The 288,358-nt window shown below is 39.3% G+C and overlaps 1 protein-coding gene, 3 long non-coding RNA genes and 3 pseudogenes across 49 annotated transcripts, besides 3 other annotated features; 4 read left to right on the top strand and 3 right to left on the bottom strand.

Moving 5' to 3' along the window:
• Positions 1-4,216: 4,216 nt before the first annotated feature.
• On the bottom strand, positions 4,217-30,614 carry LOC389705 (histone PARylation factor 1 pseudogene; annotated as a pseudogene). Its single transcript, NR_003920.1, has 5 exons — positions 30,364-30,614; positions 26,618-26,777; positions 22,209-22,307; positions 6,414-6,586; positions 4,217-4,456 (listed from the first exon to the last, which is right to left on the bottom strand). The product of NR_003920.1 is annotated as a histone PARylation factor 1 pseudogene (transcript).
• Positions 30,615-30,745: 131 nt separating this feature from the next.
• On the top strand, positions 30,746-36,640 carry LOC105375980 (uncharacterized). 3 transcript variants are annotated; one of them, XR_929491.3, is made up of 5 exons: positions 30,746-30,792; positions 31,187-31,412; positions 33,596-33,713; positions 34,601-34,641; positions 35,985-36,640. It is a non-coding gene; the product is annotated as an uncharacterized LOC105375980 (long non-coding RNA). The 3 variants fall into 3 exon arrangements; XR_007061422.1 differs by adding an exon at positions 32,689-32,955 and having other exon boundaries at positions 30,746-31,412; XR_929488.4 differs by having other exon boundaries at positions 30,746-31,412.
• A 55,632-nt stretch (positions 36,641-92,272) lies between these two features.
• On the top strand, positions 92,273-96,013 carry LOC124902122 (uncharacterized). The gene is made up of 2 exons (XR_007061421.1): positions 92,273-92,315; positions 94,912-96,013. It is a non-coding gene; the product is annotated as an uncharacterized LOC124902122 (long non-coding RNA).
• On the top strand, positions 101,510-103,252 carry LDHAP4 (lactate dehydrogenase A pseudogene 4; annotated as a pseudogene).
• On the top strand, positions 112,946-286,789 carry FREM1 (FRAS1 related extracellular matrix 1). Of its 43 annotated transcripts, XM_017014319.3 has the most exons (39): positions 113,513-114,027; positions 114,880-114,952; positions 115,049-115,177; positions 154,697-155,197; positions 160,038-160,132; positions 164,457-164,785; positions 166,192-166,388; positions 172,334-172,657; positions 175,168-175,276; positions 177,850-177,981; positions 181,281-181,625; positions 182,352-182,494; positions 198,949-199,145; positions 199,826-199,916; positions 200,614-200,781; positions 204,499-204,707; positions 207,070-207,163; positions 210,877-211,129; positions 215,807-216,001; positions 217,095-217,280; positions 218,789-218,985; positions 222,067-222,289; positions 226,299-226,443; positions 231,057-231,198; positions 234,827-235,022; positions 239,307-239,571; positions 247,738-248,152; positions 253,135-253,336; positions 254,073-254,217; positions 264,040-264,169; positions 267,495-267,567; positions 273,665-273,814; positions 275,302-275,540; positions 276,213-276,260; positions 276,513-276,677; positions 276,890-277,018; positions 277,473-277,588; positions 283,707-283,792; positions 286,346-286,789. In XM_017014319.3, exons 4-39 carry the CDS (start codon positions 154,964-154,966, stop codon positions 286,543-286,545), a joined length of 6,567 nt encoding a protein of 2,188 aa, XP_016869808.1. In that variant the 5' UTR covers positions 113,513-114,027; positions 114,880-114,952; positions 115,049-115,177; positions 154,697-154,963; the 3' UTR covers positions 286,546-286,789. The 43 variants fall into 43 exon arrangements, 38 of the variants coding, with proteins under 38 accessions (NP_659403.4, XP_047278800.1, XP_016869808.1 ...); NM_144966.7 differs by lacking the exons at positions 114,880-114,952; positions 115,049-115,177 and adding an exon at positions 112,946-113,171 and having other exon boundaries at positions 113,705-114,027; positions 164,457-164,758; XM_047422844.1 differs by lacking the exons at positions 114,880-114,952; positions 115,049-115,177 and adding an exon at positions 112,946-113,171 and having other exon boundaries at positions 113,705-114,027.
• Positions 114,748-115,249: an enhancer, noted in NCBI's record as "NANOG hESC enhancer chr9:14908690-14909191 (GRCh37/hg19 assembly coordinates)". NCBI's record gives its function as "activates a minimal SCP1, AML or CMV promoter by ChIP-STARR-seq in primed H9 embryonic stem cells {active_cell/tissue: H9 hESC(primed)}" and the evidence as "EXISTENCE:reporter gene assay evidence [ECO:0000049][PMID:30033119]".
• Positions 116,199-116,739: an enhancer, noted in NCBI's record as "OCT4-NANOG hESC enhancer chr9:14907200-14907740 (GRCh37/hg19 assembly coordinates)". NCBI's record gives its function as "activates a minimal SCP1, AML or CMV promoter by ChIP-STARR-seq in naive H9 embryonic stem cells {active_cell/tissue: H9 hESC(naive)}" and the evidence as "EXISTENCE:reporter gene assay evidence [ECO:0000049][PMID:30033119]".
• Positions 173,406-173,512, bottom strand: RNU6-1260P (RNA, U6 small nuclear 1260, pseudogene; annotated as a pseudogene).
• Positions 210,210-211,409: an enhancer, noted in NCBI's record as "P300/CBP strongly-dependent group 1 enhancer chr9:14812530-14813729 (GRCh37/hg19 assembly coordinates)". NCBI's record gives its function as "activates an origin of replication core promoter dependent on BRD2, BRD4, P300/CBP, MED14 and CDK7 cofactors, with strong dependence on P300/CBP, by STARR-seq in HCT116 cells {active_cell/tissue: HCT116}" and the evidence as "EXISTENCE:reporter gene assay evidence [ECO:0000049][PMID:35650434]".
• LOC105375979 (uncharacterized) lies at positions 228,450-230,187 on the bottom strand. The gene is made up of 3 exons (XR_001746623.2): positions 230,098-230,187; positions 228,601-228,657; positions 228,450-228,520 (listed from the first exon to the last, which is right to left on the bottom strand). It is a non-coding gene; the product is annotated as an uncharacterized LOC105375979 (long non-coding RNA).

Raw genomic sequence — 288,358 nt, 5'->3', positions numbered from 1 at the left:
CAGAGCACGTTCAGCACGATGGTGGCAAGCCATATCCTGAAAGGAGTGGGTCCGACAGAGATTGGAAGAAGAATTTAAGACAACTATTGCAGTTCTTCCTATGAGGTTTTCAGAAAAGTAATGCATGATAGTTTTAGGAGGCAGGATATTATAGCTTTTTTTTGCTGTTGATCGTTTGTCAAGGAAAATTAATCTGAGATTGATCGGATTTTAAGATGCAGGAAATTACAGCTTTTTTGTTAATGATAGAAATGTTTGAGAGGAAAAATAGAAGAGCGTTCCTTGAGTAGGGAAAGGAGGATGGGGTCTTGGACACACATTCGACCCTCATAGAAAGGAGGAAAGACAGAGTATAATGGGTAGGAAAGGCAGAGAATAAAGGGTAGTTGGTAAGGCAGTGGGATTCTGTTGAAGTTATTTTGGTTGCTTCTATTTTCTCAGTGAAATAAACTGAGGATGGGGGTGGGGGTTGGGGGTTGAGAAATGAGACAGTAGGATCGATGGGCATCCAGCATGGCCAACTTGAGGTTAAAATAAGATGAGCTGCTTTGGTTACATTTTTTCTCCAGCTACCTGATACTGAGCAGACTCAGGTAAGGAATAGGCAGTTTTAAAAATTTGGCTTAAAGTTAACAGATAAATAGAACAAATGGAGAGAAAGGCAGTGGAGTGGAGAATGTAAGGAGGGATTGTAATGATCTGGAATAGAATCTAAAGGCTGGGTAAAGAGGGGATCAGGAATGGAGTGGGTGAAGAATGAAAAAGGTGGTTACATTTGTGAATTGTAGGGGACTGTTGTGTTGAAAACGTGTTGGGGTACTAGTGGGAAAGAGATGGAAGGATGAGTGATGATATTAAGACAGTAGGATGTTTGAAATTGAGATTTGGGAGGTTTTCATTATTGGTACTGAGAAGGTACTAGTTTCTAGTTTGTCAATCAACCCCTAATCTAGATCATTGAAAGAGTAAGTCAAGTAACTGAGAGGCTAGTATTGTAGGGATCACCTACATATATATATATATATATATATATATATATATATTTTTTTTTTTTTTTTTTTTTTTTTTTTTTTTTTTTTGAGACAGAGTCTCACTCCATCACCCAGCCTGAAGTGCAGTGACATGACCTCAACTCACTGCAACCTCCGCCTCCCTGGCTCAAGTAATCCTCCCACCTCAGCATCCTGAGTAGCTGAGACCACAGGTGTGCACCACCATGCCTGGCTAATATTTTGTAGAGACAGAGTTTCACCATGTTACCCAGGCTGGTCTCAAACTCCTGGGCTTAAGCTATCTGCCCACCTTGGCCTCCCAAAGTGCTGGAATTACAGGTATGAGCCACCTTTCCCATCCAGACATTAAAATTTAATTATGATAGGAATACTTTGGACAGAACAACATTAAGCTGGTAAGGTCAGTGTTTGAGGTAATGCAAAGGTCTTAGGACACTGCCGAGTAGTTTACAGCAATCTGTTTTGTAGCTTTCATTTTTCCTTGGGTCTTATTCTACATACATGTTTGAGAGGTTATATGGAAACTCCATTACTGAACTCTGAGAGGTGAGCTTCGCTAAATTTGAACTGGGTAATGCTTTTCTGTTAAATCCTGATTGGATCAAGGTTCTTCATTCATGAAAGAGCCTAGGCACTTAAACTGTGTTCTCAGAGAATGGAGGTATACAGACACCATTTGGAAGCTACTATAGCCATTGAGTGACCAGATCCTAGGTAGGTAATATTTAGTTAACTAGGTTTAAATGGACTATGCCTTTAGTGAAGGAACAAGGTAAGGAAGGCTTGGTATCTTCCTGTAGGGAGCCTGCTCTTTAATAAAAAAAAAGTTCAGTAGTTGGAAGATCAGTACCTCCTGAAACAGATTAATAGCCCTCTGACCCAATTGGTTGGAGTTTGAGACTGGAAATCCACATTTCTTGTTACCGTCTTCAGGAAACTCCATTCACAACTGTATTATCCAAATTATAATCACGATATTCTTAGGGTTTGTGTCCAATTTCTATCTTGGCTCTGATATGCCCAGCTTCCTGAAGATACACATTAATGTTAGGTTTCTGTAAGGAATGGATGAAAAGCCGATTCATATTTTTTGTCCCCTTTCATTTGTTCCTTGATAAGAAATCCTTCTGGAATCCATATTACTGATCATAAGGCATATAAAAAAATCCTACAAACTACACAGTTGAGACTGCTGGATCACCAAGTGGCAAAATTAAAGGAATCTAATATTTCTAGCTAAACAAATCTTTAGTGGGAGATACATGAATTTGGATATTTTTTAAATGTGTTAATATTAGGGGCAGTATTTAGAAATAGTTGACCACCTTAGAAACTAAAGAAATCTGAGGAACAAAGCTTGAACTTCTAAAATTTTATTTAAAATATATGGTCTAAAATTATTTAAGACCAATGTGATTTGGTCACCTTTTCTAATAAAATATGTATGAGCTAATTGTTACTGTAATGTTTTAATATAAAACAAGTTAATAGTTCAGATGGTTCCAGGGCCTGGAGCTACTTACCTAACTAAAATGGCAGTTCCTTAAAACCTGAGACCTCCCCATTAGAGCTGTAAAAGTTCCTGTATAGTTATGAAAGGGAAGCTGAAGATCTTTTCAGTTTCATTTTGGTTATTATACAAAATATGCCTACTTTGAAGAAAGCATCTTACCTGCCTCCAAAGGCAGCATGAGCCATTGGCAGAAAGGGAGCAGACTTCGGTTGTGGCAGAGATTTTTGATCCTAGAAGACTTTTTGTCTGAGAAGTCAAGAATCCTTAACTCCCAGGTATCTTATCAGTTTCCCAGATCATGCCGGTTTGATTCTGTCTGGCACTTAGAAACATGTTGACAGGGTCATTTTATTCAATAAGTACAATTCCAAAGGTTTGTGTTACTGAAGGGGATCTATATCCGTAAAATATATGCCCTTAAGAAGCTTGCAGCCTACTTGGGGAGATGAGGAATGCTACTTATATTTAAAATTCTAAGTGTTGTTTTTTAATTGTCTACCCATACCCTTATATAAAAAAGAGTAAGTACCTCAAATATATTTTAAGGAGACGGCTGACAGTAAGTTGGAGGACTACTGGCTAGTCAAGAAGTTATTTGAGTAAATCAAGCCAATCTTACAAAATGTGGAGGTTTAACTAGATGACTTGGGGGCTTTTCTACCTTTAACTTCTTAGAAAGGGGAAAAAAGTTTATACGCTCCTCAGCCCCATCCATGAAGTTAGCTATTCTGCATTTCATGGTCTGCCCTCTACTTTTTTTTTTTTGAGATGGATTCTTGCTTTTGCTGCCCAGGCTGGAGTGCAATGGCGCAATCTCGGCTCACTGCAACCTCTACCTCCTGGGTTCAGGCGATTCTCCTGCCTCAGCTTCCCAAGTAGCTGGGATTATAGGCATGCGCCACCACGCTTAGCTAATTTTGCATATTTAGTAGAGATGGGGTTTCACGATGTTGGCCAGGCTGGTCACAAACTCCAAACCTCAGGTGATCTGCCCACCTTGGCCTCCCAAAGTGCTGGGATTACAGGCGTGAGCCACTGCGCCTGGCCCTGCCCTCTACTTTTAAGGTGAAGGGCATATCATCAGGTTTAAGGAAAATCTGGATCTAGTAAAACACAGCTATCCACAGATTCATACTAAAAATCCAGTGAAATCATTTGCAATGAAAAACTTTAAAATCTAAATTAATGGCATACTGATTGTTATCTTACACTAATGCTATATACTATGTATCAATATACTAGGCTATATTAGTAAATGACAGAGTCAAGAGAAGATTTAAAATAATATACCTAATGGGATAACTGGACTACTTGCTGGGAGTCACCTGGAGATACTACCCAAAATGCAGTTTGGGTAGGTTGGGGTCAGGCACCCTGGAAGAGTGCTGATATCATTGTCATGAGTTTCCTTCTGTTCCCCCCCTCACCCACCATAAACCCAATCCTTAAAGCTATAGCTATTAACTCAAGACTCAGAAGAAATATTCTTAGTTGCCCATATGATAAATATCGAAACAGGACTCTGTAAGGATGGTCTAGTTAGCCACAGGAATTAGACAGTGGCTTCCTGTGACATATCAGAGGGTGACTTTAGTTGTCTTCCAAAATGTGATTAGGGTTACCATTTAGATGATTTGACTGCCAATTGCTTGCACATTAAAGAAGGAAAACCAGGCAGAAGAACCTTATAAACATTTTTAGTAAATGTTTATTTTTTTGTATTCCTTAAAAACAAAACAAAAATTACAAGTTTAATACTAGTCCTTTGAAATATTATACACCAAACAAACCACCTTACTCATGCAGCAAATTGGTCTATGTTCTCTTTTCTTCTGTTTGCCAGATGATCCTTCATAATTTCTGCAAACAGATTCCTCTTCAACAGATTATATGCAAGAGGTAAAAGCTGGCCAGCAACTTTATGAAAATACTGAAAAATAAAAATATAACATTAAGCAGATAACATAGCAGATATCCTAATAAGTAGCAAAAAATATATAAACAAAGCACTTGTTTAACAAAGGCTACTTCCAAAATCATTTTAGCTATACCCTCAAGTGATTAGGGAACACAATTTAGGGACAGGCACCTGGCATTCAAAGAGGCAATCTTGTTGCTCTAAAAGACTAAAGGCATTCCTTGAAAATAAAGAAAATCAAGTTAAATTTGAGTTTCCTTATTCCCCTAAGTTTAATCAACTTTTTCTCACCCCAAACTATGCCCATAATGCTTTTTATTCTCTCCAGTGTATTCCCAGTCAAAAGTTTTATTTTCCTTCATTGATTAGGTAAGAATAGCTAAGCCGAAAGTGGGTTTTCAGGCCATATTCCCTTTATCCTCAAATTCCTTCTCTCCCCCATCCCCAACAGGTACTGCCTCCCAATCCCTGTTAAGAGTCACTGCCTTAGGTTTATCAAAAGATTTTAGATTACTGCTGTTATCTACATATACCACCTTTTTGTTGATCATAATAAACATTTAGCCCTTAACATGTGGTTAAGTACTGTGCTAAACCTTTTTATAACTCTTACATGTTATTTCATTCTCACAACAATCAAGTTTGCTACTCACTGGTTCACATCTTATGGCTCTACTTATTTATGGCTAGGGCCTCTCTAGCAGGTCAAGCACTACTCGGATTGGTTAATGACTGTCATTGTGGCTGTTAAACATTTTGAATATTTTTACTGATAACTATCTATGAGGTGGGCAAAGAAAAGTAGTATAATATTGTTTATAGCAGGGTTCTCAAAATGTACACCCCTGAGCAGGAGCATCAACTTCACTTGTTGGAAATGCAAATTCTCAGGACCCACCCTGTAACTCAGTCAAACTTGGGGAGGGTGGGGAGAGCGCCAGTGTATGTTTGGACAAGCCCTCCTGATGACTCTGATCATGATAAAGCTGGAGAGCTACTGGTTTAGTCTTGCTCCTCCCAGTGTCGTCTGTAGAGCAGCAGCATTACCGTCACCTGGGAGCATGACAGGTATGCAGTCTCAGATCGCATTCCGGACCTACCGATAGAGTGCACTTTAACAATGTCTGCAGGTGAGTCACATGCATTTTACAGTTTGGGAATTACTGCACTGATTTAGGCACTGACTCTGGAACCAGACTACTTGTGTGAACCTAGGCAAGATGATTTGCCTCTCTGTGACTTGGTTACAGAGTAGGTTAAATGAGAATTAAATGATCTGTGGATGGGTATACACTTGTACAGGTAAAGAAACAGAAACAAAGGTGTTGGAAAGCTTGCCCAATCCTACACACTAGAGAAGATGTGATTTACAACCAGTTTAGCCCCATAAGCATGTCATGCCGGCTACACCTTATAGTCTCTTTGACCTTCAGCCAGCTATGGTTGAGTAAGCACTGGTTTAGCTATTAAGTAAAATTTTCTTATTTAATGAGCAATTAGTTAATGGTAAAACAGCATCTCTTATAAAGGTTAAATAATTTAAAGTATATTTTTCATCTAAGAATTCAAGCACAATAACAAATACCCCCACCACAGTCGAAATGAAATGGAGCCTAAGGTGTATGCACACACCCCCATACTTAGCCCCAAATGTATACACACAGCAAGAAGGCATATCCCTATAATGTGTCTAATACATAAATTCACTTTAATATAAGCCTGAATGCAAATAATCTTGGCTATTCACCTTTGCTAGAATGTAAGATGAATTTCACAGGTTTTTAGGACATCTGCTTTTAAAAAAAATCACTTCAAAAAGTTCATTTTGAAATACAAGCTGAATCCCTATCTTACCTCTGCTGGAATTTGGGGGTATAAATGTGCATGTATTCATGTGTGTATGTGTCAGGGGGAGAGGAGGGAGGTGTGGTGGGGGGTGGCAAGTGGAGGTTTTTTTTTTTTTACTCACATGTGAGCCATAGCAAAAGAGGTCCATTCCCAACTCAAGCCCCATACCATAATCACATTCATCATTAGCAAACTGCACAAAAGTCATCATTTCCTGAATGGGAGCAAAAGCTTTTCGTCTCTCATCATCACTTGCAGCCTCAACTATTGTCTTGCAAATTCTCTTGAGGTCAGCTGAAAGAAATCAATAATATAGAAGATTATCTACACAGTTAGAAAATGAATCAGTCTTCAGAGGTAAAGAAACTACAAAGAGGGTTTTTCCTCCTAAGACTTTTTGTACTAGTACAACTTGTGCCACCTCGGGTAGTAATCTGCAGCACTGTAATTTAGAATGGCAATTTGGTAATTTTTCTACATAGGATTCAAGCTTAAAAATGGCTTAAAGATTTCTTAGCGACTATTTCACAGGATTTAGTCTTTTTTAAAAATTTTTAAATTTTATTTATTTATTTATTTATTTTTTTGAGATGGAGTCTCGCTGTCTCCAGGCTGGAGTGCAGAGGCGCAATCTTGGCTCACTGCAACCTCTGCCTCCCGGGTTCAAGGGATTTTCCTGCTTCAGCCTCCCAAGCAGCTGGGATTACAGGTGCGTACCACCATTTTCAGGGGATTTTTGTATTTTTAGTAGAGACAGGGTTTCACCATGTTGGCCAGGATGGCCTTGATCTCTTGACCTCATGATCCACCCTCCTCGGCCTCCCAAAGTGCTGGGATTACAGGCATGAGCCACCGCGCCCGGCTACAGTCATGATTTTTTTTGAAAGTCTATTCCATGGTGGCAATCATGATTTTACATAAGCTTTAAAGATTCAGCAGACAGGTCCAGGAATTGGCAAACTTGGGCCAAACCTGGCTCACCCCATTTTTAACTACCCTCAAACTAAATATTTTTTCATTTTTAAATGGTTGAAAAATAAAACAAGAATGTGATAGATTATGTAGCCCACAAAGTGTAAAACATTTACTATCTGGCCCTACATAGAAAGTTTGCCAGCCTGGTCCATGCACTATATAGTTGCCTCTGAATCTGAGAGTTCTACATCCTTAGATTAAACCAACTGCAGATTGAAATACTCAGGAAAAAAATTAAAAAATACAGATTTAAAAAAATACAGTATAACAACTATTTACACAGTGTCTATGTTATATTAGGTATTCTAAGTAATCTAGAAATGATTTGAAATATACAGGAGGATGTGCATAAGTTATGCAAATACTACACCAACTTACATAAGGGACTCGAGCATCAGATTCTGGGTATCCTTCAAGGTCCTGATACTAAGAGACAGCTGGGTTAAAAAAAGATCCAAGTAGGCAAAATTTGTTCTTTTTGCCCTGTCCTACCTTATTTGTTAGAAAATTACTGACTTGTGGTGAATTAAAACAGAAAAAGACAACAATGTAAGAGACAAGGAATCACTGCAGAATTAAACCTTTAAAACCTTCACCAAAGTGGGAGAAGAGTAGCCATGGCAAGCATGCGTTTGAGGTAAGAATAGAGAGACAATGTCTAATATTTGCCTGAAGAATATATTTTTAAAAGTTAAATTTCAATTTTGGCTTTTAAGATTTTTTTCATTCTTTCTGGATGTTAATGTGCATCAGATTTCAGGATGCAAATGAGATGGAAGTGTCAACAATGTCTAATTAGACTTCCTTTTGACAAATTACATGTCCTTTTTGACAAACTGTACTTCTTTGAGAATAATAATGAAAAGAATGGATATTATTCAAACAAACCAACAAAACACTTCCAAACAGCTGGCTGCTATACTGGGGGAGAGGAAGACTGGTTAAAACATTAACAATTATACTCAAGAATGATACGTGATTTTAAATTATATGTATGAGGTACAATGTTCTGATGATACTAACAAAAAATATAAGGTATAATAATACCAAGGATGGGCTGTGTGCAGTGGCTTATGCCAGTAATCCTAACATGGGAGGATTTGGGAGGCTGAGGTGGGAGGATCGCTTGAACCCAGGAATTTGAGACCAGCCTGGGCAACGTGGCGAGACCCTGTCTCTAGAAAAAATAGAGAAATTAGCTGGACATGGTGGTGGGCACCTGTGGTCTCAGCTACTTGGGAGGCTGAGTGCTGGAGGTCCAGGCTGCAGTGAGCCGTGATCATGCCTTTGCACTCCAGCCTGGGTGACAGAGTAAGATCCTGTCTCAAAAAAAAAAAAATGATTACCAAGGATGGTATTATAAAAATATACTATATACTAGGGCTTTTAACCCCAGTCTATGAATATCATTTGATTCAATCTTGATGACAGTACAGAATACATGCTGTTACCCGAGTCACAAAATGTGTTTTCTTCCCTTTCCCACTTTTGGTAGATCAGTATCATGTTGAACGAATGGCAAACTTCACCACCTATGTTTCTAACTATCTCTAAACAGTAGTGACGTTTTTTATTGGTTTGAAACCTTTTAAAAATTAAATTGTTTTACATAAGCTTCATGACCTTCCTTTCTTCAGAAAAGTCAGTGCTGATCATTTCAAGGAAACAGATGAGGCTTTCTCCAAAAAGCTCCTTAAGGATGGAAAATAAGTGGTTCCTCCCTGCACCCATGGGTGTAACTGATTGATTGGGACCCTTAGAATCTCTCTCACAGTGCCCCAGGCAGCCACTACAAATCAGGGTGGGTATGGAAGTGAAGACCTATTTGTCTTCTGTTAGCAAATAATTTAAAGTTTATCACTTTCCAGTATCACAGTTTCCATTTTTACACATGCCAAGTCACATGTGGACTAAAAAGAATAAGCAACTTATGTGAATTACTAAGCTAGAAAAACACTGAAGAACAGAGATGAAAATATTCAGCTCACCATCAGTACAAGGAAAAATATGTTCTTCCAGCCATAAAATATTCTATAGAAATTTCAATTAACCGAAGCCCAAACTTAAAGAACGTAAGTGAAGCCTTAAATTAACTATTCAAAAATGAAGCCTTAAATGTTTCTACTCGAGATACTCAATTAATGAGTTAGGAGTTTCACTGCTGAATTCTTACTATATCCCTGCCACTACTATCAACTAGAATACTTAAATTAAGCTACAGTGGTTGTGTCAAGGTAAAAATCAGGCAACTAGGCAGGCAACTCTTCTTACTTCAGATAGTAGTATGCACTCTACAGTCAGAAAACCAAGTATGAAAACCAGTGCCCTCAGCCGGGCATGGTGGCTCACGCCTGTAATCCCAGCACTTTGGGAAGCCAAGATAGGTGGATCACTTGAGGTCAGGAGTTCGAGACCAGTCTGATCAAGATGGTGAAACCCTGTCTCTTCTAAAAATACAAAAATTAGCTGGGCATGGTGTGGGAGGCTGTAATCCCAGCTTCTCAGGAGGCTGAGGCAGGAGAATCACGTGAACCCAGGAGGCGGAGGTTGCAGTGAGCTGAGACCCTGCCATTGCACTCCAGCCTACAAGAGTGAGACTCCATCTCAAAAAAAAAAAGAAAACCAGCCCCTTACTGACTAATGCTGAGCATGCTGGGTCTATTTCCTTTGTGAACATGGGAATAAGACCTACTTTAAAGAGTTGGGTGAGAATTAAATATGTGTACATCACTTGTTATAGTGAATCATGACACTGACATTTAAGAATTGCTCAATAAAAGGTATCTTATTTGCTAAGTTACAGTGTTATTGTAAGAAGCTTCAAAGGGTTAAGAACAAACTTAGTTGTGATTTACTAATCACTGTCACATTAACAAACTGCCAGTCAATTGTACCTCCTGGGAAACGACACTAGTCAAGAACAAGATTAGGTCCTTCATTCTTACATTTTGCTACTGCTTCAAAACTAAATACAGAAGGATCTAATTCCTAGAATATTAGACTTGGACATAAAACCCCAGAAACACAACTACAGTAGGGTAACAGGCTTTACTCCAGGGCACTACAATTTAACATCCATCACCCCAAAAGTTTTAGAGACTGCCCATCTCTACAACAAATGTGCCCAACCTTTCCCAAATGACACAATAATCATGCTTTTTAAAGTTCTCTCTGTGAGCAGAGACATGAAAAGAAGATGACTTAGAGTAGAAGCAGAAGACTGACCAGTAGCTAGAGCCCACACTGGTCCCATCAGAGACTAATTGCCTCTGGCTTCAAAGAGGAGATATAGGACAGATCAGCCTGTCCAAGTGTAATATAATACAGGCTACATTTTTTCCAGTATCCACATGAAAAAAGAAACAGCTGGGGCAGGGAGGAGGAGCTAAAAAAAAAAAAAAACAGGTGAAATTAAGGTATTGTATTTAACCCATATTCCCAAAATAGTATTATGTCAACATATAATCAATACAAGAAACATTTAATCCTGTTTTAATTTACATACTTAAACTAATTAAAATTATACAAAATTACACGCCAGGTACAGTGGCTCACGCCTGTAATCCCAACACTTTGGGAAGCTGAGGTGGGTGGATCACTTGAGCCCAGGAGTTTGAGACCAGCATGGGCAACAGAGTGAGACCTTGTCTCTACATGGAAAACAAAACAAAAAACACCAATTAGCTAGGCATTGTGGTACAGACCTGTAGTCCCACCTACTCAGGAGGCCGAGACGGGATAATTGCGCCACTGCACTCTATCCTGGGTGACAGAGTGAGACCCTGTCTCTCTCATACACACACACACAGAGTACAAAATAAATAAATAATACAAGTTACAAATTCTGTTCCTTAGTTGCAGCAGCCACATGTGAGGTACTCAGTGGCCATCACACTGGACAGCTTAGCCACATTCATCTTCCCTATGGCACTGCTCTAAGTGGCAGGGGTACAGCAAAAACAAGTCCATATGAATAGCTGCCATCTAAGACATCTCTCTCTACTGGCTGGAGACTCTGCACAGTAAAATTTGAGAAGAACTGCATTAGAGAACTGGTTTAAATGCAGGTGTCCAGGTCACAACCCCAGAGACTGGTAACTACCAATGCTAGTTAGTTCTGTTCTGAAAAATAGGTGGCCAAACACGTGTGTTGGGCAGGAATACGTGGTTCCTTGAGAAGTTGCTAAGTTTGATTTCCCTTTAAGTTTTATCCCCCCAGAACAGGATGATCAATAAAGGAATACCAACAGGGCTGTTCACAATAAGGGAATGGAGATGAGGGGAAAAGAGTTGAGAAGCGATTTTAATTCCCGATGTTCAAGATGGCAATAACTAGATTATGTGCAGTGGTCCATTTTGAAAGCGTTTTTATACTTATTTATGAAGTAGTTCAGGATCTTGGGCTTCTGAAGGCTAAATCATTTTACATGCAGATGAAAAAATGTTCACAAAGAACCATAAAAACACTATTTCAAAAATTACTGTTTTGCAAGCTGACTGTAATGTCAAAGGTTTGGAAGTAGTTCCAAAAAAGTAGGCAATAGGTTAAAATTCTTTAAATTCTTAAAAATAACTACCAAATTTTGAGCACTGAGGCAAGCATTTTGCTAAGTATCTTAATACTTGTTTATACCCCAAATTCCCCTATGAAGTGATTATCATTAACTTCATTTTACAGATGAAAAAGACAAGGTTTCGTGGGGTTAAATAATTTGTTCAAGGCCACACAGCTATGAACTCAGTTTTAATTCAGGAATGACTGACCCTAAAACCAAAGCTTACTCTTTATTACCAAGGTCTAGCGACTGTCTCACAAAAGTTATATGGAAATACCTACTTCCCAATATAAGCAAAACTTTCCTACATATGCATTAACATATATGCATGTGTTTACATATGAAATATATTACCATCTGTTTCAGGGAGCTCTCTGTATCCAACAACATTTTTATCTACTGGAGGAACCAGGCCTGTACCGTGAAAGGTCTTTGTCACAACCTATGTTATGTTAAAGAAAAGAATAAAATGTAATCATGGTAAATAGACATTAAAAAAAAAACCCAAATACATAAACCCTCAACATTTCTGCCAAAATGTAACATTCAATGACATTTTATTTCAGTAAATTTGGACTCTAGGGTAAAAATTTAACACTACTTTTTTCTCAAAAACTAGCTAAAAGTCAAACACTTGAAGTAATCACAGAACAGTTAAATAATTGGCTTTTCTTAATTGTGCCAGTCACTTGGAAGTCTGCATCCTGATTTGTTAAGGAAGAACCCAATACATCCTAGAAGGCAAGCCAAAATATCAGTTTCCTCTAAGGTCAAAGTACCTTCTTGGTAGAAAGCACAGAAGAACCTGGGTCTAAAAGAAAGACGGTAAGAAACAGTTTTTGTCAGCAAGAGGATATGGTAGGACAGAACTCCTCTCCTCCATCCTGCCAAATTCAGACCCCCCTATTTTTATCTGGAATATTTAGGCTTGTTGGAAAACTTCCCAAAAGTAGGGCAGTTTCTAGGTTTGTGGTGTCTTTTACGGAGGCAAATCACATAACCAGTGAGCTTTTATCAAGTGTTAGTCTTCAAAGACAAAAACAGGCCCAACTACAACTACCACCATAACCCTTCCAGTTTCCATTCTTCCTTTAATTCATGTTAGTGGCACTATTTTTAGGTCTTTCCTTAACAAAACATCTGTACAAATATTCCACTTCTTTGTGCAATTCAGTGAAAAGTTTCCAAGGCAGAGGAAGCACATAACCCAAAAAGCAAACTCCAATTTTAAAGGCTTCTCACCTAAGTCTCTATATCTTAAAGTCTTTTTCTCTTGAATCTCCCTATTCTCCCAGTCTCTTGCTTCTTTCATCACCCTTTATTAAGCTGCCAGAAAGGGCAGATTATTCAAAGAAAGTTATTACACAACTGCTTACCACTTGGGAAAAAAGGAAGTCATTGTCTTCTATTGTAATCTTTATATCAAGATAATTTGCAGCTGGATTTCAGAATTAAATGTAAAAATAAAACCATAAAACTGCTAGAAGGTAAATTAAAAAATAATTTTGTGATGGAGAAGAAAAAGTTGACTGTATAAAAATAAACTAGTGAAATCAAGAACACAGGACAAACTGATAAAATACATCTGCAAAATATAACAGTAAATAAAAATTAATGTCTTTATAAAGAAGCCTAACAAAGGAAAACACTAACATCCAAGTTAGAACACATGTAAGAACAAGACTAATTCTAACCCTGATAGAAAAATGGGCAGAGTTCAGGCAGTCAAAAAAAAATACCATGGCAACAAAAGTAAAAAATATTTAACATCCTTTATAATTAAAGAAATGCTAATTAAAACAATGCAGAATTTTATACCTACCAGCATGGAAAAAACCAAAAGGACTAAAGAAAACTCCACAAAATTAGAAACAAGCAAAGAAAAACCACACACAGGCGCGCGCGCACACACACACACACACACACACAATACTTTGGACCTGGTAATACTATGTCTAGGAATTTCTTCTAAAAAAAGAACCAGGTAAGTATGCGAATAAAGGTATAAAAGGATATCTATGGCAGGGTTGTCTGTATTTGCGAAAAATCTTAAGCGACCCAAACTTTGAACATAAGCACAGTATTCTGCAGCCACTCAAAATTATGAGGTAGATCTTAAATTGGCAATATGAAATGATAAACATAACATATTCATAAGTGTAAAAGGTGAGACATAAAGCAGTGATAAAGAAAAAGACAGCAGTGCTATAGTTGCCATCTCAGGCTGAACAACATACAGTAGGAACCATGGTAGATGTATGTTCAGATTTTTTACAGATGATTACCTTACTAATTGTCCATAAAGAGGTATCAATTAAGAAGTCATCAGAATCGTAATTTGATTATGAAGAATAAGATTACAAACTTAGGAAAACTGTATAGGAGTGGGTGACATCCTGAAGCATCAGACTACAGGTGGATGGAGTGACACACCATCATTTTATGCATATTTAACCAATGTTCCTTATGAAGAACATTGGTATGGAAAAGGTGAAGTGGCAGAGAGCCAATTAATAAGAAGATGGGGTGGAAAGAATGCTAAATATGGAAAGTATGAAGTTGGGTTTTGCATGTGTCATTTAAGATTTTGGGCAAGACACACAAACCTCTATAACCCTCAATTTACTTATCTATAAAATAGGATGATAATCCCAACTTTGCAGATTTGTTGTAGGGAGTCAAATGATATAAGGACTCTGCATTCCAAAGTATATTAAGTTACTGTCAGTATAAAAACACTGATTTCTAGTGTGCTGTACAGTACTCTATCATACTAGAGAGGATATATTCTTACACGCAAGGACAAAGCCACTAACTCACATATACTAGTGGAACTTATTTCTTCAGTAGAAAAATATGAATTAAATGAAGATCTCACAAAAACAATAGAAGAACAACCTTACAATAACAGAAAAGGGTTTGAAAGTATAATCATCAACGGGGGTGGATTAAAAACATGATTGTCTTGTAAGTTCTTTTTTGTCTTTGTTTTTACCAGCTGTTTCTGTATAAAGAACAAATACTAAAATGAAACTTCATGGGGGAGGGGTCTAGGACAAAAATATCTATGAAATTTAAACCTGAATCATATCTTATTTATGGGGAAGAATTAAGAAAATCTCCTCTGAAATAAATTATAGCTTGTGGTAGAAAAATATGACTGATAAAATAATTTGCTAACAGCTATTATGTATATTGATGCTCAGACTTCAGTCAAAACAAATTAGGAATACATTAACTAGTCTACAAATGCTACCCTTCCTCCTAGTCACAAGGTGGGAGACGCTTCCTATGATAACCAGAAAGGTAAATGGCAGTATAAAATCTTAACTTTTAAAATGCCATGTTGTAATGAGTTTCATTAAAATGTACGTTTTAAGAAACTTTCCAGGCTATAGGACTAAAGAAAGAGTGCCTGGAACTTATCAGAATATCACCTTTGCAGCTGAATCAAGATCAGAGAAGGAACTGAAGTAGGATTTAATGCCTAAGTACACTAAGGTACTTCATTACCAGTGCTAGTTTATTAAGGAATAACAACTTCTCCATTTAGCTTAGAATATTCAGATGAACCAGCAAGGGCAGACAAACAGTGAGAGGCTGGAAGAGACTGGGGAGCCCTCATTCCAGTGACAAGTGTTTTTTTTTCCCCCAGAGGCCATAAGAACAAACTCCTATAGAATTCTCATTTACTCCAAAGCAGAAATCTTCCAGCTTGTCATTAACTTACTCTGAAATCTATAGCAGAAAACCAAAAGAATCCAACACTAAGAAGTATTTGCTCCTTTACAAAATACTCCCCTCACACTGCAGACATTAGGAGAGATGCAAAAGGAAATGATGAGATGAATAAGGAAAAAGGAAGAAGCACTGTTTATATACACGTTTACTGAAGAAAACGTACCTATGTAAATTTCATTATGTACAAAGCAGCTTTCACTTAACTTTATGAAGTGATTAACTGATAAAACAAGATTAAAAGAGTGGCAAATACTGGCATGAGTTATTCAACCACAGCAGTGATATCACCAGTTATACAATTCAACCAGTGTACCAACCCAAAGGAGCCATCAGACCCCCATTTCAGTGCCATCCTCCTAGCACCCCTAAGGGACAGCATCCAGCTCCTAAGATAGGGCTAGAGAAAAGAAGGGCAGGGTAGAGATGGGAAGGAATCAAGAGGGGAAAAAAATCTGCTAAATAGCAAAACAGAGGCCAACAGATTAGAGTCATACTTTCTTATCTCTCTGTTTCATCTTCATGGTTCTCTGTTCCAGTGAGTACCCCAGTTCTCTGGCTGTTTCTGTGAGTTTTTCATCTACGTTTTTGAAGAGATTGGTTTTCTTTTTATCTGTTACTTCTTTAAGTTTTTTCATCAAATATAATCTTAAAAAGAAGTAAAAGTCCTCATTATGTTGCAGGCCACTATACTAAGTACAAAGACGTTTGGAAGTTGAGCCAAGTTAAAAATGTCAAATTTCATGCAAGAATAAGTCCACAGAATACTTACCAACACTTTTCTCAAAATCCCTAATAGTTTTCTTCAAATAAGAGAAAAGCAATATTAATAAAAACTGCCAGTAACAGAGAAAATATTATTCAAATTTATATTAGCACTCTAATGTCTATAATAGAGATATAAGAAATAGTTACAAAGCTGAGATTAGTCAAGTTTTAAGTTGTATTACTTGATACTAAGATATGGCATACTACTTTGGAGAAGTCTGACCTAACAGAAAAAAAGTAGACATCAAAAAAAAACTCCAGCACTTTGGGAGGCTGAGGTGGGCGGATCACTCAAGGTCAGGAGTTTGAGACCAATCTGGGCAACATGGTGAAACGCTGTCTCCACTAAAAATACAAAAATTAGCCAGGTGTGGTGGCATGCACCTGTATTCACAGCTACTCGGGAGGCTGAGGCATGAGAATCACTTGAATCTGGGAGGCGGAGGTTGCAGTGAGCCGAGATTGTGTCACTGCACTCCAGCCTAAGACTCTGTCTCAAAAAAAAAAAAAAAAGCAAAATTCCATCTCAAAAAAAAATTCTTTTTTGCTCTTATTGCCCAGGCTGGAGTGCAATGGCAGGGTCTCAGCTCACTGCAACCTCTGTCTCCCAGGTTCAAGCAATTCTCCTGCCTCAGCCTCCCGAGTAGCTGGAATTACAGGCACCTGCCACCATGCCCAGCTAATTTTTGTATTTTTAGTAGAGATAGGGTTTCACTATGTTGGCCAGGTTGGTCTCGAACTCCTGACCTCAGGTGATCTGCCCACCTTGCCCTCCCAAAGTGCTGGGATTACAGGCATGAGCCACTGCGCCCAGCCTTTTTTTTTTTTTTTTTTCATTTTTAAAGAGAGGACACTGTTACAATAAGGTCAATAGATTTTTTTTTTTAATGTTGAAATTTGTGTTAAGAAAAATTTAGAAAACGTAAAAGGAAAGAAAAGCTACATTATAAGCTTATACAAAAGCATAATCCAAAGTAGTTTTCAAAAGCATGTAAATATACAGCATGTTAATGCCACTTATGGAAATAATTTTATATTTTATCGTAAACAGGTTAAGATTTTTGCCATCAATGTAAAAGGTCAGGAGTAAAGAGTGGGAAGGAGTGCCAGACTCCCAGGAAGAAAGTTGCAGGGAGTAACAACTCCTAGGAAGAAATTCACTTCTATTCACTGCCAGCATCTGAGAGTTTGTAGTATTCCCTACAACACTGTTATCAAAGGGCTTAGAAAATTTATAGTAGATAATAGTCTTAGCTTCATTTTACTTATCAGGAAAACAAAAAAGGCACAGAAGATAATCAACCTACCCAAGTTCAGAGAGCCAGTGGATTAAACCAGTAGAGTTACCAGTACAGCTGGTAGATTAAAGTGCCACCCACTATTCACAATAGCAAAGACTTGGAACCAACCCAAAGGTCCATCAATGACAGACTGGATTAAGAAACTATGACACATATACACCATGGAATACTATGCAGCTGTAAAAAAGGATGAGTTCATGTCCTTTGCAGGGACATGGATGAAGCTGGAAACCATCATTCTGAGCAAACTATCACAAGGACAGAAAACCAAACACTGCATGTTCTCACTCATAGGTGGGAATTGAACAATGAGATCACTTGGACACAGGGCGGAGAACATCACACACCAGGGCTTGTCAGGGGGTGGGGGGTTCGGGGAGGGATAGCATTAGGGGAAATACCTAATGTAAATGATGAGTTGATGGGTGCAGCAAACCATCATGGCACATGTATACCTATGTATCAAACCTGCATGTTGTGCACATGTACCTTAGAACTTAAAGTATAATAAAAAAAAATAAAGTGCCACAGAAACCCAAGCCACCAAAATCTAACTTCTGATTACAGCACACAGTTATACTAAATCTTACTTTCAATTATTACCAGCTGTATGTCTAGAGGATATGTTTATATCAACCATAAAATGCAAATTTGATGTCAGTCCTATATGAATCAATCCTCAACACTCTGGCATGGCATATAGCTATTCAAGTATGCTATGCTGTGTATTTCCACACTTTCACACACGTACTGCTCCCTTACCTAAAACATCCTTCTTTCGTTTCTTTCTAGTAAGTTCTTAGGCATCCATCAAAGCCCACATAAAATATCCTCTTTTACCTCCGCCACTACTGAAGGCACTTGGTAGCTGCCTTCCCATACATATGATATTATTATGAACTATCTCTGTAAGTTTTTGTCTGTGCCTAAACCTACTCTAACACTCTGCTGTGTGATGCTTAAAGATAAGGTGCAATGTGCAACTGAAGCCATAACCATGAACATGAACATTTTGGGCTGTTACTTTAAATCCATTAGAATGCCTTGAATGCAAAAGAATTTGTACCCATGCATGTTATATGGCATCATGCAATGGCCCTTTGGAAACAGTGGTTCACTAAATTATATAGATGTAAATGTTGAAGCTTATATATCAAATTCACTCCATTACATAACATTAGAAAAAAAAGCTATCAAGCTTACAGTGGTATTACAAGTTTCTCAATCTATTTTTTTTGTTCGAAACCTTGAATTTTATCACTGGCAAAAAATAGTTGTTTTCTTTGGTTCATTTGAAAAAATTTCTGCCAGTATCTAGACCCAAATAACCAGACTTTGTCAGTGAGTCAGTCTTTCTAAAAGTGGGAAAAAGTTCATCTCAAAACTCAATCATACAAGTGCTTTTTTTTCCCTTGAGACAAACCACAGTACTTCAGTATGAGAAATGCTTTCTATGTATTTCCTATTTCACCACAGAATGTTAAAGAGATATACTCAATGGTAGACAGCTAACACATGTATACTCCATCACTGACGTGTTTTTCCAGGGACAGGGTCTTGCTATGATGCTTAGGATAAACTTGAACTCCTGGGCTCAAGCAACGCTCCCACCTCAACATCCTGGCTCCATCACAAACATTCTTAAATACTTTTGCATGTACTGCTGTGAATAATGCAATGACTGTTGCTACTCTTGTGGCACTATCTTGATTCCTGCCAAGATGACAACATTATTATCCACCATTACCTTTGTGCCGTTGGTGCAAAAATAATTTATTATCACAAATAGTTTTGACCCTAAAAGTCCCTGACCCAAGGTCAAAACTATTTGCCCTAGTTATTTTAGGAAAAAAAATAAGGCAGAAGGAAAAAAAATCATTCCCAACTTTTTTGTTCAAAGATATTTAAAAATTGAATGCGTTTATTTCCATATGCATTACACAGTATGAAATGGAATCATTCTACACTATTGTTATTTGCCCACTTCATAACAAATTCAACAAATCAATACCAAGGTATTATGGTATATGGATAGTTTATATTTACCTAATCTCCTCTATTGCTGGATATGTTGCCAATTTTTCATTTGATAAACAATCTGTAATAAACACACATATTTCTGTACCTGTCCAAAATCCCTTTGATGAATATCTGGAAGTGGAATTGTTAACTTAAGGGTATAAATGTGTACTTCACATGGTACCTGGCAATATCATCTGTCAAGAAATCTTAGAACACGGTGCTTTAAACATTTTTCAAACTGCTTTCTACAAAGGTTTTACCAATTAACACATCAGTAAGGGTTCTTATATCCTAATCATCGTTGGTTATTACCATTCTTTAACCTTTAAAAATCTTTGCTGGCTTAATTTTCATTTCTTTAGTTACTATTAAATCTTGCAGAGACAATTCTTTCTCTGGGCATAAAAATTTGTTGATCAAAGGTCTGCCTTGAAAGACCTTACTCTGTCTGCCATAAAAATGAATTTTAAAATATATAAAGAAATTAAGTGTTCTGATTAGCTGATTTAAGAAGGTGGCACTCAAAAAACTGAAACCGTTATACTTTAAAACTACTAAAATAGTTATATCTCAAATAATTTTTTTACCCCTGTGTTTGAGACAAATTATTGAAGGTAGTTCCTCAAGTAGTCACTTGCTGATCTTCACCTAAATTATAAATATTATCAATCATGTATTTTTTTTTCTTTTTCATTGTCTGTGTTCTCCAATTAGCTAAAAAAAAAGGATACCAGAGGAGTCTATGGTTATGTTAGATGACCGCTATTATATTACCTTTTTAAAAAAGATTTCTATTAAGACAAACATAGCTAATAATACAAATGAAAAGTTAGGTTTGTTTTTTTAAAAAAGACAGTCTCACTATGTTGTCCAGCCTGAAAAAATTAGGTGTTTTTACGTGCCAAGGTATTGTAGAATTAATATTTATGGAGCATTTACTGTGGGGCAGATACTGTGCACAAAACAAAGCCTCTGCCCTCATGGAACTTAGATGCTAGTGCAAGAGACAGAAAATAAGCAACAGTTTCTAATAAAGATAGCACCAATTTAAATTGAATAATAAATCCAAAGAGTTTAAAAGAACTTACAAATTACAAATACCAAGCAAGGTTTTATAGGAAACTGAGAGGTATTAGAAAAGAAAGAACATTTTTGGACATCTACAATGTAGCTTCCCTGTAGATACACCAGTAGTATGTACGTAGCACAGTCTAGTGGTTGTACTAGGTTGATTTAGTTTGAATTTGCTTTACTGCAAATTTGTATTATCAAATCACAGGGAACAAAAGCCCTTTAAAGAGACAGTACTAAAAACGGTCAAACGAAACATAATCTACTTGTATTTGAAGTGGTAAAGTTTGCTTTCTTCATTACAATGCAAACTACACAGCCGCTGACAAATGAAATCATTTCAAGTCACGTCTGTGGCTGATATAGCATAGACCGGCTCACTCAGCTCTATTCCAACCCCTTACCCATGAAAGTTTGCTGCATTTCCCATACTACTCTTTAGCCCAGGCTCCACATGGGATCTAGCTTCTTCCAAGCAGCTGCAATAGTTTGAAATCTCAGAGGCAGAAGAGATACCGGGTGGAGGCTGTGCTTCCACGATCTCCATCAGTGAGCACTGCTGTAGAGGCATCTGATAGTTCTGCAGCAGCTGTAGCTGAGATCCCAGCACCTGGTTCTTAGCATTACAGGGGCTGAGAGGCAAAGGGTAGGGCATCCATTTACCTGGCACAGGTTATACCAAAGGTAATATGGTCCTAGACCCACCCATTGTGGCAGCAGTTCTTGATTTCCCAGCTTCCTGATGGTGGCAGAGATAAAATCCACTGTGAGCCACACAACTGTCATTCCTGGAAGCTCAGCCTGCCCCCTCAGCCATTCCAAGGATTTTATGAGCATCTCTTTTTACTTTATTAAACCTTTCTGTTTGAACTATACACAAGTAATGAACTCTTAACAAGTGTTTAAAATCAGATGTCTAAAAAAACTTTTGATTTTGCCATGGAACATCTGAGGTCGAGTATTATTAAGAAAAATAGTTATATAAGAGGTGTAGTTTCTAGTGAAGAGTGACAAAATAACAGTATAGATAAGACTACCTGCAAAAGTCATGGAAATTGTCTTTAGAAATCTACAGTTATGGACTTGCCTCAAACCCGCTTTGTTTTGTTTTTTTGGAGATGGAGTCTCACTCTGTCGCTCACGCTGGAGTGCAGTCGCGCAATCTCGGCTCACTGCAACCTCCGCCTCCTGCGTTCAAGCGATTCTCCTGCCTCAGCCTCCTGAGTAACTGGGATTACAGGCGTGTGCCACCAAGCCCCTGGCTAATTTTTTATTTCTAGTAGAGATGGCGTTTCCCCATATTGGCCAGGCTGGTCTCAAACTCCAGATCACAGCAATCCGCCCACCTTGGCCTCCCAAATTGCTGGAATTACAGGTGTGAGCCACTGTGCCCAGCCCCTCAAAGCCCCTTTATAATGGACTAATATAGTATAAACATTGTAAACCTACATAAACGTAAGAGAAATTGAGATAAAATATTCTTACTTGACTGCAGCAAATACATTATCTCCATTTGGAACAATTATACAATTTTTCTTTGCTTCATTTATACCAACATATACAGGAAGTTCATCAGGAGAATCCCTGTTTGAGAAAAAGACATTAAAAATTTAGCTGCCCATAATTTATATTATCAGGCAAGTGGGATTTTAGGTCTACAGACAACAACTTACACCTTTTTTTTCCCCTCTTTTTTAAGGCCTCTTTTATAAGGGAATTTTTTTAAATTGAAACAAATTTATCGTTTTAAGCTCCAAGTTTCTTAGGAACATCTATGATAAATCTTAACTTATATAATGGAACCTAAAACTAAGATTCTTAGGACCTAATTGCTTTTATACTCAAATACAAAAAAAGGAAAAACAAGAAAAAGGATTGTAAAACATTAGAGATGAAAGGATCCTATTCCCGTATATAACCAATCCTTTTATTTTAAAATTGAGGAAACAAATACTGAGAGGTTAAATTACTCAGCCAAGGTCCTAGTAAGTTAGGACCTTGGCTACAGCACAATCAATTCCTAGCCCCATGTGCATTCTACTGTACTACAGTACTTCTTCCTGGGCACGTTCCTTCTATTACCTTACATTTAATCTTCACTTTAAAGGATAGCATCTCTACTGGTACAAGCGGACAAGGTATTTTCCTCCTGGAGTTTCTCTATTTCCTAACCTACTAAGTATCTTGCATGCATTCATTTAATTCTCATAATATTCCTATCAGGTATGTACAATTATTATTCCTATTGTTACAAGACTGAGTCACAGAAAGTCACAGTCACTAATGACACAGGGTCACACAGACAATAAACAGGAGGACAAGTGTGACTCCAGAGATCACTCTTAGCTCCCAGTTGCCACTCTGGCACCTGGAAGCACATAGCTTATTAAGTACAAGTCACAACAGCTGCTCTGAATTAGCTTTATTGGGCCAAAAGAGTTATTCTGAACCCAAAAGGGAAAAAAAATTTTATAAGGAAAGGAAAAACCAGTGAGATTAAACCTAAAGAGTTTACCCATCCTAGGGAAGGTTAAAATGGTAACAGCAAGAACAACAGATGGCTCATATATCCAGGGGAAAATATGCCTTTCACCTTGGGTGAGGCTAGTGAATAACTATTTATCCTCATTCGCAGGACAGCAGCTGTATTTTAGAGGCAAAGAAAAGATCCTTTACCTGAAATACCCCATGTGGCACTGAGTTTATCTCTAATAATAATGGTCTGGAACTCAGGAGGATCATAGTAAAACCTCCAATGAAGGTTAAAATTCGGGACTGTTGATTTTTTCTTCATTTTATGTTTTCCAGCAAGGATATTATAAGGATCAACTAATTGAAGTCCAAGGCTTGCAGAAAGTGGATCTCTAAAGAAAATAAATTTAGACAATACTTTCCGGAGACAGACAGGAAATAATGCTTTTAGTGAGTAAACTATTTCTAAGCAATTGTCTTAAAAACTTTCTAAAGTAAAAGAAAGTCTTGAGTTATGTGTGAAGATGTCAGTTACAAACATTCAATGGAAAAGAAGTCAGAGTAACAGAAAACAGGATTTCCTCTGAAATTTACCACTGTATTAACTTAACATCTCAAACATTCCTGTTGTTTCTTATTTTAGCCAAAGCAAGACTGGTTTGTATTCCTGTAGGCCCATTACCACACTGCAATTAGCCTCAAATACTTGTAGTACACACAGGTTAAGGGAAAGAAAGATAGCAAAAATATGTGGATTAAGAGTACTAAAAAACAAGCCATGCGTGGTGGCACATACCTGTAATCCCAGCACTTTGGGAGGCTGAGGCAGGCTGATCACCTGAGGTCAGGAGTTTGAGACCAGCCTGGCCAACAGGGCAAAACCCCATCTCTACTAAAAATACAAAAATTAGCCAGGTGTGGTGGCTCACGCCTGTAATCCCAGCTACTTGGGAGGCTGAGGTACGAGAATCATTTGAACCCAGGAGGCAGAGGTTGCAGTGAAATGAGATCACGCCATCGCACTCCAGCCTGGGTGACAGGGTGAGACTTTGTCTCCAAAAAAAAAAAAAAAAAAAAGAGTAAAAAACATTTATATCCCCTTTCCTCTACCTCAGCTAATCACACCAGATTCCCCTCACTCTTTGACAATCTATTTGGCCAACCCTAACCCTAGATGATTCCATCTTCCTTCTCTATTCACAGATCACAGTCAGTGTTACTAAACCACAAAGACATGAAGTCTGTGCAATGTACAATGTATAACTTCAAATGGGTCCTTGCTGCTTCCAAGAGGGAGGGGAGCACTCCAGGCAGGACCCAGTTTTATAAGGAGGCAAGGATGAGGAAAGCAAAAAAATTCCTGTAAGAGGTAATAACATGAATAGAAGCATGGAGATAATTGGACAGGAAAAATAGTTCAGCACAACTGGAGCTTAGGAGAGCATACACTAATTTTTTAAAGCAACAAGAAAACTAAAACCATCCATCTCATTAGCCAAAGATAACACAGTTAATACTCTAATATACAGTAACAAATTTCCATACTCTCCACCCCCATGAACAGATACAAATATGTAACAAACTCAGATGGATTGTTTTGTAATCTGCTTTTGTCCTCCATCCTGACGCACTTAAATTTTTTGATTATTTTCCATGCTATTCAATGTTATTTTACATGATTTTTTAATAGGGCATGATACTGCATTATAAAGAGGTAACCATCTATTCTCTTACTGATGGACATTTACTATTTCTTTTTTCTGTTCTAAAAATGTTTCAGTGAACATCTTTGCTAATGTTTGTACAGACATGACTATTTTTAAAGAAACTGCTATACAGTTCTGTTCTGATCTATTGGCAAAATTCAGAATATGCATCAATATACATTTCCATCAGTAGTGTATGACAGTGCTTACTAGTTAAAAATTTTAAACAGTACAAGAGGTATATAGTGCAAAGTAATGATCACAGCCCATTAACAGTTTCTTTCTCCTTTCAGAGACAAAGTAAGCACATAGAAAAGTATACAGGGATATGTGTGTACTCCCCACTCCCCTTTTTTAAAAAAATACCAATGGTAGCATAATCTATACACTTTTCTTTTTCAGTTAACATATTTCAGGCATGATAGTTTATTATTTCCTAAAAATCTGCCTCATTCTTTTAAAACAATTAAGATCTACTGAAGAGATGTGTCATTGGTAGGCATTTAAGCCATTTCCCATTTTTTTTGTTTAAATATCCTCAAACATAATTCTTAGTTTATCTAATCCATAAGACAAGTTCTTTTTTCTTTTTTTTTTTTCTTGACTGGTATTTTTTTTTTTTTTAATTATACTTTAAGTTCTAGGGTACATGTGCACGACGTGCAGGTTCGTTACATATGTATACATGTGCCATGTTGGTGTGCTGCACCCAGTAACTCATCATTTAACATTAGGTATATCTCCAAATGCTATCCCTTCCCCCTCCCCACACCCCACACCAGGCCCCGGTGTGTGATGTTCCCCTTCCTGTGTCAAGACAAGTTCTTGGAAGCAGAACTGTTAAATCATATTCAAACTCCTACAACATATGAAAGTGCTTACCTTCCTTCACATTCCCCCAGAACGTGATGAAATTATTTAACTTTGCCAATAAAATAGGTGACAGTGGCATTACTATAGCATTAATCTATATTTCTTACTATATTTTCTCTTACTAGAAACATCATGGAAAATATTCCTTTTCTATTAACTGTTTATATTCTTGGTTAGTTTTTTTTTTTAAATTATTTTATATATATACATTTTTTTTTGAGACAAGGTCTCACTCTGTTGCCCAGGCTGGAGTGCAGTGGTGTGATCTCGGCTCACTGCAGCCTTCACCTCCCAGGTTCAAGTGATGATTGTGCCTCATCTTCCCGAGTAGCTGGAACTACAGGGATGCACCACCACACCCAGCTAAGTTTTGTATCTTTAGTAGACAGGGTTTCACCGTGTTGCCCAGGCTGGTCTCGAACTCCCAACTTCAAGTGATCTGCCTGCCTTGGCCTCCCAAAGTGTTGGGATTACGGGCGTGGGCCACCATGCCTGGCCAATTATATTTTTAGAGACAGGGTCTTGTTCTGTCACTGAGGCTGGAGTGATGATAGCTCACTGCAACCTCGAACTACTGGGCTCAATGAAGGATCCTCCCATCTCAGTCTCCCAAGTAGCTAGGACTATAGGCACCTGTAGCCATGCCTAGCTTTTTTATTTTATTATTTTTATTTTTTTGTAGAGAAGAGGTCTTGCTATGTTGACCAGGTTGGTCTCAAACTCCTGGTCTCAGGCGATCCTCCTCCCTCAGCTGGGATTACAGAGTGTGAGCCGCCACACACAGCCCATTTCCTATTACATTACTTTTTCCATTTATACAAGAATGATTCTGGAGCAACTCACCAGCTGGTTTTTCAGAATCAAGTTCTTCACAGAACTTCCAGAAGTGATAGAAATCTTCAGGTAAAGAGAGCGTATAATGATTTTCTACTTCTTTTCGAAGGTCACTGGAGACATCAGCTTCACAGAATTTACTTTTCTTCACATCAACTGTTTTTTCACACTGAAAATTGACACACAAAACTTCAGTTCTCCAAATCGTTTTTAGTAATTTCAGTAACTCTCCTTGCATAACAGTATCACTCACTCTTGTTCACCCAACTCTATGAGATAGTATATGTGTTTTCTTTAAAACTCTCTAAATGGTAATTGAGTAAAATCTGGGAATTTGGGCACAGAAAAAAAGAGTAGTTTATATGGTGGTTAAGAGGAATCCATACAGCAAGTCTTTAAATATATTTTTCTAAGATAATGGAAACCACAAAAAACAAAAAGGTAAAAATGAAATAGTAAAGAGCAGGAAGAGAGGAATAAAGAAAGGGCAGGTTTTGCCCTCTTTTGGTTAAAGGTCCACGTGGGTCTTTTAAACAGATTCGTTGATCACATCAGAAACAAATAGAAGTAACTGGATATAAGCAATTCATCAGTTAAAAAGCTGTTTCTTCAGCAACATCCAGAGTGGTGTCTGAGCTATTCACTACAATCATTACCCATCCTTAAAAACAGATACCTCCCTTTTGATTTTCCAAATAAAGAGGGAAGGTTAGTGACAATGTTAAACATCCACAATTCCTAACAAAGTTAGCAGAATAGCACTAAACTCTAGGCCAAAAATCCAATTATTTCAGAAAAGGCCAGGATTAGGTTACAATAATCATCTCTAGCACCACCGCAATATAGGTTCAGTGTGCTAGGTTTTATAATGCCTATTAGGTATTTGATAAATTTCTGTAAAGATAATATGCTTAATTGGAGGTTACATACATTTAGTTTTCTAAGATGCAATCTGTTTTTCTTTCCAGGAACCTAGATTCTTTCTTTTTGTATTAAGTTCTTTCTTTTTTACTCTTCCTACCTAGAGCAGTGGTTCTCAACTGGTGGTGATTTTCGCCCCCAACCCACGACCCCTGCCCGGGGACATCTGGAGACCTAGTTAGTTGTCACGAATTGGAAGAAGGGTGCTAGTGGCATCTAGTGGGGCAGAGGCCAGGGATGCTCAACATCTTACAATGCCCAGGATAAGCATCCTCAACAAAGACTACTGGCCCCAAATGTCAACAGTGCTAAAGTTGAGAAATTCTGAGCTAGACGTTTCTCGTATTTATATTCTTCAATTTTCCCAGTAGGCTGAAGTTTATTAATTTTATGTTAGGTATCATTCAATATCTACAAAACGTATTTATGAATCAGATGACATAAGAATAATCATGATGGCAATGATTTAAAGAGCAAACAAAACAGAACAAATGCCTATTGGTAGAATGGTTATAAGGCTTCCAAACAATAGACTATTACACTTAATATTACAGTTGACCCTTGAGCAACAAGGGTTTGAATTTTGTGGACCCACTTATACATGAATTTTTTTTCCAACCAAATGCAGACTGGAAAATAACAGTATTCTTAGGATGTGAAATCCACTTAGAGAGAGGGCCAACTTTTTGTATACTCGGGTTCCACAGGACCAACTTTGGAACTTGGGTATGCTCGGGTTTTGGGATATGTGAGAGTCCTGGAACCAATCTCCTTCATTTACCAAATGGTTACTGTATGGCTACACAATATGGACCTATCTATATTAAATATTTTTAATGAGGAAAAAAGTTCTTGATTATATGCAGCATGATAGCCTTTTTATGAATTTCAAAAACTAAAAATAAATATTATTTAGGTATACATTCATAGGAGATGAGCCTATTTTTAAAAGGCAAGGGAAAACAAAATTCAGGATAGCTACATTGAACATGAGTGACAGAAAGAAGGCTGAAGGGAGAGGAGAGGGACATGTGTAGATGTAGAACTACTGTTTCAGTTTTAGGGTTGGGCAATGGGTTCACAGGTGTTTGTTATATTACTTAACATAAATAAGCTCAAAAACAATCATGAATTGAACAATGGTAACAGTTTATTGTGCCAAGGATTATAATGCATCTGATTTAAAAAAGAATGACGCTGAACAAAAAGGCTGTTGAAAAATGAATCCAAAAGTGAGTATCAATAGCAAATAGTAATAGTAAAGATAATATAATAGTAAAAACAAGTAGTAAGTCATACTTATTGAGAACTTATCTTGTGCTATTTCACTGTTCTAAGCACCTTCTGTGAATTAACTCATTTAATCCTCAACTATCTCATGCACTAGATACTATTAACCTCATCTTACAGCTGCTGAGGTTAACCTCCCTATGTCCCTAACTAGGAAGTGGAAGAGAAGGGATTTAAACTCAGGTTTAAGTCTGGCTCCACAGCAGATTCTCAACCACTTCCTGTTGCTTCTCCAACTGTAAATATAGAACAGTAGGAACATATGAAGTCCCGAGCTATCCTATCTTCTGTTTTTATAACTGTCTTTGGTCAGACTTTCAAAGACTGGCTCCAACTGAAGATGTTAGAAAAGGCTTAATCTGCCTTGCTGAAAGGCAGTTTTGCTTAATGGTTAGGTTGCCTGGGTTGACTCCTGACCCTACTGATTTCCAGCTGATTTCCAACCTTAGGCAAGTTACTTAACCTCTCTGTGCCTTGTTTTCTCATCTGCAAAAAGGGCATACAGTACCTCTATCATAGGGTTGTTACAAGGAATAAGTTATTATATGTAAAAATACACAGAACAGTCCTAGCACATAATATGCAAATGCCGGCCATTATGGTTATAGCCTCTATAGACTCGCCTTCATTTCTGCTATTGTATTTCTAGTTAAGCACCTCACGCCACCAAAGCAGTTCTTCACTGAACCTTCAAAGAGAATTTTTTCAGCTCTGCCTTAACTCACATACTAGTTCAGCATCTCCATATCCCTAACAACTAGAATTTAGGACAGCTGTCCCCTTCAGAGGCTGCATTTCTCCTTTACCCTGGTATTCCTAGAATGCATGACCCAATATGAAGAATGCCTATACAACTGGCCCTTTACTAGTTAATTAAGCCCTCCAAGAATGTCTCACACCCTATCCGATTTATAACACTGCCAGACTAAGTTTTCTAAAACTTTAGTTATCACAATGGCACTTCCTTCCTGTCTGATTCCCCTTATTGCTACTGTAGTGGTTACAGAACTTCCGAAATCGTAGTAAAATATGAGATAATGCACATACTTTTCCCCCCTCCCCTCTCATAGTGCTTTTATGATCAGGTCCCTCTTACTTTCCCATTTCTCTGGCTCCAGCCAAGCCGAACGCTCCACTATGCCCAAACATCTCCTACACTTTTACGTCTCAGACTCTTCTCTGCCTTCAAAACCCATTTTCAAAGAGTTGTCTTAAAAGTCTTCTTTAACACCCCCTGGGACTTGTTAAATCCTCCTTCAGTGTTTCCATAGCACTTTCTACACACCAGCATTATAATCCCAAACAAAAAAGTCACAGTAGAATGCATATTCGCTTGTGCCCCTCCTCCCCAGGCCGGAGGCTCTACATGGAGAAGGGGCAGGCGGGTTGACCCCAAATCCGCAGGGCCCCGCACAATGTCTGGTATGTAATCGGTTCCCAATCTATCTGGGTGGGCGAATGAATGAAACGTTGGTTGGCTTAATCCGTTTCCCCAGGAAATGCGCCAAGAGGAGCTGGGCAGAAAATGCAGAGGCGCTACTTTCCTGGTCCAATCCCCTACAGAGCGCGAAACAGCGACCTGGGCAGGGTCCCCGCAGCAAACCGCAGACCCCGGACACACAGCAAGCTTAATAGTCACTGCATGAATGAAACGCGCTGCCTCCTGGTACCCTGGCTGTCATCCAAAGCCACCTGCGTAGCCCCCACAGCCTTTCTGGCAGTATCTGCGGCCCCGCCCCCGCGCCGGGCCTGCGCTTCCAGCCACCGCCCACCATTCTGCAGCTGCAGCGCCAGCCGAATTCCCGGATCCGCGGCCGCTTCCGAGAGCAGCCAACTGCTTCCGGGTTCAAAAGCCTCCAATGCGAATCCCAGCGCCGCTCGGGCGCGCCAATTTAGGGAAAAGGCTCCGCCCATGCCCCGCCCCCTGAGACCTGGCGCCGGGCGCTTTGAGGCCCGGCTTACTCCCTTGCTGGGTATGGGGAAGGGGCGTCTTCTGTCCTTGTGGTCCGCTTCTAGGCTTTTTGGAGCATCTTCCAGGGTCACTCCAGAGACCCCCCCAGACTACTGAATCTGAATCCGTTAGGGTGGTCCAACCTTCCTCTTCAGGTGTCTACTAGAGGCAAGGTTGGATGTATGCGGCTGCCCTCAGTACAGCCCCTTCCTTGTTTTTTCTTCATTTGTGTTTACTTAAAACATTAATCCTTTTCTCCCTCTCCTCCATCCCTCTCCCTCCCCTACTATACAGTTATTGACTTACACTAATTCATTCCCGATGATCTCCCAGAAGGAAATAAGTGTCTGTCTGTCTCTGTCTCTGTACCATCGTCTTCTTGGTACAGTTCGGACTATTTTTTCTCTACACCCCAGTTATGCAAAGTGTAGTCCCTGAACCAGCAGCCTCAGCATCCTGAGGGAATTTGTTAAAAACGCGAAATCTCAAGCCCTACCCAGACTTACTGAATCAGTGTCTGCATTGCAACAAGATCCCCTGGTAATTCCTATGCACATCAAAATTTGGAAGGCACAGCTCTCAACTGATGTCCTGGGTCTCCTTCACATCCATCCTGGGAAGGTCTTATTCCTCATTCCTGAGGTGAGTTCCCTATTTCCTGAGTCTGTGTCTTTTTCTTGATTATATAGCCTCATGTTGTGGAACATATCCGCCAATAGTTCCTTGAGGGAGGTTGCTTCCAGGTCTTTTTTCCCACAGAGCGTGCAGGTCTGGAACTGTTTTTATTCTGGCTGAGTTCTAGGTTGAAAATAACTTTCACTCGGAATATTGGAGGGCTTGCTCCACAATATTTTAGCTTCCAAAATTGTTGAGAAACTCTACGTCATTGCATTTCCTTCTCCTTCTCAGGTCACTAAATTTCTTGTTATGTAACCCGCTTTGGTTTCGGTTTTGTTTTGTCTCAAGAAGCTTTAGGATCTTCTCTTTATACCCAGCGTTCTAAGACACAATCGAGTGTCTTTCTTATGGGTCTTTTCTCATTCCTATTGATCAGTTTTTCAATCCTGAAACACATGTTCTTCCGTTATGGGGATTCTCCTGGTATTATTTATTTGATCGTTTCTTTCCGCCCTCTCTTATTTTATCTCTTATTTTTTGAAATTTGTTATTTAGATCGTGGACCTTCTTGGCTGATGTTTTTTCTTACCTGTCTGTCCTATTTTCTATCCCTTCATCTTTTTATTCTACTTTCTCTGTGACTTTTTCAACTTAATTGGACAAATGATTATCAGATTACTTTATTTCTTTTATTATACCTTCATTTCTAAGTGCCCTTTTTATTCTCTGTTCTTTTATAGCATTACATTATTGTTTCATGAATATACCTCCTTTACTCTCTGAAGATGTAAATTATAGGAGTTTTAAAATACTTTCTACATAACTCTGCATTGATTTTGATTCTTTGAGTTTTTTTTGGTTGTTTGTTTGTTTATATTTGGTCCCTGTCGTTTCTGCTAGAGGCGTTCTTCATCTTGTGTAGTGATCCCTGCTGTCAATTTATATGTAAAAGTGATGCTCTAAAAAGGTGCTTTGGGGACATAGGCAAGGCTTGTTCACTGCTGGACAAGGTGTAAGATGGTGGGGCAAGGTGTAAGATGGTGGGGCAAGGTGTAAGATGGTGGGACAAGGTGTAAGATGGTGGGGCAAGGACCAGCTGTTTATTTTCTTCTAGAGAGTAATCTTCTAATTACTTGCTTTGAGAATATATAGCCTTCTTGGAGCCCAATGCGGGAAAGAGTTTGGGAGACTTAGTAATTTCATTATATGCACTGATGCCCTGTGTTAGTTGGGGTTCTCCAGAGAAACAGAGAATGAATAGATATCTATATCTATACCTATATCTCTATCTATCTATTAGCTCATGTGATTATGGGGGTTGAGAAGCCCCACAATCTGCTGTCTGTAAGCTGAAGACCCAGAAAGCCCATGTTGTAGTTTAAAGCCCTGATAACTGGAGATGGTGTAGATTCCAGTCCGAGTTTGGAGTCCTGCAAACCAGGATCACCGAGGGCAGGAAAAGATCAAAAATTCAGTTCAAGAAGTCTAGCAGAGAGAAAGTGAATCCTCCCTTCCTCTACCTTTTTGTTTTATTCAGACCCGAAATGGATGATGCCCACCCACATTGGTGAGGGTAATCTCTTTTACTCAGGGCCCTCACAGACACTCAGAAATATTGTTTAACCAGATATCTGGGCATCCTGTGGTCCAGTCAAGTTGACACATAAAATTAACTCTCCACCGAGCATGGTGACTCATGCCTGTAATCTCGGCACTTTGGGAGGCCAAGGAGGGTGGATCACTTGAGGTCGGGAGTTTGAGACCAGCCTGGCCAACATGGTGAAACCCAGTCTTTACTTAAAACACAAAAATTAGCCAGGCTTGGTAGCACGTGCCTGTAGTCCCAGCTACTCGGGAGGCTAAGGTACAAGAATCACTTGAACCTGGGAGGTGGAGGTTACAGTGAGCTGAGATTGCACCACTGCACTCCAGCCTGGGTGACAGAGTGAGACTCTGTCTAAAAAAAAAAAAAAAAGACCTAATTATCATGCATACCTTCACTTACAGCACTGTTTCATAATAGCATTTTTACCTTCAGCTGTGTCTGGTGTCCCTGAATCCATATCCTGGTTCCATATCTCCCAAAAGAAATAATCTTGCAGGTTTCAGGTTGGGAATGAGGGTTAGAGAAAGTTTCCCTGACTTTGCCAGGGGAGGAAATCTAGGAGTCTTAACTGCTTCTGGGACTTTTAATGGTCTCTTTTCAGCTCATCCCACTGAAGAGCTATGGCACTTCCAATTCCTGAGCCTTTGTGAGGTTCTGCGTGTCAGTAAGCTTGCTTCCGGGCATCACCTCCGAAAACACTTGGGTTTCAGTTTTCTCTGGTAAGTCCGTATGTTCACCAGTACATTAGCTCCCTAAAGCTGCCATACAATTACCACAAACTGGGTGGCTTAAAACTATGGAAATTTATTCCCTTACAGTTATGGAGGCTAGAAATCAGAAATCAGGAGGTTGGTTCCTTCTGGGGTCTCTGAGGGACAATCTGTGCCATGCCTTTGCCTTAGCTTCTGGTGACTGCTGGCAATTCTTGGCATTCCTTGGCTTGCAGATGAATCACTCCACTCTCTGCCTCTGTCATTACGTGTTCTCCCTGTGCATCTGCCTGTGTCTAACTTTCTCTCTTTTTGTAAGGACGGCAGTCATTAGATTAGGGCCCATGCTAATCAAGTATCACTTTTATGGTTTTATTATTTTTTTTATTTTTATTTTTTTGAGACGGAGTCTCGCTCTGTCGCTCAGGCTGGAGTGCAGTGGTGCCATCTCAGCTGACTGCAACCTCTGCCTCCCAGGTTCAAGCAATTCTCCTGCCTCAGCCTCCTGAGTAGCTGGGACTGCAGGCGCACACCACCATGCTCAGCTAATTTTTGTGTTTTTAGTAGAGACAGGGTTTCACCATGTTGGTCAGTCTGGTCTTGAACTCCTGACCTCAAGCGATCCACCCACTTTGGCCTCCCATAGTGCTGGGATTACAGGCGTGAGCCACCACACCCGGCCGTCACTTTATCTTATTTTGATCACATCCGCACAGACCCTATTTCCAAATAAGGTCACAGTCAATGTATCCTTTGGGAGGATGCAACTCAACCCTCGTCAACTGATTTCTAAACTTTTGTGGCATTTTTCTGTTGTCTCTTCTCCTGTTTTCTTTGTTCTTATGAGTATATGGTCCCTCTTTCCCCCTTTTTAACATTCTTTATCTTTGTTTTAGTGAGGCTTCTTAAGGAGTGGAGGAAAGTGGATGTTTTCAAGGTATGTTAACTGGAGTATTTATTATTGCTATTTTTCAGTTGAGTAGCACTAGGTTTGCAGTTGTAACCTGTAAAACTGCATTTATTATACACAATTTCAAGTTCAGAACTAAAACTTTGCTCTGAATAATAATTTTGTAACCATCTTTTGTAGAATGTGAATGAAATTTTTAATTCAAACATTTGACATTTAATGTCTTTTAGCCTGCTCGTATGTTTGCTCCACAGTGATTTTGAAGGAATGGGTAGAGTTGACCAAATTTGGTATACTTCTTCAGGTTATCAGTGTCTGTCATTTTGAAACAAAGTTATTATTAATAAATGTTTTATATCTAGTACTTACTATGCAACAGTACTATTCTTTTTTAATATTTATTTTTAATTTGCAGATAATTGTGTATACTTATAGAATACAATGTGATGTTTTGATATATGTATACACTGTGGAATGATTATATCAAACTAATTTACATATTCATCACATCAAATACCTATTATTTTTTGGAGTGAGAACATTTCAAATCTCTTCTAACAATGTTGAAATATGTAATACATTTTATTAACTATGGACACTATGTGGTGCAATAGATCTGAAAAACTTATTCCTTCTGTCTAACTAAAACTTTGTACCCTTTGATCAATATCTCTGCAGTACCCACTTCCAGCCCCCAGCCTCTGGTAACCACCATCCTACTCTTTACTTCTATAAGTTCAACTTTTTTAGATTCCACATATAAGTGAGATTATGCAGTATTTGTCTCTCTGTGACTGGCTTATTTCACTTAGCATAATATTCTCTAGTTTCATCTACACTGTCAATGATGACAGAATTTCCTTTTTTAAGACGGAATAGTATTCCATTGTATGTGTACCACATTATCCATTCATCTGTTGACGGACACTTAGGTTGGCTATTATGAATAATGCTGCAATGAACATAGATGCCCAGATATCTCTTTAACATGTTGATTGCAATTCCTTTGTATACATACTCAGGAGTGCAATTGCTGGATCATATAGTAGTTCTATTTTTAGTTTTTTGAGGAGCCTCCATACTGTTTTTCATAATGGCTGTGTTAATTTACACTCCCACCAACAGTGTACAAGGGTTCCCTTTTTCTTACATTCTCACCAACCCTTGTTATCTTTGATAATGTCTATTGCTATTGTAACAGGTGTCAGGTACTGTCTCATTGTGGTTTTAATTTGCATTTCTGTGATACCTAAGGATGTTGAGCATTTTTGAATAAACCACAATAGTACTAAGTGCTTTGCTTAAGACTAACTCATTTAAGCATCATAACAGTCCTGTGAGGTAATTTCTATTTCTACTCCATTTTACAGATAACGCAGCTAACATTCAAAGAGGTTAAGTGAATTGTCCAAAGTCACACAGCAAGCACTGGAGGTAAGATTCAAACCTGAATAGTCTATCATTTCAGAGTACTTTCAACACTATGCAATACTATCTCTCTAGCAATCAGCCAGATTGAATAAGATCTGTAGTTCACAGAGCCACTTGCATTTTTAATCCTAGTTTAATTAACTTAGGAAATTTGTATCTAAAGGATGCATCTTTTTTTTTTTTTTTTTCAATAGAGGCAGTGTCTCACCATGTTGCCCAGACTGGCCTCAAACTTCTGGGCTCAAACCATCCTCCCATCTCAGCCTTCCAAATGCTGAGATTACAGGCGTGAGCCACCACGTCCCACCGGGATACATAGGTTTTACGGTATCCTCTGAACCTCCCTTTAATCAAGAGAGTGGACAAAACTGTGGGTCCCTCATTTTCAAAATGGCCAGTAAAAGAGGAAATAAGGATATGCAATGTTTAGTTATTTTCTGCTGCCCTCTTTAAGTTGATTGGGGATCTCTTTGTCACTACTTTGGGAAGATAACTTACCTTCTTATCCACTATGGCTAATTGGAGCTTTTCTCATGTCTTTATGGTTGCTGGGAAATTTTCAAATAAAATTCACTGGGAATGGTTTGAAATTGCAGAATTTTTAGCCTCCCGATGTTTTATTTTCCTCTAGTGAGTTGGACATAAATAATATCCTCTTTTGAGATTTGTATCTTTGAAAGACATTTTTTTTTAAGTTTCTCAGTGAAACAAAGAAAAAATTAGAAGGTGGTTGGGTGCAGTGGTTCACGCCTGTAGTCCCAGCACTTTGGGAGGCCGAGGCAGGTGGATTGCCTGAGCTTAGGAGTTTGAGACCAGCTTGGGCAACATGGCAACACCCTGTCTCTACTAAAAATACAAAAATTATCTGGGCGTGGTAGCACATGCCTGTGGTCCCAGCTACTCAGGAGGCCTAGGTGGGAGGATTGCTTGAGCCCAGGAGGCAAAGGTTGCAGTGAGTCAAAACTGTGCCATTGCACTCCAGCCTGGGTGACAGAGTGAGACCCTGTCTCAAAAGAAAGAAAGAAAAAACTAGAGGGATATCAGTTTTATTAGAAAAAATAAAATAAAATAAAATAATTTTAAAAATTGCCAGTCTCCCTGGAATTAAGCCATAATATGTCCAAAGCTTTGTATCAGGTTGCTGGCTTTGCTTGGGGAGAAAATTATATTTGTTTGTGTTATTTTTCCTTTTTTGTCAAATCTGTGGTGACACAATTGTCATCAATATACTTTTAAATCTATGTCTTCATTGGGGATGATGCTAGTGAGCTTATGTGGAAAAATGATCTGTGTGGAAGCAGAATTGATAGGTGATTGCCAGCACCTTTGATTTTCTCTTAATAATTATAATATGATACTTTAAAATATGTGTTTTTATAGAAATCCATGTCAAACAAGATACATAGAATGTGATTCTGTAGAATATTAATAAATGAGAATTCAGATGTGGGCCACCAGAACTTTAGAGTGACAAGTAAAATAAGTGAAATGTAAGGATGGCATGGTTTGAGGTTCTGTAAATAAAATGCTACAGAAGAAAAGGATCCTAATCACAACACAGGTTTAGAAAACACACAACAATAGTAGCTATGAAATATATATGTTTTAGATCTAAAAGTTACTGGGTTTGCTATGCAGGCAGTAGTCCTTGGTGAAACATGGATTAATAAAAGACAGAAAATGGAAGCAAGAATTCCTATGTATTCTTTAAGAGCGTCTGATTCTAGCATTTATCTAAATTTAAGCTCTGGATCAAAGAGAATGTTTTTCCACTGGGCGCAGTAGCTCATGCCTGTAATTTCAGCATTTTGGGAGGCCAAGGCGAGCAGATCACCTGAGGTCAGGAGTTCAAGACCAGTCTGGCCAACATGGTGAAAACCTGTCTCTAAAAAATACAATACACCAAGCCGGGCATGGTGGCTTACACCTATAATCCCAGTTACTTGGGTGGCTGAGGCAGGAGAATCACTTGAACCTGAGAAGCAGAGGCTGCATTGAGGTTGTGCCACTGCACTCCAGCCTGGGCAACAGAGCAAGACTCTGTCTCAAAAAAAAAAGAATATTTTTAAAAGTTTTTTTTCTTTTCAGTCTTTGTGTACTTTCAAGGCCATAGATGTCATAGCTAGCTTCTTAAGCATTTCTTTCTGCATTTGTTATGAGAGCTGCTGAAAATTAAAGACAAGACAGGATGCCACTTAGGATCCCAGGACTTGGAGTGTAGCCAGACACTCAGCATTAAAGTGTATCAGGGCAGGATAACCACATAGAGTGGCACATGTGTAAGGAATCATAGGCTTAGCCAATTGAATTTCTAAGGTTCTAAATGATGAAAGTCATTCACTCTGGCAGTCAGGAATGAGATGAGTCCCTGTGACTCAGGCTGTTGGCCACCCCGTAGGATAAATCAGCTTTGAGAAGGCCCAGAGCCCCCACAGCATTATAATTCTGATTCCCAAATATGCTATAAAGTAGGACTTCTTTTAGGGGCTATTGATAGTGGGCCACCTAATTAGGGACATATGGGTGATTGTATTACACAGGAAACAGATTTGGGAAGAATAAATTTTTTGTCTAAATTGCTGTACCAAAAGTCAGCAGAAGCTTCAGGCAGAGCTGATCCCCTATCATTGTTACTGATGGGCTGCAAATGAGCTGTAGCATTAATCTTTGACACCACACTCTTGTCCTTACCTTCGACCACTTTGACTCTGGCAAATTATACAGCTAAATGGTGATGAAACTGGTCTGCCCAATTATGCTTAATCCAGATCAGTTACCCTGGGACCATGTAACCTTTAGTTAGCACTAGCTAGATGATCCAAACACGTCTTTGAAAGGCCCCAGAGGTTCCCCAGTCTTCATATTTACAGTGGATGAAAAGTCCAGCTGATTCACCAGTTCATTTCTTTTCCTACCACAATTTCTTAGAATCTGGCTCTGAGCACAAACTGGCACATAATGGGTGCTCAATAAATATTAATTGACTTACCAGCCTCTTTAATGAATAGCAGTCACCATCATTAAATAGTTACTCACCTATCCTTTCATCTTTTCAGTCATTTGTTCATTCAAAACATTTATTAAGCCCCAATTATGTGTCAGAACTATGTTAGGCACTGGAAAGACCAAGATGACACAGTTGCTATGTTCTAGGAGCTTATAGTGTACTGAGGAGTCCTATAAAAGTACAGTCAGTATTTCTGCTAGTCACATAGAAGAGGTGTAAGAATTATGTAAGTCTTTATCACACTCCAGTCTTCCAGACACATTGCTCCAGAGTAGTCTCTTTAAAAGAACTGATCTAATCATTTTACTCTGTGACTATCACAGAATTGATCAGACAAAAATTCTGAACTAGTAGTGTTACTACCAGGAAATAAGAAATGACACAACAAAGGGTGATATGGTAGAGAGCAAGCTCAGTTAATATGAGGAGTTTGCTAGGTGATGTTACAAGGGAATGTCAAAAGCAGCAACTGAGATCAAGATCATGGAGAACAGCCAAGGAAACAAGAGCTGGGAATGTAGGGGGCAGTTACTAGAAGGATCCAACAGGATATTACTATTGAGTAATTGTCTTATACAAGGTCATTCTCCTCACCCTCCAAGTTATGTGTTTAATTTCTGAATATATAGTTATATATTACTTTTAGGGCTGGGTGCAGTGGCTCATTCCTGTAATCCCAGCACTTTGGGAGGCTGAGGTGGGAGGATCACTTAAGCCGAGATCAGCCTGAGCAACATAGCAAGACCCTGTCTCTATAAAAAATAGTAATAATTTTAGAAAATTTGAATAATATCTAAAAATAAAAAGAAAATTAATTATCATATTATGCCACCCAGATGCAACCTCAGACAATATTTGGTATATGCAGTGTTTTTCTACATGTATCATATTATAGTTTGTAAAATGAAATAGTACTACACATAAAATTTTGTAACTGGCCTTAATAAGTAAGCTTTATAACAAATAAACATTGTCAAAATGTTCCATCAATACTTTAATGGCTACATAAATATGCCATTGGACAAATGTTTGATAAAGCAATTAACTATTCCCTTAGTCATAAGTTTTTACTATGTGTCATAATTTTTTATTGCTGTGAATAACTCTATGGTCAACATCTTTGTACATAAAGTTTTAAAAAATATTTTTGAATATTACCTTAGTTCAGATTCTTAGAGGAACTGCTGGCCCCACAGATAGGAATAAACTTAGTGTCATAATCCATATTCCCAAATTGCTTTGTAAACAAGGCAGTTTGAAATTGAAACAAAATAACGTATCACATTGTGACTACAGTTAAGAATACTGTATCACATACTTAAAATTTGCTAGGAGGGCAGATCTAACATGTTCTAACCACATGCACACACAAAGGTACTGTGTGAGATGATGCTACGTTAATTAGCTTGATTATGGTGATTATTTCACAAAAATACATGTATATTAAAACATCAAGTTGTACATCTTAAATGTATACAATTTTTATTGGTCAATTATATCTCAATAAGGCTGGGGGAAAAGGAGAGTAAAATAAAAACGTTTTAAAATAAATAAATAAATAGAAACAAAAAGAGCGTATGTTATTTTCCCATTGGCACGAGTTAAGGGCACTGCTACTTGGAAATAACCTACGCATGGTAGGATAAAAAAATAGAGGCTTCTCTGATTTATCTCCATTCTACTTGTCTTCAGCCCCTTCAGACTTATAACTTAAAGATCAGGTTTTAAAAAATGGATTGGACGAAAGATTGGCAAACCCGGGTTCTAGTCCCATCCTTGCCATTTGTCTGCTCAGAAATCTTGAGAAGTCACTCAATTGTTCTGAAACATAGTTTCTCAAACTGTAAAATAAAGATGTTAGAAAAGAAATTGGAATGAAAATTTTTTTATCAGTTAGAAGCAGTACTTGAGAGTGCTCTTTTCAAAATAGCATTGTCATGAAACACAGTCTTTGCTAATTGTTTTGTTTAGTATTTCTTTTGAGGTTGAACAGTCAGATGGCTGTTATGTGCTCAGCCTTCCTTAGCATGAATTTGTGGTAGGTAGGAAGCGATTGTCTAGCCAGGGACTTTATTTCCCACCCTACCTAGAATCAATGGTAGTCTGCTCCAAGCAGATTTATCAGGAGCTCTTTTTCTGGGAAGGAGGTAAGATTTCAAAATTATTCAGTTCATGCAGTTTTCTACCTGTTACATGAGGGTAAGAGAGAGGGTAGCAGTTACACATAAAGACAGTGTATGGGAAATGTATGAGCAGATCCTTGAACGCTTCTGCTATAGTTTGAATTTGTCTTCCCCAAAACTTATGTTGAAATTTGAACCCCAGTGTGATAGTGTTGGGAGGTGCAGCCTTGGGGTGGTTTGGGTTATGGGGGCAAATCCCTCATGAATGGCTTGGTGCTATTCTTGCAGTAGTGAGTGAGCTCTCACTCTCTAAAGACTGGATCAGTTCTCATGGGAATTTTCCCAACAAAGTGGGTTGTTATAAGTCAAGAGGTAGCCTTTGGGTTTGGCCTCTTCACACATTTTTGCTCTTCCTTTGACCTTCTTCACCATGTTATGATGCAGCACCAGATGCTAGGGCTCTGTGCTTGAACTTCCCAGCCTGCAGAACCATAAACTACATTAATCTCTTTTCTTTATAAATTACCCAGTCTCAGGTATTCTGTTATACAAACACAAACAGACCAAAATAGCTCCTTAACAGACAAGATAGAAGAAATCTGGTTTTTAACAAGGAGAAATCATCAGTTAAATAAGGCAAGTTTAGAACAGTATTTTTTTCTGTTCTTTCTGTTTTTGAGCTGGATAAATGACAGACTCTTCTTATTTTACATTTGGGAAATTAGAGTCATGGAAATAGGTGGTTTTGGTTTTTTTAGGTACATCTATTTTCCCACTGCTGAAATAGCTTCTGAATTTCAGATCTTTTTCTTTAGTAAATTACACCATGAAATTGATGAAAATGGCTTTATCAATAGCTTCAGATGCTGTCTGCAAAATAAAGAGGTAAACTCTGTTCCTTCCATCTTTAGGCATTATTTTCTTTCGGAGGAAATATATGTTTGTCATAGGGCTGCTTATTCCCTGGGCTCTTAGAAGGAAAGCACATTGTCATGGCTACAGCTGCAGTACAGCTGCTTCTTTTTTCTTTTTTCTTTTTTTTAGAGGAGGACAACACATTTAGTTTTATTTCAATCAAACCACACTTTCTTTTCCAACTTCTACAAAGTACATCTACAATATTCTATTACAGATCCACTTTAAAAAGGTTTCCTGTGACATTACAGCAAGTCTCTTTTTTCAAACAGAGGAATAATCCCAAATTCTTCCTCAAATAAAATGAAAAACTCCATTCCAGTAAATGGTAAATACATAAAAGTTACAGTAAGCCAGAGACTTAAAAGGACAGCCAAGAAGTCTTCCAACAGTTTATTAGAAAGAATGTAGACATGAAAAAAAAACCCCACTGTCATGAACATAAATTGAGGTTACACACACATGTATGTTTGTACATATCTAAACGTTATTCTCACAATTCTACAAAGCAGCTAGCTCCATTTTACAGAGGAATATTTTAATAAACATACCCCAGGCCGGGTGCAGTGGCTCATGCCTGTAATCCCAACACTTTGGGAGGCTGAGGCGGGCAGATCACTTGAAGTCAGGAGTTTGAGAGCAGCCTGGCCAACATGGCGAAACCCTGTCTCTACTAAAAATACAAAAATTATCTGGGCGTGGTGGTGTGCACCTATAATTCCAGCTACCTAGGAGGCTGAGGCACAAGAATCACTTGCGCCCAGGAGGCAGAGGTTGCAGTGAGCCGAGATTGTGCCACTGCACTCCAGCCTGGGTGACAGAGTGAGGCCCTGTTTAAAAAACACACACACACATACACACACACACACACAAAGAAAGAAAGAAAACAAAAACATACCCCAAATTGATGTTGGTGTTACACAGATCTCAAAACCCAGTGAAGTTTGATAGCTTTTCATTCCCTAGTACATCACCGATGACTCTGTCATTAGTTTGCAACTGATCTCAAATGCTCCCAGAACTCTCTGGGATACTAGGAGAGAATATCCGGAGATTGTTTTTTTTAGGGAGCTAGTCAAAACCCTGCTCTGAAACAGGGTTGGACAGTTTTGACAATGGCAGATCACAGGTCAAAGCTCTCAACTTCCTATCTCCTGTCAAGATAACCCTGCTGCCATCACTAGATTTGCATTTCCATTACACGGTGACCAAATTTACTCTTAATTTTTTTCTGATAACCAGCACTTGCTGGTGGGTATGTATCCTTGGTACAAGTCACTGTCACCTCTGGTTATAGCAGTGGAGCAAAGTGGTAATGGGAAAATTCCTAGGTTTTTGGCTTGAGCAAAAGGGTGGATAGAGGTAGATGAAAGGTGGGGAACGCGGGGAGAGGAGGAGGGAGCGTTTTAGGCAAAAGACCTAGCATGTCAAGGCCTACATGTGGGAGTATGGCACTTTCAAGGTAATAAGTGAGCTCTGGAGAAATGCCTCACCCTAGGACGTAGTATGCGGGCAACTGAGGAGGTTTAAGAACCAAGTTCAAAAGAGGCCCCCGGAGATTCATCTAGAGAACCAAGCACTATGGGATTCCCACATCTAAGAATGTTGCCTTCATTCATCCATCCATACAGTAAACATTTAGCAGTGTAGGACTAGTATTGTTTGAGGAGGGATGCCCTGGATATGGAGATCTTAACATGTAACTAGATAAAACATTGGCATCCTGGGCTGTGGTGGGAACTACCTCCCGACAGGTAACTCCCTGCTGGAGTCAGCAAACTGTCATTTGTCTGTTTTCTAACACTCGTGTCATATGGAATGACATCTTTTTTTTTTTTTTTTTTTTTTTTGAGACAGAGTCTTGCTCTGTCACCCAGGGTGGAGTGCAGTGATGCGATCTTGGCTCAGTGCAACCTCTGCCTGCCAGGTTTGAGTGATTCTCCTGCCTCAGCCTCCTGAGTAACTGGGACTACAGGCACCCGCCATCACACCGAGCTAATTTTTGTATTTTTTGTAGAGATGGAGTTTCACTATGTTTGCCAGGCTGGTCTCAAACTCCTGACATCAGGTGATCCATCCGCCTTGGCCTCCCAAAGTGCTGGGATTACGGGTGTGAGGGAATCACATTTTATACTCCCTTCAAAATACAAGTGTGTGAAAGAACTGGTGTTTTAATCCAAGAGTGTAAGAATGATTTCAAACAAATGGCACCCTTTACAAATCAACAAGAAACTACATAAATTTAAAAATTTCTTTTTTGGACACTTCCCATTTACTCTCTTTGTTTTCACAAAATGGTTAGCCATGGCCGGGCATGGTGGCTCACATCTGTAATCCCAGCACTTTGGGGGACCGAGGTGGGTGGATCACCTGAGGTCAGGAGTTCAAGACCAGCCTGGCCAACGTAGTGAAACCCCATCTCTACTAAAAATACAACATTAGCTGGGTGTGGTGGTGCGCGCCTGTAATCCCAGCTACTCCGGAGGCTGAGGCAGGAGAATTGCCTAGAACCCGGGAGGCGGAGGTTGCAGTGAGCCGAGATTGCACCACTGTACCCCAGCCTGGGTGACAGAGAGAGACTCTGTCTCAAAAAAAAAGAAAAAAGAAAACGGTTAGCCTCTTGTATGTGTATTTCATTCATGTTTATAAATTTACAACTTGGGCATAATACAAGTATTTGTTTTGTCTTTTCCCCATTTGCTTATATTACAAATGACACAGTCTTCCTCCATTGTCCTTTGTGGGCGTAGTTGGATGTCCCCGCTCTGGTATGAGCAGGCCAGGGTTCAAATGCTGCCTTTGTTGCATACCAACTGCAGCTCTGGCATGTAAGATGGTAAAAAACAAATAAAACCACCACCTGTACAGGACCGTTGTGAGGATTAATGAGATAGTGTCAGTTTAAGTGCTCCCTAACTGGTAGTTGTTGTTTCTGAGTTTATCAGGAAATCCCTTATCACGAACAATTTGTCTCCTTAATCTTTTTTCTTCCTTTCCTGCTTCAATATGTCATATGCCTCTGGCCAACCCATACTCCTGGCGGGCTACACGGTTGGATCTTGGCCCCTTCTCTAAGGCTTTTCTTGCACTTTCCCCCTGCCTATTTATGGGTGTTATAAAAGTTATTGCGGTTTTTGCCATTAAAAAAAAAATTGCACAACCGCAATTACTTTTGTACCAACCTAATATATGCTCCAGGCCGAGCTGAGAGGCGTTGGGGTGCACACAGGGAGAGGAGGACAGGCTGGCCTGAGAGTTAAGGGCGCCGGCCTCGCAGGGTCAACACGGCCAGCGGTCACGCAGGGAGGCGGAGTGGGGGCAGGCGACACAGGGCAGGAAGAGGGGAGGGCAAACCGGGTGCACATGGGGACTGTGGCGACGGCATGGAAGAGACAGCCGGTTAGAGTCTAGGCCCTCTTAGGCGATGAAGGGCAGGTGAAGAAATCCCGTTCTGTCTTCCTGCAGTCCTCCCTTGGGGAGCCCCCATCCTATCCTGCTCTGGACCGGGGCAGCTCCTGGAGGGCCCGCGATCGAGATGAGGCCTCCGAGCCGCCCAGAAGGGACTCCGAAGTGCGCGTAGCGAACCCCGCGGTTCCCACGCACCCCCTAGGGTGGGTGGGCGAGCTGGGCGCCTCCGCGCTGTAGCTGTTGGAAACGCGGTTGGCGGCAGGGCACAGCTTGCGGGGGATCCACGTCCAGGTCCCAGCGGAGGGGCCAAGCCGCGGGTTTCTAAGGGCCTGGCTGCGTTTCTGCGGTCACAATCAGGGGTCTTTGCTTTCACCCATCCCCTCCTGGAGAAATAACACAGCTTCTAATGCCTTGTCTTCAGTTGGGAACCTTTCTTGGGAAAGCTCCGCCTGCCGTTGCCCTTGTACCTACCTTCTCCTCTCTCCCTTTTCCTGAAGTGACTGCCCGTCTCTTGCATCGTGTTGTGAATGCTTTGAGATCTTGGCGCTGCAGCGGCATCGGAGATTGGATCCAGCCCATGGAGTGGTCCCCAGAGTCCATTTGTCTGTCCCCAGGGCAGGGACCTCGGAAGAGCAAGGGGGAGGAGCTGACCTAGCCGGCTGATCTTTGTGGCTTAGACAAAATTTAGAGCTTACTTGTCCTTCCAACCATGCTCTCAGATCAGGTAGACAAGATTAGCCTTACACTTAGGAGCGTTCTGGTGGAAGACTAGTGACTTTTTTTCTTCCTTCCTTCCCTTCCTTCCTTCCTTCCTTCCTTCCTTCCTTCCTTCCTTCCTTCCTTCCTTCCTTCCCTCCCTCCCTCCCTCCCTTTCTTCCTTCCCTTTCTTTCTCTCTCTCTCTCTCTCTTTTTTTTTTTTTTAGACAGGGTCTCACTCTTGCTCAGGCTGGAGTGCAGTGGCATGATCATAACTCACTGCAGCCTTGACCGAGTGGACTCAGGTGATCCTCTCACCTCAGCCTCCCAAGTAGCTGGGACTACAGGCCCACACAACCATGCCTGGCTAATTAATTTTATTTTATTTTTTTGTAGAGGCAGTGTCTCACTATGTTGCCCAGGCTGGTCTTGAACATCTGATATCAAGCTAGCCTCTCTCTTTGGCCTCCCAAGATGCTAGGATTACAGGTGTGAGCCACTGTGCCCAGCCATGACGTTTTTTCTTCTTTTTTAGCCTGAAGCTCTATCCCATGTCAGTAAAACCTGCAGCTAGTCTTTCCTGTCTTGCGGAGCAAATCTGCAGCAGTGCCGTCTTAGCTCTATTGTGAGGATCTGTTATACCAGCACCTGTTAACTTGCTTGGCATTTGGAGAAGCTAGGTAAATGTTGTGTGAATGAGTAAATGAACGAACCCAACCAAGTATGTCCCATGAGCCAAGTACAAGGGGAAGAGTGGACTTTTTTCCTGCTCACACTCTCCTTCATTGTTAGGAAAGGCACATTTTTCTACCCAAGGCGTAAACTCCAAGAGTGGATACAATGGACAGGTCAGTCACCTGTTAAGAGAAATGGAAGTTAAATAATTCATAACATTTTGATTTCAATCTGCTGTCCCACCGTTATCAGGTGTATGGCCATTTAAAGAAAATGAAGCTGGGGCCAGGCACGGTGGCTCATACCTGTGATCCCAGCACTGTGGGAGGTTGAGGCATGCAGATCACGTGAGGTCAGGAGTTCAAGACCAGCCTGGCCAATATGGTGAAACCCTGTCTCTACTAAAAATAAAAAAATTAGCTGGGCCTGGTGGTGCGCGCCTGTGGTCCCACCTACTCAGAGAGGCTGAGGTGGGACAATTGAGGTGGGACAATTGCTTGAACCTGAGGTGGAGATTGCAGTGAGCTGAGACTGCACCACAGCATTCCACCCTGGGCAACACAATGAGACTCCATCCCCACTCGCCCCCCACTCCCAAGAACAAAAGAAAAAAAAAGAAAATGTAGGTGGATTCTTTAATTGGGGGACAAAGGTTTAGATAATCTGCAGGATGGACTTTGAGATGTCTTATGTTTGGGGGATTTTCTTTCAAAAATTTAGTCTCCTAATTATGTGCTCAGGCTAATGTGTTTTTTTTTTTTTTTTTTTTTTGAGACAGAGTCTCGCTCTGTCGCCCAGGCTGGAGTACAGTGGCGCTATGTCGGCTCACTGCAAGCTCTGCCTCCCGGGTTCATGCCATTCTCCTGCCTCAGCCTCCCGAGTGGCTGGGACTACAGGCGCCCGCCACCACGCCCGGCTATTTTTTGTATTTTCAGTAGAGACAGGGTTTCACCGTGTTAGCCAGAATGGTCTTGATCTCCTGACCTCGTGATCCACCCGCCTCGGCCTCCCAAAGTTCTGGGATTACAGGCGTGAGCCACCGTGCCTGGCCTTGCTCAGGCTAATTTTTAACGTGAGTATTTATTGAGTAATTTTTAGGAGATGTTGAGACTAAGTTGAAAGAAAACGTAGCCCCTATGCACCATGAACCTAGAGTTTAGAGTTAAGTTGGAATAGTCAACTACGAAGGCTGCTGGGACAGTAGCAATGTTGAAATTCATAAGAGATCATTGTGAACTGGATGTTGACCCAGGATGCCTTGGAAGGTCATGGGTTAGGCCTTGAAAGAATGTACAAGGAGAAATGAATCAGGTGTTATTTTATTTTTAAAATTGTATTTACTTTTGAGACAGGGTCTCACTCTATTGCCTAGGCTGCAGTACAGTGGCCTGATCACAACACACTGCAGCCTTGATCTCCTGGGCTTAAGTGATCCTCCCGCCTCAGCCTCCTATGTAGTTGGGACTACAGGTACACACTAGTATGACCAGCTAATTTTTAATGTTTTCATATTTAATTAAAAAAAATTTTTTAAAGAGCATTGAAAATGATTTATTTCCAAGAGTCATGATTGTAGACAATGTGTGGTCAGTGAGTGGTTGCAAAGCAAATCATTTTTCTCCATCTGATTTGGAAGGCAGAAACACGGACAGGAAAGTGAGTTATTTGGCTTCCTCATCCCTGCGAGCATGTCAGTGCTTCTGTCTCCTCCTTCTTGGCCAGTGACTTGGTCTCTGGGCAGATTCTGTTCTTAAAAGGGTGCTGGTCAACCAGAGATGGCATATATGCAAAAGTGGCTTTTGAAAAAGCTCAGTGTCAGGCTGGGTGTGGTGGCTCACGCCTGTAATCCCTGCACTTTGGAAGGTCGAGGCAGGTGAATCACTTGAGGTAAGGAGTTCGAGACCAGCCTTCCCAACAAAATGAAACCCCATCTCTACTATAATTCTACAAAATTAGCTGGGGATGGTGGCACGTGCCTGTAATCCCAGCTATTCAGGAGGCTGAGGCAGGAGAATCGCTTGAATGCAGGAGGTAGAGGTTGCAGTGAGCCGAGGTGGAGCCACTGCATTACAGCCTGGGCTGTAATGTAATCCTTAGATATTATGAATAATATCACAGGGTGTAGTACACCCACTGTGATATGAGAAGTAATATCTTTCTTAGATATTATGAATAACATCATAGGGTGTACACACACTGTGACATTAGGAGTAATAGCTCCCTGAGATATTACAAATAATATCATAGGACGTATCCCCACTGTGAAATTAGAAGTAATATCTCCCTTAGATATTATGAATAATATCACAGGGTGTACACCCACTGTGATATTAGGAGTGATATCTCGCTTAAATATCACGTATATTATCACAGGGTGTGTAACTACTGTAATATTAGGAGTAATATCCTCCTTAGATAGTACAAATAATATCAAAGGGTGTACATACAGTGTATAAACTCACTGTGATCCTAGGAGTAATATTTTCCTTAGATAATACAAATGAAATCACAGGGTGGACACCTACTATGATATTAGAAGTAATATCTCCTTTAGCTATTACAAATAACCTACTGTGATATTGGGAGTAATATCTCCCTTAGGTAAGAGAATGTACACCACCATGCGATATTGGTGTACACCCCCATGCAATATTGTTTGTAATATTTAGGGAAGGAGAAGATGATGTTAATCCCCATATCGCAAAAAGTGTACACCCCCCCGAGATATTGTTTGTAATATGCAGGGGAAGAGGATGATGTTACTCCCTGTAAATAACCTGCGATATTGACCGTAATATCAAGGGAGGGAGAGGATGATATGACTCCCGATATCGCAGGGGGTGTTGCAATATTGTCGGTAATAACCAGGAGGGGAGAGGATGATGTTACTCTTTATATCGCAAGGAATATACACACCCCTGCGATATTGTTTGTAATATCCGGGGGATGATGTTACTCCCCATACCGCAGTGGGTGTACACAGCCCTGCGATATGTTTGTAATATCCACAGGGGGAGGAGATGATGTTACTCCCCATATCGCTGGGTGTGTACACTCCTCTGCAATATTGTCGTAATATTCAAGGGGAGAGAAAATGATACTACTCCACATATCGCAGGGGATGTACACACCCCTGCAATATTGTTTGTAATATTCAGAGGGGGAGAGGATGATATTACTCCCCATATCAAAGGGGGTGTACACCCCACTGCGATATTGTTTGTAATATCCAGGGGGGAGATAATATTACTCCTAATATTGTAAACACCCTTTGCGTACATTTTCTGTGATATTGTTCGTGATATCCAGGGTGGCAGAGGATGATATTACTCCCAATATCGCAAGGGGTGTAAACCACCCTGTGATATTGTTAATAATATCCAGGGGTGGAGAGTATGATATTACTCCCAATATCGCAGGGAGTGTTCACCCCTCTTGTGATATCATTTGAAATATCTGGTGGGGGGCGGACAATGATATTACTTCCAATATCGCAGGGGGTGTACACGCCCCTGTGATATTGTTGCTAATATCTGGGGGGGAGAGGATGATATTACTCCCAATATCACAGGGGATGTACACCCTTCTGTGATATTGTTCATAATATCAAGGTGAGTAGAGGATGGTGTTACCTCCAGTATCGCAGGGGATGTACACCCCCTGTGACATTGTTCATAATATCCAAGGGGGTAGAGGATAATATCACTCCCTATATAGCAGGGGGTGTACATTCCCCTGTGATATTATTTTTAATATCCAGGGGGAAGAGGATGATATTACTCCCAATATCGCAGGGGGTGTACACTCCATGTGATATTGTTTGTAATATCCAGAAGGGAAGAGGATATTACTCCTAATATTGCAGAGGGTGTCCATTCTTCTGTGATATTGTTTTTAATATTCAGGGGAGAAGAAGATGATATTCCTCTTTTTTTTTATTATTATACTTTAAGTTCTAGGGTACATGTGCACAACATGCAGGTTTGTTACGTAGGTATACATGTGCTATGTTGGTTTGCTGCACCCATTAACTCGTCATTTACATTAGGTATTTCTCCTAATGCTATCCCTCCCCCATTCCCCCACCCTACGACAGGCCCCAGTGTGTGATGTTCCCTGCCCTGTGTCCAAGTGATCTCATTGTTCAATTCCCACCTATGAGTGAGAACATGTGGTGTTTGGTTTTCGGTCCTTGTAATAGTTTGCTCAGAATGATGGTTTCCAGCTGCATCCATGTCCCTGCAAAGGACATGAACTCATCCTTTTTTATGACTGCATAGTATTCCTTGGTGTATATGTGCCACATTTTCTTAATCCGGTCTATCATTGATGGACATTTGGGTTGGTTCCAAGTCTTTGCTATTGTGAATAGTGCTACAATAAACATACATTTGCATGTGTCTTTATAGCAGCATGATTTATAATCCTTTGGGTATATACCCAGTAATGGGATCGCTGGGTCAAATGGTATTTCTAGTTCTAGATCCTTGAGGAATCACCACACTGTCTTCGACAATGGTTGAACTAGTTTACAGTCCCACCAACAGTGTAAAAGCATTCCTATTTCTCCACATCCTCTCCAGCACCTGTTGTTTCCTCACTTTTTAATGATTGCCTTTCTAACTGGAGTGAGATGGTATCTCATTGTAGTTTTGATGTGCATTTCTCTGATGGCCAGTGATGAGCATTTTTTCATGTGTCTTTTGGCTGCATAAATGTCTTCTTTTGAGAATTGTCTGTCCATATCCTTCGCCCACTTGTTGATGGGGTTGTTTTTTTCTTGGAAATTTGTTTATGTTCTTTGTATATTCTGGATACTAGACCTTTGTCAGATGGGTAGATTGCAAAAATTTTCTCCCATTCTGTAGGTTGCCTCTTCACTCTGATGGTAGTTTCTTTTGCTGTGCAGAAGCTCTTTAGTTTAATGAGATCCCATTTGTCTATTTTGGCTTTTGTTGCCATCGCTTATGGTGTTTTAGACGTGAAGTTCTTGCACATGCCTATGTCCTGAATGGTATTGCCTAGGTTTTCTTCTAGGGTTTTTGTGGTTTTAGGTCTAACATTTAAGTCTTTAATCCGTCTTGAATTAATTTTTGTATAAGGTGTAAGGAAGGGATTCAGTTTCAGCTTTCTACATATGGCTAGCCAGTTTTCCCAGCACCATTTATTAAAGAGGAAATCGTTTCCCCATTTCTTGTTTTAGTCAGGTTTATCAAAGATCAGATGGTTGTAGATGTGTGGTGTTATTTCTGAGTCCTGTGTTCTATTCCATTGGTTTATATATCTGTTTTAGTACCAGTACCATGCGTTTTGGTACCAGTACCATGCTGTTTTGGTTACTGTAGTCTTGTAGTACAGTTTGAAGTCAGGTAGTTTGATGCCTCCATCTTTGTTCTTTTGGCTTAGGATTGTCTTGGCAATGCAGGCTCTTTTTTGGTTCCATATGAACTTTAAAGTAGTTTTTTCCAATTCTGTGAAGAAAGTCAGTGGTAGCTTGATGGGGATGGCATTGAATCTGTAAATTACCTTGGGCAGTGTGGCCATTTTCATGATATTGATTCTTCCTATCCATGAGCATGGAATGTTCTTCCATTTGTTTGTTTCCTCTTTTATTTCATTGAGTAGTGGTTTGTAGTTCTCCTTGAAGAGGTCTTTCACATCCCTTGTAAGTTGGATTCCTAGGTATTTTATTCTCTTAGTAGCAGTTGTGAATGGGAGTTCACTCATGATTTGGCTCTCTGTTTGTCTGTTATTGGTGTATACGAATGCTTTTGATTTTTTGCACATTGATTTTGTATCTTGAAACTTGGCTGAAGTTGCTTATCAGCTTGAGATTTTGGGCCGAGACGATGGGGTTTTCTAAATATACAATCGCGTCATCTGCAAAGAAGGACAATCCAACTTCCTCTTTCCCTAATTTAATACCCTTTATTTCTTTCTCTTGCCTGATTGCCCTGGCCAGAACTTCCAACACTATGTTGAATAGGAGTGGTGAGAGAGGGCATCCCTGTCTTGTGCCAGTTTTCAAAGGGAATGCTTCCAGTTTTTCCCCATTCAGTATGATATTTGCTGTGGGTTTTTCATAAATAGCTCTTATTATTATGAGATACGTTCCATCAATACCTAGTTTATTGAGAGTTTTTAGCATGAAGGGCTGTTGAATTTTGTCAAAGGCCTTTTCTGCATCTATTGAGATAATCATGTGTTTTTTGTCATTGGTTCTGTTTATGTGATGGATCATGTTCATTGATTTGTGTATGTTGAACCAGCCTTGCATCCCAGGGATGAAGCCAACTTGATCGTGGTGGATAAGCTTTTTGATGTGCTGCTGGATTCAGTTTGTCAGTATTTTATTGAGGATTTTCACATCGATGTTCATCAGGGATATTGGCCTAAAATTCTCTTTTTTTGTGGTGTCCTTGTCAGGCTTTGGTATCAGGATGATGCTGGCCTCATAAAAATGAGCTAGGGAGGATTCCCTCTTTTTCTGTTGATTGGAATAGTTTCAGAAGGAATGATACCAGCTCCTGTTTGTACCTCTGGTAGAATTCGGCTGTGAATCTGTCTGGTCCTGGACTTTTTTTGGTTGGTAGGCTATTAATTATTACCTCAATTTCAGAGCCTGTTATTGGTCTATTCAGAGATTCCACTTCTTCCTAGTTTAGTCTTGGGAGGGTGTATGTGTCCAGGAATTTATCCATTTCTTCTAGATTTTCTAGTTCATTTGCATAGAGGTTTTTATAGCATTCTCTGATGGTAGTTTGTATTTCTTTGGGATTGATGGTGATATCCCCTTTATCATTTATTATTGCATCTATTTGATTCTTCTCTCTTCTTTATTAGTCTTCCTAGCAGTCTATCAATTTTGTTGATCTTTTCAAAAAAGATCATTGATATTTTGATTCATTGATATTTTGGATTCATTGATATTTTGAAGGGTTTTTTTGTGTCTCTATCTCATACAGTTCTGCTGTGATCTTAGTTATTTCTTGCCTTCTGCTAGCTTTTGAATTTGTTTGCTGTTGCTTCTCTAGTTCTTTTAATTGTGATGTTAGGGTGTCGATTTTAGATCTTTCCTGCTTTCTCTTGTGGGGATTTAGTGCTATAAATTTCCGTCAACACACTGCTTTAAACGTGTCCCAGAGATTCTGGTACGTTGTGTCTTTGTTCTCATTGGTTTCAAAGAACATCTTTATTTCTGCCTTCATTTCGTTATGTACCCAGTAGTCATTCAGGAGCAGGTTGTTCAGTTTCCATGTAGTTGTGCGATTTTGAGTGAGTTTCTTAATCCTGAGTTCTAATTTGATTGCACTGTGGTCTGAGAGACAATTTGTTGTGATTTCTGTTCTTTTACATTTGCTAAGAAGTTCTTTGCTTCCAAGTGTGTGGTCAATTTTAGAATAAGTGTGATGTGGTGCTGAGAAGAATGTATATTCTGTGGATTTTTGGTGGAGAGTTCTGTAGATGTCTATTAGGTTTGCTTGGCGCAGAGCTGAGTTCAAGTCCTGGATATTCTTGTTCACCTTCTGTCTCAGTGATCTGTCTAATATTGGCAGTGGGGTGTTAAAATCTCCCATTATTATTGTGTGGGAGTCTAAGTCTCTTTGTAGGTCTCTAAGGACTTGCTTTATGAATCTGGGTGCTCCTGTGTTGGGTGCATATATATTTAAGATAGTTAGCTCTTCTTGTTGAATTGATCCCTTTACCATTATGTAATGGCCTTCTTTGTCTCTTTTGATCTTTGTTGGTTTAAAGTCTGTTTTATCAGGGATTAGGATTTCAACTCCTGCTTTTTTTTTTTTTCGCTTTCCGTTTGCTTGGTAGATCTTCCTCCATCCCTTTATTTTGAGCCTATGTGCATCTCTGCACGTGAGATGGGTCTCCTGAATACAGCACACTGATGGGTCTTGACTCCTTATTCAATTTGCCAGTCTGTGTCTTTTAATTGGGGCATTTAGCCCATTTACATTTAAGGTTAATATTGTTATGTGTGAATTTGATCCTGTCATTATGATGTTAGCTGGTTATTTTGCTTGTTGGTTGATGCAGTTTCTTCCTAGCCTCGATGGTCTTTACAATTTGACCTGTTGTTGTAGTGGCTGTTACCTGTTGTTCCTTTCCATGTTTAGTGCTTCCTTCAGGAGCTCTTGTAAGGCAGGCCTGGTGTGACCAAATCTCTCAGCATTTGCTTGTCTGTAAAGTGTTCTATTTCTCCTTCACTTATGAAGCTTAGTTTGGCTGGATATGAAATTCTGGGTTGAAAATTCTTTTCTTTAAGAATGTTGAATATTGGCCCCCACTTCTCTTCTGGCTTGTAGAGTTTCTGCCGAGAGATCTGCTGTTAGTCTTATGGGCTTCCCTTTGTGGGTAACCCGACCTTTCTCTCTGGCTGCCCTTAACATTTTTTCCTTCATTTCAACTTTGGTGAATCTGACAATTTTGTGAATTTTGTGTCTTGTGGTTGCATTTCTTGAGGAGTATCTTTGTGGTGTTCTCTGTATTTCCTGAATTTGAATGTTGGCCTGTCTTGCTAGGTTGGGGAAGTTCTTCTGCATATTATCTTGCAGAGTGTTTTCCAACTTGGTTCCATTCTCCCCGTCACTTTCAGGTACACCAATCAAATGTAGATTTGATCTTTTCATATAGTCCCATATTTCTTGGAGGCTTTGTTCATTTCTTTTTGCTCTTTTTTCCCTAAACTTGTCTTCTCACTTTCTTTCATTAATTTGTTCTTCATTCACTGATACCCTGAGGAGCTCATACTCCAGGCATTTATTTAGTATAGAATTAACAACAGAAGCTTTGAGTAAACACACTTGTGGATAATTAACATGGTTAAGAGAGTAGTTTTACAAATGTTTAAAGCTCAGGTACCAAGGTCTAAAGTAAATACCATCGGGGGCAGTTTCCCTGGTCTACCTCCCCGCCAGAGGGCCATCTGGCTCAAAGGTTAGTTAATGGAGGTAGGGTAAACAGACTTACCTGGGGAAGCCTCTGTTGTCCCTAGTATTTGCCCTATGACCTAATGCTCTAAGGTGAGATCCGGCTGCCTTCAGCCTGTTCAATTAGTACAAGTTAGGTAACCTTTCGACCTTCCAAAAGGTTTGTGACTCTTCCCTGTAACTTTCTCTAATATTTCCCTTTAATATTTCTGCCACCATCCTGAGTGATTCCCAACGGGAGAGGATGATATTACTCCCAGTATTGCAGGGGTGTCCACCTCCCATGTGATATTGTTCCTAATATTCGAGGGGGGAGTGGATAATATTACTCTCAGTATTGCAGGGGGTATACACTTTCCAGCGATATTGTTTGTACTATCCAGAGGAGGGGGAAATGACATTTCTCCCCAAATCACAGAAGGGGTAGACTCCTCTGTGATATTGTTCTTAATATTGAGGAGGAGTGAGGATGTTATTGCTCCCCCTATCGGAGGGGGTGTGCCCTTCTCTATGATATCATAATATCCAGGAAGGGATATGATACCTAGGGGGTTAGAGGATAATATTATTCCCAATATTGCTGCAGGTGTACAACCCCCTGTGATATTGTTCATAACATCCAGGGAGAAAGAGGATAATATTACTCTCCATATTCCAGGGAGTGTACCCCCTCCTGTGATATTGTTTGTAACATCCGGGGGGAAGAGGATGATGATATCACTGCAAATATTGCCGGGGATTTACACCCCCTGTGTTATAGTTTGCAATATCCAGAATGGGAGAGGATGATATTTCTCCCAATATCGCAGGGGATGTACACCCTTCTGTGATATTGTTCATAATATCCAGGGGGAAACAGGATGATATTACTCCAAATATGGCAGAAGGTGTACAGTCCCTTGTGATATTGCTCGCAGTATCTGGGAGGGGGGAGGATGATATCAATCCCAATATCGTAAGCACCCTGTGTGTACACCCCCCTGTGATATTGTTTGTACTATCCGTGGGGTGAGAGGATGATACTACTCGCAATATCTCAGAGGGTGTACATCCTTCTGAGGAGAGGATGATATTACCCCCAATATTTCAGGGGATTTACACCCTTCTGTGATATTGTTCCTAATATACAGGGGCAAAAAGGACGATATTACTCCCAGCATCGCAAGGGTTATACACACTTCCTGTGATATTGTTCCCAATAGGTGGGGGTGGGGACAGGATGATATTACTCCAAATATCGCAGAGGGCGTCCACTACCTCTTGTGATATTGTTTTTAATATCGAGTGGGGGGAGAGAACAATATTACTCCCAATATCGCAGAGGGTGTACACCCCCACTGGAATATTGTTTCTAATATCCAGGGGCTGAGAGGGTGATATTAATTCCAATATCACAGAAAGTGTACACCCCCTTTGTGATATTTTTCCTAATATTAAGAGAGGGAGAGGTTATTACTTTCAATATCACAGGGTATGCACAACCCTGTCTGATATTGTTTGTAATATCCAGGAGAGATAGAGGATGAAGTTACTCTCCATATTAGAGAATGTGTACACCCCCCATGCGATATTGTTTCTAATAACCATGAGGGTGGAGGATGATATTCCTTACAATATTGTATGGGGTGTACACCCTCTCAGTGATATTGTTTCTAATATCCATGGGGGAAGAAGATGATATTACTTTAAATATTGCAGAAGGGGTAAACAACCCTGTGATATTGTACCTAATATTCAGAAAGAGAGAGGATGATATTACTCCCAATATCACAGCGGGTGTACCCCTCTCTGTGATATTGTTCTACATAGCCAGGGTGGAAAAGGATAATATTACTCCCCAAATAGCAGAAGGTGTACACCCCGCCCCCCATGGTTTTGTTCGTACTATCCTGATTGGGAAAGAATGACATTTCTCCCAATATCGCAGAGGGTGTACACCCCCCTGTGATAATATTCCTAATTTCCACGGGCAGAGAGGATGATATTACTTTCAATGTCGCAGGGGGTGTACACCTTTTCTGTGATGTTGTTCCTATTATCCAGGGAGGGAGAGGATGATATTACTACAAATATCGCAGAAGGTGTACACCCCTTTTGTGATATTGTTTCTAATATTCATGGGGGAAAATGATAATATTAATCCAAATATCGCAGGGGCTGTACACCGCCCCTGTGATATTGTTTCTAACATCCAGTAGGGGAGAGGATGCTATTACTCCCCATGTCGCATGGGGTGTACACCCCTGCTGTGGTATCGTTTCTAATATACAGGGGGGGAAAGGAATTTATTATACCCAATATTGCAGCAGGTGTACACCCCCCATGACTTCATTTCTGATATCCAGGAAGGGAGAAGAAGATATTACTACCAATATGGCACAGGGTGTACACCCCACCTGTGATATTGTTCCTAATATCCAGGGGGAGAGAGAATAACATTACTATTAATATTGCAGGGGTTGTACACCCCCTTGTGATATTGTTCCCAGTATTCAAAAGGGAGAGCCTGATATTACCCCGAAAATCGCATGGGGCGTCAACTTCCCCTGTGATATAGTTCGTAATATCCAGAGGGGGAGAGGATGATATTATTCCTAATATCACAGGGGGTTTACATCCTGCCCCCATAATATTGTTTTTAATATCCAGGGAGGGAGAGGATGGCATTACTCCTAATATTGAGGGGATTGTATACCGCTTTTGAGATGTTGTTTCTAATATCCAGAAAGCTAGAGGATGATATTACAAGGGGGTTTATACCCTCCTTGTAATATTGTTCCTAATATTTAGAGAGAGAGATGACAATATTATTCCCAGTATCGCAGGGGTGTACACCCCCCCATGATATTCTTCCTAATATCCAGGTGGGGAGAGGATGATATTACTCTCAATATTGCAGGGTGTACATGCCCCTGTGATATTGTTCTTGAAATCCAGGGGGGAAGAGGATGATATTACACCCAATATCTCAGGGGGTGTACATCCGCTCTATAATATTTTTTCTAATATTCAAAGGGAAGAGGATGAAATGATTCCCAAAATCACAGGCGGTGTACACCCCCTTTGTGCTATTGTTCCTAATATCCAAGGGGTGAGAGGGTGATATTAATTCCAATATTGCAGAAAGTGTACACCGCCCTTGTGATGTTTTCCCTAATACTCAAAGAGGGAGAGGGTGATACTACTTTCAGTATTGCAGGGGCTGTACAACTCCCTGTGATATTGTTTGTAATAGCCAGGAGGGAAGAAAATGAAATTACTCTTAATATTGAAGAAGGTGCACACCCCCCCATGGTATTGTTTCTAATAACCATGAGGTAAGAGGATGATATTCCTTCCAATATCACATGGGTTGTACACCCTCCCAGTGATATTGTTCCAGTATCCAATGGAAGGAGGATGACATTACTCCCAATATCACAGTAAATGTACGTTTCCCCTGTGATATTGTCTCTGATATCCAGGGGGGTACTGTATGATATTACTCCCAATATCGCAGAGGGTGTACACACCCTCTGTGATATTTTTCCTAATAACCAGTAAGGGAGAGGATGTTATTACTCCCAGTATCGCAGGTGTACATCCCCACCGTTGTATTGTTTTTAGTATTCAGGGAGGAAAGAATGATATTACTCCCAATATAGCAGGGGGTGTACACCTCCCCTGTGACATAGTTCCTAAAATTTACAAAAGGAGAGGATATTATTCCCAATATGGCAGGGGTGTATACCCTCCTTGTGATACTGTTCATTATATTTAAAACGGGAGATGACAATATTACTCCCAATATCACAGGGACTGTACAATCCCCTTTGTGATATTGTTCGTAACATCCAGGTGGAGAGGGGATGCTATTAATCCCAATATCGCAAAGGTATACACCCCCTCTGATATTGTTAATATCTGGGCGGGGGGAGAGGATAATATTACTCCCAGCATCGGGAGTATACACCCAGTGATAGTTCTTCTAATATCAAGGTGGGGAGGGGGTGATATTAATACTAATATAGAAAGAGGTGTACACCCCTCTGTGATATTTGTCCTAATATCCAGGGGAGGAGAGGATGATATTACTCCCAATATCGTGGAGGGTGTACGCCTCTTTTGTGATTTGTTTTAATATCTAGGGAAGTGAGAGGATAATATTACTCCCAATATCGCAGGTGCTGTACACCCTCCTCTCATATTGTTCATAATTTCAAAAGGGGGATATGATATTACTCCCAATACTGTAGACACGCTGTGTAAACACCCCCCTTATCGGGGTGGAGAGGGAGGTGATATTACACCCCATATGGTGGGAGGTGGACACCCCCTGTCATATGGCTCATAGTATCCAGAGAGGGAGAGGGTGGTGATATTATGCTCCATATGGCTGAGGGTGGACACACCCCTGTCATATGGCTCGTAATATTCAGGGAGGGAGAGGGGGTGATATTGTGTCCGGAATTGGTTCCTTCCGGTGGGTTCTTGGTCTCGCTGACTTCAAGAATGAAGCCGTGGACCCTCACGGTGAGTGTTACAGTTCTTAAAGATGGTGTGTCTGGAGGTTGTTCCTTCAGATGTTCAGATGTGTCCGGAGTTTCTTCCTTCTGGTGAGTTCATGGTCTTGCTGGCCTCAGGAGTGAAGCCACAGACCTTTGCCGTGATTGTTACAGCTCTTAAAGGTGGTGCATCCTGAGTTGTTCCTTCCTCCCGGTGGATTTGTGGTCTTGCTGGCTCCAGGAGTGAAGCTGCAGACCTTCGCAGTGAGTGTTACAGTTCTTAAAGGTGGTGTGTCCTGAGTTGTTCATTCCTACCGATGGGTCTCTGGTCTCGCTGGCTTCAGGAGTGAAGCTGCAGACCCTCCCCAGTGTGGCCTAGGGAAATGAGAGAACCTTGTATAGAAATCTACTAAGGATAGTTTTGAGGTCAGATTGACCTGAGTTTGAGTATTCTTTCTGTTGCTAACTAGCTGTGTGACCTCCAAAAAGTTACTTAACTTTTCTAAGCCTCTATTTTGTCATCTGTAAAATAGAGATAATTATAGTACCTACTTCACTTGGTTGTGATAAAGATTAAGGAGTTAATTTCCTTGAAATCTAGCATAGTGCTTGGCAAAATGTAAGGCTGTTTTTATGTTAAGTCATTAACTGATTTCGCAGCATAGAAGCTGGCATTTTTGTGATTAAGATATGAAATTCTGAAGCAATACAGCAGAGATTGGTTTAAGGTCATAATGTAGGTGACAAATTCCCTGCCTTCCACCATTTCTGAGTAGTCTTTCTACTGTGAAGGGGTTTTCACTTGTCAGTGTGGAAACACAATGGCCTGGGACCTCAATGGGAAGCCCCTTCAAGCCCTGAGACATGGTATCGTGGGGGAGTAGGAGTTCTGAATCCCATCCATTGTGTTCAGCTGAGCTGCAAACAGGAAATATTGTGGTCAATCTTGTAGAATTAAAACCAGGGATCCTTATTAATATGGATATTCAAGATGTTGAAGTCATAGTCCTGGGGGAGGAACCGGGAACACTCATAATCCCTTTGAAAGCATTTGTTGTGTACAATTTATTTGTGGTTATAGCAGATGGTATCTAGAGGATGCTGAAAATGGGAACCTCTGGATTCACTCCTATTACCTGGTCTCCTAATTTTTGCCACCTGTCCTCTCTTCACTGAGTTCCCTGTGCTAGTCATACCTGCTCCATAATGGTTTAACCAGGTCAGTCTGAGTGACAGCAAAAACCGCAATTGTTGTTTGTGGCACTCTGCCTAACAGTGTACTCATCAGAGAGTTGATTTCTCCCCAGAAACAGAACACAGGACTATTTGGTTCTTCTGGCCTAAGGCTTAAAAAGTTCTGAGCGTGGGGCCCAGGACCTTTGGCTCTGATTTGGATCATCTCCCTTATGGAAATCTTTCTGAAATAGGACTGGTTTTTTGAAGCTCTTTGGACTTCCTGTCCATAGCAATTTTTTTTCTTGTTTATTACTCATTCATTGATAAATAATCAAAACCTACATCCAAAGCACCCTAGAAAAATGAGGCTTTCTAGTCCCTACAATCAAGGAGTGAAAATCGAATTGCAGAGATGAAACAAGCTGATTTGTGTATCTGTGCTGGATATGTGGGGACTAACTCTGTCAGTTAACAAAGTGAAGGATGCATGTCATTCTAAGGTTTCAATGGTCTAGAATCTAAAGATCTTGTGGAGATGTTACCATTAGAGGATCTTGACTGCGAGTTGTCCAGGTTCTTAGTGTTTTGAACAAAGAATTGGACAAAACACCCAGCAAAGCAAAGGAAGAAGGAAGCAATGAAAGAAGAAAGCAGGGACTTACTGAAAATGAAAGTACACTCCACAGTGTGGCAGAAGGCCTGAGCAGTGGCTCAAGGTCCAAGATACAGCATCTTCTCGGCTTCAAACACCCTCTACAGGTTTCCCATTGGCCCCTTGGTGGTCACCTCATGTAGATGAAGTGGTGGCCCGCAGTCAGTCTGATTGGTTGTGCAAAGCAACCAATGAGAGGCTGAATTAAAGTTACAAAGGTCACACTCCTGTGCAAACATCTGATTGGCTGCAAAAAGCAATCAATCACAGGGTAAGGTGAAGTTACAAAGCTGCACTTCTATGCAAACGAAGAGTTGGCCTGCCGTCAGTCTGATTGGTTGTGGACAGCCAATTTCCCATTTGCTGCGGAGCAAAGGTGGGGGTTTGCAAAGGGAGTAGCCTCTTGTCCTTTTATTACTTAGGCATGGAAAGTAAGGGTTTTCCTTTCAATTTGGTTCTAGGAAGTCTGTGTGAAATGGCCTTAGGTTCCCTGCCTCCAGATCCTATTCTCCTGCCTCAGAGAAACCTGATTTGCCATCTTGCTGAGTGAAACTGAGCGATGTAACAATGATGATGATAATGATAACATCTGGGTTCTCTGTTGTTTACCCAGTGCACATCTCAGATGTTCTACGTATAATCTTTAATCTTCACAACAAAAGTATTATTATTATTTCCTTTTCACAGATGAGGAAAACATCTCAGAGAAGTTGAGCAATTTGCCCAAGGCCACACAGCAAAAAGTGGCAAAGCCAGGGTCGGTGATTCATGAAATGTGCTGCTTCCTATTTGTGTTATGTTAGGCATGATTCACACCCTTTGGAGATTCCATTTCGTTTTCTGTAAGATGAAATCAAAAGGTAATTGGTTTGTCATAAGTATTAAAAGAATTAATATATCTGCCCAAGTGCAGTGGCTCACACCTGTAATCTCAGCACTTTGGGAGGCTGAGACAAGAGGACCGCTTGAGCCAAGTTCAGCCTGGGAAACGTGGCAAGACCTTGTCTCTACTGAAAATGAAAAACATTAGCCAGGCGTGGTGGCATGTGCCTGTAGTCTCAGCTACTTGGGTGGCTGAGGCGGGAGGATCACCTGAACCCAAGAGGTTGAGGCTACAGTAAGCTGTGACCATACTACTGCACTCCAGCCAGAGCAACAGAGTGAGACCTTGTCTCAAAATACATACATACATACATACATACATACATACATACATACATACATGTAACAGGGCTTGGAAAACTGTAGAGTACTATCAACAGGTAGCTTAATATTATAAAGAATATTTACAGATAGTTCCTTGAGTTTATTTTGGGCTGTTTCATGGCAAAGAAAACCTGTGTTCTTTATGTTAGAATGTGTTGGTGATGCATTTCTCTGTATCATTAGCAATTTCTGTTATATTTGCCACCAGGAGGGCTGGGCCATTCATCTGAAAAGCATTTACTGAGGTCCTTTACGTATGGAGCAAAATGTCAAGCTGGGTGCTGGCACCTGATGGGGCACATGCAGTCATGACTCCTCTTCCTGAAACTTGTAGCTCCATGGGGGAATTAGCAGTAGATACACGAACATACAAAAAAATACATGATCGCAAATCTTCATGAGTTCTCTGAGGGAAAAACGCCATTATGAGAAAAAACTAGTGGGGGTGGTATAGTTGAAATGGACCAAGAAAGTAATTTTTGGGTAAGTGCTAGATAAACTGAAACTTGAAGGATAAGTAGGAGTAAACTTGGGGTAGTTCAGACAGAAAAACACTCCCAGCATAAGGAAGAGCAAATTGCAAGGGCCAGGGTAAGGAAATAATAATACTTAATCATAGTAATTATAAAAGTTAACATTTAGTGAACTCTTATTATATGCCAGATACTATATTAAGTGCTTTACCATTATTATGTCATTTAATCCTCAAACACTTTCTGGGGTAAATGTTATGCTTTTTTAGAAACAGGGTCTTATTCTGTCACCCAGGCTAGAGTGCTATGGTACAATCATAGCTCACTGCAGCCTCCAAGTCCTGGGCTCAAGTGATCTTTCCATCTCAGCACCCCAAGTAGCCAGGAATACAGGTGCACACCACCATGCCCAGTTAATTTTTAAAATTAAATATTTTGCAGAGATAGGGTCTCACTATGTTGCCCAGGCTGGTCTCAAAACTCTTGGCCTCAAGCAATTATCCCACCTCTGCCTCCCAAAGTGCTGGAATTACAGGTGTGGGCCACTATGCCTGGGCCAAAATACTATTTTTATTCCTATTCTACAAATGAGTAAAGCTGAAGCTGGAGAGATTAAGCAATTTATCTAAGGTCATATAGTGTGTAAGTATTGGAATGGGGGTTCAAATTCATGCAGAATGATCAAAAAACTTTACTTTCTAAACCATAGTCTTAGTTCAGTTAAATAACTCAGTCTGTCAGTTCATCTGTTAGAGTTCAATTGCAGAAATAGAAGCCATTTTAGCTAGTTTCAGGAAGAAGAGATTTATCAGGTACTCAGTGGTTTACTAAGCCATTGCAAGAGCAGGAGGGGAAACCCTAAAGCTGAGAGTGTAGGCAGAGCTTCCAGAAAATCTGCTCTTAGCATTTCCTGGAACCATACTGTTTCTTCTGTGATTGGGAAAGCTGCTAATACTGCAGCAAACCACCAAATCTGGAAGCCAATGACTGCAGATCCACACTGATTCTGGTCAACAAAATGTACACATCATCTTGTCTCTCTCTTTCCCCTACTAAACTCAGGCCCAAAGCTAAGTCTCAGACAGGTGCTTCTAACTGGCAGAATTAAATCACATGCTGGTCTCTAGCTGCAAGGAGGATTGGGGGAAATGTGGTTCTTAGCTTTCCTGCAGTGCACCCCATGAAGCCAGAGTGCAGGGAGCCACAGGGAAGTTAGAGAGGCAGATAGAACCACATCATGAAAGGCTGTAGTGGTAAGGAATTAATATTCCATGTGGAATACAAGGATGAGCAGAGGACTAATGTAGTCAGATGGTTTTTAAAGATAACCTGGCTGATGTGTGGAAATGTATGAGAAGGGACAGGAATGGGTGCAAGGAGACCATTTACAAGATATAAGATGGAAAGAAGTTGACAGATTTTAAAATATGTTTTGGATTTTAAATCAACACGATATGAAGTTGAGTTAGATGTAGGGAGTAGGAAAAGAAGGGCGTCAAGAATGATTCAGACTTCAGGCTTGAGAAACTGGGGAGAGGCCGTAGCATCTGAGGAAAGGCTGGGGAGTGGCTTGGTTGGGTGAACATTGGGGGAAGACTTGGAAAATTAAGAGTTCTGTTATGGACATCTAAAGTTTGAGATATCTCTCAGATATAGTCGTGGAAATGTTAAATGGGCAGTTGTAGATTGTTCTGGAGCCCAGAGGATCAGGACTGGAGATAGAACTTTTGGAGGCATTGGCATATTTATTTAAAATTATGGGATTAGATGGAATTCTCTATGCACAGGGTAGTGTAAGAAAAGGAGTAGGCGTAGGACTGAGTCCTGAGCCACTCCCACAGTTTGGGTGGAAGAGGTGGGGCCAGCAATTGAGAGTGACAAAGAATCTGAGAGATGCGAAGAAAAAAAAAGAAGAGAGTGTGGAAAAGATTATGTGCTTGACCAAACTTTAATCCGGCTCCTGAACCTTTGTTTGAACCCATCTCTGTAATTATAAAGTCCAATTTTAGCAAAACCCCTTCCATGCCAGTTTATTAAGAACCCCTCCACCCTGTCCTCCCTATCTGATCACCTTGATATCTATCTAATCCTCCTATCCTCCACCATCCCCCAAGTGATGTCTGATCACCTTCCTTTGTCTTTAGCAAGATTCCTATTAGTTAGGTATAGCCAGAGTCCCCTTTTCCCCAGTGCTCCCTGTTAGTAATTTTCCATCCAGAGACCCTCACCCTGCTCCTTGGCTGTGAATTCCCAGTTGCCTATATTGTGTTTGGAATTGAGCCCAACTCTACACCGAGATTCCTTTCCCCCTATTGCAATAGTCCTGAATAAAAGCTGTTTTTACTGCTTCAACTACTATCCAGCTCTGGTTTTTCTTTGACAAGTGCAAGGAAGTGAAGAGAGTGTTTCATAAAGAAGAAGGTTGTTTTTTGAGAAAATAATTGTTCATTGGATTTGAGAAAATGGAGGTCTCTGGTGCCTTTTGGTGATTTGCAGAGGACTGAAGAGCGAATCAGAGGAGAGGAAGTGCAGAAAATGTTTGCAGACAACATATTGTGAGAGTACTGTCTGAGAAAGAGAACAGATGATGAGGCTGTGCACTTACAGGACTGTGGGGTCAAATGGGGGGTGGTTTGCATGTGTTTTGAGCTGGGAGATACTGGAGCATATGCAATGCTGATGGGGAGCAGAGAAGATTCTGCTGGATGGGGAACAAGAAACTGAAGGAATGAGCTTTCTGTAGTGAGAGAGGGAATAGGATCTTGGCCCAAAGCATGAAGTGGCCTTTGATTCTCTTAACAGGAAGGAAGTAACAAGAGGTAGCCATGGACACAGATGGGCTGGGAATTTGGTGGCGAAAGGATGCTGGAAGGCTTGGCTTCTCCCACTGAAGCATGAGGCAAGGCTGGGGTATCAGTAAGTTTCAGTAGAGTTTCCTGGTCCATCTGTCTGAAGAGTCAGAGCTTTGGGGCTGGTACAGTCTCAATGGCTGCTTGCAGCTTTCTGGCCAGAATAACACACGGCTCTTTGTTTGATATTTGGGTAACTTATGGATCACTCTGGTGCCTGGCCCTAAAATGATTCTGTTATGATATGAATTATCCTTTCCATGTCTAGAAACCAAAATTACCCAGCAAAACCCCATACTAATGCAATTTAAGTTTCTTTTCACAATCACACACAGTTATCATATATTGTGTCCACCATGACTGCTGCATACTCCCATTTTAATGGGAGAGGTAGAAATATAAACATAAAAATAGAATATGCAAGGTGAGAAAGTGAGAAGTCCCGGGGGATGAGGGAGTCAATGTAAGGTGTCTACAGAACAAGGAGGAAACCTAACCTATTTATTTCCAAGCATATTTTGGCCTCTAGTTTCTAAGTTCTCCCCAGAATCCCCAGCCACATTTGTCATGGTATCTTTCTTATTTCCTGGTGGGGAAACTCCTCCTCTAAGAGTGGTGGAGATACTCACTAATGAGAAATATGAGATATTAGCAGCAGAAGGCAAGCATTAGAAAGAATCTCCTGACAGTGGGTCCTAATAATGACAGACTATATCTCAAAGAGGAGAATAAAAAATCACATCCCCTGAGGCATTTAAGACCAAACATAGCAAATAGCTAGACTATATAGGGTGTGTGCACTTTTCCCTGCCTCCAGACAAGATGTTCAAATGACTGTTTCCAATTGGAAGTTTCCAAGATACTATGATTTAGCTGAAAGGCCTATGTGAGTTGTGATTAGATATGAAATAGGACACATGGTTTGCTTTATAATCCACTGAAGCTCTGATAAAGGCCAAATGTTTTGGAGGCTGTTTTAAGTTCTGGCAAAGGTCATGAGGCTGGAACAGCCAGGCAGCTCAGGCGAACTTTATTAAAATATCAGTTCTTATTTCCCTCTCCGGAGTAGAAGAAAGTGTGGGACAAAGAACTGGAGGAGCTTAGGTAATTATGTTTTGTTTATTTTCTCCATTCTCTTTCTTTGTTTCATTCATCAGTCTTTCTTAGAAACCACTTCCGCTATTATATTAGCAGTTTGCTTGCTAACTTATCAATCGATGTTAGGAAGACCATCTCTTCCTAATGCTATCTCATTCCAGTGAGTTTGACCTTTTTTTCCTCCTTCCTCTTTCCTATAACATTTGGCTTTTTACTTCTCTGCCCCTTTCAGAAGATTTGTCATTGTTTTATATGTGGATTTAAAAAAATTCTTAGTTTTTTGTTTTGTTTTGTTTTTTTAGTGTTTTCTTTCTGTTTCTTTTCTTTTTTTATTTTACTTCAAGTTCTGGGATACATGCGCAGAACATGCAGGTTTGTTACATAGGTATACACATGCCATGGTGGTTTGCTGCACCCATCAACCCATCATCTACATTAGGTATTTTTCCTAATGCTAATCTTCCCCTAGCCCTTCACCCCCTGCAGGCCCTGTTGTGTGATGTTTCCCTCCCTGTGTCCAAGTGTTCTCATTGTTCAATTCCCACCTGAGAGTGAGAACATGCAGTGTTTGGTTTTCTGTCCTTGTGATATTTTGCTGAGAATCATGGTTTCCAGCTTCATCCATGTCCCTGCAAAGGACATGAACTCATCCTTTTTTATGACTGCATAGTATTCCATGATGTATATATGCCACATTTTCTTAATCCAGTCTATCATTGATGGACATTTGGGTTGGTTCCAAGTCTTTGCTATTGTGAGTAGTGCCACAATAAACATGTGTGTGCATGTGTCTTTATAGTAGCATGATTTATAATCCTTTGAGTCTATACCCAGTAATGGGATTGCTGGGTCCAATGGTAATTCTAGTTCTAGATCCTTGAGGAATCGCCACACTGTCTTCCACAATGGTTGAACTAATTTACACTCCCACCAACAGTGTAAAAGCGTTCCTGTTTCTCCACATCCTCTCCAGCACCTGTTGTTTCCTGACTTTTTAATGATTGCCATTCTAACTGGTGTAAGATGGTATCTCATTGTGATTTTGATTTGAATTTCTCTAATGGCCAGTGATGATGAGCTTTTTTTCATGTTTGTCGGCCACATAAATGTCTTCTTTTGAGAAGTGTCTGTTCATATCCTTCTCCCACTTTTTGATGGGGTTGTTTGTTTTTTTTCTTGTAAATTTGTTTAAGTTGCTTGTAGATTCTGAATATTAGCCGTTTGTCAGATGGATAGATTGCAACAATTTTCTCCCATTCTGTAGGTTGCCTGTTCACTCTGATGATAGTTTCTTTTGCTGTGCAGAAGTTCTTTAGTTTAATTGATCCCATTTGTTAATTTTGGCTTTTGTTGCCATTGCTTTTGGTGTTTTAGCCATGAAGTCTTTGCCCATACCTATGTCCTGAATGATACTGCCTAGGTTTTCTTCTAGGATTTTTGTGGTTTTAGGTCTTATGTTTAAGTCTTTTATCCATCTTGAGTTGATTTTTGTATAAGGTGTAAGGAAGGGGTCCAGTTTCAGTTTTCTGCATATGGCTATCCAGTTTTCCCAACACCATTTATTAAATAGGGAATCCTTTCCCCATTGCTTGTTTTTGTCAGGTTTGTCAAAGATCAGATGGTCATAGATGTGTAGCATTGTTTCTGAGGCCTCAGTTCTGTTGCATTGGTCTGTATCTCTGTTTTGGTACCAGTACCATGCTGTTTTGGTTACTGTAGACTTGTAATATAGTTTGAAGTCAGGTAGTGTGATGCTTCCAGCCTTGTTCTTTTTGCTTAGGATTGTCTTGGCTCTCTGGGCTCTTTGTTGGTTCCATATGAAATTTAAAGTGGTTTTTGCTAATTCTGTGAAGAAAGTCAGTGGTAGCTTGATGGGGATAGCATTGTATCTATAAATTACTTTGGGCAGTACGGCCAATTTCATGATATTGATTCTTCCTATCCATGAGCATGGAATGTTTTTCCATTTGTTTGTGTCCTCTCTTACTTCCTTGAGCAGTGGTTTGTAGTTCTCCTTGAAGAGGTCCTTTGCATCCCTTGTAAGTTGGATTCCTAGGTATTTTATTCTCTTAGTAGCAATTGCGAGTGGGAATTCACTCATGATTTGGCTCTCTGTTTGTCTATTATTGGTGTATATGAATGCTTGTGATTTTTGCATATTGATTTTGTATCCTGAGGTTTTGCTGAAGTTGCTTATCAGCTTAAGGAGATTTTGGGCTGAGACGATGGGGTTTTCTAAATATACAATCATGTCATCTGCAAACAGAGACAATTTGACTTCTTCGCTTCTTATTTGAATACCTTTATTTCTTTCTCTTGCCTGATTTCCCTGGCCAGAACTTCCAATACTATGTTGAATAGGAGTGGTGAAAGAGGACACCTTTTTCTTGTGCCCGTTTTCAAAGGGAGTGCTTCCAGCTTTTGCCCATTCAGTCTGATATTGGCTGTGAATTTGTCATAAATAGCCCTTATTATTTGAGATATGTTCCATAAATACCTAATTTATTGAGAGTTTTTAGCAAGAAGGGGTGTTGAATTTTATCCAAGGCCTTTTCTGCATCTATTGAGATAATCATGTGGTTTTTGTCATTGGTTCTCTTTATGTGATGGATTACGTTTATTGATTTGTGTATGTTGAACCAGCCTTGCATCCAGGGATAAAGCTGACTTGATCGTGGTGGATAAGCTTTTTGATGTGCTGCTGGATTCGGTTTGCCAGTATTCTATTGAGGATTTTCACATCGATGTTTGTCAGGGATATTGGCCTGAAATTTTCTTTTTTTGTGTGTGTGTCTCTTTCAGGTTTTGGTATCAGGATGATGCTGGCCTCATAAAATTAGTTAGGGAGGAGTCCCTGTTTTTCTATCGATTGGAATGGTTTCAGAAGGAATGGTATCAGCTCCTCTTTGTACCTCTGGTAGAATTTGGCTGTGAATCGTGAATCCATCTGGTCCTGGACTTTTTATGGTTGGTAGGCTATTAATTACTGCCTCAATTTCAGAACTTGTTACTGGTCTATTCAGGGATTCAACTTCTTCCTGATTTAGTCTTGGGGGGGTGTATGTGTCCAGGAATTTATCCATTTCTCCTAGATTTTCTAGTTTATTTGTATAGGTGTGTTTATAGTATTCTCTGATGGTAGTGTGTTTTTCTGTGCAATCACTGGTGTTATCCCCCTATATCACTTTTTATTGTGTCTATTTGATTCTTCTCTCTTTTCTTCTTTATTAGTCTGGCTAGTGGTCTAATTATTTTGTTATTCTTTTCAAAAAACCAGCTGCCAGATCATTGAATTTTTTTTAAGGATTTTTCATGTCTCTATCTCCTTCTGTTCTGCTCTCATCTTAGTTATTTCTTGTCTTCTGCCAGCTTTTGAATTTGTTTTCTCTTGCTTCTCTAGTTCTTTTAATTGTGATGTTAGGTTGTCAATTTTAGATCTTTTCCACTTTCTCCTGTAGGCATTTAGTGATATAAATTTCCCTCTAAACACTGCTTTAGCTGTGTCCCAGAGATTCTGGTACATTGTGTCTTTGTTCTCATTGGTTTCAAAGCACTTATTTATTTCTGCCTTAATTTCGTTATTTTTCCAGTAGTCATTCAGGACCATGTTGTTCAATTTCCATGTAGTTGTAGAGTTTTGAGTGGGTTTCTTAATACTGAGTTCTAATTTGATTGCACTGCAGTCTGAGAGACTGTTTGTTATGATTTCTGTTCTTCTGCATTTGCTGAGGAGTGTTTTACTTCCAATTTTGTGGTCAATTTTAGAATAAGTGTGATGCAGTGCTGAGAAGAAGTATATTCTGTTGATTTGGAGTGGAGAGTTCTGTAGATGTCTATTAGGTCCGCTTGGTCCAGAGTTGAGTTCAAGTCCTGAATATCCTTGTTAATTTTCTGTCTCGTTGATCTGTGTAATATTGACAGTGGAGTGTTAAAACTCCCACTATTATTGTGTGGGAGTCTAAGTCTCTTTGCAGGTCTCTAAGAACTTGCTTTATGAATCTCGATGCTCCTGTATTGGGTGCATATATATTTAGGATAGTTAGCTCTTCTTGTTGCATTGATCCCTTTACCATTATGTAATGTCTCTTTTGATCGTTGTTGGTTGAAAGTCTGTTTTATCAGAGAATAGGATTGCAACCCCTGTTTCTTTTTTCCTTTCTATTTGCTTGGTAAATATTCCTCTATCCCTTATTTTGAGCCTATGTGTGTCTTTGCATGTGAGAGGGTCTCCTGAATACTGCACACTGATGGGTCTTGACTCTTTATCCAATTTGCCAGTCTGTGTCTTTTAATAGGGGCATTTCACCCATTTACATTTAAGGTTAGTATTGTTATGTGTGAATTTGATCCTGTCATGATTCTAGCTGGTTATTTTGCCCATTATTTGATGCAGTTTCTTCATAGTGTCGATGGTTTACAATTTGGTATGTTTTTGCAGTGGCTGGTACTGGTTGTTCCTTTCAACGTTTAGTGCTTCCTTCAGGAGCTCTTGTAAGGCAGGCCTGGTGGTTACAACGTCCCTCAGCCTTTGCTTGTCTGTAAAGGATTTTATTTCTCCTTTGCTTATGAAGCTTAGTTTGGCTGGCTATGAAATTCTGGGTTGAAAATTCTTTTCTTTAAGAATGTTGAGTATTGGCCCCCACTCTATTCTGGCTTGTAGGGTTTCTGCAGAGAGATCCACTGTTAGTCTGATGGGCTTCCCTTTGTGGGTAACCTGACCTTTCTCTCTGGCTGCCCTTAACATTTTTTCCTTCATTTCAACCTTGGTGAATCTGACAATTGTGTGTCTTGAGGTTGCTCTTCTCGAGGGGTATGTTTGTGGTATTCTTTGTATTTCCTGAATTTGAATGTTGGCCTGTCTTGCTAGGTTGGGGAAGTTCTTTTGGATAATATCCTGAAGAGTCTTTTCCAGTCTCCCCGTCACTTTCAGGTACACCAGTCAAACGTAGGTTTGGTCTTTTCACCAGTCCCATATTTCTTGGAGGTTTTCTTCATTCCTTTTAATTCTTTTTTCTCTATTCTTGTCTTCATGCTTTTTTTCATTAAGTTGATCTTCAATCTCTGATATCCTTTCTTCCGCTTGGTCAATTCAGCAGTTGATACTTGTGTATGCTTCACGAAGTTCTTGTGCTGTGTTTTTTAGCTCCATTGGGTCATTTATGTTCTTCTCTAAACTGGTTATTCTAGTTAGCAATTCTTCTAACCTGTTTTCAAGGTTCTTAGCTTCCTTGCTTTGGGTTAGAACATGCTCCTTTAGCTTGTGGAGTTTGTTGTTACCAACTTTCTGAAGCCTACTTCTGTCAATTTGTCAAACTCATTCTCCATCCAGTTTTGTTCCCTTGCTAGCAAGGAGTTGTGATCCTTTGGAGGAGAAGAGGCCTTCTGGTTTTTGGAATTTTCAGCCTTTTTGTGCTGGTTTTTCCTCATCTTCACGGATTCATCTACCTTTGGTCTTTGATGTTGGTGACCTTTGGATGCAGTTTTGGTGTGGACATCCTTTTTGTTGATGTTGATGCTATTCCCTTCTGTTTGTAGTTTTCCTTCTAACAGTCAGGCCCCTCTGCTGCAGGTCTGCTGGAGTTTGCTGGAGGTCCACTCCAGACCCTGCTTTCCTGGGTATCACCAGCAGAGGCTGCAGAACAGCAAAGATTGCTGTTTCTTCCTCTGGAAGCTTTGTCCCAGAAGGGCACCTGCCAGACGCCAGCCAGAGCTCTCCGGTATGAGGTGTCTGTCAACCCCTGGGAGGTGTATACTGGGAGGTGTCTCCCTGTCAGGAGGCTTGGGGGTCAGGGACCCCCTTGAGGAAGCAGTCTGTCCCTTAGCAGAGTTTGAGCACTGTGCTGGGAGATCCACTGCTCTCTTCAGAGCCAGCAGGCAGAAACGTTTATGTCTGCTGAAGCTGTGCCCACAGCTGCTCCTTCCCCCAAGTGTTCTGTCTCAGGGAGATGGGAGTTTATAAGCCCCTGACTGGGGCTGCTGCGTTGGAGATGCCCTGCACCGAGAGGAGAAATCTAGAGAGGCACTCTGGCTACAGTGGCTTTGCGGAGCTGTGATGGGCACCCCCAAGTTCCAACTTCCTGACGGCTTTGTTTACACTGTGAGGGGAAAACCAGCAACTCAAGCTTCAGTAATGGCGGATGTCCCTCCCCATACCAAGCTCGAGCATCCCAGGTCAACTTCAGACTGCTGTGCTGGCAGCAAGAATTTCCAGCCAGTGGATCTTAGCTTGATGGGCCCCATGGGGGTGGAATCCATTGAGCTAGACTACTTGGCTCCCTGGCTTCAGCCCCCTTTCCAGAGGAGTGAATGGTTCTATCTTGCTGGCATTCCATGCACCACTGGGGTGTGTAAAAAAACTGCAGCTAGCTCAGTGTCTGCCCAAACAGTCGCCCACTTTTGTGCTTGAAACCCAGGGCCCTGGTGGCATAGGCACCCGAGGGAATCTCTTGGTCTGCGGGTTGCAAAGACCATGGGAAAAGGGTAGTATCTGGGCCGGAGTGCAGTGTTGCTCATGGCACAGGGAAGCCAGTCCCTCATGGCTTCCCTTGGCTAGGGGAGGGAGTTCCCTGACCCCTTGCATTTTCCGGGTGAGGCAATGCCCCACGCTGCTTTGGCTTACCTCTGTGGGCTGCACCAACTCTCTAACCAGTCCCAATGAGATGAGCTGGGGACCTCAGTTGGAAATGCAGAAATCACCTGCTTTGTGCACTGATCTCACTGGGAGCTGCAGACCGGAGCTATTCCTATTCAGCCGTGTTGCCAGCCACCCTCTTCCTCTTTCCTAAATTGTTGTGACATCTCTCTGGATTTCCTGTTTTTGGACATCTCTGACATCTCTCTGGATTTCTTACTTTTGCATTTTTCTCTTTTACTATTCACTTTTAGTATGTTTCTTTGAGCTGAAATTCCCAGAAGCTGGAATAGAGGAAGTTGATTACTTTCTTACTTTTTTTTTTAAGGGTACTATTTTGTTCTCCTTTTAAATTGTTTCAATAGGTCTAACTTTTTTTCAAATGCCTTCTTCTAATCCTGAACATTTCTCTGAAGAGTATAGAAGCCCCCTTTGACCATCAACTAAATTTTTCAGTTAACACAAAGAACCAAAGGGCTTTGACTATCAACATGTTATCAGTTTGTGCAGATATTCTCTTCTTTGAACCAAAGAATATTCTGAGATCCCCTGAAGTTAATCAGGATGTTAACTTGTGACAAAGCCATAACCTTTCATTTGCCTCTTTGGCAGGCATGGGGACTACCAGGCCTCTCTGAACTTCAAGTTGGGGGAATCAAATAAAAAGAAGAATGTGTATATTATTAAATATGTAATAACAAGCAGAAAATAATCTCCCAGGATTTGCTTGCTCTGCAGGTCTGAAGTTCTTTGTAGGAGATCAGAGTTGCTTCTTTAGGCCCTGGATCTGGAAGCTAAGGAGAAAACTTAAACTTTCTAGTGAGAAAACTATAGTGGGCTAGGATGAGCCACACCCCTCCTGCCTATCCTCCCCTCTAGAAGAGTTGCAGGGGCAAATAGTTGGAGACAGTGGTTCCTTTCTCTACACCATAGCCATTGATGCTTCCTTCTTTGATGACTCCATTTGGTTGTGGCTCCTTTTTTCCCAGTATCCCCTTTACTTGGCCCTTTAATGGCGATGACCTGGACAACATAGATGTGGAGGGTATGTGGACTCATTTGCCATCTTTGCATTGACTTCAGTGGCTGAGTTGCAAAGAGAGAGGAAAGGTAAGGTGGCAGTAAGAGGTACCTTTTAATTAAGGCTAAGCTAAGTACATCTCCTCAGCCTCTTGGGATGGAAGGAGATTTGAGGGGGCAGGTGGAAACTATTTGTTAAAAGAGTTAGGGTTATTGGGATTTCTCCTTGTGCTTCTGAGCTCAAGGCCTCACAACCTCTAAGGTTTCAGTTCCATTTTGGGAATATGTGAAGTATTCTGGAGGCTGAGTGGGTATCTTTTGGCCCTTTGATGACTGCGTAGCCCCTTGTACTCCACCCCAAAGTTGTGTAATGTTCAAGACAATGAAGGGGCAGAGGAAGGAATGATTGGTCCAGGTCTTGGGGCTTGGTCTTTATTGGATTTTCTAATTGTTTAAATATCTGAATGATCATAAGGGCTGATGTTCGTCTGTGGGTGTATGTATTTATTTATAATGCAGTAGTATAATACATTAAAATAAATAATAATAAAATAAATGGGATAATCTTCACAGGTAAAATGAAGGAATTCAGGATGGTGGCAAGTGTGCCATGTCCCTGTCAACTCCCTTCCCTAACCTGGTCCCTAAACCTAGTCACCTTCTGGGAGCCAAAGCCAGCTCTTGAGAGCTAAAGTCAAACACTTGTTTTGTCTAAGCCTAAGTTATTGAAATTCCCTTAAATTTTTTGCTCCACACACACCAGAGACAGAAGATACCACTCCGTTTAGAAAAAACAAATAGATTTGAAAATAATTATTTCTGGTTACGAGAAATAGAGACCAACCTCTTCAGAAGATGTGATAATGTAAGAACTAATTTTCCCTAATTGCATTTCTTTGAGAGATTTTTCTGGAAGCAGGGAATAATGGAGAATTTTCTGGCTCACCAGAGAAGCACACTCCCCGAGACAGACCCTGGGGCTATGGTGAACGTGGCCTGAGAGACTGGTGTTCCTGGTCTAGGCTGTTGAACCCTGGCTGGGGACATAGGCTCTTTGGTAGCAGGGAAAAGCGTTGCCTCAAAGGTTGTTTTGCGTTTTCTGATTCTGTGAAATGCTTATTCATGCTTAGAGCATTCAGACTCTTAGGTCTTTCTTGAAAGCTGCAGGATGTGGCCCCTAGCCCTTTGCCTCACTCACAGAAGTGGCGAGCCATGTCATCACAAGGATTTGTATATTTGGGCTCTGCTGGGTCCTTGAGTTGCTCCTTGAGTGCACTTTTCTTTCTCGCATTAACTCTCTGCACAAGCCCTAGTGTCTTCCTTAGGTGTTGCCAATGATGAAACCGTCCTTTATGAGTTTCAATAACCCTTTTGCCTGCAGAGGCAACTCTAATATCTAAAAGTGGACATTGTCTAGGTTTGGGCCATGGATCTTCCTGTCCATGTTCCCTTTTCCGTGGATGAAGCCTCTGGAACAAATGCCTCATCCTATTTTTAGAGTTTGTCTTTAAAAAAAATAAGTTTATTTTTAATTTTGTGGGTACATATTAGATATATATATATATATTTATAGGGTATATGAGATATTTTGATACAGGCATACAATCTGTAATAATCACATCAGGATAAATGGGACATCTGTCACCTTTTATAAAAAGCATTTTTTTTTATGTTACAAACAATCTAATTGCACTGTTTTAGTTATTTTAAAATTTATAATTAAATTATTATTGACTATAGTCACCCACTGTGCTATCAAATCCTAATCTTATTCAATCTTGTAAACTATTTTTAATACTCATTAGCATCTCCACTTGCCCCCCAACCCCCACTACCCTTCCTAGACTCTGGTAACCTTCATTCTACTCTTTCTCTCCATGAGCTTAATTATTTTAATTTTTAGCTCCCACAAATAAGTGAGAACATGTAAAGTTTTTCTGGGCCTGGCTTATTTCACTTAACATAATGTCCTCCAGTTCTGTCCATGTTGTTGCAAATGACAAGATCTTATTCTTTTTTATGGTTGAATAGTATTCCGTTGTTTATAAGTCCCACATTTTCTTAATCCAATCATCTGTTGATGGACTCAGGTTGTTTCCAAATCTTGTCTATTGTGTATGGTGCTACAGTAAGCATAGAAGTGCAGGTGCCTCTTGGATATCCTGATTTCTTTTGGGTATATACCTAGCAGTGGGGTTGCTGGATCATATTGTAGCTCTATTTTTAGGTTTTTGAAGAAGCTCCAAACTGTTCTCAATAGTGGTTGTACTAACTTACATTCCCACACATAGTGTATAAGGGTTCCCTTTTCTCTACATTCTCGCCAGCATTTGTTATTGCCTGTCTTTTGGATAAAAGCCATTTTAACTGTGCTGAGATGATATCTCCTTGTGGTTTTGATTTGCATTTCTCTGATGATCAATGATGTTGAGCACCTTTTCATATGCCTGTTTGCTATTTGTATGTCTTCTTTTGAGAAATGTCTATTCAGATCTTTTGCCCATTCAAAAATCAGATTATTAGATTTTTTGCGATAGAGTTGTTTGAGCTCCTTATATATTCTGCTTATTCATTCCTTGTCAGATGGTTAGTTTGCAAATATTTTCTCCCATTCTATGGGTTGTCTCTTCACTTTGTTGATTGTTTCCTTCACTGTGTACTACCTGGTTACCAGTGCTGATCAGGGCTCAAGTGCTCTGGCAGTGGTTTTCCCTTTTGCCCAGGGTGTGTCTAGAAATATTGTCAGGGAGCTAATGCCTGGAATGGGGATGTCACAATTCTTTCCAGTGCCCTATCCAATGTGGCTGAGCTGGTATCCAAGTTGCAAGGCAAAGTTCTCGTTACTCTTCCATCTCCTCTCCTCGAGTGGAAGGAAGGGGTCTCTTTCAGAGCTGTGAGCTGCACTGCCTAAGGTTGGAGGAAGGATGATGCAAGCTCTCCTTTAGCCACCCTGGCTGGCATCTTACTAGGTCATATGACCCCTAAGTCCACTGGCTCTGAGCCCAGCACAACACTGGGACTTGCCTAGACTTACTTTCAAGTTTATATAGGAGCCCGGAGCACTTTACCCCATGGTGGAGAGGCTTGTCATCAGCTGAGTTCTGCCTGGTGTTGGTAGCACTGAGTTCCAAAGCGAAGTCCCATAATCACTGCTTTCTCTTTCCCCCAAGAGCACAGATTCTCAGTGGAGGGTTGGTGTTGGCAGTTCAAGACAGTCTTTCCTACCCTCTTTAGTGCCTCTTTTAGTGATACGAAGATAAAACCAGGTACCTTGATCACTTACCTGATTTTTGGTTCTTATGAAGGTGATTTTTTCTGTAAATAGTTGTTAAATTTGGTGTTCCTGCAAGGAAGATGACCAATGGAGGTTTCTACTTGGACATCTTGCTCTGCCTCCCTAGTTAGTCTTTTATGGAACCTCTGGCAGTCGTTGAACATCTTGTGGCTGGAAGTCTTGGCGCTAATGCCCTATTCTTCTCTTTTGGGTGAGAACTCTCCAAACCTGCATCACCTTTTTGATGTTCCCTGCTAAGGATCACATGCTATTCCAAGTGTTCATCACAACAACCCACTTCATTGTCAAGACAATATTGTAATGATAATGAAAATCAAATGTAGAAAGTCATCCATAATCCCTCAATTATAACAGATTTTGAGTTTTAATGCTCCCATCTAGTCCTTATGTATTTGCATTCCTAATGCTTACATTGCTATAATAATGTATATAGAAACAATGTAGTATTCTGCTTTATTTCAAATACATTGTATCATAAGCCTTTAGTTGTATTGCTTTAAACCTTCATAATCATCACTTAGTGGCTGAATTATATTTCATTTTGGGGGGGGGCATATCATAATTTACTTAATCATTGTCATAAGGTTAGGCATTTGTGCTGTTTTCACTTCTGTTGAGTAATTGATACTTGGATGGGAGCAGTTAATACACACTTAGAAGGAAGTGGCCCTATTTATAGATCATAAGTTTTTCTCAGATAAACCTCAATTCTGTTCTTGGCTCAGACACTAGTTTTGTGGTCTTGGGTAAGCTTCTATGTATTTGTCTATATCTATCTATCTATCTATCTATCTATCTATCTATCTATCTATCTACCTATCTATCTATCTAGCTAGCTAATCTATCATCTTTTGCGACAGAGTCTCACTCTGTCACTTAGGCTGGAGTGTAGTAGTGCGATCATAGCCCACTCCAGCCATGAAATCTTGGGCTCAAGTGATGCTCCCACCTTAGACTCTTGTGTAACTGGGACTACAGACACATATCACCATACCTGACTAATTTTTTCTTATTTTTTGTAGAGATGGGGTTTCACTATGTTGCCCAAGCTGGTCTCAAACTCCTTGGCTCAAATTATCTTCCTGCCTTGGCCTCCCAAAGTGTTGGGATTACAGTAGGCATGAGCCACCTTACCCACTCACTTATTTTTCAATTATAGAACTTGATTGAGGCCTCATTTACGTATAGTAAAATGCACAGATCTTAAATGTATAAGTCAGTAAGTTTTTATGTTCCTATATGCCAATATGACCATCTACATCCCCCTCCCCTAATTTGAGCCATTATTCTGATTTCTAGCACTATGACTTAATTTTGTATTTAAAAAATATATAAATGGAATCACTTAATGTGTACTATTTTGTATCTAACTTCTTTTGTTCAATAAAATTTTTGAATTTTTGAAATTCACCCATGTTGGGCCAAGCATGGTGGCTCATGCCTGTAATCCCAGCAGTTTGGGAGGCTGAGGTGGGTGGATCACCTGAGGCCAGGAGTTTGAGACCAGCCTGGCCAACATGACGAAACCCCGTCTCTACTAAAAATACAAAAATTAGCTGGATGTGGTGCACACCTGTAGTCCCCGCTACCTGGGAGGCTGAGGCAGGAGAATTGCTGGAACCTGGGAAGCGGAAGTTGCAGTGACCCGAGATCGCACCATGGCACTCCGGCCTGAGTGACAGAGCAAGACACCATCTCAAAAAGAAAGAAAATAAAAAAAAAAAGAAACTCACCCATGTTGTTTTATATATAAGTTTAGAAGTTTGTTGTATATGGTTATACCAATTTGTTTATTCTTTCTTCTGCTAATGCACATTTGTTTTGTTTCTATGTCGTGGCTATTACGAATAGAGTTGCTATGACTATTTTGCATAAGTCTTTTTGCAGATATATGCACTCTGATATAGTTTGAATGTTTGTCCTCTCCAAATTGCATGTTGAATGTAATCCCCAATGTTGAAAGTGGGGCCTGGTGGGAGGTGTTTGGGTGATGAGGGCAGGTACCTCACAAATAGCTTGGTGCTGTCCTTGTGATAGTGAGTGAGTTCTTATGAGATTTGATTGTTTAAAAGTATGTGGCACCTCCCTTCGTCTTGTTCCTGCTCTAGCCATGTGAGACGTCTGCTCCCCTTTCACCATCTTCCATGATTGGAAGCTTCCTGAGGCCCTTACCAGAAACAGATGCTGGCACTGTGCTTTGTTTACAGCCTGCAGAACCATGAGCCAAATAAACCTATTTTCTGTATAAATTACCCAGTCTCAGGTTTTTTTTTAATGGCAAACCAAAAATAGCCTAATATACAATTCTCTTGGTTGTATTATCCAGGAGTGAAATTGCTTTATTTTAAAGAAAGTATAGTTGGTGAAGTTGATAAATATGAACCAATGTTATATAATCACAGTACTGAATGGGATTAAAAAAATGCCAATAATTGACTTGGATAAATTTTTTAATCTCTCTAAGCCTTCATTTCATCAACTCTTAAATAAACCGAAACTATCCTGAAGAGTTGCTGTGAAGAATAAAATATGTAAGGAGTATAAAGTACCTACCATAGAATCTGGGGCATAATCAGGTGTTTATTAAATGGGAGCTACGATGATGAGGATGATGATGATAATGATGGGAACAATGGTGACATAATTTCTTTATCTGCACTGATAGGTAGATTTGTTGAGTTAAAATCCAGAGCTGATCTCTTTCTCTTATCCTTGAAAGATACTCTGAAAACATCCATGAAGTCCTGTGCCTCTTGTACATTTGCTAGACCTGCGGTTCTCAACAGGATCTTAGCATCCCACCCCTGAGATTCTGATTTAATTTCTAAGGATGGGGCCCAAACATCTGCTTGCTTTAAATGTTCCTCTGGTGATGTTAATTACGGTCGGGACTGAAATCCACTGCCTAGCAGACGAATGATGTATGCCTCATCTCCCCAGCCTTCACCGTTTTTCAGTTTTCCGAAGTAGCAGATTTGTTGCATAACTTCTTCATTCCTCTCTATGCTGAAAACCTCACTCGAGCCACTCCTGAGACTCCCAGACAGCCTCTGAGATTTATGTCTTACTGGTGAGCTCTCTCCTTTCCCTCCTTCTTATTTCTCTTGAGAATCTCAAGTCATGGATTTTAGAGGGTGTGTCTCTCTTCCCCACTTGCAGCTTGGGTTCAGTATGAAGCATCATTCATCTCAAATGTCACCTTATCAATGTTTTCTACTTACTTCTCCTTTTGTTTTTACTTTTTCATTTAAAATAAACACAAATAGGGTAAACTCCTCTAGCCTTTGGCAGGTGGCAGCCTGCATGCTTGGCTGCTCCCACCTTCCAGGTGCAGATTCTCCTGGCAGACTGTGGAAAGCTGTTGTGACTTAAGGAACAGCTGGGTTTTCTTCTATTTCTTTCATTTAAAAAAATTTACTTCATTTTTCCTCTTAATTATCAAAGTAATATCTGAATACTCTGGCAGGAAATTTTGGGAGTCACATAGAAAAGTGCAAAGAACAACAAAAATTATGTTGTGCAATTTTCTCTTTATATGGTAATATCCAGTTTCAGCTCCAGCAATTCCTACGTGAATGGCCCTGGGTTATTCTTCTTTGAGCCAGTTGCTTCATATGCTCAAGAGGGATGATAGCAAAAACCTAATAGAAAAATTGGCAAATGTTCTTCTATGAGAAAAATATTTTTCTACTAGAGATTTATTATAAAATAAGAGACATGAGGGATAACTCACCAAAAAAGATTGAAATGGCCATTAAACACATACAAAATGTTTAATTTTAATCATATACAAAATGTTTAATGTTATGAGAAAAGTGCAAACTAATGGCAAAAAATTAAAAAGCTTGACAATATACTTTTTCAGGGAGGCAGGAAAAAAACAGGCAAGTCCACATATTGCTAGTGAAAGCACAAAATGGTACATCCGTATGGAGTGGAATGTGGCAATGCCTAATCAGACCACAGTGTGTTTACATTTTGGTACAATAATCCCACTTCAAGGAATTTACTCTGAAGATAGATCTCAACAATATAAAAATATATATGCACAAGGTTATTCAATGTAGTATTATTTATAATTTTAAAGTATTAGAAATGACCTAAATCCCCAAATATAGGACATTTTTATTGAATAAGGTATGGAACATCCACATCATGAAAAACTGCAAAAATATCTCCAGTCTGGGTGCAGTGGCTTATGCCTATAATCCCAGCACTTTGGGAGGTCGAGGCAGGTAGATCACTTGTGCTCAGGAGTTCGAGACCAGCCTCGGCAACATGGCAAGACCGTTTCTCTACAAAAAATTTAAAAATTTACTGGGTATGGTGGCATGCACCTGTAGTCCCAGCTACTCAGGAGGCTGAGGTAGGAGGATTACCTGAGCCCAGGAGGCCAAAGATGGAGTAAAACATGATTAAGCCACTACACTCCAGCCTGGTGACAGAGGGAGATTCTTAAAAAATCTCCATAAACAAAGATGAAATAATTTACTGCGAAAAAAGCAAAAGGCATAGGAGTACATAGAGTATGCTATATGTCCTGTAAGAAACGAAAGTGATAATATACATCTCAGGAAGGATGAATCGGAAACTAACGAGATTGATTACCTGCAGGAGATGGATAGGAACAAGGCAAAAGTGAAGTTTTGACTTTTGGCATCATGCTCATGTTTTTCACTCTGAAAAAAATTAGATCAACAAGGGTGTAGGGGAAAAACCCTAAAATGGAATACAAACAGAAGTAGATCAACCTAACCTTTAAATGAATAACATGACCATACTGAACAGTGAAAAAGAACAAACTCATAGAACTTTGGCTATTGTCCACTAAAAGACAAAGCTGAACTATATATATTAGGTTTGATTTCCACAATGTATGGGTTAGCTATTCTGAAATTACTTTCTGTGTATGGTAGGACTGAGCAAATGAGTAAATATATTGATTATGCTGACAACCAGATTTTCATAGTTTGAGAACAAGGATACCAATAAAAAACAGGAAGGCTGTGAGGAACACTGTAGTGTTTGGTGTTGGATTGTAATTAGAGGTATTAGTATGAATATCTGTATATCTATATACACACATATGTGTATATATGCTTGTCCACTTATAGATGTATATATGCACATTAACACTATTATAGGTGTATACAGATACATCTATATGTATCTATGGACACACACACATTCCCTAACTGCCTGCTAAAAAGACTTAGAAGCAAACAACAATACCAACAATGCACTTTTGCTTACAAATATCATGCCCCATTAAAAATAGATAGTGGTGCTAGAATTCATGACTGATTCCAGGGCCAGGGAAGAGAAAAACCAAGATAAGCCTGGAACATATTCTTGGCTAAAAAGTAAAGATGTACTTAAAAAACAATGGGAGTTTGTATTAGGGATCTTCAGAGAAACAGAACCAATAGGATGAATGGGTCAATAAAAAACAAGAGACGTGTTATGAAAAAATGGCTCATGCAATAATGAAGGTCTTGGCAAGTCTCAAGATCTATGTGGCGAGCTGGAGACCTGGAAGAGCTGATGGTATAGTTTCCATGTGGGCCTGAGGGGCTGAGAACCAAGAGAATCAATGGTGTTGTTTCAGTCCAAAGGCCAGCAGATTCAAGACCTAGGGAGAAACAATATCTCAGTTAGTCTGAAGGCAGGAAAAATCGACCTCCCAGCTCGAAGGCCACCCGGCAGAAAGAATGCTCTCTTTTGTGAAGGAGAGCTAACTTTTTTTGTTCTGTTCAGGCCTTAGCTAATTGAATGAGGCCCACCCACATTAAAAGGGCAATTTGCTTTACTCAGCCTACTAATTTGAATGTTGATCTCATCCAAAAACATCCTCACAGAAACATTCATAATCATGTTTGACCAAATATCTGGGCATCCTGTGGTCCAATTAAGTTGACACATAAAATTAACCATCACAGGACTTATAAAAAAGAAAATAAATAGCAACAATACAGGATTATAACTCACTGAATAAAGTAAGAATTGTGAGTCCATAGTGACAATAAGTAAATAAATAAAAGAAAAAAGAAATCTCTTTCTTACAGGAGAAATTCAGGAATGATGGAGTTAGAAGATCACTAATTTGCAAACACCATAAAAATGAAGACAAACAGAAATTTAGGGGAAATCTACAAAATGCATGGCCCAAGCATTTACAAAAGTTTACTGTCATTAAAAACAAAAGCTGAGGAACTGTATCAGATTGAAAGAGACTAAAGAGATACAACATCTGAATGCAATGAGTGATCCAAGATTAAATCCTGGATCTCAAAAAAATTTGCTATGATGGATGTTATTGAGACAATACAGCATGAAAGTATTGTGTAAGTGTAAAATCTCCTGATATTAATTTTTATACTGTGATTATATAACAAAATGCCCTTTTTCTAAGGAAACATACAGTGAAATATTTAGGGATAAAAGAACAAGATATACACAACTTGCCCAACTTGTTCAGAAAGTGTGTGTGTATCTAGAAAGAGACAGACAGAGACAGAGAAACAAAGAAAGATAAAGCAAATATGGCAAATTGTTAATTGGTAAATCCAAGTGAACAGTGTAGAACAGTTCTTTATAGTATTCTTACAAGTTTTCTATAAGTGAGAAGTTATTTCAAAATAGTTTTTAGAGTTATTTTTAAAAACCGAGTGTTTATTTTACAGTGTTGTTACAAAGACTAAATAAAAGAATCCATAAGAAGGGATTAAAACAGAGCCTGGAATAGAGGAAAAAACTCAGGTTTTTAGCTATTAATAATAATGTGAATATAATATCAACATATTAATATTTGATCAATATGTTAATTTATATACATATATTAATATCAACATATACATCAAAATACTTGATATCAATATTATATTAATATTCAATCAATTTATTTATTATATCAATAATAGCATCAATGCATTCATATTAAATACATATATATGTATAATACATATATAATACATAAATATATATATTTATATATTTTATATATATATATTTTGAGACAGAGTCTCTCTCTGTCATCCTAGCTAGAGTGCAGTGGGGAGATCTCAGCTTGCTGCAACCTCTGCCTCCTGGGTTCAAGAGATTCTCGTGTCTCAGCCTCCTGAGTAGCTGGGATTACAGACATGTGCCACCACACCTGGCTAATTTTTATATTTTTAGTAGTGATGAGGTTTCACCCTGTTGCTCAGGCTGGTCTCGAACTCCTAGCCTCAAATGACCCACCTGCCTCGGCCTCCCAAAGTGCTGGGACTACAGGGATGAGCCACTGCATCCTGCCTGTACTAATATTAATGTAATATCACTATATTACCTATTGAAATAACTAATTTTTTTAATTACATAATATCATATTATGGCTTGCTTTTTTCACTTACATTATACCATAACTGAAATGATTTTTCAGACTCTTGGCCTCAAGCAATCCTCCCACCTCAGCTTCCCAAAATGCAGGGATTATAGGTGTACCTGGCCTAGTAATTTGAATTTTAAAGAGGTGTGGTAGTTTATTTTTTGTATATATCACAATTTAAAAAATTTTCTAATTTTAGGTGTTTGTTGTTTCTAATTCTATTCTTTTAGAAATAAATAATACGTGATGATCAAAGTATTATATATAAAATTACTTATACGTTCATAAAATAACTTAAAAGTTATAAATTTTTTTTCCTTTTCCTAATGATGTAGGACAGTGTCCTTTAAGTGATATTGCTAAGCCAAAGGACCAGACATTTAAAACTCTTTAGTTAGCTGCCAAATGGCTTTCCAGAAAGATTTCCCCTCTTTTCTCTTGCACTAGCAGGATATAAATGTGACTGTCTTGTATTTCTCTCACCAACATTGCATATCATCAGTTATTTTTATCTTCAGAAAGAGCTGATTTCAGGGATTTCTGGATGATAGAATTTTGTTAGTTTTAAAAACTTTCTACTTTGTACTATTCTCTATTAAAAAAAGAAAAAAAGAAGAAGAGCTTAGTCGTGGCCAAAGTAAGAGAACTGAATACAATGCAGATTGCATGCTCTTCATTGTCCACAAAGAAAAGCATGCTGCACCCTGGAAAATTAGAAGCCTCCTTGAGTGACTAGACCTCAGATAGCTTTTCCATGAGGGTCTCATATGCTGGATAGCTGTGGATAGCTGTTTTTTTGGCATTAGATAGACCTGACTTCTATTCTTTGTTCTTTTCATTTACAGCTCCTAAGCCTGTATTCTCTATGGGCAAAATCATAATAAAAGTGCTTTCCTCACAGTATTGTTGAGAGTTTTAAAATTTTAAATGAAGTGAAGCATACAAAGTGGTAGCATACTACATGTCTTATAAATATTAGTTTTTAAAAATTCCTGATGTAATTAACAATATTTTTAAAGCTACAATCCTAACAATAAATGAAACAGTGGGTGTTCTACATGTATACACAGTGTCCCTTAATGTAAGTCAAGAGAAAAGTATTGCCAAAGTGTAACCCACAGAAAGCAAATTCTGTGGGAGGTTAAAAGTTGTCCTAGGATTAGAATCCTTGACTCCAGTGACTGTAGCTTAGTAACGAACTGAACCAAAGGTCTGTTTGCCAGATGACCGCATCATAAATGCTCGATTACATTCGCCCAGGAGACCACCAAAGAGCAGCCCCCTGCTAGTTAGATTCTGAACTAAGATTTTTTTTAGAGAGGAGAACATTTACTTGGTTTGATTCTAAAAGTAACAAAATCAACAGGTTTTTAGCATATAAAATACCATAAAACAGCATTTAGATAACCTATGAATCAGACATGTTTAAAGAGATGTGGCCATTTCAAGATTCTTTAAATCAGTTTTGGCTTGACTGAAAAGATATCTAACATATCCTACTGCCAAGAGACCACTTAACAGAGCAATTGTCTACTTTCAAGTGGCTCTAAAGGAAATAGAGTTCCCCCAGCTCTAGGTTCTTGCTATAAAACCAGATCGTTAGTTGTAAAAGTGCTGCTAAATTTAAGGTTTTTTAAGGTTTAAAACAATGGATGTTGAAAAATTAAGGTTTTTTCCCCCTGTTTATTTCTTCAGGAAACAGTCACCATAAAATGCATTTGCTTGCCTCTTGATAGTAAGCAGATGCTACACTCCCACAAAACAGAGCTCAAGAAACCTTTGCCTAGGGGGCAGAATCTGCCATAAATGTCTCAAGATATTTACTTGGCCAAGATTTATGTTACATTGCAATTAAACATAATCTTAAAAGAAATCATCCATTTAATTAATATTTATGTATACTAGTAAATAATTTGAAAACATATGCTATAAATTTCTAATATGGAGTAGAAAGGCAATGTGCCATTGCATGGATGCATAGACATAGAAATAGAGCTTGGTTTAAAGAAAAAGAAATTCTGAACCCTCTTGGATGTTGCATCTTTTCTAAATTCCCAAGTTAAAAAAAAAAAACAGGAATAAATTCCCAAGTTTCAATTTGTATAATGGGGGCCATTAATTTACATTGATGAACACTTTTTTTTTTTTTAATGTAGAGGTAAACTCAGTGATGCCTGAAAATACTCAGGTGAAGAGCCTTTGTTTGCAGCAGTTTATGAAAATAGATGGGGCATTTTATCAGCTATTCTGGGGAAATTGCCTCCCTAACTCTGCAACTGTCCAGGAATGCTTTATTGTGGCAGTAGTCTGGGAGTGTACAAAAGCACAGCAGGCCACATTTTCAAAGCTTGCTTTCTTTTCGAATTCTCTGATGACCATACGGCCCAACCTGTGACTATGGTAGCTGGCCTTTTTGTAAAGGGAATTTATTATTGTTTTTGCTAAAGCTAAATTGCTGCTGAAATGTGATGACTTGCTTAGGAGAAAATACAACTTAGTGTTGATTTGCCATTCCCGGGTACTCTAAAGGATCTTCATTTAGAATGGAAGGATTTCTCCCCCCTCACTCTCTTGTTTTGGCAAGTGTAGCCTTCCATCCTTCTGTTATAAAAACAGTTCCAACACCAAAAGTTGGCAGATTTGTGATCTTTCATTTCAGTCATGGGGGGATGGTTTAGAATTCTCTAGTCAAATTTAAGGAGGTAGTTTCAAAAGAAAAACTATTTCTTCACTCACCATTCCAGCTCTCAAACCCAGCTCCTTCTCCGTAATTCCACAGTTTTACTACTAATAACAAAATAACTAATACCATATGATTTTTTTCAAATGTAAAAGTTGGAAGTTTGTTTGTGTATGTATGTATGTATGTGTATATTTATTTATTTATTTATTTTGAGACAGAGTCTTGCTCTGTTGTCCAGGCTGGAGTGCAATGGCACGATCTCAGCTCACTGCAACATCCACCTCCCAGATTCAAGAGATTCTCCTGCCTCAGCCTCCCAAAGAGCTGGGATTACAGGCACGCACCACCACACCTGGCTAATTTTTTTTTTTTGTATTTTTAGTAGAGATGGGGTTTCACATGGCGTGTCCACGTTGGTCTAATGGATACTTGAACTCCCAGCCTAAAGTGATCCATCTGCCTCAGCCTCTCAAAATGCTTAGATTACAGGTGTGAGCAACCACACCCAGTCAAAAGTTGGAAGTTTATACTTCATTTGTTTAAGCTTTATTTGGAGCAGTCAAAAAAGCTCCTTCTTAGTAGAAGGCATTGACATATTTTGAAAGTGATTGATTATTCATTAATAAGTATTAAAATGCTTTTATATTTAGAAATTTTTGAAGCCTACCTAACAACCATGCTTAAAGGTACTCCTGGCTCTAAGTATCTGGCTCAGTTACTTCAAATTATTGGTATTCTTGTGAATGTAGCCGTAACAGAGTTTGTCTTTGTGATTTTAATCTCTTTAGCCACTCCCAAATTGAAACTATGATCTTTGTCTCCTTAAAACCAGACCACCTTACTCAGTAAACAATTCATGTTTTGCATTTTATATGACATTTTAGTTGATTCTATAAATTAGAATTTGGCATGCCATTAATCTCAAGCAGAAATGGAAGTGTCAGACATTACTTAATAATGGGTTTAAGAAATAAATCCAATTGTGGAGGAAAATCCATCAAGTTGTGCAGAGCTTTAGAGAGAACAGAAAATTATCGATAAATCATGAGACAACTATTCAACACCTGGTTTTAGGAAAGGATTGCGAAAAGCTTTTTTTTTTTTTTTTTTTGATTTAAAAACTCAGTTGGTTCTCGGCCAGGCATGGTGGCTCACGCCTGTAATCCCAGCACTTTGGGAGGCCAAGGCGGGCGGATCACGAGGTCAGGAAATCGAGACCATCCTGGCTAACACGGTGAAACCCCATCTCTACTAAAAATACAAAAATTAGTCCGGCGTGGTGGTGGGCGCCTATAGTCCCAGCTACTCGGGAAGCTGAGGCAGGAGAGTGGCGTGAACCTGGGAGGCGGAGCTTGCAGTGAGCCAAGATCCTGCCACTGCACTCCAGCCTGGGCAACAGAGCGAGACTCCGTCTCAAAAAAAAAAACAACAAAAAACAAAAAAACAAAAAACAAACTCACTTGGTTCTCTTAAGGTACTTAACTGCTATCAGTCTGCTAAAGACAGTCTCCAGCCTTTTTATGGAATATGTATTAACTCTTAGTTCTTTCTCAGAAGATATATTTGCTTCTAGTTCCCATTAGACTATGCTTACTTTTAGTCAATGTAAAGACAAGATGGATACTTTTCTACCCTTCAAGTATAAAGATGCTTCCAGAAAATTAGCTTCTCTTAAGCTCTTTTCAGGTTTGGTGAGAGTAAGTTTTAGAGAAAAAAAATGATGTTGACTTTTTTTGAAGAAAACAATACCAGGAGGATAACATTGATTAAGAATTATGGAGTTACAAACTACTGAGATTCAAAGTTAACTTGGAGAATATTTACATAAAATTCTTACGTTCTGCTACATGGAAAGAGCACTAGATAGGGCATCACAGATACCTACGTTCCAATCCCAGTCCAGCCTGTTAGCTTTGTGGCCATGGCTCAATTCACTGAGCTCCTCTAGGTCAATTTCCTCACCTGTAAAATCAGGAGACTAACACCTTTTCTTTTTTTTTTTTTTTTTCTTGAGATGAAGTCTCACTCTGTCACCCAGGCTGGAGTGCAGTGGTGCTATCTGGCTCACTGCAGCCTCCGCCTCCAGGGTTCAAGCGATTCTCCTGCCTCAGCCTCCCGAGTAGCTGGACTAACACCTTTTCTGTCTACCTAAGTTCTGAGCATTGAATAAAATCATGAATGTAAATATACAGTCATGAAGCATGAAGCATGACACAATTTGTGGAGACAGAATAAATATCTTCCCAATATTCTTTGACGGAATATATAAGCCCTTCATTGTTTCTTAGTTTCCATAAGCCCTATTTTCTTTGATTCAGTCTTGGCTACTACAATCATGACTAAAGCCAGACTGATTGACGATCTTGTTACATAAGGAGATAGAAACTGCTAATCTAGGAGCTTGTTACATAAGGAGATTGAGACCATTTGCAAGACATTTACTTAGTAGTTCTCAAACTTTTTATTCTCAGGGTTACTTTTCACTCTAAAAAATATTGAAGACCCCAAAGAGCTTTTATATATGTGAGTTATATCTATATATTTACTGTGTTAGAAATTAAAACAGAAATATTTATTTGAAAGAAACAATATCTTTATTACATGTAAACATTATTATTTTCATAAAAATAACTATCTTTGAAAATAAAAAATTGGTGAAAAAGTGGTGTTGTTTTATCTGTTTGCAAGTCTCTTTAGTGTCTGACTTAATGGAAAACAGCTGGATCTTCACATCTGCTCCTGCATTCAATCTCTTGTGATGTCACATGTCATGTAGCCTCTGGAAAATTGCATTCTATACTTATGAGAGAATGTGAGCAAACAAGGAAAAGAATATCTTGGTATTATTATAAAAATAATTTGACCTCATGCATCCCCTGAAATGGTCTCAGAGACCAGTCATCCCTGACTCCTTTGAGGATTGCTGGCTTAGAAGATACTAAAAACATACATTGAGGCTGGGCATGGTGGCTCACACCTGTAATTCCAGCACTTTGGGAGGCTGAGGCAGGCAGATCACTTGATCCCAGAAGTTTGAGACCAGCCTGAGCAACTCGGCAAAACCATGTCTCTACAAAAAATACAAAACTTAGCCAGATGAGGTAATAATGTGCACCCAGTTCCAGCTATTCCAGAGGGTGAGGTGGGAGGATTGCTAGAGCCTGGGAGAGGGAGGCTACAGTGAGCCGAGATTGGGCCATTGTATTCTAGCCTGGCGACAGAGTGAGAATCTGTCTCAAATAAAGAAATAAAATAAAAAATAAAAACACATATTGCATTTTATGTTGTGATGAGGGTACTTCCTTGAAGAATGATACCTGAATCTGATTTAGTAATCATACAGATTTTACTAGGCTGTCATTTAAAAACATGATGAGTTAACAGTAATCTCCTGTGATTTTAACAATTATTCTTTTAAAAATATTTATTTATTTATTTATTTATTGAGACTGAGTTTTGCTCTTTTTGCCCAGGCTGGAGTGCAATGGTGTGATCTCAGCTCACTGCAACCTCTGCCTCTCAGATTCAAGTGATTCTCCTGCCTCAGCCTCCCAAGTTGCTGAGATTACAGGTGCGCGCCACCACACTTGGCTAATTTTTTTATTTTTAGTAGAGACAGGGTTTTGCCATGTTGGCCAAGCTGGCCTTGGACTCCTGACCTCAGGTGATCTACCCACCTTGGCCTCCCAAAGTTCTGGGATTACATGCGTGAGCCGCTGTGCCCAGCCCAACAATTATTCTTATAGCTAAAGATACACATTGTTTGTAGAGAAACCGAGTTTTCTGTTACTTCACTTGAATATAAGGGGATTAAATATCTTTTTGTAGTCGGAAAAGCTTCAGGACTCCTTGTCTGACTTCTACTGTCTAGTTTGCATAACCAGTGACTACTTTACAAACTCATTTCTTCGAACAACTTAAGAGGAGCAGTTCGCTCAGAAGCACATATAAGATGATATTCGTACTGCAAATGAGACTCAGGAAGGTAGGGGTTTTGCCTCAAGTCACAAAACAGCTTAATGGAAGAACTGCAAAAGGAGCCCAAAGTGCTTTGATCACAACTCATTCTTGTCCATTTGGTTGGAAAACTCAACTTTTAGTAAAAATAGGGAAATGCACTCAACCTAAGAGCACATTAGAATGCTTGTTATATGCTCCTGTAGTGACTTTCACTTCCCCTCATGACCCTCATCATGTTCCCATTTCTAGTTAGATGTCCTCCTCTAATTAGATGATAAGCCTCAGGAAGAGAAGCTCACACCTGCCTTGCTCACTGTTGTAGTCCTGTATTTAGTCAGGGCTTTCCAGATAAACAGAATCAATAGGCAATATATACATATATAGAAAAAGATTTATCATGAGGGATCACCTCATGCAGTTATGGAGGCTGAGAAGTCTCATGATCTGCCACTTGTAAGCTGGAGGCCCCCAAAAACCAATGGTGTGGGTCCAGTTCAAACCTGAAGGCCTGAGAACCAGAGGAGCTGATAGTGTAAGTCCCAGTCTGAGTCCAAAGGCCTGAGAACCAGGAGTGCCAGTGTCTGAAGGCCAGAGAAGATAAATGTTCCAGCTCAAGCAGAGAGCAAATTTGCCCATCCTCTGTCTTTTTGTTTTATTGAGGTCTTCAATGGATTGGATAATTCCCGCCTGCATTAGTGAAAGTGATCTTCTTTACTCTTTTTACCAATTCAAATGATAATGTCTTCCAGAAATACCCTCACAAACCTGGAAATAATGTTTTACCAGCTATTTGGGCATTCCTTAGCCCAGTCAAGTTGACACATAAAATTAACAATCACAATTCCTGACACATAGCAGGTGTTAAACCAATATTTATTGGCTTATTGACTCTAATAAATCCACAGATTTAGTCAGGCTAGGGTTGACTGGACTTGGAAGTTAATGCTGTTACTTAAAACTCTGTTTCAAAATGCTGTGGCTAAAACATACAACAGTTTATGATATAGCAATTTCAGACCTGAAAATATACGGAAGAGAAATTAGTACATAGGTCCACCTAAAGAGAAATTAGTACATAGGTCCACCTAAAGAGAAATTAGTACACAGGTCCACCTAAAGATATACACAAGAATGTCCATAGCAACTTTATTCATAATGGCCCCAAACTAGAAACAATCCAAATGTCCACTAACAGAGAATGGATAAATAATTTATTTAATATTCATGCAATAATATGCAGTCATAATGAAGAAACTATTTGTATGTGAAAGACATGGATAAATTTCACAAACAAATGACAATATAAACTATATTATTCCATGTATACAAAGTTCAAGAAAAACAAAACTCATCTACAGAATCAATAGATGACATATAGATATATAGAAAAAGATTTATCATGAGGGTTTGGCCCATGCAATTATGGAAACTGAGGAGTCTCATGATCTGCTCTCTGCAAGCTGGAGGCCCATGAGAACCAGTGGTGTGGGTCCAGTCCAAATCTGAAGTCCTAAGAAACAGAGGAGATGATAGTGTAAGTTCCAGTTTTAGTCCAGAGGCCTGAGAACCAGGAGTGGGGCTGAAATAGTGCTCAACTCCGAGTGCTGGCGGAGAGTATTGACTGGACATGGAAATGAGGAAAACTTTTGGGGTGCAGAAAATGTCCTATATCTTGATCTGGAGGTTGGTTACATGAGTGTAAATGAATGTGTAAATTCATCAAGCTCTACCCTTAATTAATGTGTTTTATGCACTTTATACATATTATACCTCAAAATATGTTTTTTTAAAAACCCCAGAATTGGTATTCTTTCTAGAGGACATTTTGAATCTGCAACGTGGAAAAAATTTTGCTATGCTCAAATTTTCAGAAGTGTCCTATTTTCTACATAAATAATATGATTAACTTCAATAATTAACATTTATCGTTGAAAATATTATTCCATTTAAAATTTATGTCAACTCCTGGAGATGTCTAAAAGAAAAACCCTCATTTTATCCACAAGTAACTGAGGTTCTGAAAGATGAGCCCACTTCTCCAAGGTCACACAACTTGTAAATGCCAAGGCTTCCTTCAATCCCAGAGCCTCAGACTCTATACCACTACTGCTACCCATGATTCCATGCATGACCAAGCTACTCCATTGTTCTTTTACAGATGTATTATATGGAACTGATCTGAATTCAAAATATTAACTTTCTTGCAGGTTCTTCATTTGTGAACAAATGACATTTTATGCTGAAGATAGGCTTGCACCTGAGAGTCAACAACAGGGCCTTGTTAGATCTGGGCTGTGCAATGTTGTTAAGCTGTCCCATGATCCAGCAGATTAGAGCATTAGGGACACCCTGACACACTGAAGACTTGACATCACTTCAGATGAAAATGCTAAGATTGGTAGGTTTCTCCCTACCACAGGGAAATTAGAAATTATGAAATACATTGCAAAGACACAAGCCACGTAACATGGAATGCTGGCTTGGAAAAAAAGGACCTGAGCTTATGTTTAATCCCACCCTTACCTCTGGGAACTGGGGCACATTTCTGGGTTTTGAATTTCTCTTCTGTAAAAAGAAGACCAATGGCCAGTTCAGCCATGGCCAGTTCATCACTAATATCCCTTGAAACTCCGTGAATATATTCTATGAATACAAGCCTTAGAGGCAGCCTCTTGCTGCAAAAATGCAGCTACAAGTCTTTGATTCTTCTGTGGGTGAGATGAACACAGTCATGCCAAAATCATAGTGTTTTATAATAATCAAACAAGTTAATGTTTATGAAATAGCTTTGGAAATTGAAAAAGGCTACGAAATATTGCATTACATATGCAATTTGCGATAATTGGAGTAATTAATACTCATTTGAGATCAGCCATGTTGGAGTAGGTTAGATCACTCACATTCCTCTCTTCATGTACTGATCTAGTAACATTTGATCATCACTTCAGAGGTTACAGATGATGTGCTGCTGTCTATTGGATGATGCAGTTTATGGTTTTAAAATCCTAAGGGCCACCCTAAGAACCCAGGGTTACAATATGCTCAATATTTCTACTGATGATACTGAAAAGTCAATTTCTAGAGGATTCTCTACTTAAGAAGACAAAAATCCTTGACAAATACCTGCTTGGTTCCAAGATATGGTGGCATAAGTTGAGCAAAATAACAGATCAATGGAAAAGCATGGACAAGATAGGTAATAAATTCCTACTCCATTGGCTATAGTACTGAGCATTTACTTTGCTAAAAGGATGCTGGTTCAATGTGTCATGGAAGGAGTGCCCTGCAGAATAAATTTTGGTCTTGAAATTTTGGGAGGCTGAAGTTTCTGAGATCAAGTCAGGCCTTTTTGATCCCTCATAATTAGAGTTGTGACAGATCTAGGTGCCATTTTGTAACATTTAGTGATGACAAAGTATCTAGGGTATATTTTATGTCCAAACAACTTCTGGTGATGTCTAATTAAAGGACCCACTGGATCTAAGTCGAAGAATTCTAAAAAAATTTACGTTCCCATTTCTTGGAAATAGATGATTAAAAAGACCCCCTACCCAGGCCTTAGTTTCTATCCATGATTAGAAACTGTGGTATCAGCACTCTTCCCAGTATTCAGGGGCCCCATCAATAACACATGCCAAAATGCTCTAGAGGGGCCTCAGTAAGGAAAACAGAAGGCGTCAGGAAATTCTCCATCATTTTTCAGTGACAGCATTTGTCAGAGGAGGAAATTAGATTATAGAAAAATGCTGAATTAGATATCTTTATCAGTGACTGTTAAAACCCCAGGGAACAAGATAAAACTACTCTGAAGACAGTGGGGGTTGGTAAGTATGCTGCAAGAAACACAGCTCTGGTACACTGTTGGAGACATAGGGTGAATGTGAGAGTGAGAGCACACTTGTCAGGACTCAGAAGTGCAAACAGCCCTACTGAATTATCAAAGAATGCACAAGGATGGTTGATGGCAACCACACACATCGTTTGCTGTGTGTTATCAGAGGTTGCTGGAGATTGCTGGGGACTTGCTATATCATATCAGAGTCACAGCAATATGCCAAAGACATGGATGCCTTTCTGTTTAGCATTATCTATCCAGTGCAAACCTATTTGCTTATGACGTCCAGTGGCTCTCCAATGCCAACAGGGAAAAGACTAAGCTCTTTGGCAAGATATCAAAGGCTCTCCAAACTCTAGGTCTTGCTTGCCTATCTCACTTCATCTTCCTTTACCCTTGGCCTTCTGCTTTAAGCTTCAGTGACTCCCAGCTTGTGATTTTTCTACTTGTAGCAAACTACTCACATACCCATGCCTGTGGTCTTAGAAAGACTGCTGGTTAAAATGACCCATCTGGTTTTCTGTATCTGCTCCTTCCTATTCCTCCTTGTAGCATCAGCCCTGGCATTTATGTCCTCGGAGAAGCCTTCTCTGAATGTTTCTCTTAGCCCATCCTTGATCCTCCCATGGTATCTTATAATGCGTACTACTGCAGATGCAGGTATTATATGACCTTCCTTACATTGTCCTGTGGTTGAATTTTAGGTAAGTGGTGCAAATGTTAATACACTGGTTACTGCTACTATTGCTACGCGTGATAAACTGTTCTTTGTCTCAAACTCACAAGTTTTGTGTCTTCTGCCAGCATTCAAGTAAATGTGGCAAGCTAATTTGTTAGCTTGCAAGTAGGGTAAAATCCCAGGCTTTTAATAGTTCATTGTATACATTATATTCATTGTTTTACTTCCAGCACCAAAGTAGTGGTTAACATATGCTTAGTGTTTAATAAATGTTAGATGAATGAATGAATTGACTTAATGCTATAGAATAAAAGCAAAGAAAAGCAGCCCAAAGTGATCAGTCCACTTAGACCATGTCTTTTCAATGGCACCTGTGCTTCTGCTTAGCCATCTCCAGTGTGTCTTCAGTGGTTGTCTAGTGTGGCTTCCAGAGTTTATTTCCTAACTACATTTTTACTGATGCCAGCAAAGAGAGCTCAGATACTTCTGTGACATTGTTTAGAGCATGAACCCAAATTGCACCATCATCAATGCCATTTCTTACATGCTTACCAGGGCAAGATGCAGTGAGAAGTGTCATACAATTGAAGTTACATAGTTTATATAATTCCTATGAATTATTGGGCTAAAAAATAGATAACATTAAAAGCATAGTGTACTAAATGGGCTGTGCAAAACACAGAAGTATACAGTGCAGAAATTAAAGAAAGGCTTAACTAAATTTTTGCAGCCTCTTGTGAACAAGGTTTAGTGTATATAATTTGTGTCTGAAGTGCTGGTGTGGCTTTCTGAAATTGTATATTCTTTTTTCACCCCCATTTCATACGGGAAAACTTAGTCATGAAGTTAAAAGGTGAAATAAAATATGTAAGGTCAACTGCTTATAGCTAAAAAATTAGAGAAAGGGTCTGTAGACTCTAGAGAAGCCGCCTTATAGTTGTCTTTTACTTTCTGTTTAGAGCCAAGTCCACTTTATGAACAAAAAGTTTGAGAAGTATTTTTGATATAATTCCAAAGAAGACCTCCAAAAGATTCCTAGACATGGGGAAGTGTCATCTATTTAAAAAAATATTTAATTAGGCCCAGTGCAGTGGCTCACGCCTGTAATCCCAGCACTTTGGGAGGTCCAGGCGGGCAGATCACAAGGTCAGTAGTTGAAGACCAGCCCGGCCAATATGGTGAAACCCCATCTCTACTAAAAAATACAAAAATTAGCTGGGTGTGGCAGCACATACCTGTAGTCCCAGCTACTCAGGAGGCTGAGGCAGGCTGAGGCTTGAACATGGGAGGCGGAGGTTGCAGTGAGCTGAGATCGCGCCACTGTACTCCAGCCTGGGCGACAGAGTGAGACCCCATCTTTGAGATCTAGAAGTAATGAGAGATAATTTGAAACTCTGAACAAAGAAACTTTTAGAAAAAAGCATTTTTTATCATACTCCCACCCCCTACCTCAAACATATTTGGTTGAGTGAGTTGACTGTAAGTTGGGAACCTATCATAACTGTACTTGTAAGTAAAGACATGTTTTTAAAGAAACAAGGATAAAGTTCATTGCATAGCTGGTCATTCTTCAAATAATGCCAGATCCTAAGTGATTTCAGGCTTGTTAAGTATATTCATACTGTTGTGAAATAGATCTCCAGAACTTTTTCATCTTGCAGAAGCTGAAATTCCATACCCATTAAGCAACACCCCTCTCTGCCTCCCACCAGTCCCGGTAACCACCATTCTACTTTCGGTTTCTATAAATTTGACTACTTTAGACACTTCATATAAATGGAATCAAACAGTATTTGTCTTTTTGTGACTGACTTATTTCATTTAGCATAATATCCTCAAGGTTCTCCCACATTGTAGCATATGCAAGACTTCCCTTTCTTCTAAAGGGTGAATAATATTCCATTGCATGAATAAATCACATTTGTTAATCCATTTGTCCATCTGTGGATGTTTACGTTGCTTCCATGTCTTGGCTATTGTGACGAATGTTCTGATGAGCATGGGTGTTAAAATATCACTTCAAGACTGCTTTTAATTCTTTTGGCTATATGCCCAGAAGTGGGATGGCTGGATTATATGATAGTTTTATTTTTAATTTTTTGAAGAATTTCCATACTATTTTCCACAGAAGTATCACCATTTTATAATCCCACTAATAATGCACGATGTTCCAATTTCTTCTTGTGGAATTCTTAAGACTGTCTTTTCTCCTTGAGAAACTCCCTGGGGATTGTGACCAGCGATGTCATTGATTTTCAATCTGACTGAAGAATGTAATTTTCCTTCCAATTGCAAAGTGTGTACTCCCTAAGGAAAGGAGGAGAGAAGGGTCATCTCCATATATGTTAAGTAGAGAAAAATGTCAATAGTTAGATGCTGGGTAAATACTGCAGGAAAAGAAAGGCGTTTCAGTACACAGCATTTATTCAAATCAATGCACCTGACTTGGTGGCTAGATTTAAGTTAAAGTCTTTTCAGTGTGATGGACAAAGCAGATGTGTGAGCATGAATTCAATCATGAAAAGTCTTTATTAAAATACAAAGAGTCAACATATGTCACGTGGGGGAGGCTTATTACTAAGAATGTAAATTCTTAAGACAAAACCTTCCTATAGCCCATGTGATAAATCTCTTTTCTGTTCCTAGTCTTATGAAGGGCATATTACGATGCTTTAGGGCACATTTATTTGTTGGACTTACCACAATTCATAATTAAGTATTTAGTTTTGTGCTTATTTTTTAATATAGGAAATGAATACAGCATAAGGCCAGTGGCATGTTGTTTTTTTTTCTCATTGCATTTTCTTCAGTGATGAAGCTGGTGCCTGAGGCATTGTTGGAGGTTAATAGATACTTATGGAATGAAGGAATGGAGTGTGGTAGAAAGAGTCTTATTTTCTGAGGGAGGAGTTACGAGTTCTGTACTCAGAACCACTACTAAGTAGCTGTGATTTCTAAGGCAAGTGACTTAGTCTCTTGGTCTTGGTTTACCCATCTGTCAAATAAGGATTTCATATTTAAACACTTTTTTCCCCCAGACAGTGTTACTTGGGATCTTGGAGATTCTAGGAGGTGCCCTGAATTGCAGAATGCAAAAATCCAAGAGCCGGGGACACTTGGTCCTCCACCGCTACTTTCCAAACAAAGAGATCTACTTATTTCTGTTTTATGTGTTAGGATACTACCAAAATGTTTATTTACAAAATGATTTCAATGCTTAAAAAATATTCAAAACCCATAATTTAAATTGGAAAATCTCTAAGTCTCCTTTTAGCAGCTAACTGCCTGGGCTTTCCTCATCCCCAGAATCTTCACTTTATCCAGGGTTTTGATAAAGTGTCACCTCCTCAGAGAGACCCTACTTGGCCAACAAATCTCTTGGTATAATTTGTATTTATTACCTGGTATTATTCTCTATTTTGTGTGGCAGGTGTTAGTGTATAAATCTTATCTCCTCAACAGCACTGCAGGTTCTTTGGGAGTGAGGGCCACATAATGTATATCACTTTCTCCACCCTAATCAGTACTTAACATAAGGCCAGAAATGTAATAGATATTAGTATTCAACCTATTCATTCACAAATCTTTAGAGAACTACTCGTAATGGTTATCATACATTAGACACTTGACATTTACAAGTCTCTCAAGATACCATTTAATTTCTTCACCTTTAAAGTGGGGGAAAGAGTACTTTCTTCAAATGTTCGTTTTGAAGATTAATGAAGATCATGCATTAGATGAGAATAGCAAAGCTCTGGTGAGCTGTAGATTCTGGGCTGGGGGTAAGGTTCACTCACTGTCTGAGTGATTAGTGCTATGTCTCTCCCCTACTCAAAACCCTTTAGTAGCTCCCTCTTGCCTCAAAGATTGAATTAGACATATGTTATGGTGCCTGACCAGCTTTCCTATCCCTCTTCCCTGCTACCATTTCTAAAATCTTTTCCCACCCCATGTGATTCTGATGTGTCCACATCCAAAGCCCCCACTCCTTCCCCTGTTGTTCTGTCTTTTTTTTTTTTTTTTTTTTTTTTTTTTTTGCTAAAACTGTTATGAACGATGACTCTCTTCTTTTTGGTTCACAAGTCATAGGTATGCAGGCCTACATTGCTGCTATTCTTCTTTCCCATGAAAAAGCCTGTGTTACACTAGGAGCAAATAAGGTTAATATGCAAAGTAATGTGGAGACAGAGCTTGCTGATAGAGAGAGAAAGAACTGATGCTATTATTTAAGTCCCTAGATCCACTCAAGGTAGTAGGGTTGTTGTCAGGGTTAAATGAGTTAATAATGGGAGTGCTGCAGCCACTGCCGCTGATTCCAGATCTCATTGCCACACGCCCCGACGACTGCCTGATGTGCATTCCTGATTCCTTTTGGTTCCAAGTCCAATGTGGCAACTCTCAAGGATCAGCTGCTTCATAATCTTCTAAAGGAAGAACAGACCGCCCAGAATAAGATTACAGTTGTTGGGGTTGGTGCTGTTGGCATGGCCTGTGCCATCAATATCTTAATGAAGGACTTGGCAGATGAACTTGATCTTGTTGATGTCATCGAAGACAAATTGAAGGGAGAGATGATGGATCTCCAACATGGCAGCCTTTTCCTTAGAACACCAAAGATTGTCTCTGGCAAAGACTATAATGGAACTGCAAACTCCAAACTGGTAATTATCATGGCTGGGACATGTCAGCAAGAGGAAGAAAGCCGTCTCAATTTGGTCCAGCGTAACGTGAACATCTTTAAGTTCATCATTCTTAATGTTGTAAAATACAGCCCGAACTGCAAGTTGCTTATTGTTTCAAATCCAGTGGATATCTTGACCTACGTGGCTTGGAAGATAAGTGGTTTTCCCAAAAACCATGTTATTGGAAGTGGTTGCAATCTGGATTCAGCCCAATTCCGTTACCTGATGGGGGAAAGGCTGGGAGTTCACCCATTAAGCTGTCATGGGTGGGTCCTTGGGGAACATGGAGATTCCAGTGCACCTGTATGGAGTGGAAAGAATGTTGCTGGTGTCTCCCTGAAGACTCCGCACCCAGATTTAGAGACTGATAAACATAAGGAACAGTGGAAAGAGGTTCACAAACTGGTGGTTGAGAGTGCTTATGAGGTGATCAAACTCAAAGGCTACACATCCTGGGCCATTGGACTCTCTGTAGCAGATTTGGCAGAGGTACAGTGAAGAATCTTAGGCAGGTGCACCCAGTTTTCACCATGATTAAGGGTCTCTATGGAATAAAGGATGATGTCGTCCTTAGGGTTCCTTGCATTTTGGGACAGAATGGAATCTCAGACCTTGTGAAAGTGACTCTGACTCCTGAGGAAGAGGCCTGTTTGAAGAAGAGTGCAGATACACTTTGGGGGATCCAAAAAGAGCTGCAATTTTAAAGTCTTCTGATGTCATATCATTTTACTGTCTAGGCTACAACAGGATTCTAGTTGGAGGTTGTACATGCTGTCCTTTTTATCTGATCTGTGATTAAAGCAGTAATATTTTAAGATGGACTGGGAAAAACATCAACTCCTCAAGTTAGAAATAGGAATGATTTGTAAAATCCACAGCTATATCCTGATGCTGGATGGTATTAATCTTGTGTAGTCCTAAACTGGTTAGTGTGAAGTAGTTCTGCCACCTCTGATGCACCACTGCCAATGCTGTACATGCTGCATTTGCCCCTTGAGCCAGGTGGATGTTTACCGTGTGTTATATAACTTCCTGGCTCCTTCACTGAACATGCCTAGTCCAACGTTTTTTCCCAGTCAGTCACATCCTGGGATCCAGTGTGTAAATCCAATATCGTATGTCTTGTGCATAATTGTTCCAAAGGATCTTATTTTGTGAACTATATGTATCAGCAGTGTACATTACCATATAATGTAAAAAGATCTACATGTAAACAATGCAGCTAACTATCCAAGTGTTATACCAACTAAAACCCCCAATAAACCTTGAACAGTGAAAAAATAAATAAATAAATGAGTTAATGCATGTAAATAAAAACGTACATAAGAGTGTATATGTTCAATAATAATTTGCTGTCCTCAATCATATCTCAATGTATAATATTTCTATGTATTCTTATCTTCTCCAACTAGACTGTAAAGTTTTTGAGAGCAGGCACTAGGTCCTACTCAGCACTTGGCCTACACTTAGGTTCAGTAACCCTCGTTGAAGGGATCAGCATATTTCTGTGAGGCACAACCAGTGTGTGGCTTCAGCTTCAGCTTTCCAAACAGTCTGTGATTTTGTTAGTAGAATTGTGAAATTTACTCCTAATGTGTGGAACGCATCTTTGCCTGTGGTTTTATTTTGTTAATTTCATTGTGTTCTAACTTAGGCTAAGTTGCCATGATGTTTTTGTGCGAAAACTGATTTTATTTTTATTTTTCATCATGCAAAATGTCTTTTGAGAAAGCTGGAGTTAGGACATTTTTCTAGAGTCACATTTTAAAAAATTAAGGTCAGTAAGCAAAGACTCCCAACTCCTTGAGTTATGCTTGGAAAAATAAAATTGCTGCTGGTGCTAAGCTTTGAAATTACTAAATCACTCTCAAGTCCCACACAGATTGTTAAAATGGAAAACATCTGAAAATTAAATTCTTTATGTTGCCTTTGGTGCATCTTCCCCTTTTCTGTAAAAGGTGGAGATAAAAAGGATTCCTGAAAAGGATTCCTGATGATTTTTTCATGTTTTTAATGCATGTGCAAAATTCTTATGTCTAGTTAATGCTAGCATTTGAAGCTGTGTCCAAATGCAAGCATTTGCCTGTTTGATTTTCAGTTGTGAAGGCAGAGTGGAATGGAAGCTGTCAGTTTATTCTGATTTCCTGTCTGAATTTAGTGGACAAATGTGGAAATGATAATATAATTAGTAGAATTTTTACCCTGAAGTTTCCATATCTACACACAATAGCCTTGAATATGGAGGATGGGAAATGTTTGCGCAAATAGATTCACTGAAGCACATGATTTGAGTATAAGCCCTTGTAAAGTTAGGGGACCTGAATCCCTCATCCTTTCAGATCCAGCTGGACCATTAGCTCCAGAAATAAAACAAAGTGCTAGGAGAAGGATTCCTTTGTTGTTAATAGCTACATGCTTGCACGATGTGTGCATGTGTGTATTTGGAAGCCTGTCCCTTCAGTGTCTCTCCAGTCAGGAGCATCTTCTTCAAAGCCTTCACGCAGACGATTCCTTTAAAGCCTGCCTCTTGTCTGAAATAAAACAATAGCCTGCTAGCAGCCTGGAAGCCCTTGAGGTAATTGGTGAATTGAAATTGGTATGTATCTTTTTCATCTATCCTTTTATTTTTACCACAGATGTACAAATAAACAATTGTGTTGGTTTTTTGTTTTTAAAAATTACATATTATTCTGTCCATCTTTTTAAAAATAGTTTTATTGAGGTATAATTGATATATAAAAATTGCACACATTTAACAGATACAATTTGATGAGTTTGAACATATGCACATAATAGATAATCAAGGTAATAGATAAATCGACCACCTCCAAAAATTTCCCTGTGCCTCTTTGTTTTTTGCTTTGTTTCATTTTGTTTTGTTGTAAGAATACTTAACATGAGATCTATCTTAACAAATTTCTAAATACAATGTGCCCTTGTTACCTATAGGCACAATGTTGTACAGCAAATCTCTAGAACTTATTAATCTTGCATAACTGAAGCATTGTACCCATTGAACAGCGCCTTGTTTCTCCTGCCTCCAAGTCCCTGGCAGCTACCCTTCTACTCTCAGTTTCTATGAGTTTAACTATTTCATATACCACATATAAGTGGAATCATGCAGTATTTGTCCTTCTATGGCTAGCTTATTTCACTTAGCATAATTTCCTCCAGATTCATCCATCTTGTCTCATATGGCAAGATTTTCTTCTTTTCAAAGGCCGAATAATATCCCATTGTGTATATACACCACATTTTCTTTACCCATTTATCTGTTGATAGACACTTAGGTTGTTTCCGTATGTTGGCTACTCTGAATAGTGCTGCAGTGAACATTGGAGTGCAGATATCTCTTCAAGATCCTGATTTCCATTCTTTTGGATATACATTCAAAAGCGGGATGGCTGAATCACATGATAGTTCTATTTTTCATTTTTAGAGGAACCACCACACTTTTTTTTATAGTGGCTGCATCGTTTTGCCTTCTCAGCAAGAGGGTACAAGGGTTCCAATTTCTCCACATCTTCATCAACATTTATCTTTTGCTTTTATTTTTTATAATTGTGATGGTTAATACTTAGCATCAACTTGATTGGATTGAAGGATGCAAAGTATTGATCCTGAGTGTGTCTGTGAGGGTGTTGCCAAAGGAGATTAACATTTGACTCCGTGGGCTGGGAAAGGCAGACCCATCCTTAATCTGGGTGGGCACTGTCTAATTAGCTGCCAGAATGACCAGAATAAAAGCAGGTAGAAGAATGTGGAGAGATGAGACTGGCTTAGCCTCCCAGCCTGTATCTTTGTCCCATGCTGGATGCTTTCTGCCCTGGTACATCAGACTCCAGGTTCTTCAGCTTTGGAACTCTGACTGGCTTCCTTGTTCCTCAGCTTGCAGAGGACCTATTGTGGGACCTTGTGATCACGTGAGTAATACTCCTTAATAACCCCTCCCCTTTTTATATACATCTATCCTATTAGTTCTGTCCCTCTAGAGAACTCTGACTAATAACGTAATATCCATCTTAATAGTGTGAAATAATATCTCATTGCGGTTTTGATTTGCATTTCCCTGAAGATTAGTTACATCAAGCATTTTTTATATACCTTTTGGCCATTTTTATATCTTAAAGAAATGTCTGTTGAATTTTTTTGCCCATTTAAAAATGTCTATTGAGATTTTGCCCATTTTTTAATTGAGTTGCAGGAGTTCCTTGTATATTTTGGATATTAATCCCTTATCAGAAATATGATTTGCAAATATTTTTCCCTATTCTGTGGGTTACCTTTTAATCTGTTGAGTGTTTTGTTTACTGTGCAGAAGACTTTTAGTCTGATGTAGTTTTACTTGTCTAATTTTGCTTTTGTTACTTCTGGCGTTTTTTTTTTTTTTTTTTTTTTTTTTTTGGAATTTTCCTCCTCAGTGATTCTTGTTCCAATGTTACTTATATTATTTTTGGTATTATATCCAACAGATCATTGTCAAGCCTAATGTCATAAAGCTTTTCCCCTACGTTTTCTTCTACAAGTTTCATAGTTTCATGTGTAACACTTAAGTTTTTAATCTATTTTGAGGTGATTTTTGTATATTGTGTAAGCTAAGGGCCCAATTTCATTCTTCTGCATGTGAATATTCAGTTTTGCCAACACCATCAGTTGAAGAACTGTCTCTTCCCCATTGCGTATTTGTGTAACCCTTGTCAAAGATCAGTTGACTGTACATGCCTGGGTTTATTTCTGGGCTCTTTATTCTGTTCCATTGGTCTCTATCTCTGTTTTTATGTCAGTATCACACTGTTTTGATTAATATAGCTTTGTATTATATTTTGAAATCAGGAGGTGTTGTGTCTCCAGTTTTCTTCTTTTTTTTTTAAGATTGTTTTGGCCATTTCAAATCTTTTGTGGTTTCATATGAATTTGATGATTTTTTTCTGGGTATAAAAGGAATTTACCTAAACACAATAAATGCCATATGAGGGGACTTTTAAAAATTGTGGAAAAATTAAATTAAAAAATAAAAATAAAAAATACATACTTTATTTCTCAATATAAACTCCATGAAGTTCAAGATACTTTTGTAAATGATAATACCAGCTAATTAGTCTGTCCCTAAAGACCTGGAAATACTGGCAGTTTAGCCATATCAATGCAGTCTTTTTAACATTATTAGATGAAGAAAAATGGGTTCTCTTTAAAGACTTTTTAAGGTTAGGGGAAAAAAAGAAGTCAGAAGGAGCCAAATTTGGAGACTGTAAGATGGATGTATAATGATTTCCCATCAAAAGTCTTGCAAAATGGCCATTGTTCAATTAAAGGAATGAGCAGCAGCATTGTCCTGGTGGAGGTGGACTCTGGCAAAGCTTTCCTGCGTGTTTTTCTGCTAAAGCTTTGGCTAACTTTCTTAAAACACTCTCATAGTATGCAAATCTTATCGTTCTTTGGTCCTCCAGAAAGTTAACAAGCAAAATTCCTTGAACATCCGAAACAAGTTTGCTATGATCTTTGCTCTTGACTGGTCTGCTTTTGCTTTGGCTGGACAACTTTCACCTTTTGGTAGTCATTGCTTTGATTGTTCCTTGTCTTCAGGGGCATACTGGTAAAGCAGTGTTTTATCTTCTGTTGTAATTATTTAAAGAAATCCTTCAGGATCTTGATCCTCCTTGTTTAAAATTTCCATTGAAAACTCTGTTCTTGTCTACAGCCGATCACAGCACAATCATTTTGGCACCACTCAAATGGTAAGTTTGCTTGACTTTAATTTTTTGGTCAGAATTGTGTAAGCTGAACCAACTGAGGTGTCTATGGTGTAGACTGTTGTCTGTGCTATTAATCATTGATTCTCTTCAATTAAGGTATGAACTAAATGAATTTTTTTTTCGCATTTTGATGTGGATGGTCTGCCCCTGTGAGCTTCATCTTCAACATTGTCTCATCTCTTCTTAAAATGAGTTATCCATTTGCAAACTGCTGATTTCTGTGGGGGCATTTTCCCCACAAACTTTTCATAAAGCACCAATGATTTCACTATTCTTCCACCGTAAATTTGATCTTTGCTCTTATTTCAATTTTAGCAGAATTCATGTTGCTCTGATAGCAGTTCTTTTCAAACTGGTGTCTTATAGTTGTTAGTGCCTCAAGCTAGACGTTCCGACATGTTATAACAAGTTAGTACAGATTTATTTTGGTGCAAAGAATTTTTGAAATCCATGTAAAGTTTTTTATAAAAACACTTTTTTTAAAAGTCCTCTTTACTTAGTGATAAATGTAATCAAGATGAAAGTCTCATACGCTGTACACTAAAAACTACAAATCATTGATAAAAATATTAAAGAAGGAACAAATAATTGGAAAGACAGCCCATGTACATGGATTGGAAGACTTAATATAGTTAAAATGTCCATACTACCCAAAGTGATCTACAGATTCAGTGTAATCCTTATTAAAGCATGTTCCTGTACTTTTGCAATTTCCTTTTTTCTTTTTTTTTTTTTGAGACAGAGTCTTGCTCTGTCACCCAGGCTGGAGTGCAGTGGTGTGATCTTGGCTCACTGCAACCACCACATCTAGGTTCAAGTGATTCTCCTGCTTCAGCTTCCCAAGTAGCTGGGATTACAGGCACCTACCACCATGCCCAGCTAATTTTTTTGCTATTTTTAGTAGAGATGGGGTTTCACCATGTTAGCCAGTCTGGTTTCAAACTCCTGACCTCAAGTGATCCACCCGCCTGGGCCTCCCAAAGTGCTAGGATTACAGGTGTGAGCCACTGCACCTGGCTGCAATTTGCTTTCTTTACTCAACATCTTTTTGGTTTAGATGATGGTTGTTTCAATATTTTTCAATTACAATGGCAAAGAATGTCAGGTATAAGACTTTTTGTACACATATGAGAATCTAAGTGTAACTCTAGAAGTTAAAATGCCTAATTTAAGGTTTTTGGAATATTTACTTTTACTAGAAATGGTCAGACTACTTTCTAAGTGTTTGTGTCTATTTAAAACTTCCAGTAGCAACTAAGAGTTTTCCCCCCGCTTATCTTTTACCAGATTTAATTTATTTAATTTACCAGATTTAATTTATTGTAAGATTTTAAACGTTTTATTTATCTGAGAGAGTCTCATTTTTAGTCTCCATTTGTACTGGCCTGATTGTTTGTGTAATTGGATGCTTTCATGTATTTATTAGCCATTTGTGTGTCTTCTCCTTTAATAAAAGGAGAATATTAAGATTTTTTTCTTAATGATTTGTATAGGCTTCAGAAGCTTCTTTAAATTTTGAGCATAAAGATTTTGTAATTTATTTTCATTTTCAGTACCTTCTCCCAATTTCTGTTTTTTTTTTTAAAAAAAAACTTTTAAGTTTTTGCTCCATGGGAAATTTTAATTATTATATAAAATATATCAAGTTTTTCTTTTATAGCCTTTACTTATTGTATCACACTTAAGAAATTTTCCCTTGATATTAAGAAGATATTCCTTGATTTTTTTGGTTCCAAAAGTTAAAGGCTTTGTTATCAAATTAAGATACTCAAATCAACTGCAATTTGTTTTGGTGTATAGTATGAGGTAAAGATCTAATGTTTTTTGATATATGATATGAAGTAGAGTTCTGATGCTATGTTTTCCATATGGATAACCTATTGTCCTGTCAACGTATTATTGATTGTCTATTATTTCTTCACTGACTTCTATTCTGACCTTGGTCATACACCAGGTTGCTATATGTGAGTGACCTGCTTCCAAGCTTTTCTAGACTCTTTCTTTGCCTTCTATCACTGTGAAAATTCCACAATTTCTTAATTGTTAAAACTTTATAATATAAAATATCAATATTTAGCAGGGAAATTAATCATTAAATGTATCTTCTTCAATTTGTCTTGGCCATTCCTGGTTTTTATTCTTTTAGATAAATTTTAGTATCAGCTTGTCATTTTATATATATATATATATATATATATATATATATATATACACACACACACATACACACACACACACAAAATATATACAAATATATAAATACATATAATTTATATATTTCATAGTATATATAATATACATATATAACATATATGTACATAATGTGTATATGTGTACACATATTTATATAAAATGCCTTGTTGGCATTCCAATTGACACTGCATTGAAATTTTAATTTTGGGAGAATTGACATTTTTACATTATTAAGTCTTCTCAACCAGTTTGATATTATCTTCCCATTTATCTAGATTTTTTATGCCCTTTATTAATTTTTTATTTTCTTCATGAAATTTTACCCAAATTTAATTAATTTAGATGAATTACCAGGCTCATTAAAGTTTTGCTGCTATTATAAAAGCTGTCTTTTAAAAAGTATTTTCAGTAATTAGTTGTTACTTGTATATATGAACGCCATCTATTTTTGTATGTTGACCTTATGTCCAACAAACTTGCTGAACTCTTTGAATAGTTCAAACAGTAAATTCTTTTGCATATTTGTACAGAGACTCTTATCTTTTGCAAATAATGAAAGGTTTATTTTTCCTTTTAAATTTTTATGCCTCATTTTTTTATCTTGACTTACTGTGTTGGTTAGGATCTCCTATCCAATGTTGAATTGTGGAGATTGGAGTAAGATGTCTTTAATTGGATTTAGGAACTTCCCTTCCAGACCTAGTTGGCTAATAGTTTTCAGTTTTTGGTTTTTTAATGAATGAGTATTAAATTTTACTGAATGTCTTTTTTCTGCACTTATTAAGATAGTCATGCCTTTTTTCCTTCTTTAATATATTAAACTGCTAGATGTTCTGATTTTGAAACATCCTTGCAATCCTGAAAGAAAAATTCATCGCTATTGGTCATGTTGTCTTTTAAAAAGCAGAGCTGAATTTGATTTGTAAATTAGTTATTTAGGATTTTGCATTCATGTTGACAGTCAAATTGGCCGGTAGCGCTCTCATGGCAAGCAGAGCACGCTGCTCTTGTGCCCTGCTCAGGGGTGGTTTTATTTCCTGATAACCCCTAATCACGTTGTCAGCTCCCAAGTCTGAGGTCAGCAAGGCTCTTCCTATAAACCCTCTCATCGGCTGTGTTATTGCTCTTTTCTGGTACACAGAGGTGTTTGTATTGCTTTTCTTTATTTATTTGTTTTCATGTTTATTATTTCAATTGTGGTATGTATAACCTTTCTATTCCTGGACTCATCCTCTTCTCTTGCCATAGTATTGCTTCCCATGGCCATCTAGTGTTAGAGACTCAGTGGAAAACTATCTTTACGTTGCAATAGATAACACTTCTGTCTGCTGCCATCGTCAAAATTTAATAGGCACATTCCTAATTTTTTATATGAATTGTTGGTGAAGGCATTGGCTATGCCTTTCAGAGAATGCTACATTCTACAGCAATTCAACAAAAATCATTCATATTTACAATCCAAAATGATATGCCAATCTCCAACACACATTTGATATTTTTCATTATCACTCCAACTAGGGCTAGAAGTAAAATGATTTCTTTAAAAATGAATTTTGTGCCAGCACTAAGTTCAGCAGCACATGCTTTTAGGGGAAGAATTCTTTGTTGTTTCTTTGACTAGTTCTTTTTAAATTCCCTAGCTTGGCATTTCAATCTGTTCAAACAGTATTTTATTGATTGAAGTTGATAATTGTATTATTTCCAGGCCCTTATTCATTTGTGGCAGATAGAAGGAATGACATTTGTATAAACAGGTACTTCAGATTTCAGGACATTTTGACTGATCTAACTCTTAACTGCCTATTTCAGAATATGTTCAGCACAGTTAGGCCAAGCTTCATGTATATAATTAACTTTGGAAAGATTATATCTCCTGCGGACTTTTTGAAATACTTTACAATCTAAGTTTGTTATTTTTTGCTTAGCATGCTTAAGTTATTTTTCCCATAGAAGTGATATAAAGACATTTATCTCTGTTTCTAGACTAATCTGTAAACCTTATTTAGCTCTTAATCTATCTATAAACTTTATAATCTATCTATAAACTAATCTATAAACCTTATTAGTTTCTAGACTAATCTATAAACCTTATTTAGATGTTAGAATAAGCATGTTGATGCAACCGTTTGTACATAGTATACAATTCCTTTGTCAAATGGAATCCGAGTCTCAACTAACAGCTTCTAAAACCATCTTCATTTCTTTGCAGGTAAGATATTCACAACCTGGGCAATTTTGAAAATCAGTTGGGGAATAAAATTGTCTATTATGCTGTGTTTCTTAACTGTCATTATTAAGGCTTTATTTCTTGCCTTTTCAGGATTAATATATGACTCACACATTGTCACTATATTTATTTAATAATAACTGTGTTTAGTAAATAATATCTGTTCACTTATAAAGAGCTTAGTGATTCTTAACTTTCACCTACTTATTCTCAGAGCAAATAAAATGAATCAAGAAATTCTTGAAGATTTGAAATCTCCGATGACTTTGAGTAAGTGTATATGCACCATTCATTGCTAAAGTAACCACAAAGCATGTTTTTAAAATACATAATTTTTTTCTCCCTTCTTATGCATTCTTTTCTTCTTTACATTTTTCTCTTTTCTTTCTTCCTTCCTCATGTAATTTTCTTCTCCTTTTTCATTTTCCTCTCTCTTTTCCTTATGGCTTCCAAAGAAAGGCATATGGTGTTGTGACCTTGTTACGGGAAACCACATCTAGGTTGAATTGGATTCACAGTGTTCTATATTTTTGGCAAAGGTTTAGGATAGCCAGACATGTCTTAATATAAACAGTTCCCCCAAAGTGAGTTAATACTTCAAATTCTCTCTTTATGGTTAATTTAGAAGGCCAGATGGTAGGCCATTATCTTTTTTTTTCCTGGTGGGAATAAAATACAGGAAAGCATTTTATTAAACAGTTGTTAAGGATTAAGACTTTCACAGACCACTGAATACTGACAAGTTAACTATGTGAATCTCTGTTGAGAGGACAGTTCTTGGCCAGTGATATATCTGCATTATTGGGATCACGCACTATATGCAAATGGATCAGATTAATGGGATTTTTATGGGTTTTCGAAAAGAGCCAGACACACAAAAAGCCTTACAAATGGAAGAACTAAGGTGGTACTTAAAAACAGCACCTTAGGATCTAGTTCCATCCTATCTTTTCCCTTAAATGCCATGACAAAAGTTAAAACGGGCCCTGTCCCTTCTGAATGCTGGGCTTCTCATCTAAATTTAAATAAAAACCTTTGAAGATGGGAATGTGTTGGAAGAAAAGAAGGGCAGAAAAAAAGTGTGTTGGAAGAGTCTGTGTGAGTATGTACATGTGTGGGTGTGGGCATGTGCGGCCTGTGCGTATGTGTGTGCCCCCGTGTGTGTGTGGAGCATGCGTGAGAATGCATGCACATGTGTGGGGTGGGTCACTATGTGTGCATGCATGTGAAGGCATTTGCCTGTGTATGTGTCTGTGTGTGGTGATTGTGTGTCTATCGTGTTTGTATGTGTGCCTGTGTGTGTACCTCTGTGAGTGGGTGTGTCTGTATGTGACTGTGTGCCCATTTGTGAATGTGTGTGTGCCTGTGTCTGAGTGTGTGTGTGCCTGTGTGCTGCAGGCGGGAGAGGCTGCTCTGGCTCGGCGAGTGGCGGAGCAGTTAGTACAAAACTAGTAGTGAGAAAGGAAGCTGGGAAGAGACTGGGAAGAGGCAACCGACCTCATTAACAAAAGCTCAGTTTTGTCCCTGCGGACCCAACCAGCAGAAGGCACGGGGCTAGCGGTGGCTGTCCGCCAGGGAGGTCGGGCTCTGTGTAAACAGTAGAAGGCATCTTTATCATGCCCTTCTCACAGGGAGTCCTGAGGCTTGGCGCTCAGGAAGTTTGCAAAGCTGCAGCAGCTGCCTTGGAGAAGACCAGCAAAGAAAGTGGAGTGTGTATGTGAACTTCAATTCTGTATTTTCTGTGAGGTGGGTTAATGGATTTTTAGTAAAAAGAAATCTCAAACACAGCTGACCTGAAAGACTGGAATTTCAGCTCTCTTCCTTCCCGGGGTTCTTTTTCCTCCCCCTTCCTCTCAAAGCCCTTTAAACCAGATTGCTGTGTCAGTGACTCTTATCCTGCCCGCCAGTTCCAAGGGTTTCTAACTTTTTGTCTTGGAAAGGAAAACCACTACCTGTAAGTATCTGTTTTATGTGTTTCTTTTCATTGTGACTGTGAATGTTCTGTTAGCAGAATGCCCCAGAGATTGTTTGTGTGATATCATTAATGCCAAGTAACAATGCAAAGCATCTGCAAGAGTAGGCTTGCAAAAGTTTAACTCTCCTGTTAACTCAGAAGATGGCAACTTGCAGTGTTAACAAACCAAATGCCAAAACTGAGATTCTTTTTATTACGTGACACAAATTTCTAACTCTTCTCAGTCCATCCGTGCTGGCACTTGCCAATGAAATAACCATTTTTTAACTGTGTAATTGTTTCCTCTGAAATTAGAATGTTTCTTCTCAGCTAAATGAAATGGCAAAGGGAAAAGACACAAAAATGAACAGAACAGATAATATCCTCATGGTACAAACATAGAGAAATTTGGATGAGATAATGTCTGGATACCTTTGCTTAAGTTTAGTTATATTTGGAGACATATTTTCAAAAACATGATTTCTGTTTCATTGTGGGGAAGAGAGATAGTGCTGGGGAGGCAAAGAAATGGCCTTGTTCTGAAGTTTTTGGACTGATTTTTAGGCTCTCTCTGCTCAGTACTGAGATTTGGTCCAGAGACTTTGGTGCTGTTGTAAAGAGTTTCTTTTCATTTTATTTTGAAATCCAGGAAACAATTTTTGGCTTATGGAAATTGTTTATTGTTTTTAAGGTATTTAATTTTAGTTTCTGATTTTTTTTTAAACTATTGCACCCAGTCTTGTTGCTTGGTGTGCATTACAAAGCTTAAAAAGAGCATTTCTGGGAGCCAATTGGTGTTTATAGCCTGGGAATCTTACTGGAGAGATTAACCTCTGTGGTGCTGCTTCACAGAACAGAGCTAGTGATTCGAATGCTCTTCAGGTTTCTGCTCTGGAAAACTGACACCCGCTGTTCCTGACTCTAGGTAAAGCTTGAAGAGCTGTGCCTCAGCCCCCTGCTTACATTTGATAAAGGTGCCTTCAGTGCAGCTCTAGGAAACTTTGCTGTTTCTCTCCATCAGGCATTCTCAAAACTGACTGTGTGTAAGAACCCCCATTTGCTTGGTGAAAGGCAGGTTCTCAGTTCCCAGGCCCAAAGGATTTTAGACCTGGAGTGGTGCCAGGAATCTTCCCAGGTGATTCTGAAGCAGGTGGGTCACACTTGGGTAAACATTGCTCTACATTGTCCTTGACATGAAATTCTTGTCATGTACTTGGTTAATATTAAACCTTATATCTAAATAAGAAACCTGAGTTTGAGCTGTTGTTGAGCATAACTTAATGTGCAACATGGTTTTGCATGCTTGGCTGGCAAACCAGGGCTTTTTAATCAGTTTTCCACCAACCTCATCTTTTTTTTTTCTTGCTTCCCTTTTCATCTCTGCCTTTTCATTCCCACGAGGGAAAAAAGGAGTTGGGCAAAGGGACCTGACTACCATGTTCCCTGCTTTCACATGTTGGGCTATATGGCCTGATCTGCCCCCGCATGGCTAAGCAATGTTTGTTTTGGAAACTTTAAACCCAGGACTGTTCTTAATTCTTTCCCAGCCTCCTGGGGCTGCTGGGCTGTAGGGGTTGGGCGAGGCTGAGTTTGGGTAAACTGAGCTTGATTTCATGGAATGGTTCAGGAGCCTCATTCCTAGAAAATGATTTTTGGATTGGACCATCCCACAGGGATGAGAAGAAACAGAAAATGATTCTTCCATGGTGTTAAAATTCTCATTTCACAATATGTGAAAGTCAGAGCTCAGCTTCCATCCCCATCCTTGCATTTTCTGGCGTTTAATATTTATATTAAAAAGAAAACTGGACATGGCCATCAGAGCCCCTTGCTTTCTTTTCTTTCCTCATTCCAAACATTTAGGTGCACCTGCTACATGCCAGGCTCTGTGATAGTTTTTAAGGATTTCAGAATGCCCACTGGGGATGGCATGCACAGGCAGGGTCCTTGTCCTCATGGTGTTTCAAATCTTAGTTGTTGCTAACCAGCCTTGGAAGAGCCATCTAACCCCTCAAAGCTTCACTTCCTCATCAGTAAAATAAGTTGAATTAAATGAGTTTTGGTATCTTCCTAGCTCTGATATTCTGACATTGATGGATATGACTCAGTCTTCTAAACACAGATATGGGCTATGAGAGCTTTTCAGCATTTACTCTGAGAATAGGCCTAAAGATTTCGCTAATTGCTTTTCTTCAAAAATTTTCAGATGTATTTTTTTCTCTCACAAAGCACCATGACCACAGGAATATTGAGTTAGACAAGTGTAATCTTTTCAGGGCATGTAGCCATTCCTTACAATGGGATCCCGTAACTCCCTGGAAAGGCTGTTTCCCTGCGCCAGGTTACATAGGAGGGCAGCCTCTTATCTTGTCTGAATCTGATGTCGCTACTCCTTTGGAGAGCTGGGTGGTCTGAACAGGGCTTGACAGCTTCCACACATGCACAGCTTGCAACCTGACCCTTTCATTCAAGTGATTCAACAGCTTTTGTGCTACCAGGTGAGAGGCTTAAACAGACATCTTTGAGGGGCCGAGCGAAACAAAAAACAAAGCAAAACCCACTCCCTAATGAAATACTGTCTATACTATATTTTGTCTGTAATGCAGCTTCTCTCACTGCAGTGACTGGGGCACCATTTCAAAGGGCTCTAAAACTTGGCCATCAAGATAAGAAATTATAGGTGTGATTTATGTGCTTTTTGACAACATAGCCTCTAGCTGTCTGAAGATAATATGTTTGAGTGGAAAACTATTGACTGGAGGACAGGGATCTTGCTAAGTTAGAATATTTTTAAACAAATGTTCTTTGCCTCTCATGGGTAAGTTTTTACAGAAGCCAAAAATAGTTTTTGGTTTCTCCCTTAAACCTGCCTATTTATGGAGGTGATGATATTTGGGGAAAATGTGTATTAAAAAATGATGCCCAAAATGCTCTTTTTGTGCATCATCCAAAGGCTGCTAAGATTGCATGTCACTTTTCACTCTCAGGTTTATCCTTGAAACTTTCTTATCTGGCTCCCCAGCAACAAAGGACAGATAAATGCCCAGGGAGCGACTGAGCCTCAAGTCCTTTACTGGGTGTTCTGCTTTCCTGGAACTCTTCCCTGCTTTCTATCAAACATTATCAGCTGCTTAGTACTTACAGATGCTCTGTGCACTCTTCTCTTAAAATATGTGAGCCACAACTTTGCCTCATTAGCCCACACCCACTGCCATGCTACCTTCATTCTAAGGCCTACGTTTCTTGTTAGCATAAAAATGATTTATTTGGTAAATTACAAACTCAAACCACAGTAAAGTTAGGAAGATTGCAGAAAGGATAGATACCGCAGATGAAAATTCACCCAAATATTTAAAATTTGTTAGGCGTTTCCTATCAAATCTCTTTCATAGTACAGATTTTTTCTTTTTTGTTAAAGTGATCCTACACCTTAGAAAGACAACAGAGCAACAACACAACAGCAATACTTTAATTCTGTTTTACATAAATGTCCCTTTTTATTATCACATGGTAGGATGGTTCTATATTACCCAATAAGCATTAGTGATTGTTTTAAAACCAGAAGGCAGTATTGACGCAAGGGCCGGAATGTTAAATCAGAGAGGTGCAGTAGGAAAAAATAATGGCCTTTGAAAAAATTTCACCTGGGTTCTAATCATAGGCTACAATGTTCTTTGGCTCTGTAATGTTGGCCAAGTTACTCAGCCAGTTTCCTCAGGGGTAAAATGAGGTCATTGATACTTACCTCACTAGATGTTCGTTTATGAAGCATGATGTACAAGTGTTTAATAAATATTTCTTCTTTGGGAGACGGCTAATACAAGTATAATGTCTGAAAAGAAAACAAACATGGCAAGCGACTTAATTTATAGATGAAAAGAAAAGAGAAACAGGAAATAAAGTTACATTCCAGATCCCAATGTCTGGGGAGAACAGATCTCAACCCACCACTCCCGTGGCCTTTAACTCTGATCAGCAGCCTGGTTCTCACTTTATTCTTTTTTTTTTTCTTTTTTTAAATTTGAGACAGAGTCTTGCTCTATTGCCCATGCTGCAGTGCAGTGGCGTGATCTTGGCTCACTGCAACCTCTGCCTCCCTGGTTCAAGCCATTCTCCTGCCTCAGCCTCCCGAGTAGCTGGGACTACAGGCGTGCACTGCCATGACCGGCTAATTTTTTTGTATTTTTAGTAGAGACAGGGTTTTGCCATGTTGGCCAGGCTGCTCTTGAACTCCTGACCTCAGGTGATCCGCCAGCCTCGGCCTCCCAAAGTGCTAGGGTTATAGGCGTGAGCCACTGCCCCCGACCCTCACTTGATTCTTATAGACCAAAAGCCTGACACAGATCCGTGAGCTCAAGACTATGAAATTGTTTGGTATTGAGAAATCAAGGGCAATGTGAAAATCATTCTGTCTTCATTTTTTACTGATTCTCCTCATATAGGTGTTTTAGATAAATGCATAAGGAGATGCATCATTTTGTTTTTCTCAAGATTTTGCTCCATTGTAGCAAGGGGCCCCTCAGGGGTAATGTTTATTTGAGAATTTGAAACTCTGGGCTTGCACTGTAGTGAGCCTGCGAACCATCACCAAAGGAAGGACATATTCATTCAAACATGTGGAGGAGTGTGCACTCTCTCTCTCTCTCACCATTTTAAAAAATAGGTCTGGTATTTGCATTTAGTCACTCAACTGATATTTATTGAGCTTCTCTGTGAAAGATTCAATGATCAGCACTAAAAGAACTTGGGTGAACAGAACAGTCATGGTTATTATCTTCAAGGTGTTTATAGACCAGGAGAAACAGCAGACTTTTTTTTTTAATGGCTGCGAATAATGACAAAATGCTTATAGATATGCAACATGTGGCAAAGTGTATTTCAGGATTCCATGTGAGCAGATAAAACTGGTTTGGGAGATTGAGGCCTGAAGGATGAGTAGAATTTAGCCAGGTAAATGAGGTGGTTGATGGCAGTGGGGAAGGGCATTCATGGCAGATGGAACAGAATGGACAAAACCTGCAAAGGCTTGGAAGCTGGGGTTGGCAATATGGTGAGTTTAAGGATGGGAAGAAGTCCAGTTTGACCAGCATGTCAGTGGCAAGGAGGAGAGTCATGCAAGAAGAGGTTGGAGAGGTGTGCAGGGGACAGTCGGACACAGTTAAAAGTGATCCCGGAAAGTACCTAATCCACACTCCCTCTCTGAAACAAACAACCCTGTTCTGTGTCTGTACCTCAGCTCTTGCCATTATTGGACAGCACTGAGGGAAAGTCCTTTCTGAAAGTTGAGACTTTCACACATTCTCCCTGGTTCTGCACCCTGGAACCATCAAGTCACTCCCCTTCAAACATCTGAAGACAGACTATTTTAAAAAATAAAGTGCTGCGAAAGCAGATCTGCTCTTTTCCATACATATGCACTTGTTTTTGGGAAATGTAGAGTTACACAATTTTGCTTATTGGAAGCTAACTTACTGGCTCAGTGCATCATTCCAGGCTCTGATTATCAAAGCTGTGGATCTTGATTGTGTCCTCAGTGATAACAGTTAACCCTCTTGGATTTGTGCTTTCTGTGAATTGGATAAAGCTTGTCTTCTATATCTTTGTTTAAAGATTTAGAAAAATGTTTAACCAGAGAGAACCAAAAACGAGCTATAAGGCACAACTCTAAATATTTCTAATGAGAAAATGATGTCCCTAACCTCTCTTTTTTGTTCCCTTTTAAGGAGGAAACTAGTCACTAGTCTCTATAACCCAGAATCACAGAAATGTCTAAGTGTTTTTTTTTTTTTTTTTTTTTTTGAGACGGAGTCTTGCTCTGTCACCCAGGCTGGAGGCGCGATCTTGGCTCACTGCAAGCTCCGCCTCCCAGGTTCACGCCATTCTCCTGCCTCAGCCTCCCAAGCAGCTGGGACTACAGGCGCCTGCCACCACGCCCAGCTAATTTTTTTGTATTTTTAGTAGAGACGCGGTTTCACTGTGTTAGCCAGGATGGTCTTGATCTCCTGACCTCGTGATCCGCCCGCCTCGGCCTTCCAAAGTGCTGGGATTACAGGCTTGAGCCACCGCACCCGGCCAGAAATGTCTAAGTTTTAATAGAAAGAGCTCAAAGATATCAATGTGTGTTGGTGTTCTTGTTTTTTATGAGACTGCTTAAGGCACAATAATTGCTAATTTCATTTATTTATACAAAAGTTGAACTCATATTACATGCAGCGGACAGTGTTGTCCTTCTGCCTTCAAAACACATAGGCATATACACTACCAGGTAGGATGTGATAACTGCCCTGTGATGGGTTTAAATAAAATATGATTCTCCTGCAATCGGAGGAAGGAAGTCTTTCCAGATGAAATGATGAGGTCTTACGGAATCCTGAATGAGGCATTTCTTGAGGGGTTAATAAATGGGAAGGATCTCAATAAGGATGGAAGCAAAGACATTCCAGGCAATATAAAATAGCCCCTTTTAACATGAATCCATTGTCATTTAATGTACTGTGATATAATGACCCACTCTTTCCCAGCAGTCAAGCCATCAACCATCCATTTCAAATTATAGACACATGCCTTTTGCTTTCCTCATCAGTCATTCTTCATAATTTTCTTTCCTTTTAATATTTTCTTCATCTTAAGAATATCAGGTTCCTGCTGACCACATGTCATGGCTCAGTAACTTTGGTCTCATGAATGACTGTGGCCTCTGCTACCTACTTTCACACATTAGATCTAAATGAGACCACACAGCATTTTATAAAAATGACTTTACTTAAATTTTGAAAAATAGTCTATGTCTCAAGCTCTTAGAAATTTTGGAACAATCAAAAAAAGCTGCTGCTGGAGGTGCTGATTGGTGATTAAAATGTCACTCGAGGGTGATTTATCAGTGAGAGAAGAATAGGAGTTAAATGGCCATTTGATTACATTAAATAGTACCCAAAGAGTTTAACACTGCAATTTATATCCTATTCATAATCCTGTTTACCATGTAATTCTGTTAAGACTTCCTCCTGGTGTCAGTAAGCTGGTCTTCCAAATTCTTAAGACATTACTACAGCAAAAGGAAGTAAAATAAAATATGTAGCCACATAAACCCCCATTTAAAAATCAGTTTGTAATATACTCTGGACTTAGAGTTTGGCAGCAGGATGGGGTGACAAAATTCCTCAGACAGGACTAAAGGACTAGCTTTGCACTTTTACAGAATCTTTCAAAAACCTCAGATGGAACCAATTTTGTCTTTCTCATTTGTCCGTAGAGCCTCTGTGGTGCTGATTTGACTGTTCAAGCTAGGAGGTGGCAGTGCACTGGGTGTACCATTTAGCATTCAAGATACTATGTGGCCTCACCATCACTCATGGATTGTTGCTGAATTGCTTTACTGGAAAATATTGGTCTTCATTTACCCCCAGTAGAGACATTTCCTGATCTGTGGCTTTGTAAGTTGCTTTTGTGCCAGTCCCTTGATAGCGCATGGAAATCACAGGCTATGGGATTCACTGATGGGAAAACTCTGGGGTCCTTGCATATCCCTTCCCCCACTTTAGTTTTTTTCTATGTTAAGAATGGCAAATGATATCAACCATGTGAGATAATGGAGACACGGTCAGAGATCATATAGTGTTTCACAGCAGGCTTGAATATTCACAGCAGTGCTCAGAGGCATCAAGTCTGAATTGTTAGCTCTGTGGCCAGAGAGATCTGGCATTAAGACTTTAAGAGCTAAGACTTGTCCAGGAGTGATGGAAGTTGAAATTCCATATTAATTAACAACAGCCAAGTGTGGTGGCTCATGCCTGTAATCCTAGCACTTCGGGAGGCCAAGGCAGGCAGATAGTTTGAGCCCAGGAGTTTGAGACCAGCCTGAGAAACATAGTGAGATCTGATCTCTTAAAAAAAAAAAAAAACCAGGCATGGCGACAGATGCCTGTAGTCCCAGCTACTCAGGAGACAGGTGGGAGGATCACTTGAGACCCAGTGGTCAAGGCTGCAGTGATCCGTGATCAAGCCACTACATTTCAGCCTGGGCTACAGCGTGAGACCCCATCTCTTAAAAAAAATACATAAAAACTATCTTCACAACCCCATAAAGTCAATATTATGAATCCCCACTGTAAGATGATGAATTCAAGGCTGAGAAATTTTTAACAAATTTAATTATATTGTAGATTGAGCTTCTTTCTGCAGACACTAAAGTGTTCAAAAAGTGAGTCGTTAAAGTGTTTATCTTTAGTTCAGATGATTAAATGAGGTCTTCCTACAATAAGACATGTGAACTAAAGGTGACCTGTGTCATGCATTACTATCATACTGTCCCTTTATATAAAAAATCCATTTTATTTTTTAAAAAGGAGTCACTTCCTTTTTCCCCTCAAAAAATTGATTTTTATTTTTTGTTATTGAGTAGAAAAAGCCAGACTGTTTATCCCATGGAGAAAGCTGGAGGCAGTAATATGGGCTGAAACGAACAAGATTGAGGTCCATGAACATGTCAAAGAATGTTATAAGGAGTATGGGATAAGGGCCATTGTTTCACTGAAAAATTAACAGAAGTAATTGACACATTAGGAACACAGAGGGGAATTACACTTATAGAATGATTTGAGAGACTTTTAATTTACAGATCAGAAGGTTTAAATTTTTCTTCTTTACAGCAGATGATTAAGCAGATAGCCCCAAATCTCCTTCTAATGTGCTCAATAATGATTTTGCATTTTATGGTTTTAGAGAGATCTATTACATACTGCCTAAACCTAAATATCCACTTCTACCTTGTCTTAAAACAAGCATGAAAAACTTTAGCCTTATGAATAATAAAATTTATTGTTATAATATATAGACTTATCTTTGTCTTTAAAGAGTCGCAGCAAGGAACAAAGTTAAAATGCAACAGAAATTAGTGGTAGCACAAAATTTTAGTAGCTAAACTTTATGTTAATTTCTTTCATTTTAGGCTTTGCTTCCTTTCTGACAATTTTGCTAATTTAGCAAAGATTTTTCTCAACATAGGAAAAAACTAAAGTTGGGGAAGGGATGTGCAAGGACCCCAGAGTCCTCCTACCAAAGAATCCCATAGCCTGTGATTTCCATGCACTATAAGGGGACTGGCGCCAAAGCAACTTACAAAGCCACAGATCAGGAAATGTCTCTGTGCCACTGACTTGTGTACTTACATCTCACACATGGGACTGGCTTTCCAGGGATGGCCATCCCAGCTAGGCTGCCAATGAAACGTTTGCTCATGATGCCTCCCTTGGAGCGTCCTGTCTTTCTTTACCTTGTGTCAGACTCTGTCTATCTAGGACCATCCTATCTTCCTCTCCTCTTCCCAGCCCTCCCCCAACCAACCACCACCACACTGGGTCTTGCTTTTGGGCTCTTCCTAGTGCTGTTCTTGGAGGCGGCATCCCCAGCCCTAGTCCTACCGCTGCGTTCCACCCTGACTAAGAGACTTACTGAGTCTGAGGGTTGTTTTAGACATGCCAAAGATCCTAACTTCAGTCTTTGGACACCAAAGCTCCTTTTACCTCTTGTCATACTTAGAGGAGAATAAGATAAAATGCAGTTATTAATGCAGTTAATATTTGCAGCAGTGGTTCTCCATCCTGGTTGCTCATTAGAATCACCTGGAGTACTTTTAAATTCAGATGCCTGGGCCCCACTCAGACAAATTAAATCAGAAACTCTGGGAGTGGTGACTGGGTGATGGTAATATGAAGCTGAAGAGGGGGTCCTCTAGATGAAGGAGGCAACTCATCTTGGTGTGTTTCCCGTTCTCATTAATAGCGCAGACCCAGTAATCCCTCATAAGAATGGTTTGCTTCTTTCTAGGACAGAGGAGTAGGTCTGAAGCCATGAGTGTGAAGTTTATTTGCAGCCAGTGCTTTTTCCCAGGCCATGGGACTCAGCCCCCACATTGCACAACTCCAGGAACACCGTTCACGTTATGGTCTGTATAAACAGCATAAATGGTGCCCTGGAATTTGGTGTGCTGAACTGAGCAAAACCAAGTAAAGGAGTCTCATCACCTTTGGCCAACACAGTAAAGGACAGATAAGTTAGTATGTTTTTCCACAGAAATACCTTCCACCATGATGAGTTTTTGCCGTGCTCAGGGACATCACAGTTTGAACTGTATTTGTCAGCCTATCTGGATATTGCGCCTACAGTAAATACGTTTCTACCTCTAGACAAATTTCTTGCAAACCAATATTTTGAATATAGCCTATTTGTGTCTTGGAGACTCTAAGAAGGTATTTTAGCCAAGACTGCTTGTGTGTTCCATACTGGTTTCACTTTTAAAATGTTTCTCTGACTTACTGGTGTTTGCAGTTCTTATACGATGTAATTTTCTACATTGCTGTATCCTCCTGCACATATTTTTTCAACAAATGAGACATCTAATCAGACATTCAGATACTTTATTTGCAGCCTGTGATGTTTATGGAGATTTTGTTTTTGAACCAGTACTTGAAGCACGTTTAATCCCACTGCCTGAGAACACCCTCCCACCTGCATTCTCCACAGGCCACCCCCAAATTCTGCCAAAGTGAGCAGATCAAGTTTGGCTTTTCTTAATGCCATTAAGCTCAGTGAGCAACACTGCATCAGAGACTCCAGCATGTGCAGCAGAATGGACACTGGCACACTGGCATGGGTGTGCAGCCACATGTGGTGTCTCACTGTGGGGACATGGCCTGTGAGCCACCAGGGTGGCCCTTGAGTAGCTGTGGGTCAGGAGATCCCCAGAAGAGACAGTCCTCAAAAGCCCGGAAGCATGATGAACAAAAACTCTCTGTGATTTGCCTTGTTCCTTTTTGTTACTGATGGCCCTCCACTACTCTAGAGAAAACTCTTTAGCTGTGTGTGGGTGTCACAGGAGAGTCAATTCAGCCTGAACCATGAGGCATGTCAAAAGATGGCTCAACTCACAACTTTTTATAAATTAGTAGACTTTAATTTTTGTGATGTTTTAGGTTTATAGAAAAATTGAGCAGAAAGTTCAGAGTTCCTATATACCTTCTCACTTCCCAACCCCTACTTTCCACTATTATTAATGTTTTGCATTAGTGTCGTGCATTTGTTACAATGGATGAGCAATTATTATTATCTAAAGCATATATTTTACAATAGGGTTCACTCTTTGTGTTGTACATTCTATGTTTTGTTTTTGTTTTGTTTTGAGACAGAGTCTCTGTCGCCCAGGCTGGAATGTAGTGGCGTGATCTTGGCCCACTGCAACCTCCGCCTCTTGGGTTCAAGCGATTCTCCTGCCTCAGCCTCCTGAGTAGTTGGGATTACAGGTGCCTGCCACCATGCCTGGCTGATTTTTGTATTTTTGGTAGTGACGAGGTTTCGCCATGTTGGCCAGGCTGGTCTCGAACTCCTGACCTCAAGTGATCTGCCCACCTCAGCCTCCCAAAATGCTGGAATTGCATGTGTGAGCCACCACACCCGGCTGCATTCTATGGGTTCTGACAAATGTTTAATGACATATATCCACCATCACAGTGGTAGCTTTTAAAATAAATTTTAGAAAAATTTTTCTTCAATAGATCTGGAATAGAAAGGGGCAGGAAGGGAACTAACTTTGGCTGAGCCTTGCTCTATGTGTGTGCTGGCAACTTTGATTTACATTGACAGATAGTATCACATGTAACTAGTGTAACAACCCTGAAAGGTGTCAATTATTGTCTTCATTTTGTAGATGAGGAAACAGAGCCCAAGGAAGAATAGGAACCTTGCTCAAAGAAATTATGGAACCAAGATAGGTGCACAGGTCTGGTAGAGCTGATTAACAGGCTGGCCTCTGATTTTCTATCACTTCCTCTCCAAACCTGCATCAAAGAATTAAACTCTCTCATCCTCCTTTTTTAGCACTACTGAATCATAACATTATTTACAAAGTTATTTGTAAGAAAGAAAAATTATGAAAAATGAAGTGTGTGTAAGTCATAGCTGAAGACCTCAAAATTGTGCTAAGATCCTCAACAGGAAAGAGCATTAAGACTCTTATTAGACTCCTTGGCTAGGCTTGATGGCTCATGCCTATAATCCCAGCACTTTGGGAGGCTAAAGCAGGAGTATCACTTAAGGACAGGAGTTCGAGACCAGCCTGGGCAACATACTGAGACCCTGTTTCTACAAAAAAATTTTTTTAAATTAGTCAGGCATGGTGGCGAGTGCCTGTAGTCCTAGCTACTCAGGAAGCTGAGGTGGGAGGATTGCTTGTGCCCAGGAGTTTGAGGTGGCAGTGAGCCTTGATGAAGGAACTGTACTCCAGCCTGGGCAAAAGAGCAAGACTCCGTCTCTTAAAAAAAAAAAAAAAATTATCATTACAGTTCGATTAAGCCTCTTTGTTGGTTTTAGGTGTTGCGCTTTTTTTTTCTTTACTACATCTCAGTATATGATACTATGCTTTACATTCCCCACTTTGCTTGCATCAGTGGGTAAAGCAACAACCAATTGTCTAACCTTTGACAAATCACTTAGCCTCTTTGGGCCCCCGTTTCCTCATCTTGATCACCCTATGGTAGAGCAAGGAACATGGTTTCAGGCACCTGGGCTCCCCAAGCTGTCTTCTGGGATTGGAATATGAGGTACTTTAGTTAAGAGAATTTGCCTTAGACAAATTATTTATCTATTTCCTTAGCTGTAATATAGGAATAATAATAGACTTGAGTTCATACATTGTAGTGAAGGTTAAATGAGTTACAACAGTGCCAGGTACAAAGTGAGTGCATAATACATGCTTATTATTGTTATTTTACGTAAAATTTGGATAAGCTCCTTCTAATTCTAGAATTGTATGATTTTTCATATACTGTAACTTAGGCTCCAATAACATGGCACTTTTTGTCATTTACCATAAAATTTCTTAGGTCATCGAAAGCAGATCTTTACATCAGACCTCTTTACAAAAATATTCATGGTGGTTGATCTGTTTTCTGCTGCAGACATCTGTGAGTTTGAGTTTTAATCTTGAGCAAGGAATGCAGATGAGATGATCAAGGTTACCTCACAGCTTGAGGAGCAATGCTGAATAGTTTTCTGAATGTCTGAGCAGCCCTTTTCACAATGAAGTGTTTCACCCTGAATAGTGGAAGTTTCTTTAAGTGTATACTGGTGAGTTTGATGAAATCATTAGAGCATTTTGCTCCTATGCTATCACAGCGAATACCATTCTGGTTTTTGTTGTTGTTGTTGTTTTAAGCCAAAGCAAGTTTATTAAGAAAGTAAAGGAATAAAAGAATGGCTGCTCCATAGACAGAGCAGCACTGAGAGCTGCTGGTTGCCCATTTTTATGGTTATTTCTTAGTTATATGCTAAACAAGGGGTGGATTATTCATGCTTCTTTTTTTTTTTTTTTTTTTTTGAGATGGAGTCTCGCTCTGTGGCCCAGGCTGGAGTGCAGTGGTGCGATCTCAGCTAACTGCAACCTCTGTCTCCCCCAGTTTAAGCAATTCTCCTGCCTCAGCCTCCTGAGTAGCTGGGATTACAGGTGCACACCACCACTCCCAGCTAATTTTTGTATTTTTAGTAGAGATGGAGTTTCACCATGGTGGTCAGGCTGGTCTCGAACTCCTGACCTCGTGATCTGCCCACCTCGGCCTCCCAAAGTGTTGGGATTACAGGCATGAGCCACGGGGCCCAGCCCATGCTTCCCCTTTTTAGACCATATAGGGTAACTTCCTGACATTGTGATGGCATTTGTAAACAGTCATGGTGCTGGTGGGAGTGGGAGGGTAGCAGTGAGGACGATCAGAGGTCACTTTTATCCCCATCTTGATTTTGGTGAGTTTTGGCCAGCTTCTTTACTGCAAACTGTTTCATCAGCAAGGTCTTTATGACCTGTATCTTGTGCTGACCTCCTCTCTCATCCTATGAGTAAGAATGCTTAACCATCTAGGAATGCAGCCCAGTAGGTTTCAGATTCATTTTACCCAGCTCCTATTCAAGTTGGAGTTACTCTGGTTCAAATGCCTCTGACATTTCCCCCCTCCCTTTTATAAGAGAATCCTTAATCTTAAGAGTTGTAGAGGGATGAAGATCTGTATTCTGTAACTTCTTCAGGCTGAATAGGGGTGATGATATTCCTGCCTAACTATGAGGATCTCTTGTATTTGGGTAGAGAGGAGCTCAGTCAGAAAGCGTCAGTATGTCAAGGGCCACTCATAACTCTGGAGTTCCAACAAAAGGTGATATCTAGAAGATTAATAAATGTTTAAGAAAACATCTAGTAGGCTTATTCTGCATTTCTACACAAAGAGTACAACAGCAATATATTCCACAACAGTAAGGCAAAATAAGTAAATTATCCCAAGTAAACTAAATTAGAAGATTTTTCATGAGCTGGGCAACTGTTGGAACCAAGCAGATATGGAGTTGTTAGCTGATTCCAATATGTGCCCAGAATTAGAATATTGATCCAGATTTTTACATTACCCATCCTTCTTGTTTCTTCTGAGCAGCAGCCAAAGATCACTGGTTGGTTCACAGGAATAAGCAGTCAGTCTAAATTGCAGAAAAATACTCAAAAAACAACTGATGAGACTAGAATCTAATCAGGTGTACCATAGTTTTTGAAACATAATTTCTCTCTCCAGTTTCCCATTTTCACTAAAGACAAGTCATGGTAAGACCGATTTGCTTTATTATACTTGGCCTGATTATTTGTATGAAGTGCAGCAGGAATAATTATTTTTCACATAGGCTTTTAAAATTGACTTTAATGGAACTCTGTTCCGTAAGGAATCTCAAATAAGACTTTTTTAAAGCTGAGACCGGCCATGGGTTTGTACCCTCAAATACCTGTGAGTTGGGTAAATTCCTCTCCTCCTGAGGTCCCAAGATAACCTGGAGCTCCTGGGCCTGTCAGAAAGTGACATTCTTTGTTTACCACCAGGTCAGGAACCCTGTACAGAAACTGTGTAGACAAGGTATGAGGCCATTTTTCCCAAAGGGCTTTTATTGGCTTTACCAGTCAAGTTTAATTCCTTAAAGGAAAGCGCACCATTCCAGTCAAAGCCTTGGTAAAATAACCAATTTCTCCAACTGTGTCCTGTTACAAAAGAAAACAGATTCTTATTGCACTTATGCAAATAACTATATTGCCATAAGTTAAGAATACTCACAACTAGTTTCCAAATTCTGGCAAAATCAGGTAGAGAGAAACAAACATGCTCCAAATTCTGTTCATAGGAGTATACTTTACTCAATTGTTAAAAGCTGTAAATAGCTTAATAGAAAAGTTTTCTTGGTTCTAAAAAAACAAAACAAAGGATTAGCACCGTTTTAAGCAAAAAGTAAAAAAATCACTTCAGTCTTCTATTAGTTCAGTCCATGCAGTTAACTCCTGTCCTGCTTGATATTTGTGAACATTTCAGCTTTCCATGAGAGTCCTGAAAGTTGCTTTCCTCTATTCTAATGTGACAATTGCCAAAGTTATTAGAAACCTGCATTTAAGAACACCTGTCAAAGTCCTATAGCTGATTATAAGCTACCTTTTGAAGAGGATTAAAACAAGACAACAATTGTCAGTGGATGATAAAATGCCTTAGGGCAGCCACTATTAAAGCCACAATTGGCAAGGAAATTTTGTTTACTTCTGTGGCATACAACAATTTTACATAACAATTATAGCCATTAATAACATATGCTGAGTCATATTAGAATTATAGGAATTTTTCCATTATTTTGGAACACATACCAGTAACATATTTATATAAATACAGCCCTAAGAAAGCCAACATTGTTTTATATTTGACAATGCTTTCTGTATTATTTTTATACCAAATAAGCCAAATGTCACTGTTGTATTAGTGTACTATTAATGTTAAATCCAATTCTTAATAAAACCTTATAGACAATGTATTTAATCTTAATCAGTTTGAACCATAAGGTAAGATTCTCATAAATTTTTATAACCCTTTAAAATATTTGTGAAAGAGAAGATCAGTGCTCTAAGAAAAACCTGTTGTGCTTTTATTTCAATGTTCAATTTATAGAAAAACTGATTAATACCCCTTTAGCTTTAGCCAATATGTTCACACACACAATCTCTTTTACAATTAATTTTTTACAAACCTTCCACAACTTGCTTAAAGCTTTATCCTATCTAACTTAAAACAACCCTTTAACCTTTTAATCTAGGCAAAAAAATCCACATTTCCATGACTTCTTATAGTCTTTTACCAAAAACACATTTTACTTTCTTTACACAGCTTACATGTCAAACTGTTTTTATTTCCCAAAGATTAATTAAGTCACACAAACTAAAAGGCATTACACTTTTTACTTTTCTAGCAAAATATTTCATTTAAGCTCCTATTATTTTTAAGCCAATTAACAAAAGCTCTTTTATATTACACACACAACACATATAACTACACAGAAGACAAAGGACTCATTTCCTGATCCAGGAATTGAACCCTGAACCCAGGCCACCAATGTGAAAAGAGAAAGCAGGGCCACATGGTTACAAGATCAAGCTCCCAAGGACATAACTGACCAGTTTTGCTGGACTGTCTTAGACAGCAGGCTTATGGGGTCCTAGGCCCGCATTCTATCCTGAGGTATCCCTCTTTCTGACAGAAAGATATGGAAAGACAAATTCATAGCACAAAGTACAACAGATTCACTACAGTTTAAGACTAGCCTCACGAATTCTTTTTCCCACTAATCAAAACTTTACAGAGGAGATAAACAGTAATTTTTACCATTCATTCAACCACAGAGAGAGAGAGAGAGAAAGAGAGAAGTCAAAATTCTTACCCTTTTGCTGACATGCCAGGCTTCAGGGTTTCCTTTCTCTGAGTGGCCCTACTGACCCGGCTGGCTGCACCACAGCTCTGGGGGCCAAGCCGCAACACGAAGGAAGGCCAGAGTAAAATACATGTGACAAAACACAGACATTAGCCCCTCTGCTTAGCACCTAGTATCAAACTGACAAGGCTCAAACGTGCCCCCGGCTGGACCCTGCCATTGTTAATCCAACCTCTGACCAGGAATTTCAACTCGTGGTCTCTGGGCAAGATGGTCACCCTGAGTAATAGTAAAGACGGGAAAAGGAAAGGAGAGAGAGAAAAGCATTGCCTGGGGCAGAGTGGGGAAGGTGAAGAGCCCAGGGAGGCCAGAGAAAGACCCACCCATTGCAGCGACACTGAAAAGTTCAGGCGGCAGCTTGTCAGTAGAAGAGGGATCTTTCATGGCAGTTCCATCAGCTCTCAAGTTTCCCCTTTAGGGGGAAACTTGTCCCCATGTCCCATGATCCTGTACATGCCTAATTCTGTCACCCACAGCCATCAGCAAAGAGTGCAAGGCAGATTAACCCAAAGAAATGGTGGTTAACATCCTATAGTGCCAAACCCGTTCTTAGCTGAGAGGGACTTTACTGGGAGGGGCCTCTAACCCCCTAAATCTTAGGAAAGACTCTAACTTTCATAAGTTGGGTCTCAAACCCAAGTTCGGTCAAGCGTCCTTGCCTTTTATTAAGAGGGGCCTTTAACCCACTCTATCTTAGGAGAGACTCTAACTCTCCTTAGTTGGGCTTCTAACCCAATCCCGTCATTTACTCTGGTAAATGCACCCCACCTACCCAAAGTCAGCCAATTTGTGTGTGCAAATGATTTTCCTTTGGGTTGGAAGCCTCTTCAGTATCATCCCTTTGGGGTTTGCAGAATAATGTTACTGGATCCCACCACTTACCCAGAGTTAGCCTTTGGGTCGGGGGGTTTTTTCAGTATTGTCCCTTCTGTAGTGACCATAAAGATGTTACAGGAAAGGGGTCCCAATCCAGACCCCAAGAGAGAGTTCTTAGGTACTCAGAAAGTTCTTAGGTACTCAGAAAGAGGGATACCTTAGGATAGAAAGAATTCAGGGTGAGTCCATAGAGTAAAGTGAAAGCAAGTTAATTAAGAAAGTAAAGGAATAAAAGAATGGCTACTCCATAGACAGAGCAGGCAGCAAATACCATTTTGTATTGTAAAATACCTGATTATAAATCTCCCTCCCACAAGACCTCAATCTCTTAAAGATTAAAGTTACCTCTTATTGAACTTTTTCTTGCACAGTGCCCCTGTACTTTTTCTCACAAAAACTCCTTGCTTCTGACATAACACCTACTTGTTGATTCTTTGACTATGCTACATTCTTTCTCTCCATCTTCAAACATGCCCTTACTTTTCCTATGCACCTTTCTCAATACTAATTTTTCTTTCAAATTTAACTCTTTCCCCTTCTGGGAAGCGTACCCTAGGCCCAGTTTGAGTCAAATGCTGCCTTCCTATTTAGTCCTATACCATAAAATATATCTCACCATTACTGCACTTACCACCCTTGCTGTTTTGTTTTGCTTTTCTGAGGCAGGGTCTTGCTGTGTTGCCCAGACTGGCCTTGAGCTCCCTGGCTCAAGCAATCCTCCTGCCTCAGCCTCCCCAGTTGCTAGGACTACAGACATGTTCCCCTGTGCTTGGCATTACTGCCTGTTTTGAATCATTAGTTTATGTTTGTCTTTCTGAATTACACTGTACACTCTCTAAGGGCAAGAATTTTTTTTTGTCATTTTTGTCTTCACAATCCCAGCACTTAACGTAGCACTTGTCCCTAAGTGAGTACTCAGCAATTGTTTGTACAATGAATGAACAGATGATATGTCATACTCAAAAAGCCAAGATACATTCTGAAAATTGAATTGGTCTCAAAGATGAATTCCTGGACATGATTTAATACGAATTTAAACAGAATCTCACTTTTACACAGTTTGGTGTTGTTCTGTTGTAAATTAAGAAATGAAGAATTCACTCAAGAAGAGGAAAATTAATTTCAGTTGGCGTGACACTGGTGGGGAAGGCCCTAGGTGTGAGTTTTGGTACATGCCCACGGTAGGTCCCTGATGAAGAATGGGGCACACCATGATGAATGTGAGTGTTTTTCACTCTGCTTAAGTTATTCAATTAAAGCAACCTGTTGTGAAAATTGTATGATACAACGCTCTGGCTGAAAGCAACATGATTTTAAGTTATGGCCATTTCCTAACTAATCTTCAGGGAAATGTTTTTGATGGTTTAAGAGGCTTTGATAGTCATTAAAAACAGAACTGTAAGTTGAGGGCACACATTTTTTCCCTCTGCAATCAGTTTTCTCTACCTTTGAAGGTAGTTTTAGTAGAAGGCCTCTGTAGAAACAGGCAGACGTCTGGTTTCCAAGGGATATCCTGGAATTTGAATTTCTGAAGTAGACTTATTAGGTATAGATTTATCGGGCATGGCCAGAAATGTTTTAGATACCCTCTGGCCATTCTATATTTTAGTCATTTTAAGTCTCTTGAATGATTTCTCAAAGAACCCGTTTTGTTTTGTTTTGTTTTAATGAAAAAGAACAAAAAACGTTTTCCATAAGTTTGCAGACTTTGGGCTTAAAAAGGCTCCTTTCTGCAAGACTTCTTAGAATCTTTAATATGCTCATATTATATTGTGAATTTTTAGAAGGTGATTTTAGCGTTCTGTGCTTCAAATGTATTTGGGTATGGTGAACTTTTTTTGTGGCAAGCTTTTAACGTCTCCAAAATATTCATTTTCACAAGCACAGTTTGCAAAACATGGCAGGGTAGAGTTTGAGCTATTGGAAATCTAAGGAAGGAAACCTAATGAATTTGTGTTGTAGGCAAAGGTATGTCTGTCTTTGCAGCCTTGGTCATCATGGGGTTCAGAACATGGTATCCCCAAATAGGGTGCCTTGGCACATTGAATATTTTGAACTGGAGGAATTTGAGAAGTGGCATGTGGTGGAAAGACTCTCTGACCTTCTCCCCTGAACAGCAGGTTACAGTACCCTTGTGTGAGAGAAGTGCCCTCCTGATACCCAGAGGAAAGGAGTATCCTTAGCTCCAAGAATGGAGGGACACAATGGGGAATCTGCACAGGCAGGTCTTGCTCACTTTCCCCCAGTTTACCACCCTCAGCTCACACATCTTTGTCCTAATACATTTTCCCATAACTTTCCACTCTTCATCAAGCTTAGGATAAAAATGCTCACGCTTAATGTTTCTTTCTGTCTTCATTTTTTTAATGAAGGCTCCCACGTCACATGGCACTTATATTCAATAAATTTTATGTTTTCCCTTTGTTAATTTGTCTCTTTTCAGTCTAATTTACAAGGCCCCGGACAACCTAAGAGCATAGAAGGAAAGGAGTTTTCCCTTCCCTCTACTCATGACAGTATAGCCTGAGGGAGGGCTCCCTCTCCAGAGTTCTGAGTCTGGCAGCTTCCTGAAGATCTGGGAAGGAAATGCTGAAAGGAATATTTCTGGAATAAGCATCTGTGATTTAAGGAAGCCACCTGGGATAATGGACATAGCACTAGTCTAGTGTCAGAACTGAGATTCCCATCCAGCCTTGGTTTCCAGGTAGCTGTGTAGTCTTGGTAGGCATTTAACGACCATGGGTCTTCCTCTCTTATGTAAATGAAAGAATTCCTAGAAGAGAACACACAAATGGCTAAGGGACATTAAGATAAAAGGGAAAAAAACTAAACCTTCCACATAAACAAAGGAAGTGCAAATTAAAACAGTGTCAGATACATTTCACTTGGGAGATGAATAAAGATTAAAGGGGCAATGTTGAATGTGAGGAAGGCTGGTGAGGGTGGAAATTGGTACCAGCTTTCCAGAAAGCATGCATATCAAGAGCCTCAGAGTAAGTTCTCACCCTTCAGCTTTACAATTCCACATCTGGAAATCAATCAAAAGACATAAACTAGAGAAACAGACCGATTTATACTTAAGGATTTTTTTATCACAATCTTTGACATAGTAACTACTTCAATGTAGCAGTGAGATGATTATAGCAACTATAGTACACCCATCTAGTGGCTATAATGCACAAATTAAAAGCACAATTGCAAGGAATGTTTAGTAATACAGAAAATGCTTACAATAGAACATTATGTTAATAAAAAGGGATACTACACAACTCTTTGGGGGTATTGAAAAGGATATTTTTTTTCTATATGTTTCTGTGTTTTTGTCCTTTAATTAATGAGCATGCCTTTCTTTCATATTTTAAAAAAAGTTATTTTCAGAAAAAGCAAATACATTGATAAATGAACTGAAGAATATGGCCTCGATGATTTCTAAAGTTTCTCCTAAAATCATACATTGTGTGATGTAGGTTATGGATTAGAAAACATTGTAGAGAAGAGGAAGCAGAATGTTATAGACAGAGTCAACACACATTTTATTGATTTAAATGTGAGTCAACACACATTTAATTGATTTAAAATAGAATTATGAAGTGGCCTATTTGACTTGAGACCTTTAACCTGGGCTTGTAGTGTAAGCAGTTGGAACATGAAGATGCTGGTAGACAGGGTATCTCTCTTAATTATTTGCTCTTAAAGCAGCAGCTACTTCCTTTAGAGAACATTGTTTCTAGTGAAACATTAACTTCTGGAATAGTATCTATTGCTGTCTGGAACCATAAAGGAAGTTGTTAAATTTCCTGCATACTATAGGAATAAAACTTTAGGGCTAGTGAAGTGATTGCAAAGAGTATAAGGTTTTGGTGTGATGTGAAGCAGTGTATATATAACAGTAGTGGTTAAGGGCAAGGGTTTTGGAGTTGGACAAAACCAGGCTCTAATTGCGATGACAAGGTCAAGCTGATGACATTGGGCAAGTTACTTAACCTCTTTATGTCTCATTTTCCAAATCTATAAAATCATTATCTACCTCCTAAAACCATAGTAGGGATTAAACAATATAATATATGTAAAGTATCTTGAAGAAAACCTACTATATAGTAAACACGTATAAATGTTGGTTTTGGCCAGACGTGGTGGCTCACACCTGTAATCCCAGCACTTTGGGAGGCTGAGGAGGGCGGATCACTTGAGGTCAAGAGTTTGACACCAGCTTGGCCAACATGGTGAAACCCTGTCTCTACTAAAAATATGAAAATTAGCTGGGCATGGTGGCGAGCACCTGTAGTCCCAGCTACTATGGAGGCTGAGACAGGAGGATCCCTTAAATCTAGGAGGTGGAGGTTGCAGTGAGCTGAGATTGTGCCACTGCACTCCATTATGTCACTTAAATCACTGTATATTTATGTATGAAATTAAAATAATAATAGAACTAATTAGGTTTGTTGTGAAAAATAAACGAAAAGATGCATAGGAAGAATGTAGCCCAGTGCTTCTGTATAGTAAGTGAAAGCACATTAATAAGCAAAGTAGAAAGGAAGGAATTTGCACATAGGGGAGACTAAAAATTGTTTATTAAAGAAAAAAAAATCTTAGAAGTCACAGGCTCTTTCTCATGATTTTATTATCCCTGTCTGAGAACATTCACTCTGAAAATCTTGTGTTTGGCAAGATCACGAAGACTTTCCATCTTTGTACAGTAATTGAACAATTAAAGCTCGATAAGAGGTTATGGGCTTCTTGAAAGAGAAGAATCTGCTTTACAGTTGTGTCTTCCCAGTGCTGCTTTGTAGTATGGGCCCACCAAAGAAATGGCATGAGATTGTCAGGATACAGGGGAAAGGGCACTTGGCCAGAATGCCCGAGGCTTGTTTCTCCCACAGCTCTGCTCTCCTGCTGGGACCTCAGGCAAGTCACTTCGAATGTTTACTTTTTATTGCCTATATAACCTCAGGGAGTTGTAAGGTCAGTAGGTGCCATGGCTCTGAAGTCTTGATAAAGACTATCTAAGTCTTGATTTCCTCAATTAAAACACAAAGAAGAGAACCACTTTCTCTAAGTTTAGACAGCTGGTTGTTCCCTGAGGACACAGTTCTGATTTCCAGTTCATTGCCCCTTGATGAATCAATTTATGGCACATGTGATTTGGATGCAATTCAGTTGTCCTGTGGATAACTATATTCACCTAAAAGTTTATGCTTAAAACTTTAAATTTGATTTATATTAATAACTTTGGAAATTCATTTGTATGAAAATTTTGATGATTTAAAAAAATACATCATAAAAAGTCAATTGATAGCTTCTTTTTTTTTTTTTTTTTTTTTTTTGAAACAAGGTCTCACTGTCTCACTTCACTTTGTCACTCAGGCTGCAGTGTCACTCTGTGCAACCTCGATCTCCAGGCTCAGGTGATCCTCCCATCTCAGTCTCCCCAGTGGCTGGGACCACAGGCATGTGCCAGCACACCAACCTAATTTAAAATTTTTTTTTGTAGGAGTGGGGTTTCACCATATTGCCCAGGCTGGTCTTGACCTCCTGGGCTCAAGTCATCCACCTTCCTTGGCCTCCCAAAATGTTGGGATTAAAGGAGTGAGCCACCGCCCCTGTACATTCTATTGATAACTTCTAAGTTTAGCTTCTGACTAGCATTTTAAAGATTATAATGTGGAGTAGAAGTCAGAAAATCTTCATTGGCTTTCTTCACCATCTTGTTGAGGATTTCAAAAATCTCTTCCGTTTGGGTGGGTTCATCCTGAAGTGGCTATTTTCAGTTAAAATGCCATTTCTCTGTTAGCGTATTTTATTTCTTTTTCCTTTTTTTTTTTTTTTTTTTTTTTTGAGTCGGAGTCTCACTCTGTCACCAGGCTGGAGTGCAGTGGCACGATCTCGGCTTACTGCAACCTCCGCCTCCAGGGTTCAAGCGATTCTCCTGCCTCAGCCTCCCGAGTAGCTGGGATTTACAGGCGTGTGCCATCATGCCCAATTCATTTTTGTATTTTTAGTAGAGACAGGGTTTCACCATGTTGGCCAGAATGGTCTCAATCTCTTGACCTCGTGATCCGCCCACCTTGGTCTCCCAAAGTGCTGGGATTACAGGCGTGAGCCACCGCACACAGCAGTTTATTTCTTAAATGACTTTAGGGTACTTGTAAGACCTAAAGTTGTGAAAAAGTTGTTCTCATAGAAGTAGAGAGTAGAAGGTGGTTACCAGGGGCTGGGGAGGAGGGAGGACTGGGGAGGTGCTGATCAAAGGATACAAAATTTCAGTTAGTCCAAAGGAAGGAGATGTATTGTACAACATGACTACTATAGTTAACAGCATTGTATTGTATAGTTGAAAATTGCTAAGAGAGTAGATTTTAAATGTTCTCCTCATAAAAAGAAGATATGTAAGGTAATAGATATGTTAGTTATTTGATTTAGCTATTTCACATTGTATATGTATATCAAAACATCATGACACAACAGTGTATGTATATATTGCAAAACAGCTAAATTAAGTCATTAACCTGGTGGCTCACACCTGTAATCCCAGAACTTTGGGAGGCTAAGATGGAAGAATAGCTTGAGACCAGGAGTTCAAGACCAGCCTGGGCAACATTGTGAGACTCCCATCCCTATGAAAATTAAAAAACAATTAGCCAGATGTGGTGGTGCATGCCTGTAGTCCCAGGTACCTGGGAGGCTGGAGCTGAGGCTTGCTTGAGCCCAGGAATTGGAGGCTGCAGTCAGCTATCATCGCACCACTGCATGCTAGCCTGGGCGACAGGGTGAAACCCCTGTCTCTAAAACAAACAAAAATCATGTTGTACATCATAAATATACACAATTTTATTTTTCAATTAAAAATAAGTAAAAACGAACAATAAATAATTGTGTGAGTCAAGGGGTAATAACTGCAAGCCTGGGGAAGACAAAAATGTTCCATTGCTTATGTCATCTTTAGTCAAATGGTGATAACTACCTAGATCACTAATGAGAAGAGTTTTGGGCCACATATGAATTCTGCAAAAAGCAAAGAAAATAAAAAGCAATGATGGGGAGGCCGAGGCGGGTGGATCACGAGCTCAGGAGATCGAGACCATTCTGGCTAACACGGTGAAACCCCATCTCTAGTAAAAATACAAAAAATTAGCCGGGCGCGGTGGCGGGCAGCTGTAGTCCCAGCCACTCGGGGGGCTGAGGCAGGAGAATGGCGTGAACCCGGGAGGCGGAGCTTGCAGTGAGCCGAGATCGCACCACTGCACTCCAGCCTGGGCGACAGAGCGAGACTCCGTCTCAAAAAAAAAAAAAAAAAAAAAAAAAAAGCTATGATGAATTATTGATATCTTGATAACTATGCTGGGCATAGGAGGGGGAAGGCACTTGCCTTGTGTTGGGTAGCTACCATTGCAAAATTCCAGAGAGGAAGAATAGTAAATATTATTTTCATCAAGGCACGTCATTACCATTGACCGTTAAGAATTTCCATTGCATTGAGAGCTGTACAGCTGAGATCCATTTTTTTTCTTGTTGTGCACAGATTATCTCAAATTAGTGACAGGAGTATCATGTTTATATCAACATGAAGAATACATGCTCATATAGTTAAGCTGAATGTGTAATTATGAAATAAATACTAGCTCACATTTCCCCTCCACCAATTATGTTACTAAATTATTTTCTTCTGTTCAAAAAATTTCCCAAAAAGTTTGGTTGAAGAAATCTTTATGAATTTTCATAAGAATTCAAAACAGCGTGTTTTTTCACATTTCAGAAAGAATTTTCACACAGCTTTATTGGCGTTTATTGGCTTATACAGATATACTGTACTTAGAATACATGATTACCATGTAAAGAAAAAAGGCAATGGTGGGAAAATGGTCAGGGAGAGCAGAACTGATTTGCAGTCATGTCAGGAGGATTTCGAAATGTTAAGAAACAGCTGAGCCACACAAGCAAGCCAAGACAGGATTTGTTTCTTGTTTTTTTTCTTTTTTTCTTTTTTCTTTTTTGAGATGGAGTCTCGCTCTGTCGCCCAGGCTGGAGTGCAGTGGCGCGATCTTGGCTCACTGCAACCTCCGCCTCCCAAGTTCAAGAGATTCTCCTGCCTCAGCCTCCCAAGTAGCTGGGAATATGGGCACCCACCACCACGCCCGGCTGATTTTTGTATTTTTAGTAGAGGCAGGGTTTCGCCGTGTTAGTCAGGCTGGGCTCGAACTCCTGACCTCAGGTGATCCGCCTGCCTGGGCCTCCCAAAGCGCCAGGATTTGTTTCAAGGATTTGAATCAAGTCCGAGGTGGCTAAAAGTCAGTTTACAAGCTCCCTTGGGGAATATGGCCAGGTGCCCTTTCTACTTCCACTTCTAGCTGCCCCCAATAATTCTGCCGACCCTGAGGGTGCCCATACTAGCAATCAGAGCAAGCTGTGGACAGATGGATTCTGAGGCTCTGACTTAGCCCTATGCTGGGACTAAGAAAATAAAATTCTCAAGATGTGCTAGGCTTCCCATTAGAGTGTTGTTTTTCATGTAGAAGTTGGCTGTCACTGGACATAGTAATTTTGTGTCAGAGACAAGACAGTTATTACCGTCTCATTTTGAGGTGTTAAAAGACCCATCATCACTGTGAAATCTTGTTTGCTTCAGAATTTTGCTTTGCTTTGCTGTTGTTCTGTTTTTCTTCTGGCCCTTTCTCGGTCTGCTCGTCTGAATTCTTTTCTCTTTCCCCTCCCATGCCACCTTCTTGAAGCCAAAAATAAGAGCAGTATTTTCCATGGAATGTCCACATACTTGGTGTTTCCCAACACCAAGAGAAAAATACAAGAGCAAAATTAGAATGCAAATAAAACCAAACAAAGCATACCCTTTTTGATCTTTATTGCTTCTAATTCTGCAGCCTTCAGTCTAGGCTCAGTTGATTGAAGGATGAGTTTTGTTTGATTTTGAATTTGGAAATTGTTACTCTTGTACTTTTCCCCCCTCCTAACTGTGTTGCTTCAGGTTGTTTTTGAAATATCAAAATTTAGTTTTTTAATATGTATTCTGTTGTAAGACTATGAGAAAGAAAAAATTAGAATGTAAATAAAACAGACTCTATTTGACATTTATTGAACCTAATTTTGCCACCTTGCCACCTTCATCCAGGCCCAATTCCTTCTACTCTGTTTTTCCTGAGAAAGCTTTACTTTCTTGTCTCTTTGATATATTTTGTAATAATAATGTTAACATTTGTATGGGGGTTTGTAATTAAGAAAATATTTCCACATAGATTATTGGTCTGACAGGGGAACTTTGGAGGCAAGATGGGTGATTCCTTTTTTTTTTTTTTTTGAGATGGAGTCTCGCTCTGCTGCCCTGGCTGGAGTGCAGTGGCATGATCTCAGCTCATTGCAACCTCTGCCTCCCAGGTTCAGGCGATTCTCCTGCTTCAGCCTCCCATTTTTGAAAGAGGAAAGTATGTTCATAAAAATCAGGATTAGAATCCATGGCCAGGTGCAGTGGTTCACACCTGTAATCCCAGCACTTTGGGAGCTGAGGCGGGCAGATCACTTGAGGTCAGGAGTTTGAGACCAGCCTGGCCAACATGGTGAAACCCCATCTCTACTAAAAATAATACAAAAATTAGCCAGGCGTAGTGGCGGGCACCTGTAATCCCAGCTGCTAGGGAGGCTGAGGCAGGAGAATTGCTTGAACCCAGGAGGTTGCAGTAAGCCAAGGCTGTGCTACTGCACTGCAGCCTGGGTGACAGAACAAGAATCCATCTCAAAAAAAAAAAAAAGATAAGAAGAAAATTAAAAAAATAATAATCGGGATTAGAATCCAGATATTCAAAATTCAAGTCTATTCTTTCAACAGCATTGTGGTGCAGGGAGCCATAAGAATAGATATCTCCTCTCTTCTCTTGTCTCTTCCTGGCAGATAAACATTAGGATCTTGGACTTTGACCTTATCTCTCAGTTAAGGGTTTACTATGATATAATTAGAGAATGAACTATTGTCCCATATGCTGTTAGGTAGGAAGTTAAATCTTTAGCTGATTAGTGACTAAACAAAATTAATACAAAAACTTGAAGAAGAAGTGATTATTAAAGGTATAGTTAAGTTCAGTCATGAGTCACACACACACACACAAAATAATAACAGTGAGTTAAATAGGAAAGAAGTTTACATTCTCTCCTGTGTAAAATTCTGGATGAATGGACTGGTATGGTGGTTCTGCTTTGCAAATGGCCCAGAGACCCAGGGTCCTTCTAGCTCACAGCTCCACCAACCTATGCCATAGCCTCATTTTTTCATGTGCAAGGCAGCACCTTCCATCTTGGCAACAAGATGGAGGGAAGCATAAAGAAAAAGGGAGAAGAGGCACACCGTAACTACCTCTTAAAGGAGGTTTCTCAGAGACACCATGTGACTGCTCTTCTTCAATTCCATTGGCCAGAATCTGATCACATAGCCGCAGATAGCTACAAGAGAGACTGTGAAATATAGTCTTTGTTCTGGGTGACTATATACCTAGTTAAAATTTTTATTTCTATGGAGGAAGGTGAGGTTGGATGTTGTGGGACAAATAGACATTCCTGTCAGAGATAGATATTGGAAGAGAGTTACTAAGTTATCATAAGTGAAACGAAGGAAACATTTGCTATATTATTTTAACAATCTATCTGAGAGGAGCTTATTTGGCATTCTAAATTGTTTACATGAAATAGAAGATTTTGATCAAGTTGTTCCATTTTGGTCCACATTGCCTTTCTTAAGTCAGTGCTAAACCAAAACATATTTGAATTCATTAAACACAAATTTGTAAAATATGGCAAAGCCTCCAAGATAGCTTTTTTTTTCCTGTTGAGATTGACTTATTCCTATTTATACCCAGATTGGCTGTAAAAGTGTGGGATAGTAACTGAGCTATGATCAATTACAAAAGGTAAGGGGTGTGGCTGGTCTAGAGACAGGCTGACCAGTGATACACAACATGTACAAAGACCAGGAAATTGACTCTGAATCAAAGTCTTCGTTTTATGTGCCTTTGCATAATACAAGATATCCGTGGGGTTTCAAAGGAGATTTGTTTCAGCTGTTGGCTGAGTGGGCGGCAGGAGAAGAGAATTCCAGGACAACATACATATGCCTGCCTCTGCCAAGGACTGTTCTTGCAGAGCCTGAAACACACTGCTGACCAACCATTTGGAGATAACTGTTGGGTGAAATCCCACCGGTGCCTTTGTATTTTGCTGCATTCTTCAGTTTCATTTGGAATTAATAGGTGGATTGCCACACTGAGAAGAAAGATATATCTGCCCTTTGTATACCTTGATGGGCTGGTACCAGGGAACTAATTATATTGGTGACTTTCTTCAATTTATTTTCGGTTAAGCAACATAATTACATGATGACATATTTACCTCTGAGATAGGATTGCTTTGCGCTGGCTGTCAGAAGATGCATCTTTAATGAGTTAGTATGTTTTGTCCATAAAAAATTTGTTCATAAAAATGTTTATTTTCAAGTTATCTACATATATTTAAAAAGCCTTTAAACACAATAAGATTTGTTTCAAAGTTTCTGTTTATGTCAACACACATGCAATTTTACATGAATCTCATATGTAATTTTTGTACTTTTTTTTTTTTTTTTTTTTGAGACAGTCTCACTCTGTTACCCAGGCTGGAGTGCAGTGGCACGATCTCGGCCCACTGCACCCTTTGCCTCCCGGGTTCAAGTGATTCTCCTGCCTCAGTTTCCTGAGTAGCTGGGATTACAGATGCATGCCACCAGGCCCTGCTAACTTTTGTATTTTTAGTAGAGACAGGGTTTTGACATGTTGGCCAGGCTGGTCTCGAACTCCTGACTTCAGGTGATCCACCCGCCTCGGCTTCCCAAAGTGCTGGGATTACAGGCATGAGCCACTGCACCTGACCTGTTGTTGCATTTTTTAATTGCATGCTCTTCTTTTCCTTTTTTTAAAAAAATATTGCTGTTTGAGTCTGCTCAGGCTGCTATAACAGAAATACCGTAGACAGGGTGGCTTAAAGAATAGAACTTTATTCCTCACAGTTCTGAAGGTTGGGAAGTCCAAGATCACCTCTTCCTGGTTTGCAGAGGGAAACCCTCTTGTTGTAAGCCTCACATGGCCGGAGAGAGAGTGCTGTAATCTTTTCATCCTCTTGTAAGAATCCCATCATGAGGACTCTACCCTCATGACCTTATGTAAACCTAACGCCTCCACAAGGCCCTACCTCCTAATCCCATCACATTGGAAATCAGGGCTTCAACATATAAATTTGGTGAGGGGACACAAACATCTAGACATAGCACCCCCCTCATCTTTCTTCAGTCTATCTATACTATATTGCCCCTATCATATTGTACCTACCAACAACCTAATGCTTGTCTGTCCATATTTTTCTCCATGCCCATTTAATTACATGTTAATACAACACATGTCTCCATCTACATGTATGCATATACATAGATGCAGCCTTTAGAGTTGCTTTACCGAATGGAAGCATGCTTTTCTCCATTTTATTTTTTCTGACTCCACAATACCTTGTAGAAATCCCGTCAAATTGAATGATTTATCTCTAATTCAAATTCTAAAAGTTACATTCCATTCCATGGTATAAGTATATCTACGCTATTTAACCATCCCCTTCTTGACATTTACTTTGCTTGCAGTTTCCACTATGGACACTGCTGCAATCAACATTCTTGTTCATGTATTCTTGTAGACGTTGCTTTTATCTCTGTTGGATAGATTCTCAGTGTTGTGTGGCAATAATGAAACAAACAGTGATGGATTTTGATTTTTACCTCACTTCTTCTTTCGGTGTTTGACTGGAGGTGCTGCCTGGGAAAGACTAGTTGGCCAATCATCAGGAAGTCTCATGGTGTGGCATTTTCCAGAGTCAAGAATCTCAACCTCCTCAACCTCAGTGTTATGGGCACAGAAAATGGACTTTTTCCATATATCCCAGGATGATGTGCCTTTTTGTGACAGATTCTCAGTAACGGAATTCACGTGGCATCTTGATCCATGGCTAATGGTGCCCGCTTATGATGCCAGTTCTTTTTTTTTTTTTTTTGAGACGGAATCTTGCTCTTGTCACCCAGGCTGGAGTACAGTGGTGCAATCTTGGCTTACTGCAACCTCCGCCTCCCAGGTTCAAGTCGTTCTCCTGCCTCAGCCTCCTAAGTAGCTCAGATTACAGGCGCCTGCCACGATGCCTGGCTAATTTTCATATTTTTAGTAGAGACAGGGGTTTCACCGTGATGGCCAGGCTGTTCTCGAACTCCTGACCTCAGGTGATCTGCCTGCCTCGGCCTCCCCAAGTACTGGAATTGCAGGTATGAGCCACCGTGCTTGGCCTTTTTGTTTTTGTTTTTTCTTTTTAGATATAATAATATTCCTGGGTTAAACTATAATCAGTATAAGGGAATTTAAGGCATTGTTTTCTCCAATTTATTCACTTAGTTAACAAATATTTATTGATATATCAGGCATTGTTCTAGACACTAGGGTTAAATCCATGAGTAAAAAATATAGAAATTAACATCTTCGTGAGGGACATGGCAGTGACTAATATTAGGTTGGTACAAAAGTAATTGTGGTTTTTTGCCATTGAAAGTAATGGTGAAAACCACAATTACTGTTGCAACAACCTAATATAAAGGATCAAATGCATTATATTAGGTGGTTAGAAAGCACTAAGGTTAAAAACTAAGCAGGAAAGTGGTAAAGAATGCTAGGAGATGAGACTGACATAATTCTAATGGGGTTGTTAGGTGTGACCACACTGCAAGTGTGACATTTGATGGGAACTTGAGAGTAGAGAGGTGGAGGGAGGGATATCTGGGGGAAGAACGTTCAAGTCAGAGACAACAGAAGTGAGAGGCTTTAGTGGGGGAGAGAGGAGGGAGGAATGGATCTTGATTTGTTTGAGGAAAAGCAAAGATATTAGAGTGGCTGGGACAGGGTCAGCAAAGGGAAGACAAACAGGAGATGAGCTGAGAGAGAGAAGAGGGAAACAGATCACATACTGTCTTCTAGATCATCACCAGGGCTTCACCTTTATTCTAAGATGAGACACTACTGGAAGTTTTGAGCAGAGCAGTGACATGGTATAAGTAACATTTAATCAAAATACTGACTGTGATGCCGAGAAATGCCTAGAGGAAAGGCAGGAGTAGAAGTAGGGAGATCAAATAGGATGCTATTGCAATCATCCAGCAGAGACTTGGTGGTGGCTTGGACCGGGGGATCACAATGGAGGTAGTAAGAAGTAGCTGGATTCTGGATATGTTTTGAAGGAAGAGTGTATTAACTTTTTATTTTTGTGTAACAAATCACTATAAACTTTGTGGCTTAAAACAATACAAATTTATCTCACAATTTCCCTTGGTCTGGGGTCAGATTATGGCTTAGCTGGGTTCTCTGCTTTAGGTTGCCACCAGGCTGCAGTCAAGATGTTGACGGCCTTCATTCTTATCCAGGGGCTTGACTTAGGAAGAAGCCACTTCCAAGCTCATTCAGGGTGTTGGCAGGATTCATTTCCTTGTGACAGTAGAATCCATGGAGGCTTGCTTCTTCATGTTCAGCAGGAGAGCCCCTGGTTCCAGTCTGCCGAGAGAGTCTCCTGTATAACAAAATGTAATCATAGGAGTGACACCCATCACCTTTGTTCAATTCTGTTGGTTGGAAGTGTTACAGATTCTGCTGGCACTCAAGGGGAAGGAACTTTTGGATACTAGGAGACTGGAATTATTTGGGGGGTCACCTAAGATCTGTCTACCATAAAGAAACAACAAGATTTTTTGTCTAGATTTAGAATGTGTGATGAAGAAAGGAACAACTGAAAAGTTGGAGTTGCTGTTAATTAAGGTAAGGAAGACTGAGGGAGGGAAGATTGAGAGCTCAATTTTGGCTTCATAAAGTGTGAGATGTCTTTTATACACCACCCAGAGATGATAAGCAGACAGTTGCATGTGCAAATCTAGAGTTAAGCAAGAGGGTCCAGGCTAGAGGTGTAAGTTTGAGGTCCATTAGCACATAGGTGGTATTTAAGGCCAAGGAATGAGATCACTAAGGAATGAGTGTAGATACAAAACAGGTCCTACAACTGGACTCTAGGGTCCCAGCATTAAAGAGTCAGGGAGTCTAGAAAGAACCAGGTAAGGAGACAAAGTGGGATAGAGTGAGATAAGAGGACTGCAGGAGTGTGGAGTCCTTGCAGCCTCCATGTGTTAATTAGTTTAAATCTCAGAAAGCAAAGATTCCCCCTTACCTCCCAGTTTTGGGAGACATCTACCTATCTTCTTGCCTCTCCTCTCCCTGAATGTGCTGTTGCGTTAGATGCCAAATGTGAATGGAAAAAATATTGTATCTTGTCAAAGTTCAACAACCATATTAAAGGGGAGGCAGCCAAGATGGCTGAATAGGAACAGCTCCAGTCTATAGCTCCTAGCGTGAGCGATGCAGAAGACGGGTGATTTCTGTATTTCCATCTGAGGTACCGGGTTCATCTCACTAGGGAGTGCCAGACAGTGGGCGCAGGACAGTGGGTGCAGCGCACTGTGCTTGAGCCGAAGCAGGGTGAGGCATTGCCTCACTTGGGAAGCGCAAGGGATCAGGGAGTTCCCTTTCCTAGTCAAAGAAAGGGGTGACAGACGGCACCTGGAAGATTGGGTCACTCCCACCCTCATACTGTGCTTTTCCGACGGGCTTAAAACATGGCGCACCAGGAGATTATATCCTGCACCTGGCTCAGAGGGTCCTACGCCCACGGAGTCTCACTGATTGCTAGCACAGCAGTCTAAGATCAAACTGCAAGGCGGCAGCGAGGCTGGGGGAGGGGCGCCCGCCATTGCCCAGGCTTGCTTAGGTAAACAAAGCAGCCAGGAAGCTCGAACTGCGTGGAGCCCACCACAGCTCAAGGAGACCTGCCTGCCTCTGTAGGCTCCACCTCTGGGGGCAGGGCACAGAAAAACAAAAAGACAGCAGTAACCTCTGCAGACTTAAATGTCCCTGTCTGACAGCTTTGAAGAGAGCAGTGGTTCTCCCAGCACGCAGCTGGAGATCTGAGAATGGGCAGACTGCCTCCTCAAGTGGGTCCCTGACCCCTGACCCCCGAGCAGCCTAACTGGGAGGCACCCCCCAGTAGGGGCAGACTGACACCTCACACGGCCGGGTACTCCTCTGAGACAAAACTTCCAGAGGAACGATCAGACAGCAGCATTTGCGGTTCACGAAAATCCGCTGTTCTGCAGCCACTGCTGTGGATACCCAGGCAAACAGGGTCTAGAGTGGACCTCTAGCAAACTCCAGCAGACCTGCAGCTGAGGGTCCTGTCTGTTAGAAGGAAAACTAACAAACAGAAAGGACATCCACACCAAAAACCCATCTGTAAATCACCATCATCAAAGACCAAAAGTAGATAAAACCACAAAGATGGGGAAAAAACAGAGCAGAAAAACTGGAAACTCTAAAAAGCAGAGCGCCTCTCCTCCTCCAAAGGAATGCAGTTCCTCACCAGCAACGGAACAAAGCTGGATGGAGAATGACTTTGACGAGTTGAGAGAAGAAGGCTTCAGACGATCAAACTACTTAGAGCTACAGGAGGAAATTCAAACCAAAGGCAAAGAAGTTAAAAACTTTAAAAAAAATTTAGACGAATGTGTAACTAGAATAACCAATACAGAGAAGTGCTTAAAGGCACTGATGGAGCTGAAAGCCAAGGCTCGAGAACTACGTGAAGAATGCAGAAGCCTCAGGAGCCGATGCGATCAACTGGAAGAAAGGGTATCAGTGATGGAGGATGAAATGAATGAAATGAAGTGAGAAGGGAAGTTTAGAGAAAAAAGAATAAAAGGAAATGAACAAAGCCTCCAAGAAATATGGGACTATGTGAAAAGACCAAATCTACGTCTGATTGGTGTACCTGAAAGTGATGAGTGATGGGGAGAATGGAACCAAGTTGGAAAACACTCTGCAAGATATTATCCAGGAAAACTTCCCCAATCTAGCAAGGCAGGCCAACATTCAGATTCAGGAAATAAAGAGAACACCACAAAGATACTCCTCGAGAAGAGCAACTCCAAGACACGTAATTGTCAGATTCACCAAAGTTGACATGAAGGAAAAAATGTTAAGGGCAGCCAGAGAGAAAGGTCGGGTTATCCACAAAGGGAAGCCCATCAGACTAACAGCGGATCTCTCGGCAGAAACTCTACAAGCCAGAAGAGAGTGGGGGCCAATATTCAAGATTCTTAAAGAAAAGAATTTTCAACCCAGAATTTCATATCCAGCCAAACTAAGCATCATAAGTGAAGGAGAAATAAAACACTTTACAGACAAGCAAATGCTGAGAGATTTTGTCACCACCAGGCCTGCCCTAAAAGAGCTCCTGAAGGAAGCACTAAATATGGAAAGGAACAACCGGTACCAGCCACTGCAAAATCATGCCAAATTGTGAAGATCATCAAGACTAGGAAGAAACTGCATCAACTAATGAGCAAAATAACCAGCTAAAATCATAATGACAGGATCAAATTCACATATAACAATATTAAGTTTAAATGTCAATGGACTAAATGCTCCAATTAAAAGACACAGACTGGCAAATTGGATAAAGAGTCAAGAACCATCAGTGTGCTGTATTCAGGAAACCCATCTCATGTGCAGAGACACACATAGGCTCAAAATAAAAGGATGGAGGAAGATCTACCAAGCAAATGGAAAACAAAAAAAGGCAGGGGTTGCAATCCTAGTCTCTGATAAAACAGACTTTAAACCAACAAAGATCAAAAGAGACAAAGAAGGCCATTACATAATGGTAAAGGGATCAATTCAACAAGAAGAGCTAACTATCCTAAATATATATGCACCCAATACAGGAGCACCCAGATTCATAAAGCAAGTCCTGAGTGACCTACAAAGAGACTTAGACTCCCACACAATAATAATGGGAGACTTTAACACCCCACTGTCAACATTAGACAGATCAACGAGACAAAAGTTAACAAGGGTACCCAGGAATTGAACTCACCTCTGCACCAAGCAGACCTAATAGGCATCTGCAGAACCCTCCACCCCAAATCAACAGAATATACATTTTTTTCAGCACCACACCACACCTATTCCAAAATTGACCACATAGTTGGAAGTAAAGCTCTTCTCAGCAAATGTAAAAGAACAGAGATGATAACAAACTGTCCCTCAGACCACAGTGCAATGAAACTAGAACTCAGGATTAAGAAACTCACTCAAAACCACTCAACTACATGGAAACTGAACAACCTGCTCCTGAATGACTACTGGGTACATAACGAAATGAAGGCAGAAATAAAGATGTTCTTTGAAACCAACGAGAACAAAGACAAAACATACCAGAATCTCTGGGACACATTCAAAACAGTGTGTACAGGGAAATTTATAGCACTAAATGCCCACAAGAGAAAGCAGGAAAGATCCAAAATTGACACCCTAACATCACAATTTAAAGAACTAGAAAAGCAAGAGCAAACAAATTCAAAAGCTAGCAGAAGGCAAGAAATAACTAAAATCAGAGCAGAACTGAAGGAAATAGAGACACAAAAAACCCTTCAAAAAATTAATGAATCCAGGATCTGGTTTTTTTGAAAGGATCAACAAAATTGATAGACCCCTAGCAAGACTAATGAAGAAAAGAGAGAAGAATCAAATATATGCAATAAAAAATGATATTGTGGATATCACCACCGATCCCACAGAAATACAAACTACCATCAGAGAATACTGCAAACACCTCTACACAAATAAACTAGAAAATATCGAAGAAATGGATAAATTCCTCGACACATACACCCTCCGAAGACTAAACCAGGAAGAAGTTGAATCTCTGAATAGACCAATAACAGGCTCTGAAATTGTGGCAATAATCAATAGCTTACCAACCAAAAAGAGTCCAGGACCTGATGGATTCACAGCCGAATTCTACCAGAGGTACAAGGAGGAGCTGGTACCATTCCTTCTGAAACTATTCCAATCAATAGAAAAAGAGGGAATCCTCCCTAACTCATTTTATGAGGCCAGCATCATCCTGATACCAAAGCCTGGCAGAGACACAACCAAAAAAGAGAATTTTAGACCAATATCCTTGATGAACATTGATACAAAAATCCTCAATAAGATACTGGCAAACCGAATCCAGCAGCACATCAAAAAGCTTATCCACCATGATCAAGTGGGCTTCATCCCTGGGATGCAAGGCTGGTTCAATATACGCAAATCAATAAATGTAATCCAGCATATAAACAGAACCAAAGACAAAAACCACATGATTATCTCAATAGATGCAGAAAAGGCCTTTGACAAAATTCAACAGCCCTTCATGCTAAAAACTCTCAATAAATTAGGTATTGATGGGACATATCTCAAAATAATAAAAGCTATCTATGACAAACCCACAGCCAATATCATACTGAATGGGCAAAAACTGGAAGCATTCCCTTTGAAAACTGGCACAGGACAGGGATGCCCTCTCTCACCACTCCTATTCAACATAGTGTTGGAAGTTCTGGCCAGGGCAATTAGGCAGGAGAAGGAAATAAAGGGTATTCAATTAGGAAAAGAGGAAGTCAAATTGTCCCTGTTTGCAGATGACATGATTGTATATCTAGAAAACCCCATTGTCTCAGTCCAAAATCTCCTTAAGCTGATAAGCAACTTCAGCAAAGTCTCAGGATACAAAATCAATATACAAAAATCACAAGCATTCTTATACACCAATAAAAGACAAACAGAAAGCCAAGTCATGAGTGAAGTCCCATTCACAGTTGCTTCAAAGAGGATAAAATGCCTAGGCATCCAACTTACAAGGGACCTGAAGGACCTCTTCAAGGAGAACTACAAACCACTGCTCAATGAAATAAAAGAGGATACAAAGAAATGGAAGAACATTCCATGCTCATGGGTAGGAAGAATCAATATCGTGAAAATGGCCATACTGCCCAAGGTAATTTATAGATTCAATGCCATACCCATCAAGCTACCAATGATTTTCTTCACAGAATTGGAAAAAACTACTTTAAAGTTCATATGGAACCAAAAAAGAGCCCGCATTGCCAAGTCAATCCTAAGCCAAAAGAACAAAGCTGGAGACATCACGCTACCTGACTTCAAACTATACAACAAGGCTACAGTAACCAAAACAGCATGGTACTGGTACCAAAACAGAGATATAGATCAATGGAACAGCACAGAGCCCTCAGAAATAATGCCGCATGTCTACAAAGATCTATCTGATCTTTGACAAACCTGACAAAAACAAGCAATGGGGAAAGGATTCCCTATTTAATGAATGGTGCTGAGAAAACTGGCTAGCCATATGTACAAAGCTGAAACTGGATCCCGTCCTTACACCTCATACAAAAATTAATTCAAGATGGATTAAAGACTTAAATGTTAGACCTAAAACCGTAAAAACCGTAAAAACCGTAGAAGAAAACCTAGGTATTACCATTCAGGACATAGGCATGGGCAAGGACTTCATGTCTAAAACACCAAAAGCAATGGAAACAAAAGACAAAATTGACAAATGGGATCTAATTAAACTAAAGAGCTTCTGCACAGCAAAAGAAACTACCATCAGAGTGAACAGGCAACCTATACAATGGGAGAAAATTTTCGCAACCTACTCATTTGACAAAGGCTAATATCCAGAATCTACAATGAACTCAAACAAATTTACAAGAAAAAAACAAACAACCCCATCAAAAAGTGGGCGAAGGATATGAACAGACACTTCTCAAAAGAAGACATTTATGCAGCCAAATAACACATGAAAAAATGCTCACCATCACTGGCCATCGGAGAAATGCAAATCAAAACCACAATGAGATACCATCTCACACCAGTTAGAATGGCAATCACTAAAAAGTCAGGAAACAACAGGTGCTGGAGAGGATGTGGAGAAATAGGAAAACTTTTACACTGTTGGTAGGACTGTAAACTAGTTCAACCATTGTGGAAGTCAGTGTGGTGATTCTTCAGGGATCTAGAACTAGAAATACCATTTGACCCAGCCATCCCATTACTGGGTATATACCCAAAGAACTATAAATCATGCTGCTATAAAGACACATGCACACGTATGTTTATTGCAGCTCCATTCACAATAGCAAAGACTTGGAACCAACCCAAATGTCCAGCCATGATAGACTGGATTAAGAAAATGTGGCACATATACACCATGGAATACTATGCAGCCATAAAAAATGATGAGTTCATGTCCTTTGTAGGGACATGGATGAAATTGGAAATCATCATTCTCAGTAAACTATCGCAGGAACAAAAAACCAAACACCGCATATTCTCACTCATAGGTGGGAATTGAACAATGAGAACACATGGACACAGGAAGGGGAACATCACACTCTGGGGACTGTTGTGGGGTCGGGGGAGGGGGGAGGGATAGCATTAGGAGATATACCTAATGCTAAGTGACGAGTTAATGGGTGCAGCACACCAGCATGGCACATGTCTACATATGTAACTAACCTGCACATTGTGCACATGTACCCTAAAACTTAAAGTATAATAATAATAAAATGAATTAAAATAAAAAAAAGAAACCATATTAAATTGATAGCCTTTCTAAGGGTATTTTTTCTATTGATAAAAGGATACACTGATTATGTAACAGGAATATTACCAAGTGTGTGACATTTACATTTTGCAGAGCATAATAAAAGGCATTTTAAATTTAAGAAAAAAAACAAAGACAACAGCAACAAAAAACAAAACAACCAGATGTGCATTCTTGCCCAAATAAGCCAACCTAAGTCAGCTTGATTGTGGACAATAGAGTCAGTTGGAGTGTGAGAACAGTTTTACTCTGGGACTGATACCATAAAAAACAGGCTGCTCTGTAAAGTGTACACCCCTCAGGTATCAGGTGACACAAGTCAGGCACTGCCTCAAAAGTGAAAGGTTGCAAACAGTGACAAGGGAATGGAAATAGATTAGATGTGGATAATGGAGGCATTTGTTCTTCTACAACCTTCTGACAAACATTCATTTTGGTATCTACTGGTTATGCACAGAAATTTATTGAAATTATTAACATGGAAGGCCTTTCTTTGGGCATAACAAACCACTATTTGTTCACCTAATTATACTGGGAATTTAGGGATATATTTCAGTGCATTTTACTTTAGATAAAATCTTTTCATTTCTTATGGAACACAGAGAAATCATCATGAAATTCTAAGTGGATAAAGTGGAAACAAAGACTCTATTTGTGCAAGTTGAGTACATGGGAATGTAATTAGCATTGTAGATAGTATAAATACGCATGTCCATATGCTGTGTCATTAGCTGTGCGTGCTGAAGCTATGTCACCTCATTCGTAGTCCCTTTCACACATAAACAGAAACTTGAATGTTCACTTAGAAAAAAGCATATTTTCTGTAATTACCACTCAAATGTTTCTTAGGTGTCTTCATTGCCCAGCAAAGTCAGAAGTGTGCCCAGTGTGATAAATCATTAAACTTCTTTCTTATCCAAGTAGCACTGATTTAGAATGAATCATGTTTTCAAACAATGTGTTAATAATCCTATCAGCTCTCTGAAAAAAATTAGATTATAATCCTCATTTAACAAATGAGGAAAGGGAAGCAAAGAGTTTGACAACTGTCTATGAACTCAGTGAACAAAAGCCACACTTGTTGGCAATAAGGCTGGCTGTTTCCTCCTGGACCACACAGTTGACATCCCGGTTGGGATATGTCAAGTCCGGAAGCGGTATGTCAAGTCCGGAAGCAGGAGCTATAAGCAGGGTAATGAAATGGCTGCTTTGCCTTTCAGATGGGTCTAGAGGTCAAGTTAGTTTATTTGTTTTTAATTTAGCTGAACTCATAGGCTGGTTGAAAGATCCCTTTGTTGGTAGCGATCTTTTGAATAGCCACATAAACCTTTTGGTCTCTCTCTCGCTTTACTCCAACCCCTTCTCCCATTTGCAGGATTAGAAAAGCACTTGGGAAGCCCATTAATCTTGCCGGCGTTGTCAGGAGTGATCAGCGAGTTTTATTAAAAGCCCTGGGATTGCCTGAAAGGCCCCCTTGTCTGACTTTGAAATGAAAGGGGCATGTTAAGATCTCGGGGCACATTGTCAGGACCCCTCACCCTGCCCCTTGGACTATGAGCTGACCCTCCAGGAGGAAGCACAGAAGCCCTCCTTTGTTAAAGGGATTTCGCCGGTGGACAGAGAAGAGTTGGGCCCTGTCAGCATGAACTCTCTGAGTTGGGGGGCTGCGAATGCCGTGCTGCTGCTGCTCCTCCTGGCCTGGGCCAGCCCCACCTTCATCAGCATCAACCGCGGGGTGAGGGTGATGAAGGGCCACTCTGCCTTCCTGTCAGGAGATGACCTGAAGTTTGCCATCCCTAAAGAGAAAGATGCCTGCAAAGTGGAAGTTGTGATGAATGAGCCAATAACCCAGAGGGTTGGGAAACTCACTCCACAGGTAGGTCCTATCTGCGATTTTCTGTTCAGTCGTGTGTATGAATGCAAGTGTATGAAAATGTGTGGGGGGACAGAGAACAGATGTAAAATGTCTCCCCTCAAGCCATCAAAGACGAGTATTAGAAGATGTTCACATTTGAAATGGTGGACTTGCAATTAGTAGGCATAGTATTGCGCTGCTTTTCTATGTGAGGTGAAACCTATTTTTAAACATTCTTGGCTGACTTCAGATTACAAGCCTGAAACCAGCAGGATTTAATCCTGATTATAATAACATTTATAGAGGAAATCAGGTTCAAACTAATATGGATGCATGTAATTTTTTTCTTAATAATGCACTGTTTCAGTAAGTCTTTCCAATTTCTCCTCTTTCCTGAAGATAACTCTGGTATATCTCACCAGCTGCTTGACCTTATAGAGTAGCTAATTATACAGGAAAAAGCGCAAAGCATCATGTAAGAGAATTACATTGGAGTTATTCCTGCCCCGAGTTATCACATCCATTGCCAGTCAGAGTGGCTTTGGATAAGAGATCAAGATTTCAAGACATTTTTAGGACATACCTGTGACCTTAGCATAGCAAAGGTAAAACTTGAAGATGTTTCATCTATTAACATCACTTAAACATTTTTTCTGAGTAAGGGAAAAGAAGTAGAAAAGAGATGTGAAGATACTTCACTTTAAATATTCACTGTTCTTTGAAATTATCTGCTTAATTTTTTTCCTTTTAATCAAAATCTTGGAGACCTTTATATTTAAGGGTATTCTATTGTCAATCTTCTTGTAGAGTGAAGAGTTACCTCCTAATTCATTGGGTTTAAAAAGTCTATATTCTCTAACACTGTTTTTGCTTAAAGTAGGAGTTACCACTATACATAATTTTAAAAAATTGCTTCTGATTTTATTACTTGTTCCCACTGTCCTGTAACTTTGCTCCCAGTGCAAACAATCTTGAGAATATTCAACACTAGATGCTGCTGCTGCTTCTGGAAAAATGGACCATTCTCTTTTGCTGAACTATGAACTTTATTTCCTTTTCATTTGGCTAAAGAAAACTAATCCACGAGGTTATTGAAAAGTGGTACTAGGTATTACAGAGAGAGAAAAAAAGACTTAGATGGATACTAGCTCAACTGGTGTCTCTAGACACTCCATTTACCACACTTCAAGTTATAGACCCATTCTGAAACACATCAGAATTCTTTGGAAGAGGGTCTCACTTTGCAGGTATTTCTGATGTGGTAGTAACCAAATGTCTCTGCCTAGTTGCTTGTAAGATTTTATCGTCAGTCAAAGAGCTTTAGATGGGTATCTAAAACATGTTAGAATTCAACAATGGCTCCACATATTAGCCATTGTATTCCCAAGTGTTTGGTAGTTGCAGTGTCTCCTCAGTTACTCCCAATTATACTTGCATTCTGAATGTGTTTTGATTGGCACTTACGAGTCAGGGAAAAAGAAGATACCTGGGATTGCTCATACTAGAACCCCAATGTGCTACATAGGATGAGGAAGCAATACAAATAAGCTCAGGAGTGGGTGATAGAGACCCAACTACAGGGACTGGGGTCGAAAGGAAAATGCAGGCTGGTTGCAGTAGCTTACGCCTGTAATTCCAGTACTTTGGGTGGCTGAGGCGGGTGGATCACTTGAGTCCAGGAGTTAGAGACCAGCCTGGTCAACATGGTGAAACTCCATCTCTACTAAAAATACAAAAATTAGCCAGGCGTAGTGGCACATACCTGTAAGCCTAGCTACTCGGGAGGCTGAGACACAAGAATCGCTTGAACCCGGGAGGCGGAAGTTGCAGTGAGCCAAGATAGTGCCACTACACTCCAGCCTGGGTGATAGTGTGAGACTCTGTCTGAAAAAAAAAAGAAAGGAAAATGCAGCCTGTAGAGTTTTGAGAGAGGGTAAAATAGGACACCTGATCCTAGAGGACTGGGGTGTTTGATAAAGCAGGAACCCAGGGCTGTACTGGCACATATGGGTGTCTTATAAAGACTGGTGATTGATAATATGGTACCTCTTCCAATCAATATATTTTTAAAAATCATTCAACATTTATTTAGAAGTGGGCCTGAGTATATTGTGAAAAAGAGAAGAAGGAAAATTCCCACTGGTAGCTCGCAGGAGCAAGCTGTCTAAGCTGTCTTCCAGTTTGGACCTCAAGCATGCATGCCCAACTGAGCAAAACAAAAGCCCTGCAGATGACCAGATTCTCCTTAGTAGGCAATTTGGAGATAATCTATTGTTACCTAAGCCAGCCTCTGAGAGCTCTCCTCTCCCTACCTCAAATGGCCTATGACTCCTTACCGTATATGGCAGTCTCTCTGAGAGAAATAAAATTGTCCCCATTATATATCTTTAGTGATGTTTTAATGGTCCTGATTGCTTGGCCTGCTCCAAGGCACTGAGGAGCAAAAAGGGATCCAAGTGACTAGAACTAGGTAAAAAACATTTGTTCACAAGAATCAAGGATTGGAATAGGCCTGCAAGTCATCTCCATCTCACACTCTCTGATTTTAAGGTAAAACTCCAGTTACTAGAAAGACAGTATAGAGGAGAAACCACAAATTGCCTTGGTTGCTGAGAAACACCTCTGAATATACTGATTCCCTAGCCTGCTATTGCTCATTAAGAAAAAGTAGAATCAAGTCATGAATACTTAGTGTATGTATTTCCAGAGGCAAATATGACATCTCAAATGGATTTATAGCCTCTAAAGTCGGTATGGGATTTATATCTTCTAATATTTATTCTGTGGTAAAGGAGTTCATTAAAATATGGAGTTTCAGTACTTTTTTTGGCCAAATATTAAAACTGTGTGTGAGAGAAATCTATATCATGGGAGAACTTTGTTTCTCAAACTGCCAGGTGATTGTTCCTATTTGTTATTCTCATAATTTCAACAAAAACAAGATTCCTAAGTCTGTTTTGTTTTGTTGAATTTGTGCTTGGTTTTTAACGCAGGCTGGTTCAGTCCTTCCCTAGGGGTTCGTTCCTTATGGAGTTTTAGAAATTAAGCATAGCTAAGTGCATGTGCACACACACACACACACACACACACACACACACACACAGCCTAAACATTATTCTTTAATAGAGCTTAGTAATAAGCTGAAAGCCAAGCTTATGTGAACCCATTTCTAGCAAGACGACTGTATTAACAACACCCTGCTGTGTAATGAACAGTTTCATGTGACTTGCACAGAAAATGTTTTGTTTAACATCTGTTCAATTAGTGTTTTCATTTCATTACTGAAGTTTGTCTTAGGATCAACAGGTTCATTTTCCTGTTGAATATTTGGAAAGGGATTTCAGTTGATGCACACCAGTGCCTTCTGTTCAGATAACCCTCTTGATATAGTCAATTAGATGAGGTTGATGGCAATATGTTTTCCTCATGTTTTAGGACAAGACTCCCTCACACATGGCACTTCTCACACCTAGCCCAAAGCAAGAAATTTGCTGGGTGGAAAGCACCCCAGGTTAGCACTAAACTTGCTTTTTTGAATAGGAAATATAGCGGTAAGAAAGTATCTCTACTTTGAACCATTTTACTGTCATTAAAGTGAGTAATGAGCTAGGAATGTGTGACAATTTAATTATAAATTGTAATTGAAAAGCAGTTGAAGTGGAAAAAAACAAAGCTAGACAGTAATTAGAAAAGGATTTAGCTCTCCTTTGTTTTAGTTAGTAAATTTATGGACAATTATGGTTGTCGCCTTTTATAAAAGGAAAACATATTATGAAACATAAAACAGATGTTTCTTTTAACAAAGCAGACTGTCTCTTTATTACCATGACTATTTGTCAATGATATGGGGAAGGTCTTTGCTTTATCTCCTTCCTAGTTGTCAATTTAAAAGAGGAATCAATGATATCTGCGGGAAAAGAAAATCGTTTGTATTAGTGGTAAAGTCTTCTCTGAGTGAATTATGTTGTCTGAAAATGTTTGAGGCTGTGAAAAGGTACAGACGAAACACCACGAACACAATGGTGGACATGCGTGCATACCTCAAGGGTATTAGAACTCTACCAGAGTCAGATTGGGCAGAATGAAGGGCATGATATGGGTGGGAGAGATGATTCTTCCTCTAAAAATCAGGTTCCCAAAATATAACAGTTAACAATCTCCTAATAATTCTGAGTGAGTTGAGACAGTTCATTATAATTTTATTTGAATAGAGGAAATTGCTTTTAGATTTCTGTTTTTCTCATCTGCCATTTCTGCTATTGCCTAACTAATGAAAGCAGTTTTTTGCAAGTATGCAAGACACAACTCTGGGTCATGTTAGGCTCTGATTAACCACAGTAGTGTCCATAGTCAGTGGCTTCATCTTTGAATATGAGAATACTATTCGGAAAAAAAAAGAAATGAAAGGAGAACACAGATATACAGAAAGAATACAGTGTGTTTGTGGGTGGGTTAAAGCATGCCTTTTCATGCAGACACACAGAAAGAACTCTCTAACTCAATTGCTGTGAACCCCTGAAAGGGGTAAATAAAATTTCGAAAAATGAAAGTATGTTTTAAATGCACTCTAGGTGGTAAAAAGACACTTATTTAGAGACGTAATCATCCCTTAACTAATTTTCTTGAACTGCTTTGGTTTTCACAACTTAGATATTCTCAAAACAAGAGACAGCTGTATAAGTAGGATGGTGACTGGGTATGGGGGTAGGGTAGAGGTGGTGGTGGTGAAGACACACACACTCACACACATACACACATTACTAACAGAGCATATTTTCTCCAGGCAGTGCTCTCCTGGCAAAATGTTAAATCTTGTACCAATTTTCTCATAGATATTTATCCAATTCTTCATGTGAACTAGGTCTTTGACTGCCATTTCCTTCCCAACGAAGTCAAGTATGTTCACAATGGTTGTCCAATTCTTGATGAAGACACAGTGAAGCTCAGACTTTACAGGTAAGCGGCACGGGAACATCGCTCATTTGCTGCCAAGTAACCATTCTGTGTTCTTATGAGGGCTTTTCTTGTGGATATGTATTGTCATGAGGGGAGTTAATAGATTCCAGACAAGAAAGTAATCAACAGAAACTGGAGGCCTGAGTGGATCAGGCAAGATTTGTAGCCAACTTTCAGTTATTTCCACTTGTGTCATCTTCCCTAGGATTCTTCTGTGGCAAATTTTTAGCCGTATCCTGTTTCCCTCTAGTGTCCTTATATAGGTATCTCTGGTGTTCCAACCCACCACTTATGGTAGAAAATGGAAATTATAAACTACAAATTCTTAATGAAAATCAGGGAGAAAATATATTCCAAAAATGAATGAAATTCTTCTTTTTTGTTACCAGCTGTTTAGTTACAGAAAGTGCAATATCTTCCATTTTTAAACATATTAAATATTTAAAATTCCTTTTTTTTTTTTTTTTTGAGACGGAGTCTTGCTCTGTCACCCAGGCTGGAGTGCAGTGGCGCAATCTCGGCTCACTGCAACCTCTGTCTCCCAGGTTCAAGCTATTCTCCTGCCTCAGCCTCCTGAGTAGCTGGGACTACAGGCGCCCACCACTACGCCCGGCTAATTTGTTGTATTTTTAGTAGAGGTAGGGTTTCACCGTGTTAGCCAGGATGGTCTTGATCTCCTGACCACATGATCTGCCTGTCTCCGCCTCCCAAAGTGCTGGGATTACAGGGATGTGCCACCATGACTGGCCTAAAATTCTTTAAAAATCAACTATGGAGTTAAACATGGAATGACCGTAGGAGACAGCAGTTCTTCTCCTACGCATATATATAAGAAAAATGAAAACTTATGTTTTACATAAGAACTTGCACTTAAAGTTCAATGCAACATTATTCATAACAGCCAAAAAATGGAATAAATCCAACTGATGAATGGATAAACAATATGTGGTATATTCATGGAATGGAATATCATTCAGCCATAAAAAAACAACGAAGCACTGATAAAGGCTACAGCATGAATGAACCTTGAAAACATTATGCCAAGTAAAAGAAGCCAGGCACAAAGTGTCACATATTGTATTGTTCCATTTGTATGAAATGTCTAGAACTGGCAAATTCACAGAGACGGAGAGTAGATTAGTGGTTGCCAGAGGCTGGGGAAGGGAAATATGTCTCTTTTGGGGTTGATGAAAGTCTTCTGGAATTAGGTAGTCATGATGGTTGTACAACCTTGGGACTACACTAAAAAACTCTGAGTTGTATATTTTTAAAAGATGAACTTTGTGGTATATGAATTATATCCCAGTGAAAATTAATTTTAAATTTAAGCTCACGATTATGGTATATCTGACTTCATAAAAGTCACTGAGAACTGATGTATGTGGAGTAGGCCTTTATAGGGTTTTTTATTTGGTTTTTATTGCTTTTAAGAATATTTGGTTAGATATGTTGGTGTGAATTTCCTTTAAGCATTAGACTAATGTAAAAGACTTTTGTACAAGACATTGGAACAGTGAACCATTCTACAAACATTTATGACCACCTATTACAGGCCAGGCTGTACGTTGAGCATAATCAACAAAAGGATGAGAATACACAGATTATTTTAGTGCTTGTAGTCTAAGGCAAAAGATGAGCAGGTAATTATGATGCAGAACAAGCGCCAAAAGAGAGTCACAAAATGCTGTGTTGAGAAAATGAAGCGGCACTCAAGGATTCCTTAGGAAGATATGAAATCAGCATACAGGGCCATTTGATCTTTCTAAGACTTTAGAGTTAAAAAACAAATAACTTCAAAGAACTTGCGCGGAGCGGGTGGGAAGGGTAGTGGGGAGTTGCAGGGAACATGGGGATGGTTAATGAGTACAAACAGTAGTTAGAATGGGTAAGACCTAGTATTTGATAGCACAACAGGGTGACTACCGTCAGTAACAATTCAATGGCACATTTTAAAATAACTATAAGATTATAATTGGATTGTTTGTAACAAAAAGGTTAAGAGGGCCAGGCGCAGTGGCTCATGCCTCTAATCCCAGCACTTTGGGAGGCTAAGGTGGGCAGATCACCTGAGGTCAGGAGTTTGAGACCAGCCTGGTCAACATGGCAAAACCCCATCTCTACTAAAAATACAAAAATTAGCTGGGAGTGGTGGCAGGCACCTGTAGTCCCAGCTATTCGGGAGGCTAAGGCAGGAGAATCTCTTGAACCTGGGAGGCAGAGGTTGCGGTGAGCCGAGATTACAGCACTGCACTCCAGCCTGGGCAACAGAGTGAGACTCTGTCTCAAAAAAAAAAAAAAAAAAAAAGGATAAATGCTTGAGGGAATGCTCAATAAATGGATACCCCATTTATTAAGATGGGATTATTACACATTGCTTGCCTGTATGAAAGTATCTCATGTACCCCATTACATATATATGTGTACATATATGTATATACGTGTATATATGTGTATATATGTATATATATGTGTATATATGTATATATGTGTATATATGTATATATGTGTATATATGTATATATGTATATATGTATATATGTGTATATGTGTATATATGTATATATGTGTGTATATATGTGTATATATGTGTATATATGTATATGTGTGTATATATGTATATATGTGTATATATGTACATACATGTGTATATACGTATATATGTGTATATATGTATATATGTGTATATATGTATATATATGTGTATATATGTTTATATATATGTGTATATATGTATATATGTATATGTGTATATATGTATATATGTATATATGTATATATGTATATATGTGTATATATGTATATATGTGTATATATATGTATATATGTGTATATATGTATATATGTGTATATATGTGTATATGTGTATATGTGTGTATATGTGTATATATGTGTATATGTGTATATGTGTATATATGTATATATGTGTATATATACGTATATATATGTGTATATATACGTATATATGTATATATACGTATATATGTATATATGTGTATATATGTATATATGTGTATATATGTATATATGTATATATGTGTATATATGTGCATATATATGTGCATATATATGTGTATATATGTGTATATATGTGTATATATGTGTGTATATATGTGTGTATATATGTGTATATATGTGTGTATATATGTATATATGTGTATATATGTATACATGTGTATATATGTGTATATATATGTGTGTATATATGTGTATATATGTATATATATGTGTATATATATGTGTATATATATGTGTGTATATATATGTGTATATATATACATACCTACTACGTACCCACAAAATTAAAAGTAAAAATAAATTTAAAAAAGAAAAAAAGCTGATGAATGCTTGCTTCTTCTACTCCTTCCTTGGGTTTCTAGGCTGCTGGGAGGCTGGAAGAGTATACATGAAATGCAGGGTTAGAGGAGCTTCTTCCCCTCTTGGTCTTCAGCACATTTGAAATAAAATATTCAGGGGAGTAGGCAGCAGAAAACAGGGAGCATGTTTGTTCCCCTCTTACTGCTTCTCCTTCTCCAGCCCCTTTGGCAAGCTACCTGAGCCCGTTATGCCTGAGTTTCTTCCTCCATAAAATGGGATTAACAATGTCTGGATATCCTAGGTTTTTATAAGGATTATGTTATATACTATCATAGAGAATTTAGCATAATGCCTGGGCCATAATAAGAGCACATCAATTAGAAGCTGCATTATTGATGCATGCATATCACTCATTAATCTTCTCCCTTCAAAAAAAATGACACCCCTCTATTTTAGACTCTTCAAACAACCTGAGATTAAAGTTGCTAAGTGGATGGAGGGAATGGAAGTGGCAATTGCTGAATATGCTTTTTACATGCCAAGCACTGAGCTGGGCACCCAAACTAGGCTGCAAATGACCACCTATGTAGTGGTATTTCTGAAGGGCAAAAAGGCCTGAATGCTTCAGAAACCACTCACCCCTTCACTCCTGAATTAAAAGTCAATCCAGAAATTATATAGGCTTGAGACTCTTAAATTACACATGTGCTAGAAGTGAGACTCTGAGATCTCAGCAGTCATTAAATATCCACGTGCATGATGAGTTTGAGAGCAGGTGTTGAAAGAAAGATGTTGGGAGGAAGAAGTGGCAGGAAAAGGTGTTGACACCAGGGTAAAGAGATGAAGGGAAAAGAACAGAGAGGCTGGGAGTAGAGCAAGAAATGAAATCCAAACTCAATCTGTGGCACAAATTTGGTGAAGGCCAATCTTTAGTCTTCCAGCTGAGTACATGGGTATCAGAAATACCTGAGCACCAATTAATATTGCTTTTGCCCTGTGTTCTCCACAGATTTACTGAAAGAGATACCTTCATAGAAACTTTTATCCTGTGGGTCTATCTCCTGGAACCAGACTGTAACATCATCCATATGAGTAACAATGTGCTGGAGGTGCCTGAATTCAATGGCTTGTCCCAAGCGATTGATAAAAATCTGCTCAGATTCGATTATGATAGGATGGCTAGCCTGGAATGTACCGTCAGCCTGGACACTGCGAGAACTCGGCTGCCAGCCCATGGCCAGATGGTTCTCGGGGAGCCTCGACCAGAAGAACCTCGTGGAGATCAGCCACACAGTTTTTTCCCAGAGTCCCGTATGATGTCTTTTAATGCCTTTCTGGGTATTACCAAAACTGACAAAAATATCCATGCATGCTCACCTTCCACCATGATGAAGAGTTCTAGTTAACTAGTCATTTTAGCTGGCTGAACAGTGTCAGTTAGTGGTTAAGAGCACAGACTTTACAATCAGAAAGACCTGGTTTTGAGAACTTCATCTGTTCTTTATTTTCTGTGTAATTTTAGTTATTAACCTGTCTAAGCCTCTCTAAAATGAGAAAGGAAAATAGCTGCCCTGTAGGGTTGGGTAAGGATAAGAGTAAATGAGGTTATACATACACACAGTACTTAACACAGTGTCTGGCTCACAGTAGGTACTCATTGTCAGCTGTTATTAGTAATAGCAACAGTAGTAGTTGGTGCATTTATGGAGTATTATTGGATTATGAGCAAATTTGAAGTAAAGCTAGTGGGTAGCAGTGATAGACGAAATTAGGAAGAGTTTATGGGTAACATTCCTTCTGCTATTCACTCAATCAACCTATTTTGGGCACCTCCTGTTCTCTCTAGAAACTATGAGAAGCCAAGAAATATAAGGGATAATCATAGCAATAGTAGTAATACTTTGAATTTTGGACAGAATGACAGTTAACGGCACATTTGTTCTATTTTGTACGTCTGAGAAATGAGACTCCAAAAAAAAAAAAAAAAAGTGGGTGGCTGGGCATGGTGGCTCACACCTATAATCCCAGCACTTTGGGAGGCTGAGGCAGGAAGACTGCTTGAGGCCAGGGTTTCAAGACCAGTCTGGGCAACCTAGCAAGACCTCATCTGTACAATTTTTTTTTAATTTGAAAGTGGCTTATGAGTATTATATACTAAACAAGAGTGGAAATACATTTGGTTAGAGATGTGAAGACTGTTGGAGAGACAATTATGGTTTTCAGTGAGAAAGAGCATGTTGGTTCAGGTGGTCAAAGAATGTTTAAGGGAAGGCTTAGTAAAAAGACCAGGTGGACCTGGAAGGATACGCAGGATTTGAGTGCGTGATAGCCACATGGGGAGGGGATTTCAGTGAGTAGACAGCCTAGTAGAGATTGTATGATAGAGACATGGAAGCTGATTCTGTAAAGGAAAGACTGGAGCTAGACTGTGGAAGGCCTGCAGTGAGTCACTGGTCTATTTGTCAGAGATGTTCAAGCCTCAGACAACATATTTTATTATTTTTTCTCTCAGTTTAACTTTTGGTGGGTGAGGGCACGATGAGACAACTGGTCAACCGTTTTTCAGTAAAGGAAACTACAAGCTTTCAGAATAATGACAACCCACTCAGTGAATGATTGGAAGGTACATGAGTGTTCCTGAGGCAGTGAGAGGGAATAAGTATTCATGGGACGGAGTACTGGTTTCTAAATTTTACAATTGTTATGTTTAAGTGACTCTCTTAATCCAGTGCTGTACATTCTAGAACTGAGAGCAAAACTGAAGTGTCCAGGTGGGAGCTGTACCCCAGGATTAAAGAAAATAGGAAGCCTCAAAGTGAGCTGTGAGGAGTTCCTGCTGATGGGCCTTCGTTATCAGCATCTGGATCCCCCTTCACCCAACATTGATTATATCTCCATCCAACTGGACCTCACAGATACCAGGAGCAAAATTGTGTACAAGGTAGAGTTTGGGGTTATGTGTGGGTGCCCCCAGGATTCACAGTAAGAGAGCCAGTTACACAGGCTTACTCATGCTCGCCCCCATGCCAGGGAGAGTTCCTGTGCTTTTGGGGGTAAAACTGCCAGCGACTCATTGGAACTGCAGGCTTGTTGGTTCTGCTAGTAAGTGCTTAAAACAGTAGGTTTTGTATAAAATTTCCCTTCTCTGGTTCTCTTCTAGGTCCACCATCAGTACAGCAACTTGGGAAGGACTGGGGCTAGTTACGTGCTAACCTTCTTCCTCCTTTACTCCCAATACTCTTCAGCTTGTCATTTGACCTTTTATAACACCTTCTCTTTGATGCTTCCTTTTGTCCTTCTTGAAATCAGGGGGTCCACTCTGCAAGGTCACAGGAAACTAGGGGGAGGGAGGAGAATCTCAGTCCCATGGTTATGTTTGTCACAGATTTGTCACTCTTCCAGGCTTTGGGATGAAGGGCTAGCTCATCAAGGAGACAGGCTCCCAAAGACCTCCTGCGTCTTCCAATCTCTTTTAATTCTCTTGTTTTTCTCCTATTGATCTCTATATATTGAAATAATGACAGAAAGTGGATTCCATTTATTTGAAATATTTAACATGCAGTGCTGCTGATTCATGAACTCTATAATTTGTTTATTGGGGAAACCGGGGAAACTGCACCTGCTGAAACAGCTGAGATTTTTTTTTTTTTTTTTTTTTGAGACGGAGTCTCGCTCTGTCGCCCAGGCTGGAGTGCAGTAGCGCAATAATGTCGGCTCACTGCAAGCTCTGCCTCCCAAGTTCATGCCACTCTCCTGCCTCAGCCTCCCGAGTAGCTGGGACTACAGGCGCCTGCCACCACGCCCGGCCAATTTTTTGTATTTTTAGTAGAGAAGGGGTTTCACCGTGTTAGCCAGGATGGTCTCAATCTCCTGACCTCGTGATCCACCTGCCTCACCCTCCCAAAGTGAAACAGCTGAGATTTTGTGCTGAGGAAAGATGATCCAAGATGATGTTTGGAAATACTTCTATCTTTCACAATCTGGCTTCTCACTGGGATTTCTCCTAAGGGGCCCAGTCAAATATTGAACATTATTACCCCAAGGAATTGATATGACAAGGAATCATAAAGAAATGATAAAACAAAATCATAGAATTAAGATCTGGAAAAAAACTGTGAGGCAGACTAGTCAAATTGATCAGGTAAATCACTTGGGTAGCTTTTCAAGGATAAATTTCTGAGTCCAAATAATAGTTAAGAGCATGGACGCTGGGCCCAGATTGCCTGGGTTCAAACGTCCACTTAACTAACTGTGTGACTTTTGGTCTCATTTTCTTCAACTTAAAGTGGGTTTATAGTACCTATTTCTTAGAGTAACTGAGAGGATTAAATGATAAATACTTATTATGTGCTTGACATAAAACCTGGCACATAGTAGCACTATGCATATTGCTGGTTTTAAAAGTCACCCAGTAAAAAACTCATTAGCCAGGTTTGCAAAACCAGGCTGGGTTTAGCTCAAGCTTCCTATTTTATAGTGGTGGCCCCGAGAAGTGACATACCTTGTTCATACAGACCTAAACACTAGGTCTATAGACAACTAATAGATGTTTTCTGTTTGTTTTAACACAAAACTCCTTTCACTTTTAATGATTTATTATATCCATTGAAAAAAAATTGGAGCCATTTTTCTTTTTGATCAAATTTTCTCATTTTTTTCTTACTATATTGAATACGCCTTTATTTGTTTATATTTTAAAATCTGTTTTATTGGGAGTTTATCCCTTTACCTTCTTGCTTTGTTTATCATTAACCTATTCCATAGCTTATTTGGCATGTCATAAAACAGATTCATTTATGAATATAAAAGTAATAGGCTCACTGCAGAGAATATTAAAAAAAACACAGAAAGCAAGATAAGAAGAAAATAAATATAGCTGTATTTTTACCATTTTTACATACACACACATGTGCATGAGTGCATGCCAGAGTTGGTTTTGTTTTATGGAATCGCATTTATACTATATGTGAAGTTTTGTATCTTGTTCTTTTGTTATTTTTATGGTTGTACAGTCAATTCTCATCAAGTGACCAAATGATCCTTCACTCATAATTTCTTCTAGATTTTTAAAGGTCTTCTTCCTTACATTTGCCTTTTTAATCTACCTCAAATACAATTTTATTATATGATGAAATACAAGGAACAGTTTTTTCCAAATAGCCCAAATTTTCAACACTATTCATTGAACAATTAACTTGTTTCCCATTGATTTTAGATGATCTTCTATTGTATATAAGGATATAACGTATACAATTTCAAGGCTAGCTCTTTTATTTCTTAGATTTACCTACTTATTCTTTGTCAGTCTCATATTATTCTAAACATAATAGGCCTATAATTTTCTTACAGACAGGTTCTTCCTTATCACTTCTCTTCAAAATTTTCATGGCCATTATCACCTAGACTTAGTTCCAAATAAATATAATTAAATCATTTATGTTAGTTTAAAAAAAAGCCCCTAAGGATTTTTATCAGTATCCAATTAGAACTATAAATTATTTGGGGAAAATTAGAATAATGGAACATTTACAATATTAAGTCTTTTCATCCAGAAATGAAGTATCTCACTTTATTGAACAAAGGTTCTTTTATAGGTTTCTGTAAAGTTCGTAGTTTCCTTCATGTAAGGTGAGCATACTTATTAAGTCCAGTCCTAGGCACTTTGTTTTTGTGAACCTATGGTGAATAGAATATTTTTCTCCCATTATATCTTCTCAATGGTTATTGATGATAAACAGAAAAGCTATTTTTGGAATAATTTTCTTTTATCTGGCTTCTTTCCTGAATTCAATTATTTTAAGAAGTTCTCAATTCTTTGGGCTTTTAAAGACCATAATTATATCTTTCACTAGTGATGATAATTTTGTTCTTTCTTTTCCTGTAATTATTCTTCTTATTTTTGCTCTATTCCCCACTGGTTTGAGAAGAACAATATTAAATATAATGTTATTTGTAAGAATCTTTGTCTTATATTTTTTACTTTTATCAACTGCCCACATTGAATTCATCTTTGAAATTATGTGGTCTCTCTGCTTTTTCCATTAATGATCAATTTGTATCACCCTTTTCCTTTTAATCTTTCTATGTAATTTTAAGTGCCTTTCTTGTAAGGTACATATAATTGGACATTTTTGTTGAATTTCAGACTATTTGTCTTGAATAAGGAAATATAAACTTTATATTTGTGGTAGTAATAGATACACTTTTTTCTATCATGTTTTATGCTTTCTTGCTAATTAAAAAAATTTGTCTTGCAAAATAAATGATGTTTTCTTTGCCTTTATCTTATTTGACAATTCCTTATCACAGTTGATGTTTTATTTGGACTTAATTCTAAACTTAAAAATATTCTTAAGCCTATATTTGTAATATGTACGGTGAAAAAATGAAGTGAGCTCTCTTGGCTCCTTCCTATGTATGATGATAACTGATCCAATTGATCCTTTCTCCTGGCAATTGCTTTGTTTATATAATTTGCAATTTCAGTTCTAGCATATGATTGTTATACTTTATTACAAGCAGTAAGCTCTTTCATCATTTGTATCCACTTTATTAACATGTTTAAAATAACGTACTTATTTAGACTTGACTCTAGACTCAATTGGTCTTAGCATTAAGCACCAGTCCTTCTAAATCACAATTTACCCCTCTTGAGTTTTCTAATTATGCATCTTCAAATAATACTTCTTCCCAGTGACACACGAAGATTAGATACTCTAAACCCTGGGACATCTCAGTATCGTTCACCTGCCTTCATCAACCATGCAGTGGGAAGGGAAGGGGTTGATTGTCTTCTCCTCTATTCCTCTCTTGCAATTCTCTTTTCTCTGGGCATTGCTGGTTAGTTTCTTAATTTTCAGACTGGTGGCAGGGGTGGTTTTGGGGAATGGGAGAGAGGGATCTTATTTGATCAGGCATTGATGACATATGATTTCATGCTCTCTGAGCCTGGTAGATGTCTCAAGCTGCATCTTTGTCTTAGGGACAAATTTATGGTTTCTCTGGAGAGTCCCATTCATTGATCTATCACTCATAGCTCTCTTAAGAGGATTATTTCTAACCTGAGTGATCACTTGCAATTTCTCCTGCAGCTCCTAGGATTTGATTCTATCTCCAGCATTTTCCTACTGGATTTTTGTCCTCTCAAGAGTGCACTCTGAAGTTCAGGGTCCAGGAGATCCCAGACCAGCCCTCTGCCCACTAGGCCCTTAACTGGAAACATTTATATGTCCCTTGTTGCCACAAACAAGAACAGACTGATTTTGGCACAGCCATCATTTTTTTTGCTTCCAGCCAGTTAGCTTCCTCAGATATGAGCCCTGCATCAGCTCTCTGTGTGTGTTTCAACTGCAAGAAACACATTTTAAGGGACAGGAGATATGGCATTGCTCTGCTCTTCCTGCTCCGTGCCAATGTTTGGTGTTGAAGGTCAGGAAAGTGACTGAACACAACGCAGCAAAGCACTCCTCTCTCCTAATCAATCTTTTTCTTACCTTTCTCAATCTTTTTATATTCTTATATGGGCAAGAAAGTTCTGGAGTCTGGAATTAGTTCCAGACAACTTGCTTTGTAAATTCTGCATATTTTACTACCTGTCTTACATTCAGTTGCACATCTAATCTCTTTTATTGGAACTTTAGCATTCTGTTATACACAGATTACAACTCCTAGCCCAATGGCAAGTGTTCAGCAGTATGGGACTAATGTGAATTTGGTAACTGAGCCTGGTTCTCTCAGCAATGGGCTAGATCAAATCCTGTGAGAACTAGCATCTACAGCTATGAGGATTCTTTTCTTTTCTTTACAAAGTCTCACTCTCTTGCCCAGGCTGAAGTACTGTGGCATGATCATAGCTCACCATAACTTCAAACTCCTGGGCTCAAGTGATCTTCCTGCTTCAGCCACTCGAGTAATTGGCTATAGGTGTGCACCACCATGCCTGTCTAATTTTATTATTTTTACTTTTTTTGTAGAGATAGGGTCTCGTTCTGTTGCCTAGGCTGGTCTCAAACTCCTGGCATCAAGCAATCCTCCCACCTCGGCCTCCCAGAGTGCTGGGATTGCAGGCGTGAGCTACCACACCTCACCCTGTGAGGATTCTTTCTGCCCATAGCACTTGTTGAGATCTTAGATCTTGTGGCACAATTTCATGGTTTCTTTGGAGGGTCTCTTGCTCATAGTGCTCTCATTTTGGGAGGATGCATGCCTAGCCTCAGTGGCCACTTGCAATCCCCAATGCCCAACCCTTGCTTGAAGATCCAGGGTCTTAACTAGCTAGACAACCAAGCAACTATTCTTCATTTGCATGAGAACCAAATCATAAAGACATATTTCCTTCATCCTTCTCCTGCCCCCTTTAAAACTACATGACAGGAGGTGAGGAAGGCGGCTGGAGGAGGTTGTTGGTGAGTGCCAGATTGCTAAGTGCCTACTTTGGCTATTTCATTTGTCCTCACTTAATTCTTGGTAGTCTAGTATTAATATTTTCATTTACAGCTGGAAAGAAAATGAGACTGAAGAGTTAAGTAACTTGTCTAAAATCACACAAATTAAAAGTGTTGGAGATAGAATGATAAACACAGTTCCTTCTGATGCCAAAGTAGGTGCTCCCTTCTTCACCTGGCTGCATGTAAGAGTCACCAGGGAGCTCGAGAAATACTGGTTTTCTGGTCCCCTTTTTGGAACAATTAAACAAGAACCTCTGGAGACAGATCCTAGGTACCAGCATGTGTTTAAAGCTCCCCAGGTGATTCCAATATGCAGCCAGGCTTCAGGTCACTGCTAGACGCTAGGCTGTGGCTGTATTAAATATTATGCTATTAGCCCTGTATGATATCACCTCATTCATATTATTTCCTCCTTTATATTTTCTCTATCCTTCAAAAGTCAGAGAGTGCGTGGCTGCCTGTCTATATCAGAGCTGGAATTCCGAATCAGATTCCAAAGGCTGCATTCATGGCCGTGTTTATTCTGGAAGTGGATCAGTTCATCCTGACCTCCTTGACTACATCAGTTCTGGACTGTGAAGAAGATGAGACCCCTAAACCCTTGCTGGTGTTCAACATTACTAAAGCCCCGCTCCAGGGCTATGTGACTCACCTGTTGGATCACACCAGACCAATCTCCTCATTCACCTGGAAAGATCTCAGTGACATGCAGATCGCCTATCAGCCACCAAACAGCAGCCATTCTGAGAGGAGACATGATGAGGTAAGAAGGAGAGACAAAGCTTCCAGCCTAGTTAGAAGTCACAGGGTTATTTAAGAACCCCCTACCCTAAACCCTCAGGTTCCTTTGTACATTCATTGCCTCAGAAAAGAATCAATCACTGTAAATCAGGATGCACACTCACTGCCCAGAGGAGCCAGGCAGGTGGGGTCAATGAGCAAACCCCACTGAGGGGCACTGTGGCAAACTGAAGAAAGAGCCATCCCCTCAGGAAGCAGCTGCCACTCAGCTCATGCCCACCACTGCCCTGCAAGGATACAAGTGTGCCCACTGTTGCTGTAGCACTCATGTGCCAAGAGAAATTGGAAAATGATACATTTTTGGTAAAATGCTTAAATTCTTGAATATAGAAAACAATTAAAACTTGTAGTGAAACGTATTGTGCTAGCTACCAAATATTTCTGAGGGCCACATTTGACCCAGGGCTCACCAGTTTGAGAACTGCAGCAGCCTTCGACAGCCTTCCTGAATCACAGAGACCATTGAAGTTAGAGATGACTTTTGTTTACAATTCTTTTATTTTTAACAAAATTTTTTTGGTGTGTTTAAGTTCTGGGGTACATGTGCAGGATGTGCAGGTGTGTTACATAGGTAAACATGTCCATGGTGGTTTGCTGTACCTATCAACCCATCACCCAGGTAGTAAGCCCAGCATGCATTAGCTATTTTTTCTGATGTTCTCTCTCCCTCCACCCCCAACCCCGACAGGCCCCAGTGTGTGTTGTTCACCCAAAATATGGAACACTTTCCGAATTTGTGTGTCATCCTTGTGCAGGGGCTATGCTAATCTTCTCTGTAGCATTCCAATTTTAGTATATGTGCTGCCAAGGTGAGCACACAATTCTTTTATTAATAAATTCTTTTATTCTTTTTTTTTGTGAGAGCTTTTTATGGGAATCCTTAATTTTAATTAATAACACGGACTCAGGATAGGACATTCCGTAGTCTTATTTGATAACTAATTTCACAGTGAAACACAGTCCATCGGGAAGGTCCTACTTCTATCTAATTTCCTTTTGCTGCAGGTTCCACCTCTCTCCTCTGTTTTGTAGTTAGTGGGAGGGGAGGACAGCTGGTTAAAGTCTTCCACATAATAGTGCTTCACATGCTTAAAGAACTACCAGCAACTTGATTCAAACAGGGTGGAAATTGTAAACGAGCAGACTGATAGAGACTTGAGCTCAGGTTTATTAAGGAAAATGATCGTCCCTGGGGTTATCTCTATTGTAATTTCGGCATTTTCAGCATGTAGCCTCAAGGGAAGACAAAGGACTTCAGGCTATAAACGCTATGCTTTGCCTTCTGCTTTTATTTCCCCCTTTTCATCATAGTCTGTGGCCCCCCATGCCTTCCCTGTTAGGAAGTAATTTCTCATTGCACATCCAATCTTAGAGCACTGCTTTTCTGGCCTCTTCCTGTGTGTAGTTTCTGGCATTGTATAATGTACTCTTAAAGCAGAACCTGTGCGAATGTGTGATTTTTTTCGTTAGACAGTAACTCTCAATTTTTTCAGTGGAGATCACACAGTTTTCAGGTTGTGTGGACTGGAAGCCCTGGGCCAGGGCCCAACCGAATGCATTACCCCTCCAAAAAAGACACCTCCTGCCCATGTAGTTTCCTGTTCAGTCTGTTGCTTTGGCAGCCTTGAATCAGTTTCTTTTGTTATTTAGTGTTTGCTGATATAGTGCTGTTTGATTATTTATCTTATCCTCTTCCATGGACCACATGTTCTTCAAAAGTAGGGAGTATGCCTTGCATTTCTGTGTTATACCTCATTCTTCTCTGTCAACATCTGGTGCAATACATACACAGCACATAATAAAGATCAAAACTTATCACGCAGCCCCTACTTACTTATTAGTTATGAATTTCATGAAAGCAAATAAAGTTGAGATATTTAAAAATATGTCTAGTGAAATACATGTCTCTAGATCAGGGTTTCTTGATAGTAGCAGTACGACAATTGCCATTTTGTATCAGATAATTCTTTGTTTGGGAGGTTGTCCTGTGTACGGTAGGATGTTAGTATCCTGGCCTCTACCCACTCGATGACAATAGCATTTTCCCACACACCGACTTCTGAAATTAAAAATGCCTCCAGACATTCCCAAAAGTCCTGTAGTGGGACAACATCACCCCTAGTTGAAAACCACTTCTCTAGATCCTCCACCTTTGAGAAAGATTTAAGTGACTGAATGTGGGAAGGGGTTGGTCTCCTAAGCAAGTGCAGAGACACTTCTCCAGCATATTACCAATTTTAGATTAATAAATTCTTTTATGTAGAAGAAAATTTAAAAATACCGTTAAAGTAAGGAACAAGATCTAGAACCTGAAAAAGTCAAATCAGGATGTCTAAATGAGATGTGGGAACTGCAGAAATGTGAATCCCCGCAGAAAACTGAATCCACTGTGTGTGGGTATAACCCAGAATTAATGCTACTTTACCCTGTAACGCTTCAGTGTGTGGCTCCTTTGCCTCTGTTTGTTTACAGGTAGAATTGGAGGTATACGACTTCTTCTTTGAAAGGAGTGCACCTATGACAGTCCACATCTCCATCAGAACAGCAGATACAAATGCCCCCCGTGTATCCTGGAATACAGGTAAAGCTCAATATAAGGCATAGAGCAACATAGCCCTGAAGGGAATACAAGAAAGTAGATGGGTCAGGAAAGAAAGGTAGTTTTATTCCTATGTCATACATGTGGCAACTGAAACCCAGACAGATTAAGGGCATCACATAGTAGCTTTTGTTGTTGTTTTTTTATTCCTCCTGGCAGCGTGAGAAATTTAAATCCAGGATTTCTGCGTCCTGAGGCCAAGTTCTTTCCTCTGCCGGAGATAAGACAAAGGGACACTTTTCAACTGAATGAAGCAAAAAACTGACTATTTGTGATATTGAGCTGTAGTGGGACTGAAATCTCCAACTCAAATTGTTCCAAGGGATTGGAGAAAGGTTTAGCTTTTATAATCTATAGTCTATTTTTATGTTGGGCTGCATGGAAACTAAAATATGTAAATAAGAGCTTTAACTGCTTTAAAATATGGCTTTCTATGCCTCTCAATTCTGAGTGGACTTATGTGATATATATATGTATATGTTGATCAGATGTAAATGTGGAATGTAAATGGAGATCTTTTCCTTCTCACTGATCCCATCAATACCATTTGAAACATACTTATAAGCAGTGGTGGTAGATAGTATTAAGGAAAAAATATCTGTGTCTGATTTAAATCCTCAGGTGGCAGCTTAAACGAGCTGCCTCGTGTGTGTACACATAGATATGTGTTTGTATGTGTGTGAGTTTCAGCAGAGATAGAGAACATCAGGTGAGCAGCCTTGATTTATAATTCTGGCTATACATCCTACTGTACCTCTGTCAAGGGGGTAATGAGAGAAAAGATGGAATCAGTAACCTAAAGTTTAGGAATAATCACATGTTGCATGGGCTCCTGCCTGAGTGTAGAGATGGAATAGTCTGTACGTGTATGTGTGATCGGTGACACCCAGGTTTGCTCAATGTCATTTTGGCTGCTTTGAACATCAGAATCCCTTTTAAAATAAATGTTTGCTTATTATGAACTTGATCTGTGCCATCGTTGAAATTTGGAGAATGCATCTAAAATTATTATTTCGCCGTGAAGATATAACCAATGTTAATATTTTGCTGTATATATTTCTAGGCTTCTCGATTGTTCCTCTGCTGTGCTCCGTGATGCCTTGTCCTATGCACTCCTGGCTTCCAAACCCTTATTGCCAGTCACAGAGATTCTTCTTATGCACTTCTGTCCATTTCTTCTCCCTCCCACCCTCCCTCCCTCCCTCCCTCCCTCCCTCCCTTCCTTCCTTCCTTCCTTCCTTCCTTCTTTTTCTCTCTCCCTCTCCTTTATATATGTATTAGCCCAATTTCCCTAGAAAACAGACCCCGAGGCAGATCAGATGTACTAACCCTATACTAAAAGCAAGAGTAAGGGGAGAAGCAAATAAAAACGCATGGCTGAGCTGGTGTCACAGCTTTACAATAAGATAAAGCAGATTGCTCTGCAGTGTTGATGTCTCCAGGGAGAAGATGCAACTGCTGTGTCTGGTAAGAGTTGGAAGTGGGGTTGGGAAAAGGTCAACAATCTATTAATGGTCAGTTATTTCCCATCTCCTGTGTTTAATGGGTTAAAGTTTACTTCACTGGCTGTTAACTCCCCACATGCCCAGATTGTGTTATCTGGCCCCTCTTAGCAGCCATTGCACACACTTCCTGGGTCCCCTGGTGCAGGGCCTGATCAGCCACAAGGTTGGTCCTGCCGCCACTAGAGGGCAGTGGAGGTAGCCGGCTGCATCAGAAGATGAGGCAGTGGTGGCAGGAGGGCTTTACAATTTTGGAGACTGGGAACCCTCATGGGGCGGCTGCAGCTAGAGAACAGTCAGTTGGTCGAGGCCGGGATGGCAGGTGAAGCTGGCAGATGTGAGAGAAGCATAAGATAAGTCCAGCAGCACGCTACCTTGCAATTCGACCAGCTTGCTCTGCTCCCTTTCAGGATTATCTGTAATCTGTTGTAATATTGGAGTTAATAGTACTAAAAATAAAAATAGTACTAAAAATAAAAGCTACATTCCAGTTTCTTGAAAAGCTTTTATAGATGCAATATTCAGATGGTTTCATGAGTGGAAATTCACTCATCTTTTCTTAAGCAGGCACGTTGGCATGTCATAGAACTTGCCAATACCCTTTTCTTATCTTTTTTTAAAAAATTTAAGTTCTGGGGTATATGTGCTGAACGTGTAGGTTTGTTACATAGGTATACATGTGCCATGGTGGTTTGCTGCATCTATCAACCTGTCATCTAGGTTTTAAGCCCCTCATGCATTAGATATTTGTCCTAATGCTCTTTCTCCCCTTTCCCCTCTACCCCCGAACAGGCTCTGGTGTGTGATGTTCCCCTCCCTGTGTCCATGTGTTCTCATTGTTCAGCTCCCACTTATGAGTGAGAGCATGTGGTGTTTGGTTTTCTGTTCCTGTGTTAGTTTGCTGAGGATGATGGTTTCCAGTTTCATCCATGTCCCTGCAAAGGGCATGAACTCATTATTTTTTATGGCTGCATAGTATTCCATGGTGTATATGTGCCTCATTTTCTTTATCCAGTCTATGATACCAACACCCTTTTCTCCTTTCTTTCATAGGTCTGAGTCTCCTTGAGGGGCAGTCTCGAGCCATCACTTGGGAACAGTTTCAGGTTGTCGACAATGACGACATTGGTGCTGTCCGGCTAGTCACCGTTGGTGGCCTGCAGCATGGATGGCTGACTTTAAGAGGTGAATGATCCAACTTGGTAACCTAGCAAAGAATCCAAAAGTATTTTCTTCAAAAGTAGATATATTTAACAGATATATGTAGCATCTCTTGGGCCCAATTTCTCAATGAAATTGTCAAATGCAGAAAATCTGGAGATCTTGAAATCATTGACTTTTGTGTTCAAATGCTCAGATCAATGTCTAACCATTTATGAATGGTACCTTGTACGTGGCTCATTGTTTAAACCTCAGTTTTGCTTTCTGGATGCCATGCATGGCTTCTTGTAAGTATACTCCTTAACTAGTTATTTTTTTCCCAGTTGGAGGACAGAATGTTTTTTATTTCTCTGCTTCAAAGAAGTATATTGAAAAATTAGGCCGAGCGCAGTGGCTCACGCCTGTAATCCCAACATTTTGGGAGGCCAAGGTGGGTGGATCACCTGAGGTCAGGAGTTCAAGACCAGCCTGACCAATATGGTAAAACTCCGTCTCTACTGAAAATACAAAAATTAGCCGGGCATGGTGGCGGGCGCCTGTAGTCCCAACTACTTGGGAGGCTGAGACAGGAGAATTGCTTGAACCTGGGCGGCAGAGGTTGCAGTGAGCCAAGATCACGCCACTGCACTCCAGCCTGGGTGACAAAGCAAGATTCCATCTCAAAAAAAAGAAAAAAGAAAAAGAAAAATTAATGCTTAATTAATACTTTAGTAATAATGATGTTATGTTATTAGTAGTAGTTGTCATGGTTTAAAAGAAATAAATTTATAATTCTATGGGATGATAGTTAACAAGGTAATAATCTAATAAAAGTAATATTTACACTTTATGATAAAATAAGTCATTCCTTATAATGAACTCAGAGGATTTAATTCAATTATCTTCTTAGTTTCCCTAACTGTAATGCAGAAAGATAACTCTCACCATCATTTGTGAGCAGGGAATTCTGGAATCAAAAACAAAATAATAAATGTATGATAAATCCTCCTGCTTAATCTCAGGACAGTGGGAGGCCAGTTTAAATCTGGGTATACCAGTCAGGTTGGGTGTTCGCTTGTATGTAAGAGAAATCCAAGTGTAGTGGCTTGAAAATTAGTTATTTTCTTCATGTATTTGAGGCTTGAAGACCCAGAAGGAACAATGAAAGAAGTCATGATCTAAGTTTGCTGTATCTAACAAGTTTTCCTAGGAGCACAATACAACAATTTCCACTTAGATTTCTTTATCAAACTATGTCACATACAACTCCTCAGTGCAAGCAAGTCGGGAAGCCTGAGTATTTTTAAATGACCATATTGCTATGCCAAATACAACTAGGATTCTGGTAGTGAGGAAGAAGCATAAAGTGGATCTTGGTCAAGACAGTGTTAAATCGTTTATTCCTCTAAGGTCTTTAACACAGCCACGTGGTGTGAAGAGAATAATGGGGTGCACCTGCCATTAAGAATTGTAAGTCTCTGGCCGGGCACAGTGGCTCACACCTGTAATCCCAGCACTTTGGGAGGCCGAGACCGGCAGATCACTTGAGGTCAGGAGTTCAAGACCAGCCTGGCCGACATGGTGAAACCCCATCTCTACTAAAAACATAAAAATAGCCCGGCATGGTGGTGCGTGCCTGTAGCCCCAGCTACTCAGGAGGCTGAGGCAAGAGAATCGTTTGAACCCGGGAGGTGGAGGTTGCAGTGAGCTGAGATCACGCCACTGCACTCCAGCCTGGGCGACAGAGGGAGACTCCGTCTAAAGAAAAAAAAAAAAAAAGGAAGAGTTGTAAGTATCTGAAGAAAACAAAGCAATGTTTATTAATACTACAGCAATGAAATGGAGAGTGGGAGACCATAATGCATTGATGGTCTGGGTTCAGAGGAGACACAAAATAGTGTGATCATTTATTAAGCTTTACTTTGTGACAGACACTGTAGAAAGCATTCTGTATACTTTAACTTGTTATCTCATATCAACTTTATGATATTAGATACTATTATTATTCCCATTTTACAAATGGGTAACCTGAGACTTAGAACAACTGATTTATCTAAGGTTGCACACCTAGAAAATGGCAGAACTGGGATTTGAACCCAGACTGTTAGATATTAGAGCTCTAGCTCTTGGTCTTTGAGCCAGTAATTTTCAAATAGGCTTGATAACACTGGTTGTTGCCTCCCTCCCACCCACCCCTGAATTTCTGATTCAGCAGGTCCAGGGTAAGGCTTGAGAATTTGCATTTCTAAAACTTTCCAGATGGTACTGAGGCTGCTGGTTTGAGACCACTCCTCTAAGAACTGCTGCCATGTAAGATGGTAGCAATTAGCTGAAGAATAACCAACATTTATTGTAGGCTTACTGTTGCTTAAGTTCTCTCATTCTTGCTGTGGATTATGAGGTAAGTATTTGTATTAGTAAGGGTTCCCTAGAGAAATGAAACCAACAGAATGTCTATCTATGTATGTATGTATCTATCTGCCTACCTACCTACCTACCTACCTACCTATCTATCTATGAGGTGATTTATTCTGGGAATTGGCTTATGTAATTGCGGAGGCTGAGAGGTTCCTTGTTAGGCTGTTGGAGAACCAGGAAAGCCCAGGAAGTCATGGGTATTAGTCTGAAGGCCCGAGAACCAGGGAAGCTGATGGTGTAACCCAGTCCAAAGCCAAAGGCTTGAGAAGATGGGCAAGGGGAGTGGAGAGGGGTGAGTGGGGTAGGGAAGGTGGAGGGTGGAGGCACAAATGAGGGTGTTAGAGGATGGCTGGTTTATGTTCCAGAGTTCAAAGGCCCAAGAGCCAGGAGCTCCAGTGTCAGAGGGAAGAAGATGGAAGGAAGTCTCAGCTCCAGAAGAGACAGAGCATTCCCCTTTCCTCTTCCTTTTTGTTCTATTCAGTCTATCAATGGATTGGATGATGCCTGCCCACAATGATGAATGTGATCTTTTCTCAGTCTGCTGATTCGAATGCTAATCACTTCAAGAAACACTGCTTCACAGAACCACCCAGCAATAATATTTTACCAGTTGTCTGGGCATTCCTTAGCCCAGTTAAGTTGATGGAAAAAGTTAAAACCATCACAGTAGTATTATCCATGTTTTATAGATGAGTTTCATAAATTAAATACCTTGCTCAAATCTGCACAACTGATAAATGTTGGAGCCAGTATTCAAAACTAGATATGTTCTCCCAGAACCCACTAACAATCTGTAGTTTTTCCAGGTGAGGGAAATACGGGCTGCACACTTTCCTTAGCAGCCTCTACTGTATTGATGCTTTCCCCACAGCTGCTGCTTCTGCACTCCCTTGCTCAATCTGCTCCATCTCTGCTCTCTCCCTCAGGGGGGAAAGGGTTTCTCTTCACCGTGGCTGACCTCCAGGCTGGAGTTGTTCGCTATCATCATGATGACAGCGACTCCACCAAAGACTTCGTGGTCTTCCGGATATTTGATGGCCATCACAGCATCCGTCACAAATTCCCCATCAACGTCTTGCCCAAAGATGATAGTCCCCCGTTCCTCATAACCAATGTTGTGATTGAACTGGAGGAGGGGCAGACCATCCTGATCCAGGGATCCATGCTGCGAGCTTCAGATGTGGACGCCAGTGATGACTACATCTTCTTCAATATCACAAAGCCTCCACAGGCTGGGGAGATCATGAAGAAGCCAGGGCCAGGACTGATAGGTAAGTTCTGGGCAGTTAAGATCATTTGAATGGAATTCACTCTTCCATAGAGAACCTTCTATGCATCCTTCTGGGTTTGCTGAAATTGTGTCCGAGTTTGTCCTAAGGTGAACATCAAGTTTCTGAAGTAAGATAGTATTTTTATTCCCATTTCATAATGAGGAAGCCTGAGATTTAGGAAAGTTAATTTGATCTGTCCAAGGTTGTGCATCTACAGATTTCCAGAGCTGAGCCTCAAAGTAACCATTACACTATGAAAAATTAAGTCAGCCGAGCAAGGTGATAGAACAAATTAGTCTAAAAGGAGATTTTTTGACTATTCTAGATTATTGATAATTTCATGAATAACATTTGTTTACATTTTGTTAGAATCATTTTGTAACTACTTCTTAAAGTAGGTAGATCCGGAGTTTGACAAAATAGGGATCAAGTAAGTAGTTAGTGTTACTTTGTATATTTGAAATAAGAGTAAGTTTCTTGAAAATATTTTTCTAATGCTAATTTTTCCATATATCAAGACAGATATAGTGACTTTAGTTTTCCTGCTTTATTATTTATTATTTTTCTGCTTTATTATTTATCTTTGATGAAAACATTTAATGCAGATTCCTTGGGTACATAGAATGTACTAGACAGATAAGACTTTTGAAGATAAGTCCAATATCATTGTCCCTCGATATTTGATAGGCTTGTACAAAAGTATGTGGTGTTTTATGGACCCAATAGGCTATCCTGTCCATGGCTTCCTTCAGAGGGATTTGTTTAATGGAATCATTTATTATCGTCATTTTGGTGGAGAAATCTTTGAAGATTCTTTTCAATTTGTCCTGTGGGACAGCCATGAACCTCCAAATCTTTCAGTGCCACAGGTAAGAGACTGTTTCTGAACACTTTCCCAAAGTCTTGTGCACAGGTGTCAATTCTAGGAGATGTGGTTAGAAACCACATGAAAATAGGTTTCAAGGTTTAAAATTTGAAAAACAATCGATTAAACAAAATTAAGCAGATTTCTTTGCAATAGGACTACTCAAATGTTTCCTTTTTGAAAGACTTTTATAGATATCTATGTATTCAGTGTTTCAAGGTCATTTAACTATGGGACCCTTTTATGTAGAGCAACTCACAAAATTTGCTTGTCTCCCGACACTCAAGAAAACATTTATTTTATATGTGGTGATTAAATTATAGGCTCTAGAGTTAGGTTGCATGAGTTTCCCTCTTGATCTTGACACTGACTGACTGGTCAACCCATGCTCCAGTTTCCTTGTCTGTAAAACAGATAATAATAGAACCTTCCTTTAGAGTTATTGTGAAGGTGAGATAATGCATATAAAGTACTGAGAACATTTTGGTTCATGGGAAACACTCAATAAATACATTAGCTATTATTTATTGTTGTCTTTAAAGATCTAAGAGTCTCTTCTACCACTAGAGGATATAATTTAAATGTGTAGAATGCAGAAAGAAGTTTAAGCAAACATTGCCATATAGAAATTACAGAAAGTGGAGTCAGGGTAGTGTCTGGACAACTATAATAGAGTAGACTCCTTGAAAGGAGAGGCTGGTTGATAATAGAGATTTTAAAAAAGGACAGCTGAAATTAAGTAATCACCTACTGATATGGTTTGGCTGTGTCCCCACCCAAATCTCATCTTGAATTGTAACTCCCACAATTCCCACGTGTCATGGGAGGAACCTGGTGGGAGGTAATTGAATCATGGGGGTGGGTTTTTCCTGTGCTGTTCTCATGATAGTGAATAAGTCTCACGGGATCTGATGGTTTTAAAAACGGGTGGTCCCCTGTACAAGCTTGCGCGCTCTCTCTCTGCCTGCTGCCATCCATGTAAGACGAGACTTGATCCTTTTTGCCTTCTGCCATGATTGTGAGACCTCCCCAGCCATGTGGAACTGTACATCCATTAAATCTCTTTCTTTTGTAAATTGCCTAGTCTCAGGTATGTCTTTATCAGCAGTGTGAGAACAGGCTAATAAACCTACTATGTACGTACATTTTGCTAGGCATTTTGTACCTATTATCTTGGAAGATAGCCTGTATATGGATCCAAGCAAATTTCCAACCTGTTCTAGAATGACTGCTTAAAGCAAGGGTCCTATTTGTCACATAATGCCTTCCCATAATGTCATAGACACTGACATTAGCTAATGCATAGATGATTGAGCTATTCATCTGTGTGCTAAGAAGAGTATAACAGAAGGAGATGATCAGGAAGAATGATTCCAGAGAGCTCAGAAATGGAAGGCAATAGGTAATCCCTATTAAGAAGGAATAGAGAATGAATGAGAAAACTCAGTTCATCTGCTCTTTGACTAACAGGTCAATTCCTTTTCAAATAACACCTCCCTCTTTTTATCAATGTATTATATGTCATTTCTAGATTAAGTTTTTGCTTGAAACCTTAGTTTATTTGATAGTTCAAAAAGGTAACAGTTAATAGGATTTACTTCTAAGTCTTCTGTGTATCTATCCAATCTGAGTTATGTTTCTGACTAGGATACCGTATCACTTTTAGTGGCCTATGGGCCTTTTTAAAAATGAAAAATTCAGGACTTCTTTTTTCTTCTTTCGTTGTTATATATTTTATAAATCATGCTCTTCATATACACAAGTATAGATGTCAGATTTCTCTGTAATGAAAACTTTAGTGCAGCATAATTATTTCTGAATCTGGGCAAATTGGTCAAACTAAACTCTGTAGATCTAGTTATAAGTTTATTCCCTGTGATGGATAGGTTTCTAAAGATGCTTATCATGTTTTTCTCTGCTTTCATCTTCTTAATTTATGTTAGAAAGAGAAAGAGAAGGGGACAGAGGGAGATCTACAAATTTGCTCTCTTCATTACCATATATCTTTGGCCCCTAAATGTTTATCCAGCTCAGATGTGTGTCCTACCTCTCTATCTGACATCTTTACATGTATGTATCATCAGCGTTTTAAACTTATGACCAAAATACATCTAGCATGTGTCCCTAAAAACTTGCACAAAATAACTAGCTGGAATCTCTGAAGTCATCCCTGACTCCTTTCTCTAATGTCAGCACAACCAATCAGTCAGCAGGTTTACTAAATCTGCTTGACGAGTTTTTCTGATCTATCTCTACCTCCCCACCTCACTGCCATTGCTTCAGCTCCAACCTTCATCTTTTCTGGGCTAGATTATCCTCAACCCCTCCCATGGCCTTTTACAAATAGAGGTGATTAACCAAATCCTTATAGTTGCGATAAATTAAAACTCATTAATATAGTAGCAGTATTCTTAGTGAAATTAATCTAGCATCTGTTTTTCCCATTCTCCCTCTTCTGGTTGGTGGTAACTTTGTCTTAGTCCCTCTCCAGACTATGGACTTGCTGTCAGCTCTAACATCAGCTGTTCCAAGAATCCTCTGACGACCCCATTCCACAAACCCTCAGGCAGGATCAGCTTGTCCTTTTACATGCTCTGGCATCTGTTTACACATATCTTTGTTGTTGAACTTTCTGTAAAGTAAGACCACTATTTCTTTTATTGGATCAGCTCTGATCTCCTTGACAGTAGGGACCCGGAATTATTCATTTCAATGTTTCTAGACCTAGGTATCTGACTCATTGTAGACCCTTACAAACTGCTTATTGATCACCAAATGAATTCTGGTTCTTTCAACATTTACTGAAACTAGGAGGAAATAAGACCCAAACATTTGGTAGGGACTAGGGAGGGAGTGAGATGGGGCGGTAATAAGTGTAAAGCTTTATTCAGAGTTTCTAGAAATAAGTGTGTGCATGCCAATGAAACAAGTATTGTGTGTATGTGTGTGTGTGTGTGTGTGCTGGCAAGCATTTTTATATTTAAAACTCCGATATCAGTGAAACTTCAATATTTGAGGAACTCAAATGATTACCTGGTCTGTTTGATGTTTACATTCTCAATTTGGACAAGTATCTAGTCATGTCCTACAGATAAAAATAGATTTAAAATATTCAACAAAATTCATAACTTTCAGCTGCTCAACTAGAAGTCCAGATAAAATGATTACTTGATGGTAGCTTTCGTGATCAGAATATTCCATGGTTTTGTTTTATTTTGACGTTGTAATGGAAGTACAGATGAGCAATGCCAATTTTGTCTACAACAATGGCATTCAGAATACTCAATTTGAAAATGATGAGAATTCCTTTTGAAATTGACACACACAGCAAAACTAAATTATGATTAAGCTTTTTCTATGACATAAAAAAGGCTAGAACTTCAGCTCAGCCACCTACAAGCTGTGCTCCCTGGGGCAAATCATTTAACCCCTTTGGGGCTCAGGTTTTTTTCTCTGAACATTGGGAATAATAACCATGGCTATTATTAGTGAAGTGCTATCTGGATCACTCAAGATAGCTAGTAGCACAGTGAGTACTCAGTACTTAGTAGGTGCTCAATAAATTAATTCCCTGTCTCTATCCTTTCATGACTGTTGCCAAAGTTTACAGCATGTTTATCCATTATGAAGCATTTCAATAATTAAAAATTAAATCCGGTTATCAAAATAAACACAATGGCAGTCATTTTTCTATTCTCCTGCAGTCTGTGTCATGATTTTTTCCCCCCAATTACAGTGTTTCGCTAATCTACAAAGTTCAGAAATTCTCTGTGGGACTTCCCAGCCATAGTGTGGATCAGTGAGGCTCCACTTAATTGGAAAACTGGATTTAATAAGGAAACAATAGTTATTGTGCCTTCAAAGAGACCATTTTCCATGCTAATTTATTCTCCAATGTGTTCTTTGTGTAAGAAGAATGTACAGCATGCTTTTTTATACCCCTGTAATAATTCTTAGTGGGCACATTTGTGTGTGTGTGTGTGTATGTGTATGTGTGTGTGTGTGTGGTTTTAAGGAGTGGAGAGAGTTTAATATACAAGACGGGGCAAGAAGGAAGGGAGAAGACAGAAGGAAGAGGCTCCCCTGTACAGAGACAGAGGTGGGAATGGGGCTCTAAAGCTGAAAGAGGAGGTCCCCAAGTATGGTGGACACCAGCCAGGTATATATGCAGAGGCTGGAGGAGGTGGTGTCTGATTTGCATAGGGCTCAGGAAATAGGTTTGACCAGGCATGTCATTCATGTAGCCCGCGAAAAAGCTGGTCCTCCCACCCTAGCCTTTTAATATGCAAATGTGGGCACCCTGATTTCTACACATGTGGGGATATGTGGGGGCGGCCATGTTGCCAGGAGCATATGGGCCAAGGGCAAGAAGGCCAAGGGAATCGCCATGTTGGGTGGACCCAGTTTCTAATGGCCGGCATTTGCATATCAAAGGTTGCCCACCTGACTAAGAGCTGGGGCTTTACAAGAAACTTTTCCGGATATGCTTTAAAAGACGAAAACTACCCAAGGACCCCTTTTCCTCTCTATCTGCATAAAATAATTTCTTTTTCTTAATAACTCCTACCACATTCCTCCCTGCGGCAATATCACACTAACTGCAGTTAGGGGGTTTTGGGCGAAGACTCTTTCTGGCTACTTCCTACTTAAAAGGGGCGTTGAATGGGGAACAGCAGTTAGGGCTCCTCCTGGGATTGATTTAAGGGTCCTCGGAAGAATGGCATGTCCACATGCGGTTCAGTTTGCAGCACCATTTGGAGTTTGATTGCTTTTAGGCGAGAAGAAACAATTTGAGTCATAGTACTGAATATACAACGTCCAAATATCAATTCAAGACATATAAGCAAGAGAGGGCTTAATAAAGGGGTTAACCAATTCCAGAAAGAAGACTGGAATTTATTAAAGAGGGATTGTAGCCGCCCAGGGCTGAAGCCGGCATTTTCCCTGAGCCTGTTAATAATTTTGATTTGATTTTTAAGTACCTGTAGATTTTCCTTTCCTTTACTAGGTGTTAATCCAAAAGCAGCATGTTTCATTTAAAAGTGCATCACTAAATCCAATAAAAAATCCTAGCAGACTTAGTGATAGTAAAACTTTTACGCTTTCTTTTTGTCAGTAACTATTATCCCAGTTATAAGGATAATAATTAAGCAAAATACTACAGCAATGAAAACTCTCTGTCCAATATTTTAGTTTGAAGGTGCTACCGTGTATAACCCTATTGCAAATAGTAGAGTGAGGACAGCAATTCCCACAAGTGTGGTGTGGTAGATAATTTCCATCTAAAATTTTACTTGCCAAGATAGAGAACTCCCCTTTGGGGGTCTATGAAGTTCCTTGGTTTTATTTTCCCAAACAAAGAAAGCTCAGAGTTATGGGCACCTTACTCACTTTTCATTACCCGGCAGAAGTTGCAAGATAATTGCCCAGAACTAGCATATTGATTCACATTTTGACGTTACCCGTCCCTTTTTTCTTTTTTCCAAGCTGCAGATCACCAGTTGATTCACAGGAATAAGCAGGGTTCGTCTAAAACGTAGGCAAAAAGCTGAAAAACAAGAGACTAGGATTTAATGACAAATGTATGATAAGTTTTGGAGCAAAATTTTTCTCTTCAGTCTTCACTTTTGGTAAAAAGTAATTATCAGTAAACTTTAGTCTTATAGTTGGCCTGATTATTTGCATAAAGTGCAGCAAGAATGGTTATTTTTACATAGGCCTTTTGGATTGGCTTTGATGAAACGCTGTTTCACAAGGAATTTCAGGTAAGACTTTTAAAGCCGAGCCCAGCCATGGGTTTGTATCCTCTAATACCTGTGAGTTGGGTGATCCTTTCCTCTTGAGGTCCCAAGATAAACTCATAGCTTCCAGACCTATTAGAAAGTGACATTCTTCACTGACCACAGGTTAGGAACTGTATAGACAAGGTGGTAGGCCAGTTCTCCCTAAGGGGCTTTAATTGGCTGTACATGTCGAGCTTGATTCCTTAAAGGGAGACACACCCCTTCAGTCAAAGCCTTGATAAAATAACCAGTTTTCCAACTGTGTCCTGTTGACAAAGAAAAATTGATTCTTATTGCACTGATGCAAACAACTGTATTGCCATAAGAGTACTTACAGATAGTCTCCAAATTCTAGAGGAATCAGGCGGAGAAAAATGAACATGCTCCAAATTTTGTTTACAGGAGTATACCTTACTCAATTATTAAAGGCTGTAAATAGTTTAAAATAAGTTTCCTTGACTCTGAAAAACTAAACAAGGATCAGCAATATTCCAAGCGAAAGTTAAAAAGTTTGCTTTAACTTTGTGAGTGCAGTCCACTTAGTTAAATTTTGTTTTGCTTGATATTTGTGAACATGTCAGTTTTTTAGGAGTCCTGTAGATTCTCCCTCCATTTCAGTGTTACAATCTTCAAAGCTATTACAAACCTGCATTTGAGAACACCTGTTAAAGTCCTTAATATAGCTTGATTATAAACCATCTTTTGAGAAGGAACAAAGCAAGACAACAATTGTCTGTGAATGGCAACATTCCCAGGATAGTTACAGTTAAAAACATGACTGGCAAAGAACTTTATTTATCTTCGTGGTTTACAATAACTTTACCCTTAATTATGATTGATAGCACATACTTAGGCATTAGAATTTTAGAAAACCCATACAATTTTTGAACATATATTAGTGTTCACCAAAATATAACTTAAAAAAGATTGGACATCATTTTGGCAATCTCATGTGACTAAATATGTCAGATAATCCTGTTTACCTCTTTTCTGAATGTTTCAGGGGCCCTCTGAACCATTCAAAAAGCCAGGCATCAGGAAGGATAATTTCCAGATTGCCATAAATTATTTTGCCAAAATGATGACTCAAAAGGCAAAAACATTTTATTAGTCTTTACTATGATATGAAAATTCGGTTTAAAGCTAAATTTTACCCTTGCATTAGTTTATTTGTTCAAGTGAAACCTTATAGATTATTCCATTTTATCTTTATCAATTTGACCATGAGGTGAAATTTTTACAAACCTTTTGTAACCCTTTTACTAAAGGACAGAGTAGTGTCTTAAGACCTTCTTGCTATGCTTTTATTTCAATGCTTAATTTAAGAAAAGACCATATAGATACCATGGGAGAAGAAGGTGTAGTGCTTCTACCATGCACTTCATTTCAAGGCAACCCAAAGCCAATTGGCTTATTTTGTAATCAGCCCATCCCTGATGGGAGTCTCATCCCTCAGTGTGGGGTGGAGATGTTGCCTTATTTTCCAGGTGGCTAAGAGCGTGCTTCTCTGATTTATAACTACTATTAGCCATCTCTTACAGTGTATTTTCTACCTAGTTATTACTCACCAAAGCTCTCTCATAATGCGAAGTAATTTCTGATACTCCCAAAACTCAAAACCATCAGATAACACAATGCAAAACAGAACAGAGCCTTTGATTTTGAGAGGGATAATTTCCTTTTAATTCCTGGGGTTTTATGAGGAAAACAGAGGATCCCCCCCAACTGCCCCACAAAACGGGGTCTGTGGCACCTCCTCTGTTTTTCCCAAGGAGTCCCATGCTACCAGAAGTTATCTTAGAGCCTTTCAGGCATGCATTAAGAGTGGTAAGACAAAAAATGGAGAAAAATAACTCAGTTGACTGAGAAGAAAAGAGCCTTTTTCCAGAAAAACAACATCCAAAAAAAGAAAAACATAAAGGCCTTTTAAATATACCTCTAACTTGAATATCCACTCTTAATTAAGCTGAGCACTCTTTAAGAAAATCCTTTTAAATCCCTTGTTACTTGACTTTAGCTACACCAAGCAGTAAAGATTTTCAGCTTTTGAATGTTACAAAAAAGTAACCTCACAGATGAAATCAATGAGCCTTAATTAGGTTATGACTTAACCATGAGTGTGCAAGGTATTTTCAAAGGAGTGATAGGCAGCTTTTGAAACTACCATTACAAAATTGTGACTGAGACAGTGAAAGAGATCCGACCCAAACAACTCCATTTTATTTTTAGCCCCTAAGCTCTCCTCGACCATCCCTGGGTGTAGGCTGAACCGACTTTGGAAGGAGCCTGGTTTATAGGCTGTAGTCTAAAACAAAGATGATAACAGCCGCTTCCCAAGATATACTTCCCTCTTGCCTGGGGAAGACCAAGAAACTAGCCACAAGATTAGAAACCATGGCCCAGGAGCCATGCAGCTGGAGGCTACAAGATTTTGACCCTCCCTAAACCACTCTTAAGATCAGTGCTTAAGATATTTTATAAACCCTGCCCTTGATGGATCGGCTGGCACCACCCAGAGTGACAAACTGGCTTATTTGATTTTGTGGCCCTTACCCAGGCACTGACTTAGCACAAGAAGACAGCCACCACGGTAAAATGGCAGAGACTAAAACAAAGTATTGCCACATGGTTACCGATTATGTTCCTAAGGACATGAAACAAGTTGGAGGCCCATAGCCAAGTTTGTTACTGACCGTTCTGCTGGGCTGGCTGGAACAGCAGGCCTATGGGGTCCTGGGCCTGCATCCTAACCTAAGATACCTTTTCTTCGGTAGATCCATACAGAAAGACACGCAAAGCATACAAGATTGTTTACAGCTTAAGACCAACCTTACAAATCCTTTTTTTATTAATTATACATTTACTGAGAACATAAGCAGTGATCCTTATTACCCCTTTTTCAGGTTTGCACAGGGAGAGAAGCCAAAAGCCCAACTGGTGAGAAATTTTTACCCTTTTGCCAGCATATCAGGCATCAGGCTTCTGGGTTCCCTCCCCGCTAGCTCAACTCTACATCAAGCATTTTAAGGTTTGGAAAATTAGTTTTTCCCAGGTTGGAAGAACATTATAAAAGAGATAGAAGCCATTTTAAACTGCAAAAGAAGGAAAAGCATTGTAGAAAGGAATTCAATTAGGGTTGTTAAGAGGTATTGCCTCTCTTCCTATTGGGAATTGTGTTTCCCCTGTTTCTTTGCCTTCCCTATTTTTTCTCTTCCCTTTTGGCCTACTATAGGAGACATATTGCTTATCTCCAAAATTCTCTTCTGCGTGCAGAGCTGCCTGTTTTAGCTGCAGTGAGGGTTTGCCAACTCTGTGTACGGTCAAATACCTAAGTTACATTTTGGAAAGCTTCTATATACCTATTAGGGTAGTTAGAAAATCGGCCTAAGTCTGCCTTTACTTGCCTAAGGTCCTGCAATGAGAAGGGAACTTGAAGGGGCCCCAAATAAGGGGGACCCTCAGATGACTTCCCTGAAAGTTACCTTTTTAATTTTGGGAAACTGTTTTCCCTGGGCCTGCCCAATATGGCTGCAAAAGAAAATAAACCACTTTTTCTTCAAAGTTTCAAGGTCGAAGGAGTCCCAGTGCTTCAAAATATGTTCCAGGGGAGTGCATGTTGAAGACAATCTGTTACCCATCTAGAAAGAGAAGTGAGAATAAAAGCGTCGTTTTCGTCTCCTTCCTTTCGGTATGTGATCCAGGATGGAGATGAAAACAGTAGAGGGCGTCCCCCCAGCTATTCTCTGTCCGTCGCTCTTGGATTCCCGGCACCCGCTTAAATGTGCCGCACATGACTTGCAGGCGTGACCCTCCGAGCCATGGCGCCAGAGGAACTGAGTTTTGGGCCTTAGTCACTCTGTCCCCAAGCAATCAGTTCTCTGCCTTTTATTTCCCTTTGACCTCCTAGACTTGCGTGGCCTGTGTGCCTTCCAAAAAATAGATTCCAAGAAAAATCATGTAATTGGGCAAGGCCCCTTTAAGGGAGGGAGCAAGCTAGATTGAACTCTGTATCCTGCTATTATAGCCCAGGCTAAAGCATTTACCCATAGAAAAATGGTTCTGGTTAACTTCCAGAATTAAAATACCCTTCCTAATTAAGTACTGTCTTAATAGGAGACAAAATAGGTGCCTTAAAGGAATGTAGGAACCAAATGGCCATTTTCCTGCCAGTGGGACAATATCGAGATTAAAATTTGGCTGCAGAAGACGTTTTACTCTTAATTGTTAAAAGCAGAAACTTTCCATTCACAGAAGAGGCCTAGAGCCTGATTTCTACCAGGTGGCTTAGAAATACCATGTGCTCGCCAGAGAAGTGGTATCAAGTAACCTCGCTGTAACTTTGTTCCTAGACTGTAAAAATCTTTGCACATTTCATGCAGAGAAAGAGTAAGAGGCTGCGGACAGAAAGGGAAGAAGAGTTTTGCAACAGGATAGTTGAGGTTCTCTGCCAACACCCAGAATGGGCTGTTGGAGGCTGTGTCCGGTCCAGAGGCCTTTGAATCACACCTGGCCAGAAATTCTCAGTTGCCTCAGAACTTTTCCCAGCCTCACGTGATGGCAAGGTCACCAGTGAAAAGAAGCTACTTCAAGCATGACCAACATTCCCAATACCTGTGGGTAATGGGGGGTTCTCCAAGTTCTCCCCAGCAAGCCTTATATCCGTGACTTGAGTACGGTAGCCAACAATAAGCGTATATACTAGGTTGATGGATGCCTGTTGAGTTATTTGATTTATTTTAATATAGAGGCGAAGAGTGCCTCAGAATGACAGAACAGATTTTAAGCTTGCTCCCACAGTCGCCACTCTGATGAAGGAAGGCTGTACCTCAGATTCCTGTACCTCAATGCACCAAAGTGATATGGCTTCGATGAGTGAAGGAACACCAAGGGTCTTGGCCCTCATGCCGGTTTAGATAAAACGACACGGACACACGTGGAGTGGTTTTAAGGAGTGGAGCATTTAATAGGCAAGAAGGAAGGGAGAAGACAGAAGGAAGAAGCTCCCCCATACAGAAACAGAGCGGGGGGAGCTCCAAAGCCGAAAGAGGAGGAGGTCTTCCGGTGGGCACATTTTTTTAACATGCTTTATGATGGCCTAAGTTGATATGTCTTTACATATTTATGCATGTTCAAACAATTATTATTCTGTGGGTGAGAAAAGTCCCATTTTAACAAACTCCATTGAGAAATAAAGTGTTCTCAATGTACTGAAATCTGATTGTAACAAAAGCATTATTAAACACCCAATCCCAGGCAAACAGTAGAAAACTAGTGCTCAAATCAATTGCTGGGCTCTTGCTTGCTGCCTTCCCCCGTGTCCCTCCAGCCTGCTTATGGCTACAGACTTATAAGGAATCAGAATATGAAGTGATAAATCAGTACACAAAATGACAAAACCTGGCCTTGGTCTTCATATTCAGGCTCACAATATAATACTCCACCAGCTGGTATCTGACTTTCTTGTGGGAATGGGTTCTTAATCCTTTCTCTGCCCTGATTCTTTGATTTCTGCTAGCTCTTTCTTTTGCATCTTCCCTTGAAACTATCCAGTGCTATTTCTCACCCCCAGGAACTACTTACACTGTTAGTTTTGCCCACCCACTTTCTTCTCTGACTTGTGGTAAATATGCACCCCCCAGGTACCTGTTCTCTCCTCTGGGCATGTTTCATTTCTCCCTTCCACTTCACCCATGTGCTTTTGTGTCACCTTCTTCCATTCTTTCCTCGTTTTCTGGTCCTCTCTCTGCATCTCTCATCTATCCTTATTTTTATTCTCCCTTTTTCTTCTAATATTACTCTCTCCTGGATTAAGATCTCTTAAGGCTTAAGGTCTATAAAGCTGTCTACCAAGTAGAATAGAGTTGGAAATGTTTTTCAAAAGCAAGTTGAGTGAGTGAAGCTGTCTTAGTCCATTTTGTACTGCTACAACAGAGTACTACAGACTGGGTAATTTATAAACAATAGAAATTTATTTGGCTCATGGTTCTGGAGGCTGGGAAGTCCAAGATCAATGAACTACATCTTGTGAGGGCCTTCTTATGACATCATAATACAGAGGAAAACATCATGTGGATGAGAAGAGAGCAAGAGCTTGAACTTGCAGCCTCAAGCCCTTTTATAATGATCATTAACCCATTCATGAGGGTGGAGCCCTCATGACCTAAACACCATTGGGCCCCTCCTCTAAACACTGTTGCATTGGTGATGAAGTTTCCAACATATGCTTGTTGGAAGACACATTCAGTTCATATCAGAGACTTTATTTGATGACAGTCATGGCAACCAAGATAGAAAAAGTTCATGGAGCAGGCTGTGGAAAAGACCCATGATGCCAGGCAAAGCACCATTTTCAGACAGTAATTAATAGCTTTTCCACAACCAATGATGGATTATTATAAAAGAAATGTTATAATAAAAGCTGTTTGGCAAGTCCTCCTTACCCTCTAGCATGATACCAACCTGTAAGTGTAGTTTTAAGACTTAAAATCTCAAACAGGACATGACTTACTCAGTTTGCAAACATTAATAAAGTGCCTCCTACCTACAAAAAAAATTGTGCTAGATGTTGTGGAGATACAGAGACGAATGTAGTATTTATTGGGCACCTACTATGTGCCAGACATTTTACCTACATAGTAATATTTGATCCTTATAACAGCTCTGTGAGGTTGTATTATGCTTAACTTACTAATAAGAAAATTGACACTAAAAGGTTAAGTAACTTGTTTAAGGTTAAATAGCTGCTAGTAAGTGGTATACTCAGGACTATAACTGTACCGTCAAATTCCATGTGGTTTACACCATATTGTAATGCTGGCCTCATGGAACTTTCAGTCTGGGAGAGAGACTCATTTGTAAACTAACAATACAAAACATTAGAATAAGTATGCTAGTTGAGGGATGTCTAAGTTTGTTTAATCTGCTATAACGGGATAAATGACTAATTTAGAAATAATAGAAATTTATTTCCATAAATAAATTTATACATAAATAAGCCATAACATTCTACCCCGGCACCTCCCCCGCCCCGCCACAATTTATGTTCTTCTCCCATACAAAATATACTAATTCCATCTCAACAGCCCCCAAAGTCTTAACTCATTTCAGCATCAATGCAAAAAAATAAAGTCTAACATCTCATTTAGTACATATTTATGTACTAAATCAGGTATGGGTGAGACTTTAGGTACAGTTCATCCTGAAACAAATTTCCCCTCGAGCTGTGAGCACAATAAAATCAAACAAGTTATATGCTTCTAAAATACAATGGTGGGACAGGTATAGGATAGACATTCCTCTTCCAAGAGGGAGAAATAGGAAAGAAGAAAGGATCCAAAACTCAACAGGGCAAACAATATTAAGTCTTGAGGCTTGTGAATAATCTTCTTTGACTCTGTGTCCTGCCTTCTGGACATGCTGAGGCTAGGATTGGGCCCCCAAGGCCCCAGGCAATTCCACCTTTATGGCTTTTCTGGGTACAGCCCAGGCAACAGCTGTCAGAGGTTGGCGTCAGGTGCCTGAGGCTTTCCTGGATGGCGTTGCACATTGGTGGTCTCTGGGGTGGCCCTGACCCCATGGCTCTGCTGGGCATTGCCCTAGTGGGTACTGTCTGCAGCAGCCCTGCACCTGAGGCAACTCTCTGCCTGAGTCCCGAGGCTTTCTGAGGCATCTCTTGAAATCTAAGTGGAGGCAGCTGTGTTTTCACAGCTCTTGCACTCTGCACACAAGCAGAGTTGGTATTTGTGCCAAGGCCTACTTCTTGTGTTCTCCAGAGTGGTGGCTCAAGTGGTTCCTGGGCCTGCTTGAGCCACAGCTGGGATGGCCAAGGATTGCATCAGAATGCAGGGAGCAGAGACTTGAGGCAGTGCTGGGCAGAGACCCCACAGGTCCCTCCCTTGAAACCATTCTGTCCTCAAGGCCCTGGCATTCTGAACCTGTGATGGGAATGGTGGCCTGATGTCTAAAATACCTTCAGGGTCATTTTTCCATTGTCTTGATAAATAGCAGCTGGTTTCTTTCTATTCATACTAATCTCTCTATCATATAGGCACTTGGTCACACCTTTTGTGGCCTCTCCTAAAGATGCTTTTTTATTCTTTATATGGTCAGGCTGAGAATTTTTCAAATCTTTAAGTTCTGCTTCCCCTTTGACAAAAAATTCTGGCTTTAGTTCATTTCTGTCTTCTAGTATTTTACTATAAGAAGTCAAGAAAAGCCATGCAACGTGCTCAACTGTTTGCTTAGTTATTTCTTCCACCACGCATCCTACCTCATCCCTGCTCAGTTCTGCCTTACATAACGTGTTAGAACACAGGCACCATTTAGCCAAGTTCTTTGCCACTTTATAACAGGAAGATCTTTCTTCCAGTTTCCAATAAGATATTCCTCATTTCCATCTAAGACCTTATCAGAAGGGCCTTTACTGTTTGTATGTCTACCAATGTTCTGATTATGACCACTTAGGTAATCTCTAAGAAGATTGAGGTTCTTCTGTCTAGAGCACACCTCTTCTGAGCCCTCACCAGAATTGCCCTTTATGATCTATTCACAGCAATATAGGCTTTTTCTAGCCTACTTCTCCAAATTCTTCCAGTCTGTACGTACCCATTACCCAGTTCTAAAGCTACTTCCACATTTTCAGGTATTTCAGTACCTAACTCTGTCTTAGTCCATTTGTGCTGCTATGGCAAAATACCTGAGACTGGGTAATGTATAAATAATAGAAATTTATTTCTCACAGTTCTGGCAGCCGGGAAGTCCAAGACCAAGTTGCCAGCATGTTTTGTGTCTGATGAGGGCTGCTCTCTGCTTTCAAGATGGTGCCTCGTTGCTGTATACTCCAGAGGGAACAAATGCTGTGTCCTCACACAGCGAAAGGGATAGAAGATGAATTCATTCCCTCGAGCCCTTTTATAAGGCACAAGTTCATTCATGAGGGTAATTAGACCCTCATGAATTCAACCTCATGGTCCAATCACTACTAATGGCCCTGCCTCTTACTAATCTTGTATTGGAAATTAAGTTTCAACTTAAATTCCAGAGAAAACACAAACATTCAAACCATACCAAGGGGTAAGTAAAATTCAGGAACAATTCCAACTGAAAAATTGGAGAAAGGTCTAAGAAGAGCCGTTAAGGGTGAGAAAGACTCAGGTTGCTGGATAAAACAGGAGGAAAGCATTCTAGAAGTGTGGTCAAGGACCAGTACATGGTCAGTCCATTGTGTATAATTAGAGTGTTGGATTGATGTTAAAAGGTAGTAAAAGATGTTGAAAGGTGGCTGGGTGGTGGCTCATGGCTGTAATCCCAGCACTTTGGGAGGCCAAGGAGGGCGGATCACTTGAAGTCAGGAGTTCGAGACCAGACTGGCCAACATGGTGAAACCCCATCTCTACTAAAAATACAAAAATTAGCTGGGTGTGATGGTGGAAGCCCGTAGCCCCAGCTACTCAGGAGGCTGAGGCAGGAGAATGGTGTGAACCTGGGAGTGGAGCTTGCAGTGAGCTGAGATCGCACCACTGCACTCCAGCCTGTGTGACAGTGTGAGACTCCTCAAAAAAAAAAAAAAAGGTTGAGAAAGAGTGTATATTGAAAGTCTTGGATGCCATGCTAAGGAGTTTGGATATTCTATAAATAATTCCACACTTTCTGAGAAGTTGTTTTAAGATTTTTGAAGGGGTAAATTAACTTATTTCATTTGTACTTTTTTGAAGATAACACGAGGTATGAAAAGTCTAGATTAGCTCTTGGATTTAGGGCTAACAGGCAGCAGTTGCAATAATGTAAGGATGAAATTATGAAAGGTAGGCCAGTAGCAATGGGAATGACACTTGGGCGTGGGATGTGGAGTATGGTCACTGCATAGGAAATTTTATAAGTAGAAAGTCTGGGACTTGGTGATGTGTTATATGTGGGTGGAGAAGGAGGAACCAAAATTCATGTCAAGGTTTCTAAGATTGATGACTGAATATAGGGAAGTATTAAAGAAAGCACAGGTTGTTGGTAGAAGAGAGATGTAAAAATAAAACCAGGAACATATTTTGTGTTTTATGTGCCCATTCTGTAGCACTCATGACTGGATTCACTATAATTGTGGTATATATATATATATATATATATACACACACACACATATATATATATATGTATGTATATATATACTTTTTTTTTTTTTTTTTTGAAATGGAGTCTCATTCTTGTCATCCAGGCTGGAGTGCAATGGCGTGATCTCAGCCCACTGCAACCTCCTCCTCCAGGATTCAAGTGATTCTCCTGCCTCAGCCTGCCGAGTAGCTGGGATTGCAGGCACCCATCACCACACCCAACTAATTTTTGAATTTTTCGTAGAGACGGGGTTTCACTATGTTGGCCAGGCTGTTCTCGAACTCCTGATTTCAGGTGATCTGCCCACCTCGGCCTTCCAAAGTGCTGAGATTACAGGGGTGACCCCCTGCACCTGGCCTGTGATAATAATATTCTTAAAATATAATATTAAATGAGTAGAGGATTTCCATTTTTTGGCTCATATTCTTAATAGCTCCTGAATCATTTGACAGAAGTATATTATAAATGACAGTTTTAGAAATTATCTTAACTGTGACTAGGTGATTGTGGGGCATTTTCTTTGTTGTTTTTTTGGTATTTCAAATTAATGGTACAGACATTTTTATTCCAGGTGGCAACAATCCATATAACTCCAGTGGATGACCAGCTTCCAAAAGAGGCTCCTGGAGTTTCTCGGCATTTGGTTGTCAAGGAAACTGAGGTGGCCTATATAACTAAGAAACAGCTACATTTTATAGATTCAGAATCATATGACAGGGAGCTGGTCTACACAATAACTACTCCTCCATTTTTCTCCTTCAGCCACAGGTATCTGAAAAGTCACCATTTGGGCTACTAGTTCTAGGATTGCAAAGTTGAAAGTGTCAATATAGAGCAATATATATATATATAGTACTGTGGTTTACTTGCTCCATTGGTCAGGCATGAAATTATACTCAATTAAGCGTTTACTTTTTTCTCAAACAACTTCCTATCTCCCTTTGAAAGCTGTATTAGTTGGTAAGTGATCTGCAGCTTGTAGTGTCTTCAGCATTGGTAGGCTTAAAACAGTCTTTAATCCACTTTTTGAAAGACAATGCTTATTTTTCTTTTAGTACAATTTATTGAGGTCTTCCTAACATTAGTTTTGCATATTACTGCCATGAAATCGTTACATTCTATGATCTCAATCTAGAAAAATGGCATGAATATACGTTATGCTAGTATCGTATGCATGAGAGCAAGAAACCATTTTTAACATGAGTGTAACAATTCCCTTACATGATGCCAAGCAAAAGATTCTGTACATACCTTTTGCAGTCATGACAAGGATGATGTTGATGAAACTGGACTTAATGCTAGAATCTCCCAACATAAAGAGAGAATATAAAGATAGAGCACCCAATTTCTTCTCACAATGAAGTCTTTCAGTTTTTGATTGTGGGCTATTCGATTTCATTTTTCTTACCTAAAAATGAGCTGATGTGCTCCTCTGTATTTCTCTTTAGACACTTGGATGCTGGGAAATTATTTATGGTGGACAGCATACCAAAAGTAGTTAAGAATCCTACGGCCCTGGAGCTGAGGTCATTCACTCAGGTATGAGGATATGCTAAAATGCTGACAAACATGATGCAAGTGTGCCCTTAGAAGGTATGGCATGCCTAGTATTGTGCCTGAGAATGTTGGTCTTTGACATCCACAAAGACTTGACATCTTTATACTTGCTACTTGTATGTTTCCATTAAGTGTGTGGCATCTATTTCAAAGTACTTGATCAAGTTGAATATGGTTTCACAATCTTTTCAGTAATTTTACTGAAAACAGACTTTTGTATTGTTTTGCCATCAGCAGGACTCTAGTTTGGGTATCTGGTGTATACGTTTTTATTCCACAAAATTCAGTTTATTCAGTATCTTACTGTATTAGTTTCCAAGGGCTGACAACAATATACCATGAACTGGGTGGTTTAAAATAAACTGCCAGGACATAAAGGACTATGAGCTTTATTTTCTCATAGTCCTGGAGGCTAGAAGTCTTAAATCAAGGTGTTGGCAGGGCCATGCTCCTTCTGAAACCCTGTAGGAGAATTCTTCCTTGCTTCTATTAGTTTGATGCAAAAGTTATTGCAGTTTTTGCCATTGAAGTAAAAATAGAGCTTTTGGTAATCTTCAAAGTGATGATGGTGGCATTTACAGTGTTCAATATCAATTAACATGATGGTTCTCTTGGACCTCTAAAAGCTTTTGATCCTTGCAAGTCAGCACCCACATATCCATCTCAACTTACTTTGCAGCATGCTGTGAACTATATGAAAGTGGCCTACATGCCCCCCATGCAAGACATTGGTCCCCATTGCAGAGATGTCCAGTTCACATTTTCTGTCAGTAACCAACATGGCGGTACTTTGCATGGGATCTGCTTTAACATTACAATCCTCCCAGTGGACAATCAAGTTCCTGAGGTATGTACAATGTTCTATATAGAGGATGAAAAGGAGGAAAAGAAAGGAGAGACTTGAAGACCTACTAGAAATGGTAACTTTCCTTTAGGCTAGTTTTTTAAACTTATAAAAGAAATTTCCATCTATGGTGTAGTAAAAAAAAGAAGAAAAAAGCAGGGAGAAGGGAGTCTTTTACTCCCATGGGACTTTCTATGTAAAAGGTGAGATTTTTCAGCTACTAAATTTAACATTATTTTCAAAGCTTTATCAAATTCTTTTTCACTTCCTCTTCTTTCTGCTGAGTTTCACGTGTTGATCAAGGGAAGGGGATTAAATTATGGGTCTCTTAGCCACTGGAAGGGCTTATTTACCCTCACTGCAGCCCAACTATGCTGCTCTGTAATCTAAAGAAGCTCTTTAATTTTCCAAAATGAATCAAGATGGACCCTTCTGTCATACTTTGCCCCACTGCCCTGTGTTTGTGTAAGCCTGAAAGGACTTGGGTCTTTTCATTAAAACCGAACTACAAAGGCATTGCTACCTTGTGCATTTTTTCTGGGAAGCTGGGATTTGCATTGAGAGTATGTCCCATACCTACCCGGTTCCCCTGCCCACCTTCACAATGCTAGGCTTAATTAGTATGGTCATTATTATTCTTATTATTTCCCTTAAAAGCAGGAAGACAAAATAGCATTACCCATTCATTATCAACCAGAAGGGACCAGAGCCTACACATGCCTCATCCTTAAGGAAAGAGGTCACTTTCCCGGGTGCCTACTTGGACTATAGCCTGCACTGGCGTTCTCTTTCCTGACTCCTCATCATCTCTATACCTGCCCAAGGTTGTGGGGCAGAGGTCTTACCCTGAGGGCCTAAAAGGGCTGCCCAACCTGCAGAAGTTTTGATGGGTGTATTAGTCTGTTCTCACGCTGCTAATAAAGACATACCCGAGACTGGGTAATTTACAAAGGAAAGGGGTTTAATGAATTCACAGTTTCACGTGGCTAGGGAAGCCTCACAACCATGGCAGAAGGGGGATGAGGAGCAAAGTCACGTCTTACATGGTGGCAGGCAAGAGAACTTGTGCAGGGAACTCTCATTTATAAAACCATCAGATCTTGTGAGATGTATTCACTACCATGAGAATACTATGGGGGAAACTGCCCCTATGATTCAGTTATCTCCACCTGGCCCCATCCTTGACACATGGGGATTATTACAATTCAAGGTGAGATTTGGGTAGGGACATGGCCAAACCACGTGAAGAGGTCAAAACAATATATGAAAATAATGAATTGCCAACATTTAAAGATCAGAAGATTTTCCATCAAGGCTGATTCCTAGCTTCCCTTGAAACTCTGGCAGATCTAATAAAATTTAACCCGCACACCCTACAGCAGCCATTGCATAGGGCGTGCTCTCCAGACCATCTAAGCCCCCATCCAACTCACCACACTTATTTCTATCACTGGCCTGACCTCCCACACCTGTGGACTTGCCATCTTTGGTAGAAAACCTGCCAAAGGGCTCACACGGAGGATTTTAAACTAACTCCATTCTTTGACACCTTTCCTATCAGGGACCAGATCATATTCCCGGTGGTGAAATAGTTTAGAATGCTTATGGAGTCAACTTGATTAGATTTTATTCAGACCATTCTTTTCTATGTATGAGATACAGGCCATCAAATAGCCTAGCACTAAAGAAGCCAAAGTTTTCTCTAAAACAATCATGGAGAAATGCTCCTTTATGCAAAGTTATTCAAGCCTCTTGATGGAGAATGATGATCTGAGAAGGAAACTAAAAAGTGTAAAGGAAAAAAGTTAATTTCACTGAATAGTTTTGAGGAGTTGAGGAAAGAATGGCAGGGTAGCTTCTCTTTTTTTTTATTTTTACTTTTTACAGTATATGGGGCAAATGAAATAGTCCCTCAAAAAGCTGAGGATATTAGAAACAAAATTAAATTAGCAGCTTCAGTGAGACCCACCACAGGAGTTGATCCCTTATGTAGAATTCCTGCAGAGAGCTGGCCAAGTGATAACCACGGGAGGATGTTGACACCATGCTAACCTGAGTCCCAGAAACCTGAGCACTGGATCTGGGCAAGAATTAAAAAGCTAATGACTAATGAGTCGGGGGAAATTAGCCTTATGCTTTTATTTTTTTGAAAGTTGCCCTAAAATATATATTTAAAAAATCACCTAATGTAGCAAAGCATATTCCTTGAAACATTGGAAATTGAAGATTCCATATTGGGATACTAATTCAATACAGCTCAGAAAAATGAGGTTGGCAAGCATGGACCTTTGTTCGAAGACAACACTCCTCTCTGAGTAAGAGCTCCCTCTCTTTCTTTCTCCTACAAACAGTGAAAATATAGGTTTAGCAAAGTGAAAGTGAGACACTTGGGAGAGGTCAGGGTGGGGGTAGTTGTAGGGAGAGAAGTCTATGTTTTTGCATTGGTAGTTGATTAAAGAATAGAAGGCAGTGGTCTCAGAATTGTAGGTCTCATAATTTCCATGATGCAAGGGGCTGCCCTTGTGGCACCATGAATGCCCCAGGTGGCTGTGGCCTGGAGTTGGTACCAGCACTGTGCCGTGGTGTCCAGAAGGACACAGCAGGCTCTTGAGCAGAGGCTGCAGCTTCACTTGCTTCCTTCCCTTTCCTCTTCCAATTTGTTGTCATCCTCCTTTACCAGCTCTTTCTTCAGGGAACATCCTCCCTGCTGGGACCAGCAGCTGCTCTGAGAAGAGTAGGTGCTTCCTAGGAGAACTGCTGCATCCTCCCATGGACAGGGCACCTTACTAGACCACCTGGGAGGGGTCCTCAGAGCCCGTGATTTGGTACCCCACTGTATCTGCTTGCTTTCACTTCTGCGTAGCAATACAAGCGTGGGGGTAATGATAGGTTAAACAAAGTTAGCAGGTTTTCCTCCTGCAGGATCTCAGAGCCTTGAATATGCTTATGTCCCTTATAAACCTCCATGGTAAGGATATTTTATGTAACTTTTTTCTAGACTTATTTGGCCATAGAACACTTATTGCTCCCTCCCAATGAGGTGATAAAATATCCCAAGCCATTCAACTTGCTTTTAACTTACAAATGAATTATTAGTCGAGCAGTGAGTTTTTCTATTATAGCAAATTATCTTTGTGGCTTTAATATTTAAGTCTAATGTTTGAATAAATCTATTTCCTCTGGAATCTTCAATTTTGCCACACTACTTCCATTTCTAAAATATTCACTGTGACTGAAGTTCTAAAGCTCCAATCCATTTCCCAAGCCTTTAAGAATTTTTAGGATGAAAAGTAGATGAAACCTTTCCTTCAGGGGAATTTGACATAGATTTTGTGTATTTTTTAGACTAAGCTGTATGTGTATTGAACAGTGATGGGAATGGACCTGAGGATGAAAATTATTATTTCCTCAGTTTAGCAGCACAGATAGTAATGATTGCCAATTCTACTATACAGGCTATGCAATAAATGAAAAGTAGATACTTTCAATCTTAGAGATCTGCCTTGTTTCCTTGTAACACATTAATGCTTAGAATTAGAAATAGTAAAAAAAAATTTTTCAGTCAAAATGTCTAGCTATGAACTTATCCTCTTACCACATTCTTGAAAAATTAGTTTGCATGTGAAGATAATACTGGAAGTTTTACAGTGATGTAATGAGCTCTGTCTTCAGGGGTCATGGAAAAAGGCTTTGAATGTTTCCTTCCTTTCTTCTTTCTAGGCGTTCACCAACCCTCTGAAAGTGACTGAGGGAGGTCAAAGCATCATCAGCACAGAGCACATTCTAATTTCTGATGCAGATACCAAGCTGGACAATATTGACCTCTCCCTGCGGGAATTGCCTCTGCACGGAAGGGTGGAGCTGAATGGATTTCCTCTAAATTCAGGGGGCACATTTTCTTGGGGCGATCTCCATACCTTAAAAGTTAGGTTAGAACATTTCATGGTTTTTTTATTTACATGCTTTAGTTTCTTATCTAGATCAGTTGTGAGGCAGAGTAAGAGAAAGAAGTTTGTCCAATTTCTTAAAGGATACCAACATGCCACTTAACACACTCAACGGGTCAGTTGAAAATTACAAATGATCAATTTTTCCTTTCCCTCCAGACATTTTATTTCCATCTGACTTGCTATACCAGTGGAAATAACTTTATGGATATTTGAACAATAAAAATTTAATTGCCGTGAATATTAAATTGGCAGTAACTGCACATATCACAGGAGGTAATAGTCAAACTAGATAAAGAGAGACTGAAATAATCTGTGAGGCTAATGTACATAATTGAACTTGTGTCCCAGAGAAGCAAATTTCATAACCCAGAAACTCTGGGATAGAACTCTGTTGATCAATGTCCTTAATGTAACCTTATTCCGTTCTACTAGGGCAGGGATCTGCAGGCAAACAAGCAGGGTGAGCTGAGTAGGCAGGGCGTAAACTAATACTTGAGTCTCCAACAGGGATGGCACAATCCCTGGCCTCATGGTCCTAGAGAAACTGCCCTTACCTGAAGGTCTTTCATTTCCTCTACCTAATGCAGTTCTGTAAGAAACTTTCCTACAAAATCTAGTGAAACAACTTCTCTGGAAAACAATACAAGCTATTCAAAAGCAATGGTCGGGTAGACCCACACACTCACTTCTCACCTGTAAATTCAAGCTATAAATGGGAGCATTAGCCCTTTAGATAAAGTATGATAGGAGATATTATACATCAGATGCTTAGCTCTGCACTTGACTAGAAAGTTGACCAGAAACTAAGATTTGTACAGAAGAAGATGAGTTTAATCCTGACAGTTTAGTTCCACCATTGATTTACAGTCCACGATATCTTGATCTTTGCACTCGCACTCCTATCCTTGTTAAAAAAATGTTTTTTGAGATTTCAGCTCTCAGCTGTCTGTTAGATAGAGAGCCCTGTTTAGGTAATTCTTGCTACGGAGTGAATGATGGATAAACAGTACCAATATTTGCTAGAACTATCTGTTCAAGCATACTGTCAGAGGCTTACAATTATGGTTTTTGAAAATTTAATCTGCATAGTAATCAAGTCTGACAAGGTATCCATTCTCATATTTTAATTGAAGAACTAAGCACAAAGAGATTGAGGAATTTGCCCAAGTTCATTCAGCTAGTATATGGAGGGGTCAGATTTTGAAAGAATATCTGTTTGACTCCAGTCATCCTTTGGATGTGTACTCTTAGGGCCATTTGATCCTTTTAGGGATTTTAGCATAGTAAAATAGAATTAGTAAAAAAGAATTATCACTCACCAATATAGTTTTGATGAAAATTGCAGGGAGCATGGCAAAATAAAGCATAGCGGGTAGTGCGTGAGAGGATCATGGAGGGTGGGGAGGATGTGGGACTTCCCCACCATAGGAAGGGAATCCTCAACCTCAGTTCCTACCCTGCCTATGGGTGAAACTAGTCCTCAGTAAAATACCTTTCAGCTCTGACTTTTTCCCCATAGTTAAAGATTATACATGTTCAATATATTATATTATTTTTTAATACAACTTTTATTTTCCATTCCTAGGACTCATTGATATGTTTAAAATTTGGCTCAATTCACTTCAGCAGCTCCTTAGAACTTTCCAAGCATCACTGCAATGGGCTGGAGAGTATGTGGAGGGCCTATAATTAGACAATGCCTTCAAGAAATGTGGCTGAGAATTAGTGGAAGATAGGGCTAAGGCTAGACAAAGGAAAGGTATTTTTTAAGTCTAAGAGATTTAAGAATTTATATAGATTGAGAGGAAGATAGCTAGTCAATGGAAGAGGAGAAATGACAGGAAAGAGGCAATACATAATTCATTGATCAAGGTTTTAGAGAAAAGCTGAATAGATCCAGAGCACAGGCGGAAGGATTAGCCTAGCCTTAGAAGTAGAAAAGGGGAGAAAAAGATCAAATCCACAGTGTCCCACTTTTCCTCATCTACTGCTCAGTCTGAGGGTTCTCCTGGCCCTAGTCAGTGTATTCTGCAAGCGTACAGACCTATACCAAATGGTTCCTGTTGTCACAGTGGCATTTGAAGGGCTGCTTTTTAATTTGAGGACAAATTAGAAATGCATATAACACATTTTTCCAGGGTGGAGCAATTTTACATTCAAGGATGTATGAGTAGTTAAATATGTGACTTCAGGATTATGCTGGGTTTTTGTTGTTGTTGTTGTTGCTATTTATTTATTTAGTGAACACATGGCCAAAGCCTTGGAAGAGCTCATGTATCATGCATCTCAATTTACTCTCACACTGTTCCTAAGAGGTTGGTGACAAATATTATCCCCACAGGTATCAACATGATGGAACTGAAGTTCTTCAGGATGACCTACTCTTGGAGGTCACCGATGGCACAAATTCAGCAGAATTTGTACTACATGTTGAGGTGGGTAGAAAGTTTCTTCCCTGGGTTATTGTCTTAGTCTGTTTTGTGCTGCCATAACACAATACTACAGACTGGGTAATTTATAATGAAAAGAAATTTATTTGGCTCATGACTCTGGAGGCTGGGAAGTCTAAGATTGGGTAGCTGCATCCAGTGAGGGCCTTCTTGCTGCATCACCCTATGATGGAAGGGCAGAAAAAGAGCAAGAGGGAGCCAGACACTGAGCTATGAGCCTTTTATGATCAGCATTAATCCATTCATGAGGGTGGAGCCCTCATGACCTATAAACCTCCCACCTCCCAACACTGTTGCAAGTTTTCAATGCATGCTTTTCTGGGGACACATTAAAATCATAGCAATCATACAGACATAGAGGATCTTGTTGGAAAACTCTCAGGTCCTGACAGAACTTGAAACCTACGGCCTCCAAAGTGAGAGGATACCTGCTTCGATCCTTGTATGTCTCAGGCCTGCCAATAGAAACCAAAGTTGTAATGATGAAGTAGTAGTACTATGCTATTGTCTCTCTCTAATCTATTTAGAGGTAGAATTACTCTGACTTCAAACATAGATATTTAATTTTAAAAGTAATTTATTCTATGTATAAATTATTTCTAATATCTTTGAACTATAAAACTCAGAAATATTTGTTTAGCAGTGGGGCAGGTTAGGCTAGTATCACTGGGGTTTTCCTGTTTACAGATAAAGCCATGTATATGTGTGTGTGGTGCCTCTTTGTGAGTTCCTGTACCATATAGTCCTAGCATGAGGATTTAATCATATTTCCCCCTCTTGACAAATGAAAAATCTGCACATAAAATTCGAGTGCAGAGCGGGCAAGGTGGCTCACACCTGTAATCCCAGCACTTTGGGATGCCAAAGCAGGCTGATCACTTGAGGTCAGGATTTCAAGACCACCCTGTCCAAAATGGCGAAACCCTGTCTCTATTAAAAATACAAAAATTATCTGGGCATAGTGGCTTGCACCTGTAGTCCCAGCTACTTGGGAGGCTGAGGCAGGAGAATCGCTTGAACCTGGGAGACAGAGGTTGCAGTGAGCCGAGATCATGCCACTGCACTCCAGCCTGGGCAACAGAGCGAGACTCTGACTCAAAAAAAACAATTTGAATGCATGCCCAAGGGACTTACAGGAACCCCCTGAATTTCTTTGTTGAGTGGCATGCAAGTCCAAGAGCATAACTCAGAGGATTTGCAGGTATTTATAGTTGGTAACAAAAGAAGGTCTGAAGAAAAATATACCATGTTCCCTGAAGAGCCACTAATTATTTTCATTGTTCTAGATTATTTTTCTTTCTGTTGGAATTTTTCAGATCTTTGTGATATGAACTCATTACTATATTGGTAATAATGTCTTTGTAAGATATTTTAGTAACTAATAAAGGATGTTCACATCTATAATTTTAAGAAGCAGTGAAGGAGTTATCCCCATTTTATAGCTAAGGATATTTAGGTACAAGAAGGTTCAATGACTTGCCCAAAATCATTGACTAGACAGTGTAGTCTTGGGCTGGCATCTCCACTCTTTGTTACCTAGGTCAGTGTTCTTTCCTCCTCACCCTGCCACACTTCTACATCACTAGGTGATTATAATGATCATACTGGCCAGTAGTTCCTGTGCACCTCTCTATGCCAGGAACAAGGCAATCTCTTCCTTTCGTTTTCCCACTTAGTCCTCATAATGGCCTTTGGGATCTGAATAAAGAGCAGTATGTTATTGCAGCTTCAAAAAGGACAGTTTTCTTTGTTGGCAGACTTACAGAGAGACAAAACTTTCTGAGTTACTTTTTTTGTCTGAAAAGCAAATTTGTGGGGAAAAAACCCCAACCCTATCTTCCATCCATGACAATAGGCAGTGCATTTTGGGAAAACAATCTGTTTATTGTTTCTTTTTAAACACAAGAGGATGGTCTTTAAAAGCCAAACAGAGGCACAGCCAATTTTTTGACAAGTGTTTGTGATTTTTTTTTTACCCAGAAGGAATATTCTTAATTCTATTGCCTTTGGACTTTATTATTCATTTGAAAGCTGAGACTCTTTTGTGAACGGCTGCAAGATGGTCATCACTGAATTTGTTGGTGATATTCCTCAGGGTCAAGAACAATACTGGAGAAGGTCTTAAATGAATTCACTCAGGGGACTTGAACAAAGATGGTTTTTTCTTAATAAGCCAATAGAAAAGTAGAGAATATTATAGGCTTTTAAAGTCTTTAAATAACTAGCCTGGAGCTTTTGTTACCCATTCCTCTATCCATTAAATTTCATGTATATTTGTTTTAGAGTTTTAGCCTGTTTAAATAACAAGGTAGTCAGGACACATATACATAGTTGCATTCACTCATTCATTTATTCAGCAAATATTTAATAAGTGCTTTCTTTGCCAAGCCTTAGGCCAGATATTTAGAATATGATGATGAACAAGACAAACAAAGTCACTGTTCTTCTAGAGGTCACAGGCCAGGGATGAAGACAGGCATTAAACAGATTATCACCAAGATAATTAATTGATTAAAATTTAGATGGTTCTATACGTAAATAGGATGCTAAAATAGAGTAAATAATAGAAGCCCCTAAATTAGCTGAATAGTTAAGGAAGGATTTCCTGAGGAATCCCCATGTAACCTGAAGGAGGAGTTAACCAAGCAAAGAGTTGGGGACAGAATTCCCAGGGGGAAGAGACGTGGGCAGTGGGGAGAGAGATGATGCAGAGACCCTGTGATGGTGGGGAATGTGTGTCGGGATAAAACTGGAGTGGAGTGGCAAAGGCACCCCATAGCATGGGATAAGGCCAGAGAAATACTAGCAGAATCAATGGGAAGCCACTGAAGGTCTCCGAAAGGCAGTGACTTAAAGTCCACACGTTAAAAAGATCACTTTGGCTGAGCATTAGGGAAGAAGGTGTAGGGTTGAGAGGATTCACAGGGCAGACGTGGCAGCCTTGCAGCACACACCAAGTTGTGGCTGTGAACTCAGAGGGGGGTTGTCCTCACTCCCTTTTAGAAGATATGCTTTTCCAGATTTCTACACGATCTTTTTAAATTTAGAGTGCCAGCGTGATCCCATGTCGCTTTTCTTTCCTTTTTACTTGGAGTTTTATTTTCGTGAAAGTGAGAGAAAAACATTTTGTCGGGATGAAACCTGGCATTGATTGAATAGTTACGGAGTTTCATATTTAACTCAAACTGTTTGAAATGCAGCTGCTGCTTATTATAAGTCCAGAGAAACTTCCTGGGTGGCAGGAAGTTGAGGGTGGAGGAAAGCTTTGTAATCACCAAGTAATTTGAAACAAAAATAACTTTGATGCAGTAAATGAAAATGCCTTGGACCACAAGGACCAGAATTCTTCTGGAATATGTGTGAGTTTAATGAAAGAGGATAGGGGCTTTGGTGAAGAATGCCTTATATTACATTTGTATTTTTTCTGTCTAGAAACAAATGAGAGTTTTGAGTCCTGAACCATAACCATATTCCCCCATTCCTACCTAAAATGTCTGTCACATGGGGCATTTCTTGCAAGATGGTTTACATGGGAAAAGTTAAAAGACACAGATTACTTGGCCAAATTTCACGGCTGTTGTTTCATGTGTCTGTAAGATGAAAATGCCTGTCATTCTGACTATGAGCAATGGATTACCTGTCAAAGAATTTGTCATTTCTTTCTTTTTCTGAAAACATGCATTTTTTCCATTGCCTAGGTATTCCCTGTCAACGATGAGCCACCAGTCTTAAAGGCTGACCTCATGCCTGTCATGAATTGCTCAGAGGGAGGAGAGGTGGTCATCACCTCTGAATACATTTTTGCTACTGATGTGGACAGCGATAACTTGAAGTTGATGTTTGTGATTGCTCGCGAACCTCAGCATGGGGTGGTGAGGAGAGCTGGAGTCACAGTGGATCAGTTCTCTCAGAGAGATGTTATCTCAGAGGCCGTGACATACAAACACACAGGTAAGCAGCAGCATGGTGACCAGTGAGGGAATGCAAGCAACATGAGAGTCTCCACTCCTCAGTGTGGGCTCCCATAATCAAACAGTCAGAATGGTTACTTCCATTAAAAACAAGAAGCAGCTGCAGCCTGGCCTCCATTTTTCCAGCATGATCACCATATATGGAAGTATTTCTGATTGTGTTATTATAACGAATTTCAAACAGCGGAGAAAGGCAGATATTACTTGCTTTGTTCCTGACGCTACCACACAGACCTTCCATTCACCCTATGATTCTCCTTAGCGTTTTTGGTCAGTTTGATCATCGTAGTTGGTGGGTCTATAAATCATGACAGAAATGCCTGAAGCAAGCTCCTAAGGTAATTACATTATTAATTTGCAAAGCTTACTGATCACCACCTAGCTCCTAAGAAGCAACTGGTCTGCTTTTTGAGTTCCTGAAAAGTAACGATAATGTCTTACCCAGTATATGACTTGCCCACAGCAAATGACAGCGTGAACACAGGTTAGATGTACAGAAAATGTTCATTTATTAGCACTGCAGTTACATTTTTGGCATTGCTTTATGTTGTCACCCAGGTGGCATTTGTTCCACTAAAAAATATTAATTCAACATCTGATATCTGTAACTTATAGCACTAAGCACTGTGGGGTACACAGGAATATGACCTAGACCCTGCTATGAAAGACTTTGAACTTAAATGGGTAGACAAAACCCATTTGCATGCAAAGATGACAGTGTGACTGACACTGACACACTGCACATCATCACATCATCTCACCTTGCACATCTTCTGAGGTCTGGGTTGGGGAAACTTCCTTGGTAACAATGCTGCATATTTCATCTGCTGGCTTTTGCTGTACTGTAGTGCAATTTCCTGTCTACTCATCCATATGCCTCTTTAAACTGCAAGTTCCAATGCAGGAAGTATGATCAAGTATGTAAGGCCAGGTGAGTGGTATAGGAAATAAGAACTTTCAGAATTCAAATCATTTTCTTATTTGAAGAGATTCAAGCAGTGAGGCATGAAATAAATTCAAGGAGGAGGGATGGAGATAGCAAAGGATTAATTCAGAAATGGGAGAAAACATTCTGAAATAATATTTGTCCTATATACTTTGGAAAACAGTGATTTATTGGAACACCAGATGTCTCGGGACATTTTAATCACTTCACCAGACATCTTTTTTCTTTAAATGGTATCTCTCTATCCTCTTATCTGTGTTTAGTCTTAGGAAAGCTTTCCTGGGTGATTACCTTGTCCTGAGGAGCGTAGTTCGTATGTTTGATGTCCCTCAGGAGTTCACCACTAGGTACTCATTTTTGATTTCCCCAGTGGATCTGAAATAGACTGGCAGAAAAGGGATCCAAAGACCAATGATTGTTATTTATTGCTTAATTATTTAACATCTCTGGCAGGCTCATGCAGCACAGGTAAATTAGGGGTGAGAAGAATCTGTCTTCTTTTCCAGTGCCTTGTTCTAAGTGCTAAACAACAGGTATACAAATTTCTAAATCTCCTGTAGTGTAGCAGCCATAGACGGGACTATTAACTAATTTTTTTTAAAATAAAACCCAGTAGGACATTGGGGCAAATTATTTCAAATAGACGGCTTTTGGTTATGTTACTAAGTTAGAAGGAATACTCGATTCAAAGGGTATTTTGGTATTTGAATGTTAACGTTTTCTTGTAATGATTACTCACTTATTCAATTGGTAGTTACCCAGCCCTGGGCTGAGATCAGGATAAAGAATCACAGCATTGTAGGATCTGAGGTTTCAGTGAGTTTTCTGGCCCTTCTCTTGCTTCTACGTGTTGATTTAGAGGCCACCTAAGAATAATTTTATTAGCATTACTTTATTTGCTTTCTATAAGTATAAAAATAATACACACTCATTGCAGAAAACTTGGAAGGAATGGAAAAGTACAATGAAGTTTTTAAAAATCACCTTATTACATATCTAAAAGAGTCACTGTTCACATTTCAGTATTATAGTATTTTATTCTCTTTATTCTGGCCATAATTTTAACATAGTTGCAATTATGTTGTAACATATGCAGCTTTGCAGATTACTTTTATCATTTAGATTATCACCTGAAATGTTTATTAAAATATATATTAAATGTTAGAAAGTTATTATAAAGATGTTTTAGTAATAGAATAACATCTTACTATATGAAAGTCCATTAATAATTTGCTATTCCCCAATTAACATTATCTGGTCCCAGCTACTTGGAGGCTGAGGTAGGAGGATCGCTTGAGCCCAGGAGGTGGAACCTAGAGTAAGCCAAGATCATGCCACTGCACTCCAACCTGGGCAGCAGAGTGAGACCCTGTCTTCCCTCAAATTTTTTTTTAATAACACTATGATTAACATTTTTAAGTACCAATCATGTCCTTAGGCTATATTCCATTTCAAGGTAAAGAATTTCACTACCTATGTTGTAGGCTTTTTAGTGGCTTAATATTTGGCCTGCTTTCCCAGCTATTTCTGTAAATATATCCTATGCTTCCATTATAGAGAAATTGTGGTTACTCAATTTGCAATTTGCCTTCTCTGTTTTTAAAGCTGTCTTCTCTTTCTAGAGTGACTTTTCATTTCTCTCCCCCATTGCCTCTCCCTACAGATCTTCTATCCCATCTGTCCCAATGTTCTACCTTATCTGCTTGGCAAACTCTTACTCATCCTTTAATGCTCAGCACAAAGCCAGCAAAGGCATCTGGAAACTTTGCTGACTTTCCTTGGCACGTATGCCCTGCCCCTACGCCATTGTCAGCTAAAACTCATCTTCTTTCACCCTCAGCACCTTGCACACGATCAGGCCGGAATACATAAAATTGCCATTTAACAGGTAAAAAATGGTTTAATAGTAGCAATTTCATGTGATTCTACATAATACATACATACATACATACATACATACATACATCTGTGCTATTCTAACCACACTGCATTTCCTTCTCTACCATTAGACAGTATCGGTGCCTGACGCATAGTGTGGTCTTTTGACATTTGACATTCTTTTGAAATGTCTTTTGAAAGTTCCAAAATGTGTGCCTTTTTCTCTGCTGGTGTGCTGGAAACACTAATTATCACACAGTAGGTGTTGAATAAATATTTACTGAGTGAATTACTAATGAACACATTTTTAAGCCAGTTTGCATTTTAGATATATGAATAGGTGAGAGGTCTCTTATTTTTGACTCTTTCTCACATTGACGGCTGATTGTTTCTTTCTAATTCTCTCAACTTCAATTCGGTTTTTCCTTTTAAGCCCAGTTTTCTCATCCTTTGAACACTTGGTTGCTCAATAATATAATCTCTAGATTTTCCTTGTCATTTTTAAACGGGAAATAATGGCAACCACAGAGCTCTGCAGATTTGACCAGAGTGTCTGCTGAAAAGGGAGGATGTCCCTGATCTTTTGTACCCTAGGTTCATCAAAACTCCAAGCATTAATTCCTCCCTGTATTAGTCCATTTTGAGGCTGCTGATAAAGACATACCCGAAATTGGGCAATTTACAAAAGAAAGAGGTTTAATGGACTTACAGTTCCATGTGGCTGGGAAGCCTCATGATCATGGCAGAAGGCAAGGAGGAGCAAGTCACCTCTTACATGGATGGCAGCAAGCAAAGAGAGCTTGTGCAGGGAAACTCCCATTTTTAAAACCATTGGATCTCATGAGACTCATTCACTATCATGAGAAAAGCGCAGGAAAGACCTGCCCCCATAAATTCAGTCACCTCCCACTGGGTTCCTCTCACGAAATGTGGGAATTGTGGGAGTTACAATTCAAGATGAGATTTGAGCGGGGGAACAACCAAACCGTATCACTGCCTTCTTGAGATTTTCATGGTGATGCATGAGAATTACCAACAGCACATGTGCAAAACTTTTCTGTGTCCTGGATAGCAAGCACTCTTACTCCACGCTCTTAGTGGGTAACCCAAGAGCAGATTGCCCTGTTGCTGATAAACTGTCTAATCCTGACATTTTGTTCCTTCTTCCTGTCACTGTCTAAACTGGGGACATTTTGAATCCTACAGATGTAAGACCTAAACAGTGAAAAGAAGAAAATGAAAATAAATGCCTCTTCTTTTCCACAGACTGTTGCTATTTTTAAAAACATCCTGGCTAATATATAATAAGAAGAATATTGAAAGAAATGGCAAAAATGTGGCCTACTTTTGTATTTCACCTATTCAACATCCTCGTTTCTCATAACTGCTCTGTGGTTGATGGTTGTTCATTTAAGGTGGTTAATGTAAATGGAAAGACACTTACCAAAGGGAAAAGGTTGCCTTCTCCCTCTCCCTGAGGTTGGTCATAACATGAAATGATTATAAGGGAAGAATGAAACCTTCACTAGTGAAGCTTTGTGCCCTTGCTCATTCATAAACTGTCAGACCCTTGTTGGCCCAGTTTTGTCCCTCCTTATCATGATAGATGGCTAGTAGGGAGTTCACCAGAGGCAACAGATGGGCAAGAATTTTTGCATTATTTTCATGACTATATTTAATTTCATAGTGATAAAATTGGGTTTTACATTTATTTTATCCACATAACTTCTTTTCCTTGCTGTTTCAATGCTTGTAGAAGAGGTGTGAGTAGATTTCATCTTGGTATTCTATATTTTTTAAAAGGCAGGTTTCAGCTATAGTTGTGTCTTCCAGGTGGCGAGATTGGCCTGATGCCTTGTTTTGACACCATTACATTGGTGGTTTCGGATGGAGAGGCTGGCCCTTTTGTGAATGGCTGTTGCTACAATGGACCCAATCCATCTGTTCCACTTCATGCGTCCTTTCCAGTGTATGATCTCAACATCACGGTATACCCAGTAGACAACCAGCCACCTTCCATTGCAATAGGTGACAATGTGTTTTTTTGTTCCAGTACTATTGTCTGACCTAGTGTCATACCTGTGGTTCAGTGAAATAATACATTTCATTTATAGTCTAAAAAGAAAACCACCATATGGAATTGTCCTTCAATAATTACCTCAACACAAATTTTGTGGAAAACCCAAATCTGTTAAGATTATGGGGCAAAAGAATTTACATGTTTAAAAATTTTAATATTTCTGTATGGAGAGAGAATACGTGTGTTGGGGTGTGTGTGTGTGTGTGTGTGTGTCTTTGTGTGTGTGTTGGGACAAGGACAACATTGCAATCCTCAAATATTCTGATTTTATTTCACATGGGAAAATGTAATTTGCTTGCTGAAGAGAGAGTAATTTATTTTATCCATAATAATTTCTATTAGAACAGAGTGAGTATACCGGAGAGACCATTTATATACATTTAACCTTATTTGCTTTTTAGAAAGTCATCTTTTCATAGGCATTATGTATATGTTCTGTCTCTCAGAAAAAAATATAAGCATACGTATGAATGTTATTGTAATTTGCAAACTACCTCCCAAGCAGTGTTCTGGAAAGAAAGCATTATCCCAGCAGAATAATTAAGCATCAAGCCACGAAAAAACTCTTCGTTATGAGCAATTCATAATAGCTCTCAGGCAATTAACGCTCTGACAAACAGAGGTACCAACTGATCTTGAAGAGTACATAAACTACGTTTAGTGGCTTAACATTAAAACAGTTGGGCAATTCTTACTTTCATTTGTCACTTCCATAGAGACACAAGGGAAACCAGAGTTCCTTGAGAATGACTAAAGGGCTGTGCTGGAACAGTTAGTATTTCTGCTGGCTTTCTGTTATCTTCTGACTTGCCTGGACAAGAAAAAAATATAATTCCATAGGTCAAAGTAAATTCACTCATTACCACTCAAGATTTTCACTTTAAAGAGAATGATGCCAAAGAAAATGAACATCTCCCATGGAAATGTTTTTGCACGTGGGAGGCTTCTCTGAACTAGAATTTCAGTCACTGCATTTTGTCCTACCCAGTCTGTTTAGAGGATTTCATGCTAAGTTGTAATTGTGTTTTTATTTGTATGCAGGTCCCGTGTTTGTTGTAGATGAGGGCTGCTCAACAGCCCTTACTGTTAACCATTTGTCCGCCACTGACCCTGACACTGCAGCAGATGACTTGGAATTTGTTTTGGTTTCTCCTCCTCAGTTTGGCTACCTCGAAAATATACTCCCTTCTGTGGGTTTTGAAAAAAGCAATATTGGCATAAGTATAGGTAAGCTGTAGCTTCGTCACCAGCAATGACTCCCTTCCTTATATTTATGGAAGCGATTGGCCAGGTCATGCTTAATAACTTTGTAAGGACTTTCAAAATGTTTAAAGCACCGGGCGTGGTGGCTGATGCCTGTAATCCCAGCACTTTGGGAGGCCGAGATGGGCAGGTCACCTGAGGTCAGGAGTTTGAGTCCAGCCTGACCAATGTGGTGAAACCCCTCTCTACTAAATATAAAAAATTAGCCAGGTGTGGTGGCATATGCCTGTAATCCCAGCTACTTGGGAGGCTGAGGCAGGAGAATTGCTTGAAACCAGGAGGCAGAGGTTGCAGTGAGCTGAGATTGTGCCATTGCACTCCAATCTGGACAGCAGGAGCGGAAACTCCGTCTCAAAAAAAAAAAAAAAAAAGTTTAAAGCACCATATGTATTCAATGAATTATTATTACTATTATAGCTGATGCTTTTGAATCTTACCATTTTTCATTTAAATTTTTATTCTGACTTCCCCCTTGCATGCAAATTTACTTCAAAATAAATGGAATTTTACTTATGGAAAATACAAGAATAAACATTGAAGAAAGAATGGTTTAAAAGGCCCTCATAGCAACACAGGATACCATGAGAGAGTGAATCTAGCGGGAGCTCACAAGGTCTCATTCTCACAACCTTTTAGCATTTTGAATAGATATTGGTGGAAAGGGTGAGGAAATATACTATGGGTGTAACAGAGAGAAAGCCTGAAATGTTGAAGCAGATGACATTAATTTTAAAGCCAAAACGTGTCCCAGATACTTAAATAGGTCTTGTATTTCAGGCAAAAACAGACCAACCAAAACAAAAACAGAAAGCAAAGACAAAGTCTTCCAAAGACATATAAATGATTCTCCAAACCCCTTTTGAAGAATGTCCATTTTAAATATGAAAGAGACTGAATATAAGATTAATTGCATTCAATGTTACTCAGCTTTTCTGGTGACTTAATGCACATCTTTAAGCATTTTCTCTTTGGATTTAAGCCCATGTCAAAATACTAAAACAGCAGGTTAGCTAATTCCACTCAATCCAGCACCTTGCTTGATATGTACCTCTTCAAGTAGGCAGATGATTGATTGACTCTTGTTTTGCGTTTACGTGACGGAGGTGGTCTCTTTTTATACTCAAGTGTGACAGAGACTATTCATGCAAAAGTAGTCATTTAATCAAGGGAAGGTCTCCGACATTTATTCTAAGTATCTGAAGTATTCTTGAAGTCCCTGTGCATACTGGTTAAAAAGTATTACTCTTCGGTTCTCCATGCAAATTTTATTCTTCTGTATGATCTGTGGATATCTGCCTTTATGTTGATGGTTGGCTGTTGTAGCAGCCCTTGATAGCAAGATACTTAGGTCAACTGCTATGATCTCTTATTTGTATTACTGAGAAATTGACTATTATTGGGTTAAGGATTAAGGACCAATAACTTGGAAAAATTTTTTTTTTATTTATCTGTTCCATCTTGGTGTGCTCTAGATTCATTTCAGTGGAAAGACATGAACGCTTTTCACATTAACTATGTGCAGTCCAGGCATCTGAGGATAGAACCAACTGCCGACCAGTTCACGGTGTACGTCACAGATGGGAAGCATCACTCCTTGGAGATACCATTTTCTATTATAATCAACCCCACAAATGATGAAGCTCCTGACTTTGTAGTGCAGAATATTACTGTAAGAAACATATCCAAATGTTCCATTTCTCTTTTATCATTTTGATTTTTATTTTCAATTAGTCCATTTACATTGCTCCAAGTGCATTAACACATTGCATTGGTGAGGAGTGGGGAAGGCTATGTTATGTAATGCAATCATTTGAAAATTATTAATCTTCCTGCCTTTCCTCTTTTGTTGGCACATGGATTTCTCTGGAGAGCCCTTCAGTAATTATGAGAGAGAAAAAAAATCTACAGATGATTCCATCGATACCTACCTCCATTGTCTTGTATCTTGCCTAGGGTCGGGGCTTCTGAAATAATACCACTGGGAAGTTGTCCCTTGCTCTTCTCTGGAAGTAGTCATGGTTTTTTTGTTTTTTGTTTTTTGAGATGGAGTCCCGCTCTGTCGCCCAGGCTGGAGTGCAGTGGCGCGACCTCGGCTCACTGCAAGCTCCGCCCCCCGGGTTCACGCCATTCTCCTGCCTCAGCCTCCCGAGTAGCTGGGACTGCAGGTGCCCGCCACCACGCCCGGCTAATTTTTTGTATTTTCACTAGAGACGGGGTTTCACCGTGTTAGCCAGGATGGTCTTGATCTCCTGACCTCGTGATCCGCCCGCCTCGGCCTTCCAAAGTGCTGGGATTACAGGCATGAGCCACCGCACCCAGCCAAAGTTGTCATGGTTTTACCTGCATTCCCTAGAGAGACTACTGGAGAGTGAAAAATATGAAGTCCTGTGTGTTACGGGCAAGCAGACTTTAAGCTTCGCATAATTTTTTTTTAGATAACCATATTTTGCTTTCTTGTGAGAAAATGCATTTATTTTGTAGATAGCTGGGCTTCCATCAAGTTATGCTGCAAGAAGATTTGAGGTTTTAGTTTAAGTTATTATAATCCATTCCAAACCTGTCTACTAATCAGGTTTGGCATTTTATGTATATTGATCTAAAATTTTTGTTGTCCTAATCTCAATAATCTATTCAATCTGCAAGAAACAACCACACGTTTTAGTCAAGCTCTATGAAGAAGGATATTATAACATATTTTAAGTTGCTTTATTAAAGTTCTTGGAGAAAAAGGCAAGGTCCTATTTAAAATGTTTTCATAAGTATACCATTGTAAGTTGAACTATGATGCCACTTTAATATTTAATAAGTAGGGCTAGATAAAAGAAAATCAGCATCCTTTTAGCACAAGTATCATATATGGCAAGTGTTTTTTTGTTAACACATGTTCAATAAAATGTGGTTGCAGGAGGGTGCCCTTCAAAGTCAGTAAGAGAGGGTGAAATGAAAGGATGCTTTAGGCCAGGCATGGTGGCTCACGCCTGTAATCCCAGCACTTTGGGAGGCTGAAGCAGGAGGATCCTTTGAGCCCAAGAGTTCAAGACCAGCCTGGGCAATGTGGCAAAACCCCATCTCTACAAATAATAAAAATAAATTTTAAAAATTAGCCAGGCTGGTGACACATGCCTATGGTCCTAGCTACTTGGGGGCTGAGGTGGGAGGATTGCTTAAGCCTGGGTGGGTGAGTGTGCAGTGAGCCATGATTGAGCCACTGTACTGTAGCCTGGGCAACAGAGAAGACTATGAGGAAGGAAGGAAGGATGGAAAGAAGGAAGAAAGGAAGGAAGGAGGAGGGTAGGGGAGGGGAGGGGAAAAGAAAAAGAGAGAAAGGGAAAGGAAAAGAAAAAAGGGAGGGAGGGAAAGAAAGAGAGGAAGAGAGGAAGGAAGGAGAGAGAAAGAAAGAGAAAGAAAAGAGAAAGAAGAAAGAGGGAGGGAGGAAGGGAAGGAGGGAAAGAGAGAAAGAAAGATGAAGGAAGGAAGGGGAAAAGGGAGAAAGGGAAAGGAAAAGAGGGAGGGAGGGAGGGAAAGAGAAGAAGAGAGGAAGGAAGGAAAGAGAAAGAAAGAAAAGAAAAAGAAAGAGAAAGAAGAAAAGAAAGAGAAAGAAGAAAGAAAGGGAGGGAGGAAGGGAGGGAGGGAGGGAAAGAGGAAGGAAGGAAGGAAGTTTTCACAAATTCAAACCATACATGTCCTTCAAGGCTTAATTGCCTTCTCAGTCATGAAAACATCCTGATCTCTGCCCTTTTGTGATTCTTGTTTATGAATATCTAGCAGCACTAGACATTTTCTTCCTTGAGTTATAGTTATTGATGGACCTTTGCAGTCTTACCTGACTTGGGTTGTTGAGAATACTATGTAGCATAGTAACATTGCAGATTACCAATATGCATGTGTAGAATTTATATACTCTTATTATTTAGATTTTGCTATATTTCAAAATGGGCAACAGAAATACTTTTTTGTTCTCTCAATCCTCGTGAGAAAAAAAGATTGAATCAGCTAAGTAACATATTGTCAAGTTCTAAATGACTAGATACTACATGAAATGATAAACATTTAATTGTCTTTGTGTTTAAAGGATTATGAAACCTGAAGTGGGTGTGAGAGGGAATGGGAAGAGTAGTTCAGGAAATTTGGAAGTATAAGAATGGGAGGGAGATGAGGGACCCATTATGAAAATATACATAATTATGCATCCAGTAGCATCCTTTGGCATTGTTGTTGATTTCAGTGGAAATACAGAAGTTTTTACTGCGATAACAAAAATAAAAACCACCAAATATGCTTAGTGTATGTAGCAAATATTTGTATCACTTATAAAGCAGATGGAAATGTAAGACTTGTAGAAGCAAGGAGATCCACGAGGATTGGTTTATGAAGGTGAAGGTTCTAGATTCAGTTTTACAACTGAACTTTTCCATGACTTCTTGAAAGCAAACACCGTCTTGGTTGCATTTTTCCCCTGACCTTTGACTTATGAACAATACATATTTTAAAAATTATATGTCCTTTGTCCTTCATGGAAATGAATAAAGTGCTTTGAAATCTTCAGAAAAAAATGTAAGGGAGATTAATAGATCTGTTACTTCCTTTACATTCATATTAAACCAGCAATTTCTTTTTAGGACTCATCCTATATAAATCTCATAGAAAATTTGAAGTAGGATATATTCAAGTGATTTCTTTAAGCAGTTTTCCAAAGAAAGACAAGTTGTCTTTTATGCATTGTTGACTTTTCTCATGTGTTCTTGCTCAGGTGTGTGAGGGTCAGATGAAAGAGCTGGACTCTTCCATCATCAGCGCTGTGGACCTGGACATTCCCCAGGATGCCCTGCTGTTCAGCATCACTCAAAAGCCACGCCATGGCCTCCTCATCGATAGGGGGTTTAGCAAAGACTTCTCTGAGAATAAGCAGCCAGCCAACCCTCACCAGAAACATGCACCTGTTCACAGCTTTTCCATGGAACTCCTCAAGACTGGTATAGCATGTTCCACTTCCATGCATTTGTTATTGTTGATTGAATAATTTAACCCATACTTATATGTGAAATCTAAAAAGGTCAAACTAATATAAGCAGAGAGTAGAATGATGGTTACTAGAGGCTGAGGGTGGGAGGATTGGGGAGATGTTGGTTAAAGGATATGAAATTTCGGTTAGACAGGAGAAGTAAGTTCAAGAGATTTATTGTACAGCATAATTACCATAGTTAACAATATATTGCATACTTGAAAATTCCTAAGACAGTAGATTTTAAGAGTTCTCACCAATCAAAAAAATGAGTATGAGAAGTAATGCATATGTTAATTAGCTTGACTTAACCATTCCACAGCGTGGCCGGGCCTGGTGGCTCACGCCTGTAATCCCAAAACTTTGGGAGACGAAGACAGGTGGATCACTTGAGGTCAGGAATTTGACACCAGCCTGGCCAACATGGTGAAACCCTGTCTCTACTAAAAATACAAAAATTAGCCGAGTGTGATGGTGCACTTCTGTAATCCCAGCTACTCAGGAGGCTGAGGCACGAAATCGCTTGAGCCTGGGAGGCAGAAGTTGCAGTGAGCCGAGATCGTGCCACTGCACTCCAGACTTCCAGCCTGGGCGACAGAGTGAGACTCTGTCAAAAAACAAACAAACAAAAACCAAAATAAACCCATTTCACAATGTATACATGCATCAAAACACCCCATTATATATCATAAATATATACAATGTTTATTTGCCAATTAAAAAATAAAAATTTTAAAATAATTTAACCTAGAAAAGGTAATAATACATCACAGAAATAGGGGATGAAGAAATAGCATTCACCTACTTTATTCATTTGTCTCTCAAGGGCTCTCTCTAGGCTTGGATTAATGTAGGACAGGAAGCCCTAGGTAGAGGTAGTAGGTAATTGAAAAGGCAACAACATGTTTTCTTTCACTTTTAGACTACCATTAAAAATGATATTTGAGTTTTTATTGTATTTTCACTCAAACATTTAATGCTATAGTAAAAAAAATCCTTTTTAAAACTATTGAGATCATGAAACTACAGTTTAAGAGACTGGTCTGCCAAAATTTCCACAGTTGAAACAAATATAGAACCACATATAATAATGCTCATTATTTTCTGAGGGGATAATTTACTCTTTAGAGAAATGGCACATTGCATAGCAGCCTGAATTATTTTTTAATTACTCTTTTAAAAAATTCAATCTTATCCCACTTTTCACATATGAAAATACTTTTAAAAATCTGAGAAAAGTGTGCGGTTCCTGAATTACTGCTTCCTCCCATTCTCCTTCCTTAGGTGTTTTCTTTTCCCAGCCTGTAAGGTCCTTCCCCCTCCTTTGCCAGGCTAGCCAAGGCTGTGCCTTCAGAACGCACCTTTCTGTTAACCTCTGCTTGAGCCCCACCCAAGGTCTCCAAACCACTCCTTCTCTGTGCTTGTTTCATCTTAGCACTTGTTTAACATTTTTCCAACTTCTTTTAGTTATTTGTTTCCCCAACTAGTGTGTAAGCTTTCTGCCCCAAAGGTTTTTTTGTAATTGTTGCAAAAATCATCTCAGGTTTAAATTTAAAAAATGCATTTATAACCAAACACTGCATGTTCTCACTCATAGTTGGGAATTGAACAATGAGAACACATGGACACAGGAAGGGGAACATCACACTCTGGGGACTGTTGTGGGGTGGGGGGAGGGGGGAGGGATAGCATTAGGAGATATATCTAGTGCGAAATGATGAGTTAATGGGTGCAGCACACCAGCATGGCACATGTATACATATGTAACTAACCTGCACATTGTGCACATGTACCCTAAAACTTAAAGTATAATAATAATAAAAAAAAAGAAAAAAATGCATTTATATATTTCTCAGCTTTTATCAATTGCAAAGAAATACATTCTAGGACATAAATGATGATATTACCAAATCAATAAACCACATGCTACAAATAATAGAATACATTGTTTAAAATTTTTTTTTCAAATTTGACCAAGGAAAAAATAATAATAATTCAAATTTTACTCTCAAGAAAGTCAATTTTTTAAAAAATAACATTTGTTGGTTATTATCTAGTTAAATAAGAATTATATGATCATTGTGTACAGTTTGGACACAGTCATTTTGAAGAAAAAATAAAAATTTCCTACATAAAAATTAGTATTTGGGTTGATATTTTGGAGACTTTCTCAGAAATTAGATTTTCACCTCTATTTTATCTGTGGTTCATTTATGGCTACATTTTTTAAAAACTTTAGCATATTCTCATAAACATCCCCCCAAACAAATATACAAAGTTTATAAAACTCTTCCCATATTATGTAATCTGTTTTTCTTCTTACCTTTTTTTTTTTTGGAGACAGGGTCTTGCACTGTCACTTAGGCTGGATTGTGGTTGTGCAATCACAGTTCACTCCAGCCTGGACTTCCAGGGCTCAAGTGATCCTCTGACCTCAGCCTCCCAACTAGCTGGGACCACAGGCACAAGTCATCACACATACCACTGGCTGATGAAAAAAAAGTTTTGTAGAGACAGGGTCTCCCTGTGTTGTCCAGGCTGGTCTCGAACTCCTGGGCTCAAGTGATTTTCCTGCACTCGCCTTCCAAAGTGCTGGTATTACAGGAGTAGGTCACCATAACTGGCCTCTTCTTACTTTTAAAACATGGAGACCGGGTGTGGTGGTTCACACGTGTAATCCCAGCACTTTGGGAGGCCAGGATGGGTGGATCACTTGAGGTCAGGAGTTCGAGACCAGCCTGGCCAACATGGCAAAACCCAGACTCTATTAAAAATACAAAAATTAGCCAGGTGTGGTCACACCTGTCTGTAACCCCAGCTACTTGGGAGGCTGAGGCATGAGAATCGCTTGAACCCAGGAGGTAGATGTTGTAGTGAGCCAATATCATGTCACTGCATTCCAGCCTGGGTGACAGAGTGAGACTCTGTCACAAAAAAAATTGTTATTATTAAAAACGTAACTTTTGATAATTACCTTATAAAATCATCATATAGACTTATTATGCTGTAATTTTTTAAAAGAGATGACTTTGTCACCCAGGCTTGAGTGAAGTGGGATGATCATAGCTCACTGCAGCCTCAAATTCCTGGGATCAAGCATTCCTCCCTGCCTGAGCCTCTTGAGCAGCTATGACTACAGGCGTCACCTGGCTAGTGTTTCAAAAAAAAAATTCTTTTAAAGACAAGGTCTCATTATGTTTTCCGAACTGGCCTCGAACTCCTGGCCTCAAGCGATCCTCCCACTTGAGCCCCGAAAAGTTGTTAGGACTACAGGCGCTCACCACTGTACTGGCTCCTGTGCTGTAATTTTATACAACTATCTTTAAAATACAACTTTAAAATATTTTATACAACTTTAAAATATCCAGATAGTTTTCAGTTTCTTGATATTAAAACTTATATTTCAGTAAACATTTTATATAAATCTGGGTGCACATCTTCTAGCATTTTAGTAGCTTTGAAGTAAGTTTTGAAAATGTGAAATGTTAGGCTTCCAATTTTGTTCTTTTTCTAGGCTGTTTTGGCTGTTCTGAGACTCTTGAATTTCCATTTAAATGTTAGGTAGATTTAAAAAAAACAGTTACATTGTTAATATTTAAGTTTTGACCTATTAAGAATTCATTTTGATGATTGGCTCGAGGTAGGGATATAACTCTATAATTTTCCCCAAATAATTAACTTTCTCAGTTTTATTTAAATACCCTGCACCTTTGTTTATATAGTTTATTTAAAAATATATTCTTTCCTAACTGATTTTAAATAACACCCTTAATCAAATACTAAATTATTTAAATAAAAAGTCTTTAATAGGCTAAGAAGGCACTCTTTTACTTCATAAAACAAGTTTAATTTCACCCTACTGCACTGATAAATGAACTCTTGCTAATACCCCTGCCTTGAAAATTAAGACATTATCTGTGACATATGTCATGATGGTTCAATCATAAGGAAGATTTACTTATTTTTTTTCCTTCTTCCAGGAATGAGGTTGACGTACATGCATGATGACTCAGAGAGCCTTGCTGATGATTTTACAATCCAATTGTCAGATGGGAAACATAAGATACTTAAAACCATTTCAGTAGAGGTCATCCCAGTTAATGATGAAAAACCAATGCTGAGCAAGTAAGCTACCTGAAAAGAGTCCCTTTCAGATTTCTATACAATTCTATGAAATCTACAATACTAGGTACAGGTGTGTGTGTGTCTCCCAAAGAAGCAAGTCTTCGCTAGCTCCTGTCACAGCTTGCCCCTGCCACTCAGGCATGAGGAACCTTTAGTGCAAATGTTAGTTAAGGTAACCTCTCCTTAACAATCAGCCGTTTAATTACTTGATTTTCTTCTAAACATACTAATTAGTTGTAAAGAATAAGAATGACTGAACACACAGTATGGAATGAACAATCTACTAAACATATAAATACATGCACTTACACCAACGTGACTGCACACCTACCAAAGTGCAATTAATATATAGATTCAACTAAAGTCTAATAACATTAACTGCAGACAGTCCTTACAACAGATTTGCTGAAACTTGTAACTAAGCGTGGCGGAGGGAAATAAATCAACCCACTTCTTTCATTATCTTGGTACTTTTTTGTCCACCAGTTCTCTACTGTGTTCCATATGGGTCAACACCCCCTCCCGCCTCACATCGAAATCATCATTTTCTAAAATTCTGAGCGATATTATTCAATTGTAAACTTTCTCAGTATCTCCCTGTATTAGTCTGTTCTCACACTGCTATAAGGACATACCCAAGACTGAGTAACTTATAAAGAAAAGAGGTTTAATTTACTCACAGCTCTGTAGGGATTGGGAGGACTCAGGAAACTTACAATCATGACAGAAGAGGAAGCAAACACATCCTTCTTCACATGGTAGCAGGAGAGAGAAAAACAAGTGCCCAGTAAAGGGGAAAGCCCCTTATAAAACCATCAGATCTTGTGAGAACTGACTCACTATCACGAGAACAGGATGGGGGAAACTGCCCCACGATTCAATTATCTCTACCTGGTCCCTCCCACAACACATGGAGATTATGGGAACTACAATCAAGATGAGATTTGGGTGAGGACACAGCCAAACCATATCACTCTCTCTGTAAGTGCTCAGAGTTTGATCATAGGGTATAGAGTATTCATTAGTTCTATTTCTATAGCCCCAGCCATTTCTTTTACAATTGGCAGCTATACAGAACTGTACACAGTCTACAGAACTGAACAGAGTTTTAGGGGACCAACTCTTCTCTAGAGCTATAAGTAAAAAAGCATCTGGTTCTTGGAACCTCCTTGATGACTTCACCTCTTTTTTCAATAGTGCAACAGTAAGAGACATGTTGTAGATAGTCTGGGTTTTTATCAGGGAGTGAATAACTTACTGAAAGCACCCAAACCCCCCAAATCTCTTCCACTCTGCAGAAAGGAGGGCCTCAAACAAGTCCCTTCCTTATCTGCCCCATATCCTGCTGTTCCCTATGAGCCACTGATAAGGTTCTTAAAAAGCATTATGGGAAATACTGATGATAGATTTTTGGAGGGTTGCATCTCATACATCAGTTTGTCTAAAAGTATTCACCAAAAAATTTCTATTTTCTTATTTCTTAGCTAATATGTTGGATTAGTATAGCCTTTATTTATAAATATGAAAATATGAAGGCTGTCATAGTATTACAGTACCTCCTTTTTGATGATCTCATTTTAAGAGGCAGGGAGGTGAAAGCTGGCAGGGTGAGGGCCCCGGGGCATCCACTGGAGAGGGGTAAAAACTGGCATTTATTAAGTGCTTACTATAGGACAGACAGTATATTAGATTCTTTCACATATATTATTTCATTAAATCCTCACCAAAATTGTGGAAAATGCATATTATTATCCTGACTGAGGAAAACTGAGACCAGAGAGGTAAAAGAGCTTACACTAGGCACCCACTCAACTCCATTTGACTCCAAAGGCCATGCTCTTGTTACTAAACTCACTGGAATAGCTACATCTACAGAATCATCAAACCTCCTTCAACCCTGCTTCAAAAACCCTCCCTTTTCTGTGCTTCCTCTTTCCTTCTCTCCTGTGGATAGGAAGTAATAACACTCTCTTTCTCTTCCATGTGTGTCCTTGGGCATATCACCTCTTTCCTTCTCCCGGAAACTGCTCCATTATTTTTTCCTCCAGTATCTTCAGTCTCTCCCTTTTCATTTCCTCTGTTAACAAGACAAAGGGATATGGATTGTGGTTAAGAGAGCAAATGCTGGAGTCAGATTGACTCAGTTCAGCCACTTACCAACAGTGTGATCTTGAACATGTTGTTTAACTTCTCTCAATCTCTCTGTTAACCTCTCTGTAAATGAGGACAATAGTGGTATCCTCTTAATAGGATTGTTGCAAGGATTAAATAAAATATGTAAACATGCTTGAAAGACTAGCTACTACGTGGTAAGTGCTACTAAGTGTTATTGTTATTATTACAAGCAGATATCCTAATTGTAAAAATACAAAGACAAGCTAGTCCCCCATTCATTTCACTGAGGAACTTTTTGGAAGAGTTCCATTTCTGCCCACTTTCTCCAATCTCCACTTTATTATTTTTTTCTTTCTTTCTTTTCTATTTTTTTTTTTTTTTTTTTGAGAGAAAGTCTCGCTCTGTCACCCAGGCTGGAGTGCAGTGGCACGATGTTGGTTCACTGCAAGCTCTGTCTCCCAGGTTCACACCATTCTCCTGCCTCAGCCTCCCAAGTAGCTGGGACTACAGGCGCCTGCCACCACGCCTGGCTAATTTTTGTATTTTTGGTAGAAATGGGGTTTCACCATGTTGGCCAGTATGGTCTCGATCTCCTGACCTCGTGATCTGCCTGCCTCAGCCTCCAAAAGTGCTGGGATTACAGGCATGAGGCACTGCGCCCGGCCCAATCTCCACTTTATTAAAGATGCTCCCTTAAAAGTTACTCTTGGCTTTCCCGCCAAATCTAATGGCTCTTCTAACCTTCCTGGACTCTTTGAGAGCATGTAACACCATTTCTTTGCTATTCCTTTTAGCTACTGTAGAGGATGCTTTGGGTCCTGCAGATCACAGCCCCTCAGCCCATCTCTGATTCTGGTCCTGATCGTGGTGGAATTTGCCATGTCAGTGTCCCACCTCAGGTGTCCGCAGTGCCTCACTCCACTTTTCTGCCTCAGGGCTTTCATGCAGCCCATGTCCATGCTCAGCAGAGAGCACTCTGGGGACAGCCCTTAACCTCGGGAGCTAGTAGATAAGATAAATGCTCCAGCTTCCTGTCCATTAGGAGCACAGTTTGAATCACATCTATGTGGTTCCTCAAGATACCCAGCAGGATTGAGCCCCAATTCCCCATAGCAGTAAAACACCCTTTGTTGCCTTTTTCTCCTTCCCTTTCTCTCCTACTCCCTCTCTCCTGCCTCCTGGAATCACTTCACAAATAAATTACCTTCCTTGTCCTAGGATCCTTTTAGGATAACCTAGATTATGACACACCTTGTCCTGTCTTGGCTTCCAGACATTGAATTCTGACACTGAATTGCAAACATTTCATTCTGACCAGAAATTTAATTCTGAATTCTTCCTACCAAACTCTTCATCTTCTTAATGACATTGGCTTCCCGTTTTGATTAATCTGTCTGACCACTAATCTCCATAAGCCCTCAACCAACTGATTGCTTAGCTTTCTGGAATAATGGGATTCCCATTCTCTAGTAAAGAGGTGTGCAAATGTCACCACCCACTGCGAGGGAAGATGTCAGCCCTGGGTAGCAAGATACTCACCCTGAGTGAAAGTTGTTGGAACTGAGGTGTTCAGGTTTTGGCATCTCCGCAGAGGAGCATAACACTGTTGATGCCAGTTGCTGGTTCTCAAGTATCCTTCATCTGAATCCCAAGAAATTCAGGCATCCCAATTTTTCTCAGAAACTAAGCTGTAAAGTTGGACAGAGTTAGGCCCCACATGATGACCACAACTGAGAGCTAGAAACCCTGGTGGAAAGAGATCCCTTTCTCACTTTGGCGAGACCAGGGACAATGGCCATATAGGCTGTGAAGGCAGCAGCACCGCACAGTAAAGGAGCTATAGAAACCACAGCAGTGGTGGCTCTGGTAGGATCAGCAGCAGCTCTGCCCCAGCCTACTGTTCAAGAAGACAGGAGCTGACCTGGCATCTGTAACACTGGGAAAAGATGAATCTACAACAAGAACACATACTACCCAGAACATTACTTAGAAGAGGAAGAGTAATTTAGAGAGTCCCAGATTACCTAACTATCACCTAACTCAGAATGGCATATCATCAATGGCACTGGAACATCTGTAGGCCAGTCAATGAATCTCTTTAATTGAGTTTCTGTCTGTAAAATTAGAACACTCATACCTAGCCCTCTTACTTCATGGAGCTGTTGTTGTGAGTGTAAAATGAAATACTGGAAACAAGATCATTTTATAGAATAAATTATAACTTACAAAATTGTAAAGTTTGGTACATGTAATCAATTAGAAGTGCCTAATTACCTCTTCCCACATTCATTAGGGCTGACCCATTGTCTTTTCAGACTTTCACGTGTGAGGGTAGAGAGCCTGTTTCATTCCTCTCACTAGTCATCTTCAGTGCTTTGAATATTGAATGTCATTCCTTAATTGTTGAAGATTGGGAACTGTGATAGTCAATATAAGTGTCCCCTACTAAAGGAATATCTTCTATTTTTATATCAACCCAGACATTTTTCTTTTTACAGGAAGGCTGAAATTGCAATGAATATGGGTGAAACTCGTATTATTTCCAGTGCTATTCTTTCAGCCATAGATGAAGACTCACCCAGGGAGAAGATTTACTATGTATTTGAAAGGCTTCCCCAAAATGGGCAACTTCAGCTTAAGGTTAGTGACTTCTTACTTTTATTTTTCAAAACTAACGTAGCAGGTATAAATCTTCTCAATATACACATTTCTATGATGGGATTTATTCTCTGATAGACATATATTTGCCTAGAAGTAGAAAATTTAATTTTACTAGTTCAGGGTGAATTCATGCTGTTCTAAAGTCTTTGTCAACATGGGGTAAATTCAACAAATATTAAGATTCTTCATTGCTCCCTCTCCCGTAGGATTATCCCTAAATTCTGAGGGAGGGAATTACTGGGGTAAACCAAGCTGTCTGCTTTCTGAGGATAATCCAGGATCTTTTGTGATATCTTCATTTCTACCAGATTTTTGACTTGTGATTCATGTAACTTTCCTCTTTAGCATCCATCATCTCAATTATAAAACTCCTTCAAGTCTACAGTCTTTCTTGTTCTCTCAATCTCTCTCTCTCTCTGTGTGTGTGTGTGTGTGTGTGTGTGTGTGTGCGTGTGTGTGTGGGTGTGTGTATTTCAGCTAAATTCTAGATCATTCTCAGGAAAATGAAAACTTTCATTATTTTTTCATGATAATCAGGTCCAAGGAAACTTGGAGGGCTGCCTCTAGCTCCTCTGGCCCTAATGTCTCTGTTAAAACATTATCTGAATCCCAGCACTTTGGGAGGCCAAGGTGGGCGGATCACAAGGTCAGGAGATCAAGACCATCCTGGCCAACGTGGTGAAACCCCATCTCTACTAAAAATGCAAAAATTAGCCGGGTGTGGCAGCACACACATGTAATCCCAGCTACTCATTACTCTGCAGGCGGAGGCAGGAGAATTACTTGAACCCGGGAGAGGGGGGAGAGGTTGCAGTGAGCTGAGATTGTGCTGCTGCACTCCAGCCTGGGTGACAGAGCAAGACTCCGTCTTAAAAAACAAAACAAAACAAAACAAAACAAACCATTATCTGAGTATTATCACCTCCTGCCTTCTCAATGATTTGCCACAGTGAGCATCTTTCTTTCTTTCCTTCCAATTCTCATCTTTGTCGCTGAGCAGGGGCCATCCTTATGTCTTCTCCAGGGAGACTACTTACTCCACAAACAATATGCCAAATTGTTCTGTATTCTATCTGACATGAACTTAAAAGACGAAAGTTCAGTGTCTTCATCCCACTGCAGTCCCACCTCCCCTTGCAGCACCAGAACCCTTATTGTTTAGGTTCAGATGGGCAAAGTCTTGGACCAAAAAGGCAGTGTGGGAGAAAACTTCACGTGGGAGTCATCCCATCCTGCTAGCATAACAGATTTTAACAACTGCCAAATTTGAATCCCATGAACTGCATGACACCGTAAATTAACATTCCTGGAATTGTATATGTTCTCAAAATTAGATGCTTTAATGGAAAGCAAATAAGCATGGAAACAATAAAGGGAGGATTCTAGGGGTAGGTCACCTGGGTTTTACTGCTAACTCAATAGCTTGCTCTGTGATTTGATAAAATGTCCTTGTTTCACTTTAGGCCTAGAATAGCAAAATTTCAGTCTGATTCAGACTGTGTGCATGATGCCCAAGGATCAGCCCAACGTGAATTATATAGATCAGTCACCTGAGAAGGTCAGTTGAGTAATCAGTCCAAATGTTTATTTCAATGGTAGATTAAGACTAGCAACCACAACCACCAACCATCCCCATTGCAATTATTTGATGGAATGCTTAACTTTCCATCTAGTGGAGGCACAGTCCTAGAAAAGCAGCAAGAATTCATTCTATGTGGAACAGCTTGATTGTCATAGATTGTAGGCACCATAGAGAATCAGAGTGAAGAGCAATCACTGATTTAAATTGAGGTACAGCTGTGTCCTTATTTCATTTCAAAGAGTAATGAAGCAGAAATGCAGTGAGAGCTCACACATTTGGGTGGCTTGGGAACGGAACTGTTTTGGATATGTGAAAATGCAGATGGGTCCAGGTTCCCAGTATGGCTCCACACAGTTCTCTCCCAGCTCCCTAGCAGTTCTCCGAGTCTTTCCAAGACCAAGGACCAGGACTCCAGCCCTCCTGGACTCTCCCAAGAGTTATCGTTTTCTTATTGACTTCTCTTAGTTTTCGCCATCTTGAATCTGACTTTTATTTTCTTTCTATTTCTGGGTCTTCAAATGATTTTATTAAGTCAGTCTTACATTTTGGAGTGCAAGTAAGGAATTACATGGAGACAAGAGAGAGGAAAAGATGTCTTCTTCTGTGCTTACTTCCTTAGACAAGATTAGAAAAGGGAAAATGTGAAATACAATTGCAGGCTTTCCCGTTTAAAACCTGAAAGAGTCTGTTTTAAAAATTATATTGGCAAATAGGTCTTATGGAAACAAACTCTAGCTTAATTATTATGATGTAATTAACTTCCATCCAGTGAGCGTGAGGGCAGAACATAAGTCTACAAACATCAGATGGATAAACATATTAAAGAGAAAGAAACGTTATCAAGTAGAATGACATAAAGGCAAGTGGTAGCACAATGGCAAGAGAGGAGGACAAAGCTCTTTTGCCAGGAACTGGGAGTCTGTGGAATCTGGAAGTCTGTATTCTATCTGACATGAACTTAAAAGATGAAAGGTCAGTGTCTTCATCCCACTGCTGTGCCACCTCCCCTTGCTGTACCAGAGCCCCCATTGTTTAGGTTCAGATGGGCAAAGTCTTGGACCAAAGTATCAAGGGGAATAAAAAGTAAATGATTTACATTTCTGTTTTAGACTCTTAAATGAGACAGTAAAACCACAGGATAATATCATATAATAAATTTTAAGATGACTTTAAAAAATTATGTCTGATGACTTTTTATGAGCCATTCCTAGGGAAAGCTATGTACCTTAAATGAACAATAATAGGATTATTAATAAGATAATAAAGATTTATGATTACATTTTCTAACACTGTCAGTTGTTAGCCACCCCCCTCAGCATAAGAACCTTTTTAAATTCAAAATGCCACAATTTCTGCATCAAGCTCTGTACAAAACATATGCTTAAATAATGTTGGCTTACTTTTAGAAGATTCTGATAAAAACAATATACGATATTTGCAGTTTATATTTTTTGATGACTTAGGATATAAATGTAGGTAGTGATAGTGATCCCCATCATTTTCTTTCTTTAGTAAGGCTGGAAACATACTGGGGAGTAAATGCATCTGTTCTATTTTTGTTCTGTCTACTTCAGACAAGCCCAGTAATGAGCCATGTTGAAAAAAAGTATATTTGACTAGTTGAACATGAAAAGAACTAAAAAATGGAAACTCTGAAAGAAATACATTTAATTTCTAAAGAATCCCTTCCAAGAGCTCGATTACCCACCTCCTCTTATTAATTGGAATATTCAATCAGCTATGGTTGCTTATGAGGAACACCTTGGAAGTAACAATGCTGTTGAATTGTTTGACTTCGTCTGAAACCCTTTGGTTGAAGCCGGTGTTTTTCCAAGGTCTCAAATTATTCTAATATATTTCTTTGAAAAGAAAAAAAAATCAGGTAAAGTGGCAAAAAGTAGTCTGGAATTTCCCTGAAATATTATTTATATTGGAGGTTTTTAGGGGATACAGAAAATGTCCACTAACGTACGTTGGGGGAAAAGAAAAAACCATGAGCAGCTGACTAACTCTGGCTCCTTCCAGATAGGGAGGGACTGGGTTCCTCTCTCCCCTGGCATGAAATGCACTCAGGAGGAAGTGGATCTGAACTTGCTGAGATACACACACACCGGGGCAATGGATTCCCAGAATCAAGATAGCTTCACCTTCTACCTTTGGGATGGCAACAACAGGTCCCCTGCTCTTGACTGTCAAATCACCATCAAGGACATGGAAAAAGGTAAAAGCACGTCTACCAAGGTTTACTGGGATCAACTTTGCTAACTGGTATAAGTATTCCACATTCGTTTCTTTCTCTCTCTTTCCCTCCCTTCTTTCCTTTTTTCCTGCCACTCTTCATCTTTGAAATTCTATCATTTGTGTTTAGATCCTTTGGCTTCTCACCTGCTTTGCCTGGGACCTATGTGGTTCACAGAAGTAGCCAATCCATTCGTTATTTTAAAAAGTTTATTGGAAATTCAGCCTTGCACACAATATGGCTATACAGGCTACTTTAACTGTTAGGATTTTTTTGCTTTAAGTAAAATTTTACCAAGTTGATGTGTAACTCTAGTTTTATCTTCAGGAAGTGATCTATCACTGGAAAATGGAGTTTCAAAGGAAAAGTACTTCTAAAACAATAAAATAATAAATGAAAAATACATTTTAAAATTTAAAAATAATAAAGATAAACTTTGTCATTAGAAAGGCTGGAAGTTGCTGCTTCTTTCACTTTGAAAGTGCTAACATATACTCTTTAGGGACAAGGAAAGACACTATAAGATCAACTTCTTGTGAGTTAATTAAGCAGAGTCAGTTGTATAAGTGGTGAATGGGGGAGAGTTAAATGGAAGATGGAGGAGAGTTTGTTTAAAAAGCTCAGCAAGGAAGAGTAGAAGCTCTTGATACCCAACTGTTACTACCCTGTAATTTTGCTTCAGCTTATGTGAGGATCATATCTCATTCATCTGTATTATCCCAGGATCTAGATATTCCCAGGATGAAGCATAATCTTAGATCCTCAGTACATGCTTGATTGACTGAATGCTTCCCTTTTTTTGCCTTGGCTGCCAGGAAGCTCAGAGGTAAATTGAATGCTTAAGTGCAATAATAAAAAAAAAATCTTGCTTTATGTGTGGCAGAATTATAATTGTCCTAAATTTTTAAAAAATTAATTCAGTTTGATCTTGAGATGTTTACATTGAGCTGTGTAATAATATATTTTATTTGCTTATTTCCTGGTTGTAAATGTGTTCCTTAAAGAAGTCTAATGAGTGATTTCAGATAAGCTAGATGTTACTGTACACATTTATCTCTCCCTGCAAAACAACTATGTTCATCATAAATGTATGTCCAGGCAAATCGTAATACAAGTAATATATTAGGGCAGACAACTAGTGTATTAGAGTAGGCCACCTTCTCATTGGCTCAGCACAACACAACTTTACAGTGACATAGGAGAGCTCTGTTCCACATAGTCATCTAGGGACTCTTTATATCTAGACATTCCCTTATTCTGAAGGCCTTAGAGTCACTCAAGAAGTGAGATATGGAAGAAAATTAGGGGATGTCATGCACTAGGTGTGAAGGTTGTGTACCTCTCTTGTACACATTCCAGTGGCTGAATCACAGCCACATGCCACATTAAGAGAGGCTGGGCAATAGAAACTTTAGCTTTGCACCCAGGAAGAAAGGAAATAAAGTTAGCCAGTGCGTTGCCAGACTCTGCTGCAATTGACATGTGATTATTTTCTAAAAGGATTTTTGAAAACCTATACCGAGTAGACACATTATCCTATTAACATTTTCAGTTCAAATTTTTTCTTCTTTGTTTCTTCTTACAAAGTGGTGTTTTGTCACTGTACAGTTTTTTGTTTTGTTTTGTTTTGTTTTGTTTTACTTAACATGAGTTTTTTCAGGTTGCTGCATAACTTTGTAGCCATAATTGTTTATCTCTAAACAAGACTATACTAAAGAGTTAGATTTAATCACAACCTTAAAGTTGAGCATTTGGTTGTTTCCATTTGGGAGCTATTATAAATAACATTAAGCTTCCCAACTGCTGTGTTGCTGTGTTTTCTGATTTGCACAGTGGCAGAAATGATGTTGAGATCTTTCAGATAAGTTTAGGAGGACATTGTCTATAGTTGACTCTAACCTACACTCTGCCCTTACAGTGCTGAAAACTTGCATCAAGGCAAGAGCTGGTTGCTCTTCCTCCCCTCAGGTCCATTTCCTGCTCCTGGTGAAACCTCTCGTGGGTGCTTTGTGTTTCCCCCACCTAATTCATTCTTCTTACTTCCTTGATGTATTCATCTTGCTTCTGTCTGTAGCATCTGTGGCTAAGGTTTTGATTTAAATTTAGAATGGTCTTTGATTCTACGTAGGACTGAAGTTGCAAAGCATTTTGAGATAAAAGCATAGTATATGAAAAGACCAATTTAGTAATCTGAAATAGCGTTTTCCAATCATGGCACCATTGACATTTTGGGATGGAGGATTCTTTATTGCAGGTGACTCCCTTGTGCATTGTAAAATGTTTAGCAGCATCCCAGGTCTCTGAATCTAGAAGCCAGTAGCAACTCCCAGTTATGACAACCAAAAATGTCTCCAGACATTGCCAAATGTCCCTTGGGGAGCAAAATTGCCTGTCGTTGAGAACCACTGGTTAAAATTGTACCACTTTGATGGTTTATTTGTATTTCTTATTTCTTCATGAGGCTGAATATCTTTAAAAAAATTTTTTTGGCCACTGTGTTTTTAAGTTCAGAAATAGCTTGGCATTTACATCACGTGTTTTTCTTTTTGGATATTCACCCTTTCAGTATTAGTTCACAAGAGCTCCCTAGGTATTAAAGACAGGGAACAAAATAATGCAGTGTTTAAGAGCTTGTGCTCTGGGCTCAGATGGCTTGCGTACGAATTCTCACTCAATGTTTTATTAATTTTGTAACCACAAGCAGGTAAGTTAGCATTTCTATACCTTAGCTTCCTCATTTGTAATTTGGGCATATGATATGACAATACCTCACAAGATTAGTGTGAAGGTGTAAGGGTCTTTAGTTCTGTACCTGACATAGAGTAGAAGCCCTATATTTGAGATATGATCACTTGGTAATGGACGTCAGGTGAACAAAATTCAATTATGGTCCCTAGTTTGTGAAACTGCATCATTGGTCCATGTGTGACCCACTTCTACCTTCCTCAGTCATACATTTAAAAAAAATAGTGGTGAATTATGCATAACACAAAATGTACCATCTTAACCATTTTTAAGTGTACCAGTTCATAGTGTTAAATATATTCATGTTGTTGTCCATCCAATCTCCAGAATTTTTTCATCTCAGAAAACTTAAAGTCTATACCCATTAAATAATGACTCCTCATTTCCCCCTCCCTGGCAACCATTGTCCTGTGTTCTGTCTCTATGAGTTTTGCTACTCTAGGTACTTCATGTAAGTGGATATCTTTTCATGACTGGCTTATTTCACTTAGCATAATGTCCCCAAGGTTCATGCATGTTGTAGCATGTGCCAGGACTCCCTTCCCTTTTAAGGCTGAATGGTATTACAGTGTATGTATATGCCACATTTTGTTTATCCACTCATCTGTTGAGAGGCACTTGAGTTGTTTGCATCTCTTGGCTATTGTGAATAATCCTGATATGAATATGGTTGTATAAATATACATTTAAAAAATATATCATGAACATTTGTGCAACTACCACACAATTGAAGGACTGGAATATTAACAATAGACATCTTCCTACGTTCTCCAGAAAAAAATACCATTCTAAATTTTGTATTTCTTCTTACTTTTATCATTTTCTCAGCTTGCTCATATAACTAATGAATGTTAATAAACTACATCTGTGTTGTTCCATGTAGCTGTAGTTCATTCATTTGACTACTGCATGAAATTCAGTTGTGTGAACAGAACACAGTTTGTGTATACATTCACTTTTTGAAAAGGCATTTGGGTTGCATGTAATGCTTTCAATTACAGACAGTACTGCAATGACCATTTGGGTGCATGTCTCCAAGCGTAGCAGGGCAAGTGTTTCTTTCAAGTACATAGCTGGGGTGGAATTGCTGGGTCAAGGTATACGTGAACATTCGACTCTTTACAAAATAATGCCAAATCTTGTACCAATTTACACTCTTTCCAAAATTGTATGCAAGACTCTCTTGAGCTATGTCTTCAACACTTTGTACAGTCAGGCTTCTACATCCTTGCCAATCAAAAAGTTATGAGATGACAATTTATCATGATATTTGTATTTCCATAATTACTAATGAGCTTGAGCATTTAAAAATATCTTTACTGGCCACGTGAATTTCTTCTTCTGTGAAATATCTGCTCATGCCTTTTGGTTAATTATTTTTATTCATAATAGTTATATAAACCTTTCTATGTCGTATTAATTTTGATTTTTGCACAGTTTTGGCCTTTGTCTTCTGCCTTTGCCTTGGACATAATGTGTTTTTTGATATGATTATTGACCATAACCTCTTATGTCATGTAGGTGATATTGTCATCCTTACAAAACCACTCGTGGTGTCTAAAGGTGATAGAGGTTTCTTAACAACCACCACGCTCCTGGCTGTGGACGGAACAGACAAGCCTGAGGAACTGCTCTATGTCATCACCTCCCCTCCGCGATATGGCCAGATCGAATATGTTCACTATCCTGGAGTTCCCATTACAAACTTCAGCCAAATGGATGTAGTGGGGCAGACAGTTTGCTATGTACACAAGAGCAAGGTGACTGTCTCCAGTGACAGATTCAGGTGAGCCCCATGGAAACTTTTCAAACCCCTTCTTTGGATTAATACTTACAGAAAAGGAGATCTGTTAATGTGCTTCACTATAGTAACCATTTCACAAAATACATGTATCTTATAACATCACGCTGTATACCTTAAATTTATAGAATGAAATTTGTTTTTTAAAAAAAGGAAAGAAAAGGAGAAAAAAATGAGTCATTTTTCAGCTCTGGTGCAGCTGTGTTTTTCTTTTACTGTCTTGTTGTATGTAAGGTGAAGCCACACGATTAAAATGACAGAAGCAAAGCAAGAAATTAGGGCCTGTTATTGAAAAATATACACAGTAAACAGATCTTTATGCAAGTTCTGCTACGAGGAGAAATGTGAAAAGCTGAGGCTCCCAGCTAAAGATAGATCTGGAAAAGTCATTTCCCTCTTTTTGGAGTATGTTTTTCTGTCTGACGAAAAGGGATTTATTAGTAAACATTTGGCATAAACAGAGACTGCCTTTTGACACAATGTGTTCTGGTAACTGTATCATAAATCATGTTGTCATAAAGTAGATCATATTTCCCCATAGAAACAATGTTGTAATTGGGGGCTGCGCACCTGTTCCAGAATTCCGTATCAAATAAATCATTGGAATGAATAACAATCTGGTGAAAAGGCAAAGATACAACATTAATGAAAATCTACATTCATTTAAAATATGGAAATTTGTTTCAAGTCACATAAAGCAAGAGCCAAGTCCAGAAGATCTATAATCTCGCAGCTCTCAAAGCTGGTTGATCCTGAGGTCCTGGAGAGAAACACAGATCCCCAGGCCGGGCATGAGAACTGGGAAATGTTGGACTTTGAACGAACCATTGTATACAATCCAGTTTTGAGTTCTGTCAGTTCAGAAGGAGGCCTGGAGAGCACTGGTTTGTCTATTGTACACCCACACTTTTGGTTCCTGGTGCAATTTTCACCACGTCACAATACAGTCTTCTAAAGAGCACTATAAAATAACATAAATGGAGCATACTCCTATATTATTCAATGGGTTCCCATAAACTATCAAGTATCACTGTCACACCCATGTTCGAATATCACTGTCCTCTATCTTACTTTTACCTATCTAAATTCAATATATCTGCTCTGATAAACACTGGTTAGATGTCAGTAAAGAGGATGCTGCTCACCTTTTTAGCATTAAAATGATTTTTGAAAGCTGATTTGGATAATCCAACAAAACAAAACAAAAAATCCCAGAAAGCTGGAACGAATATCTTATTTTTTTCTCTTGATAAGTGTCCCTTAACAAGCAGGTAATCATTTAATTGATCAATATTTTAACTAGTTCAGTCTTTGAGTGTTGCTAGGCATTCACTAAAATGTGAGATGTGGGGATTCCTTTTCAAGCTGGCTCTTTTGTTTGAGAGATGGAGTAGTGAAGTTAAGATACAGGCTTGGGGGCAAGAACTGCCTGAGTGACTCACAACTCTGTGACAATCATCAGGTTACACAACCTCCTGTGCTCTTGTTTCCTCTTCTTTGAAATGGAATGATGCTCGTAGCACCTGCCTCACAAGGTTGCGGGAGGTTTATATGAGCTTATGCATGTAAAGTATTAGTAGAACAACACCTGGCACATAGGAAGAACTAAGTAAGTGTTAGCTACTACTCTTACTGTCGTTGTTGTTGTCATTATATTCTTTCCTTGACGACCTTCTTCCAATCTTTACAACACCAAGTATGATCTTGAAGGAGGAAAGGAGTTACCAAGAGGAGCAATGATTGTTCTTTTTTTCCTGTTTGCTTATGAAGGCTGGGTGCTTCTTGGCTTAATACATTTGTATCAGATCCAGGGCTTTTAATTTTACATGCATTTCTGGAACTTCTAGCTTCTTTCATTTCCTGCTTCCCTCCGTCAATGCCCACAGGACAGTCTGCTGAAGACATTAGTGACTGTCTTGAAGAAACCAGTGACCTTGCTGGAGAACACAGGACTGAATGCATAAAGATGTTCAGAAATGAAGGTTAGATATTAATCGAATGGTGAGAATAAAGAACAAAACCTCCGTATGAAACGATTGGCAATACTGTAAAAATTTCCTAATTTGCATCCAGAGAAAGTCTTATTAGATGGCATTTTAGAAATCATTTATCCCAGGAATTTCTACATTTCTGGATCCTCAGATAATTGCCAGAGAGAACTACAAAATGCAAATTCTTGGGCCTTACCCCAGAGAGGCAACTTTGGTAAGTCCAGTCTCAGGCCCAGAAATCTGTATTTTTGAAAGATATCTTCAGGTAATTCTGATGCAGTCAGGACTAGCCATCAATAGTCTGGTCTAGTCTGTTGTTCTGAATTGTTCTGAGGAGCCTCAAGAATTTATGGAAGTTGAGGCTGGGGCAGTGGCTCACGCCTGTAATCCCAGCACTTTAGGAGGACGAGGCAGGTGGATCACCTGAGGTCAGGAGTTCGAGACCAGCCTGGCCAACATGGCGAAACCCCGTCTCTACTAAAAATACAAAAAATTAGTTGGGAGTGGTGGCGGGCACCTGTAATCCTAGCTACTTAGGAGGCTGTGGCAAGAGAATTGCTTGAGCCCGGGAGGCAGAAGTTGCAGTGAGCCACGATGGTGCCACTACACTCCAGCCTGGGCAACAAGAGCGAAACTCCATCTCAAAAAAAAGAATTTATAGAAGCCTTTTTAGGGCCTCCCAGAGATTGAGATTCTGGGGCCTTCAGCCCAATGTACTGATGGAACTTAGGTGTGTGTGTTGTGTGTGAGTGTGTGTGGGTGTTGATACTAAAAACAGTACTATAAATACCATAAAACTAAATATAAGAAAACAAATTTTTTATGCTTGCAAGTATTCAGTTTTTAGTAGTTAAAAGGTTTCCTTTTAAATACATTGATTCAAGTTAAAAATTGAATTGATAGAAAACTAGTAAATAATAAGAGTACACATAGTACAGGCATATGGCAAAAATATGGTTTCAATTACTCAAGATTAGGAAACAAGGTTTTAGGGAGAAAATAAACAATAAAGGCTGAAAAGCATTGATTTGGTGCAATCCCTTATTTACACATAGGAAAGCTAGCATTGCCTGAACACCTGCAATGCACCAGAGAATGTCCTGGACTTTTTTTATATGTTATTTTTCTTAAGCCTTATGACACCACCTTGCGAGAGATGCAATAGTGTTCCCATTGTACACATGAGAAAACCAAGGTTCCAAGAGGCAAAGGAAGTCACCTAAACTGACATAACTGAGTATCACTGCTGAATTTGGGGCTCAGAGCTCATTTCCAGTAGAAGGTTCTTTCCATTATACCTCGTTGTACCAAAAATTTGTGGAGAATATGCATTTGTGTGAAGGAACCTCCTCAATGTGTCATTCTGATATTTGGCCAGCAGTTTTACATATTTATAATGGAAGAGCCTAGCGTCTGCCCAAGACCCAAATTTTAATCTTGTCATTTCACTAACCCAATCACGGACTGCTATGTTGTTTGTCAAGTGGCGCTAAACCAAAGCTGAAAGCCTGTTTTAATGAAAGTGTGATCATGGTGCTTTTTAAAAATTAAATATATGCAACCAATCTAATCACCTAAATTTATGTTGCTTGCTGTTAAATTTGGCAAGGAATTTGGCTGGGTAGAAGAGATAAATTCTGTGGCAGAGGATTTTCCCCCTTCCATTTTTAATGTAAGCTATGGCAGCATTAATTAAATGGGGGAGTTTAATAGTCAGATTTTACCTTCTGCAAAAATATTTTGTGAATCATAAATTTCTCCTGCATTGTTTGGTGCTGCTGGCCTGGAAGAAAGATTTGGCAGCATGTTCTAGGACAGATGACACCGAGTGATTAGCAAGCTGACTTCAGCTGCTGGCAGCCGGGTACTAAAAGAACATGCTAATGTCCTCCATTTTGACATGCCGGCTGGACTTTTTTTTTTTTTTTTTCTGAGGAGCTGGCGCTATTTATGATTCCATTTTTATCTCTTAAATGCCATGACAGATGGCAGCTTCTTCAGCCAACTCTATTGCCAGGCAATGCAGAAAGCTTGAAAGCACCGTGGTAATGGTGAAATCAGACCAGGCAGGCACCCCAGTCAAATCTGAGAGTTATTCCCCAAATTTCATGAGAGCGGTGGTCATCTTGGCTGCATCTCTTCTCAGGGGGATGTAACAAGGGAAATTAAACAAAATGGATCCACAGAAGGAGCTGCTACCACCAACTTCTTCACCTCAGAATGGATACCAACATAGCAATGGCTTTATGGTTTTAAACATTGAGAATGTATTTGGAGGATTTAGGGGAGGGGGTATTTGGAAGACCATCTGATTGATCAGCTTTTCCAGACATGAACAGCACTGACCTTTTTTCACGTGTACTGCTAGCTTTATTTTGACTGGGAACTCAACCGTAACCATTCATTCTGTCCCTCTCTCTGATGATGTCTCTCTGCCTGTGAGTAGTTTGCACTGTTACTTGTGAAAGTGGAATGATGTTATTTGATCCAGTCATGTTTAGAAATTGCATCATTTTCACCCCTGGCCTATTAGCTTTAGGTCAGCACTGACAGCTGCCTTGGTGTCCCAGATAGGAGCGCTGGCCTCAGAAAACATATTTCTTACTCTTCTGTGGTCTGTGGCCCGCGTGCCCTCACTCCCATCTGTCTGATGGCAGGCTGCCTGTTTCCAACGTGGGCAGATCACGATCTTCCAGCAGGGAGGGGTTTGAGATGGACAGCCTGGATCATAAGACAACTGCGGTGACCTCACAGAGGCCATGCACGCATCGAGTAGATGTGGCCGTCCTGAGATGAGCTTTGAGGACCCCGTCAGGCATTCTTGCAATTCAGTCTGCAGGGAGGAAAGTCAGAATTAGATATTCAAGATGGCCGCCTCTGATGGAGTCCCTGGCACTCACTCAAGCTTGCATTTGGGTTTGTTGCTCCTGGTCCCATCTCTCCCCTTCTTTCTTCTTCCTTCTCTGCTGATATTTGACATACTTTTAATAGTGCACAATGTCTATAGCTCTACAATTAATGCTAATGCTAAAAATACACGTCCTTTGGCTTATATTTGCGCTAAGGTACCAATGGCTGATTTAACACTCTCCACAGAGCACACTTGATACAGGGATCTGGTAAGGAACAGAGAGCCAGTTTAATGTGAAACAGGGTAGAATGAGAGGTGTGAAACATATTTCTGGAGGGGGAAAATGGGAAAAAGGGAACTTGGAGGCACTGAGGGAGCACCTAGCCTCCTTCCTATTTTATTGTGGGTCAGATGATAGGATCTGGGGGGAATATGAAAAAGTAACAGAAAAACAATAGAATAAAGGCATAACTCTGTTCTCAGGCTCTGCCTGAGAAATAAAGCATAATTTTATACCTAAAAATGTATATCAGTTTACTTTTGAAACTGTGAAGGTGACTAAGTAAAAAGTTTGAAGAACAGACATATTTTTCTAGGTTCCTTTATTTTCTTTTTTAAAATTATTTTTCTTTTTTTAAGATGGGCTTTTGCCATGTTGCCCAGGCTGGTCTCAAACTCCTGAGCTCGAGCGCTCCACCCACCCCAGCCTCCCAGAGTGTCCAAGCTATAGGCGTGAGCTACCGCGCCTGACTTCCTTTCCTTTCCTTCCCTTCCCTTCCCTTCCCTTCCCTTCCCTTCCCTTCCCTTCCCTTCCCTTCCCTTCCCTTCCCTCCCTCCCCTCCCTCCCCTCCCTCCCCTCCCTTCCCTCCCTTTCCTTTCCTCTTTTTTTTTTTTTTTTTTTTTTTGAGACAGGTTCTCTGTCTGTTGCCCAGGCTGGAGTGCGGTGGCACGTTCATGGCTCACTGTAGCCTCAACCTCCCAGGATCAAGTGATCCTTCCACCTCAGCCTCCCTAGTAGCTGGGGCTACAGGCACGCACCACACCCAGCTAAATTTTGTATTTTTTGTAGAGAAAGGGTTTTGCCATGTTACCCAGGCTGATATTGAACTCCTGGACTCAAGCCATCTGCCCGCCTTGGCCAGCCAAGGTACTGGGTTTACAGGTGTGAGCCACTGCACCAGCCTCTTTTATTTTTTTTAATAAATAATTGATTTTTATAAATGCCTCATGATCCAGTAATGAAATTGCCCAATTTGTTAAAAATATACTTATCAAAGGTTTAATTTTATGAAAGGAAAACTGATTGGTTTGTTTTGAGAAAATTATGTGATTTTGCTCAATCTATAATTCTAAAGGTAACTGAATACCTTTATTCAAGGTGTAAAAAATGCTGCTGTGGGGGAAATGTATGAGGTTTCATTCTTTACAAGTCGAGGTGTGTGAAATGTCAAAATTTACTTTATTTGTTGTATTTCACTTAGCAATTTTAACTTTTTGGACATAGATTTCTTTTTCTTTGCATCAAATCAGATATATTTTCCTTGTCAACAGTCTTATTAACTAGATAATTAGAAAACTAAAAAACTTCAGCATAGCCTTCAAAGCAATATCAGTACTCAGCCAAACTCATCTCTTTTTACTTTTTGTCTAACTGCCCTCCCTGAGTCCGTGGTCGCAGGCAGGCTGGTTGACTCGTTGCTTTCACACTATCTAATAGCTTCAGGTTTCTTCATGCTCAAAAGGATCAATGCTCAAACCCTGAAGGACAAGACACATTTCACAAAGAATAAAGGGATTGTTAGTCAAATCTGCCAGATTTGTAAAATAAATATAAATGCCATACCTTCTCTAGTTAAAAAAGAACTTCCAAAGAAAATATACAATTTATATATGTATATAAAATTTATACATAAAAATGTTATGTATAGTTTATACATTCTACGAAAGCATTAGTTTTAGAGGTTTTTGTATCGGTGGAATAGAAGAGTGCATCCTCTACGAATATTTCCAGCAACTATGGTACATGGAGAAAAGCTAACAAGGCACAATTCTGTGATTATTTCTAAGTACATTTCTTTGGTGTACAGTGAATTTGTCAGTCCCATTGGATAGTAACGATTTCCTAACTTTTTGGAGTTTTAATATTGTGCCTTGTTTGCATAATTTCATGATACTCTTAATCTTATTGAAATAAAAATTACATATTGTAATGCTACAAAGATCATTTAAATCAGTGTTATTGTGAAATTGGCTTCAGTAGGTAGAATGTGATTTCATGATCAATAGAATCAAAAGCACATTAAGATATCACAAACCTAAGACTGTAAGAAAGATTTTGCTTGTCTCAAATGTGTATCATTTCAGCTTTCTTTTTATAGTTTTGCAATGGTGCTCAGGCACCACAACTCTTTTGTGGTGGATTGCTAAACCAGAATTTGTTTTAAACTCTGCAAGAGTAGTGGGTGCAGGGATTAAAAGACCTGCATTCTAGTCTCAGCTTCATCTCCTACCTGCCCTTATGATCTCCCACCAACTTTGTGAACCTTTCTTTGAAGCAGGAAAATAATCCTTGTGTAGCATAACTCTCATCTGTCTTATAGGGGGAGAAAGTGCAGAAGCACATGTAAACCATAAGAGATTAGAGCCTCCCGTCATATTTTAGAGTTGGGTGGTACTTAATGATCTTCTGGTCCATCCCCTTCATTTTTCAGAGCCATGGAAATGAGGCCTGGAAGGGGAAGATGATTTAAGTGAGATTACATGTCTGAGAAATGTGATCTGCTATTAAGAAATTTACCATAAAAACGTATGAGTAGAATGAATTAGCTAAATTCAACTCATTTAGCACTTTATTGTATTGGCCTCCCAGTTGTCAGACTTACAACTTTAGTCTATTACACACCAATGAAGAAAAAAACAATTGAAAAATTATAAATAAATAAAGGGGGTATACTCTTCAAATTTGTATGATGAGTCTCATTGGATGTGAAATTTTTATTTGCGTCAAGGAACCACATTAAGCACTGATGAGCCTGAGAAATATGATTGTCAGAATTTCCCTGTTCCATCACATGGGTCTGTCATTAATGTTGTTGGGAAAATATTCTTGGGTGTAGAATGGTCCATTTATGCATTACTCTAGTGACTGGTTTAATGATAGGGATTTTTCTGCAAGATCTGCCCTTGATTTTTCATTTGAGTCACAACACGACAATACCCTTTAGTAAAGGTGTGTATTGTTATCATTTCATTCCAGTAGATGGTGACACAAGAATCCATGCTGAAGGCTGCCTTGCCTCTCTTTACCAGATTCATCATCAGCAATGGACTGCGGACCGAGCACGGGGTGTTTGAGATCACACTGGAGACTGTGGACAGAGCCCTGCCTGTGGTAACCAGGAACAAGGGGTTGAGACTGGCCCAAGGGGCCGTGGGCCTGCTTTCCCCTGACCTCCTTCAGCTGACCGACCCTGATACACCTGCGGAGAACCTCACCTTCCTCTTGGTTCAGCTCCCCCAGCATGGCCAGCTCTACCTGTGGGGGACAGGGCTACTTCAACACAATTTCACCCAGCAGGATGTGGACAGCAAGAATGTGGCCTATCGGCACTCAGGAGGGGACTCCCAGACTGACTGCTTTACTTTCATGGCCACAGATGGGACAAACCAAGGCTTTATTGTGAATGGGAGAGTGTGGGAAGAACCTGTTTTATTCACCATTCAGGCAAGTATGAAAAACACAGTTCATTTGCCAGAGATGTGAAAACAGTGACATCGAGAATTTTTTTTTTTTTTTTTTTTTTTTGAGAGGGAGTCTCTCTCTGTCACCCAGGCTGCAGTGCAGTGGCGTGATCTTGGCTCACTTCAATCTCCACCTCCTGGGCTCAAGCGATTCTCCTGCCTCAGCCTCCTGAGTAGCTGGGCCTATAGTCATGTGCCACCATGCCCAGCTAACTTTTTTGCATTTTTAGTAGAGACACGGTTTCACCATGTCAGTCAGGCTGGTGGCGAACTCCTGACTTCAAATGATCCACCTGCCTCGGCCTCCCAAAGTGCTGGGATTACAGTCGTGAGCTATCACGCCTGGCCAAGAACTATTTTTTAATTTCTTTTCCTCTTTCATTCAAGTACAGATTATGCATCTACAGCAAAACAGCAATATTAATATGAATGAAAGAGATATGGTCCCCTCATAGGTGCTAATGACTGACCGTGAGTGTTGATGGTAGCACAGAAAGGAGCAAAAGCCACACGCTTTGGAGTCAGACAGACCTAGCTTTGAATTTCTGCTTTGCAATGTATTAGCCGTCTGACCTTAAAGAGTTCTTTAACTCTTCTGAATCTACTTTTCCTTCTTTGAAAAACATGCCTACAGCATTGTGGTGAGAATTCAGTAGGATTAGGTATCCAAAGCAGTAGTATATGGCCTGAAACATATTTGATGTTGAAACTTACAAGGCAGCATCTTTACACTATTACACATATAATAATGATGAGGGTAATAATAGCAGCAATTGCAGTTCCTTTAGTGTTAACTGCAAGCTAGACCCACTCCACATAAATCTTATTTGATTCTCATAAAACTCATATGAAGCAAGTTTTGTTATTTACATTTTATAGATGAGGGTACAAGTTCAGGAGTTAAATAATTTGATCAAATACACACAAAGGCCTCAAGTCTTTCTGATCCCAAATTCTGTGTCCTTTCTATGACACTACACTGCCACATTTGTTGACTGTTACAAGGATTCCTGGAGGGCATAATGTGTTTTTCTTTTTTAAGTCAAAACACATCAAGTATATTCTGGCTCTCAAACCCTTGAATCTACTCTCCTTGGAAGTAGTTCACCCTCTTCTACACACTCACACCAAACACAAAATAGATAAAATTTATCTCTCACTTCAGAATACTTTCTGACTAGTAAAATAGTTACATTTTTCCTTGCTCTGAGAGAGAGAGAGAGAGAGAGAGAGAGAGAGAGAGAGAGAGAGAGAGAGAGATTTATTTTAGGAAATTGGCTCATTGGCTCATGCAATTTTAGGGCCTGGCATGTCCGAAATACACAGGGCACGTTGGCAGGCTACAAATTTCAGCAGGAGTTAACGTTGCAATCTTTAGCCCAAAGGCAGTCTGGAGGCAACATTCCTTCCTTTTTGGGGGGCTTCAGTCTTTTCTCTTAAAGCCTACAACTGATTGGTTGAAGCCCACTTGCATTATGGAGGGTGATCTCTTTACTCAAAATGTACTGATGTAAACGTAATCCCATCTAATACACACCCTGCAAAGTTGACACATGAAATGAAGCCTCACAGACTCTTATCTATGAGGGAAGTCTTGAGATCATAGAGTGGATGCTGGATGAGTCCTTGGCAGTCAGGAGGTCCAAAAAATGCAAAGAAATGATAATGCACTGGGAGAAGAAAGAAGATATTGACATCGTGAACACAGTAAGAAGCACTTTGTATTAAAATTATTGTTTTTATTTTTATCATATGTTTTAATTGATCTTAGTCACTTTCCCTTTTCAGTCTGTTAGTGTCTTTTTTTTATTCCTAACTCCCCTAACCTAGGTTGATACCAGTCTCTGTACTGTCCAACCAGGGATACTTTTCTGGGTCTCTTTGGCTGCAAATTCATACGAATTCTAAATTCTGAGTGCAGATGTTAGAGTTCCTTCCTACACTCCATAGCACAGATGGAAAAGAGGATGGAGATTGGGGAAAGTACCAGAACTTGAATCAGGTCTTTCCCAACACCAACACTCATCTTAAAGAGCATGGCTATTGTAAGAGAGTTATCTATTGGAAGTTGTGGAATTTACTGATAGGAAAATGTTGGACATATATTGTAAAGTTTCTTTTTTTTTGTCAAAAGTATAAGGCTTTCCTTGCAAAAAAAAAAAAAAATCATTACGTGTAAAAACCCCACAAGGTAAGCTTCAAAATTCCTCCCATAATTCCCCAGAACCCTCAGTCTCTTTGAGCAGAGAAGTCAAGAGGCTTTAGAAAGTGACTGACCCCACCAGCAGTGTAGGAGAGATGACACTCAGTGTCTTGCCTTCAAGAGCTTTTTCTGCCAAGACAATATGGATGTTGATCACCGTTGAGTGATAAACTGTCCCAAATAAGTCTCCCAACTATGGGTAAACTATTCTTCTGGTGGTACCTGAGTAATTGAGGGCAAAACTGCTGCAACACACAGGTGTATTTGACTGATACCAGCAGGCACAACCTGACATTCATTTGGTAGGAAATCTTTTCTGTCTGACCAAGATTATTGCAACTGATGCAACCTGTACTTCTCCTTTAAAGGGGTCAGGTGAGCGAGAAAAATGTGATGCCATTGCTTTCTGTGCATTTTCTGTAAATACAACACAAGTTATCAGGGGACAGAGCTTTCTTTAAAAAAAAATCTTGCAACCCAATATTTAAAAATGCTTCTGGGATACTAAGCCAGAAGATCTACTTTTGACAAAGCTAGAAGTTGAATAAGATCTAGGATATATTTTAATGTGACCAGAGACATGACGGGACCGTGTTGCTAGAGTTTAGATGTCCTTTTAAAAACACATGATCACGACAGGCATTTATTACTTTTGTAACACTTTCATTTTTAAGGAATTATAACATCCAAAACCAAAATAAAACAACCATCTACATTCAACTATTCATTTAGTATCAACTCTGGGTATTTCTTATATGGCTTAGAAGTACTTTAATTTTCCTCTTCTTCCACTAACCATCTCTCTTACTGGCCACTTGGTTGTGGGAGCTTCTTCCCTCACGGGCCACAATGACAATTTAATACCCAATCTCATTGCTTTGAAAGTTGCCACCCATACTCTTCAGGAGAGGAGAAGAATGACTGTGACTTTTGAAAATGTCAGTTGCTTTTTCAGTTTATAAAATAACTATGTATTGTAAATAATTCATAAACTACAAGAAAAAAAATTCTTGACAACCATACCACTCAAAAACCTATTGTTGGTGGCTTTCTTTTATTTTGTTCAATTAGAAATGGGATGATATTATATATACTATTTTTTATGCATATTGCCTGTTTCCATCTTCATGTGTTATGAACATTTCCTTATGTCATTAACTATTCCTGATAGTTCTTGATAACTAATCATATTCCTGATAACATGATTTTTAAAGGCTGCATGGAACTCAGTCTCAGGTCGAGATGGTTTATAAATCCCCTGGTGGACTTTTCATTCCTTTTGTAAATTGCTATTATAAATAGTATTTTGGTGAATATATATCTAATCATTTTTGCATACATATCTGTTTCTGCAAGATACAGAAAAATTTTCACTGTTTTGCACCCCTACCAGCAAAATATAAAAATATCTGTTTCTTCACATATTTATCATCATGAGTTATAATTATTTCTGTTTTTTTTTAAGAATCTTGCCAATTTGAGAGGAAAAAATGGTTGGTTGTGACAAAATTTCTCATGAAATAAACAGAGGAGGAGTTGTAATCTTTCCCCACCCCAAAAGAAATGAACACATTTGTGCAAATGCTCCCAGATTTTTGCCTATGTCTATACAAACATTATGTATAGATAAATATATATTTTTAACAAAAATAGTATTATAATTATATTCGAATTCTATTCTGCAACTTGCTAGGGTTTTTCAGTTAACACAAAATTGTGGAAATTTTTCATCATCAATTCATTTTCTCCCTTATTCTTTTGAATAGCTACAGAGTAGTTCATTGTATCATAATACACAAAAATATACATGGTCTTATCATTGACAAGAATTCTTTACTTTGCTAGGGCAAACTAAGATTTACAGTAGTATCAGGTTGGTGTAAATGAAATTAAGAACCGAGAGATTAGGAGTGAGGGGAATGAAGATTCTTGTACATGTTTTCTAGTATCAGTGGTGGATCTGTTCTAATCCATCCAAACCTGCTCCATCCATAACCTACAACAGTCATCTTGCAAATGCAAGATGCACTGAGCTCCGTACAGACTGAACGAGGTCCTTTGTTGTGTTTGAACCTACAGTGTAGGTTGTGAAGATGTCATCCACCATCTTCACAAATCTGGTCCACCTGTTCAGCTACCTGGCTCTCATCTTCAATGAAAGAAATATGCAAATGTCTAGAAATAATCACCTTTCACTTTTTCCTTACTGAGGTATCTCTATTTTTATTCAACATTTTTGCCAGTTGAAAAAAGACATGCCAAAAAAATTTCTATATATTTGTAAACCCTCACAATTTTGTGTCTGTAAATCACTAAATACCAGGAAAATAGGAGAAGTTCTTCTGTGGAGTTAACATGAAGTCTGCTCTAGAATTCTTGGGTCAATTTTAGTGTATTCATTTAATAGACATTCCCTGGGCTTCTATTATGGTTCAGGCACTGTGCCAAGTGCAGGGAATCCATGGCGGTGAAAGACCTGACGCCTGCCCTCTCGGAACTTGTATCCTAAGTGGCAGTCAAGCAATAGACAAATTGATAAAGTGGAGTCAAGGTTTACAGTGGAAAATTGGCCTCTGTTCCAAGCACTGTGATATTTGCTGAGGCTGTTGTGAACAGGACTGTCTTTAGCAGGAATCCACTAGTGAGGAGTATAAGGAATCCAAAACGTGGGACAGTGTGTCATTGTTGAACCAATAAAGCCCAACGTTGCATGGGGGTGAGGGGCCTTTGGACAACATTTTATGTCATTGTTGATGATCCAGGTAGACCAATTGGACAAAACAGCTCCTCGTATCACACTCTTGCATTCCCCTTCTCAAGTGGGGCTCCTGAAAAATGGCTGCTACGGGATTTACATCACTTCCCGCGTGTTGAAGGCATCAGACCCTGACACTGAGGACGATCAGATCATCTTTAAAATTCTACAAGGCCCAAAACATGGACATCTGGAGAACACAACAACAGGTACTGGCCTCCTTAATCCTTACAATTGCCATTTTAAAATACCCAGTGGCTGGCAGGGCTAGAGAGTAATTTAATTAAGTGCAGGCCCATTTGGTAAACACTCCCCAGGGCTTACTGATAGATGCAGTTTATAAATCAATATTGCTCCTAAAGAGGGTTTGAAGCTGAGCCTTCCTAAATTTATCCTGACTGGAAGAACCAAATACTGATATACAACTGTTTATTTATATTTTTTTTCTCAACAGCTGATTATAATATATTCAAAGGAACATAATATCAGGACCAAATTTCCTATTTGTGACTAATTTTTTATTCTGTCATGAATTCTAAATGACTCTAAATGATGTCAGATCTTTTTTTAAAAGTTCTTGGTTTTTTTCCTAATGGATTCTCTGGATTGTATATTATTTCTACTTTATGAGCACAATGATCATAATACATCATTAAACAGGATGGCACCAAGTTACAGATTTTTATTACTGTATCTTTCTACTCTCCTTCTCTTTATTTTCATTTTTTTAAGGCAAATATTTCTGAAGCAGTCAACTTAATGCCTAATTTAAGCTCGCTGCATTTGAGTTTTAAGATAGTTACAGTAATGTTAATTTCTTGTTTTAAAATGTACTTTAGCTGTTTTTTAAAGCTGTGTTTAAAATAAAATAGCCATACAATTTTATTAGCTTTTATTTAATGTTTTGTTTGATTACCCATGATATTCATTTATTTCTTTTTTTAGGTGAATTTATCCATGAGAAATTTAGCCAAAAGGACTTAAACAGTAAGACTATTCTTTACATCATAAACCCATCTTTGGAAGTAAATTCAGATACCGTGGAATTTCAAATCATGGACCCCACAGGGAACTCGGCCACTCCTCAAATGTAAATTCTCTTGCTTATTCAGTAGTCCTATATGTTACATCCATAATGTATCTGAATATTAGGAAAGTGAAATGTTCTTTTTAAAACAGAACCCAAGAAGATAAATTAATAGACCATTTCACAAGCTCATGGAATTTATTTTGGAGAATGAATTTTCTTTTTATTACTGCTTGAAAATAGGAAAGCCAGTAGCTTTACAGAGTACAGAAACATTAAAAAGCTAAGTTGACGTTCATATTATGCATGTCAAGGTACACACTTTTATACACAGGGAGGGTTCTGTCTTACCAATTCACTAGCATCCAACACTGAGTTTGCAGGTTCATGTAGCAATTGTGCAGCAAGAGGTCACTCTAGGACCGTGTTAGCAACTATAGCCTTCTAAAATATCTGCAGTCGGGGAAATGAGGTAGTCAAGAAGAGTTAGCCAAACATCTTCTCTTTCTCTTATGAAGAAAATTACAATTACTTGACAGTATGTTTATAAGGTGATAAACTTATCCCATGTAAGACAAATATAATGTAAAGAGGAAACTAGACTTTGGAAGGTATATAAAGGGTATGACCCTCAAAATAGCAAGAGTAACAAATCTTCAAAATTAACGAGATTAACAGACCACAGCAATTTCACTGACTGGGTCCCTACTCTAGACTTTTCTTGAATGTAGACCTTGAATATCTTACCAGCTAACAGATAGTCATAGAAAGGTCGGTCAGAGTCCAGTTATTCTGGTACTGTGCTGTTTTTTGTTTGTTTGTTTGTTCATTTTGTTTGTTTGTTTTTGATACCCTCCCAGAAACCCCAAAGAAAAGTTGTTCACTTATCCTTGTTTTAGTAGTCACCATATCCTAGTCATACTAAGCATCATAAGTGATACAGCTCTGTGCTCTGTTATACTCCTTTTATGATGGAGTATAGATTAAGAAAAGAAAGCTGAGAAACTCCTCTGCAGTCTTCAGAATTCTTGCATTTTCTTTTGGATCCTGAATTGTAGTTCTAAAATCTGACCAGCAGAGGTCACAGTAGTCATTGTCAGAAAAAAGCTAGCCTCCTTTTCTTAGCAAAACACATTCCCAGCGTCCCACTCCGTTGCCTCGATAAAATGCAGAGCCTGGCCCAGATTTATTAACTCCACAGACTTTTATCGAGTGGCTACTATATGCCAGGTGCACAGTACTAGGAGCTGGGGAATAGGTTAGAGCAAAGTAGACCTGGCCCGTGATATTAAAATGTAATCTCGAGATTACAAAATGTAAAACATATGACCTCCACCCATTAAACTGTCTTTGCCTAAGACAAATAATTCCCAGGATCACAATCTTTATGGGAAAATATGTCAAGTACTTGCAATGTCAGACAAATATCTTCCAATTCTCAAGAAAATGTAAAAAAAAAAAAAAAAAACCTGCTCCAAAAATGTTAATACGTGGACTTCACTTTTTTTTTTTAACATTTTAAAAATAATTCAAGTAAGAAAACATAGGAATGTTGATCAGACTTGCTACTGACCTAATGCTCACCTCTTGTCCTCCATGTGTGAGCGCAGTGTAGCTGACAGAGGATTTTCTTCCCCCAGTAATGATGCTAGGCTGATACTGCTTCACCCATAGCCCCTTTCAATCTTTGTCACTATCAAGGACATTGCTTTTGGAAGATGATTTATATTTTTAAATATACTCTCAAATTCATATGAGAATTACAGCAAAATTTGCTTAATTTAATTATAACCTTAAATGAGGCCATTTAAATATCCTCCTGCTTTTGTTGGCTATTAACTTTCATGTGTCTGTGCTGGAGATGTTTCCAGTTCAACTTGACGTAATTTGTTCATTTGTTCATGACTGAACAAAATGCTGTGGCATATGCCTACCAAGGGGTAATATAGAGAGAAGTTTTATTTGGTTCTGACATATATTAGGCTATTTTCTTTATAAGCGATGGGGGGGTAAAATTACTCAGCATTTATCATCATCATTTTTGAACGGTATAGTTGTCCTCAACCCCATTTGTAAGCAGATGTTATTGGAACTAGGTGCACAATTTTCCAGTAAAAAGCAAGGTTATGAATAGTGGTTCATCTTCCCAAGACAGCCAGGCAGAACGTAGTTACAGGTACAATATAAATTACAGCCATTTGCAATATAATTGGTGTTTGCTCTATTTCATTGCTATTCATTTAATCATCAGAACCACCTATGAGTCAGGTACCATCATAATCTGAAATTTACAGATGAGAAAACTGAGGACAGAGCTAGAAAGTGACTTTTCTAAGTGGAAATGCAGCTTTAGAGTGCATGATTTTTCTCAGCACACTGAAGAACTTCTTGCCCATTTTAAGGACTGTGCTAATCTGGCCTGAAGGGAATGGAACACCAGACTTGTCTTCTTCTTTCTCTTCAGACATTGGCCACCCAAGCAAGAAAGAAGGAATACTTACTCATATAGGACCTTAAAGTTCAGTGGGATTTTTTAACATGTACATTATAGATCTCTATATTAGTGTGCACTTCGTATCTAACACACTAGAATTTATACTATAGATAATAAACCACCGAACTTGGAGCTAGAGGACAAGGTTTGAGCTTTGGCTCTGCCCTTCATCTAGTAACTGTTCAAGCCTTAGTTATCTCTTCTGTAAAATGGGAGCGATACTACAATTTGTTTAGAAAAACAAAAGAAATGTGTAACGTATATGAAAGCATCTTGTGTATTTAAACTCCTTAACAAATGCAACTTGTGGTGATTACTGTTGTAGTTAATTCATGTAGGTACAATAATTGACTGAAGAAGTATCCCGGAAACATTTGGTGGATTAGAAAGCCTGCCTCTAATTAGAAATTGATCCTGGGATGAATCACAAAGTGAACAGTCAATATGCATATTAATCAATGAGCTAAACGCTGTGGAACTTTGTGGTGTTCTTTGGCTTAGACAGGATTAATAGATTCATATTCCCCATATTTGAAGGGGTGAAACCTCTGTGATAAAGCTCAAGGGACTGCGGGGTGCCATCTGGAACAGAAATGGACCTGTTTTAGAGCACGGGAAGGACCCATGTTCAGTGGAAAATTCAGAATCTTGACTGTTGGTCAGTTTTGGCTATTGCAGGATTCCTGTGGAGTCCTGAAGGATGAATAGATGCTCCACTCTAAAAAGCATTAGGAAATGCTTGTTTCGTGAGATTCATCAAGTTACTGCCAGCTAGCTAGCTTGCGTGCTTGTTTAACTGCATCACATCCTGGAATCATCGAGATGTGCGTGTGGATTGGGAATCTCTCAGAAATGAAGCCTACGCAGCAAACCTCAACCCAACTGGGCTATAGAATCACCTCTCTCTACCTGCCACCCCACACACAGGCAGAATAGCTCAGGGAACCAATTTTTCATGGAATGCATCTGGGAGTCACTTTATTGTAAATAGAAATTATTTTATAATGCTGATATCCTTGGAAATTTGCGTAAAGATTTAGATTTAGCTAAGTGCCTACATTTCAGGCACTGTGCTAAGTGTTTTCATGAGTTGTCTAATTTTATCTGCAAAACACAATCCTCTGAGGATAAGGAAATAAAGCTCAAGGCTTTTAAGTAATTATCCTGAAGTCACTGGAGAGTGAACCCTGACCTCCAGACCTAAGTGAGTGCGCATCTTATTGCCTCACCCCCTGGCTGCACCCCTTGACAAGCTTGTGCCTGTTTTCTAGTCCAAGTTGAATCTCCAAGATGATCCGCAGAAGCCCCAAACTAAGTTACACAGGACCCACATCATTCATGAAAAGCACTTTTGTGGACCACAGAATGTGGCCAACTTCTGACCAAAGTTGTTTTCCTAATACAGCTTCTACGTGGACCTCTTTCTTGTGCCCACTGGAGAAAAGTGAACTTCAAAAGCAATGTTGAATGCAGAAGTCTTTGATAATTCAGTGACTGTTTCTCCGGTTCTGCACTCTGATTCTTCACCTCCCTCTGGCAACTCACATTCTAACTGTTCTGTTGTCCATTTTTGGCTTTAAAAGAGAAGGGACAGAAGACTAAAAGGAATTTCCATCAGGCAAACGTTGCAATGTTTAGCAGCTTTTATGAAACACCTGATAGGGGAAGGTGTTTGGCTAGCTAATACCTGCACATTACCTGCAAGCCAGGAGTTAAGGTTTTTGTCTTCAGACTAGATCTTAGGAAAGCACAGAGGAAGGGAAGGAAAATAGCATTTATTGGGCACCCACTGTGTACAGGTGCTTTATACATACTAACTAATTTTAATTTTAATCATTTTACATGAGTGTAATTCTCCTCATTTTTAAGATAATGAAAACCGAGGCCCAGAGAGACTGAGTAACTGACCGTAATCACACACTAAATCACATACTAATCAGTGGTTACAAGGTGTGCTTGATTCTAAAGCACTTGTTTTGGGTGCACACTATGCTGCCTCTTGGCTAAACACTGTTTCCCCATTATCAAGAGAAAAAGAGAAAAATGAAAACACAGGTGTTCATAGCATTCGATTACGGAGTTTAATAGCATCATCTATGAATTGAGAAGTCTTAGATTGGATACTTGAAAAAATATTTTTTTAACATTTTCAGGAATTCTTGTCACATGCTACTTGATTATAAATGAAGATATAGTTATAAGGATAGTAATTTAATCACAATTTTAGCTTCTGTAAACCTTTTGCTGAGAAGCTCAAAATACTTAATGAGAATTCATGAAGGTTCACTTAACCCCTTTGAAGTACAGACTTATCATTATTGCATTTTGTAATAATGACATTATTATAGGAAGAAAGGAAACTGAGGCATAGACAGGCTAAATATCTTTTTCACAGACTCTTGTTAACCTGGATTAATGCCCCAATTCCTAAACTGGTGATTTAACTCCAGGTATTTCTTTCAGCTTCTTGTTTCATCATAAATGAATCAAGTAGCTAGAAAATAAAATATCAGAAAGAACATATTTATTACTCCAGGACCGGGTGTCTCAACATTGGCACTATAGGCATTTTGAAACAGACCATTCGGTGTCACAGGGGAGTCTCCTGAGCACTGCAGAACATTCAGCAGCACCCCAGGCCTCTCTCAGCTGAAGGCCAGCACCATCCTCTTCCCAGTTGTGGCAACGAATACCATCTCCAGAAAATGCCAAATGTTAAGAATTACACGCATGCCTTAGAAAATAGCATACATATGTTTTAAGAAATTATGAATTATGTTAGAATGCTCATTTATCAATGCCATCTTTCTCTCTATGCTAATAAAGCCTAACAATAGTCAAAGAATCCAGAATAAGTCAGGGCTAGAGAAAACATGTGAGGATCATCTAGCCTAGCAATTTTTTCCAAGTGTGTGACAGATGATGTTAGTAAGGTTGGGGAGAAAAATATTTTCGATGGTTGTATTAGTCTGCTTTCACACTGCTAATAAAGACATACCTGAGACTGGGTAATTTATAAAGAAAAAGAGGTTTAATGAACTCATAGTTTCAAATAGTTGGGGAGGACTCACAAGCATGGCAGAAGGCAAAAGGCAAGTCTTACATGGTGGCAGGCAAGAGAGAATGAGAGCCAAGTGAAAAGGGAAACCCCTCGTAAAGTCATCAGATCTCGTGAGACTTATTCACTACCACAAGAACAGTATGGTGGAAACCACCCCCATGATTCAGTTATCTCCCACCAGGTCCCTCCCACAACATGTGGGAATTATGGGAGCTGCAATTCAAGATGAGCTACAATTCAACATGTGGGGATACAGCCAAACCATATCAATGGTCAACTTAGCTCAGGAGACAGTGGGATAAACAAGATTCATTCATTCAGTTAACAGATATTTAATGAGCACTCACCATGTTTTAGATGCTCTACAAGACACCTGGGTTATCACAATGAACCAAAGACCTGTGCTTCCTTGGAGCATACATAGGATCTAAATCAATGTGATAGCATGCTTGCTGTACGTGGTACATGCTCTGGAAAAATGAAAAACTTGACCAGGAGCAGGGGGATCAGCAAGTGCTGTGTTTGGGAAAGACATTGTGATTTTAAATTGGGTGTTTAAACAACATTTCCTTTACCTGACTGCTTAGAGCTGGTGAGTGACAGAGGGACCTGAAGCCTCACAAGTTCAAATCCAATTTTATTTCCACTGCTCCATGCCATGTCTTCCACTTACAACAGTGGTTTTCAGGGATCCGAATTTATCTTCACATTGAACCAGCTTTTGCTTTCTTTTTTTTGAGATGGAGTCTTGCTCTGCCGCCCAGGCTGGAGTGCAGTGGCATGATCTCGGCTCACTGCAACCTCTGTCTCCAGGTGAACCAGCTTTTTCTATTGTGATGAACACATTAAAACCGCATATGGAAGAAGTTCTCAAGTGGGGGTGACTTTTCTCCCAAGGAGCATTTGTCAAGGTCCCGAAACAGTTTTGGCTGTCGTGACTGGAGGGAAGTGGTGCTCCTACATCTAATGCGAGGAGGACAGAGGTGCTGCTAAACATCATTCCCACACAGGACAGCCTCCCGCAACAAAGAATTGTCTGGTCCAAAATGGGTGGGAAAGCCTGACTTAGAGGCTTAGGGAGTTTTCCCCTCCTGCTAAATGACTTGAAGCGATTGCCACATGGGTTACACATAAAATGTGTCCATGGCATACAGTTCTGACTGTAAAATGAGCGTCACTCAATGGTGACAGGAAACTGGAAGCACTGTTAAAATGGGAAGATATGAACCAATCCTTATCTACATGACACCTACACATCTAGAACTTTACGAATTTCTCTCATGGGCTCCTGGATCTGGACATTTACATGATGCCAGGCATATAGCTGTGTGGCTTCTTGCAGGCAAAATTCCCAAGTGATTGACTACATCTCTTATTTTTCTTCCAGGTGTTTGTGTACAGTTTAAGCAATCACAGTCTCTGCGTAGAAAGATCTTCTCAAATATACTACTGCAAAAAGCAAAAAAAAAAAAAAAATCACATTCAAAACATATATTGTACATATTCTGTGGGTATGCAGGTCCTTTGCTATTTAGATATTTTTCTCAAAAATATATAGCCTGGCTTAAATTTCACGGCTTTTCAATAGCTCTTTATTATTTGTAGCGAATAATTTTAAGAAAATAAAATAGAGCATTGTGTAATGACCACCTTGACCTATAAACGTTATGCAGCATTCAAATGGTGCATCAGGGAAATGCATGCACATTCCCAAACAGTAAGACCCTTTATACCTTGAAGCTGAACAGCCCTCTGAATGGTTCCCTTCTGAATTTAGATCAGAAATCAAATTGCATTTAGCTTTTCGCCTTGAGGTCACCAGGATCTACAGAATGACATTGATGGATTTTTACTTGTCATGGTTAGCATTAGCAATGGATGAATTCTCAGAAGAATTGGACATTGAAACTCATTTGAACCCTACTGATGGCTGAAATCCATGCAAATGTATTTGTTTCATTCTTTCCCACTGTCCTCCTTTCCTTCCCATTTCATCTTTCTCTCTTTTCCCCTAATCCATCTTGCTGACTTTTTTTTTCTTTCTCATTCAACTGGATCCTTTTGGGATTCTTTGCAACATATTTCTATTGGCATTTATGATATCCTTGTTGTTTGTTATCTTGTAATTCTTTAGGCACACACTAATCCCTCCTATCTGTGGGAGATATGTTCTAAGACCTCCAGCAGATGTCTAAAGTGCAAATAGTATTGAACCCTATGTACACTGTGCTTTTTCCTGTACTGCACATACGTTGCTAGGATAAAGTTTAATGTACAAGCTAGGCACAGTAAGAGATTAATAACTAATAAAATAGAACAACTATCATGGGATGCCAGCATCACTACTCTTGCACTTTGGGGCCATGATTATGTAAAATTAGAGTGACTTGAACACAAGCACTGTGACACTGTGGCTGGCAGTCAATCTGATAACCAAGCCAGCTACAGAGTGACTAATGGGCAGGTAGCATCTACTGTGTGGATGTGCTGGACAAAGGGATGATTCTTGCCCCAAGTGGAACAGCAGGGGATGATGTGAGATTTCATCACACTACTCAGAACAGCATGATGTTTAAAAGTTATGAATTATTTGTTTCTGGGATTTTTCACTTAATATTTTCAGATCACGGTTGACCACAAGTAACTGAAACCTTCAGAAAGCAAATTGTGAAAAAGAGGGATTACCGTAGTCATTTATTTCTGTTTCTTGATCTGTTTCATGCGAGATTTAAATTCAGTTGCATCAGAGACCCATAAAGTTTCCAATTTTTTTAATACAAGGATCCTCTTTTCTTGTTTAAAATTCTATTAATATGAAGTAGCAATAAACTCAAACAATAAATTTTAAATCTGACTGAATAAACAGGTATGTTTATATAGATTCATGAGCCCCTGTAATAATTCCATGCTCTTACCCTACCCTTGCCCCCTAGCCCATGATGCTCAGCTATGAACCTACACTGTTGAGTTTATCTGGCTCGTGAGCTTAATCCATAGAACGTGATTATGACACATGATCAGTGTGGACACAGTGGTTATTTGAAGACAAACTTCCTCCCTAATATGAATGGCCCCAGGAAAGCCTGGAGAGTGTGTGAAATATGTGAACACATGTTCCATATGGTGGCACCCAGAATTTCTAGTTCCACAAAAAAAGAAAGAAATTATAATAAATAAACTTAAAAGTAAAGAGGAAAGAGTCTAAATCTGACTAGAGGTTTGGGAAGTACAAGTAAGGCAACCACTAAGGATTTTGTAAATCTAGAATAAAAGGCAACTGAATAAAAAACAATGGAGGTGCAGTTAACAATCGTAGTGAAGGTTGCTTGTGTCTTTTATCCTGCTCTATAGTAAGGTTACAGATGGCAAAAAAAAGGCAAGACCTCAAAAAGGAAAATGTTTCTGGGTAAAGATAAAACCGTATTGCTCTGCTTGAGCTCACAAAAGAGTCGCAAAGAACTTCAGTTGGGGAGAGAAATGGTAGAGGTTGGATGGAAGATTTGGCATTAGATTTATGCTTGAATTTCATCTCTGCTATTAGCTTTGTCATGACTTTTTGCCTTTAAGTTAGTTACTTAACCTCTCTGAAGCTTGTTTGTCTGTTTGTTTTTGAAAAAAAATGTTCCTCTCTAGATGAAGATTAAAGAAGACAGTTTCCACCAAATGTTGGACTCACTAAATATATTGTGGAAAGAAAGACTATCCTCTATTTCTCAGGTTTATTTAGTTATATAGTTGCATCCAAGCCTCATACCAGTAGAGTCCTTTTTTTATGCACAGAAAGAGAAACAAATAACACTTATGAAACACATGTACATTTTAATTCCCAAGCACATCCTCAAAAATATTTTGTTATTAAACTGAACCCAAGTTCAGAGAATATCTCTGTCTGGAATTGTTCTTGTTGTACCAATTATCCTTATCTAAATGATAAGATAGAAGACTTCCTATCAGTGTCTTTTCCAAAAAGGAATGTCTCCTTGAACTTAACAACTGCTGGTTCCTTTCCCTTCAAAACATTCACGATTGAGTCCCCTTTTAGTTGTAAATATCTGGGAGACATTCAGCAGCCTTTTAACCTTAGATTCTTCATTTGTGAAATGGAATTCTAATCCTTGCTCTGTCTACCTTACAGGGTTGTTGTAAGGATCAAATGAGATAATGTTAGTAGACATTCTTTGTGAACTAAAATGTGTCAAATAAGTCTTAAGGAATTTCCATCACTGGTGTAGGTTGATCAACCACGTTTTTCCACTAGTCCGCTCAGCAGAGAATCCCTATAGGCATATACTATGCATTCTCATGATTTCTCTTTTCCTTTCACACACAGTTTGGAACTGAAGTGGTCTCATATTGAATGGTCACAGACCGAATATGAAGTCTGTGAGAATGTGGGTTTGTTGCCCTTGGAAATTATCAGAAGGGGATATTCCATGGACTCGGCCTTTGTGGGTATAAAGGTAATGACTCTGAAATGTAAATTATCAAGCTAAAACTTATGTTGTTCTTTGGTGTCTTTCATTATATTTTTTTTAGAAAAATTCAGAGTGACCAAGGAAATTTCAAATTGCAGGGAGATCCCACTATTCTGAGGATTCTAAGCACAAAACCTCCTTGGCCCTCCATCCATCATCTAAGTTCATAAACTCTGAGATATGATTTTTTAGTGTACGTGTTGCTGAAGCTAGCACAAGAGATATTATTATTATTATTGTTATTTTGAGACAAAGTCTCGCTCTTGTCGCCCAGGCTGGAGTGCAATGGCACAATCTCGGCTCACAGCAACCTCCACCTCCCAGATTCAAGTGATTCTCCTGCCTCAGGCTCCCGAGTAGCTGGGATTACAGGCACCTGCCACCAGGCCCTGCTAATTTTTGTATTTTTAGTGGAGACGGGGTTTCACCATGTTGGCCAGGCTGGTCTCGAACTCCTCACCTCAGGCAATCCATCCACCTTGGCCTTCGAAAGTGCTGGGATTACAAGCGTGAGCCACCTTGCCTGGCTGAGATATTAATTTTTAAAATCCATTTTTAATTTTGAAAGCTGTTATTTGTTTCTATGAACTCTTTAGACTTTGAGGTTTTATTTCATAGGGAGCTATATTCAACTTTGTGAACTTGGGCTGAACTCTGCTTTAGAAAGAGATGTTGTATGCAAGACATTCTGTGGGGTACCCAGAGCAAATTTCAGTCCCAAGAGGCTTTCTCTTAGTATTCACCTCAGTCACTTCCCATGGGCTCAGTTGATGAGGCAAATAGGCAGCTTAAACCCATCTATCTTAAGAGTTGTCCAAGCCATACAAAATTAGGAGAGCATATACTAATACAGGCACCCTGAAATATGAAGAATTTTCAGTTAACCACTTCTAGATCAGTCAACTTGCTATTTCTTTTCATTGATGTGACCCATGAAGCACAACCTATGGCTTCTAGAATTGAAGAATTTTTTTTAGGAGTCGTTATAACAAGAGCGCTTCAAGAGAATGAGAGCATGAAACACTTGTACACACTAATGATGGAGAATGAGCTGTAAAGACTCCCCCCCACCCCATCCCCCCACCATCTGATGAAAAAGACACTGGTATTAGCTTCTGGGGAAAAGGCCATTTCTATTAAGTCTCAATTTAATAATGAACTCAAATCACTCTCAGAAGCCTGGGAACATAAATTTGACCATATCCAGGCTCAGTATTTATCTTTCCAGTGGACACAGGTCCTTTTTCCTAGATCTGTTGGTTACTTTTTTGTTATTAAGACAGGAGAAAACTTGGCATGCCCTATAGTTTTCCAGAAGATTGCTTATGGAATAAGGAAGAATCTGCCTGGATGGTTTTCTAATAATCCTCCCGTCCTCCATAGAAAGCACCATATGCTCTAGGCTGGAGTTTTGGGCCACGCCACCATTCACCTTGCCAGGTAGAAAGAAGAGGCATGGTGTTACATGGAACCTTATGCTTATTTATGCTGAAAGTGCACAACAAACGTGCCAGCTGAGTGTGCAGGCCTTCATCAAGCACAGTCCCAGAGTCTTTCAGGACAACTCTACCCTGAGCACAACCTGCAGCCTTACACTAGAGCTTGGCTGCTTGACTGGGAGCAGGGAAAGAGGTGGTGCTTTTACCCTGTGTGGATTGCCCTGGTTTGAATTGTGCACCTTCACCTGACTGATTTCTCCAACCACCTTGCCTCAGACCATTCCTTTTCCCACATAGGATTCTGTAAACTCAGTGGTAGTAAATACTAGGTAATTGGACATGCAAGAACCATGCAGGGAAATGCAACTTCCAGCATATGGTGGATACAGGTGTATAATGGGCTGCCTTTTCACAATGAAAGGTGGTTCCAGAGGAGCCTTGGCATTGTAGACAAAGAGCAAATGGAAGCTTAGGAAGGTAATCCCCTTTTCCAGCAAAATGTTTCCACTGCTAACCAATTAATATATGAGGGGGCCTTTGATTTGAAATGGACATATTGTCTGAGGCCATAGAAGTAGGAATTTTTCAGCTTTTCATTATGCACTTCATTCTTTTGTCAGAAGGTACAGAAATATATTATCCCACATTCCTGACCATCTTAAACATCTAAAAAATACACACAAGTAACAGAAATGCTTGCACACGGTTCTCATTTGATGACTTATTTTTCAAATCAGCCAAAGACACTTTTTTTTTGTTTTTTGAGATGGAATCTCACTCTATCACCCGGGCTGGAGTGCAATGGCACCATCTCGGCTCACTGCAACCTCCACCTCCCAAGTTCAAGCTCTTCTCCTGCCTCAGCCTCCCCAGGAGGTGGGATTACAGGCGGCCGCCACCATGCCTGGCCAATTTTTTTGTTTTTGGTAGAGACGGGGTTTCACCATGTTGGCCAGGTTGGTCTTGAACTCCTGACCTCAAGTGATCCACCCACCTCTGCCTCCCAGAGTGCTGGGATTACAGGCGTGAGCCACCGTGCCGGCTCAAGGACACTTCTTAACATGTGTTTGGGCACCCTTTGGGTGGAATTCAAGGCCATGACTTCAGAGCGCTAAAATCGCCTCTTTGGTTTTTAGTCTTGGGGCTGGAGCTGAGAAGCAGGGGTGTATCAATAGTCTCCTTAGACTAGGGCATTTTTGTTGTTGTTGTTTTAAAACACCTACCTGACGGGGTCCTTGAAAGTCCTTGGTTTTGGGTGTGGATCTCCTTTGTCTGGTTGTTCACCAGGTCTTCCGGTTCCACAAAACTCTCCTTTCATGTTTGTGAAGAGTAATGGCTTCATCCAGACAGGAAAATGAACCAGATGTGTTTGAGTTAATCTAGTCTAAAGGCTTTCAGTGCCCTGGAGCTTGCAGGATACCTCCAAGCTAGCTGACAGATCATCACATGGGTTGTCAGGGGTACCTGCTTTTTCTTCTCCTCATCAATTTTCTCCCTCCTTTTCTTTTGAGGGACTATTTTAAAACCAAATTGGGATAGAAGGAAGGTAATAAAATTGTGCTTGCAACAAAGACAAAAATATAGTTTAAAATTCATGTTCCTTTCTTCAATAACTAAATCATTTATAAAGGAAAAACCAAACAAAACAAAAGCTTTCCTTTCCATTGATATTAGCCTAGGAAAAAGTCAACTTTAAGGAAAATGCATGTTGCCTGGATCCCAAATGGCTTATATAATTTTTTTAAAAACCCTACCTAATATTAAAAACAGATTTAAGAGCATGAGTTTAGTCCAGTATGAGGGAGAATAGCTGTTTCTCTATTGTAGAATATTTATTTTTATCTTAAAAAGATTTTTTTTTCCCTCCTAAGGTCAACCAAGTGTCAGCTGCAGTTGGAAAAGATTTCACCGTGATTCCATCTAAACTGATTCAGTTTGACCCAGGTACATTTTGTGTCTGCAGTTTGTTTTATGTGTTTTGTTTTTTGTTTTTTTTTGTAGGCATGTCTGGAGATTGTAGAGAAGATAGAATGTTACACAACTTTAGCCAACTAGAAACTCCTCAGGGAGCCATACCACCTCACTCTAAAAGAGAGGTGTTTGGATTTGAGGTTTTGCCCTTATTTTTTTTTAGTAACAAATGAATTTTGATTTCAAATGAGAAGAAAGATTATAATAAATATGAGATATCAAAGCAAACATCCAAGACAATCCAGAAAAAAATACAGTCACTTAGAAATTATTTGAAGTTCTAACACAAAGCTGTTATAGTTTAATTGCCTCAGATATTTTATGAAAATTTTCAGAATGTTATGTTTATATGGATTCCTAAAGGGCATTTCTAAATGATCCCTCATGGAATAGGTTGATATTAGGAGATTCCAGGGGAAATTATTATTTAGTTAAGTAGCACTTACTTTGTTTTAAATTTGTGGAAAAATTTTGCTAGGTGCAAGTGGAAATAAAAAAGGCTGGTACTTGCTCTCAAGTGTGTTCCATTGTGTGAGAAACACAGACAAGAATTAACACTCACTGATAGTGCACTGGGACCCAAAAGATGAGCTGTTGTTCAGGCTAAGAGAAATCTTGGAAGACTTCCCACGGGAGGCAGTATTTTAGCATTTAGATGAAGAAGAAAACTCCAGGATGAAGGACTAACACAAAAGCACCAACACACCTTTGGGGAGCTGTGCCTAAAGCTGAGGCTGGAGCCCGGCCATCTTTCCCTGGCTTCTGTGGATGGGACAGGTAGCTCTGCCTCACTCACTGCATGCCACTCTCTATTTCCCTGGGGTTTGAGATGGATCTGAATCAAATGTGGGGGCTTGGGAGTGGCAAATACAATGGGCCTGGAGAAGCAGACAGGACTGTGGCTTTGTGCTTTCCTGCCAAGGAGATGTTCTGCATACTGAGAACACTCCTCTAAGTGTGAACTATTGACATCATCTGCCACTAACTCATAAAGAGTTGAGCAAAGGCAAAAGAAAATGGCCTAAGTACCAGCACCACCTCAAAATTGCCTATCTTAATGTCAAACACAGAAAAGAAATGGCTCTCTGCAGTTCACTGCAAGTAGCATGATGCTTGAGGACTGTGTTAGTTTCTTCAGGCTGTCATAACACAGCATCAAACAGTGGGTAGCTTGAAACAGAGACATCGAGTGTCTCAGTTCTGGAGGCTAGAGGCCCAAGATCAAGCTGTCAGCATGAAGGATTACTTCTGAATCGATTCCATGCCTCTCTTCCATGCTTCCGGTGGCTGGGTGGCAAACGTTGGCATTCTTAGTGTCTGCTGCCTCACCTGCATCTCTGCTTTCATCTTCACGTAGCGTTCTCCTTGTGTGCATGTCTGTGTTATAAAGTCCCTGCCCCTTTTTTCTTTTTTGAGATGGAGTCACGCTGCGTCACCCAGGCTGGAGTGCAGTGGTGCAATCTCAGCTCACTGCAACCTCTGCCTCCTGGGTTCAAGCAATTATCCTGCCTTGGCCTCCCAAGTAGCTGGGACTACAGGCGCACACCACCACACCTGGCTAATTTTTTTGTATTTTTAGTAGAGACGGGGTTTCACCTTATTGGCCAGACTGGTCTCAAACTCCTGACTTTGTGATCTGCCTACCTCAGCCTCCCAAAGTGCTGGGATTACAGGCATGAGTCACTGTGCCCAGCCAAGTCCCCCTTTTTATACAATACCAGTCATAATGGATGAGGAGCCCACCTTATTCCAGTATGACCTCACATTAACTAATTACACCTGTAATTACCCTAGTTCCAAATAAGGTCACATTCAGAGGTACTGGGAGTGAGGACGTGAATTTTTTAGAAACGCCATTCAGCCTATAACAGTGAACCTTCACTTCGACATGCAAAAATCTGTATTTTGTTTTTGGCCTCCTTCCTGTGATAGTTAACATTCTAACTCAGATAAGCTGGTTCTTCCAGCTGACCTCCTTTTGTGGGAAGAGATCCTGTTATATATGGGAAAGATTCCTGTTATTTATGTGCTGTTTACTCCCACACTGGTACAGGCTCTTGCGGCCAACCCAACAATCCCTACAATGAAAGGGTGAGATGATGTGCGCCATGTCCCTTCCTACTTCATGTTAAGGCACTTCCAACTTTTCCATTTCTTGAGTCTTTGCCATATGTCATCTTCATAATTTGAGGTCTGTTTGCTACAAGATCAGGAGTAATTTTGGCTGCTAGTAGGTTTCAGGAGCCCATCAGGTGCTCTGTTTGGACTGATAGGAACTAGAACGTGTCACACTACAAGAGACTCTGAAATCTGTCTCTTGGAGATTCCACTGGATAAGATAAATACCCATTTGTCTAGAAGAGCTCACATGCTGTTTTGAGTAGATACTAATGACTTCTGGGGGCTGTAAATAATCTTATGATTTTAGATATTATTTAGACAATTTAAGAAATAATATAAGCATATCTTATAAATTAAGAAAAAAACAATTGGCTGTTCATTGTTTTAGAATTTATTAACCCAGAAGCAGTTTTGCAAACTGAAATCTTGCTTTAGAGAATTTTGAAGTTCTCCATGTCCACAGGTCCAGTAAATATTTACTCCTATCTTGTTAATCCTTGCCTCTTCTGGGTCTGGTGTCCCCATCCCCATATCCACCCCTTTTACCAAGGGAAATCAATTTGTTTCTTTTAAAACGGCAGCTTCCATGATTGGGTGAAGAAACAGAGTGAAAAACCGAAGACAGTGGGATGCCGTAAGGTTTGAGAACTCTTACGTGGGAGCTGGAAGGAAGCTTGCCTTGAAGTTGCAACTATGCTACCAAACCAAAAAAATACCAAACAAACAAAAGCAAACCCTAACTACTTTGCATTCAGCTATTGTGACTAGTCTTGAGTGGATATAAAAATACTCCTAAGAAAATGATTGTTTTCCTTTAAAATATGCATTATTGAAAGGCTTGCAGCATTCTTAATTGATCATCATTCCTTAGAGTCAAAATGTTTTCCAAGGGAACAGATCTCTAATGTGGCATTTACTAAAAAATATTGAGAAAATGTCTTTCAATAGAGAAATCTGCTTTGCAGGAAAACATCCAGGAACTCACCTACTCTGTAAAGTGGAATATGTCTGCATAAAATGACACCTCTGTTTTCTCTTCAGCACCTTTTGTTTTGTGGGAACAGGGAGCCAGTCCAAGCCTTCTGAAAATGCTTGTATATCTCAGGGACTTAGCAAATACTTTGCACCTTGAAAGTGAAAGAGGAAGGGAAAAAATGATAAAGTTTTGACTTCCAATCTCATTAACCTAAAGAGTTAGTCCTCTGTGCACACCTGGAAGGCATAGAAACCAAGTTGGAATGCACACAAACAAATCAGAAGCACTTAAATGAAACTCAAAAGATATTTTCTCCAACCCCTAACCATCTGGTTCTACTCCGTAAGGTCCAACAAAAACCTTAAGTTTTTTGTTTTTTGTTTGTTTGTTTGTTTGTTTGGGGGGTACTATAATTTTAAAAAATTAACCTTAAAATCAGAGAGTCGGTTGGGAGTTGGAAATATTTTCTGTATTGGATTTTATTTACATGATGCTTAACTTTATGGTCTTTGAGGGTCAAAACAGTTCTCCAAGTACTAATAATCATATTATTCATATGCTTTCTTCATTGACCACCTCTTATCTTTTCATGCCAATTGTATTACAGCAGCTGTCTATGTGGTCTTCAAACTTCTAGCCTATCTGTCTATCTGCCTGGATCTCCAGACTTTCTCACATAACACTCTCAGGTTCATTTTGCTAATCCACTTTCAGTGTGTGACTTCTTTGTTCAAGACCCTTCCCTCTTGCCTATGTTGTAAAGTCTGAATCTGGCCAGGTGCCCAGGGCTCTCTGCAGTCTGGCTACAAATAATCTTTGCAGCCTTATGGCCTCCTGTCCACCCATGTAACCTCTCTATTCCAGCCAGCTAATTCACTCACCCTTCCCGAGTCAAGACCTCTGCTTTGCTATCTTCCTGTCTTTACTTATGTTGTTTTCCTGTTTCCTCCCTCCTAATCCTTTCACTTCTAAAGCCCACATTTATATAGGCTCTACAATCTATTCTGTATCTTTTAGTAGGTAAACATACATAGCTTTCAATAATTATTTGACTTTTCTGGTTTTGCTTCTGTCTCCCCCAAAAGATTTTAAGCTCCCTTAGATCAGGGCTTGGCTTATGTTACACCTCTGGTATTCTCCATAGCATCTAATGCAAAGATAAGCATATCATAAGTACAAAATATATATTTTGATGTATTGATTTATCCATCCATGAGATGGGAATTGTATGGTATTATTATACATACTAGATGCTTCAACTTCTGCTTTTGCAAAGACTGTGAACGTAATTGGTTTAAAAACTCAGTACTGGAAGCTTAATAAATTAGCTGTCAGCCTGTTTTTGAATAAAATCTATTTATTCCAAGTACACCTAATTTTTTCCCCTCTAAGTGCAGCCAGCCAAAAGTAGAAGAAGTGGATAGCTTCACCTTTCCATTGACTTCTGTTGAGGATTGAAGAGACTGATTAGATCATGAGATCTATGTGAGGCATACCTTCAAGAAAGAGGCCACCATATAGATGGACAGTTGAGAGGTATAAGTCTGTAGAAGGCAATCTGCAAGATAAAAGAGTCGTTTTTTGGAGATGGGGACAAGGTCTCACTCTGTTGCCCAGGCTGGAGTGCAGTGACACATCCTGGGCTCACTGCAGCCTTGACCTTCTGGGCTCAAGCGATCCTCCCACCTCAGCCTCCTGAGTGGTTGAGATCACAGGCACGTGCCACCACGCCCACCTAATTTTTGTTTTTGTTTTTGTTTTATTGTAGAGATGGGGTTTTGCTCTGTTGGCCAGGTTGGTCTCAAACTCCTGAGCTCAAGTGATCTGCCCGCCTTGGCCTGCCAAAGTGCTGGGATTACAGTTGTTTACCACTGCACCCGGCCAAGAGTTACATTTTTAAGAGAAGACTTTTTAAAAAGTTTAACTGTATCATATAGAGGGGCTTAAAGGAGTAAAAGCACTCAAATAGCCAATGAGCAAATGGCAGAGTAAGCTTTTCCATCTCAGCTAAGAAAAGTTAAATCGATAAGTTTACTGTGTTTATTCCTCTTAAAGTTGAGCCTTCTTTCTCCACTTAAAAGTATTCCCTTTACTTCCTTCCACCACTTGTTCTTCTAAGTAAACTCAGGGGATATCCTATGATCCACATCATAGAAACTGGTCAGGATGAGATCATCTCAGAAGTTTCTTCTTGCAGTCTTAATATTTTGTGTATCTGGGGTTGCTTTGTTTCCAGTCTTGGTGTTGACAGGATGGCTGGGATATGTTTGTAAGGTCAAAACTGTTTTGTATAATATTAAGTTCACAAAGTTACTGTGAACCAAGCTTGATTGTAACTTCATGAATAGAGGCAGCCAGAAAGAGGGAAAAAATTGGCTTTATTTCTAGAACCCCCAGCCCATAAATTCTCTCTAGGAGGATATCAAACTACTGAGTATTATATCATCAGAAAAAGCATTTGTGGGCTAGAAAGATCTCAGGAAGTGGGGAAGCCGATGCAGGCAGCTGTCTTTAGAAATGATTAAGAAATCAATCATTTCAAGGGTTCCATGAATAGCATGAAGTACCATCCAATAATCACTTCTGTCTGCATCAACAGCTTAAGATTTTTTAAACTATTAAGATTTTGAGATTGCAATACTTGTTTACTCTTCAGAAGAGAAGGGACAGGTTGGGAAAATAATTAAGTCTTGGATCTCATCTAATAACCATTTTTTTTTTATCCCTTGCATACTGCAGCTTACTTTTTTGTTACAGTGTTTGCATTTAAACGGAAACATCATCGTCCAGGAACAAATGTGGTCTTTTCATATTATTTGGGAGAACAGCAGGACTTCAGTGAGTTGGTAGCAGTACAATAGCTCACTCGGGCTACTGCAGTCTAGCTGTAGACATGTTAATTAATATATTTCTCTGACACCTAGGTGATTGAAATAGCAATTAAAGAGTAATTAAAATGTTTACTTCTTGTAGGAATGTCAACTAAGATGTGGAATATAGCAATTACCTATGACGGATTAGAGGAAGATGATGAGGTCTTTGAAGTAATTCTGAACTCCCCTGTGAATGCAGTTCTTGGCACAAAGACAAAAGCTGCAGTGAAAATTTTGGACTCAAAAGGAGGTATTCTTTTGATCCTCATCTTGAAATCAGGAGCGGTCCTGGCGCTGTAGCTCTTGCCTTCAACAGCCAACGTGCTTGATAACACCTTCAAATCAAAATGCTTAATTTCTTGTCAAGAAAGCACCCTCAGTCGTGATGTAGGCCCTTTATTCTGGTTTCTGCTTCATGTGGTTTTCCTCCTGCTAAGTACGATCACTTGAGAAAAGCAACAAGTCAGTGCCGTAGTTGTTTTTTTCCTACCCGTTTGTTGTTCTCACCGAGGGGGAAACAGTGTTGGTGAGAATCTGTCGACAATTATTTTCCCCAGAGTCTGTAGAGCTATAATTATCTTTCTCTGTTAAAGAGCACTCTTAATGCCTAAAATCTGAGCCCCCACTGTAGTGTGACCAGGAAAATTCTAAGAGAGGAAGGAATTGGAGAAAAATAGATGTGAAAGATGCAGCTGGCTTGGGAATTTGGGAGCAGCTGGAGAATATTAATGAATGACTTTGGATGGCAGCGCCAAACAGGTCCTGGATTGTCTATGCTAAAGAACAACCTGTGAACTAAATAAAATAAAGACCAGCCAGACTCTTTGGTGCTCTGATTTTTTTCCACCAAATGCCTTTTAGTTACTTGTCTTTTTAGCATTTGACGAGTGTTCGTACCATACTCAATCTTACACTCCCATTTTTATACCTGTCATGCCCTGTGGTCCATATTTTTTTCTTGCCTGGAATCTATTCCCTTCTCTTCTCTTTCCTACTCTATAAAAAAATGGGACCTCCCCTCTTTTCTTTATAATATCCTTGTTTCTGCAACATCTCTCCCCACTACCTTTCCTCACCAAATTTATTTCTTTTCCAGTAGAATTTTCTGGTCACATGAAGTACATAAAATACATGATATACACACCTTATATGTGAAATATAAAATACCCAGACAAGGGTTTTGCCCTCAAATTTTTTATGCCTTCCCAGAAATACTAATTGGTGAGGTTTCCAATAGGAGCCGCTCTATTAAGATTTACTGGGTCTTTGTTCTACAGCAACTAAGAGAAAAGTTTTATAAATACTACTTAATTCTATGACATCTTTAAACAATTCCAGTTTCTACCTCTAGGAAATGATTACTTTAAAGTGCTTGTGGAATAATGCTTGATCAGTGAATAAACTTTTATGTTGGGGAATACTATAATAAGAGAAGTGAGACTTTCCCCCCAGTATATGATATGATAATAAAATCATAACAGTGATTTTCATTTGGGGTTTATGAAATTGATTTCATGACTTTATAATCACTCAATAGATGTGCAGACGAGCACAGCTTTCCTGGATGTAAACTGATGAAGAGTAAAGGAGTTTCTGGCAAATGGCAAAAAGGCAACATCTGGTGGGAAAACCATCCATCTAGGTTTAATGACAAGCTGCTCCAGGAGCTGTGTCAATGTGATACCTTATCTGTTTGTGTAAAATGAACTGACCGCCTGCCATCTTGCATGCCTCCAGGACAATGCCATCCTTCATATTCCTCCAACCAAAGCAAGCACAGCACATGGGAGAAGGGCATTTGGCATCTGCTGCCCCCAGGGTCTTCCTCATCCACCACTTCTGGTTCCTTTCATCTGGAAAGAAGACCTCTTCCATCTTCCATGCAGCTAGCAGTCATCAGGGGAGACACCCTGCGGGGCTTTGATTCTACAGATCTTTCTCAAAGGAAGCTTAGGACCCGTGGGAATGGCAAAACAGTAAGGATGGGGACCTTCTGGGAAATGATGTGCAAAATACATATTAAAAGGATCAGAAGATATTAATAAGTATTCTGAAACACTGAAGAAGCTGTTTTGATTCTCATAGTGAGTGGGGGCCATGGTTCCTTGCACAGTTATGCAGTGCCTTCTGTATACAAAGATCTTGAGGCTGCCTTGCTTCTTTAATTGTACTGAGGTGATAGATATGCTGATTCATCCATATGATTTCTTCTTTGATTCCTTTTGTGACCAAGACAAATAGGGAATGATCCATGACCCTGAAATAGAGTGAGATGAAATGATGCGATTGGGTGTGGAAGCCATGGCTTTGACCTTATTAACACAGCATTCTAACCATTGCATACTCTCATATGTGCACACGCGTGTGTGTGTGTGTTCTTGGACCTGTGTACTATAGATATACCAAAAAATAAAGATGTACTTTTTCCCTGACTGGAACTCTGTATGTGTGAATCCACACAACAATCATAAATTCTGATTAGGCCTAGTGATTTTTGAAATTCCAATGATTTGGGCGTGGGAAATCTTAAGATTACATATGTTTTGTAATTGTTCAGACATTAGCAAGATCTTACTTGGTGGTTTTACCCTATTGCTAGTTATTAGTCAATCCAATTCTGTTCATATTTTGTTCTCTGTCAATTTCAGGTTCGTCCATCCTCTGTTTATAGAAATGGAACAGACATCATCTATAATGTAAGTGTAGTCACAGAATTGCTAAATTTCTTATATTTATGGATGCAAGTATTTAATGAAGCTATTATTTTATATTTTTTATATTTATACATTTCTCTTAAAAAATTGTTTTGAAATTAGAGGCTTGGGTGTTCAGAGAAACAAATCCTCTTATCTTTTTGCTTTGACTGAATTTTTGAATTGCTCATTTTTTTGTTTGCTATCTTGATGTTTGTTTTTTCCTTATTGTTGTTGATTGTTGGTTTCCTCAAGTATCATGGGATAGTTTCCTTGAAACTGGAGGATGACAGTTTCCCAACTCACAAAAGGAAGGCCAAAGTATCCATCATTAGTCAGCCACAAAAGACAATCAAAGTGGCAGAACTGCCTCAAGCAGATAAGGTGGAATCCACAACTGACTCACACTTCCCCAGACAGGTATGAAAATCTTTGTTCCTTCTTACTCACCTTATAACAAGTTGTTTGCTGGGCCAGAAACACACTTAATTCACAAAATAGCCTCCAAGGTTGGGGGGATAGTTTACCCAACACAAATGCTTCCCAACAAATGAAGACCCAAAGGAGGTGAATGTGTGAGCAACTTTCCTTAAGTCAATTCTAAATTGCTAAATTGCCTTTCCTTCCCAAAGGACCAGTTGCCCTCATTTCCAAAGAACTGCACTCTGGAATTAAAGGGACTCTTCCATTTTGAAGAAGGCATCCAGAAGCTGTATCAGTGCAATGGGATCGCCTGGAAAGCCTGGAGTCCCCAAACCAAGGTAGGAGGCAGGCTGAGCAGCCAAGCACCTTTATTCGCAATGTGCTCTATGATAAGCTAATAGAGGGGAACCATCTGGTGCATGACTCAACCCATGCTACATCTTCCTGCCATTGTTAACAACTTGAAGGCCAAGAGGAAAAAATGGCCCAAAGTGGCTTTTTAAAAATCACAAAATATGTTAGTTAAATCAATACCATTTAAGAAGATGTTTACTTATTTTGTTCAGTTATCAGAGTGTCAAAGTTGTAACAATGAAACGTTGCTGACTGTGGTAGTGTTTTCTGTAAGAAGCCATTGTATTTCTCAAGATGGAGAATTGGGATTAGGGCTGACTCCCTTTGTGGTAACCAAACTACTTGACTGAAGTTAGGGAACTCGTAGGACTCCTTATGCTGAACCAACTCCAGATTGTAAAGACCATTATGATATGAACACAGACAACTGTTTTTCAGGATGTGGAAGACAAATCCTGTCCAGCCGGGTGGCACCAGCACTCAGGCTACTGTCACATCTTGATCACAGAGCAGAAAGGCACCTGGAATGCGGCTGCCCAAGCTTGCAGGGAACAGTAAGGCACCCTATTGCACATTTGATTGGTGTTTTCTTTTCTCTATTTCTCTATTTGCTCATGGAAGCGGAGAGCTGCTTCATTCATTCAACAAGTATTGAGTGCCTAATATCTGCCTGGCTTTGTTTTAGGAGCCCTGAGGGAGTTCCCTAGTTCAGAATGGATTTGTGATGGGCCTTGATAATGTATTTGGTTGGTGCAAAAGTACTTGCAGTTTTTGCCATTACTTTTGCACCAACCTAATATTTGACTGAGCTCTTTTCTGTTAAAGCTGCACCATTGCCATGTTTCTTTTTCTTTTATTTTCTTTTCCTATCTCAGTCTTTGTGAGGAAATCAGAAGATTTTCTGAGTCAGCAGCATTGCAGTTTCTTTTTTTATGTGATAAGAATTCCTGCCCATTTAATTGAAAGTATATAGTAATGAAAAGCCTTATAACGTCGGGCCTCTAGCAATGCGATTATACAGCAATGATTATAAAGCTGGGCAAGTAAGACAAAGGCTCACTGGGTAAAAGAACATTCAATAAAGGATAACTTATGGTCAGAGAATGACAACCAATGTATGTAGTCCAGAAGGACTTTAAAAATGCATATGTACCTATCCCTGACCCTCCTTTTTGTTTGCCAATCTGGATATTATCTAAACAACACAATTAGACTAATATGCCCTATGGCTGGAAATTGAGACTAGGGAAGTCTCTGGTTATTATTGATCTGATCTCGTACTTCATAAAATTTAAAAAGTTATACACATCTAAAGACTCCATTAAGAAAATGAAAGAGCAAACCATATTCAGAAAAAGCTGTTCTCAAATCATAAACCTGATAAAGGTCTTAAACCCAGAAAATACAAACAACTTCAACAAATCAATGACAAAATGACGATTCAAACAATAATAAATGATTTGGAGTCTTCGCAAGAGTAGATGTCCAGTTGGTCAATAAATAAATGAAAAGCTGCTCAAAACCGTTAGATATTAGGTAAATGAAAATGAAAACCACAATGAAATACCACTTCACACCTACTAGAATAGTTTGAAGTATAAATATGACAATCCAAATTTGTTTTTAATTTTTAAACTTTTATTTTAAGTTCAGGGGTAAATGTGCAGGCTTGTTACCTGGGTAAATGGTATGTCATGGGGTTTGTTGTAGAGATTATTTCAACATCCAGGTATTAAGCCTATTACTCATTAGTGATTTTTCCTGATCTTCTTCCTCCTCTCACTTTCCAAACTCCAATAGACCCCACTGTGCGTTGTTCCCCTCTATGTGTCCATGTGTTCTCATCATGTAGCTCTCACTTATGAGAACATGCAGCATTTGGTTTTCTGTTCCTGCATTAGTTTGCTACAGATAATGACCCCCAGCTCCCTCCATGTCCCTGCAAAGGACATAATCTTGTTCTTTTTTATGGCTGCATAGTATTCCATGGTGGACAATACCACATGTTGCTAAAGATGCAGAGCAAATAGAATTCTCATGTGTTGTTGGTAGAAGTGTAAAATGGTACAATCACTTTGTAGAACTGTCTTACAGTTTCTTATAAAGTTATATGCATCTACCCTATGACCTAACATATTCTACTCCTAGGTATTTAACTAAAAGAAATAAAAATACATACTAAAAAAGCTTCATAAAAATGTTGTATAATAACTTTATTCATAATAATACTAATTTGGGTCATTTGTTTTTTGTTATTGATGTTTAGAAATACTTGATATTTTCTCCATCAGCAAGAGAATAAATTTTTGATAAATTATTTTATAAGTGATGGAATAAAATACTGAAGCGTCCAACAATGTAGATAAATCAAAAATGGAACATAGAGAGAAAGCAGCCCTACACAAAAGAATACTTATTATATGATTGCATTTATATAAATAAGATAATATAATCTATGTTGTTAGAAATAAAAAATTGTTATCTTTGGTAAGATTGTGGAATGACTAGAAAATAGCACGAGGTAACGTTCTAAAGTAAGAGAAGTGTTCAATGTCTTATTGTAAGTGGTTATTAAATAGATGTATATACAATTGGCAAAATTCATCAAATTGAATATTTAAAAATCTATTCATTTTATTATATGTAAATTATACCCAGATTTTTTTTAAAGCGAATAAAATGTTTTAAAAGTGTGTTCAAAAACTAGTTAAACCACCTTTTTCTCTACTGGTGTATTTCATGTTTTAACTGTGAGTAGAGTCACCAGAGAGGTTAATCAGTGGCTTTCAGGGTTTTTTTGGTTGATAAGTTGGTGGTATCAAATAAGATAAAATATTAAAATTTTTACAAATAATAATTGCTTTAAATACATATATTTCCTTAGTGCTACATGTTAAAGAACAAATAAGACATTCTTCCGTCATTAAGATGGTTAAGCTGTTAAAATGACATCTTAACTAGATGTCATTTAGTTTGTCGTAATGCACTGAAAGCTCCAGTAGAAGTAGTGGTATTGGTCTTTTTTTCTCCTTGAGGAAAGGGCTTTGATGTTGATCAAAAGCTATCTAAACTAGCAAGAAGATGATTGCAGTATGCAACAAAAGGGAGAATACTATGGTGTCTCTGCTTACAAAATTAAGGGAAAGAGTAGTTATACTCCAGCCAAAGTTATCAAGGTTAGGTGATTGCTGGGATTTGTTGATAAAATGTAGATGAACAGAACTTCCCACCTTGAAGTTTAGAAGCTATCTTTTGTTCATCTTCCAATGGTTCTTAAAGGCCAATGCAAGTAACTGGTCTATAATGAAGCTTTCATTGGTTCTTAATGTATGAGAAAAATAAGGACAGTAAGTATTGAGAAATATCTTTCCATTCAGTCATGGATGGTGGTGTCACATTGCCAAGTGTGTTTTTTTAAAGGACTGTTCTTTATTACGAGATTATAATAGTCTAGCTTTTTATTGTCAAAAACTACTTTTTATGAAATAATAGCAACTTATAACATTGTCGATGCCCTCATGTTGACAAACCTACATCAGTCTCCCATCATCTTTTGTTTTCATTTTATTGTTCCATCTATTAATAATTGTGACTAGGTTCTATTGGTGAGTAGCAATGAGTTCTTCACGTATCTATGAATACTGTACCATTCGATCATCACAATAATAAACTTAAGGCCTAAATTAATTTAAAAGCATAGATACTTTCTCATGCACTTAATCTAAGATTTCATCTGCAGCTTGGTTTTAAGCACCTTCACCCATGACCCTTTTATATTAGCCTGACTGTAGTTCTACATGCCTCCTTGTCAATAATGTCTTACTTTTATATTTATAGTATATGAAATTGTTTCACATGCATTAGCTTATTGGATCCTTCCATCACTTCTCTTATCTACAGTTTATGGATTTATTTTAAAAAGAGGTTCAAGGAAGCGAAATCACTTGCTCACAGGTATACAAGGAAGTAAATGAAAGAGATAGAATTTAGTTTTTCATCCTTATACTCTCTAAAACAGGTCCCCTAAGTATAGCAGGTTTCTCATCATAGGTGTACTGACAAGTATGTCTATTTTAACTATGTTTTGAGGTAACCCAAAGTAGATTTTCAAAATTATGTGTTAATAATTGTTTTTCTCTCACTGCAAACACATATAAGATTTTTATTAAATTATGGATCCTAAGTTTCCTCTGGATTTGAATCAAACTAACCTTTCAAGGCGAACCTAAGGTATGATCAAATTCCTAGTTTATAGATACATTCATTTAACAAATATTTCTGAAAGTCCTTTACAGAGGGTCATTCACAACACCCATATTTCCACAAGGACAGCAAATTTTGCTTTATCCTTTGTCCCTAACCAGATTGCTAACTCAACTTAATCTTTATCTCTAGTCTTCTTTCCTCCCCAGTGGTGTTTTATTATTTTTCTAAGTCAAAGGAGCCAGACTCCTAGATTATGCACTTCTTGAATTTACATGTTGTAATCTCATCTGCTCATTTCCTCAGGCAGTCATTGTACATTTGGTAATTATATTATTATAGAGCATTATCTATGAAGCCATTTTGTTTTCCCGCAGGAGTGTCTGGAACCCCTGCTGGCCTATCCTTAGAGTTACCCTGAAGTCTACCTATACTTAATCAAAAATTTTCAGAGAAGTAGATGTTTATTTCTATAGCCAGAAAAATTAAAGCTTCTGTTTCTAATTCTATACTACAAATATTTGTGTATGTGTACCTATTTATAATTTTATATCCATATATACACCTATACAGATAATACCCACCACATTTTATATGTATGTGAGCATAAAATAAAAGGAGTGATATTTTTCTAAAATAATAAACATATGAATACCTAAATGTTTCTTTTGCGAATAACTATGCTCTTAACATTTTACCTGTCTTGAAGCAGAGCTATCTTCCCATCTCACTCTTTTGGAACTTCTTGCTTTCTGGAGAGTCAAAAAGAAAACCGAAATTGTACTTGGGCAGCTAAAATGGATTTTACCAAGTTTGTTTTAAAGATAGCTTCAGGAATCTTCAAGCTAGAGAAGATGTTAAATATCCTTGAATAAAACCCATTATATCCTGATGCTGAAGTTGAGGCTGCAAAGTTAGGGAATTTCAGTAAGCAAATTAGTTCAATAAGAGAATTAGGGAATTCAGTCAGGGAATTAAGGGGTAATCAGGAAGTAGAATCCTAGTCTCTCATGCTCTGTACAAAATGTCATAGTGACTGGGACAGTCCCTCAAGCCCTCCCTCAGCTTATATTTAACCCAAGTTTCATATTGTGTGTTCTAAGCCTACAGCGCTTTAGAGTGAGCGTGTTGGATGTGTTGGGGAGGGGAGGAGAGGAGATGCCTCATCATACCTGCTGTAACTGTCAGACAGGAGCTGAGAGTCAATAATGAGGTCAGAGCCAAGTCACAAAACCCAATCCAGCGGTCTAAGGCCATTCAGTGGAGGGGCAAAGAGCCTTATATATCTAAGAAGGCCTAGAAATCATCATTGCATCAGACAGCAGCAAAATACTGTTATTAGTAGAGGGAAATCCTTTAAAAATAGACAAATTATGTTCACCATATCTAGTCTGGAAAAGCAGAGAAATAGATCTGAATTTTGAAAAGACATAGGCAAAATAAATAAAATTAAATTTAACAGCTATCTGCCCGAATGTGTTGCTAATTTTGTTTCCTACTTTTCTTTTCATATCAATGGATATTAACCAGGCAAAAAGATCATGGTGATTTAATTTTTTTCCTTGTTTGATTTTTTAAGTGTTTAAAATTATTTTTTAAAATTTAATTTTATGTTTAATTGACAAATAATACAAATTACATTGTAGGGTACAATGTAATGTTATGATACATGTATACATGATATATTTGTTTCTTGTTTGAAACTTTCTGTTTTTTTTATTTTTAAAGAAGAAAGAATTACTTAGTGGCTTCTTACTTAAAGCATTTTTAAAGAGGTTTTAATGAGCACTGCTGGGGAATTAGGCACAATCAAATATCGCTTCTAGGAATAACTCAGTTAGCTGCAAAAATAATTTATAAAAAATTCTGTTTTGTGAAAAATATTTTACATATGTTTGTAAAAACAAGCACTTTAATTTCTGTGCATTATATGAAGGTTTGACAGTTGGGGCTATACTCATTTCATTGAGTATAATGAAGTCATAATAATGTGTTTATTTGGCTAAACCCACTAAGCTCCAAATTTAAACCTGAAGTAATTTTATCTAAATAGTTAGTTTGGGTTAACTTACTCATCAAATTAACTTGGTATTTGCCAAATTTATACCAGCTAGAAATACACTTATGAGAAGAATAGTATTTTGTCATTAAATAAGTAATTGTTATAAGTAGGCAGTTGCTGATTTTCCAAAAAGATGTTTGAAACCTACTGTTTATGTTTGAAAACCTATCGATGTTTTTTGCTGTAAAGCCCAGATATTATAATAAACCATCACTTTCTTTGATGTCACCTACCCCCACCCTGCAGATACTTTTTAAATAAAACTGCACTATTAAAATCTTAGAAAGTTTTTTTAAAGACCTACTTTTTTGTGTATTTTAAACTTACTTTTATTTCTGTTATGCATTTCGTATCAGCAGAAATGTTAACTGCTTGTTGCTGATACTCTCATTTTCATTTGCATTTAGATACCTGGGCAACCTTGTAACTGTATTCTCCAGGCAGCACATGCGGTGGCTCTGGGACATTGGTGGGAGAAAGTCCTTTTGGATAGGCAAGTATCTGGGAGGGAGGCTGCACTGAGGAGGGAGGCAAGGACATGAAACAAACAGGCACCACCACCCTGCTACTTCCTTCCATGGGTTAAATGATAGTGGTTTACAATAATAGGCAACCAATAGATCTAGCCATTTATCTTTTAAAACTCATCTTAAACCTTTTTTTTGACACACTACTTTCATTTTTAGACATCTATCCCAAAGAAATAAATAGGAATGTGGTCAGATTGACAGGCAAGAGAATTCAATGCAATAACATTTCTAAAACCAAAAAATTAGAAATTGCTATAACTAAAGAATGGTTAAATAAATTATAGTACAGCCACATGAAGGAATATGTAAGATTTAATGTTTTTGCAAGCCATTAAATAATAAAGACATGAAAAATTGCCTTACGTTTATTAATTCATTTAACAAATATATGTTGGATGCACATTATATTACATATAAAATGTAAAGTGTATTCCATTTATGGCAAGGTGCAAAGTGAAAATGCAGGGTCCACATCCATATAAAGTATGAAATAATTTAGAATAAAAACAATTATATGCATGTGGTGTATGTATAAATATAAATATATATTATATTTGTATATATAAATATATATAATATTTACATATTGGAATATATACATATATTCATATATATATGAATATATATATATGAATTATATATATATATATATATATATATATTCCAAATAATTAGAAATGACTTACCTCCAGTCAAGAATTATAGGTAGGCTGGGTATGGTGGCTCACGCCTGTAATCCTAGGACTTTGAGAGACCAAGGCTGGAGGATTGCTTGAGCCCAGGATTTCGAGATGAGCCTAGGCAACATAGTGAGACCTTGTCTCTGTGAAAAATTTAAAAATTAGCCAGGCATGGTGGCAGCTAACAGTAGTCCCACCTACTTGGGAGGCTGAGGTGGAAGGAGTGCTTGAGGCTAGGAAGTTGAGGCTGCAGTGAGCCGTGATTGTGCCACTGCATTCCAGCCTAGGCAACAGAGCAAGACCCTGTCTCAAATAATAATAATAATAAATATAGGTGATTTTAATTTTATTCCCTCTTTTCTGAAGTCTTAATATTTTCTACAGTTTTAACAATAATAAATCTTTTTTTTTTTTTTTTTTTTGAGACAGAATCTCACTGTGTCACCCAGGCTGGAGTAGAGTGGTGCAATCTTGGCTCACTGCAACTTCCGCCCCCTGGGTTCAAGCAATTCTCCTCCCTCAGCCACCTGAGTAGCTGGGATTACAGGTGCCCACTACCACACCTGGCTAAGTTTTGTATTTTTAGTAGAGACGGGGTTTCACCATGTTGGCCAGGCTGGTCTCGAACTCCTGACCTCAGGTGATCCACCTGCCTCGGTCTCCCAAAATGCTGGAATTGCAGGCATGAGCCACCGCACCCGGCCAAATGACAAATCTTTTAAACCACTTTAAAAACAGAATTTTCAGGGCGCATCAAAGTCAGTATCCCCACTACTTCTCTTTAAAGGCGTTGTATTTGAGGGAACTGTAATAGTTCCCTCTCTTGGCTTTCACTATTTCTGCAGTGCTCAGTGGGTCCCTAAATTCTGAAATGAACTGAGTATTAAGAGACAAGCTGGAGGATAAGTTTTCTCTACATCCATAATGACTCACTGCAAGGCTCTGTCCTCACAATATGCTTAGGCAGAATGTCACTAATCAATAATTCAGGGAGGGCATTCCTAACCAAAAGTATTTCATTTCATTCCACCCAAAAATACAGACTGAAAAACAGTTGGGGAAGGTAAAATGTTATGTATCTAGGACTGTTTTCATGGTCAAATTTGATTTGGGGAATGTCGGATCATGCTATGGCAGGGAGTTCCTTTCTCATTTTATTCTTTTTTATTTCTATTATGAAAGAGAGTGAGTAGGGGAATGCTTAAGAAAATATTACAGAAGCTTTACAACATTAAAGTGTAATTTGCAAAATTTGCCAGTGGAGGTAGAGAGGCAAGTCGAGAAAATCTGCTTTTTATTGGAATTGTAGCAGATTGAAACATCTTAAGCTCCAGACTCAAAATAATACATAGTAAGCTACTTTCAAATATGAAAACCAGGACATTTAAATAATGAGGAAGAAAAATAATATGCAAGAGAATATCTGTTTCCCTGTGATAGGAGTTCTGCATGTAGGATGATATGAATAATAATAATAGCTGCCATTTATTAAACACTTATATATGCCAAGAGCTTTACATGCATTATCTTTTTTAATCCTCAAAACAACCCTAGATGTACTATTTTTATGCCCATTCCTTAGATGAGGAAACTGAAACTCAGAGAGGTTAAGTAACCTGCCCAAAGATGCTCATCTAGCAAGTAAGTGGTAGAGCTAGAATTGGACTGGGATTTGTTTGACCGTTTGTGTCTTAGAGTATTCCAAGTTCCTATCCCTTGTTTTAGAACCTGGGCCCACACTTGCATGTGATAACTGAGCTTAGAGCAACAGCTGGATATGATATCTAAGTATAAACGCAATAAAAGTAATTGGTACATTCTTTTGGTTCACATTAGGTTTGAACGACCAAGTGCATGCTGGCCACTGGGAGTGGATCGGTGGTGAACCTGTTGCCTTCACCAATGGGAGAAGAGGGCCCTCTCAACGCTCCAAGCTTGGAAAGAGCTGTGTTTTGGTTCAAAGACAAGGGAAATGGCAAACAAAAGACTGTAGGAGAGCCAAACCTCATAATTATGTGTGTTCCAGAAAACTCTAAATATAACAGACCCTACAGGGGGCCACCTGGAGTTTGTCACCTATTTATTCACAGGATCTGTGAATATTGCTCCATAGAAAACAAATTGTTATGATTGAGTGGGTATACCTTTGTGATTCTGTCTAGTGAAAATGGGACATTTTTAATAGTGCCAGAAAGATTGATAAATAAATATTTTTTACAAGATAAGATACAATTTTTGTATCTCAATACCTTTTAAAATAAATGCCAGCAGTATTATAAAGTGTAAGGTTTGTTTATTCCAGAAGACCCTCACCCTTACCCCATTCCAAATCTCAGGGAGCACCAGTCTCATAGTCCTTGGATTTTTTTAAAAAAAATTTTTGGTCCCGTTACCTCTAATGAATTTATTCTGAAATATGTATCGTAGGTGCTCCTACCACTTTAGTCTGAGTGAAGCTAACTCTACTAGTTCATTAAACCAAAGTTGAACCGCAAAGTTGTCCCTTTGGAGCCCTTTAAATGTGAAATCTAAGATTAGAGGCTGGGGTTGAAAAAGAGAATTTTCTATGATGAAAAAGAAAGACTTTAGATGAAAGAATCTTGTAGGTGGAGGCTCATCTACAAAGCTGTAGTTCAGGTAAGAATTCGGGGGGCTGGCTGTACTCAGAGTTCTACTCATCACTATTCATGAAACAGATCTCCCTTTCCAATTTGAGTGTTGGCATTGTACCATCCCAAAGCTAATGATTGGGTTTCCCCAGCCTTACAGAGTCATGAGAAATTTCAAGTAACATAATCTGTTCCTCTGTGTTTATTGTACTGACAAGCATTTCTCAGGGACACTTGGGATAAGGAGTATATATGAATGATGGTTGACACATGGAAGAAAAATACTGCTTCCTCAGAAATGTCCTGATGAACTGTGCTGATGAACAGAGAAAAATAATACCGAAAACAGAGCCCCTGAAAGCCTACATTCTCGGAAAGGATTTTGAGGAATTTTGAGCCACCTTAAATCTTTAATATTTGCAGAAATGCCATGTTAACTAGATTCTCTAACGGAAAGGTACCTTATTAATTTATAATCTCAGGTGAGTGGAACATTTTTGTAACAATGAAGTATGTTGCAGCGTTACCAGAACTCCCTTCTGAAATCAAGGTTTAACAGTTATAGGAAATTAGAATGTCTGAAACATTTATTTAAAGTTTTTCTCTTTTCATAATCACTGAGAAATATGGTTGTGCCAAATGTCACTTGCTCTATGAGCACCAATGTAACTTCAGAATCAAATTGGGGTTATCAAGTAGGCTAGAGCTCTGGTGCTGGTTTTATTATAAAAATACCTTGAGTGTTGTAGACACTAAAACTGCTTGAAGAAAGTCAGTTCAGTTTCTGGGATATAAAAACATGGCAAGCTTTTTTTATTTCAGTTCATTTATCAAGGTTGTAATTAATAGAAACATTTAGAAAGAGATATTGGAATATGATCCAGACATTCTGTCTATTACTTAAATCTAAACATAATTATAGTGTCAGAGGGTCCTTACCTGAGATGTCGCAGGTGGGCTCCAGATTGGCATAATGTACAGGTTCTCTGTGAGACACAAGCAGTTTCTGGCATTTAACCAAAAGATGCCACACCTATCCTCTTACCAGCTCCTTTCAAATTCCTTCTGGTCCACAGGCTTCTTGCAGTATGGAAATGTGAGATTTGGGCTAAAGAAAAAATAGTTGTTTACCTAAAGGGTTAAGTCCTAGGAAGGAAGTAGAAGTTTGGGAAATGAGGGATTCAAGGGCCACTCCTTCCACTGGAACTCTAAAACTATATAAACCATCTAAAACTGGAAA

This window comes from Homo sapiens, chromosome 9 (genome assembly GCF_000001405.40).
Source record: "Homo sapiens chromosome 9, GRCh38.p14 Primary Assembly".
Lineage (NCBI taxonomy): Eukaryota > Metazoa > Chordata > Mammalia > Primates > Hominidae > Homo > Homo sapiens.
This window is presented reverse-complemented; position numbering and strand designations above follow the sequence as displayed.

What these genes read in the sequence shown, in the direction of transcription:
- FREM1 (XM_047422844.1), top strand. Translation starts at nt 154,964, where the DNA reads ATGAACTCTCTGAGTTGGGGGGCTGCGAATGCCGTGCTGCTGCTGCTC. An exon ending in CTGAGAGGAGACATGATGAG is followed by an intron (nt 172,658 to 175,167) that starts GTAAGAAGGAGA and finishes GTTTGTTTACAG; the next exon opens with GTAGAATTGGAGGTATACGA. An exon ending in TCTGGAGAACACAACAACAG is followed by an intron (nt 253,337 to 254,072) that starts GTACTGGCCTCC and finishes TTCTTTTTTTAG; the next exon opens with GTGAATTTATCCATGAGAAA.